The sequence below is a fragment of the Taudactylus pleione genome, unplaced genomic scaffold (genome assembly GCF_031769625.1).
Source record: "Taudactylus pleione unplaced genomic scaffold, aTauple2 ptg000850l, whole genome shotgun sequence".
Lineage (NCBI taxonomy): Eukaryota > Metazoa > Chordata > Amphibia > Anura > Myobatrachidae > Taudactylus > Taudactylus pleione.
This window is the reverse complement of record NW_028285252.1, coordinates 1,244,882-1,533,239: the sequence shown is the minus strand read 5'-3', so window position 1 is coordinate 1,533,239 and position 288,358 is coordinate 1,244,882. Positions and strand designations below refer to the sequence as shown.

Here is a 288,358-nt window from a genome sequence, read left to right as displayed (position 1 = left end):
GAGATGACCACCTCCTCCTGTCAGATTAGGCAACGGCATCCTCCTATGTGGCAGACATACATGGTTTATCGGTGTCACCATTTCGGCATTTTGCCATCACATTACTTTCTCCCTCACTAATTTGGGCAGTTGGTAGAATCTGAACACTGCATGTCACGTGTGTTACTTTGTGCTAGCATAGTGACGTGTCCTGGTAACATGCAACATGCTAACCCGTTCTCTGAACCCCGATTCTTTTGCTACACACCTTGCAATCTGTCATGCTACATGTTACTGTAATGCCGGGCTTGTTACAGTGCGACCATGGTTTCCCCACCTCCAGCGTTTGTGGTGTACGCAGGGCGGGCGGGTTACGGACAATAAACGTTTCCTCACTTTCTAAGACTCAAGTTGTTACGTTGCTAATAAATTTTTCTGGACAAGACCACGTTTGATGCCTCTTAATTAGAAACAATTCTTAAAGAACCTCTACATCTAAAATGTAATAATTGTGTGTGTGTGTGTGTGTGTGTGTGTGTGTGTGTGTGTATATATATATATTTCGGCAGGTGTGGGTAAAAATGCTGCTAGGTAAGAATGCTGTCAAAAATAGAAGTGTTAATAGTTTATTTTTATCAATTAACAAAATGCAAAGTGAATGAATAGAAGAGAAATCTAAATCAAATCAATATTTGGCGTGACCACCCTTTTGCCTTCAAAACAGCATCAGTTCTTCTAGGTACACTTGCACACAGTTTTTGAAGGAACTCAGCAGGGAGGTTGTTCCAAACATCTTGGAGAACTAATCCCAGATCTTCTGTGTATGTAGCTTGCTCAGATCCTTCTGTCTCTTCATGTAATCCCAGACAGACTCGATGATGGTGAGATCAGGGCTCTGTGGAGGCCATATCATCACTTCAAGGGCTCCTTGTTCTTCTTTATGCTGAAGATAGTTCTTAATGACATTGGCTGTATGTTTGGGGTCGTTGTCCTGCTTCAGAATAAATTTGGAGCCAATCAGACGCCTCCCTGGTGGTATTACATGATGGATAAGTACCTGCCTGTATTTCTCAGCATTGAGGACACCATTATTCCTGACCAAATCCCCAACTCCATTTGCTGAAATGCAGCCTCAAACTTGCAAGGAGCCTCCACCATGCGTCACTGTTACCTGCACACACTCATTGTGCCGCTCTCCAGCCCTTCAGCGAACAAACTGCCTCTGCTACAGCCAAATATTTCAAATTTTGACTCATCAGTCCAGAGCACCTGCTGCCATTTTTCTGCACCCCAGATCCATGTTTTTGTGCATAGATGATTCGCTTGGGCTTGTTTCCACGTAGAAGGTATGGCTTTTTGGCCGCAATTCTTCCATGAAGACCACTTCGAGCCAGACATCTCCAAACAGTAGATGAGTGTACCAGGGTCCCACTGGTTGCTGCCAGTTCTGAGCTGATGGCACTGCTGGAAATTTTCCGATATCGAAGGGAATTAAGCATGAGGTGTCTTTCATCTGATGCACTAAGTTTCCTTGGCCGACCACTGAGTCTATGGTCCTCAAAGTTGCCCGTTTCTTTGTGCTTCTTCAAGAGAGCTTGAACAGCACATCATGAAACCCCGGTCTGCTTTGAAATCTTTGTCTGGGAGAGACCTGGCTGATGCAGTATAACTACCTTGTGTCTTGTTGCTGTGCTCAGTCTTGCCATGGTGTATGACCTGTAACATGAAACGGTCTTCCACAACCTCAGCTCTGTAGCTGAGTTTGGCTGTTCCTCACCCAGTTTTAAGCCTCCTACACAGCTGTATCTGTTACAGTTAATGACGGTGTTTCAACCTACATATGAAAATTATGATCATAATCACCTGTTTGGTATGATTGGTTAATCATACACCTGACTATAATCCTATAAAATCCCAGACTTTGTGCAGGTGTACCTAGAAGAATTAATGCTGTTTTGAAGGCAAAGGGCGATCACACCAAGCATTGACCTGCTGCGGTCCCTCCTTAATACATCCGGGGGATACTATATATTTGTGGTTAACCCCTGAAAATGGGTGTTTGAGGATATAGCCGCAAATGTAGAATGATCAATGGGTCTCTTGGCACCATCACATAACAGGAACATACTGCAGATATCTCCATGGTGACTGATCACGATTGGGCTCCTTTTTAGGATACGTGGTATAAATAGAGTCACCAGGGACATGATTGCTGAGTGTGTGCACCTAACATTATGTCATATCAGCGGGACCAGGACACTCATCATCATCATCGGTTCCAGGAATTCGATGACAACTCGCTTCTTGCGCTTTAAATCCAGTAACTTCACAAAGCCCAGTATACAGGTAAGAATCCCACACCCAGAATAAGAGGAATATGGTCAGATAAATGCCCAATATCAGTGGTCGGACAGATCACATACAGGTTATATATACAGTATATAGAGCAAAACACAAAGGTTCCTGCGTCCAATTATCTATTATCAGCGCCGGGATCTTTAAGGTCTCATTTAGGGTCACATCCCAGGTTTAAGGTTTTGCAAATGTTTCTTTGTTACAATTTAATAAAAACTCCAGTGACTGCACCTTATCTTCTCAGATTAGCTGCTGAGCCAACAAAGGCAAAGTAATGATTTTCAGCTCAATACATTGACACCTGATGTGACTTTGTATTATTACTTCTTCTGATACAACCAGGTGTGCAGAGGGCCTGATTCACAGCCGGATGCTCTGACAGCGCTCGCTCTGAATCAGGGCCGTCGTTCTTGTTTTCAGAGCGGCCTCCTGGCCGTCGCTTAGCTATGGGTGGCCACCCACAGCTATAACGAGCGACCATCGGGCTTGCGACGAGACCCTTGTGGCAGGGTCTCGTTGCTGCAAGCCCTAGAGTGCTTTCGGCTCTGGTAGTGCGGCCGGCCCCAGGCGGTAGGTGCATAGCACTCGCGAGCGGGTCTGACTCAGGCCCAGAGTTCATTATAGGACATGTCACAGTCACTACACTGTGCCAAAGAGCTTGCAATCCATATCCTTATAAAAAGGGTTAAAACTGGTAAACCCTCTCTTTCTTTGAAGTGCATCTGGTGTCTGTTATGTACATATACACATGAATACATATAGATCACAAACACACATACACACACACACACACACACACATACAGTAGTACACAGACATATACGGTAGTAAAAACACATGCGATAGTACACAGACATATACAGTAGTACACACACTAAGTAGTACATACAGACATATACAGTAGTACACACAAAGTAGTATATACAGTAGTATACACAAAGTAGTACATAGACATATACAGTAATACACAAAGTAGTACATACAGACATATACAGTAGTATACACAAAGTAGTACATACAGATATATACAGTAGTATACACAAAGTAGTACATACAGACATATACAGTAATACACAAAGTAGTACATACAGACATATACAGTAATACACAAAGTAGTACATACAGACATATACAGTAATACACAAAGTAGTACATACAGACATATACAGTAGTATACACAAAGTAGTACATACAGATATATACAGTAGTATACACAAAGTAGTACATAGACATATACAGTAGTATACACACATACAGTAGTACACACAGACATATACAGTAGTACACACACATATACAGTAGTACATACACACAGTAGTACATATACAGTAGTACACACACACAGCAGTAGACATATACAGTAGTACCTACACATACAGTAGTACATATATACAGTAGTAAATACAATCTACAGTAGTACACAGCCATATACAGTAGCACATACAATTATATACAGTAACACAGTAGTACATACACACATACAGTAGTATACAGACATATACAGTAGTACACAGACATATACAGTAGCACATACAATAGTACACAGACATACAGTAGTACATACACGCACACAGTAGTACATATACATTAGTACAGACACATACAGTAGTACATTCAGACATATACAGTAGTACATACACACATACAGTAGTACATATACAGCAGTACACACAGTAGTACCTACACATACAGTAGTACATACACACACAGACATACAGTAGTATACAAACACATACACAGTAGTACACGCAGTAGTATAAACAGATATACAGTAGTACATATACACAGACTTATACAGTAGTCAATACAATCTACAGTAGTACACAGCCATATACAGTAGTACATATAATTATATACAGTAACACAGTAGTACAGACATATACAGTAGTACATACACACAGTAGTACATACAGACATACAGTAGTATACACAGATATACAGTAGTACACACAGTAGTATACACAGATATACAGTAGTATATATACACAGACATACAGTAGTACAATTATATACGGTAACAAAGTAGTACACAGACATATACAGTAGCACACACACAGTAGTAGATATACAGTAGTACATACAATCTACAGTAGTACAGACATACACAGTAGTACACATACATATACAGTAGTACACACAGTAGTATACACAGATATACAGTAGTACATACAATCTACAGTAGTACACACACACAGTAGTACACATACAGACATACATACATTAGTACAGACATATACAGTAGTACACAGTAGTATACACAGATATACAGTAGTACATATACACAGACATACAGTAGTACATAGACATACAATAGAACATACAATCTACAGTACATACAGTACATATAGACATACAGTAGTACATACACACACAGACATACAGTAGTACACAGCCATATACAGTAGTACACACAGTACATACAGTACATATAGACATACAGTAGTACAGACACATATAGTACATACACACATACACAGTAGTACACACAGACATATACAGTAGTACATACATAAAAAGTAGTACATACACAGACATATACAGTAGTACACATACAGTAGTACACACACATACAGTAGGACATACACAGACATATACAGTAGTACATAAACACATAGTAGTATACAGACATATACAGTAGTATACAGACATATACAGTAGTACACAGACACATACAGTAGCACATACAATAGTACACAGACATACAGGAGTATACACAGACATATACAGTAGTACATACACACATACAGTAGTATACAAACACATACAGTAGTACACACACACACAGTAGTACATAGACATATAGTACACAGACATACAGTAGTACCTACACATATACAGTAGTACACGCAGTAGTATACACAGATATACAGTAGTACATACACACAGACTTATACAGTAGTAAATACAATCTACAGTAGTACATATACACAGACTTATACAGTAGTAAATACAATCTACAGTAGTACACAGCCATATACAGTAGTACATACAATTATATACAGTAACACAGTAGTACAGACATATACAGTAGTACATACACACAGTAGTACATACAGACATACAGTAGTATACACAGATATACAGTAGTACATACAATAGTACACACAATCTACAGTAGTACCTACACATACACATATACAGTAGTACACATACAGACATACAGTAGTACACACAGTAGTATACACAGATATACAGTAGTATATATACACAGACATACAGTAGTACAATTATATACAGTAACACATAAAGTAGTACACAGACATATACAGTAGGACACTGTATGTACTACTGTATATCTACTACTGTGTGCTACTGTATATGTCTGTGTACTACTTTATGTGTTACTGTATATAATTGTACTACTGTATGTCTGTGTATATATACAACTGTATATCTGTATACTACTGTGTGTACTACTGTATATCTGTGTATACTACTGTATATGTGTATACTACTGTATATCTATGTATACTACTGTGTGTACTACTGTATATCTGTGTATACTACTGTGTGTACTACTGTATGTCTGTGTATATATACTACTGTATATCTGTGTATACTACTGTGTGTACTACTCTGTATATGTCTGTATGTGTACTACTGTGTGTGTGTGTGTGTGTGTGTGTGTGTGTGTGTGTACTACTGTAGATTGTATGTACTACTGTATATCTGTGTATACTACTATGTGTACTACTATGTCTGTACTACTGTAGATTGTATGTACTACTGTATATCTACTACTATCTATAGTAGTACAGACATATACAGTAGTACCTACACATACAGTAGTACACATACAGACATATACAGTAGTACACACAGTAGTATACACAGATATACAGTAGTACATACAATCTACAGTAGTACACACACACAGTAGTACACATACAGACATATACACAGTAGTACACACAGTAGTATACACAGATATACAGTAGTATATATACACAGACATACAGTAGTACACACAGTAGTATACACAGATATACAGCAGTACAATTATATACAGTAACACAAAGTAGTACACAGACATATACAGTAGCACACACAGTAGATATACAGTAGTACATACAATCTACAGTAGTACAGACATACAGTAGTACAGACACAGTAGTACATTCAGACATATACAGTAGTACACAGACATACAGTAGTACATACAATCACAGTAGTACAATTATATACAGCAACACATACAGTAGTACACACAGTAGTACCTACACATACAGTAGTACATACACACACGTAGTACACACAGTAGTACCTACATATACAGTAGTACATACACATACATACAGTAGTATACACAGACATATACAGTAGTACATACACATACAACAACACACAGACATACAATAGTACACACAATCTACAGTAGTATATAGACAGACAGTACACAGATATACAGTAGTACATACAATCTACAGTAATACAGACATACACAGTAGTAGTACATACACATATACAGTAGTACACACAGTAGTACCTACACATACAGTAGTACATACACACACACACACACATACAGTAGTACATACAATAGTACACATAATCTACAGTAGTACATAGACATACAGTAGTACTTACACATATACAGTAGTACACAGTAGTATACACAGATATACAGTAGTACATACACAGTAGTACACACACACAGTAGTACATACATATACAGTAACACAGACATATACAGTAGTATATACACACACATATATATATACAGTAGAGCAGTGGTTCTCAAACTCAGTCCTCAGGTCGCGTCAGATCCCGGGTAACTCACCTGCGGCAAGCTGCTTTCTCGCTCAAAATATGCGGATTATTCTCATTAATAAAACAACTGGGAGTGACATAATTACATTGCTGTCTGGCACTGATCCAGTACCTGTGCGGTTAGCGTGGCAGCGCAGTCTCTAGTACACTATGACCGGCGTTTCGCTGCGTCTGCTGTGCAAATAAGATGCAAAGTGTAAAGTATAACCGCCTGGTGTATGAGGACACGTCTGTACTCACCTCTCCGCCGACACCACTGAAAATCTGCGAATGCGCAGTACACAAGTCACCGGGAACATGACCGACAGCGGCGCTATTTTCCTGCGCAGCACCAGAGTCTACTTTGGACATACACCACCAAGAGAGGGGAGACCAGCACGGAGACTGCACACAGGACCCCTCCTCTTTTACTGCGCCCCTGCACCACTTAGCCCATTCCAAACTGAACTGGAATTTTTTCTTTCCATGTTCTCTTTACAAAATTCTTCCCTTAACTAAATACAGATAGACAGGTTACTTGGGTAAATTGTGCCTCAGATGCCAGATAATACCCAATAGTACGAACATCTGCACCACAAGAACATGTATTAGAATACAAGTCAGCCTGCCATGGACCAGATACACTTTAAAAGGAAGAATAATGACCACTTCCTGTTCATGCAAAACTCTCTCAGCCGTGACGGGAAACAGAGGTCAACTGTATTAAAAGTAACATTTCCCTCATTTGTCTTGGGCAAGTTAGACTCTAGCTTTCAGTGTCTAATTGGATGCTACAATTTAGTGCCAATTTTGCCCCTAGGTACAGTGTTGGTGAAGGAGAATGTAAAAATAAAAGGGTGAAATCAATACTTCCCACGAAAACTGTCATTTTTGCTGGTGATAGGGCTGCACTGAAAACAGCATGGATGACCGCAACAGGTGGAATGATTTGACCCACAGGGCAAGTGCAAGATTTCTTGGCACCCTGGGTAAAGCTTCAGCCTTCTGCACCTCCCTTCCTCAATACCTGCTTCCCAGCCCCTCAAACAGTTTACTTTGCAATCCAGATAAACTATGATCTTATGCAGAACGCTGTCCAGGTTCCACTGCTGCCCAGGAGCAAATGCAGGTATTCTAGAGAGGGTGTTTTTCAAACTTTATGTCGCAGCTCGGCCGACACCAGTGGCCACTTACCAGGTCCGACAGAGCTGGGGTCTCAGCCAGCGGACAGGGAGTCCCCGATGCTGACTGCGGTTTCGACTACTTCTCTCTTCCTTCACGGTGGCTGCAGTACAGTCAGTTGCGGCTCCACCTAGGGGTGCACGTGCTGACCAGCAAGAAGTTTTAAAGGGACAGGAGTGTCAAATGGGAAGTCAAGTTTGGCATGGACATTTCACTCCTCCCTATAAAGGTAGTCTCTAGGCACGTGCCAGAGTATAGGGCCCCCACCTTACTCCAGCATTCCTTTATCAGCGATTGCTCCTGCTTGTCCATAACCGGATTCAGTCTCCTCCCTGGTACTGCGCTTGGTAACCAGGTTCTGATCTTGGCTTCGTTCCTGTCCTGGTTATGGGCGGATTCCTGGTACCGTCTTGTCTGTTAAGTTCTGACCCCGCTTGTCGACTACGATTGTATGCCTCCTTCGTACGCCACTGTATCCAGAGTACACCAGCGCCTGTACTAGGGAACCTAGTTTGAGGGCTGCGACCTGCATGTTGGAGGTAGCCAAGTCCAAACCTCCTTGCGGGGGTCCCTGGTGAATACCATGGGCACAGTAGACTCCACGCCTCAGTACTAGGTCTCTCCAATCCCAATATACAGACCAGCATCCACTATCCATCCGTGAGTTGCGATATTTTAGATTTGTGAACAAAACAAAACAACAAACAAACAAAAACTTTACACAATGAAGCCAACAACAGACACCTGTTCTGTGATGGTTTGTCTGAGCCCCCTTATAGGTGTATTGCAGCAACTTGTTTAAATACCCTGTGAAATAAATTACCTGCTGCAATACCTTGTTCAGCCATCACTGTCTACAAAACCCTATTAATATAGCATAGGCAGCGATAAGAATACAGAACAAAAAAACAACACATCACATAAAGGTTGTTAAACAAGGCACAAATGCCAAGATAAGTAGTTTAGATGGTGGTCATAATTGCCACATAATATAAAATCGGAGGTTCTAAGACCCACTAATCATAGGAAGACCACCAGCGACATATATTGAACTATCAAAGAAATAATTGATAATAGGCCAAGGTGAAAAATATTGGTTTAATTATGCAATCAATCTGAGGGGTACAATACCTGGGATGGGGTCACAATCCCGGCATCTCAAAGGTAAGTAGTGGGGTTAGGGTTAGGCACTGAGGGGGGAGGGTTAGGTTTAGGGTGCGGTGAGGGGGGAGGACAGATTCGACTGGGGGACAACAGTATATGTCACTTACTTATTCATACCCTAATGGAGCGTACACACGGTCAGATCTGTCAGATGAACGATTTGAACGATTTTTGACTGCATTAAATTGAATGGAATCGTCCAAGTCTGACTGCAAACACATCAGATGTCAGATATCGTTATCTGACCATCGGGAACGCGCATCGTTCAAATCGTTCATCTGACAGACATGTCAGATTTTCCTTCAGATATGAACAATTTTTTAAATCGTTATCGTTCAGATCTGAAGAGAAATCTGACCGTGTGTATGCACCATTAGGGTATAGGAGGGGGGTCTGCTCATGCCCCACTAACTAACAAAGGTATATGGTGTAGAGCACCCACTCCATACTATACTGAACGGTATCTTATGTCATTTTGTTTTTTCCTGTGTTCCCTTATGTTATGGACTACTCCCCTGAAGCACTGGCGTGTGTAATGCCTTACTTACATTTTCCCCACACACCGTACCTCACTAGAATAGTTCTTGTAGACAAATCTTGTGCTGTATCCTACGGTTACTTACACAGAGGGCGGAATTCAATTGTTTTCGTGGCCCGGATCTCCCGTCTAAAATGACGGGAGAACGCGGGCCGCTATTCAATTGTTCCAGCTTTTCGCGCTGATCACGCCCAAAGTGGTCGGGTTTAGCCGCGTAAATCAGCTAACCCTGACCAAAGTGCTGGGCGCGATCGCGAAAAGTGCCGTTTGGTCGCCTAAACAGGTCACTTTTCGCCGATTTCAGCTCTCACCCCTCTGGGGCTGCGAGATGAAATGTAGCGCTGGCAGCTGATCGCGCCCGACAGGAGGAACAATTGAATAGCTCCGTCGGGCGCGATGGGGGCTGGAAACAATTGAATTCCGCCCAGAATGTCACTTATGACAACCAACACTGTGATTCCCATACTGTGCAATGTTATTTGCATTGCTGATCAGATACATAACTGCGTGTGTGCAGGTGGGTTATAATAAGCACCAGTATATTATCCTGATCTAAATGTATTTATTAGCTCAGTAGAGATTGTGACAATGTTGCTGGGTGTAATGTTTTACAGATGGTGGGATGTTAACAGCAGCCACAAGTGTTACTAACATCATTTCTACATCTCTGGTTTGGCAAAAATTTCCTGTGTACTTTAGTGCGTTACTATGAGCAACCAGTATACTTTTATGGGTCTGTTAATTACTAACGGCTCCTTATACACTGCGTCACTGAACGGCGATATAATTGGGTTGTTTTGATCTTTGATTCCTACCCTGCTGAAATAGAGCTTATCCGATTTTCAGCAGATTATACTCGATTAGGGCTTATTTACTAATGGCGCACATCCACTAGGCGGTGAAACGAGTGCACGATGACGACACTGTAATCGTGCGGTAGTTTCACAGTCTGTGCTGTGCCTACACTGAGGGAGCAGTCGGTCAGTGTCGGCACATCAATCATCCCCGAACATGGTCAACCTGACGACGTTGTCAGGGTGACCGGCATGTTCGGGCGGTGATAGATGTCAAAAACGACCAGCGGGCGCGCGCATCGCTGGTCGTTTTTTGACATTAAACTGCCCGATTTGCGGATGATTAACAAGCAATTGAACAATAACTATGTCGTTATCGTTCAATCGCTCTGTTTAATCGCATAGTGTATGCACGGCATAAGCCTTGGATGGAGATAAAGTGCCAGCCACTCAGCTCCTATCATTTTTCAAACACAGCCTGTGACAGGGCAGTTAAGAGCTGTTTGGCTGGTACTTTATCTCCATCCAAAGCTTAGTAAATAGACCTCTCAGTTTGTTAAAACATGGATATGATGTGGCGAGAGATTTACTCCTAAGGGCGGCACAATTGGCGCAACTGGGTATCACGGGCTGCAATTTCCTGTGGATTGGATGTGTCGATTTAATATATACAGGTATTGTACCCCTCAGATTGGGTTGGCTATGAAATCCCAGCTGTCAGGACGTCGCTGGTCAGAATACCGACACCGATAGGGAAGACGGGTAAGAGACAGATGCAAGTGCAGACTCTAACTATGCTGAACCTAATAATAATAATATAATTGCTAAATATCATCATAGAGGTTCTTAGCATAATAATGTCCATAATTATGGGCCTGCCCATCGCGTCCAGGTGACCTCTATCAGGCAGGTCCCTAACACTCCTATGGAACAAATAGTTATCTTTTTCTGCTTGCAGCACTACAAGTCTCAGCAGGCAGCACCTCACATTGAGCTTAGGGTGTGCAATCTAGGGCCCCTCCCCCTATATATTCTGTACGGTGTGTATGTGGTATCCGGTCATTAGGTCTACATTGTCTAGATAGACCATGTTTGGGTAGACAATGGAAGATAGACAGGCAATAGATACAGGGTCTGAAGGTCGACACACTAAAGTTCGACTAGTAACAAGGTCGACAGGGACTGAAGGTCGACACACTAAAGGTCGACATGTACTGAAGTTCGACATGGTCATTAGGTCAACACTCATATGGTCGACATGCAAATTGACACATGGTTTGTTTTGTTTTTTTAGCCCTAATCTTTACCCTAACCCTCCTCTTGCTGCCTAACCCTAAAAAAAAAAAAAATGTTGACCATTTGACTATGAGTGTTGACCTTATTACTAGTCGACCCGTCGTGCCTAACCCTAACTGTCTGAGTAAGGGCCTGACCCGAAGTACCTAACCCTAAAAAAATAAAAAGTGTCGACCATTTGATTATGAGTGTCGACCTACTGCTTGTCGACCTTCTGACCCTGTCAACCTTGTTACCAGTTGACCTTTTGTGTCTACCTTCTGACCCTGTCGACCTTCATACCAGTCGACCTTGTTACCAGTCGACCTTTAGTGTCGACCTTCTGACCCTTTCGACCTTCATACCAGTCGACATTCAGTACCTGTCGAACCTATTGCCTGTCGACCTTCAGTATCTGTCGACCTTGTCACCAGTCGACCTTTAGCGTGTCGACTTTCAGATCCTGTCGACCTTCAGTCCCTGTCTATCTAGACAATGTAGACCAAATGATCCACACCCGTGTATGTATGTACACAGGAAGGACGAGACGCCTTCCACCTTGATTAGTACCCCTCTCACCTGTTCCTGGGTGTTTTTAATTAGCAAGGAGTCCTTGCCCTCCAAGACTGCACATGTAATGAGGCACACTGTGGGTAAGACATATATATATGCTGTGTGTGTTTTGGGACTGGTATTGGGGTGGGGGGCTCTCTGGGCTGGTGTGGCTGGGCTGTTTCATGGCACCATAATACACACTTTATCACTTCTTTAGTTTGTTTTTTTGTATATGTAGCACTTTATACACTTTTTATTATAATCTCTTACTTATGTAGGACCTAACACATAGGCTTTCTTCTTTATTATTCTTTAACCCTCATGTTAAATCTCACACTAGTGTGATGCCATGGGGCGGTTCTGCTGGGTTGGCCTGGGGGGTCCTGTGCCCTGTATTTGTTCCATAGGAGTGTTAGGAACCTGTCTGATAGAGGTCAGCTGGACGCGGTGGGCAGGCCCATAATTATGGCCATTATTATGCTAAGAACCTCTTAGATGCAATATAGCAATATAGGTGCAGCATAGTTAGAGTCTGCACTTGCATCTGTCTGTTTTTCTGCTTGCAGCACTACAAGTCTCAGCAGGTAGCACCTCACCTTCTGCTTAGGGTGTGCAATCCAGGGCCCCTCCCCTTATGTATTAAGTCTTTTTCTAACACCTACCCTAACACTCCCTTCTCGATGCCTGAACCTAACCCCCGACATCCTGCACCCCAAAACTCCCCCCCTCCCCCTAGTGCCTAAACCTAACCCCCGACTTCCTGTACCCTAATCCTAACACTCCCTCCCCGATGCCTTAACCCCCCCTCCCTAGTGCCTAAACCTAACCTCCGACTCCCTGCACCCTAAAACTCCCCCCCCCCTCCCCCTAGTGCCTAAACCTAACCCCCGACTTCCTGCACCCTAATCCTAACACTCCCTCCCCGATGCCTAAACCTGACCTCCTCTCCCCCCCATAGTGCGAATCCTAACCCCCGACTCCCTGCACCCTAATCCTCCCTCCCCGATGCCTAAACCTAACCTCCGACTCCCTGCACCCTAATCCCAACACTCCCTCCCCGGTGCCTAAACCTGACCTCCTCCCCCCCCCATAGTGCCTAAACCTGACCTCCGACTCCCTGCACCCTAATCCTAACACTCCCTCCCCGGTGCCTAAACCTAATCTCCGACTCCCTGCACCCTAACACTCCCTCCCCGGTGCCTAAACCTAACCCCCGACTCCCTGCACCCTAATCCCAACACTCCCTCCCCGGTGCCTAAACCTAACCTCCGACTCCCTGCACCCTAATCCTAACACTCCCTCCCCGGTGCCTAAACCTGACCTCCGACTCCCTGCACCCTAATCCTAACACTCCCTCCCCGATGCCTAATCCTAACCCCCGACTCCCTGCACCCTAATCCCAACACTCCCTCCCCGGTGCCTAAACCTAACCCCCGACTCCCTGCACCCTAATCCTAATACTCCCTCCCCGGTGCCTAAACCTAACCTCCGACTCCCTGCACCCTAATCCTAACACTCCCTCCCCGGTGCCTAATCCTAACCCCCGACTCCCTGCACCCTAATACTCCCTCCCCGGTGCCTAAACCTAACCTCCGACTCCCTGCACCCTAATCCCAACACTCCCTCCCCGATGCCTAAACCTAACCTCCAACTCCCTGCACCCTAATCCTAACACTCCCTCCCCGGTGCCTAAACTTGACATCCTCCCCCCCCATAGTGCCTAACCCTAACCTCCGACTCCCTGCACCCTAATCCCAACACTCCCTCCCCGATACAATAGAAAAATATATTGACCTTCAAACTATGGCCCTCATTCAGAGCCGTACGCTCTGAGCAGAGTGCACGCTCTGAATGAGGGCCGGTCTCCATGAAAATGGAGCGTCCTCCTGGACGCTCGTATAGCTGTGGGTCACCACCCACAGGCTATACGAGCGTGAATTTTGATAGCCGCGATGGTCACGACCATCGAAACTGCGAGCCGGAGCCTGCGGTTGAGGTTTTCAACCGCAAGCTCCGGAGTGATTTTGGCTCTATCAGAGCCAAAATCACTCCCACTGACATCACTAGTGATGTCAGTGAGCCGGCTTTTGACGGGAGGCGTTCCCGTGGGAACGCCCCCGTCAAGGAGGCACGCCCCCGGCACGCCTACCAACGGGGGCGTGCTGTCAATCAACATTGACAGCACGCCCCCTTTGATCGGACACAACGAGCGAAGGACTTTCCTTCGCTCGTCGCGTCTGGCGCATGCGCACGACGGAGCTCCCTCCGTCGTGCGCATGCTCAGTCCAGAACATCGACCCACTTGCGAGCGGACAGCCGCTCGCGAGTGGGTCTGAATCAGGCCCTATGTGTATAAGCAGCCTTAATTAGTATATAGAGATCAAATGGGAGTCACCCAGGGCCGGCGCTACTACTAGGCATTTGCCTAAGAGCGCCGGCCACTGGAGGGCGGTAGTCTGGATGGCACATAAGTGTCGTCCGCCCTACGCTATTAGTATAACAAACACACAGCCGTCGGCGCCGGCAGCTGTGCGTTTGTTTTAGCAGCCGATGAGAGTCAGACGGACTCTCATCGGCTGCTGCGCCCACTGCTGGAGCCATCTTCCGACTCCTGCAGTGGGTAATGGGAGAGACGTCATGACGCAGGAGCAGGGATTAAAGTAAATGGAGTTTTTTTTTTTACGTATGTGATTGGCTGGGATCACTACTGGGGACATCGCTCGACTACTACTGGGGGCACTGCTGGGGGGGAGATCACTACTGGGGGCACTGCTGGGGGGGGAGGACACCGCACGACTACTACTGGGGGCACTGCTGGGGGGAGGCCACTACTGGGGACATCGCACGACTACTACTACTGGGGGCACTGCTGGGGGGGGGGGGGAGATCACTACTGGGGACATCGCACGACTACTACTGGGGGCACTGCTGGGGGGGGGGAGATCACTACTGGGGACACTGCACGACTACTACTGGGAGCACTGCTGGGGGGGAGATCACTACTGTGGGCACGATTACTATGGGGGTAATGCTGGGGGAGACTACTACTGTGGGTACGACTACTGCTGGGGGGAGGCTACTATTGGGGGCACTGCACAGGGGGGGGGACGAGTACTGGGGGCACTCCACAGGGGGGGATACTACTACTGGGGGGTATTCTATAAAGGGCACCAAATGGGGGGGACCACTACTGGGGGCACTGTATAAGGGTTTGTGTAGCTATCCGAGGGTGGGGGGGGGGGGGCAAAGCTGAAGAAATGCCTAGGGTGCCAAGAAACCTTGCACCGGCCCTGGAATCACCGCACCCATAAAACAACAGAAGCAGAACTACATTTTTAGATAAGGAAAAAGCGCTAATACATATTATATAAGTAAATTGTATAAATCAATAAAGAATACAATATACGTCCCCTTTTCTCCTCTGGAAAAGTACAGTAGTATATACAGTAAGTGTCGTTCTTTCCTTTCTCCTCCCCAATTCAACCGCGATTATATTCAGGTGCATAAAAGATACAAAGTACAATGGGTGGGATTGTTTGGTAAGGTATATTTACACAACAGACGTTTCCTTTCTTCAGTAGTGATCTTTAATTAGTTTCATATGGTAATCCTGGCATACCGAACTCACACTAAGGACCTCATTCAGAGTCGGTCGTTGCAGCCGCACGGTCGTAAGGGAAAAGGGGCCGGATATGCAAATGATGCACTCGCAAGTTGCGTGGTTAAGATGGGATCGTTAGCTGGACGACCCCTTCTCGTTCGATTTACACGTCATCTCAGGATTAATCGAGACCATCGGAGCTGGTCGTAGAGCTTAAGGTTGACCATACCCTCTCTTAAGCTCTACGATCAAGTCAGTGTAAAAACCTCCCATGTCACATGTGCCATGACGCTACTTAGTTAATTATGCACTCACATAAAACGCCGTTCGCATAATTAGGCACGCCTGCGTTCGGATCTCCACTCCCCCGTTCACAAGCACCTTTCCGTGTTACCACCCACAAACGCCTCATCCTGTCACTCAAACTAACGACCTGGCCAAGTTCAAGGAGAGAGATATTTCCGCTCGTAACAGCTAGTTTGCGCACGCTGTTTAGCGAACATTGGTGGCGTACGACCGTGCGGCCGCAACGACCAACTCTGAATGAGGTCCTAAGACACTTCATGTTACATATAAAAAGGTATCTTTTCTTTTCCCGACCATATATATATACCATTCACCCCAGTGAGTATATGAGAAAGCAGGCGTACCCAAACTCACTTTTACACTGATGGTGCATACACACGTAAGGATTTTTTGAATGATTTGTCGTTAACAACATCGTTAAAATAAATCGTTCAGTTTCTGAGTTATAACGATGAACTATAATCGTTCAAGCGCGCTCCCGTTTGTAGTTATCATTCATTTCAGACTGTTCAACATAACGATTTTCATTAAGGGAAAGAACATTTTTTTTCGTTCATCGTTGTAAAAATCGTTCATTACACTTCAAAAAAGTTCTTTATTACTTGTTCTATATGGCTATTTTTATCTGGACCTTTTTGTATGTAAATAAATAATCTTTATCCATTCCGTAGTACATCCGGATGTTTGTTTGTTATGAGTTCGGTACGCCAGGATTACCATATGAAACCAATTATTGAAGAAAGGAAACGTCTGTTGTGTAAATATAACTTACACAGTACAATGGGTGGGATTGTTTGGTATCTTTTATGCACCTGAATATAATTGGGGAGGAGAAAGGAAAGAACGACACTTACTGTATATACTACTGTACTTTTACAGAGAATAAAAGGGGACGTATATTGTATTCTTTATTGATTTATACAATTGTTATATAATAAGTATTAGCGCTTTTTCCTGTGTATCCTTATCCAAAAATTAGTTCTACTCTCCCTCCCCGGTACCTAACCCTAACCCCCCCCTAGTGCATAACCCCCCCCCTAACCTCCCCCTAACACCACGATACTTACCTTTGGGATGCCGGCGGTTGGGATAATGGTGCCGGAATCCCGACCATTCAGACCGTCGGCAACCCGCACGCCAGTATGCCGGCTACATCCCCTCAGATTGATCGCATAATGAAACCAATATTTTTAACCTTGGCCTATTATCAATTATTTCCTTGGACAGTTCAATGTATGTAGGTGGTCTTCCTATAATTGGTTACACACTAAGGGTCTGAGTCAGAGCCGCTCGCCAGATGCGATCACTCGCACGATGTGTATGCAAATTGTGTAGGTACTGCTATCACACAGCAAGGCATTAGCACGCCCAGTATTTCTTAGAGCGCGATCACATAGTCTGCTTTAAAGACACCCACTTGTGCACGTCATGTCCAGGAAGTGTATGCAACCATCGGTACATCGGGTAACATCGGATGCTATCGCAGCGCTTGAGGTTGACCATATGCTGCCGCAAGCACTGCGATCACATCAGTGTAAAAACCAGCCAGGTGACGTGTACTATGACGCTGTCTTATAATTATGCGCACCTCTATAACGCCGCTGAGACGCTCAGGCACACCTGCGTTTGCACCTCCACTCCCCCGTTTTTAATGGCCAGCCCCTGTTACCATCTACAAACGGCTTCTACTGTCACTCACTCTGCTGGGCTGTCTATGCGCAGCGAGCGAACGCATTGTGACCTGTCGCTAAGGTAAGCGCATGCACACAATGCATACACGCTGCATACCATCGGCAGCAGCGAGAGTATGCATCTTAGCGAGCGGGTCTGAATCAGGCCCTAAGCTCCTAAACGTGGTCCTGTGGGATTTAGGGGTTCGTTTATCGAAAGGATTTCAGCGCGATTGGTCATTTTTCCGGGTCATGAACTGTTTATCGCAAGCGATATTCTGTTCTCTCCAGTGGTAAACCCTTGCCGGCCATAAGATACGCCAATAGCGAACCCTGTTTTAAATGTACCGCCGTCATTCCCTATTCTGTTATCACAATCTCACAATGGTGATAACAGAACACTTGAAAAAAAAAAACGGTCTTTCTTTTATGCACGGCCCAGAGTTTTGTACCTAGCACCACCAAATTAGGCAGGGTTGTGTAGTTTGACCAGGATTAGGTTTTTGCCTGGGTTTGAACTTCATCAGGGCCACACACTGTCACACAATCCCTAAAAATAGGAACACTTAAAATTACACAGGTTCAAGAGCTGCCACTGATTGCCTCGTGACTGGCGGCACTGTTTCTCCATGACTGCCTGCCAGTACGCCAGCTGTAATCAGCTGGCAGGCCATCACCAAATCAACATCGCCCCCTTGACAGCCCTGGCTGGACCGGCACACCTTGTGTGCGTGACTGGGTACAGGGGAGTGGCGGGTCACAGAGGCAGCTCGGGCACTATAGCTGCCGCACCCTTTGTACCCACAGTAGTTACGCCACTGTTTGCATGCATGTTAGCAAATAGTGGGGTCCTTTTCAGGATCAATGGTATGGGGCTATAGGCGAGGACAATGTCAACAAAAAAAGGCTGCGGGTGTAGTTATTAGTATAAAACCAGGTTTAAAAGTTTGAAAGAAAATTAAAAAAAAAATAAAAATAAAATAAAATTGTGTTTTTAATTGTACATTTTTTTTATTTATTTAATTTAGTTTTGGACAAGTAGAACTCAAAGTCCAAATTTCATTACCACTGAAAAGAGCCTCAATAAAAAACAAAAAAAACACCAGATGGAAGTGTCAGAGGTTGTTGTACAATGTGGGTTCCTTTCTACCAGCTACTTAACACTATACAGGTACTGTTGAATAAATAGCGACAGCATGCACTATTGTACTTTACAATCAGGAACAGGGCAGTAATACAAAAAGACTGGGTAATAACGGACAGAGGTAAAGGCCCCCATACATCAGAGATTGATTGCAGCAATCGTGCAATTTGCAATCGATTGTGTATAAAAATCTTTCCCTTTTTTAATCAATTGTGGCCATTCTGCAATCGACTGAAAAAAGGGAAAGATTTTTATACACAATCGATTGCAAATTGCACGATTGCTGCAATCAATCTCTGATGTATGGGGGCCTTTAGAGGGTCCTGCTCACAAATTACACTCTACAAAAGGAAAATTATGTACTTATTTAACAGTAAAGTCTTTCCCAGGCACAACAGGCGTCGGTGGAGGGACCCCGTGTGCTGTGTACGGCTGCATTACCTACAGTGGGAATTAAGAGTTGTGCTCCCTCCCAGCCCCACCTCCTCCCTCCAGAAGCAGCTGTGCTCCCCACTCTCTATCTGCAGGGTGTGTAACCAGCTACTGTACACACCCCAGCCCCACCTCTCCAATTACACTCACACTGCTGGGCACTTCACTCTGGGTTATTACTAAGGAGCAGACTGGATTGAATGAAACAGCTGAGCTTCATATAATAATAATATATATATATATATATATTATCAGTGCATACAGTAGCTGGAACATAATATAAAGAGGAGGGAAAACACGACACTTATAGGAAGTTGTGAGGATCACCAGACAGCGGATGAGGACTCATGACCTGCACAACGAAGGGACAGGCAAGGACAGGAAAGCAGAGGTGAGACACTAACACTTATACATACGCAATATATACACACACGGCTCCTGTATACCATTACTATAGGGGTCAGATACAGAAATACACCATTGCAGCGAATAGTAACATTAGCTTGACCCGTAGACATAACCCTTTATTTCTGTGAGATTGATTACAGCCCCCAGCCCCTGCCAGAAGGTGGTAATGCGTCATCCATAATGCTGGGGAGAATGTGGATTGCCCTCGTCACCAGCTCTCACCAGGGCACAGGTGGCAGCGAGCAGTCAGTGGGTGCAGAGAGTAGAGACCCCGTCAGTGAGAGTCTCCCGTCTGCTGCCCCCATCACCTACAATTACTGCAGCCACTGTTATATCATGTCCTGATGTACACGAGGGGGATTTGTACATGGCGCCCGGGGGCACAAAAGTCGTTTGAAAGTACCACCAATAAACTGCACACATGCCTATGTACTAAGCCGTGGAGAGTGATAACTGAGAGAGATAAAAGGGGTTTATTTTACTAAGCCTTGGATGGAGATAAAGTGGACGGTGATAAAGTACCAACCAATCAGCTCCTAACTGTGAACTCACATACACTGTGCAGGTTACATACACAGACATCACAATAACGTCACAGCGGCAAAGTGTCAGGTACAATCCGGTACGGTCACAGATGCGCTAACAGCAGCCTGGAGAATGGATAATCTGGCTGTGCAACCAGATGTACAATGCAGTCACAAAGATGCGTACAGCTCATGGACTAAGTTCCGCATTTATTTCCGTGCGCACAATGTGGGTATAATTACGGCAGACTTGGCCCCATAGTTGGTAACGGCCCCCCATTTCCAGGGGCACTTTAATGTTAAAGCGATTTGGAAGTGTCCCTGTTATCCACAATGAACCAATGACACAATAAAACCTTATAGTTTGTGGCAGGTTAGAGACAATTCTCAAGTTATTATTAATGGATAATCAGCATTTAAAAATCAACGTAGCTCTTGCCCATTAGCAAAAGGTGGTATCCTCAGTGATGCAAATAAATGTTACTTGAATCCAAAAGGGGTATCAACATGTGATGGTACCCGGCAAAGCTACTTTTTTCTACCTGGTGAGTGCCGGATCATGGATAGATAGATATAGATATATATATAGATATATATATATAATGCACGTGTCACTTTTCAGGTAAGTCAGCGTGGGACTTTAGCAAAACTTCCCCTATGTCAGTGTTTCCCAAACCCGGTCCTCAGAGCCGACTCACAGGCCAGACATTAGGGATATCCCTGCTTCAGCACAGGCGGGTAAAATAAAACCGACGGTATCTTAAGCCACCTGTGCTCATGCAGAGGAATCCTCAGTACCTGGACTGTGAGACGAGGACCAGGTTCGGGGAACACTGCTCTATGCTTAAAAAGAAAAGCAAACAAAAACACAAAAACAGCGATGATGAAATGATTACTTCCATCCTTTTCAGATGATAAATTCGAGATTAAGCAACATGACTGCCCTCCCTGCTGATACAAGCTTTACTGTGGTGGTTACACTAACATAAAAGATCTGATAATACAACTTCCTAATGCAGAGTTTCCCAAAGTCCTCCATTACAGTCCAGGTTTTGAGGATAGCCATGCTCGAGTCCAAATGGTTAAATCAAATTGACTGATATACTGATTAAATCACCTGTGCTCAAGCATGAATATCCTTAAAACCAGGACTGTAGTGGTGGATTTTTGAGAACCTCTGACTCATGTACATCAAAGAGTGATGGGCTTTAGCCCTGCAGATGAAGGGGTTACCACAGTAAAGCTGGCCACACACTAGACCAACTTACATCCAACCAGCCAACTTGTTGATTGGTTGGAATGAGAATCTGGTAACGTATGGGGAGTAAATGATGATCAGCAATTTGCTCCTAAATGCCAGAAAACAGATGAAAATGGCGTCAGACAAGTTTGTTAAATGTTTGATCTAAACTATTTGTTCAAATAACAGGTTTGGTCCATTTTTCAACATTTGGGAGCAAATTGCTGATCATCAGTTACTCCCATACGTTACCAGATTTTCATTCCAACCAATCAACTAGTTGGCTGGTTGGACAGATAATCTTTAGATGTGTGACCAGCTTTAGGGTGTGTCTGCCTAATTGTGAACACCTGCAGGGCAGAACAAAGGAGCATACCTGAGCCAGATTATTTAGAGCTGCACATAGCAGGTGACGGCGTTCGCCAGCTCTGGACAACCTTTGTGATGACCTCTTGCAAATATACTCCCCCAATCTGTGTTTTTTTTCGCAGCTTGTGCATGTTATACATGTGTCTACGTGTTTCGGCTATTTGCCCCCCATCCCCCCACAGGTGAGACAGGAAGCTATGTCTGATGTATTAGAGGTATTTTGTGTTTTATTCAGGCCTAATTATTCTGCAGGCAGAACAAATGGCTACAAACATATGACGTAAAACGGGGCGTTTATTCTACTCATGCCAGCCCGTGCGTATCTTGCGATAATTGCAACATTACATTCACACACCTGCAGCTTATTTAGTGAATGCAAATATCAATGATCTCAGAACCATGTGTACATATGTACTAATATAATAGAGATAAAATTATAATATATATATATATATATATATATATAATTTAATTTTTTTTTTTCTCATACATAGGGCGTATTCAAGTTGAAGCGAAAAGCAGTTTTCGCGTGTTTTTGGTGAAAACTTTTCGCCAATGACGTCATTTTCGCCTGTTTGGATTTTACTCCGTATTCAATTTGAAAGACTTTCCGCCTAGTCGATGCAATGTACCAGGCGAAAAAGTTTTGCCTATGAATAGCAGGCAGAAAAAAGTGCAGAATTGGGGTTTTGGGGTGCAACATTGCGGGAACCCCCGTGCAGCCTTCAGACAGTCCCCCAAAGGTAAACTGTCAATTTAAAAAAAAAAAAATAACACTTAAGGACACCCCAAAAATTCACTTTGAATTTGGGGGCGAAAGAAAATGTTGGGGGACAAAGATAAAAACTAGCGAACTTGTCTCTGGGGGGGGTCCCCAAGTATGCCCCACGTGTTTTTTTTCATTGCAGGTGCTTGCGGTAGGTGGATTTTTCACGATTTTTTCAACTTAACTTTGGCAACTTTAAAATATGCTGACCCCCATTTTCAAGTACCCCAAATTTGCTGGGATAAGTTATTTTCTGTAAAAAATACTCCTGAATACTATTCTGCATCATGTATAGAAAAACGCTATTTAGCAGCTATTGAGCCCATTTAAAACACCAAATACCTTCAGCGAGCCAAATCGGGGGGTACCATAGGGAACCCCCATGTCACCGCATCTTTTGGGGGGTGTCAGGCTGATTTCCCCAAATCTGACAGCACTTTCCGCCTGTTCAAGTTTCGCCGGGTCCCGTTTTCGCCTACTTCCATATTGAATACGGGGTAAAGCGGGCACGGCCGCGATACTTTTCCGGCTGCAAAAGACGCGATGTAGGCGAAAAGTCTGGAAGGCGGAAAAGTATCGCGGATCCGCTCTAATTGAATACGGCTCACAGTTTTATTAGTATATGTACCAGATTCCAATAACTTCTTTTCCCAATAAATTTTACAGCCTGAACTAAACTTTGTACCTTCAGTAAACAAATCTATTGTAATGGTCAAACCATATAATGCTTTCAATTTAACATTCCTAAAACCAGAGTCTTAAACAGAATAAAGTGAAATCGGATATCAGCACATGTATCATGGAAACGGTCAGTTCCTAGAAGTACAATAAATAAACTATTTTAAGAATAAAGGTGCGTACACACACACACACGATGTTTTGAACGATTTAACTATAATGACGTCATTATCGTTCAAAAAAATCGTTCAGTGTAAAACTATTGGTGCATACACACGATCAGATTTTTCCTTCAGATATGGACGATAACGATTTAAAAATCGTTCAGTCGTTCATATCTGAAGGAAAATCGTTCATATCTGACATGCCTGAACGATGGACGATCAACGATGCGCGTTCACGTTTGTCAGATAACGATATCTGACATCTGATGGGTTTGCAGTCAGACTTGGACGATTCCATTCATTTTAATGCAGTCAAAAATCGTTCAATCGTTCAAAACTTTGGTAAAATCGTTCAAATCGTTTAATCGTTCAGTCGTTCATCTGACAAATCTGACAAGTCTGACAAATCTGACCGTGTGTACGCTCCATATAAATGATGAACGATTATCGTTCATTCGCGTTCACGTTTGTCGATTGTAGTTTGTAGCTCAGTCAGACTGGCCAGCTGAACGATTTTCAATAGAAGTTGCAACATTTTTCCTTCAACACAGAAAATAGTTTATTATGTAAAGTAAAACCAACTACTTTGTAAAACTATTTTAGTTCACTTTTTCAAGGGAAAAACTGAACGAAAATCGTTCATTACTTACATTGTTGTGTGTGTACGCACCTTAAAGGTGCATGCACACACGATTTTTTGAATGATTATCGATAACGATATCGTTCAAAAAATCGTTCACTTTCTGAGTTAAAACTATGAACGATTATCGTTCATGCGCGTTCACGTTTGTAGTTCAGTCAGACTGACCAACTCAACGATTTTCAGTAAGGGAATATGCAAAAATCGTTTGTAGTTCAAAAAAATCGTTCGTTACATTTAGTAAATGAACGATTTTAGTAAACAATGGCCCTGATTCAGACCCACTCGCAAGCGGCTGTCCGCTCGCAAGTGGGTCGATGTTGTGCACTGCGCATGCGCACGACGGCGGGAGCTCCATCGTGCGCATGCGCCAGACGCGACGAGCGAAGTAAAGTCCTTCGCTCGTTGTGTCTGATCAAAGGGGGCGTGCTGTCGATGTTGATTGACAGCACGCCCCCTTTGGTGGGCGTGCTGGGGGCGTGCCTCCCTGACGGGGGCGTTCCCAAGGGAACGCCTCCCGTCAGAAGCCGGCCCACTGACATCACTAGTGATGTCAGTGGGAGTGATTTTGGCTCTGATAGAGCCAAAATCACTCCGGGCCTTGCGGTTGAAACCTCAACCGCAGGCTCCGGCACGCAGTTTCGATGGTCGCGATGGTCAAGACCATCGCGGCCATCAAACTGCACGCTCATATAGGCTGTGGGTGGTGACCCACAGCTATAAGAGCGTCCAGGGGGACGCTTCATAGTTATGGAGGGCGGCCCTCATTCAGAGCGTGCGCTCTGCTCAGAGCGTACGGCTCTGAATGAGGGCCAATGATCTTTCATTTTTCCCTTGAAAAAATAAACGAAAATCGTTCATTTACTAAATCGTCGTGTTTGTGTGTATGTATGCAGCTTATCTAGTTATACAGTGAGTGGCAGCCGCTGATTTCTACAATCTATCCAATAATAATAAAAAAAAAAACACTGTGCCAAACGTAATAGCCTGCAAGGCAGCGGTGAGATTCAGGGGTGGTTCCTTGAGATACAAAGGGGTATAATTACTAAAGTGCAGGTTTTTAGAAGTGGAGGTGTTGCCATAACAACCAAATCAGATTCTACTTCTCATTCATCGAGCTCAGTGGTAGCCAACCCTGGTCCTCGAGAGCTACCAACGGTGCATGTTTTCCAGGTCTCCTCACATAATTAAGTGATATAATTAGCTCCACCTGTGGATCTTTTCAATGTGTTAGTGAGTAATGACTACAACTGTGCACCTGCTGGGTGGTCTGGAAAACGTGACCTATTAGTAGCTCTCGAGGACCGAGGTTGGCTACCCCTGATCTAGCTGCTAGCACCTTCTAGAAGATAGCTAGAATATGATTGGTTGCTTTGGGCAACAACGCTATTTCTACAACCCTGCACTTTAGTAAATACTACACCCCCAACAGTCACATTTATTTTTAGAGGCTAAAAGCAACCTGGTTTTGCCTTTTTTTATTATGATACAGATACTCCGCACAGCGGCTGTTACACAATAACCAAAATGGTTTCTTCCATCAGCTTTTAAAATAAAACTTTGTTTTCTGCAATTGTACGAATATGAATTATTATAAGAATGTATGTTATGTGGCTCATTCAGCCAAATGCCTCTCACCTCTGCGATGGGGTATAATTACTAAAGTGAGGGTCTTTAAGAAGTGGAGATGTTGCCCATAGCAACCAATCACATTCTACTTATTTAACTAGCACCTTCTAGAAGATAATAGCTAGAATCTGATTGGTTGCTATGGGCAACATCTCCACTTCCAATAACCCCGCACTTTAGTAATTATACTCCCTTAATGCAGCGACCACATTCTTATCACAGCATTTATCATAAAATATATATAGTATAGTGATACTGGCCTGCAGCAGTGAGAGCCATCGTGTTGCTTCACCGTACAAACAGCGCTGGGGGGGGGATTAATAAAACAGTATATGTAGTATGCTGTGTTCGGGCAGAAATTACAGTGATTATAAGATACAAGTCATCGCAGTATTAATAGCTACACTGATATGAAGTCTGATAAGGAACAGCACAGTAATAATATACACACATACATCTATACTAATATAATGAAAAAGTTCTGTCTGTTTGCTCCAAGTTGGCGTAAAAACGACTGAAACGATTTCCATGAAAACGGCATCGTTGTGTAGCGGGAACGCCTAGAAATAACCTGCGCCCAGTTACATCCACATCCGTCACGTTACAGCTGAGCAAGAACAAACAAAGCTTATTGCACACTTTGCTACTCTCCCCCCTTAGTGCCTAACCCCAACTTCCCCCGGTGGTGCCTAACCCTCCCCCCTAGGGGTGCCTAGCCCTCCCCCCCTAGGGGTACCTAGCCCCCTCAAAACCTAACCCCGCTATGCAACCTAAAGGGCTTCTTACAGGACAAGTTTGAAGAATGGCAGTAAAGGTGCGCACACACGTAACGATTTTATAACCAACAATTTCTGTCAGATTTTCCCTTGAAAAAGTGAACGATTTTTTTAAGTGTAATGAACGATTTTTACAACGATGAACGAATAATGTTCCTTCCCTTAATGAAAATCGTCATGTTGGACAGTCTGAAATGGACAATAAACTACAAACGGGAGCGCACTTGAATGATTATCGTTCATCGTTATAACTCAGAAACTGAACGATTTTTTGAACGATAACGACAAATCGTTCAAAAAAATAGTTACGCGTGTATGCACCTTTAGGTTTTCTCTCTCCAAGGTTCGATAGATCTCTCTATCCTGCTCCAATCCAGGGGAAGGAGAGGCGCCATTGTTGGAACCTGAGGAGAGTAGAACACACAATAATATACACACACACACACAATAATATACACACACACACACAATAATATACATGCACACACACAATAATATACATGCACACACACACACAATAATATACATGCACACTTGCACCATCAGTATCCAATGAATAGCTAGTTTAGTTTGGGGACCGTGTGGCATTAAAGAGAAGTAATGTCTCACACACACACACACACACACACACACACACACACACACACACACACACGTTGTCCTAAGAAAGTCTCCAGTTGTCGAATAACATTCACAACAGTCTGTGTCATATTCTTATTGCAAACTTTTCACTGTGGCCGCCCCACTATAGGTCATTGCTGCAGGCCATATGAGGCACAAGAGGCCGGAGGCACAGAGCCCGCTGCTGCAGAACACAGCTTGGCCAACACACTACTGGGCAATATAAATGGCGGAAGGGATGTGATGTGTACACGGGAAATGCTGTACTGGTAACTAATGTCTTATTGACGCTACGAACGCATCATTCTCTGTTTGCAGATATCCCATCTGTGACGGGAGGAGGAGGAGATTGTTTTACTTTAAGCGAAGTTTCCTCCTCATCTGCTCCCTGGTAATCGCATGCACGCTGCTACTTGCAAATTTATACTTGCAAAGAAAACCAAAATATTTGTCAAAGTGCATCCATGGGGCGACAAGCCACGACACCATCACGCCACTCCAGGGCAGCAAATCTTTTATAATAGCCCCCTACTACGATGACAGGGAAGGAAAGAAGATTCGCATACTAAGCATGGTTCACCACATAGAGGTAAAAAGACTGTACTGTTATCTCTGCTGTACGGTGGAAACGTCATTGCACATTTCCGAGGCGAAAATAGACATCCACGAAGATCGCTTTGGCTTTTCATTTGGCTTGGCCGACATAATTTGCTACGAGCCACCAAACTGTCAACCAGCGTACGTGTATCTTAGCGAGTCTCCCGATCAAAATATAACTCAGCTGACCAAGTTTAAAATTCAAAACCGCGAGCGTGGGGAATTTACGGCGAACTTCACGGTCTGCATTTCCACCTTGTATGGAAACTACAGCAACGCCTTGCAGTTAATTCAAACCATTGAAATGTACAAGTTACTGGGGGCACAGAAAGTCACTATCTACCTCAAAAACTGCAGCCAGCAGGTTACAAAAATCTTGGAGCACTACAGCAAAGAAGGGAGAATTGAAGTAGTACCGTGGCCCATTCACAGACACTTGCAGGTTTCTCAAAACTGGCTCTATGGGGGCGATGACAAAGAGATTGGTTACTACGGACAAATGGCGACGCTGAATGACTGCCTCTATAGGAACATGTACAGGAGTAGGTTTGTGCTACTCAATGACATTGATGAAATAATTCTGCCGTTTAAACACCTGACATGGGATAGTCTGATGGAAAGTCTTCAGCAGGAGAACCCGGGTGTTGGGGTTTTCCTGTTTGAATCGCACACTTTTCCTCAAAATTTTGTCACCGACGGGAACTTTTCCGATGTTTCTTGGTGGAAAAAGGTTCCGGGATTCGATATACTGCAGCACGTCAGCAGGGAACCAGCGCAACCAAATGCTTTCAATCGCCGGAAAATGATTGTGGACCCAAGGAAGGTGATCCAAACATCCGTACACTCTGTTTTACGCAGTTTTGGGAATTCTATCAATGTTCCTCTAGAGACTGCCATAGTCCACCACTGCCGGTCACCACAACAGCCAAACTCGAACAGATCATCATATATTGATGATAGGACTATTTGGAAGTATAATGCTTCATTAATTAGGAATGTTAACCAAGTGCTAAATCAATTATCTTTACAATGACAGGAAATATATGCGCTATATCTTGAACATCGATAGTCAATACGGGTTACTTTCAAGTTTGAGCCAAGGCATAGGCATTTTTTTATTTTTTTTTTAACACCAATTTATTTAAAAGAGTTTGTTACATAATGTAATTGAAAAAACAAAAAATAAATGACACGCATTCACAATGTGCCTATTGGGTAAAGAATAATTCATGCACATTACAGTTTGTTCTCTTTTGTTAAAGGTCATCTTTTGCCTATATATAAAGTGCAAGCAGAAATTTTGTGGCATAAACCCATATCCAGCCTCACAGTACCTCAGAAGTGGCAGGTGCCTCAGTGAAGTGAGCAGTTCCTTGCTGCATTCTCATGAATAATTGGGGGCTCGTCCGAGAGGAAATCTGAATTAGGGTCATAGGGCCCGATTTATGATTGAGTACTCAATTGTGGAAATAAATATGATTATATATTTTTGTTTTGTGGTTAAAATAAATAATTACAATGCCCAGGTTTTTCAGTTCGGTGTTCAGGGGGTTGGGGGGACAACTAAAAATATTTATTTTGAAAGTTAAACTTTTGTTTCAGGGAAAACATTATTATTTAATTTTTTTTATGTATATTAGGGTCTAGTTACAGTCAGAGGATTACAGTTACAGATCTGTTGGCAAATTTATTTTTTTCATCTTGCGAATTACAAAAACTACAAGTTGCAAATGTTTCTAAGTGCCGTGTACGTTCCACGTGTAGGACCTGAGGCAGAGAGCATACATACACCCGTTTGTGGACCATCACTTCCATCTCTTCACACTGAGCAAGCTCTGGAACCAAACGTAGGCAAGGACGAGTGTCCTACGCATTTGTATATTGCATCTCCATATAGATCGCACAGGGGCTCATTTATGAATGATGGAATTTCCAATATGATCTGAGCGTGACATTACCGCCCATGATCGCATTGCATTATGCGATTATAGCGCCAGGATGCATCATCCGGCCCACGCAGGGATGGGCTCCGAAAGGATCCTGTCCCTGCGATGTGCCCGGAGTGTCGTAGGGGCTGCTGAGCATGCGTAGTCCCGCTGACTGCACATGCACGGCCGCCATTGCCTATGGAACCCTCTCCCGGTAAGTTTTGCAATGACTAGCCTACTGGCTACAATGGGCTAACGCCATCTTCAGATAGCCGTCGCTGCGGGGGCCAATATCCGGACTATGTATCGCATTTCGGACGTTGGTGAATTTGGCAGCATCGCTTCCCCCATTGACACCAGCTGTGATCCCTCCATTCCCGCAGGTTTCTGAGATATCTGCTATGGTCCCTCCTTCATACATCTGGAGGAAACGTAATATTTACGGTTAACCCCCAAAACGGGTGTTTTCTATGATTAAGCCGCAAATATACAATGATAAATGAGCCCCTATGTGATAAACCATCACCGGTGTATATTATATATCAATACTTATTTGTTTGCACAGTGCCCCACCGACCTCCCCTGTAATTCCACCCCCCATGCCTTCCCTCTAAATGACCTTGCAGACACGACTGTATAGTTATTTAAAAGCATTTGCACCTTGTCGGCAATATAAACATGCTCATAAAGTTTTGTTTCTACAAAGCAAGTATGTTCCTGATAAAGCCAGGGGTGCGGACTACTAACAGGCAGCTGTATACTGAGGCACCAGCAGCTCTACCTGGCAAAATGACTAACACAGGGGGTGGGGGCTGTGCCACACCTGGTAACAGAACACGTAGGAGCGCTGCGCAGATGTTATCCTGGATGTCAGCTGGGGAACTGACGATTATACACCAACGAGACCAGTCCCCACCGCTCCCAGAGAAAGAATTCCAGCTGGGGAAAACTAGGGGCGAGATCGACGGCACCAGGCCCATCACAGGGAGCCATATCCGTGAGCAAAGGTGTTATAGAGAATGCAAACAGTGCACCGACAATCTGCATTAAGCTATATCCAACCATTAACCCCTTCTCATTCTCCATTAACCCCTCAGCAGCCACCATTTCATCATTACTCCTTACACGCATCGTGCGCCTACACAAATAGCGCACCTCTGCGTAATTCCTCACTGCTGATTGGTCAGAGCTGACCAGTTCCTCTCTGAGCAACTGTAAGACGTGGTGCTGAGGACGACAGGGCCGCGCACACAAGATCCATAACCTGAAGGGTTAATGTGGCTATCAATAGGATATGCGAGTGGACATGCTGGGAACAGTAGTCCTCCAGGCAGAACGTTAAAGTAGGATTGATCGCACTTGTGGTGGTGATGGTCACTGCTGGGGGCGGTTAGTCCACACGTGGAAAATATGGGGACTGGGGAGCGGGAGATACCTTTGCACAGGTATAGTAGAAATGTAATTTGAATACCCCATATTAGTCTAGATCAGTGGTGTCAAACTCGGGCCCTTCAGCTGCAAGTGGAACTACACATCCCAGCATGCACTGCCAGAGTTTTGCTGTTAGGGCATGTTAAAACTGTGCCAGGGCATGCTGGGATATGTAGTCCCACAGCAGCTGGAGGGCCAGAGTTTGACACCACTGGTCTAGATCACAGGTTCTCAAACTCTGTCCTCAGGACCCCAAACAGTGCATGTTTTGCAGGTCTCCTCACATAATTACTAGTGAAATAATTAGCTGCACCTGTAGATCTTTTAAAACGTCAGTGAGTAATGAATACACCGGTGCACCTGCTAGGTGACCTGCAAAGAGTGAACTGTGTGGGGTCCTGAGGACAGAGTTTGAGAACCACTGGTCTAGATCAGTGGTTCTCAAACTCTGTCCTCAGGACCCCACACAGGTCACGATTTCCAGGTCACCCAGCAGGTGCCCAGGTGTATTCATTACTCACTGACACATTTTCCAGGTCACCCAGCAGGTGCACAGGCGTATTCATGACTCACTGACACATTTTAAAAGACCCACAGGTGGAGCTAATTATTTCACTTGTGATTCTGTGAGGTGACCTGGAAAACATGCACTGTTTGGGATCCTGAGGACCAAGTTTGAGAAGCTGGGGTCTAGAATGAGTAAGGGGAGGTCTAATCACGTATAGTGTCATATACACAATGTATCTTACCCTCTACCAGCTCCGGAGAATCCATCTTTTATATCTATCTACCCTTAAGGGCCTGGGAAACCCTGTTTTGTCTTCAGGCTGCAGTTATAGGGTAACCTCTGGCGCTGTCCATACCTAGTTATTTTATATACTTTTAACTGCCCAAAATTTGCCCATAACTGTCCCAAACTATCTTATAAGCAGTCTGGGGACACCAGGACCCTTTTTTTTTTTTTTTGACAGCATTTCCTCACAAATTACCCTTATATGGGACTACTATTTGGCTTTGGTTTAGTTACCCTTAAATAACTTCACCCCTACTTTGAGCCCAGCAGAAACAACACACACATATATATATATATATATATATAGCTAGCCATTACTTCCTAATAGAATGACTCCGTACGTTCTCACTCTTCTAAATAGTTGAGGCTATAGTTGGTTAAAAAAAAATCCATGGTAAAGGCAAATATATGACAAATTAGAAGCGTTTTAATCTAAGATGTACATTTCAAATTATGAAATCATTTATCCATAGTACAGGGAGTAATTCAGGGCTGAGGAAGATCCCACCTACAGCAAGTAACCATAAGGAACCTATAACAGCCGGCCGGGGATCTGTCTCTCTCTCCTGAACCTGTCGCTAATAAGCGAGTTATACCCGGAGCATCTACAGCCACAATCATCATTGTTTTATAACTAACAGTATTCATCATTATAAGATACACATTAGACATTACGGTGCTGCTTATAGAGGAGCCACAGAGCACTGCAGAGTACAGGTGTGAGGACCAGCTTATTGTACAAATAATACTATGCAAAGATGGAAACACTCAAAACATTATATAAGTGCGAGAGAGTAAAGCGCTATAAATACAGGTGAACTTATTTAACCTTTGAGTTAAGGTTCTGGACAAGCATAAAATATGCAAAATATGCAGAAAACAATCATGACATCACAAGTTACAGCTCTGTACAGTAAAACCTGTATAGGTGACAGGTAAAAGCTGGGTAGGAACAGGTACTCCTACCACAGGCGCAGCACTCTTACACCCCCTACCCCCATACCTCCAGATACACGCACATCCCCTCCCCACACCCCCATTACTCTTTCCCTCTCCCTCCTGCCTCAATCCACCCCCACAGTCATATCAGTGAGCGCGGCTCACCACCCTTTATTCACGTGTATAGGTGACACACATGTACATAATATTCAGTAAAACGTGTATAGGTGACACATGTACATAATATTCAGTAAATACAGAGAAGAGAGCGCCCACTAGTGCACAAACAATTACAAAGTGCATGAGAACATGAGAGGGTCTATTATGAGGAGTAGTTTGCAGGGAGTGTGTATGATTACGTGGGGGGATAAGTGAAGCAGAATGTTGGTGTGTGGTCACAAGTGTGTAATATAACATTTGTGTAATACTGAGAGACATGCATGTAATACAACAGGTGTGTAATACTGAGGGTCATGTGTGTAATATAACATTTGTGTAATACTGAGACATGCATGTAATATAACATTTGTGTAATACTGAGAGACATGCATGTAATACAACAGGTGTGTAATACAACAGGTGTGTAATACTGAGGCACATGTCTAATATAACATTTGTGTAATACTGAGAGACATGTCTGTAATATAACATTTGTGTAATACTGAGGCACAGGTGTGTAATATAACATTTGTGTAATACTGAGAGACATGTCTAATATAACATTTGTGTAATACTGAGAGACATGTCTAATATAACATTTGTGTAATACTGAGAGACATGTCTAATATAACATTTGTGCAATACTGAGAGACGTGTGTAATATAACATTTGTGTAATACTGAGGCACATGTCTGTAATATAACATTTGTGTAATACTGAGGCACATGTCTGTAATATAACATTTGTGTAATACTGAGAGACATGTCTAATATAACATTTGTGCAATACTGAGAGACATGCATGTAATACAACAGATGTGTAATGTAACATGTGTAATACTGAGAGACGTGTGTAATATAACATTTGTGTAATACTGAGAGACATGTGTAATATAACATTTGTGTAATACTGAGAGACGTGTGTAATATAACATTTGTGTAATACTGAGAGACGTGTGTAATATAACATTTGTGTAATACTGAGAGACATGCATGTAATACAACAGATGTGTAATACAACAGGTGTGTAATATAACATTTGTGTAATACTGAGGCACATGTGTGTAATATAACATTTGTGTAATACTGAGAGACATGTCTAATATAACATTTGTGTAATACTGAGGCACGTGTGTAATATAACATTTGTGTAATACTGAGAGACATGCGTGTAATACAACAGGTGCGTAATACTGAGGCACATGCGTGTAATACTGAGGCACAGGTGTGTAATACTGAGGCACAGGTGTGTAATATAACAGGTGTGTAATATAACAGGTGTGTAATACTGAGGCACAGGTGTGTAATATAACAGGTGTGTAATACTGAGGCACAGGTGTGTAATATAACATGTTGCGTATTAGAGATGAGGTAAGAGTAGGGGCCATACCTTAGTTGCACAGGTTGTCATCACTCTCTGGACACAGCAGGTTTTTGCTCCTACCTGGTATCATACAGCAGACAAGCTCCCCCCAGGTGCTGCACAATCACCTCACTCACTCCTGGATCCTAAGCAGGAGTAATGAACATGCCAAGTAATCCCTGCAAAGCCATGACATGTGATCCATACAAAGCCGTGACATGTGATCCCTGCAAAGCCATGACATGTGATCCATACAAAGCCGTGACATGTGATCCCTGCAAAGCCATGACATGTGATCCATACAAAGCCGTGACATGTGATCCCTGCAAAGCCATGACATGTGATCCATACAAAGCCGTGACATGTGATCCCTGCAAAGCCGTGACATGTGATCCATACAAAGCCGTGACATGTGATCCCTGCAAAGCCGTGACATGTGATCCCTACAAAGCCGTGACATGTGATCCCTGCAAAGCCGTGACATGTGATCCCTGCAAAGCCGTGACATGCGATCCATGCAGGTAATGGTGCACAGATATACATAGTATACATTATCCTACCCTCCAACATGACCCGTTCCACCAGGTACACAATGCTCTGCTCCTGGACTTCCCACCTAATGTATGATTGCAGCCACCTGTGCTGAGCTAGGTAATAGATGAGACAGGTGATTCAGCACAGGTGGCTGCAGTCATACATCAGGTACACAACGCTCTGCTCCTGGACTTCCCACCTAATGTATGATTGCAGACACCTGTGCTGAGCTAGGTAATAGATGAGACAGGTGATTCAGCACAGGTGGCTGCAGTCATACATCAGGTACACAACGCTCTGCTCCTGCACTTCCCACCTAATGTATGATTGCAGAGACCTGTGCTGAGCTAGGTAATAGATGAGACAGGTGATTCAGCACAGGTGGCTGCAGTCATACATCAGGTACACAATGCTCTGCTCCTGCACTTCCCACCTCATGTATGATTGCAGACACCTGTGCTGAGCTAGGTAATAGATGAGACAGGTGATTCAGCACAGGTGACTGCAGTCATACATCAGGTACACAACGCTCTGCTCCTGGACTTCCCACCTAATGTATGATTGCAGCCACCTGTGCTGAGCTAGGTAATGATGAGACAGGTGATTCAGCACAGGTGGCTGCAGTCATACATCAGGTACACAATGCTCTGCTCCTGCACTTCCCACCTCATGTATGACTGCAGTCACCTGTGCTGAGCTAGGTAATGATGAGACAGGTGATTCAGCACAGGTGACTGCAGTCATACATCAGGTACACAACGCTCTGCTCCTGCACTTCCCACCTAATGTATGATTGCAGCCACCTGTGCTGAGCTAGGTAATGATGAGACAGGTGATTCAGCACAGGTGACTGCAATCATACATTAGGTGGGAAGTGCAGGAGCAGAGCATTGTGTACCTGGTGTATGACTGCAGCCACCTGTGCTGAATCACCTGTCTCATCATTACCTAGCTCAGCACAGGTGACTGCAGTCATACATTAGGTGGGAAGTGCAGGAGCAGAGCATTCTGTACCTGATGTAACGGGCCACGTTGGAGGGTCTGCATTATTATATTTTATTCCGTACACCTCACCTCTGCAATCCCCGGTCTGTTCCCGGCATCGCCCAGTGCGTCCACGCTTATATCACATCTCCATTGCTCTGTAATGGTTACAAGCGGGGGGCGATTTGGGGTAAACCGATTTCTTCATAGATGTTTAGTGTAAAGGTGCGTACACACGGGGCGATTTGTTCCATGAGCGACATCGTCCCGCAGGGGTGTGGTCAGTGTCGTTAATGACACTGAGCGAAATCAAGAACGATCGTTCAATGCCGGGCTCCCTCCCTCATCCCCGAACATGTTCAACCTGACAATATCGGCAGGTTGGACGGGAGGTTCGGGCGATGAACGAAAACTACCAACTACAAATGGGAGCGCGCATTAGTAGATATCGTTCATCGTTAGAACTCTCAAACTGGACGATTTTTTAAACGACTTAACGATAACAACAAATTGTTAAAAAAATGGTTACGTGTGTACGCACCTTAAGACGACAAAACAGAACAATTACTCAGCATTTTTGCAGTTATGGAGGCGTTCATTGGATTACCGGACGGTATTTTAGCGCCTATAGGTGCCGCAAGTGGCGTCTCAGTCCTTGCACATTTATACGCAGGACGGCAGGCACGGGGGGCCTCTGAGAGAGGGGGGCCTGAGGGTACCGTCAGAAGCATTGGGGATTTACAACATGACGCTTCGTAAATAAACCCCTTAGGCAGCCCCTTCCTAGCTGCAGCATGATTAACATGTTGTGACGTTTGGGGGGGGCAGAGTGGGGGTGTGGTTGTCACCGGTCCCGGAAATCAGGGGCGTGGCGCCCCAGTTTCCAGGGGCAACAAGGCCAGTGTCCGTGTCGGTGGATGCAGATTTCCTGTCCTCGCAAGTGACCAAGAGCCAGCCAGGCAGTGGTACACACCAGCCTCCACAGCCTGGCCAACGGAGCAACCATCGATTGCGGTGGCGATCCCAGGATGCGACCTCGGTCCTCAGTCCATTTTGGCTCAGCCTCTGCTGTCTTACATTTCCAGGTAGGACACTCCCCTGCAGATGGTGCTGCCCCTGTAACTCTGTACATCTTTAGTCCTGAGCTATGTGACTATGGGCAGCAGTTCCCCTCCGTATATACAGCTTCCTCGTCTTCCTCAAATGTTCCCAATCTTGTTGAACTATCTAAGTGAGGCCAGTTTCACACATGCCGGTTTTGACCGGCCGGGGAAGAACCTGCCGGTAGCCGGACTAGTTTTTTTCAGGCCTTTCACGAGCAGCGGCTTTGAGCCGCTTTCAATTTTTTTGCTTCCCTGTTATCTATTTTTCTAACCCGGCCAAAACCGGCAAATGTGAAATAGCCCTAAAAGGTGCCCATACATCTGCGACAGATTGTCGCGATGTAGCAATGCGATCGGAAATGCAGATCTTCCGGGTGGAAACGACGACCGCCCACCATCGATGTCCAGCGATCCGTCGCAGGATCGCTGTAATGTTACGTGTTAAATGTCCCCGATTAGACAATCGCAATCATTTTTTGATCGCAATCATCAAAATCCAGCATGTTGCCGGTTTGCAGCATCGCGGGATAGCGGCAATCCGTTGCTGATGTATGGGGCCCTTAAGGACACAGGCAGCGTTCACATCCACATCCCACAGCCGTCTGTGGTTTTTATATACAGTATTATCCACATATGTTTCAAACTGCTGCTGTAATGCTGAGACTTCTTCCTTTGCGGTTTTAAACATAATTGTACATGCATACATTAATAAACGCTGCTACGTATACGGTAAATGGTGGGATGTATTGCACATACACTACCGTTCTCTCCCGGTGTAACCCAGGCGCATACACTACTGTTCTCTCCTGGTGTAACCCAGGCACATATACTACTGTTCTCTCCTGGTGTAACCCAGGCACATACACTACTGCTCTCTCCTGGTGTAACCCAGGCACATATACTACTGTTCTCTCCTGGTGTAACCCAGGCACATATACTACTGCTCTCTCCTGGTGTAACCCAGGCACATACACTACCGTTCTCTCCCGGTGTAACCCAGGCGCATACACTACCGTTCTCTCCCGGTGTAACCCAGGCGCATACACTACCGTTCTCTCCCGGTGTAACCCAGGCGCATACACTACCGTTCTCTCCCGGTGTAACCCAGGCGCATACACTACCGTTCTCTCCCGGTGTAACCCAGGCGCATACACTACCGTTCTCTCCCGGTGTAACCCAGGCGCATACACTACCGTTCTCTCCCGGTGTAACCCAGGCGCATACACTACCGTTCTCTCCCGGTGTAACCCAGGCGCATACACTACCGTTCTCTCCCGGTGTAACCCAGGCGCATACACTACCGTTCTCTCCCGGTGTAACCCAGGCGCATACACTACCGTTCTCTCCCGGTGTAACCCAGGCGCATACACTACCGTTCTCTCCCGGTGTAACCCAGGCGCATACACTACCGTTCTCTCCCGGTGTAACCCAGGCGCATACACTACCGTTCTCTCCCGGTGTAACCCAGGCGCATACACTACCGTTCTCTCCCGGTGTAACCCAGGCGCATACACTACCGTTCTCTCCCGGTGTAACCCAGGCGCATACACTACCGTTCTCTCCCGGTGTAACCCAGGCGCATACACTACCGTTCTCTCCCGGTGTAACCCAGGCGCATACACTACCGTTCTCCCCCGGTGTAACCCAGGCGCTTACACTACCGTTCTCTCCCGGTGTAACCCAGGCGCTTACACTACCGTTCTCTCCCGGTGTAACCCAGGCACATACACTACCGTTCTCTCCCGGTGTAACCCAGGCACATACACTACCGTTCTCTCCCGGTGTAACCCAGGCGCATACACTACCGTTCTCTCCCGGTGTAACCCAGGCGCATACACTACCGTTCTCTCCCGGTGTAACCCAGGCGCATACACTACCGTTCTCTCCCGGTGTAACCCAGGCGCATACACTACGGTTCTCTCCCGGTGTAACCCAGGCGCATACACTACGGTTCTCTCCCGGTGTAACCCAGGCGCATACACTACTGCTCTCTCCCGGTGTAACCCAGGCGCATACACTACTGTTCTCTCCCGGTGTAACCCAGGCGCATACACTACTGTTCTCTCCTGGTGTAACCCAGGCGCATACACTACTGCTCTCTCCTGGTGTAACCCAGGCGCATACACTACTGCTCTCTCCTGGTGTAACCCAGGCGCATACACTACTGCTCTCTCCTGGTGTAACCCAGGCGCATACACTACTGCTCTCTCCTGGTGTAACCCAGGCACATATATACTACTGTTCTCTCCTGGTGTAACCCAGGCACATATATACTACTGTTCTCTCCTGGTGTAACCCAGGCGCATACACTACTGCTCTCTCCTGGTGTAACCCAGGCGCATACACTACTGCTCTCTCCTGGTGTAACCCAGGCGCATACACTACTGTTCTCTCCTGGTGTAACCCAGGCACATATACTACTGTTCTCTCCTGGTGTAACCCAGGCACCTATACTACTGTTCTCTCCTGGTGTATCGGGGCCCTCCTTTACTCCTAAGCAGCTTATCCTCACAGGAGAGTGGTCAGTATTGCTCACTCCCATTCCCAGCCAGGAAATTCAAGTTTGAGCTTTGGGTCATGAGCGAGATACCCCAACTCTGGGGCAATACTAGACTCGCTGAGCTGGGCATATCTGAGGGTAAGAGATTCTGGCTTAGGGTTGGCATATGCAACTTTGTTCAGTTTTATCTCAATGGTCATGTTTAAAACTTGAATAATTAAATGTGGCTCCTATGTCATGGATCCCTAGTTACTGCCATGTAACTGTATTATGTGTGTTGTGTATTGAGCTACATATGGTTGATGCTTATGGTGCTTTACACAATATTGAAGAAAAGAAAAAAAAAAAAAAACGGATCCTAGTTTCCCGGATTCGCCATTTTCCAGATGCCATGAGTGGCGCGGTCAGCAACTCTTCACCCATAGGGGGCGATGTATCAAACCTTGGACAGAAAGTTACCAATAGCAACCAATCAGATTTAACTGTAATTGTTAGACTGTGTTAGATAAATGACATTTAGAGTGGAGAAATTTCCCATAGCAACCAATCAGCTGCTCTCGCAAAGGTTAGTTACATCTCCTATATTATACATAAGATCCTTAGGAAATGGGTATCAGAGTGGATTCAACGTGAAATAAAAGCAGGGTCAGTGGATGCCGGCTCTGGCACTTCGTGTGGGATTGAGGAGGTATCTGGTTACTGTGTAAAGGTGGGACTGCGCTCAGAATAGGTTACCATCGCCTCCCCCTGTGCAGCCCGGCTCTCAGTAAGACTGTATACAGTGACAGATCTATTGTAACTCTGGAGAAGGTCATTATAGCCAGACCTTCGTTATCGGCAGAGCCTCCGGCCATACAGAAATGGGCAGCCTCAGTCAATGATACCATGAAAGTTCTCTGTGCGTAATCGGTATGAAATACAAATGGCTGAATAGCCGTCGCTTCTCATACCGACACTGGAAGCCCGATGATCTACAATACCGACTGGGGCTGGTAAGTATGCTAACCCTCCCCCCTTCTAACCCTCCTTTAGTGGTGCCTAACGCCCCCTTCCTGCACCCTACACCCATCCCCGGGCAAAATACATACTTAACCGGCTGTGGGCGATCAGGATGCAGACACCGGTATCCTGTTGTTACGGATATCGGCATTATGGCGGGAGTCGGTATATCGACGTCTGGGATCCCGGCCGCTGGGAAACTAACTACATCCCCTCTGTGCACCAGAAAGAAAGTAACTCACAAGTATCACAGCACAGGGTCCTCCTGGCATACGTCCAGCATGGGAGATGTCTATGAAGAGAGGGTGTAATTGGGGTGAGGCACCCGTGCGCTGCAGTTTTCTGAATCTAATGAGAACAATTGGTGACATTGATCTTGGGTCTGTTTTGTGAAGCTAATAGAACATTTGGACATTTCCAGACTTGTATTTCATGTCATATGTAACTTCCTCACGGTTTATGGGTTTTGTTTTAAAATTCGCAACACAATAAAAAGTACAAACCACCCTGTTTTAACAAGAAAAAAAAAGGCGTACCTAGACAGTGGTGGCAACCATTTTACTAATCATATAATACTGTCGACCGTTACGTCAACATTGTTGAAATGACAACGTAAAACACGTCGACATCTTCACAATGTCGGCATTCTGCCTGGAGCAGAGGGTTAGGTATAGTTTGCTGGGAGGGGAGGGTTTGGGGTTACCTTCCCCGCTGCTGTGATGGGAAGTCCTCCGCTCCATCAGGCGACTGTTCCCAGATCTGCGGCACAGGAGGCGGCAGCAATGTGAGCGCAGTCTGTGACTGCCATGGCCGCTAGATGCTGCTGCGGACGTGTCACCCCAGACGTGAAGCCAGTTAGGCCTCCGGCTGATCTGATGCAAAAATCTTCATCCTAAACGCTTATTTTCTGCCGACACATCGCTTCCTGCGATCAGAGGGTGTAGTTACTCTCTTACACTTCCACGCATTCCTCTAGCTTTATCGTAATCTGCGGAAGACGACCAGAGTCACTGAACAAAGGTTTAGAAAAATAAATATAAACCTGAAAAGGAGGAAAGTCGCGTTTATAGACGCAAAATATTTTATTCAAAATTTACAACTACAGAATAAAACTTTTTTTTTTAAGAAAATAGCAGCTTCGCGAGTATGTTTTATTTTTCTATAAATTATATCAGATAAACAACATTACGCTAGAAATGCGTCAGGAGCGATATCCGAGCTGGTTATGGAACATAGGACGGTTACTGAGGGCTTCAAACTCAATGATGGTTTTAAAAACTGCAACTGTAGAACCAACACAAAATCCTGATGCTGGTTTACTGACCAGTGACTGTATATAACGTAACTGGTTTATTGTGGTTGTACTGAGCAGCTCATGGCGAAGTCTAGCTGCCGTATAACAGTAGTGCGCCATGGTTTCATCATCCAAAAGGTGGCAACTGCATGCTGGGATGTGTAGTTCCCTCAACAACTTGCAAGTCACTGGATGCCCAAAGTTAACCCATTGATATATAGGGAATGACAGATGCGATTAAAGGAACCGCAGAATTGTTCTGTCTACATTGATGACCTGCGTTTATTTTATTGTTGGTGCTCAAACAGATTGCACAAAACCGCCATCACATTGCGTAAGGGCGATAACGCCGAAATAAGACTGACAGGAGGGCGCTTGGAGATTATAAGGGGAATAAGGACGGTCTACAGACAGGTTACCAGTTTCTTTTATACCTAGTTTATATAAAACACCCATCTCATAATACAGGAGGTTACCACCGCCATTACAGTCAAGGTTTTAAGGCTATCCATGCTTGAGGACAGGTGACTTAAGTAGTACCTCAGTCAATTTGATTTAACCAACTAGGCTCATGCATGGATATCCTTAAAACCTTGACTGTAATGGCAGATTTCGGGAACTTCTGTCATAATATATACAAGCACAGGTCACAGTCTTAGGGCTCAATCCAATTAGGTACAAATAAATTTTGCAATCCAATTAGCAACGCGCATATTTCCGTTCGCACTTCCCTGGAGGGTGAGAGGGAAGAGAAAGCTTTATTTTAAAGTGTTGGGACACCGAGCTGAACCCCTTGGACATTCGTCTAATGAATAATTAGGCAATTGGAAGTTTCCAATTAGCTTAATTAGTTCAATAATTACATGTCATTTTTGGGGGTTTAAAAATAAAACAGGCGCAAATTACTCTAAAATCAACAATTTTGTTGCTTTATGCACCCCAAATTTAATTGGAGTATTTTTTTTTTTTTATTAAATAATTGCTTTTGAAATAGTCAGTTCAAAGTACCCAAAAAGCATTTTTGTTCCTACTTTTATATTTATTTTTTGCATTTCTCACTTTATTCGTATAAAGTTTGCTTTATAAAAAAAAAAAAAAAAAAATGTAAATGCACAAAATCGGCCATTTAAATACTTCCAGTACTTTTCTTATGCCCACTACCAGCCTTCGGTATGAATCTGCAAACAAAATTGTCCCTGCAGGTCACCCCATTTTTTCATACATTTCTCTCACATTGCATTTGGCTGCCCAATCACAACCCACCCGCTGTGTGTCCCACGAAAAAGGCATTTAACGGGATTGGCGAATTCTCGGGTTTGCGCATTCGTGCGCAGTCTAAAGCTGGGTACACACGTAACGATTTTCTGTTTAACCATCCAACTAGTTGATTGGTTGGAATGAAAATCTGGTAACGTATGGGAGTAACTGATGATCAGTAATTTGCTCCCAAACGCCGGAAAATGGACAAAAACTGTTGTTTGTTAAATATTTGATCTAAACAATTTGTTCAAACTTGGCTGACGCCATTTTCATCTGTTTTCTGGCATTTAGGAGCAAATTGCTGATCATCGGTTACTCCCCATACGTTACCAGATTCTCATTCCAACCAATCAACTAGTTGGATGGTTGGACAGAAAATCTTTACGTGTGTACCCAGCCTCATGCAGCAAACTCACAGCTCACACCTAATTGGATTGACCACTTACAGTACCTTTGAGTCATGCTTTGTATATAATCTCCCCATGTACCAATGGCTTATATAACCACACGGCTAAGTCCATATTTGGGAACTGACGAACAGAGTATTACAAGAGAGGACCACGTCCACCTGAGGACAGGAGGCGGCTGTATGCACAGACACTGGACCACATTTTGGAATGTAATTGTATTACACAGCAATAATTGGGTATATTATACAGATATCACATCTCCGTAGCACAGTCCTCTCTGTTACTGAGTGTGGGGCTGTAAGGGATCATCTCTCAAAATTAGGGGAACTGGGACGAGTGACTCTACATTCATAATAGATTTCTTCTTTTTTAAATCTAAAGTTTCTGACCCTATTTATATGCAGAGATTACAGGCCGCCTGTCTCGCACACAGCTAATACCAGAACCGCACTGATCCAAAGACTCAGGGGTTAATGAGCGGAGGTAAAATTGTGACGCTGCTGTCCAATGTTGGGCTCCTCTTTATACCTACCACGCAATCTTCAGTAAATTTCACATTTGCATAAACAGGGCGCGTGATGACAGGAGATAAGTGAGCCATGGGTCTGTTAATGCCAAAAGGGGCACCGGAATAGATCCGGGTAAAGATTCTCAAAGGGTTTTTTTTGTTCTTCATACATAACTCTCCCAGAACTACACTAAGTGTGATGCCATTATAAGGAGGAGAGGGGATGTTAATGAGAAATGGGGCGCTCTGTTTAGATAAACTTCCAAATTATTTTTTTTTTTTGCACATTTTTAATATTTGACAGAATATCACAATATTAAGGCGAGCAAAGTGTAAGCGCATGATTTTAATAGGCCCTAAAAGAAAAAGTTAAAGGTACAAGGTCCTTTGTAAAATGTCCAGTGTGCTAAGATATTGTGCAGCCTACGTTTTGTGGCACCAGCGGTAAATGGCCGATCGCAGCTTCCGTCAATGCCTTTACTCTGATCCCGGTACATAAAATCTGGCTTTTCCCATTTATTAGTAGTACCTGGAAACACACTGTATTATCTATAGGCTTAAGTACTCTGTGCCTGATTCAGACCCGGTCGCAAACACTATGCGCTCGCAACCGGGTCGATGGTGGCCCAGCGCGCACGCCGGAGCCGGCTCCGTCATGCGCATGCTCGAGACCCGGATAGTGACGGGGCAATCCGTCGCTCCAGGTCTCGCACCAAAGGGGGCGTGCTGTCGATGTTGAGTGACAGCACGCCCCCTTTGGTACGCGGGCCGGGGGGGGGCGGGGGGGTGTGGGGTGGCTGCCCAGACGGAGGCGTTCCCATGAGAACGCCTATCGTCTGGGGGCAGCCCCACTGACATCACATCACAAGTGATGTCAGTGGGAGAGCTTTCGGCTCTGTTAGAGCCGAAAGCTCTCTAGGGCTTGCGGCCAGGAGACCCTACCACAAGGGTCTCGTCGCAAGCCCATCTTGACCATCGCGACCATCTTCCTGGCCGCTCGCATTAGCTGTGGGTGGCAACCCACAGCAATGTGAGCAGCCAGGATGCCACTCCATGAAAAAAAAAAAAAACGCCCTGATGTGCGACCGGCTCTGAATCAGGGCCTGTGTGTGAATCTGTGAGGCTAGGATGTGAAAGACTATAAACGTGAATCCACTTTCAACATTCAGCAATAAGTTTCAACGAAATAAAAGACAACTTCAGAGCAAGACGCCAGCGATTCCGTAGCGTTAAACCTTTACTAATGACATGGCTAGAAGTCCACACACTCTAAAAAGTTACGCACCGCAGCCTGTAAAATAACACTTCTCATATAACCCAAAGAACGTGACACTCGCTCAATGTACCGCTGAGAACAGCCGCCATAGCTCCCACAACAATCACACCGTACGCGTGCAGAGACCGCTCTTCACGCTCTTCCAATCTAAGCTTCTTTTTTGCATTATTTTATTTAAATAAATTTTTAAAACATTTAAAATCCTTTTCAAGTTTGTCCAGCCCCAGGGTCGCCCTGTGGGGGGTAAGTCCTGTAGAAGCAGCGATCGCCATCTCAATAGACATAGACAGACTCGGTTGGGGCAGAAACGTAGAACAAATACAGCATGATGATACCGATTCTAAAAAGCCGATGGATCCTCTCATCTATTTTACCAGCCATCTCTGTTTTAATTAGAATTAGCCAATAGCATGAGAGAAAGCAGTTAATTATATTGCACTTAAAAAAAAAAAAAAAAAATTACAATGATCAAGAAAGAAGAATATTATAGTCTATTTTTGTCGTCAGGGTCCACAACACAGACCGGACTATGGGGCAGACCTTTAAGACCCAACAGATTAAGCTATTGTACAAAAGATTAGAGAGACTATACAGGTTTCAAGTTTACAAGACGATAAACTACATACATACTAGAGGATAAAAAATCTTCCGGATTAGTCACCGTTATAACTTAATATATTATTTCTTGAGGGGATGTCCGAGAAAATAGAGAAATGCAGTCAGTCAGTCTCATTTGTGTAGCAATATATATCCATATATCATTTTTTTTTTTTTCTTTAATACACCAATCCAAAATTTAGTGCGTACGGATACCGCCGAACGCCATACATGCCGTGGGTGGAAAGCTCGTCCGTCCGCTTTTGGGACTGTGTAACTTAATACAAAAAGGAGGGAAAAGGCCACAACATGGCAAAAATTGCTCTCTCCATTGTCCCACTCGTTGTAGTACTCACTAAATGAGGGAAAAAAAAACAAAAAACCGCCCGCAATTAGGCATCGGAGCGCTCCAGTCACCAGGGGACTCAACGTCCAAACCACATCCTCCGCGGAACAATGCAGGGACCGTAGTTACTGTTTCAGCATTGGAAATATAAATAGTCACAAGTAGCAGATTCTCAGTCCCAGTTCTCAGTCACCGAAGGGACAATATGAAATGTTTTGGAGCAGGGGTCAAATCGTTACTTCAAAGATGGGTATTTTCGCTGTCCGAGGCGCCCTGTCCGCGCTGCTGAAGATGGCTGTTGCAGGAGAGAGAGACATTGTAAACGAGAAATGGTTTAGCCATGGAGGCATCGCAACAGCCTGATGTAACTTTGTAACAAGGGATTTTTTTACAGACGTTCAGTTTTTTAAAGTCACCCCATACCTGAAGAATAGGGAAGTATACTTAATTATTATATATGCAATAAAACACTATTACTTCTGCCACCTGTACACAATACAGGCAGCCACATTACGGGCTCAGCCAGCCTGCCTAATGAATTTAACCAGTAACATAACAAAAAGGTACCTAGTGTACAGAGAGGACCCATTCTCTAATATTTGGTAGTTCCGCCATGTAATGAATTCTTCCTTTCCCCAAGTTTAATGGAAATTCCCCACCGAGGTTTTACTTACCTGTGCAAAATTGGAAGGGTTGTAAAATGTAACGGCTCCCGAGGGGGGTCCGGGGGCGAGTGCCTGCAAAAAACACAGATGGCGTCAGCTCTCCGCCACCTAACCCGCTCTGCTGCTGAAGGGATTTGTGGACAGAGCTATAAGCTAGCAGTAGTTACTCGTGGCGGTACCAAACAGGGGCACACTAGACGAGTCCATGCATCGGACAATGGCACCTCAGAAGGTGGGTTGCGTCCGTTCATTTCTTTTTTGGGCACAATATTTTACAAGGAAATAACTGGAATGGGGACAGGGGTGCGGTTCTGCAATCTGACGGCTCTGTAGGCAAATCACTTCCGCAGCGCAATGACAGCAAAGGAAACAGACGGTGCTGGAGAAGCCTGTGAGGGAAAGAGTCGCAGACCACCATCCAGGATTACACACTCTCCATGCACAGGGTGAGGGGCTACACGCAGGCTTAGGCATGCATACGGTGCTGTGTTAATGGATTAGTCAGGTTTCTGGGGATGAAGGCTGAAGACGTGTGCGAGAACACTGTATGCGTGTCCCATCCCAGCGGTCCAGTGACATAGCACAGTCATCTGCTTTATATATATATACTAATGTACAGAAAGCTATTGTGCAACTGGTTCCTATGAGAGACAGGACAAGTGCTGAATACTCCAGAACACAAAACAAGGAGGAAAACTCCATGACACCACCCCCGTGATCCTGCCCCATGCATCCCAGCTCGTCCAATAGGCAATGAGGTACAGCTGACTGACATCTGTCTCCTCCTGTCTATAGCATGATATATCATGGCGACGCCCCTCCCTGGATTGCACCAATAAGGGGCCTGATATGGAATCGCCTCACATTCCAATGCAGCAGCATTTAGCAAGTTTTATCAGACTGCGCCCCGTCGTGAACATCTATATCTCTGCGCATCTACGGGCGATTCTGAGTCAGACAGATCTCAGTTGTTTCTCTTCATTCATTAAACGGGCGTTACTGGGTTTTACGCACCGACGAGAACCGTTTCTCAGGCGTATCATGGGTGTACAGCCAGAGTTGTGCCCTATTCTGAGCTGTATATATGTTATTTTCAGTTGTCTCTCTTGCACGCAGTGTTGGGTAAGTGTACGTACTGTTGCTAGCGTATGGAGGGCTGAGGGTGGCGCAGTCGCAGAGATGTGCGCATAGGCAGATAATTGCACTAAACTGCCAATCGCAATAGCTCCGAACACGGCTTCCTTACACACAGTCATCACGGGGTAGGCAACCTGTGGAACACCAGCTGCTGTGGAACTACACATCCCAGCATGTCGAATCAGCAAAACTGTGGCAGGGCATACTGGATTGTGTAGGTCCACAGCAGCTGGAGTGCCACAGCTTGCCTGCGCCCAAGTTACCGAATTGTATAAAAGGGTTGCTGGGCGCCCTTCCTGGCACAAGGAAAGTGAGAGCGCAGCTGCAATTAAGGGGCACATTATGGAGCTATACCTAGGGGCAGAACGAGGATGCTCCAAAGCTGCGATACACAAAACAATGCCTTTAATTAAGCCCAAAGGATGACAAATATGTATAGGATGCCAAACACAGGGACGGAATCATAGATATTGTCCCATCAGAAGAAAGGGAACCCGACCCCTCAGATATAGCGTTACGGGGTCTTCATGACATCACTGCACTGTGTGAAAGGCCGCTAGCAAGCGCGACATGCGCCACAGGGGAAGCAAAAGACAATGAACCAGGCGGTGACATCATCTCGGACACACAATGGTCGCTGCCGCCACCATCTGACCACAAGGACAGCTTCTGCCATTCTATCATTACGCCAACACAATGTGCCCAAAACCGGCATATTCCTGGTTGTAGTTCATATGCCGATTCCTATACGTTGTCTTTGAGGTTTAGTTTGCTGCCTCCTGCCCCCATTACATTCCAAGCACCGCTCCACGATCTGGGGCCAGAAACCTTTATAGACAGATGTACAAAAGCTGTATACGCCACTATCCAGGGTGATAAATACACAGCCCAGTGCGCGTAACGTGTTTCCGTACGCCTTCACAGGGTTAGGAAATGGGGAAGGTATTAGGCAAGCACAATTAGTGGCACAAAAAAAACCCCCATGCCCAAAGAAGTGCAAAATTGTTATAAAGCAGTTCAAAATGAAAATACGACTGCCAGCTGTACCTGATTAAAATGCTGGCTTACTTCACGCGATAAGGAACTCAGAGAGCTAGATCGAGATAGCTATAAAAACAACACACAAAAACCACACACACAAAATAAAAACACAAACGATAAATGATCATGCATGTCACTGCATTCCTCAAGGCTTAAATTAGATTACAGCAAAAATAACCAAAGAAAAATCATGACGTGGAAGCAGAGAATGGCGATGCATGGTGCCAAATAGCGCAACGCCAGACAAGACAATGCCCAATCAAATGTGGCTTAATGGCCAACAGGGGAGATTAAATCGGTCAGTTCTGTAGTTTTGCTTTTTTGTAAACTTAAAGAGGAACAAATTTAAACAGAGACTGGGGAGACCAGATGCAGAGCTCTCAGCGTGCCAGGAGGCCGTAACTACCCAGGTGCCACAGCTATTCGGGGACATGGAAATGTATGTATATGGCTGCATATAAAACGGCTTGTACAGATTACAGGTATAGGGGGCTAATTCTGTGACACTGGGGAGTGGAGGGGGCACTGTCACGGAATCGGTATGAAACAGCAGAGTTCCCGGCAGCGGAAGCCCGACAGCGCTGGAAATCCCGATCGTGGATAGGTAAGTATATACTAACCTAACCCCCTAACCCTCCTTAGGGGTGCCTAACCCTAACCTCTCCCCCAAGTGCCTAACCCTAACCACCCCCTTCCCCGCTGCCTAAACCTGTCCCCCCCGGGGGGTGCCTAACCCTAACCCTCCCTCCCCCTAGCCTAACCCTAACCCTCCCGGGGGGATGCCTAACCCTAAGTCCCCCCCGGCTGTCCGCTCGCGGCGCCCTGCATCCCTTCGATCGGGATGCCGGTCTCCCGGCCTCGGGGAAATGTCAGGCGTCTACATGTAGACGCCCGGCATTTCATCCTTCGCCAGGATATGACAGTCGGGAAGCCGGCTGGTATTAAGGCAGCCAGCTTCCCGATTGTATACCACTGTCACTAATGCACAGCAGCAGCCTTGCTAGTAAGATTAGGTTAGAGCTGCCCAGGAGCCGGAACATGGCTCGGACCACACAGGAAGCTTACACACAGCATTTACGCTCCCTGCATTTAGTGATCTCTCAGTGAAACACTCGTCAGTGACACGGAAATGATTCGCTGAGTTACATGGGTGCGGTTAGCGATGACAGACTGCGCACTGGCAAACAGCGTTACCTCTCCAGATGGATAATCGTCCTGATTGGAAGCCAGGAAATCAGACCCAGGTGCGGCATTTAGGTTCTAGAAAACAAAACACACACGATTGTGACGGGTCCCTTCCCCATGTGGCTCAGCAGAAAGTTATTACAGAGCTGGACCCCTATGTAACCCATCCAACCCTTGGGAACTCCGCCTGAGTGATATAATTGGTCCTTAGAGAAGTAACAAGATAATTCAGAAATCAGCAGATCGTCTGCCTCCGGCTGTGTGCATGGGAGACTCGCAAACATTAGTAAAGAAGCTTCCAAATAAACAGACGCCTTATTAACATAAAAATAATAATAGGGAAAAAAGGGCCAGTGGTGAAGCCTGATCTGTGGATTGGAAGATGGAGCAGGTTACACATGAACAGACTGAACCCACATGAACCCAGCAGGCATTTAGCAGCTACTAATGCCCAAGAGCTAGCAGTCACATCATGAAGGGGTTTGTAATCTACGCAGAGGATCTGGTGCCTAGACCTGGCGGTGGCGTAAAGCGAGCCTGAAAAGAACAGGCCTGAAGCTCTTAGTGATGGGCGACGTCACCATCTAACCTGGTGCTGTGCGCTGTTATCCAGGCCGGGCTGGTCCGCAGGCTGCGCCATCTCTGCCTGAGAAGCTACAGGCGGCTGCTCCTCCTCTGGGACTGTAAGGAACGAGATCATTATAAGACTCAGCAGGGATGTATCTGTCCTTACGTTACAACATGCAACACAGAAAATGACATCATTTACTACACAGTCAGGGGCGACAGCAGGGATAGTGTCACAGAGGAGGGGGTCCGTCTGCAGATTACACCGTGGCGCCCCCTCCTCTCTGCGGTGCTGTACACGTCTCCGGTAACATGGCGACCGCGCCTTGGTACCGGGGATACCATCTACTGCGCATGTGCGAATATCCGGGAAAATGGCAGTAACGCCATATTCCCGGTGATTTGCGCTACTATTGCAATGCCGACACAGGACTCCAGAGAGGTAAGTATTAAACATGGGTGCAGGGTGTGCCCACTGGACCGATATATAATACAAACAAGCAGCAGCACTCGGAGACTGGCAACCGTATCAAACAGTGTGTATGACAACCAATACATGACCCAACGTTTGATTAAGGGACGTGCGGGTCCCGAAACGTTGGGTCATGTATTGGTTGTAATACACACTGTTTGATACGGTTGCCAGTCTCCGAGTGCCATCTGCTTGTTTCTATCTCGTTCCTGCATTTAGTTTATCCAGAGGGCGCGGGAGCACGTATGTGCACGCCACTGAGAAGAGGTGGTAAGTATAACGGGACAGGAGTGGAGCAGCTGAGGTGATCGCTGCAGGTTCCGGGTCCCTTTATTGGCTAGTATAACAAATATTAACAGAAAATAATCACATAATGCACAGTACACCGTATTGTACGAGGAAAGTTACATTCATACCGAACTGATCTCTACATAGACTGCAAATAATATTGAAGTATTATACTCGGTCAGGAAAATTAGAGACCATTATATTGGATTGAAACTACATATATAATTTATACTATTTCTCTAACTGAGAAGAGGGGAAGCCCCAGGATTTATATTTTAAAGAGGATTCACTTAGTCTACATATATGCTGAATGTTCTGCTTTTGTTGTGCGATTGCAATTTTGTCTATCTTGTGTGTAACAATTCCAGGCCCCTGTGTGCGAGGATTTATATAGGATCACTATTATTAGATTGTGTGTGTGTGACAATCCACTGGCCCCTGTGTGCGAGGAGTTATATAGCATCACTATTATTAGATTGTGTCCCCTGTGTGCGAGGAGTTATATAGGATCACTATTATTAGATTGTGTGTGTGTGACAATCCACTGGCCCCTGTGTGCGAGGAGTTATATAGGATCACTATTATTAGATTGTGTGTGTATGACAATCCACTTGCCCCTGTGTGCGAGGAGTTATATAGCATCACTATTATTAGATTGTGTCCCCTGTGTGCGAGGATTTATATAGGATCACTATTATTAGATTGTGTGTGTGTGACAATCCACTGGCCCCTGTGTGCGAGGAGTTACATAGGATCACTATTATTAGATTGTGTCCCGTGTGCGAGGATTTATATAGGATCACTATTATTAGATTGTGTCCCCTGTGTGCGAGGAGTTATATAGCATCACTATTATTAGATTGTGTCCCCTGTGTGCGAGGATTTATATAGGATCACTATTATTAGATTGTGTGTGTGTGACAATCCACTGGCACCTGTGTGCGAGGAGTTATATAGGATCACTATTATTAGATTGTGTGTGTGTGACAATCCACTGGCCCCTGTGTGCGAGGAGTTATATAGGATCACTATTATTAGATTGTGTGTGTGTGACAATCCACTGGCCCCTGTGTGCGAGGAGTTATATAGGATCACTATTATTAGATTGTGTGTGTGTGACAATCCACTGGCCCCTGTGTGCGAGGAGTTATATAGCATCACTATTATTAGATTGTGTCCCGTGTGCGAGGATTTATATAGCATCACTATTATTAGATTGTGTGTGTGTGACAATCCACTGGCCCCTGTGTGCGAGGAGTTATATAGCATCACTATTATTAGATTGTGTCCCGTGTGCGAGGAGTTATATAGCATCACTATTATTAGATTGTGTCCCCTGTGTGCGAGGATTTATACAGGATCACTATTATTAGATAGTGTCCCGTGTGCGAGGATTTATATAGCATCACTATTATTAGATTGTGTGTGTGTGACAATCCACTGGCCCCTGTGTGCGAGGAGTTATATAGCATCACTATTATTAGATTGTGTCCCCTGTGTGCGAGGAGTTATATAGCATCACTATTATTAGATTGTGTCCCCTGTGTGCGAGGAGTTATATAGCATCACTATTATTAGATTGTGTCCCCTGTGTGCGAGGAGTTATATAGCATCACTATTATTAGATTGTGTCCCCTGTGTGCGAGGATTTATATAGGATCACTATTATTAGATTGTGTGTGTGTGACAATCCACTGGCCCCTGTGTGCGAGGAGTTATATAGGATCACTATTATTAGATTGTGTGTGTGTGACAATCCACTGGCCCCTGTGTGCGAGGAGTTATATAGCATCACTATTATTAGATTGTGTCCCCTGTGTGCGAGGATTTATATAGGATCACTATTATTAGATTGTGTGTGTGTGACAATCCACTGGCCCCTGTGTGCGAGGAGTTATATAGGATCACTATTATTAGATTGTGTCCCGTGTGCGAGGATTTATATAGCATCACTATTATTAGATTGTGTGTGTGTGACAATCCACTGGCCCCTGTGTGCGAGGAGTTATATAGCATCACTATTATTAGATTGTGTCCCCTGTGTGCGAGGAGTTATATAGCATCACTATTATTAGATTGTGTGTGTGTGTGACAATCCACTGGCCCCTGTGTGCGAGGAGTTATATAGGATCACTATTATTAGATTGTGTGTGTGTGACAATCCACTGGCCCCTGTGTGCGAGGAGTTATATAGCATCACTATTATTAGATTGTGTGTGTGTGTGACAATCCACTGGCCCCTGTGTGCGAGGAGTTATATAGGATCACTATTATTAGATTGTGTGTGTGTGTGACAATCCACTGGCCCCTGTGTGCGAGGAGTTATATAGGATCACTATTATTAGATTGTGTGTGTGTGACAATCCACTGGCCCCTGTGTGCGAGGAGTTATATAGGAACACTATTATTAGATTGTGCGTGTGTGTGTGACAATCCACTGGCCCCTGTGTGCGAGGAGTTATATAGGATCACTATTATTAGATTGTGTCCCGTGTGCGAGGATTTATATAGGATCACTATTATTAGATTGTGTCCCCTGTGTGCGAGGAGTTATATAGCATCACTATTATTAGATTGTGTCCCCTGTGTGCGAGGATTTATATAGGATCACTATTATTAGATTGTGTGTGTGTGAAAATCCACTGGCCCCTGTGTGCGAGGAGTTATATAGGATCACTATTATTAGATTGTGTGTGTGTGAGACAATCCACTGGCCCCTGTGTGCGAGGATTTATATAGCATCACTATTATTAGATTGTGTCCCCTGTGTGCGAGGAGTTATATAGCATCACTATTATTAGATTGTGTGTGTGTGTGACAATCCACTGGCCCCTGTGTGCGAGGAGTTATATAGCATCACTATTATTAGATTGTGTGTGTGTGTGACAATCCACTGTCCCCTGTGTGCGAGGATTTATATAGCATCACTATTATTAGATTGTGTGTGTGACAATCCACTGTCCCCTGTGTGCGAGGATTTCTATAGCATCACTATTATTAGATTGTGTCTGTGAACCTATGTTAAGGCTCAGAATGGGAGAAATGTTTTCACATAAACAGAAAACCGGAATATAAATGATATAAAACCACTTAGAAGCAGAATGAAATCGGTTATGTACGGCCTTTTGTGCTGCTATATCTATAGTAGTAACTACATAAACAGCACCTAAAGCTCACATTTTATATAGAGTACTACTGCCATCTACTGTCCATAGTTATTATGGCTTTTCTGAGACGACAAATGAAATCAGTTATTTAAGTTGATGCTGAAACAGTAACGTGAATAAACCGATGCAGTGCTGGGCTCTTCCGTGTGGCTCAGATGCGTCACAGTGGGTGTCCTATGGAAAGGCGGCAGTGTGACATCACAGGTCTCGCACACATGGCGCGTTGCCGTCCAGCCCTCCCAACACAGTGCCAATGCTCTGCAGTGAGTGACTGAGGCTGCAGCAACTCCCACCGCTGAGGGACAGGGACGACTGAGCTCCTTTCCCTGCTACCGACAGATAGGGGCCAATGAGATTGACCCCCACAGAGCAAAAACAATGTGTTGTTAGATTTAAAAAAAAAAAAAAAACACTGATGTGTGACTTATTGTGGCTAATTTTAAGTTCTTGTTTAGTGTGCCAGGAGTTGAAAAAGGTTGGAAATCACTGCCCTACAAGTGACTGCAGACTACTTAGGCAGATAATGCTTAGAAAGCTCAGCACAGCACGGCAGCATTACGCACCTGAGTTAGGAACAAAGAGATTTGTAGGGATCGACATTGGGGCCAAGGGAGCAAAGAGATCGGCAGGTGGTGGCACAGAGTTCGTAGTCTTGCTGCCACCAGGGTTCAACACATCCACATAGCGAACTCTCGGGCCTCCTGCAAGAGGGTGACAAACATGTTCAGGAACACGTATCGGCAGGGACGCATCGCTAGACACAACGGAAGGTTGTACACAAACTATCACAAGCACCGTGTTGTTCTCTTGGCCCGTCATAGATAAAAGCCGGTATGATAATTATTTAGATTATTTGGCAAGTAAAACAATGTAAAGAGAGCAACAACTATCTCGTTACACCAGCAGTTCCCAAACACAACCATCAAGTGCCCCCAATAGGTCATGGATTGAGGACGTGTGTCTGTGGGAGCAGGTGGGATAATTACTGACCCAGCAACATAGATGAACTCACTTGTGCATGATTAACGATATCCGCAAAACATGACCTGTTGGGGGTACCGGAGGACTATAGATGAGAAGCCCGGCATTACAGGATTGTGGCCATGTAACAAAAAAAAAATCTGTCTACTGTGACAAATATTCAGCTGCCAATCATTTAATCTAATGAAACTGGACAATAAGCCCCAGTAATGCAGTCAGGGAGCCTTAAGGCGCACATCCACATGCCGATAATACGGAGCGATTGCATGATTACGACGTCGTAATCGTGCAATCGCTCAGTAATCGTGCACTCAGAAATGACCGGCGATGCGAGCACCCACTGGTCATTTCCAACATCAATCATCGGGTGAACATGATGGTCAATCGGTCGATAACGACACATTGGACATGTTCACAGATGATGGAGGGTGCCTACACTGAACGATTAATCGTGGCACAGCACAGACTGTGAAACGACTGCACGATTACAATGTCGTCATCATGCAGTCGTTTTTCGGTCTGCTAGTGGATGTGCTGCTTTAGCCCGCAGTCGTCAGACACTTACCTGCTCTTATGGAGAACATGTTGACAGAAGGATTGGGGGGAGCACTCATTCCGCCTGGGCCAGGAGGTAAGGTCTGCGGTCTCTTGGGCATTCCCGATGGAGGAGGAGGTAGGACCTTGTTCTGGGAAAACAGGAAAATACGAGTGAGAGGAAGCAGCCAGGAGTTAGCACAGGACCCTCAGAACAAATGCAGCTAGATGCGCTCTGTCCTCTTTCCCCATCAGCAAGTGACGAGGAGGCACCACATCTACCAGCACAGCAACACAGATCCACAGTCTACTCACTTCCTCTCCCTCCGGCTCGTCCAGGTTAATCCAGCGCTGTTTCTGCTCATCCCATACAATCTACGGAACAGAGAACACAACTGATGTCACCATGTGACCCGCAAACCACCAAGCACAGCGCCCTGTTGGGCGGGTAGGTCTATAGAAAGCGTTTCAGGCCAAGCAGTTTTATACAGCATCAGCCGGACACCTAGCGGAGGGAACCATTCTGAGGGGGTATAACCAATATCTATAGGAATGGAATATCCCATTGATCCACTAGGAAGCAGAGATCTGTGTATACAGCAAGACACAGGCTCCCAATAACGTCACAGGCTACACTCTCAGTTATATGCCCCAATACTGCTTCCGTCCATTAAGTATCTGCCTCAACCGAGTCTGGGTGCAAGGAATAAAACAACGGGTACATTTTGCAAAGCTTGCATGCAGAGAGAAACGCCAGCTGGCAATAGGACCACGCCAAGCTCTGCCATCCCTCGCTATGCTTTAGGTTCACATAGCACAAAGACCTGAGTTGCCAGCGGCTTCATACATAAAGGGAAGACTGGCATCTAAAGACACATTCAGAGGTTTTAGCAAATTCTAGGATAAGAGAGAAAAGGCACTATGGAAAATAATGCTCAGGCGTACATGGGAAATAACTAAATACATCCAGCATTCCCTGCAGCCGGCTCCCATGTGAGGAAGGGGGTGCTTCTCTATCTACACAAGCAGGGACTGACAGGAAGCAGGCTGCATGGGTAGGAACACTCAGTGCTGATTGGTTGATTCAGACTGAGGGGCAGGGCCAGCGATTTTGCAGCAATTTGGTCTCTGCTTTTTGACCTGCATCAGCTTCCATCAGGGCAGGGTCCTAAATGCGTGGGATGAACAGTATCGGACTCACGTGGAGTGGGGATGGGGGTCTTTAGTGGTCCTTTAAAGAGTTTCTTTATCTGTAGTTAACATGTGCTGTATGCGGGCTCCGTCTGCTCCATGTGATTATAACCTTTAACTCTACTACAATGTACAAATCACTTGGAGCATAGTGCAAGGGCTGCAGGCACCATATTTATTACATTTATATATCGCCTGCATACGCCATGTGCTGGTATGCGCTAAGAGCAGGGATTGGGAAGGGGAGTGTGTGTATGACTGGGGTACATGCACTATTGCAGCTCTTGCTGAGGGGAAAGGCGTCAGCGTGCAGTCAGTATAATGTGGTAAATCCAGGGGTACAGGGGGATCCGCAGCCAGACAGCCCCCCGGCTCCAGGAGAGATGGACATATCCTTACAGATTTATTCCTGTCATCTGGTAAGTGAGCTTCGTTCTTTCCTTTTCCCATCAGCCACCCAATTTTCAGGGGAAACCAACTTCTACCGCTCTACAAAACAGCGTGAAGAGAGACAAGCGTCAGGAGCGCACAGCGACAAGCAGAATGTAAAACAAAATGGCTGCTTTCATTCACGGAGAAGCTGAGAGACTGGCGCTGCACTCTGATCCAACGCAACGTGTTACTGCCAGTGCCAAATTTAAAAAGCACCCGTCACCTGCAGACACACAGGAGGCAGCCATTTTGTGGGTTGGGCCAATAACCGTGACATCACGGAACCACACCTTTAGATAGGTCACTAGGTGCCTGCACTCGGATGATGGCTGCCTCCTGGGGGCTGGTGACAAGCGCACTTCAAGCACACAAAGACCTGACAATTCCAGTGGGCCTATTCTGAGTGTAGGGCCTGGAACACCATGCAGTTGTTGGGGCATTTTCCTTACTTCCTAGTTGGTAACAGCAATAAGCAACGCGCGCTGTACAAGGTGAGGGGGGTCAGGTCATTTTCTATTACTGATGGTTGGGAGAAGTCACCCCCTTAGCCCTAAAAATATCCTAAGACAGACCAGGTGCTTTCTGTGCCGATCCAAGGACATCCATGTTGCCATTTCCACAGCCTAAAGTCCAACATGAGGTTTAACAATAAGACGGAAACAGGTAAGTGCTGTGTCCTAGTCCAGTGGTTCTCAAACTCAGTCCTCAGGACCCCACAGAGGTCACGGACACCCAGCAGGGGCACAGGTGTCCTCATTACTCACTGACACATTTGCCAGGTCACCCAGCAGGTGCACAGGTGTACTCATTACACACACACACACCGCACGGATACCGCACACACACAGCTCAAATAGAGCACACACACACAGCTCAGATAGAGCACACACACACACACACAGCTCAGATAGAGCACACACACACACACAGCTCAGATAGAGCACACACACACACACAGCTCAGATAGAGCACACACACACACACAGCTCAGATAGAGCACACACACACACACAGCTCAGATAGAGCACACACACACACACAGCTCAGATAGAGCACACACACACACACACAGCTCAGATAGAGCACACACACACACACAGCTCAGAGCACACACACACACACACACACAGCTCAGAGCACACACACACACACACACACAGCTCAGAGCACACACACACACACACACACACACACAGCTCAGATAGAGCACACACACACACAGCTCAGATAGAGCACACACACACACACAGCTCAGATAGAGCACACACACACACACAGCTCAGATAGAGAACACACACACACAGCTCAGATAGAGCACACACACACACAGCTCAGATAGAGCACACACACACACACACAGCTCAGATAGAGCACACACACACACAGCTCAGATAGAGCACACACACACACAGCTCAGATAGAGCACACACACACACACACACAGCTCAGATAGAGCACACACACACACACAGCTCAGATAGAGCACACACACACACACAGCTCAGATAGAGCACACACACACACACAGCTCAGATAGAGCACACACACACACACAGCTCAGATAGAGCACACACACACACACAGCTCAGATAGAGCACACACACACAGCTCAGATAGAGCACACACACAGCTCAGATAGAGCACACACACACACACACACAGCTCAGATAGAGCACACACACAGCTCAGAGCACACACACACACACAGCTCAGAGCACACACACACACACAGCTCAGAGCACACACACACACACAGCTCAGAGCACACACACACACACAGCTCAGATAGAGCACGCACACACACACACAGCTCAGATAGAGCACACACACACACACAGCTCAGATAGAGCACACACACACACACACAGCTCAGATAGAGCACACACAGCCCGGATACCGCACACACACACACACAGCCCGGATACCGCACACACACACACAGCCCGGATACCGCACACACACACACACAGCCCGGATACCGCACACACACACACAGCCCGGATACCGCACACACACACACAGCCCGGATACCGCACACACACACACAGCCCGGATACCGCACACACACACACAGCCCGGATACCGCACACACACACACACAGCCCGGATACCGCACACACACACACACAGCCCGGATACCGCACACACACACACACAGCCCGGATACCGCACACACACACACACAGCCCGGATACCGCACACACACACACACAGCCCGGATACCGCACACACACACACACAGCCCGGATACCGCACACACACACACACAGCCCGGATACCGCACACACACACACACAGCCCGGATACCGCACACACACACACACAGCCCGGATACCGCACACACACACACAGCCCGGATACCGCACACACACACACAGCCCGGATACCGCACACACACACACACACAGCCCGGATACCGCACACACACACACACACAGCCCGGATACCGCACACACACACACACAGCCCGGATACCGCACACACACACACACAGCCCGGATACCGCACACACACACACAGCCCGGATACCGCACACACACACAGCCCGGATACCGCACACACACACACAGCCCGGATACCGCACACACACACACAGCCCGTTTGTGAATTAGCTTTTGTTAAATCCTAAAGTTTCTTTCTCATTAGGCCAAATATAACAACAACTTTTATCGGGCACTAAGAAAGTTGGACCCATCCCAGTAAAGCCTCAGCACTGCGGCACATGATTACATGGTGTAGTAAGAGCATGAGTAGTGGGACACAACTTACCCCGTGTGTTGAAGCGCTGGCCTTTGGCTTTTTCTCCATTTCCGGGATGGCCGGGGGAGGTGGCGATGGCTGTATCCCTACCGAGCTCCTCCTGGTAGACCCTACTGAGTGAGTGGAGGACTCCGAGGTGGTCCGCGTCCGTCTCTGTGCAGAGATAGAGATCCTAATTATTTTGACACTAAAATCATTAATAGATAATAGGAGGACCAGGGTAACAGACAGGATAAGTCACGCAGCTACCACACGCGTTTCGTTGATACAACAACAGTTTACGGCAGAGGAAAAGGCTATATACCCCAGAATGCCAGCCAAGCGCTCTGACCTACGCATAACGCACTAATCGCCCGGCATGTTGCACCACGAATATGATTTACATGAATCTGCGTTTCAGGACACTTTCCCTGGCCCTGCGAATAGTCCAGCCAGAGCCCAGCTGGTTTGTCTGGCTGCCACCCGAGCCCTAGGGGGGTGATTAGGAGTCGGACGCACAGTGCCAACATCAGCGTAGCAGTGTGATTTTTACTGCGCATACGCCCAAGTCACACCGCGCATGTGTCCCGATTGTGTCCGTGCAGAGTCACAGTTTTGATTTCAGGCGCACACATTCAGAGACGTGTATTGAAAATGTAGTGGGCGTTCCAAAGTGCCTTAGCGCAGGCACGGAGAGAGTCCATCTTATGGGTGTTCGGGAGGGTCACCGATAGTGGCTGTGTACACAGATGCTCGCATAGGAGGCTATACTCAAGACGGAAAACCTCAACAAGCTCTAGGCCCGGTGCAAATTGCGATCGTGCGACCGATGGCGGTGTATAAGGACGCAACAGTCGGGTTAACTGTGTACGGACGCCGACAGTGGGTGTTTCATACAATGCGCATCCTGACAAACTGACGAATATCAGGGTAGGCGTTTGTAATGCCATTTGACGGGTGACCGCCCATAAACTGTGCTGCGTGCATTTCTGCGTCCACCTCGGAATCATGACCTAGATGTTTACCCCAGCACTGGTGCAGAACCCAAAATTTACACCGAACACAATACTCACCATGTGAGACGATGACTGGGAGACTGTCCGGGATCTCTGCCCAGGAGCCTGTGGGAACAGACGGGAGAGTAAGACGCTACCCGCACACTGTACAGTCTCTCACTATGGCTGGGTAATATAAATGTACTACATTGTCTGTCTGACCCTCACCCATACTTACTGACATTTGGAGCCATATTCAATTAGAGGCGAAGTTTTCGCCTGTCCGACTGTTCGCTTCATTCGCCTGTTTCAGAGGCGAATTTATTCCGTGCTCGTCCCCGCTTTTCGCCTAATTCAATTGCAAAACAGGCGAACATGGAAACAGGCGAATGCGGAACAGGAGAAAAGTACTGAAAGAATTGGGGAAATCAGTCTGTACCCCAGAAAAAGATGCTCTAACATAGGGCTATTAGTACACATTTATATTGATTCCCTAATAAAACTATTTTGCGTACTTAAGTTGTGTAAATTGCTTGCTATTAGCATTTTTGTAAAAGTGGTGAAGAATGGCATAAAGCTATTTTTTGGTGAAAATAAGTAGTCCTGTCAAATTTGGGGTGCTTGAAAATGGGTGCAAGCATGTTTTTATGTCTCTAAAGTGAACTTTTAAAAAATTTGAAAAATCCACCTGCTGCATGCACCTGCAATCCCAAAAACACCTGACCCATACTTGTGGACCCCCAAGAAGTTTTTTTCGCTACTTTTAATGTTTATCCCCCCACTTTTTAAATTTACACCCCAAAAATTACATGTCTTTTTCGGGGTATTCTTAGGTTTTAGTTCTGTTTTTTTTGCCTATTTGTCCTTTGGGGGGGGGCTGTCCCAAGGGGTCTGAGTTGTTTCCCCATGTTTGCACCCCAAAATAAAGATTTTGCATTTCTTTTCACCAGCTATTGATTGGAGAATAATTTTTGGAGAACTGTTTCCACTTAGGCGAAATTGTCCTGGAATTGAATTTGGCGAAATTTTTTTTTAGGCGAATTTTTCACAAAAAAACAGGCGAATATGGCTTTTCACCTCTAATTGAATTCCCCTCTTGTTCTCACCTCTCCGGTAGTGGAATTTCAAGAGGGCAGATATGGGAGTGGGGCCGGAGTCATCGAATTATTAGCCCCCGGACCCTCACAGGAAAATCTCATGAAATGCGCATATTTATCATACAATCACCTCATTAGGCACCGCCCCCTATGCGCGGACCTCGGATTACCGCCCACCTCACTAGGAAGTGGAGAGAATGCGGGAGAAGTGCCTACTGATCAGGGTGTGCGGGGGGTGGCTAGCCGAAAAATCCTGAGCCTCCCTTAGGTCCCAGGAAAGTAGGCATGTATGCCCTATAACCCCTGGAGACCTCCAGCAGGGGTGAGCGTTATGGCAGGGGACAAAAATGTGACATCTTACATCCTAGAGCTTGTATATCTGAGTAACAAAGCGCACTAAAGGTGCCCAGACACTAGGCGATATTTTACACGATTTGCCCGATTTCTACGCATCGGAACGACACAATCGTCCACTCACGATCACGATGCACGGAACTGCTGGCAAGGTCTGCCAATCCCGGACACGATGCACTGTAAAACGTTAAGGATGGACGATAGATCGTTTGTCACATTGGACACTTTTTGTTTTTTAATTGAGTGTTATTTATTAAATGTTTTAAGTATTACACACAAAATCCTAATACAATAGTATAAAACAACAATATAAAAAAATAAAATAAATATTAGAATAGCAACAAACAGTGATGTTGTCAACATAGATTGAAAGGATATGATACCCAATGTAGGGAGATCTCATGGCTAATACATAGACCAACACGTATCTTGCCAAAAATAATAACATACCAGAATTGAATACAATAATATAGAACAATAATAGTAAAAATATATTTGAAAAAGGGTGCAAGCATCCATGACCCATGGCACTAACAAAGCAGAGAATTAAAAGTAATAAAGGCGAGGGCCCGAAGACGCCATTCTTGCCCACGCCACTCAACCTGGGTCCAGGATACATCCAAAAATACTAGTAGCACACAGGAGGGTCACATCAGAACTAGAAAACAGGATTTTGGTACTTACCGATAAATCCCTTTCTCCGATTCCACAGGGGACACTGGAGTTCAAGACAGTGGGGTATAGACGGTGGTAGAGCAGAGCCTGGCACTTTAAATAATTCTGAAGTGTGACTGGCTCCTCCCCCTCTATGCCCCATCAGCCCCAGTTTTAAGAACTGAGCCCGAGAGGAGACGGTAGACAACAGGAAAACGAGGAGAAGGAGAAGACCACAGAACGGAACAATACCGACTGAAGGAGAACAGAGGAACCCACTGCAGGGAACACATGCAGTCACACAACTAGATAAGGACCAAACAAAACGGCAGGAACGCAGCGCTGGGCGGGCGTCCAGTGTCCCCTGTGGAATCGGAGAAAGGGATTTATCGGTAAGTACCAAAATCCTGTTTTCTCCTTCATCCACTAGGGGACACTGGAGTTCAAGACAGTGGGGACGTCCCAAAGCCAACCTCCCGGGTGGGAAGCGCGGAGAACCTGCCGACCTTTCGGCCAACCGAAACAGGGACAGCCCAAGACTGGAGGCATGTCGTAGAGCCAGGAGACAATCAGAGCTCCTTGCTGAACAGTCACAGACATTCCACAACTTACAGCGTAAATTCAATGGAATACGGCTAGAGAGTAGCCGCAGATGAGAAGCATCAGAACACCGTAAGCTCAGCCAAAAACAGACCAAGCAAGACCGCTGGAAGCAGAAAACCCCAACTAGAATCCATAGAATGGCAGTAACATGAGAACAAAACTCGAGAAAACCGTACCAGCGACAACTACAGGAAGCTGCAACAGTCTCAGACAGCAGAATCCCAGCACTGCGGGACATCAATCATATAGATAAAAGTATAATGATACCAATATACAGAGACGGAGCTGAACCCGTCCACAGACTCTCAACCAAGCAAACAAGGAGGCAAGAGTCACGACCTAACAGTCGCCCTGAACCATTCTCGAGGTCCAACTATAACTACTAAAGGGTTGGTAACCAGTGGAAGGTTTAGACCACAGAAGTTGTCAACGAGTGGCGATCCCACTGGGCATGAGACGGATACGAGAGGATTGAGACTACAAGTCCTTCCAGTGGGTCAGACGGCAGTACCACCCCTCCTGTCAAACAGCAGACAACTTCCTACATGATGGTAGAGTGTAATCAGTACCAACTACTGGCCTGAACATAGTATGAAAACACCCAGGATACCCTTAGCAGAAAAAGAGCACGGATGCCACCTCCACCCAGGGAGAGTTACCAATATAGGGAAGTATCCCATCCGCAAGGCTAAAGCACTAGGACAACTATGAAGGTACCATTCAGGTACCTGTCAGTGTGCTGAATTTATCAACAGATACTGAACAGGAAACTAACCAGGCCCTCTGTATGGAACATAGAGACTGTCACACTTTATAGTAAAGATGTGCATTAGCCCATAGATGCGCTTCAGTCCATAAACCCAACAGATTCCAGTAGAATAGGGTCACAAATCTCAATGTTACAACTATGCACCTACACACCAGGAAAGCTCTAAAGTGTACAGCCAACTGATTTAAAAGAACTGAAGGCTGCTAGGACAGCAGCTAGGGTGCGTAAGAGAGAATAACAGCTATGTCAGGATGCATGAAAAGGAAGCATCTTCCGAGGCATTAGTGGGGTAAGCCCGCTTACCTGTGAGCGACCAGAAGCCCTCTGGACGCTATGTAGAATGTCACTGACCTTATTCATCTCACAGCAACCCACCACGACAGGTACAGAGAGTCGCCTCAGTGGGCAAAGATCAATGCTCTACAGGACGGACTTCAGTCTGGAGATGCTGCAGAAGAAAATACTGTAGAAACTAGCAAATTGTTAGTGGAGACAAGAAGGTTATACAACAGGACGCTATACCTGAGCCTGTTCCATTAGGGATGTGTATACATATAGAGATTATACATATACCCCAAAAACAGTCTGCTAGTGTATCCTTACATTAACACTTATAATGGTGAAGTGTGTATTACGCCCACAATCTGATACAACCCAGGCCAGACCCTGCCTATATCGGCGGGTGGCCCTAGGCCTCATGTAAATTAACTAAATAAGCCATGAGGATGGAATAGATCCAGGATTCTCTATGTACTGATAGGAAATGTACCCAAGGGACCATCAGATACCCATTTTATTGAGATCTGCGACAAGACAATAATATAAAGTACCAGAATCGATGCTGGGAAAGGTACCTGTACATAGACATAGAATGCGTTAATTATCCCAAGTAAGAAGAGATATATATATATGTAGTGATAACGCCAGTCAGGGCCAAAAACAGATTTCTCCAATTATTAGGAAAATTCATACAAGGAACGGGAATATATCAGTATATATACACATACACACACACATAAACATAGCTGCATGAAAAGACAAACTCTTTGAAAGGAAGAGTTAGTACCGACATAGTAAGTCACTTGTCAAACTCCTGCACCAGGAGATCAGCACGCTACATACATATACATATATACACACACACACACATATATCCCACAATAGGAGATCAGCATGCTATATCTATATATACACACACTGCATTCCTAGTGTCTTTCAAGTTGGTTACTAAGTGCGCCCTAGAGTGTAGTTGTAATTAATAGGTCCCCCGAAGTGGACGCCGTAGATATAGACTGATGGAAACAGGACTATAACCCGAGGCGGGTGTAAGTACATATCCTTGTATACATGTGTGGACATACAGGAAGGCCCCAGGACATGTATAGAGTCCATACTAGAAGCAATGCCGTAGGAGCCTGTGACTATCCTATGTAAGCTGCAGAACATGACTCTAGTCTACAGAGCCACCATATAATATGTATGTATATAACAGACAGCTTCTGGTAAACCCTGGCAGCTTTCCAGACGTGGAATAATATGTACCTTAATGATTGTGGAAGTATAGGCATACCTACACATATCCATAATTATATACATATACACACACACACCACCCAATCCCTAGGGAGAGATGGTGTAAGCGGAGTTATAGAACAAACTACCGGATCAGGAGAGTCCAGCCTCTCATCGCAGCATCCTCTTTAAATATGCTAGGTATCAGACATAAAACTGAGAAGAACATATCCTACCCCTGCTTTAATGGTAAGGATAAGAAGCAATATATATATATATATATATATATATATATATATATATACACACACACACACAAATCCCCACATGCCTACACGTACCTACATACAAGATTAGTAGGTGACGATATAATTTGAAAAATATAACAAGGGCAATAGTTAGAGCCATGGAAGGAACTGAGCCCCAGGTCTTAACGCCGGGTTTAGTATAAAATACAAGTATATACATACATGTGGCTTACCTCCACGCAGGGAGACTGCTCATGTGCCGCGTGTGGTCGTCATTCTGCTACGGCGTTGGGGCAGGAAATGTTAGCAACGTACTATCCCAGACTGATTGCGATCCTGGGACCCTTCCGTTACCGGTGTACTCGCCTTATCAGGTGTGCCCCAGATGATGGAAATCAAAAGATGACCTCAGTGATGCGAGACAGCAATGCCAACCACCACAACGGCCATATGTTACTACTTCGTGTTGTGTGTGCTGCCGAAGGGAATAAATAAGATATAAATCCATATAGATGCATACCTTCTAAGGTAAGCACCGAAGGCTGTTGAGATTTAACATATATGCATGAGAAGAGTACGGCTCATTCTTAAGGTGAGCCAATGTGAGGCATAAGCCTGGGGATGGGACGCACCCTTTTTGTAACCTTGAGTTAAAGATATTCAATAACCGTAATTTCTGGCAGCAGCCAGAACAGTGGCCCCGACTATGCATACCATACACATTTAGGCAGAGTGATCTCTGGCAGCTATAGATGCAAGAAACACACTGCATTATTCTGTTACACATCAAGCATATTTGCCCCAGATGTTCAATGTAATAAGCCTGCCGCACCTGGTATACCCAGGCGGTCTCCCATCCAAGTACTACCCAGGCCTGGTGCTGCTTAGCGTCCAAGATCAGACGAGATCGGGCGTGTGGCCATAGGCGCTGATAGATATGTGGTGGGCAAAGTGGCATGGACACAACCTCTATATTAGGCTGTGGCATGTTCCTCCCTGTGCTTCATTTTTTATTTATTTTTTTTAAATATAATATTAAACCAGTACACTGCCCAGTTCCGTAGGGGAACTACCGACGTGCAATATAACAGAGATGAGGCAGAGCCAGATCTATATAAAGACTGCAGGTTAAATTACAAACTCCACAGTTGTGTCGTTAAACCTAATAAGACCAGGTGCTGTAGGTTTAAGTAAAGAAAAAAACGGGAGAGGCCATATGCAAGCACAGGGAGAACATACAAACTCCCAACAGCTAGGGCCGTTCTGGGAATAAAACCCACAACCCTTTTAAGGGTTGCACCCCCCACAGAACTCCAGAGTGAGGATGCAGGAGATGCTGGCAATAAGCCCCAGCTCCTTTTAAGGCAGGTGCATATGCTGTTTTAAAATACTCGCTGGAGGTAATGGCGGCATCTGTGCACGCCAGCATGGACTAGACTCCGCCCCTTATCAATAAGCGGGCGGGGCGCAAACAATGGCTGGTATAGCAGCGCGAGTGGGGGAGCGGGAACGTAATAGCCAGCGCCGGTGCATCTTCATACAAGCACCGGCGCCGCAACCAGCAGCCGAGAGCGCTGAATAACAGCCTCGCTCTCCACGCAGCTGTGTGCAGAAGCCAGCGCTTCTACAAGCACCAGCGCGGCAGGGAACAGCCGCTCTGAGCAGCTCCCTAAGCCCCGCCATGCGGCCAATTGTAGGCAGCGCCGGTGCAATCTTCATACAAGCACCGGCGCCGCAACCAGCAGCCGAGAGCGGTGTGAATAACAGCCTCGCTCTCCGGCGGCTGTGCTCCTCCCCCTGCAGAAGCCAGCGCCAGTGCTTCTTCAAGCACCAGCGCGGCAGGGAACAGCCGCGCTGCTGCGCAATGTAGACTCCCCGTGGGGATAGAGAAGAGGGAGGATTCGGCTCTCGTGAGAGCTGACAAACAGAGCGCTGTCAGCTCTATTAAGTCAGACAGCGCTCAGTGCAGGATATCAGGGCTCGCTGCTAGGCAGCAACATTACAGACTGTCTGAACAGTCTCCCTGTACATGTATCCGCGCTCTATGCGCGGTAGCTCTGCCCCTTGTAATAACGCTAGCGGCGTTATAACAGGATTCCAGGAGGGGTTATACTACAGTGTATACCACCTGAGCCTGGGAGGGGGCAGAGGGGCCGCAGATTAAACTCCGTTCCCCATAAGGGGAACAGAGCTATACTTACCAGCTGCTGGCATCAGGGCTGCGGCTAGGCATTCGGAAGCACGGACACAGCCTCTATATTAAGCTGTGGCGTGTCCTCCCTGAGCTACTGCCAGGGTGCCTTGGACTCCGACACACACTCTTATTTAGTGGTGGCGGGTCACCTGATGCCTCCATGTAGCAGGCTGACAGACGCAGTTTTCTGTCAGCCTGTCCTCAATGCTTTGTGAAAGCTAGAAATTAAAATAAAGTTGAAATAAAAGAAAAAATACTAAGTGTGGGCTGGAGCTCAGCCCTTTGTGACCGGCTCTCTCGGGCACATTCTAAAATCTGGGGCTGATGGGGCATAGAGGGGGAGGAGCCAGTCACACTTCAGAATTATTTAAAGTGCCAGGCTCTGCTCTACCACCGTCTATACCCCACTGTCTTGAACTCCAGTGTCCCCTAGTGGATGAAGGAGAAATTATACCCCAAAGTACCTTCAGAAACATGTGGGAAAAGTCTAATAATCCACCCCAAGAAGGGAAACAATATTTGAGACAAACATACAACCTCAGGGTACACTACATACAGTATACCAACCTAAAACTAAATACACCCAGTATAAATGCTGTGCCATAAACAAAAGAAATATGTATATTTTTTTCCTAAATTCGACTTTATTTTTATTTATAACAACCGAATTAAACCCACCCCCCCACCCAGTATACCTATACACATTGGACACTTTTTAGCACCAAATTGTGTCCAGGACTGCCAGGGAGCGTTCAAGGGAAATCTGACACAAGATCGCATCGTGACCACATGGCATAGCGTGTAGACACCTTAACAGTCATTTTGATTTAACCATCTGTGCTCATGTATGACCTGTACTAAGTTACTAAGTCACCTGTGCCCAAGCATGGATATATTATAAACATGGACTATCAGTGCGTCTTAAGGATAGAGGTAATGCTATAGAGCAAGCTATTCAAAAGGCGGCCCTCTGGCTGCACTGCAAGCACTGACACAGCTATTAGGGCATGCTGAGATGTGTAGTTCCACAGCAGCTGGAGGGCCACGTACTGAACCCTGGTGTAGAGGATTAGCCGATTATACAGGAAATCAGATCATGAGAGAGAAAGTGCAGAACGGGTTCCAAACATCACTCACTGTGTAAATAACCCTCAGCGCCTGCCAGGTGTAAATAAATGAGTTTTTATTTTTCAGTTGGAACCTTATTGGAGTTCATGTTTCTCTTCACCTGAAAGCCTGTACTCTAGTTATACAGTATACGGAAAATTACACCATATATAAGGGAAGGTGGGCCGTCCTATGCAAGTATAAACATCCTTATAGCCGACCAATAATTACACCATATATAAGGGAAAGTGGGCCGTCCTATGCAAGTATAAACATCCTTATAGCCGACCAATAATTACACCATATACAAGGGAAAGTGGGCCGTCCTATGCAAGTATAAACATCCTTATAGCCGACCAATAATTACACCATATACAAGGGAAGGTGGGCCGTCCTATGCAAGTATAAACATCCTTATAGCCGACCAATAATTACACCATATACAAGGGAAGGTGGGCCGTCCTATGCAAGTATAAACATCCTTATAGCCGACCAATAATTACACCATATATAAGGGAAAGTGGGCCGTCCTATGCAAGTATAAACATCCTTATAGCCGACCAATAATTACACCATATATAAGGGAAGGTGGGCCGTCCTATGCAAGTATAAACATCCTTATAGCCGACCAATAATTACACCATATATAAGGGAAGGTGGGCCGTCCTATGCAAGTATAAACATCCTTATAGCCGACCAATAATTACACCATATATAAGGGAAGGTGGGCCGTCCTATGCAAGTATAAACATCCTTATAGATGACCAATAATTACACCATATATAAGGGAAAGTGGGCCGTCCTATGCAAGTATAAACATTCTTATAGATGACCAATAATTACACCATATATAAGGGAAAGTGGGCTGTCCTATGCAAGTATAAACATCCTTATAGCCGACCAATAATTACACCACATATAAGGGAAGGTGGGCCGTCCTATGCAAGTATAAACATCCTTATAGCCGACCAATAATTACACCATATATAAGGGAAAGTGGGCCGTCCTATGCAAGTATAAACATCCTTATAGCCGACCAATAATTACACCATATATAAGGGAAAGTGGGCCGTCCTATGCAAGTATAAACATTCTTATAGATGACCAATAATTACACCATATACAAGGGAAGGTGGGCTGTCCTATGCAAGTATAAACATTCTTATAGCCGACCAATAATTACACCATATATAAGGGAAAGTGGGCTGTCCTATGCAAGTATAAACATCCTTATAGCCGACCAATAATTACACCATATATAAGGGAAAGTGGGCCGTCCTATGCAAGTATAAACATTCTTATAGATGACCAATAATTACACCATATACAAGGGAAGGTGGGCCGTCCTATGCAAGTATAAACATCCTTATAGCCGACCAATAATTACACCATATATAAGGGAAAGTGGGCCGTCCTATGCAAGTATAAACATCCTTATAGCCGACCAATAATTACACCATATATAAGGGAAGGTGGGCCGTCCTATGCAAGTATAAACATCCTTATAGCCGACCAATAATTACACCATATATAAGGGAAGGTGGGCCGTCCTATGCAAGTATAAACATCCTTATAGCCGACCAATAATTACACCATATATAAGGGAAGGTGGGCCGTCCTATGCAAGTATAAACATCCTTATAGATGACCAATAATTACACCATATATAAGGGAAAGTGGGCTGTCCTATGCAAGTATAAACATTCTTATAGATGACCAATAATTACACCATATATAAGGGAAAGTGGGCTGTCCTATGCAAGTATAAACATTCTTATAGATGACCAATAATTACACCATATACAAGGGAAGGTGGGCCGTCCTATGCAAGTATAAACATCCTTATAGCCGACCAATAATTACACCATATATAAGGGAAAGTGGGCCGTCCTATGCAAGTATAAACATCCTTATAGATGACCAATAATTACACCATATATAAGGGAAAGTGGGCTGTCCTATGCAAGTATAAACATTCTTATAGATGACCAATAATTACACCATATACAAGGGAAGGTGGGCCGTCCTATGCAAGTATAAACATCCTTATAGCCGACCAATAATTACACCATATATAAGGGAAAGTGGGCCGTCCTATGCAAGTATAAACATCCTTATAGATGACCAATAATTACACCATATATAAGGGAAGGTGGGCCGTCCTATGCAAGTATAAACATCCTTATAGATGACCAATAATTACACCATATATAAGGGAAAGTGGGCTGTCCTATGCAAGTATAAACATTCTTATAGATGACCAATAATTACACCATATACAAGGGAAGGTGGGCTGTCCTATGCAAGTATAAACATTCTTATAGATGACCAATAATTACACCATATATAAGGGAAAGTGGGCTGTCCTATGCAAGTATAAACATTCTTATAGATGACCAATAATTGCACCATATATAAGGGAAAGTGGGCTGTCCTATGCAAGTATAAACATCCTTATAGCCGACCAATAATTACACCATATATAAGGGAAGGTGGGCCGTCCTATGCAAGTATAAACATCCTTATAGATGACCAATAATTACACCACATATAAGGGAAAGTGGGCCGTCCTATGCAAGTATAAACATTCTTATAGATGACCAATAATTACACCATATACAAGGGAAGGTGGGCTGTCCTATGCAAGTATAAACATTCTTATAGATGACCAATAATTACACCATATACAAGGGAAGGTGGGCTGTCCTATGCAAGTATAAACATCCTTATAGCCGACCAATAATTACACCATATATAAGGGAAGGTGGGCCGTCCTATGCAAGTATAAACATCCTTATAGATGACCAATAATTACACCATATATAAGGGAAGGTGGGCCGTCCTATGCAAGTATAAACATCCTTATAGATGACCAATAATTACACCATATATAAGGGAAGGTGGGCCGTCCTATGCAAGTATAAACATCCTTATAGATGACCAATAATTACACCACATATAAGGGAAGGTGGGCTGTCCTATGCAAGTATAAACATCCTTATAGCCGACCAATAATTACACCACATATAAGGGAAGGTGGGCCGTCCTATGCAAGTATAAACATCCTTATAGCCGACCAATAATTACACCATATATAAGGGAAGGTGGGCCGTCCTATGCAAGTATAAACATCCTTATAGCCGACCAATAATTACACCATATATAAGGGAAGGTGGGCTGTCCTATGCAAGTATAAACATCCTTATAGCCGACCAATAATTACACCACATACAAGGGAAGGTGGGCTGTCCTATGCAAGTATAAACATCCTTATAGCCGACCAATAATTACACCATATATAAGGGAAGGTGGGCCGTCCTATGCAAGTATAAACATCCTTATAGATGACCAATAATTACACCACATATAAGGGAAGGTGGGCTGTCCTATGCAAGTATAAACATCCTTATAGCAGACCAATAATTACACCATATATAAGGGAAGGTGGGCTGTCCTATGCAAGTATAAACATCCTTATAGCCGACCAATAATTACACCATATACAAGGGAAGGTGGGCCGTCCTATGCAAGTATAAACATCCTTATAGCCGACCAATAATTACACCATATATAAGGGAAAGTGGGCTGTCCTATGCAAGTATAAACATCCTTATAGCCGACCAATAATTACACCATATATAAGGGAAGGTGGGCTGTCCTATGCAAGTATAAACATCCTTATAGCCGACCAATAATTACACCATATATAAGGGAAGGTGGGCTGTCCTATGCAAGTATAAACATCCTTATAGCCGACCAATAATTACACCATATATAAGGGAAGGTGGGCTGTCCTATGCAAGTATAAACATCCTTATAGCCGACCAATAATTACACCATATATAAGGGAAGGTGGGCTGTCCTATGCAAGTATAAACATCCTTATAGCCGACCTTTACTTCCACCACATAAATCCACTTTCCATTTTACCGCTTATAAGACCTGATAACGTACCATTTTCGCCATTTCTCCATAGAAGTCGAATCCGGTGTCGTGAAACATGGTTCTGGTGGGCGAATTCTGCGGCGGTCTTTGTAATGCTGCACAAGGAGATAATTACACAATAACACAAATTATAAACACTTTCCTGCTGCATGTAACCTGCCGACAGAAAGGACAGTAACACCAGATAATCGGGGGTACAGTACGACTGCACAGTAATAGTAAATAGCCCACCTGACTCCTGGCTCCAAGGCTCCTGGGGTGCAAACTCCGTAGGCTGTGGTGGGGTGGGCACAGGCTCCATGGGAGCTGGGGTGTAGGTAGGCACCTGTTCATTGCTATAGGGGACGAATGCCGGCCCAGACACCGGGGGTGAGGGTACAAGATTCTGGGTAGTGCCAGAGTATGACGGCTCGCTAACCGGAGGCTGCTGATGAAAGGCGGACGTGTGTTCAGGACCTACAAAAGGAGATGGATTTATTGTCACCATGTTTAGGTCAATGCCCCTTACAGGTCCTATAAACGTTACAATATTACTTCTCGTAGAAAATGGTTATATTTACAGCGAGTCTTAACGGATAGGACACTAATGCTCCATGGGCGGAATTCAATTGTATTCGCGGCCCGCATCTCCCGTCTAAAGTGACAGGAGATTGCGGGCCGCTATACAATTGTCCAAGATGTTCGCGCTGATCGCGCCCATAGAGGTCAGGTTTAGCCGCGTAAAGCAGCTAAACCCGACCAAAGTGCTGGGCACGATCGCGAAAAGTGATGTTTGGGCGCCCAAACATGTCACTTTTCGGACATTTCAGCTCTCATCCCCCAGGGGGTGTGAGCTGAAATGTAGCGCTGGCTGCTGATCGCGCCCGACAGGAGCAAGAATAGAATAGCTCCGTTGGGCGCGATAGCGGCTAGAAATAATTGAATTCCGCCCCGTGAGTCCAAAATATGCCTAATGCTGGGCATACACTCTACAATTATCGGGCTGATTCGCCTAGATATCCGCGGATTGTTGCGTGTGTGCGGCCGACCGAGGGTTAAATATCGATCGGTCGGGCATGCCGGATCGTCCAGCATGCCCGTACTATGCGATATCTGCAAGTTAAAATGTCGGCTGAATCGGGCAGTTTTTGCCTAGCCGTGGCCGACATTTAATGATTTCAAACAATTTCACATATTTATTTTTTTTTTTTCAAAGCGTGGTCAGTGGGGGGGGGAGCTGTGGCCGCCAGAGACCGTGGCTGATCCGCCAAGATTCATCAAGATGACAGCTGCTACTAACAAGAGTAATAATGCAGATAACAGACGCCAATACCCGAGTAACTTATATGCAGGGTAAATGTTCTTTATAAAAGAGAAAGTCTCATGTACAGCAGAATCTGTGTAATGTACAGGAACGGCTGCTGGAAAACGCTCAAATGCCAGCGCAGCAACACGGACACCGGCCAAAAGTGCTTTAATTAATATAGGAGGAGCCAAAACAAACAGACGGAAAGCATATTAGCTCATTATTGTAAAGGAACTAGGGCGCGGGGGGAGGAGTCATTATTAAAGTCCTAAACATCACGCAATTCTGAGAGCGAATGAGTCCATTTTACACCGTTATTTGGGACAGTGCTGACCTATGTCTATCAGATGGATTGGGACGGAGAGTAAGTATAGACAACGTTTGCGTCTGACCTTGTGGCCTGATCGTCATGACAATGTTCACGTAATTGAGCGATTATTTGCAACTCTGCAATTCATGAAAGAGTCCGACATCTCCTACTGCGCATGGGTTACATAGTGCACGCGCCTAGGCGCTGTTGTGATCGATTCGGGCGGTTATCAGTCGTGTGGTGAAAAAGTGATGTGCAGTGGTGCAGTGGCTGGTAGTGCACGCAAACATGGTCTGTTCACTGGGTGTTGTAAGAGTGTCGCGGGCGTATCTATGCAGGCGGCTGCATTCACTGACGCACAACCGCAGGAGGCCGCAGTCAGATGAGACGCTCCCATAGGTCTGGTGCAATTTCAGATGATGCAACCAACGGAGGCGAATAAGGACGCGCCTATCGGAATTACAGCGTGCGCGGAGACGCTCTTAGCCCTTGCAGTCAGGTGCACGTATGTACACAAGGGAAGGAGTTTTTTAGCGCATGAACCCACAGACTGGAGACCGCTAATAGACGCTGCTGCATTCGTTTCTCCATGCGACTCAGAACCAGTACCTGCGGGACCGTCCTAAGGGAACGGGGTGAGATGTGGCTGAGCACACGCATGTACTAGAGAGACAGGGCTGGTTCCTGCGCTACGTACAGCACATTACAGGAGTAGAAACTATTTAAGGGAACTGCCCTAACCAACCTCTGGATCTACACAGCCATGTCATACCACCATCATACACAGCCGTGTTATACCACCATCATACACAGCCATGTCATACCACCAGCACACGCAGCCATGTCATACCACCATCATACACAGCCGTGTCATACCACCATCATACACAGCCGTGTCATACCACCATCATACACAGCCGTGTCATACCACCATCATACACAGCCGTGTCATACCATCATCATACACAGCCGTGTCATACCATCATCATACACAGCCGTGTCATACCACCATCATACACAGCCCTGTCATACCACCATCATACACAGCCCTGTCATACCACCATCATACACAGCCCTGTCATACCACCATCATACACAGCCATGTCATACCACCATCATACACAGCCATGTCATACCACCATCATACACAGCCATGTCATACCACCATCATACACAGCCATGTCATACCACCATCATACACAGCCATGTCATACCACCATCACACACAGCCATGTCATACCACCAGCACACGCAGCCGTGTCATACCACCAGCACACGCAGCCGTGTCATACCACCAGCACACGCAGCCGTGTCATACCACCAGCACACGCAGCCGTGTCATACCACCAGCACACGCAGCCGTGTCATACCACCAGCACACGCAGCCGTGTCATACCACCAGCACACGCAGCCGTGTCATACCACCAGCACACGCAGCCGTGTCATACCACCAGCACACGCAGCCGTGTCATACCACCAGCACACGCAGCCGTGTCATACCACCAGCACACGCAGCCATGTCATACCACCAGCACACGCAGCCATGTCATACCACCAGCACACGCAGCCATGTCATACCACCAGCACACGCAGCCATGTCATACCACCAGCACACGCAGCCATGTCATACCACCAGCACACGCAGCCATGTCATACCACCAGCACACGCAGCCATGTCATACCATCATACACATCGCAGTAACCAGCGAATGAGAGCAGGGGAGAGACTTCCGCCCGCCAGCAGTGACACCGATAATACGGCTAGATGCCATGGTTACAGATTGTGTTCCTTACCTGGTAGTGCTAACTGAACCCCCGGGACAGCTGGCATCATATTTGCCAGTAGCGGATTGTCTGTATTAGCTGGCATTTCCTGAGTTGCCATCATACCATCGGACTGACTGACGTGGTCATGCTCCGAGCTCGGCGTGCTGCAGGCGTACTGCTGTGGGGTGGTCCTGCCAGTGCTGTACACGACAGTGCCTTGCTGAAAGGGACAATTGTGCACGTATGTAAGAAGCAGGATACCGGTTTACCCGCATCCAAGCGGTTCTGTAACAAGTATGTCAGATTTTGCAAGTCCGGCGGTTTCGTACCTTGATTTGCATGTCCAAGTGGCGGAGTCTAAGCAACCACGGCGGTTCTATGAATAATTCCTGCTCTGGTTTCTCCTTTAACTGGGGGTCGAAGAATCTCAAGTGCGAGGCCACCTGGAGGAGAGTATGTCACATTACAGGAGGAACCGCAGCAATAATATAATATAGAAAACTACACATGGTGACAGTACAGAACTTTATTTATTAACATTTTAATCATCCTTTGCTCCAACTATGAATGTTTTCACTTGATTAGTTTAAGGTTAAATGTAACGGAATCAGTATGTAATACTGACAGACGGGATCAATGGCAATCAGAACCCCGACAGGGTTAAGATATAGACACTTGGTGGTCGGTATTCTAAACCTCCCCCTCTCCCTACTCTAACCTTCCTTCCCTCCCTGGTACCTAAACCCCCCCAGTGCCTAAACCTAACCTCCCCGGCACCCTAAACCTAACCCTCCCCTAGTGCCTAGTCCTACCCCTAAACTTAACCCTAACTTACCTTGAGCATCCCGGCGGTTGGAACACCAGTGCCGGGATTCTGGCGCCTGTAAGGTAAGCATCGGCATCCAGACCGCCGGGATGCAGAACGCATACCAAATGTAACATATCTCCTAATAGTATAAAATCAGGATAATGGGGCGGGGGCAGGGAGGTGGGTGTGGGGGTTGGTGTGTTGCAGATGGACATAATAGTGAATTAATAAAATGTATCTGCTGATCTGATTAGGGCCACCCCTGCAGCAGGGAGGGGCATGTACTTTATTTCAGTAAGTAGTATATTTGGGGCGACATATACTAAAACTGGGGACACACTAGGCCAACCCGCCGATTGGTAAGTGTACACATACTTACCAATCGACTGCCCGATGTACCAGGCTTAACAGTTCAATTGCGTGGGCATTTAAATTGTCCGGGCAGTTGCGCTGTCATTCACCGCTGGGTCCCCGGAGCATGTGTACGGGCGATCGGCGGGTCCCTGCAGCATGTATACGGGTGATCGGCGGGTCCCTGCAGCATGTATACGGGTGATCAGCGGGTCCCTGCAGCATGTATACGGGTGATCGACGGGTCCCTGCAGCATGTATACGGGTGATCGGCGGGTCCCTGCAGCATGTATACGGGTAATCGGCGGGTCGCCCGCACACAACAGCAAATTACATATCTTTCAGATACATCGGCCATGTGCTGCGCTGCACAGATCGCATAGGTCCATGAATGACGTCATTCACGGACCTATCCACTGTACACACCCGGTGATGAATTATAGATATATTGTCCGTTCAATGGAACGGTCGATCTCTCTATCAGTGTGTACCCAGCTTTAGATCTGAGGCCGCCTCTGGTCACTCCTTCTGCCCTTCCTGTGGCATTACTGTACAGCCAGCACCTTTCTCATACAAAGGGCAAGAACCAGCACAAAGACAGGGATCTGGGTGCCTTCTCCTGCACTCGCTATATCATAACAGTGGAGCAGCAAAATGCGTCATGGAGACAAACACCCCTGGCTGCATAAATCTGGGCCTGCGAGATACAAGGCGGAGTAATCACCTCCAGCAGCTGGCCGATCAGCACGGCGGAGTAGTAAGACGGATGCTTCAGGATGGTCTTGGAGATGACCTCGCAGTAGTGGAAAGCCTGAGCGCAGAGGCCGTGCTCCGCCAGCCGACAGGCATAAATAAACTTGAAAACCTGCAGGAGAAACGGGGAGACGAGTTATTCTATGTAATGACTTCCAGCTCGGAGCCGTATGAAGGAGATTTTCCTACCTGGATATTGGGTAGGGATATGGTCTGTGCACCAAGTGACTGGGCGTATTCGTAGGCCTCCGTCCTCCAGATGGCATCATTCGTGGCAAACTTTGCAAAGGGCAAACTGCAGAAGACAAAACTATTTCAGCATCTTCCTCAAGTTAAGGAACAGTATGGATTCAGCTAGTGAGGTCAGAGGCAGGAGCGCCAAGAGCGGGTACAGATTACCCGGGCCTGGGCTTCCTGAGGGGCCTGGCGGGGGTCCGGCGCCACCCCCCTCCTTCACAGCAGCTCAGCACACAGCATGTGCGGAGCTGCAGTGGGAGACTGCTCGTGGCTCACACTGATCGTGCCCCCCTTGGCTTTCTGCCGGGCTGAGGGGGCTCAGAGCGCCCCCACTCCCCAGCGCAAATTTTTATTTTTTTTTGGGAAGGGGGCGTGGCCTTCGAATAGGCCACGGCCCCTGTTACCCGGGCCCGGTCAGAGGACACACAAAGCAGAGGACAGTGGTGTAAAGATACAATAAAGGAATAAATAGGAATAAATAGCTGAGGTATTTGCATGTACTGTATGGACCGACGTGTCAAAGGGAACAAAATAAATCAGTCTGACTTAATACTCTATAGACCGTGTACTAGACTGCTTACTGTACGCGGTGTACGGCTGCTTTTACACAGGCTAAAATACAAAGAGAGAATGTGCCCCTCACCTGTGGTTGGAGCCAATGAGGACGAGCTTGGTGGTCTTCTTGGCATACACGCCAAAGCCCACCTGAGCCATGATATAGCAGAAGTGAGCAGCATCTAAGAGACCCCTGGAAGCTGAGAGAGGAGAGGAACAAGGAGCGTTAGTGTCTATCACCCCACAGCACCAATCTGAGAGGGCTGGAATGGGGATATGGTATCTATTATATACAGGAGAATATTTCATTAGCTGGCCCTCAGCGTATACAAGAACGGTCTGCGCTGTATTAGAAATAGAACAGTAATATATTTAGCATTAGGTGGCTGTGGATAAAACTTCCATGGCCAATAAAAGGGGCAGCCCTGCGATCCCAGTTTATCGGTTATAGTCGAGTTGTGCAGCCTGGCGCCATCTGGGAGCGCTGTACAGTTTCCCATCCTGCTATAGACACGGACATAAACCGCAGCCCAACATTACACAGGAAGCAGCGTCCTCCGGTCCGCCTCAACTTACCCAACGTGTCTCCCATTGTAGTGATGGTCCTGGCTGGTACGTCAACATTGTTGGTTATATTAGACAGCACCATAGCAAGATGGGGTCTCCAGTCGCCCCATTTCTCGTCTCCGCAACACTGCCGGAAGCAAAAACAAATAAAGCGCTCGCTTAATCCATTCCCAGAACCAGCTGCAAACAAATCCAAAACCTGTAACACATGCAACTAAACATACAGCAGTCACCCGACTCCGTATACAAGATACATACACAGGTAGGACTAGAACACAAGAACAAGGTGTCTCTAGAGTAGGAGGTGCAGCTGAGCCCCTGCACACACTCACCGTGGCTGCCGCAGGCATCCTTCCAGACAGAAGCTGATACACAGTCTGCAGGGGATCGTTAATTGGGAGACTGTTGGCAAACCTGCATTACCAGACGCAAAACACAACACAGAGACGACATTTAGTGGCTGGATTTGGTGACTACAGACCCAGGATACAAGGTCATAGAAATCTCTATGTAGAACCAGAAGCGGACACAATTATAAATTCTCTTCAGATATACTCAAAGTAACAAAACTTTCCAGAGAGAGTAATAAAGTTTCCAGGGAGATCGATGGCATAGATTGGGACACTTAGGAGGTTATCACTTTGTACACTAGGGGGTAAATTTACTAAGATGGGAGTTCTATTTAAGAAGGGATGTTGACCATAGCAACCAATCAGATTCTACTTCTCATACATCTAGCACCTTCTAGAAGATAATAACTGGAATCTGATTGGTTGCTATGGGCAACATCACCTCTTAATAGAACTCCCATCTTAGTAAATGTACCCCTAATAATGCTCAACTGGGACCCTGGAGGGGGAGGGAGCACTTTCTGAAGTCCACTGACTTGAGGCAGAGCTCCTATTACATTATTGCTTAAAAATAGTCTACAACCAATAAGAAGTGATGTGGGCGGGAACAGAACCATCAGCAGCCAATCAGAGCATTACAATGTGAAGTTGTACGGGCATTTCCTGTCTAGTAACAGACGAGATATAGGTGGGTGCGGAGAGAGCAATGTAAAATAGTAATTATTTCATGGAAGACACATGTAAGATACAGCCACCATTTCCGCTACATTGTAGACTTTGCTAGGACACCCGGGGTTACCCTGGGACAGCCACAAGACGTACAGTATATACCGGGATCCTAGGCCAGGGAGAACCGTGCGGAAACAGTTACTGGAGAATTACATCCCAGAATTTGAATAGTTGGGAGGCAGCCATTACCTGGTCATCACTCGGGCGTGCGTCCGGCTGTCCATCTTACTGGCGAGTAGCAGTGCGTGACCCCACAGCCCGTGCTTCATGGCAGACTCCAGGGCATCCTGCAAGAGGTGTCAGATGACATTTAGACAGACAGACGGACATCCGGTCGGCAGCGCTGCTCACAAATAGACGCATTAAATATTTACATCTGGGAAAGGGATCGAATGAAGCATCACACAAAGCAAGAACATGACATGCAGTACACGGTAATACAAATACAAGCACAATCACGCCAAAAGCATGAGGCCTACTCCGATCCCTAACAGCGCAGGCAATAGCGGTACAAGTACCTTTTTACGTCCAAACAGCAGCAGCTCCCGAAAGCGTTCCGTCTCCTTCTCCAGGGTAACCCCAGAGTTGGGCACCATGTCTGCGAGGAAAGAGAGCTGAGACGCCCCCGACTCCTCCTCCTGCTCCTGCGGCTCGTTGGTGAAATCGATCAGATTGGCTTCATTGGGAGATTTCCCAGGGAGCCAGACCGTTTTATGGTCCTGGAGAAGCAGCTCCGCTATGTCCGTCCCTACAACGGTCTGCAAAATACAGAAACAGGTGTAAGAGACACACACGTATCAGGTCCGGGGCTACATGATCAGCTATCCCAAAGTATCTCACCAGACCAGGAGCTGGAAATGCGCAGATACTGCAGCTACTTCCGGTTAGAACATTACAGAAGCGTTTGGGCAATCAGGACGACAATTTGGAAAACGATAATATGTCGCTGCTTTTTCAGGAATTTTTTTTTTGTTTTGTCTTTTATCGAAACAGATTTTTACACAAAAATTTGTTATAGAGGGATCAGGTATAATAAGCACAAACGTCACAAAAGCAACATGATATACATTGGTGAGAATTCCGACGCTGGCAACCTGACTGAGTTAGAATACCGACGTGCTGGCAAGTACCCTAACCCTCTCTCCCCGCAGCCTAAACCTAATTCCCCCCCCCCCCCCCCACAGCCTAACACAGTGTTGGCTAACCTTGACACTCCAGCTGTTGTGGAACTATATATCCCAGCATGCCCTGCCACAGTTTTTGCATGCCCTAATAGCAAAACTGTAGCAGTGCATGCTGGGTTATGTAGTTCCACAACAGCTGGAGTGTCAAGGTTAGCCAACACTGGCCTAACGCTAACCCTCCTCCCCCCAGTGCCTAACTTTAACCCCCTATACTTACGGTCGGGGGAAAAAAAACGGTTTTCTAGGCTACGAGAAGGTTATGCAGAACTCCATCCAAACTACAACGTAGAAATCGTATACAAGTCTGTTACTGACCCGACCCCTCCAGTCCCAAGCGACCATTTTTTCCAGGCGCCACGGTTCATCCCAAAACACCAGCCCAAAATGGGGCTGTGAGAGCAGGAGGTCCAATCGCATGCAACAATCATGTGGAGAGCAGCTTCTGATTGGGCCTCCCACGTGCAGATGACATAATGCGTTCCGTCAGTCAGGTGGCAGCGCAGCTGTTTATAGGTAGGGGGTAAATGACAGATATACTTACCCCATTCTGCCTGCACAGTAGAACTATGAAATCCCACAGAATACGAGCAGACTCCTGGTCCATTAGGCTCTCGTTCTGGGAACACTCTTTGGCTTTATTTTGTGCAAAGTTTATGACATCAACTTTGTGCGTTTCATCCCTGCGGACAGAATGAAAAGCCGCCGGTCAGTGTGGGCCCCTCTCATAGACCGTTTCATGCTGAGACCTCTCACTGTAACCTTATTTTGTTACATCCGTCTAATTTAATTGAATGCAAGTTATCTTTATCCAGAATCCTTGGTCAACCATATCCAGCGCGAGAACAGATTGGGGACCACTGCATTAGGCCATTCCCCAAACTGTGTGGTGCCCCAGGTTAGTGATCCAGCACCAAATCAAATGATTTATGCTCAATGTAATGTAAATATGTGGACAAACAGAAGTACAAACCTGTCCCCCACTACAATGCTGAGCCTAAGGATGGCAGGGCATACAATGCTGAGCCTAAGGATGGCAGGGCATACAATGCTGAGCCTAAGGATGACAGGTCATACAATGCTGAGCCTAAAGGATGACAGGTCATACAATGCTGAGCCTAAGGATGACAAGTCATACAATGCTGAGCCTAAGGATGACAGGGCATACAATGCTGAGCCTAAGGATGACAGGGCATACAATGCTGAGCCTAAGGATGGCAGGGCATACAATGCTGAGCCTAAGGATGGCAGGGCATACAATGCTGAGCCTAAGGATGGCAGGTCATACAATGCTGAGCCTAAGGATGACAGGTCATACAATGCTGAGCCTAAGGATGACAGGCCATACAATGCTGAGCCTAAGGATGACAGGACATACAATGCTGAGCCTAAGGATGACAGGTCATACAATGCCGAGCCTAAGGATGGCAGGTCATACAATGCTGAGCCTAAGGATGACAGGTCATACAATGCTGAGCCTAAGGATGACAGGTCATACAATGCTGAGCCTAAGGATGACAGGACATACAATGCTGAGCCTAAGGATGACAGGGCATACAATGCCGAGCCTAAGGATGGCAGGGCATACAATGCCGAGCCTAAGGATGACAGGGCATACAATGCTGAGCCTAAGGATGACGGGTCAGCACAATTTACTTCACTTTATTTTTTTCTGAATTTCTCAATAACAAACTTAGGGGTGCCCTGAAAACAATTCTGATACTCTAGGGCGCCGTGATTCAAAACAGTTTGGGAACTACTAGCCTAATGACATCATTGTGGGAGGGTGGCGGGTAGGCACAGCCTAATGACATTATTCGGGGTGGAGAGTACTGCCTAACATTGAGGAAGCACAGGGGACAACGACAACCTTGTCAGTGCACAGCATAGCAACCTTATTGGGGGGAGGGGGCAGGGCACGGCATAGCGGCCTCATTGATGGAGAGAGGAGCACAGCTTATGACAATTGATGGTGGGGGGAGCTAATAGCATCGTCGGAGTTGGGGAGTCATTGTGGCAGTACAAGGGGTATTAGCTGTATCCATTGATTTCTGTATGAGTGACTGAGCCCCCTGCAGTCAGTCATTCTGATACAACAATACCCCTCTAAATCTTTTTATCATATATTACATGTAAAACTGCAGCCATCTCCTATGCGTAGTGCGGAGAGAGACAGCCATAGGGGAGGGGAAGCAGTCTTTGCACAGTACCCAGACTCCTATGCGTAGTACAGAGAGAGACAGCTGCAGGAGAGGGGAAGCAGTCTTTGCACAGTACCCAGACTCCTATGCGTAGTGCGGAGAGAGACAGCTGCAGGGGAGGGGGAGCAGTCTTTGCACAGTACCCAGACTCCTATGCGTAGTACGGAGAGAGACAGCTGCAGGAGAGAGGGAGGAGTCTTTGCACAGTACCCAGACTCCTATGCGTAGTGCGGAGAGAGACAGCTGCAGGAGAGGGGGAGGAGTCTTTGCACAGTACCCAGACTCCTATGCGTAGTGCGGAGAGAGACAGCTGCAGGAGAGGGGGAGCAGTCTTTGCACAGTACCCAGACTCCTATGCGTAGTACGGAGAGAGACAGCTGCAGGAGAGAGGGAGGAGTCTTTGCACAGTACCCAGACTCCTATGCGTAGTGCGGAGAGAGACAGCTGCAGGAGAGGGGGAGGAGTCTTTGCACAGTACCCAGACTCCTATGCGTAGTGCGGAGAGAGACAGCTGCAGGAGAGGGGGAGCAGTCTTTGCACAGTACCCAGACTCCTATGCGTAGTACAGAGAGAGACAGCTGCAGGAGAGGGGGAGGAGTCTTTGCACAGTACCCAGACTTCTATGCGTAGTGCGGAGAGAGACAGCTGCAGGAGAGGGGGAGGAGTCTTTGCACAGTACCCGGACTCCTATGCGTAGTAGAGAGAGAGACAGCTGTAGGGGATCGGGAGGTGTCTTTGCACAGTACCCCATCTCCTTGGACGATAATGCATTGCCTGCGTTCCCTTCTTGCAGATGGAGAAATCTCTCTGCAGGGGCTCACACAGGAATCCCCTCTGCAGATGGGCACTGTGACATAGATACACCCAGACAGACAGGGTACACACAACTTACTTGACCAGGGGACCAGGGAAAGACCTCAGCTGCTCCTGTTCTGGGCTGTTCTGCATAATGATCTACAATATAAATCAGAAGGGGATTGGGGGGTCTGTGGATTAGACTGAACGCACAAAATGGAAAGTGTTTAAATTTACCAAAAAAAAAAAAAAAAAGGTTAAAACAAAAATACCTCAAACTTACTAATCTATTAATTCTAGAACATGTGTTTCATTCTTTTTCCAGTATAGATTTACCCTGACCAGTAAGTAAATGTTACTGTTGGTAATTTACCTCCATATTGTGGATCTCAACCAGCGTGGGTTGCCCGTCTGAAGGCAGGTAAGGCAGCACTTTAATTAGGGTCCCGCCAGGGCCAAACCGAGCGCAAACATGCGGGCTTCCAAACTTCTCTGGGGTCAGAGACCTGGAGGGAACTACATATAAAACACAAAGGTCAATCTACGGACACAGGGCACAAATCAAACTAAGAAACAAGAGGTTTTAGAACTGCTTGAAGTTGTAGTTCAACCATTTTAGTCATTTATAAGAACATAAAATCAACAACTATTTAAAAAAAAAAAAAATGTAAGTACACTAAAAAAAAACCCTAATAAACCCTATACTGAGGCGATACCTTGTTCCACTGGCTGCCACTCATTGCTGCCCTGGTAGTCATACTGGTAGTTGTCCTGCTGGGCGCTGTACTCATTTGGATATAAGCCGTAAGGATAGTCCCCAAGTGCAGGGTTCTGCATTTGGCCGCCATACGTATTTGCGGTCAGGTCCTGCTCACTTTTGTAGACCTGGCTCTGGTGGAAGGAACAGACGGTAACATCATATGCTCACCGTGCTCCTGGCTCATTGGGGGACTATCCCCAGGAACTAACCTGCTGCGAGCGGGAACTGAAGCTGCTTCGGCGGCTGTGAGAGCTCCGCTCGCTGTGTATGCTGTGGACCGAATGCTCGCTGTGCACGCTACGCCGGTCAAAGTCATCCTTCGCGAGGTCTCTCTGGGCTTCATTCTCATCATCGAAACCCCTAACGTAACGGGGGTCGTACTGCCAACGGTCATCGTAGGCATCGAATCTATTCAAGGGGACATATCAATGCACACAACACAAATACAGCCCGGAAACGTCTACAAACAGCACTGAGAGGGCGCATCCACCGAGGACGATGACCACGGAAGCAGTGCATGATGGGAGATGCTGAGCCGCAAGTCTGCCGGATAGCCCTGCGATACTCACCTGCTGTTATACCCATATGGAGGCTTACGGTGGTAGGGGTCCTCCTGGCTGCCATACATGTAATTCCAATAAGCACTTCGAGGGTCCCGATACCCAGGGTCATAAGCTCCCGGATAACGATCCCATCTTGAGGGATCTGCGAGAAAGAAATTAACCATATATTGGCGGTGATCTAATGGCGCATACACACGGTCACATTTCTCTTCAGATCTGAATGATAACGATTTAAAAAATCGTTCAATTGTTCATATCTGAAGGAAAATCTGACATGTCTGAACGATGCGCGTTCCCGATGGTCAGATAACGATATCTGACATCTGATGTGTTTGCAGTCACTTTTGGACGATTTCAGTCATTTTAATGCAGTCAAAAATCGTTCGTAGTTCAAATAGTTTCCAAAATCGTTCAAAATGTTGGTCAAATCGTTCATCTGACACATCTGACCGTGTGTATGCTCCATAACCTTGTTCTGCGTGACACGGGTCTATTACCATAGAGCGAGCACTACTCACCTCCATAATCATACTGACTTTGGTGACTTTGGTAATAATCAGCATAATAATTGGCTGGAGCGCTGTACCCTTGACTAGAAAATTGTTGGAAAAGAAGAGTTATACTTCTAGATAATGGAAAATCAGTTGAAAACGCATTAAATCCCCCCCCCCCCCCCTCCCCTCCGGCCTGTAACCCTATCTGGTCTCTGCATTACGCCTGTTATCGGGGAGATGGCAGCTCCTGCATACCACCAGGGTCTCCAGTATGTAAATGAGCGGAAGAGACACACTCAGCAGAGATTCTAACAGTATAAAAAGAAGCATGGTCCCGTTCATAGTAATTGTGCTTCCGACAGGCATTACGCTTAGCATAGGAGTGTCACCACTGAGGTATGAGGCACAGAGTGATGCCTCATTCCCTTTTCAACTTGCCAAGTGTACTCAAGTCTTCCAAGCACATAACAACCACTGTTTGCTAGACATATAATTAAAAACAACATTGCAGCTACTAATGGAATTACGTCATGGTCACAGATATTCATTTACTTACTAGACATTAGAAAACACTGCGATCACTCAGGCTATAGAAATTTTATACCCCCCCATTGGATGAAGCTTCCCCCTTATTCCCCGTATAGCCATGAACAGTCCCTCTAGCTACACCAACCTGGAGGATGGCCGGTCGGAGCAGTGACTGGACCTGGAGCTAGGTCTCTCTGGTTCTTGGTAGGGGTACTTCACAAACCCGGAATTGCTGTATTGCCTGTAAGAGGGGTCGTATGCTCCGTAGGCATCCTGCAAGAGACCATTACCAGATATAGGTGAGGGGGAGCGGTCCCTTCCTGTATACTATCTGCAGAGCCAAGGAAATAACTTGAATGCCCTATACTTCCCCCTACAGCCATTTACTACTTCAAATAAATTAGCACACACACACATTATATATATATATATATATATATATATATATATATACACACATATATACATACACACACACACACACACTCTGTATACGAGTTTATACAGAAAATAAAATCTATACACAAGAGGGATTATTTCGGAGGTTATAGGATCAGAGAAAGAATAATGCTTCAAGAAATGGACAGAACATTAAGGGCCGTATTTAATTAGCCACGATAAGCCGTTTTTTGCAAAAAGTTTCCGCCGGTGACGTCATTTCGCCAGGCGGAAACTTATCCCCGTATTCAATCCCAAAAGAATTTTCGCCGGAGCGAAAAGTCTGCGCCTTGCTACTAGCGGAAAATATTCGCCTCTGAATGCAGGCGGAAAAAAAGTGCAGAATTGGGGTGCAAAGTTGCAGGAACAGACCTGCAGCCTTGGGACAGCCCCCCAAATGTAAACTGAGTAAAATATATATATATATATATATATATATATATATATATATATATATATATATAAAAATTACTTTAGATTACCCCCAAAAAGTACTTTCATTTTAGGGGGCGAAAAAAATAAAACTGGGGGACAAAGTTAAAAACTAGCAAAATAGACTCCAGGGGGTCCCCCAGTATGCCCAAGCTGTTTTTTTGATTGCAGGTGCTTGTTGAAGGTGCATTTTTTTAAAACCTCACTTTAACGATTTTTAACCATGCTTGCACCCATTTTCGTGTACCCCAAATTTGCTGAGACTACTTATTTTTGCCAAAAAAAACCCTGCTAAATGCTATTCTTCACCACTTGTGCAAAGACGCTAAACAGCAGCAATTGAGAGCATTTAATCACCCCAAATACCTTCAGCGGGGCTTTTCGGGGGGTATACATAGTGATCCCCTATGTCAGTGCATCTTTTAGGGGGTGTCAGGCTGATTTCCCCAAATCTGACAGCACTTTTCGCCTGTTTGAGATTCGCCGGGACGCATTTTCGCATCCTTTGGAATTGAGTAGAGTGAAAAGCGGACGCGCGCACAGAAAGGGTTTTCGCCAAAAACACGCAATGTAGGCAGAAAGTCCAGGACTTTTCGCTTGCAATTGAATATGGACTTAAGTGTAATTTTATCATGTATAAACACTGCAGAGAGGGAATCCAGCGGGAAAAACCCCCATTAACCAAGGCAACCAACCAGATAACAGCTCTTATTAATTCTGCTGGCACTAGGCTAAATCGGCCGATACATATGAACGGTTAATATGGATACAACACAATTTCCCACCAAGTTAACTGTCCAATGTACAGACACAAATTCTAGATCATAGTCTGGAGCCAAACAGTTCACTTAACCAGCGTATTCTGCCGAATAATAGATCACGTGGTGAGGACGATAACCACCCATTAATTAAAATAACCACCGATTTGAGAGGAAATATAAATGTTACCTGGTAGTAGAGCTGAGAAGCCCGGGGATCCACAGGCGGATATGGCTGCTGGTAGCCAGCGGGGTACGCTCCGTAACCTCTATAGTAGTAATATGGGTCTGCCTGCTGAGGGGTTTGGGAAGCGGGAGGTCTGGATGGATCTGGGTACCCAGTAAAGTGGTTGGGGTTCATCACTGGCGCAGATGTGGTTGTCACAGGTTGAGTAGGGTAAGAAGGCTGTTCGGGTGGCCCGGGTTTAGGACCGAACTCTGAGGCTCCGCTGTAAGGAGGTCCGGCAGAATGCTGGGTACTCTGCATTTGAGCTTCTGCTTGCGGAGGGTAAGGAATGGGTGTAGCTCCGGTAGCGGCCTGTGTTGGAAGGGTTTGAGAGACGGGGGTCATGTACTCGTGAGAAGTCGCAGCTCCGGGCTGTGAAGACTCTACCGCAGGCTGCGCTCGAACATCGTTAGTAACCTGCTGGTAGAAACCCTGTTTGTAAATATCAGGCACGGGCTGGAAATTTGGGACATTTGCAGACTGATTGGGATAGACAGGTCCTCCTGCCTGAGGCCTGTTCTGAACGGGCGCACGACCATTTGTATGGTGATTGCCAGCTGCGCGAGGTACCGTAAAATCCAGCGCGCCCGAATTCTCCAAGTGGCTGCTTGCATGGCTGGCCGCCGCAACACCACTACTAGTGACTGCCGGAACAAACATGGCGGCTCCGTTACTCACTGGTATGTGCGGGCCAGACCCTGGTACCGCTGGTCTAGTTGCTACACCTTCAAACTTTGTTTTCTGACCTTCAGTAGCCAAATTAAGCGGAATTTGATTTAATGAAGTAGAAATTAGAATATTTTGGGGATGATTGGAGATAGAGTCAGGAAAATTATCATTGCCAGGTGGTAATTTATTAGTTTGATTAGAGGAAATGGGGGCTTTCAGAGCAGCTCCAGGCTGATTGGCGGAGACTGAAGCATTCTGGTCAGGAAGAAAACTACCGGTGGGGGCAGGCTTGTCGCCGGTAGCGATATCTTTAGCAGAATTAATGTTTTTCATTTGATTGGGTAAAGACAAAGAGAAATTAATTGGTTGAACCAAATTATAACTTTTATTCGGTTGAGCAATTAAAACCGGTTGATTTTGCAAGGAGTCGGTGGGTGGCGAGGACAACAAGCTGGCATAACCAGAACTTGCCTGAGAGTGCGGATTCTCGTCGTCTCCTATCTTGGGTGGGTTTTCTAGATTTTCAGAAGAGATGTACTCCTCAGAGGTAACAGAGAACTGCGCCTGGTCCGACCGGCTCTTCTGCTTCTCCAATAAACCATCTTCTGGAGGTTGGATTATTTCAGTTTGAGCTTTTGGGGGGACATAAAGAACAGGTGCTGGTGGGGCCAAGAGAACATTGCCCCCAAAATTGGGCAACTCTCCTTGAGCCCATAAGGTAGTTGCAGGGCTCTCACACTTTTTATATGACCCATGAGCTCTCGACGATGGACGTTTATCTAGCAGTGATGATAGATTATCAAAGGACGGACCTCCGACTGATGAAAAGTTCTGTCCGCTGGTTACAGCACAAACCTCAGCATCAGTTTTACCTGAAAATATAGTTTCCAGATTGTCAGGAGGTTGTTCCAAATTCCCCGGGGAAGCTGCTGGAATCGTGTTGTGAGAAGCGTTTGAGGGCAACTTGCAGTTCTCTGGAACTTCCCCGACTACTTTCGAATGGTCGGTTTCAGCTGGTTTAACACCTACATGTGACCGAACAGGCTCAAAGGAACTATTTGCACTTGCTTGGAATATCCCGGTAGGTTTCGGTGGACTTGGGGTGGGTGGATGAGACAAGTTCCCATGGTAGGCGTTTTGTGCCAAACTTTGTGCAGTATTCTCACCGGCCATGGGAGAGGAGTCAATTTGCTTAAAGAAACTGTTGGACGTTTCGTTTTCGAGTCTTCCGCTCTCCTTCTGAATGAAGGTACCCACCAGATCCAGAGGCCTAGCTGATGCGGGCAGACTTTTGTGACTTAACGTACTGTAGTTTGAAGATACGCTATCAGATCTGACTGGATGAGAGGACCCATCCGGTGCCTCCCAATTGTTACCTCCTTCGGTGTGGCTGGCTACGTTCTTCGGGAGGGAAGGACCGGGAACTGGTCCATATCTAAATGCCTCTGAATTTACGCTAGTAGAAAATATATTGTTTTTATGAGATTCACTTGGGAGAACTTCTAGGTTCTGAACACATTCTACATTTTCAACATTGTCGTACGGTGGTCCAGATAAGACTTTGGGTTCCATAGGCTGGTTATCCGTGTCACGCGCTTTCCACGTCACCTGGGAGTCATGAGATAAAAACGACTGAGTATTAGGTGCAGTGGGATTTAACGGCAAAGGTGGCTGTGACTGTGCGTGCGCAACAGCTGGCTGGGTCTGTAAAGGCGGCACGCTCCCTTGGCGCCCAATGTTTGGATGATACGAGGCATCGGTGGCTGGCCTGCTGGACCCGTGCTGCTGGTCTGTGGAGAGGATTTCCACATTTTCTGCTTCATCTCCTTTAAAAAACATAGATATTGTTCCAGAATCTGCATCGTTGGCGACGTGGCTGGAAGATTTCACAGACTCGCTTTGCAGCCGGTTTCCCGGTACAGTAACTGGCGCTCCAGCCTGCATTGGGTTGGGTCCCGGCGGCAGCGGCTGTGGTTCTCTATAAGGCTGGCTATACCAGCTGTTCGGATCAGGGCTTTGGTGCTGCATATAATCGGTTTGGATGGTGCTGTTGAACTGTGATAGGCCGTGCTGCTGCACATGACCTGCCCCTGCTCCATGTGGAAAAGCAGCAGGCACAGGCCTCTGTGGAGCTGAAAAATAGGCTGGGGCACTAGTTTGGGGGGGAAGGTGAGAAACTTCTAAATAAGGAAGGGAGTAATAGGACGTATTGTACGCTGGGTGTTGAGCGGGTGGGGGGACATTCGGAGCAGAGGTAGGTGGTGCGGCCTGTGTGGATGCCCAAGGTGCATTGGTTTGCTGAGAAGATGTAGGAGTATATGTCTGTGGCAGAGCGGCCATATTGCTGCTATGACCCACATCAGCATTAATGCTTTGCCTGCTCTGAGACCTATCCGGTACAGGTATAAAGGCATTTTCTAGTCCACCCGTTGTGTTATGAAGAGATGGTGCAGCGGGGTGACCAAGCCCCGGTTGCATGGTAGGAGTGGGAGCCATGCTGTTTGTATAATGCAAACTTGGTACTGGCGGAGAGGGAACACTGCTGTAAGAGGCAACTGCGGGCGTAGATTGGGACGGAAACCCTGGCATTGGTGCCTGGGCCCCGATGGAGTTCTCTGCAGCAGCTGCTATCGGGGGAGCAGGCTGGGGGAACAACGAAGGGGACGGACCCTGCAATGCCATCACGTTAGCCCTTGGTGCGCCGCCAGATGCCAGATTTTGTGGAGTCATTCTGCCAAATGCAAACGGGTCGGTGACTGGCTGCACCTGAGGGGGTGCCATAGCTGCTGGTGCGGGTGTTCTCTTACGCCAGTAGGTATTAGTGGTCATTCCCATGCGGGGAGGTCCCCCCGTCGCTGGAGGACCGGCTGGAGGAGGTGGCTGCATGTTTCTGTCCATCTACAGCAAACCGGGCACAGATTTCCTCTATGGTCTATGGGAGCTTCAGATTATCCTATCAGAGGAAAGAACAAAGAGTAAAGTAAGAATGGTGTACACAGACTGCTGAGGCAAACGTAAAATGAACGAGAGTAAAGGGGCATAATCACTAGACGAGAGTGGAACGACTGTACGATTATAACATTGTAATCATTCATCATCCTGTGCAGTGGATAATGTGCCCACACTGAGCGATATGTCAGTCAGTGCAGACTCCTCCCTGACCCCCGAACATGCACAACCTCACTATATCGGCAGGTTGGCCGGCATGTTCAGGCAATGACAGATGCCGGCAACGACCAGCGGGAACGCGCATCGTTGGTCCGGCATCTTACTGCACGATTAATGAGCGATTGAATGATTACGATGTTGTAATAGTTCAATCGCTCATTTTTTATCATCTAGTGCAGGGGTCTTCAAACTTGGCCCTCCAGATGCTGTGGAACTACACATCCCAGCATGCACTGCACATAGTTTTAGCATGCTGTTATATAAAAAAGGTGGCAGTGCATGCTGGGATGTGTAGTTCCACAGCAGCTGGAGGGCCAAGTTTGAAGACCCCTGATCTAGTGGATAAGCACCTTTAGATCTATTCCAATCAGACAGGCCGGGGTGCTTGCATCGTATACTTTTAGCTGCAGGATTATATTAGATCATTTATTTAACCTTTAAGAGGAGTCAATTAAAATTAAAAAAAAATAAAATAAACACCATCTGAAACCAATAAAGTTGTGTAAAATTAATTTTATCTTTTAAATATTGAATAACAAACAATGGAAACGCCCCCAGAGGTAATTAAGCTAGCATCTATGAAAATGTTTTAAGGCTTTAAAGCAACCATGTTCCTTTACGCTCAGTGAAACACCTGGGTAATCATGTTGAAAAGGATCTATGTTTGCCTTAGGTTTCAAACCATTCTATGATCTGTTGAAATACTCATATGTCTTGAATGTACTACGACATATATTCTCAATAAAGAGCATCTAGCACCAACCTGATTAAGAACGAGAAGTGTTTCTATATTGTTACTCCTCTCCTCCATCTCTTACTCTTTCGATGGCTACCAAAGCCAGCGCCATTCTCACTCACCACCGAATTGCTTCACATCATTTTATAGCCTGGGTTGTGCGATGGTTCTACAGTCCAGGGGTATGCAAGGTGCCTCGCTCCAGCAAAACTGTGGCAGGGCATGCTGGGAAGTGTAGTTCCACAGCAGCTGGTGTGCCACGCATTGCCTAGCCTTGCTAATGTCCAGTTGTTTACCGTTTAGACAGTGACAGAATGTAGAGCACAGGTAACAGCGTATAGAAGATGGACAGAAGCCAGAACACACACACAACGCATACTAAATAACAAACTACTTTCTCTACAGAATACACTGCCGAGTCTCCATTTCCACCAGAACTGGTATTTATATCCCCTTCTATTCACCTGGCCACAATCCTGTACATATAATTACATTTCACAGAATTCAGAGGTAGAAAACATGACAACCATGTGTCTGTACTGAGTTTGTTCTACTCTGAATAAAAGTGCGGCAGTAAATTGCAGCAGTGGGAGCTACATGACGGCATCTCTACCGATGTATTTACCCGAGCCACGCAGGGGAGCTCACGAGCCACGCAGGGGAGCTCACGAGCCACGCAGGGGAGCTCACGAGCCACGCAGGGGAGCTCACGAGCCACGCAGGGGAGCTCACGAGCCACGCAGGGGAGCTCACGAGCCACGCAGGGGAGCTCACGAGCTATTCTGATTGGTCTAATAGTAAGTCTGCCATCTTCACATTGTGGAGGCAGACATATTTTTGGGGTCTCAATGTTAACAGGACTCTTAACATTGTAGAGAAGTGAGAAAAGCCATGCATTGCTAAGGGCACACGGCACCTCAGCCCCTTAAAAGGAGCAAACTACAATGTACGTACGGAACATCCCTTTCAAAGTCAGCTAACAGGACACGCCACTGCACCGCTTGAGTTGACTTAAGTGGGCACGAGTAATAAAGACAGCGCTGTGCTGACAGCACTACTGGCGCAAACTAAAGCGGTCACAGCCTTACTGGAACCATATAAGATACATCCCCACTAAGAGCTGCAATCAGCATGACTGCACTCATAGCCCGTTCTGGTGAAGCAGCGTGACTGGACCCCTCCAGTTTGGGGAGACCTGTATACGAGCAGCTCCAAACTAGAAAGGGTGCAGACAGCTATTGCTGCATCTTCAGTCTTTCCATCTCCTGTTATACCCGAGCCAATTCCTTCCAATAGCCGGAGAGAAAGAACCACACAGACGTGTGCAGATACATCACACGCCCAAGGACATAAAGAATATGCACTTGTTCTACAGGGTGCAGCCAACAGCAGATAATGGCATTACTTTAACTAAACAAACAATTTCAGGCGATTCCTTAATAACCAGGATGTTGCGTGGAAGCAATGACTGGCCAACATAGGTAACTGCCAACAATACTGCAATGTACATCCGTGCCATGTGAGGCAAACTAAAGCCGGGGGCGGGACTTAAACACGGACAATATAGGTCCTGCAACGAAGACGCAATAATATCACTCTTAGTCCCTGGGTAGAGAATAACATGAAGCATGAGAATGTACACAGAAGCTGCGGAACAGTCACAGAACCGTAAACTCTGCAGAAGAAGTTTATTGCTTAAAGTAAATAATCTACAGTATTACTCATGCTCCTGTATAGATGGCGTGGAACAAGACACGTCAAAGGCAAACACAGGGAGATCGCTGTGTGTACAACGTCAGCTGTCAGCGCTGCCGCTGTCCAGTAGTAGCGCATGGGTGAAAGTCTCAGAGTAACCGGCTGGAAAGTCCCGGGACTTTCCTACGGACCTAGAAGATTGTCCCAGTGCCCGTTTCATTACCATGCCTCAGACACAATAACGGAGAGGAGAGAAATACCACGCGCTGTGCCTAAAACGTTTCAATACAGCCGTCATGTATTAAATAAAAGACATCCTTACCTATGTAGGGGGGAGAGATTCCTGTAATAATAAAGATTTCCCCCAATAGAGCTCACATTGTGCAGTGTAGCATATTGAGTGTCTAATCGCAGCAGGTCATTGCTTCGTCTTCTGCAAGTAACAAGATCCAGTTACACTGGGGAAATATAATAGCAGCACAACTCTGGACAGAGGAGGTTTTAACCGTATGCTCCACTAAGCGCAACGGCGCACAAACGAGACCCTACTTTCTGGAGGCCAATAGAAACGTAGTAGGAACAACTGTCACTATACACATAAGAGGGTAACATACTGTGGGACCCCATGACGTGTGGTTTTGGGTGAAGAACCCCTTTAAGTTATCCTAAGCTTACACTGGCCACTAATAAAGTCAGCAATATCACAAACCCAACTCCAATGTGACAGGATAGCCCCTGCAGTAAATATAGCGAGACCTATCAGCAATAAGACATGGCAGCTACGCACAACTCTTGCGGGAAAACTCTTCTCCCGTAAGTTATTCTGCGTCAGATAGCACCTTGTTTACTGTCTAAACTGGCGGGGCGATATTCAATTGATTTTTTTTTGCGCATGTTGTGCCCATATAGTCCAGACTTACTGCTTAAAGCGGCTAAACCCATTTAAAGTCTTGGCTAGCGCCAGGACTTTTTGATTTCTGCTTGCCACCTCAGGAGGGTGCGAGAATTCATGCTATCGCGCCCGTTGGCAGGAACAATGGAATCACTGCTGTTGGACGCGCAATACCGCTGTGGGTGGCGCAGACAATTGAATTCCTCCCTAATAAAAGACACAGGACAGCTGTAATTCTAAAACTGTGACACTTCATTTTACAAAACTATAAACCTACTGCTCTATAAAATGAAAACAAGGTAAACTTAAAGACTGAGAAAGCTCACCCCTCTCACCACACTGACAGCGCACAGACAGAAGCCGACAACCCTCCTGCTGGGACACGGGCCACTAATGAGTCAACAGGACGAAGATTAGCGCTAAACTCCTAATTTCACTGCAGTGTCCAAGCACAGCTAATCCTCAGTCACAGGAACGTCATTTCTGGGTTTTTTCAATTCTCTAAGTAAATAACACAGGATGAGGAATCTGTATGCAGGAGGAAGGGAGCATGTTGAGCGTTGCAAGTCTGTTACAGGTCGTCAATTTACAGTGCGAGCCAACATGGGAGAGTTGCTGAGTAATATATTGTACAGATTCAGACACCAAGTCATAATAACAGACAACACACGGCCGCTTACATCCTAAAATAATATATCTGGGAGACATAAGCCACCAACACAGACACCTCAGGTAACACTACGCAGCAGCAGGTGCACGGACCCTAGGACAGGCACCTTCACAAATGTACATAATCTGGTACCCCAGAGGTATCATGTGATATCGCTTAACCTAGGTAGCCCCCCCCTCCCCCTAATGTCAGTGTAACAGAGGAATCGGGACTGTTACAGTGCTGGTGACTACAAGGACATGCAAAAGCTGTGAGGTGTCTCCACAGCTGGCAGGTGCCAAACAGGTTTGTATTACTGTATGCAGTAGGGGAAAGGGTACTCTCTCCTCCTGGGAGATCTGTACATAGAATAGCAGCGCAAGACTGGGGCTACAACAAGGGCAATAACAGACGGCGGTGTTTCCCAACTCCAGTGTTTAGGGAGCCCTAACAGTGCATGTTTTCCAGATGTCCTAATTGGTGCACAGGTGTATTCATTACTGGCCGACACATTTTAGAAGATCCCCAGGTGGAGATCATATTACTTGTGATGCAGAGGATAAACAACATGCACTGTTAGGTGTCCCCGAGGACTGGAATTGGGAAACACTGACCTAGGCGTAAACCATTATCCCAGCATCATAGGAGAGGATTCACTTAGCGTCAGGAAACCTACAATCTGCAATCAAAATAAAGATATATACTGTACCTATGTGCCAACTGAGGGGGGCCTAAACCCATGCCCCGATTAAAGGGGTGAACTCAACCCAAGCACCAACTGAGAGGGGGGGGAGCTTATATCATGCTCTGACTAAAGGGGGGGGGGGCAAACCATTCTCTGACTGAGGGGATAAGGGGGGGGGGGTACAATCCATGTCCCAAATAAAGGGGGGACTCAACCAGTGCCCCAACTAAAGGGGGGGCTCAAACCATGCCCCAACTAAAGGGGGGGCTCAAACCATGCCCCGTCTGAGGACCACCCATGCCCCAACAGAGGGGTTAAAGGGGGGCACAAACCATGCCCCAACTAAAGGGGGGCTTCAACCCCGACTGAGCGTGTACAACCCTGACCCTGACCCAGGGCGCCTCCACCAGCGGATGTTCCTCTCCCCCCTCCACATTAGTGAGTACAATAACCCTTGTAGGACACAGAATCGCCCATCTGACACAGAGAAGCCCAAACCCAGTGATGTCCTCCCCACCCACCCCAAATAACATTCCAAAGGGACCCAGGCTGCCCCCAACACCTCATGGAACAATGTCCCTGCCCAGCCCAGGAGCACAGAGCCCCTAACATGACCTGAGGGAGCCCTGACCCAGCTGAGGCTGACCCCAATAGCTGCACCCGAGCCTTGTCCCCTGACACCCCGACAGTACACAGGCTGCTGCTCCCCAGCGCTACACCTCATGTCCCCCGGCCGGCCCCTCACCTCCAGTCCCGGCAGCCCCGCACAGGTCACCGGCTCTAGTGTCTCCGCCGCTGCAGGGAACTAGCCCGAACTCGGCAGCGCCGCCATCTTGGATATCCGGCTCGCCGACGTGTACATTCCTACGTCTGCTAGTTCCCTTACGCACTAACGTCACGCAGACCAGCTCGCTGACAGCCGGCCAATGAGAGCGGGGGGCGGGGTCTGCGTCCGGAAAGTGTCGCCGCTGAGCGCTTTGAGGTGAGCGGACATTTTGTTGGTGTATACTTCTGTGGTGATATCAAGCTATGGGGGCGATTTATCAATGTTTACAGAGAGATTAAGTAGAGAGAGATAAAGTGGAGACCGAAGAGAAATAAAGTACCAACCAATCAGCTCTTAACTGCCATTTTTTTAACATGTCAGGAGCTGATTGGTTGGTACTTTATCTCTCTATGCGTTGGGGACTATTTACTAAGCCTTGGATGGAGATAAAGTGGACGGAGATAAAGTCCCAACCAATCAACTCCTAACTGCCATGTCACAGGCTGTGTTTCCAAAAATGCAGGAACTGATTGGTTGGTACTTTATCTCCGTCCACTTTATCTCCATCCAAGGCTTAGTAAATAGACCTCTCTATCTCTCTCTAACCTTTGATAAATCTCCCCCTTTATCTCCACTTAATCTCTCTTCAAGTTTTGATAAATCTCCTATGGGCGCAGAGAGAGGGGTATGCGGGGAGAGGCCTTACCCAGGCCTGGGCCGGTTAGAGGGGCCCAGCAACTGCCACCACCTGAAAAATTCTCTTCTCTGCCGCTACCGCAGTGTCTGTATAGCAGCACAGCAGCACCTTGGGCAGTGCTCCTGAGCAGAGTCATTTCCCTCTCACTGCCGGATGTTTGGCCATTATACAGAGGCGGCTGCAGCGGTAGTGGGCAGCAGCAGGGGAGGCTGAGCTCTGCATAAACTTTATAATTGTAATCTGTGATATCCTAGGTGTAAGTTAATTGTAGATTACTAGAATTGTTTCTTTATATTTATTATATTAATTTTCTATACAAACATAAAAACGCCATACACATAAATCCCTCGCCCCATAGCCTCTTACTAGTGTCACCATGATAATATCTTTTCCCCAGCTTGTCTGCCCTAACATGAGCTAAACTAGTATTTGGGCTGTGTGTTTATTTTCGTCCTGTGCTACAGTGGGCCCCGAGTATACAGACGCCAGTGCACCTGTCACAATGCTTTGTGGGATGGCCACGCCCCTCAAGTGGATGACCACAACCAACCAGTAACTGGTCACGCCCCTTCAGCGGGCCACTGCATTTCCCTGGTGGGCCCTTCACGCCCCAGTCCGACACTGGGTCATAACCGTTTTTAGCATAAGGAACGAGTGAAGTCCTAAGTGTGGCCTGGAACTGAGCTATACTTTAGACCTTACTGGAGCCTATCAGTGTCGCAGCCCTATTGAGGAATCATAGTTCATCGTGTTATTGCATTTGTAGTTATCTCTCAGCCAGCATTAGCCGGACAAGCCTCTATTGCTCGTGTAGGAGGCGTCCGGGAAGCTCCATAGATACAGTGTAATTTAAGGGACCTATGAATGTAAACCACTACCATCCGCAGTCCCCCCTGACGGTTACCTCTGCCCTGAGATACCACTATCCAGTCATAGGCCACATTATAGCCTGACGGGACCCTTCTCATGCATATACGAGAAGTAACATACACCTAAGCTGTCTTTGGTTAACCACAAGTGATAAGCACTACACAGCCTCTCACAGGCCACAATTACCCAGGAACTTTCCCCGTACGGTCATCTGACTCCTGTCTGCTATCCCTCTGGCTGAAAGACAATACGTCTGCTCTTAGAGAAACGGGTGGAAAGATCTTTTCCATTGTTAAAAGATTTTTCGCTAATAAGGTGCTCATACAATTTATTACACAGCCCAACACCAAATCCACACAAAAAAAGGATATATTAACGAATTTAGGGTATTTTGGGGTTGCTGAATTCAAAAATGAAAGTAGTTTTTTTCCAGTTGGCTGTAATTCTTGAGATAATGGATACCCCCAAGCAGGGCTATTTTTCAGCAGGATCTCAGGGCCTGATTCAGACCTGGTCGCAAGGCTGAGTTCGCACGCAGCTGTCCGCAGCCAAAGTATGCAAATCCCGCGATCGCAAGACATTAGCAAACCCACTATGTTTTGCCATGCGATCACGGTATGAAATTAGTAATTTACGTCATCTCCAGGAAGTGTATTAAACAATCGGTAACATCGGACCCATACGCATCACTTGTGGCTGACCATACCCTACCGCAAGCACTGTGACTGCTGCTGTGTGTAATTCATCCATGTGACGTGTCTGCTGACAATGCGTCTTAATTATGCATGTCCTCATGAGTCTTCATTCTACATCACTATCCTCCTGAGTGATCATTCTACATCACTGTCCTCCTGAGTGATCATTCTACATCACTGTCCTCCTGAGTGATCATTCTACATCACTGTCCTCCTGAGTGATCATTCTACATCACTGTCCTCCTGAGTGATCATTCTACATCACTGTCCTCCTGAGTGATCATTCTACATCACTGTCCTCCTGAGTGATCATTCTACATCACTGTCCTCCTGAGTCTTCATTCTACATCACTGTCCTCCTGAGTCTTCATTCTACATCACTGTCCTCCTGAGTCTTCATTCTACATCACTGTCCTCCTGAGTGATCATTCTACATCACTGTCCTCCTGAGTCTTCATTCTACATCACTGTCCTCCTGAGTCTTCATTCTACATCACTGTCCTCCTGAGTCTTCATTCTACATCACTGTCCTCCTGAGTGATCATTCTACATCACTGTCCTCCTGAGTGATCATTCTACATCACTGTCCTCCTGAGTCTTCATTCTACATCACTGTCCTCCTGAGTCTTCATTCTACATTACTGTCCTCCTGAGTCTTTATTCTATATCACTATCCTCCTGAGTCTTCATTCTACATCACTGTCCTCCTGAGTCTTCATTCTACATCACTGTTCTTCTGAGTCTTCATTCTACATCACTGTCCTCCTGAGTCTTCATTCTACATCACTGTCCTCCTGAGTGATCATTCTACATCACTGTCCTCCTGAGTCTTCATTCTACATCACTGTCCTCCTGAGTCTTCATTCTACACCACTGTCCTCCTGAGTGATCATTCTACATCACTGTCCTCCTGAGTGATCATTCTACATCACTGTCCTCCTGAGTCTTCATTCTACATCACTGTCCTCCTGAGTCTTCATTCTACATCACTGTCCTCCTGAGTCTTCATTCTACATCACTGTCCTCCTGAGTGATCATTCTACATCACTGTCCTCCTGAGTCTTCATTCTACATCACTGTCCTCCTGAGTCTTCATTCTACATCACTGTCCTCCTGAGTCTTTATTCTATATCACTATCCTCCTGAGTCTTCATTCTACATCACTGTCCTCCTGAGTCTTCATTCTACATCACTGTTCTTCTGAGTCTTCATTCTTCATCACTGTCCTCCTGAAATGATCATTCTACATCACTGTCCTCCTGAGTCTTCATTCTATATCACTGTCCTCCTGAGTCTTTATTCTACATCACTGTCCTCCTGAGTGAACATTCTACATCACTGTCCTCCTGAGTCTTCATTCTACATCACTGTCCTCCTGAGTGATCATTCTACATCACTGTCCTCCTGAGTGATCATTCTACATCACTGTCCTCCTGAGTCTTCATTCTACATCACTGTCCTCCTGAGTCTTCATTCTACATCACTGTCCTCCTGAGTCTTATTCTACATCACTGTCCTCCTGAGTCTTCATTCTACATCACTGTCCTCCTGAGTCTTCATTCTACATCACTGTCCTCCTGAGTCTTTATTCTACATCACTGTCCTCCTGAGTCTTCATTCTACATCACTGTCCTCCTGAGTGATCATTCTACATCACTGTCCTCCCGAGTGATCATTCTACATCACTGTCCTCCCGAGTGATCATTCTACATCACTGTCCTCCCGAGTGATCATTCTACATCACTGTCCTCCCGAGTCTTCATTCTACATCACTGTCCTCCTGAGTGATCATTCTACATCACTGTCCTCCTGAGTGACCATTCTACATCACTGTCCTCCCGAGTCTTCATTCTACATCACTGTCCTCCTGAGTCTTCATTCTACATCACTGTCCTCCTGAGTGATCATTCTACATCACTGTCCTCCTGAGTGATCATTCTACATCACTGTCCTCCTGAGTCTTCATTCTACATCACTGTCCTCCTGAGTCTTCATTCTACATCACTGTCCTCCTGAGTCTTCATTCTACATCACTGTCCTCCTGAGTGATCATTCTACATCACTGTCCTCCTGAGTCTTCATTCTACATCACTGTCCTCCTGAGTCTTCATTCTACATCACTGTCCTCCTGAGTCTTTATTCTACATCACTATCCTCCTGAGTCGTCATTCTACATCACTGTCCTCCTGAGTCTTCATTCTACATCACTGTTCTTCTGAGTCTTGATTCTACATCACTGTCCTCCTGAAATGATCATTCTACATCACTGTCCTCCTGAGTCTTCATTCTATATCACTGTCCTCCTGAGTCTTTATTCTACATCACTGTCCTCCTGAGTCTTCATTCTACATCACTGTCCTCCTGAGTGATCATTCTACATCACTGTCCTCCTGAGTCTTCATTCTACATCACTGTCCTCCTGAGTGATCATTCTACATCACTGTCCTCCTGAGTGATCATTCTACATCACTGTCCTCCTGAGTCTTCATTCTACATCACTGTCCTCCTGAGTCTTCATTCTACATCACTATCCTCCTGAGTCTTCATTCTACATCACTGTCCTCCTGAGTGATCATTCTACATCACTGTCCTCCTGAGTCTTCATTCTACATCACTGTCCTCCTGAGTCTTCATTCTACATCACTGTCCTCCTGAGTCTTCATTCTACATCACTGTCCTCCTGAGTCTTCATTCTACATCACTGTCCTCCTGAGTCTTCATTCTACATCACTGTCCTCCCGAGTCTTTATTCTACATCACTATCCTCCCGAGTCTTCATTCTACATCACTGTCCTCCCGAGTGATCATTCTACATCACTGTCCTCCCGAGTGATCATTCTACATCACTGTCCTCCCGAGTGATCATTCTACATCACTGTCCTCCCGAGTCTTCATTCTACATTACTGTCCTCCCGAGTGATCATTCTACATCACTGTCCTCCCGAGTGACCATTCTACATCACTGTCCTCCCGAGTGACCATTCTACATCACTGTCCTCCTGAGTCTTCATTCTACATCACTGTCCTCCTGAGTCTTCATTCTACATCACTGTCCTCCTGAGCCTTCATTCTACATCACTGTCCTCCTGAGTCTTTATTCTATATCACTATCCTCCTGAGTCTTCATTCTACATCACTGTCCTCCTGAGTCTTCATTCTACATCACTGTCCTCCTGAGTCTTCATTCTACATCACTGTCCTCCTGAGTCTTCATTCTACATCACTGTCCTCCTGAGTCTTTATTCTACATCACTGTCCTCCCGAGTCTTTATTCTACATCACTATCCTCCCGAGTCTTCATTCTACATCACTGTCCTCCCGAGTGATCATTCTACATCACTGTCCTCCCGAGTGATCATTCTACATCACTGTCCTCCCGAGTGATCATTCTACATCACTGTCCTCCCGAGTCTTCATTCTACATCACTGTCCTCCCGAGTGATCATTCTACATCACTGTCCTCCCGAGTGACCATTCTACATCACTGTCCTCCCGAGTGACCATTCTACATCACTGTCCTCCCGAGTCTTCATTCTACATCACTGTCCTCCTGAGTCTTCATTCTACATCACTGTCCTCCTGAGTCTTCATTCTACATCACTGTCCTCCTGAGCCTTCATTCTACATCACTGTCCTCCTGAGTCTTTATTCTATATCACTATCCTCCTGAGTCTTCATTCTACATCACTGTCCTCCTGAGTCTTCATTCTACATCACTGTCCTCCTGAGTCTTTATTCTATATCACTATCCTCCTGAGTCTTCATTCTACATCACTGTCCTCCTGAGTCTTCATTCTACATCACTGTTCTTCTGAGTCTTCATTCTACATCACTGTCCTCCTGAAATGATCATTCTACATCACTGTCCTCCCGAGTGATCATTCTACATCACTGTCCTCCCGAGTGATCATTCTACATCACTGTCCTCCTGAGTCTTCATTCTACATCACTGTCCTCCTGAGTGATCATTCTACATCACTGTCCTCCTGAGTCTTCATTCTACATCACTGTCCTCCTGAGTCTTCATTCTACATCACTGTCCTCCTGAGTCTTTATTCTACATCATTATCCTCCTGAGTCTTCATTCTACATCACTGTCCTCCTGAGTGATCATTCTACATCACTGTCCTCCTGAGTCTTCATTCTACATCACTGTCCTCCTGAGTCTTCATTCTACATCACTGTCCTCCTGAGTCTTCATTCTACATCACTGTCCTCCCGAGTCTTCATTCTACATCACTGTCCTCCTGAGTCTTTATTCTACATCACTGTCCTCCTGAGTCTTCATTCTACATCACTGTCCTGCTGAGTCTTCATTCTACATCACTGTCCTCCTGAGTCTTCATTCTACATCACTGTCCTCCTGAGTCTTCATTCTACATCACTGTCCTCCTGAGTCTTTATTCTACTTCACTATCCTCCTGAGTCTTCATTCTACATCACAGTCCTCCTGAGTGATCATTCTACATCACTGTCCTCCTGAGTGATCATTCTACATCACTGTTCTTCTGAGTCTTCATTCTACATCACTGTCCTCCTGAGTGATCATTCTACATCAGTGTCCTCCTGAGTCTTCATTCTACATCACTGTCCTCCTGAGTCTTCATTCTACATCACTGTCCTCCTGAGTCTTCATTCTACATCACTGTCCTCCTGAGTGACCATTCTACATCACTGTCCTCCTGAGTCTTCATTCTACATCACTGTCCTCCTGAGTCTTCATTCTACATCACTGTCCTCCTGAGTCTTCATTCTATATCACTGTCCTCCTGAGTCTTCATTCTACATCACTGTCCTCCTGAGTGATCATTCTACATCACTGTTCTTCTGAGTCTTCATTCTACATCAGTGTCCTCCTGAGTCTTCATTCTACATCACTGTCCTCCTGAGTGATCATTCTACATCACTGTCCTCCTGAGTGATCATTCTACATCACTGTCCTCCTGAGTCTTCATTCCCGCTGTAGTTTCTCTCTCCGCAGCTTTCAGCAACATGTCCGCAAAATGTCCGTGTTGGCTTCGCCACGCCCTGTTATCTCTCAGAAACGCCCACTATAATACCCAGAAAATTCTGTGCGCAGACAATGGGGATGCATGCACGGTGCCACTCAGATGCATGTGCAGTAAAAAGAACATCGCCAACTGCACGCATATCGCCGCTGCCTCCGACTCTCAGAATGAGGCCCAGACTCTCAATGAGGGAGACAGGCTCTCTATTGCAGTTGACTGGTGAACTGGACCTGGATGGGGCTTTTTGGAACACTCAGTAATTGGCGTCTGCTGCGCTCATATAACGCGCCATTTGCCTCAACGATGTAGCTGGTACTGCGTCTCTATGGTAATGTCGCGGCCGATGGGAGTCCTATTGAGACACCCACCAGCCGCGGCTCAAGGCAGAGGATTTACTCTGTAGGTGCACTGTCAACGGGACATCGGCCGCACCATCGGACATGCCAGTGGAACTGCGTCTTTCGACGCCGTCCTTTACACAGACACTCCCCTGGCACGCCTTCCGCCATTAGCGACTCCTCCAGTCACCGACCAGGAATGCCTATCGGTATTGCATGGATCTCCATGCAATTCCAATCTGCGTCGCCGGTGGCCCACTAATTAGGACGCATGCGCAGGAGTGAAATTTCGGGTACTTGCGCATGATGTTTCCCTTGTGGCCACCTCTAAATCGTCCCCTGCGTGAGGATCTGTCATAGCTGGAGGTTGAGCGCTGTCTGGAGCTGGTCAGGGCACCGTGCACATAAATGTTTCACTTGTGGCTGGAGCTTATATTTGGCCATGGGTATTACCGTACAGATCCGCCTTGAGAGTTATCACCGTACAGATGAGGAGTGCCCATCTCTGGGAGCGTTTCTCAAAGGGCTGCTCTCTCAGCCAACCTGTTGGACTGTGGGTACCTGGGGACCCTGGTTTTGTGAGTAATGTTCTATTAGGTCACAAACATTTAAATTCTGAGGGCAATAAGGTACAATGAGTTGGAGGCATCAATTACTGCACTTGGGTTGGTGCGATACAGGGGATCTCTGGACTTTACGCTGTACTTGGTGCTGATATCAGTTTGATCTTGATGGTATTACGGGTCTCTCTGTCAGTCAGGGGGGGTGAAGATTTCACCCTTTTCAGCTCTGGGGTCCAAACTTTCACCATGGCGGTGCTGGACTGAGGAGGTGCTTAGGGTTACTCAGTTTTGTCAGTACTGTGCGGGGCGCGGAGCTGTTTACCATCCTATCTGGGCTTTGACCTGCACCACCGTGCAAACTTGGTTGAACTTGCAACATTGGTCGCATCATCGATATTTGTGGTAGACTAGGATCTACTCTAGCTGCTCTCCTCAGATCCAACTAACGTGGCCTCTAAAGCATTGGATTTGCAATTGGGAGTGGAGCTGCGTTCCCAGACAAGTCTGTAACACCCCATAACACACCTATGGAACTGACTCTTTTTGAGGTCACCTCCCAGTCTCCACCCTGAAACGCTCAGGGATCGCAAAACCCTTCTGAAGTGTTAGCGATGCCGTACTGAATGGCGATCGGTATGGGACATGTGGGTTCATGCATGTGCAGTAAGGGTTTCCAGGACTTTTTGCACATTTGCTACTGGAAAAAAAATCGTACAACTGCGGGGACATCTCCATCTCTGAATCAGGCGCTAAGAATACAAACACCGGACTGAGAACAGCAATGGCCGCCAGGTAACTTCCAGGGCAAAGAGCAAGTCGGCAGGTAGTATCTCATGATCATTGTATCGTCTGTTCCAGTTACAGCAAACGAGATGTAGTTGTAGACCGGCGACCGTTATGCCGTCGGTCTCAATACCGACAAGGAAATCCTGACGAGGGACTTAAGATAGGCGTCAAAATACCAACGCCTATCTTAATCCCGACGCCGGATCGCCCACCCGAACGAGGTAAGTTGGGGGCGCCCTTAGCGTTAGCCGTGGTGGGGAGGGTTAAGTCTAGGGAGCTTAGCGGGGTTAGGGTTAGTTTTTTTGGGGGGTGAGGTTAGGGTTAGGCACCTGCCCAGGAGGGTTAGGTTTAGGCTACACTAAGGGGGGTTAGGGCTAGGCACCCCCGGGGGGAGGTTAGGGTTAGGCACTAGGGGGAGAGGTTAGGGTTAGGCACCACTAAGGGATGGTTAGGGTGGAGAGGGGTAGGGATAGGGTACTTAGCTGCCCTGTTGGGATCTTCTTCCCTCGGGCTGCTGGCATCGGGATATGAACTGGCGGCTATTCAGCTGGGACTTCATACCCATTCCACAGCAAACAAATGTTAGTAGCGTCTTCAAATGTCTATTCTGATCCACTGAAAGTGAAATTGCCAATTTTTTTTAAACCGCACTAATTTCTATCCTCTGTAACCTTCCACAAGCTACAGAACATTACATATATTCCATAACAAATGGGAGAAATAGGGTAACACTTTTTGAGGACATTTTTAGGGGGTGCACTCATTGGTTTAAAAAAAAATAGCACATATAATAATGAATAAATTGTATTTTGTTGTGTTTTTTTTTATATTTACTTTTTACTATTTTCATCCAATTGTATAAACTAGCTTTTTTATACAACATAATTGCAAAAGGAAAGCTCTATCTGCTAAGGATAAACACAATGAAAAGAGTCACTCACTAAACAAAGGCATTGTCGTGTGGCCAGACACATAGCAAAAAGGCTAAAATATGTACAAATTAGCCTCGTAATTCAGGGGCAGAAGTATGGGAGACAATGGAGGCGCCTGCCGCCGGGCCCCAGCTCTGAAGGGGCACCTCGTCCATTGTCCACAACATATTCACCCCACTTAGGGCTGTAACTATGTACCCGGAGTGTACCGTCACGGCCGCCCAATTCATGGCACCCCAGAAGCCACCATACACTAGTGGAGAGCTCCATGTCAGACCATCAGCTGCTGCCTTCGTCTATCTATAACCTGCCTGCAGGCGGATTGCTACATTACAGTGTCAGCGGCTGTGACCGGGGTGGGGGTGGGGGGCACCATATTATAACTTGCCTTCAGGCATCTGGGATGAACTTACGCCACTGTCGTCATTAGGGGTTAAAACAATATATAATTTAAGCATATGAACAGGGTAATGCTGATGTGCTCCCACTAGGGGGAGACAAAGTCATAACATTTATCACTGATTAAAAAAAACCAACAAAGACCAATAATATAAATAACTTTGCAGTCAGTAACTTTATACCCGGATTTGAGAAAGTGTGCTAAAGTTTAGCATTGCTTAACATAGAGGTTCCCAAACTTTCTTGACTCACTGCACCCTAGAGTATCAGCATTTTTTACAGCACCCCTACCCTAGGCTTATAGTTCCTTATTCAGCAAGAAATGTAAAACAAAGTAAATTGTGCATCCGTGTCACCCAGTTCTGTGGTCAGAGCTCTGCTTCTGTGTCACCCAGTTCTGTGGTCAGGTCTGTGCTTCTGTTTGCCCACATGTGGTGTTATAGGCAATTCCAGTGCTGGGGGCAGCCTATCACATTGAACATAAATTTGTTTGGTCCCTGGACCAGCAACCCATGGCACCCCTGCAAGGGCCTTGCGGCACCCAGTTTGGGAACCAATGGTGTAACAGCTAATGACATAAAGAAACCCAGCTCTCCAATACATTTTCCTGCAGTTACCCCTCATAGACAAAGTGCTGCAGTTCTGTAGCTTTGAATTCTGTGTATTTCGAATACATTGAGGAAACTTGTGGCCCAACTGTGGCAGAACTACAAGTCCCAGCATTATGTGACGCTATATGACTTGAGGCACATCGTCATGTAGCGAAGTGGACAGTAAGCATCATTATACAGGCTGTGTGTTCTAATGCCAATACTCTGTTTATATGTAAGCACCATGTCATTGATCTCACACTTATTACACCTACGGCTGGTTTCCACCTGTCGTGTTACCCAAATTGAAATTCTATCCTCCAGCAACAGTCTCCTAAACTATCCTAATCCTGGTGCACTCAGCCTTAGGGATATATTTACGAAGCAGCGGCTACTTCTTGGTAGGTTCCAGGGCTGAATTTAGAGGTGGTAGGGTGGGGGACGGGGCGGTTGCCCCGGGGGCCACAATATCGTGTCGGTCTGGAATAATGTGGTGGACGAGTAGCCGGTGGTCTCTAGGACCCTGCCGTGGCTCTGTCAGGACCCCTGACCTCCAGCATGTGCTACTGCGCGTGCACATCTTTCTCTATTGGCGTCCTCTGTGCATGGACATGCCCCTAAGACTCTCGGTTACAGCCATACAAAGCCCCCACAGGTCTCCTAGTTACCCTGCACCACCACCGCTTGTATTGGGGAGCTATTACCCGGCACAGTACAACGTTAGATTAGCATAGTAAGAACCTGTCTAACCCTTGGTCTAAAGCCACCTGTACTCTACCTGGTTAATAGACCCAAAAGCTGCTTAAGTCGCCTCTTGTGTGGACTAACCACCACATACACATCCGCTATATACAATGCCAGCACGCAACTACTCCTAGGGGCACAGAATACTGCAACAGGCCCACTCTGCCATCTCTGCAAATAGGTACCCAAATCTACAGCACCATGCAAATCCAAACGCTAGTAATATAGGTTATGCTCATAGGTTATGGGCTAAATTGGAACACTCAGCTAATAGAACGTGGGCCGGGCACAGGTCTAAGCAGCGGGACAGAGGTGGGAGTGATGTTGCTGGTCAGAGTTATGCCACTGCGAGTTACACCCGGTGCCAGGAAAGTGCCACAGTTGCGTCACAGGAAGGGGATCATCACAAGGACACGACGGTCTGACTCACTTCCCCCAATAGGATGTCTGACACTCCGATGGGAAACGTTTAATGTGGAATAAATGCCCTTACTAATGAGTTATCCGCACAGCCCACTTCCAGGTCCTATAAGGTCCTATAATGACTCTGGAGGAACAGCAGGTGCCGCATTCTGGAAGCAAAAATGACTGGGAGCCTAGAGATGGACACACTCGGATTTCCCCCCTCTCCATCAACGCGTCTGTAAATATAGATCTTGCTACAAAAAGAATTATTCTTCTAAAGTGGAAGACACTTGTGAAAACAGGAACATGCTGGTCGCCCGGCTGAACGTCCAAAGCAGCTTAATATGTTGCCCTGATGCCTTGTTACTGTAACTGGTCCTTTCAGGGACTCGGCCCAGAGCCCCTTATTGGCTCCTGTGTGTCACATTCACAAGTCTCAGAGTTTTGGGTTGTTTAGGGACAGATTGGGCGCCACGACTAGGTGAACCAAGGCAGTCACTTGGGGAACCAAGGTTTAGGGGTGCCTATAACCATGAGTACAGGACAATGGCCTAATTCAGAGCTGTACGTAAATTTGATATTTACATACACCTCAGATGTGTGCGGACCTGCACCGACTAACATGCTGCTGATGTTTGGGGGTGGCTACGGGCATCGTTCCAGAAGCTTCACTGGTCATCCGGAGTAAACTGAGGGTTACGCAGATGTCCGATGTTGCATTTCCGAACTCTGCATTGAACCAGAGTAGCCGGCGACGGGCGTCTTTGATGCGTGGCACTTCCTGCGTCTTTTGCATGTTTTAGCACAGCTGCTGTATACACAAAATAAAACAGCAGCTCTGCTAAAGCGCCCATCTCTGAACCAGGCGCAACGGCACTCATTAAGCCTCTATATTCCCTGCAGCCGCCCATACTGGCATTTGCAGCTCAAACAGAGAAAGTCAGCGATCGGATTAGCGGGGCTTGCATCGGTGCTTCATCCGTAGACCTTCCTGACTTTCTACCGATGCTTTCCAGCTCATCCGCGTACCACAGTGCCGCTTGCAGAGAAACCAACTGAGCTTATTCATCACCACAGAGGCAGCGCCTCCGCTTCCTGCAATAACTTTGTGCGATACAGAGGAAAAGCAAAACATTTACAAAACAATTAGCGCCAAGAGATGTGCGCATCGATTGCAGTGTACAGAGAGATTGTGCTGATCTGTGTATTACGCTTTAGTGGCCCTGGCGACATCAGTTCTGCCATCAGTAGTATGTGATATTCAGGAAAATTACCATCTTTCTCCGAGGGGTTCCTGATATTCTAATACAAAAAGAAAAGGTACAGAGAATAGTGTGACACGGTATAATTAATGATGTTATTTCAAAATGTAAAAAGATGCCAAGCCTGAATAAATAAAATAATTTGCTTCTCTGTGTGTACGTTGTGTCCTCGCCAGTCTTATACAGGGATGGCACCCTCTACATCCAGACTCAGATCTATGGGCCCGATTCAGCACGGATCGTAAATGCAGCTACGTAAACGCACGCAATGCAGCTGCGACAATATGCTAATGCCTGCCACCGCTCAGCCAGCAAAGAAGCCCACTACTGCTATCTCACATCTGTAATACCTCACAGTCCTGTGAATACATCTGTAACATCAGCCATAGCACAGCCAGCATAGAGACACCCACTACTGCTATCTCACATCTGTAATACCTCAGTCCTGTGTATACATCTGTAACATCAGCCACAGCACAGCCAGCATAGAGACACCACTACTGCTATCTCACATCCGTAATACCTCACAGTCCTGTGCATACATCTGTAACATCAGCCACAGCACAGCCAGCATAGAGACACCCACTACTGCTATCTCACATCTGTAATACCTCACAGTCCTGTGTATACATCTGTAACATCAGCCACAGCTCAGCCAGCATAGAGACACCCACTACTGCTATCTCACATCTGTAATACCTCACAGTCCTGTGTATACATCTGTAACATCAGCCACAGCTCAGCCAGCATAGAGACCACACTGCTGCTATCTCACATCTGTAATACCTCACAGTCCTGTGTATAGATCTGTAACATCAGCCACAGCACAGCCAGCATAGAGACACCCACTACTGCTATCTCACATCTGTAATACCTCACAGTCCTGTGTATACATCTGTAACATCAGCCACAGCTCAGCCAGCATAGAGACACCCACTACTGCTATCTCACATCTATAATACCTCACAGTCCTGTGTATACATCTGTAACATCAGCCACAGCACAGCCAGCATAGAGACCACACTACTGCTATCTCACATCTGTAATACCTCACAGTCCTGTGTATACATCTGTAACATCAGCCACAGCTCAGCCAGCATAGAGACACCCACTACTGCTATCTCACATCTGTAATACCTCACAGTCCTATGTATACATCTGTAACATCAGCCACAGCACAGCCAGCATAAAGACGCCCACTACTGCTATCTCACATCTGTAATACCTCACAGTCCTGTGTATACATCTGTAACATCAGCCACAGCTCAGCCGGCATAAAGACGCCCACTACTGCTATCTCACATCTGTAATACCTCACAGTCCTGTGTATACATCTGTAACATCAGCCACAGCTCAGCCAGCATAAAGACGCCCACTACTGCTATCTCACATCTGTAATACCTCACAGTCCTGTGTATACATCTGTAACATCAGCCACAGCTCAGGCAGCATAGAGACACCCAATACTGCTATCTCACATCTGTAATACCTCACAGTCGTGTATACATCTGTAACATCAGCCACAGCTCAGCCAGCATAGAGACACCCACTACTGCTATCTCACATCTGTAATACCTCACAATCCTGTGTATACATCTGTAACATCAGCCACAGCACAGCCAGCATAGAGACATCCACTGCTGCTATCTCACATCTGTAATACCTCACAGTCCTGTGTATACATCTGTAACATCAGCCAAGGCACAGCCAGCATAGAGACCCAATACTGCTATCTCACATCTGTAATACCTCACAGTCCTGTGTATACATCTGTAACATCAGCCACAGCACAGCCAGCATAGACACCCACTACTGCTATCTCACATCGGTAATACCACATGCCTGTGTATACATCTGTAACATCAGCCACAGCTCAGCCAGCACAGAGACATCCACTACTGCTATCTCACATCTGTAATACCTCACAGTCCTGTGTATACATATGTAACATCAGCCACAGCACAGCCAGCATAGAGACGCCCACTACTGCTATCTCACATCTGTAATACCTCACAGTCCTGTGTATACATCTGTAACATCAGCCACAGCTCAGCCAGCATAGAGACGCCCACTACTGCTATCTCACATCTGTAATACCTCACAGTCCTGTGTATACATCTGTAACATCAGCCACAGCACAGCCAGCATAGAGACACCCACTACTGCTATCTCACATCTGTAATACCTCACAGTCCTGTGTATACATCTGTAACATCAGCCACAGCTCAGCCAGCAGAGACGCCCACTACTGCTATCTCACATCCGTAATACCACAGTCCAGCATATACATCGGTAACATCGAAGCACGTCGGCCCGTCACGCACAATTACAGGTCTGACCCGTCGTACAAATTGCAAGACTCGTCGCACGCAGTGAGTCCTCAAGCTGCGTAGGCAATCGCAGTGGCTAATTTATGCACGCCTATGCAACAGCGTTCCAACGGACAGGCACACCTGTGTTTCTGCAACCACTCCCCCGTCACCACCCCCAAACGCTCACGGTCTGTCACTCACTCTGCAATGGATTCCTGTCTGCGTGAGTAATCGCAGAGCGCTCGCCGTGCATACGCAGTATGGGACATATAGCCGATCGGCGTACGCGGTTGTAATTGTGAGCCGTGCTGAATCAGCCCCTGAGACAACACATCATGGTGCAGTATGGTTTAACACACAATCTTCTTTAGAAACAAAATGCACTCGGTAGGTACAATATTAAAGATAAAATAGAGCATTTGTTGGAGCAACGTCCAATGATCCAGGAAGACAGCCCTTTGTGCTAAATAGCAGTGGGAGGTAGGTTACCAGTGACACAGATATTCCAATTCTCACTGGTAACCTACCTCCACTTGACACATTGGGCTTTCCCAGAAATGTGTGCGTCTCTTCTACAAACTCCAAGCATAATTATAGCATGCGTGCCTATTGGTGAGCAATGACGGATCCTGTCACTGTGGTGCCCTTTCGTGTTTCCCCGACTCTTTACACCCTCTCCCCGGTACCATAATCTTTGTTCCCTCTCTCTTCTTTTTAAATAATAAATAAAATAAAAAATAAAAAAAATTGTATAAAATATTTTTCTCTTTACAGATGAAAATCCAAAACGGGAGCAATCAGCACTGCGTTCCCCCCCCAACTTTGTTGCACCTGTGGTGACAAAAATGTTTTGTGCTTAATAAACTCTAGATCTTGTTTTAAATTGTTTTATTATAACAAAAAGACATCGGTTTACAAAAGCAGTTTAAAAAAAACAAAACAAAAAAAACAACAGTTTTGCAAACTACAACTTTGTCGGTAGATACAATATTTGTCACTACAACCTATAGACTTGTGGGGGTCTTCTATACAATCGATATATGATCCTGGTCCTGCTGATCCTTATCAACATAAAGACATTGGAGGTGGAAATGAAGAGACTAAAGCGATCAACTCTTTTGCTAAGTTAGAATACAGTTTTACATTTTATTCAGAACCAGACGGAGCGGGGAGGATCCCTCTCACAATGCAAGTCCAACAGAGGATGTGTTGGCAAAAGTTCTTCAGAAAGGTGGAGGTTACAGGTCTGTCACCCGCTGTCCAGCCCAGACAAGTATCTAACCTGATACGCGATATAAATCAGGACATTCACGTAGATTTTTTAAACAAAACCTACAGTATTTATATATACATATATATGTACAAAGCTTAGAAAACATTATGCCACAGGCTTGTACCAAAGATCACTTCCTTGTGTGTGGTTGTCTTGTCGAGTCACCAATCCCATCATATGCAAATAAGAAAAAAATATATTGAAAAAGGTGACATCGTGCTAATATCACAACATATTTCAGTCCTTTCTGTCACACATTTTTCTGTACAATTTAAATAAAAAAAAAAAAAAAAAAAATTAAAATGTCTGTGGGCAGTAAACTAAAAATCTGTTCTTGATGCAAAGTTTACTGTCCATTGTGATTTGTATTATTATTTTTTTTACTGGCAGCACATTCCAGAAGCATCATAATCCAGCAAAATGTTTTTATGAGCAATGAGTGTTTTCACAAAAAAAAAAAAAAATACATTCTAGCTTAACAACCCACTATAATACTGGAAAATATGACAGCATAAATGGCACATTGGCCCAGAAAATACATGCTTATAAAAATTTTTTTTTTTTTTTTTACACTTTACAAAACATGTACAATGTGGTTGTTGTTTTTTTTTTTTGCTTGGGATATTGACTTGGTTTAAATCCAGGTTAAAAAAAAAAATACAGAATAAATACCCATTTTAATTTTAAGATAAAACAAAATCTATATTGTTAATCATTTAAAAAGTCAAGAATATCAGAAGATCCTAATAAAAATTTTGTTTAAAAAATAAAAAGAGCCAGGATTGTAATAAAAACAATGTATAAATAAAAAAGGGCAGTGTTTCAGGGTTTGCATCATAGGTAACAAGTAAATAAATATTAAAAAAGTCAAATTGTTCAGTTCTCGCACATATAAAATTGTATAAAAGAAATGTCCTTCAGTCCATTCCAGTGTCTCAAATCTGCCTCAGCAAAAGGGCTTGTTTATTTGAAAGCTTCGGGAATGTGGTTATGCTGAGATTGTATATTTGTAGGTGGACTGGATATACCTTCTGACCAATCAGATATGTTGGAATGAGGGGAGGAGCTTGACCACTGGTCAGGTGATTCAGGAGACGGTGTCAGGAAGGGATGATCTGGCACCTGCAACTGGTGGCTGGGAGTATTGTCCATGGGGGAAGAATAACTATGTTGGGATGGCGGTGTTAGGAACTGGGTAGTTGTCATAGACTGGGTGAGAGTGGTTGGCAGAGAACTTGTTAAGATCTGGGTGTCCTGGGGCATAATGGCATGGAGGCCATTGCTCGTCATCTGCTGCATGTCTGATTGAGTGAGATCACCTCCACAGAAGGGTGCACCAATATGGCCGCTGGAAGCAGAGGTTGCATTGTGTTGCTGCTGCTGTTGCTGTTGGATACTTTGTTGTTGCAGCTGAAGGTTTTGCTGTTGCATTTGCTGTATCTGCTGAGCTTGCAGACGGTGAGGTTGGGTGGCCATCCGTGCGTTGGGCATAGCCTGATAGGCCAACATCTGCGACAAAGCCGATGCTGGCAGACCGGTATGCAGTGATGTCATCAGGCCGTGCTGTAGGGCCTGGGTTTGTTGATGCCCGCCTTGTTGGATGTGGTTTCTCAAGGGGTTGTATTGGTTAGGGACCATCCTGTTCTGCAGTCTTGTCAACCAGTCACACTGGCCATTCATCGCGGTCGCTCCACCCACGGTGAACTGCATGGAGCCGCCGTTCAGTACAGCGCTGGGGCTAGATGCAGAAAGGTGCGCCAGACGAGGGGCCATGGACTCAAAAGCCATTCGGTTAGAGCCGCCAACCATTTCTTGCTTAGCCGTCATATTGAGGTGATTCATGCCAATGTGCGAATCCTGCATGTTGGTGAGGTGGTTGAGCGGCATCGATGGAGACTGTTGAAATGGAGAAGTCATCAAGGGAGGAGATGAAACATCCGACAAGTACCCATGGGGTGACTCCAAAGAGTCAACGGGAGATAGCACACCAGAGCTGCTGGAATCTAGAAGACCATTTTTGCCATCTTGGGACTTTTTCCTCCTCGCTTTCAGGTCTTTTGAATCTTTGCAACCAGGAGCCTTAGTGCTTGGTTTTCGAGCCTTCTTCCCTTGTACTGTTGGCTTCATGTTCCCAATGTATCCGTTGGGGGAGCAGATGGGAGGCGATAAGGTTGGAGCTCCCAATGGACCATTGTGCAGCTGTGGACTCCTCACAAGGTTGTAGTCATCCAGTAGCCGGACAATGTCATGATGCATGCGTTCTTGGGCGATGTCGCGGGGGAGCCTGTCCATGTGGTCTGTGATGTCTCTGTTTGCGAAGTGATCCAGAAGCACTTTGGCTGTCTCGTAGCTCCCTTCCCTTGCTGCCAGAAACAGTGGTGTCTCTTCCTACAAATACAGACAGATCAGCCAAGTTGCAAAAAGAAACGCGCCGAATTACGCTATTGCCCAGCTGGTTACACAAAGAGACGCACAACAGAGTGATAATGGGGATCATTTATTATAGGTGGACAGAAATGACATTTTAGATGTTCTTACCTTGTTGTTTTGCATGTCCTTATTGGCGCCATTTTTCAAGAGAACGGAGGCAGCATCCACATTATTGACAGCTGCTGCCCAATGCAAGGCGGATTTTCCTAAGGCAAAGAGGTAAACGTTCAGAAGAAATGCTACGGCACAGCATACAGGGAAATAACCAGCGGCTGGTGTATAGTTACCTAGTTCATCCACTGCGTTCACGTCGGCGTGGGAGCTGATGAGCTCTTCCACCATGCCCTCTACGGCCAAGCGAGCTGCAAGGATCAGTGGGGTTGTGCCATCGTACATGCGAGCATCCAGGTCCGTCGCTCGGTTCCGAATGAGAATCTGTTCCAGGAGACAGGAAACTTTAACAAGAGCCCAATGATACACAGAACATCAGTCCTAATAGCTCTTCCTTTTAGGGGAGGTCTTAACATTTGGGGGGATTTATAAATCCATCACTTGATTGTTCTAAGGATGCTGCCCAGCCAATCATGTTATCAATTTGCATCACAACCTGGAGACTTCCTATACAAAGCGGCCGGCAACAAAAATATATAGGAAGAATTTAAAATGCATAAATCCAAAGTGCCGCTCCGATCGTACGACCACAGCGAACGTACCTGGAAAACGCCTTGAGCGTCGGCTGCTACAGCTGCGTGAAGGGGAGTCCGGCCCATGTTATCCTGGACATTGGCGTCTGCGCTGGACTCCAGCAGTCGTTTGGCAGCATCGGCGCGTGCGTACCGTGCAGCCAGGTGAAGGGCTGTCTCTCCGGTTCGGTCTGTTTGGTTGTGGAGATTGGCGCCTTGACCAATGAAGTCAGAGATCATGTTGGCGGAGGCATCCTCTTCTTCCTCGCTGTTTCCCGTCTCCAATCCTCCACCGCTACATGCCGCGATCATAAGTGGGGTGAAGCCGTCTGCAAAGGGGGCAACAAACACACAGGTGTTGCCTGAAAGTCTGCACTAGTATACAGGCAATCTCATGCGCTAGGCTGCTGGAGATCACGACATTCAACAATTGGTTGCAATTAAATCGATGCTTTAAACTCAAAGAGAAAGTGCAACTCCTGGCGGCCATATGTTACCTTGGACCAGGTGAGGTCTATACTATGGACAGTTGCACCTTTAGCTTTTGTAGAAGTCACATCAGATATACAGGTGTTAAAAAGGTCTAGAAATTAATTCATACCAGGGCCGCGCACGTTAACGTCCATGCAGTCAGCATCTATCTCCCCCTGTGGGGGTGTTGGCGCCATAGATGGGGCCCGGAGGTCAGCTGCATCCAGATGTTGTTGGGTCCATTGCCTGTGGTCTGTCTGATCGCCGATGTCAGGGAGCATCACTTGGTCTTCAAACTAGGAGCAAAAGAGGATGTTCAGCGACAAACCAAAGGGGCATTGTCAGGGCTGATCGCAATTTACCACAGTTCTAAGACTGCAACGCTGGCCTACATCAGAACATGTGCGACTACGCAAAGAATAACATACCTGGGGATAAACACTACACCTTCCTAACACCAAATACACGTATGTACAGGCAATTCCCAGACAACTTACCCTGAATCTCTTGTTGTCCAAAGCTTCCTCATCTCCCCACTCATTCTGGTTATCGTCCATCAAAGAACCATCGGCGCCATTTTTCAGCGGCCTTTAATGGTAACAGAAGGAGAACAAACATTAAAAAACAGGATTTTTGAATTTACCAGTAAAGACATTTCTCCAATTCCATGGGGGACACTGGAACGTTAAGGTGGTCCTCTAGTGTTCCTGTGGCCCCCATTGGACGAAGGAGAAATACATAGAGAGGAAAATATTGTGCGGTTGAAAACGGTAATTAAATGGTATAAAACAACAGCAAAATAAAAAATAAACAAAAAAAAATACATTAAAATATAAACTGCATTAGTTAACAGTCAACGATAATAATTATCCCCTTAATGAATTTAAAAGAAATAACCCAAACATAACGTACATTAGCCTACAATCCGCAATCCTTTAGATGAGAGTACTTACTTTAAACCCACAGAATCCTCCCCAAGGGGCTCCCGGCGTTTCTTTTTGTTGGACTCTTTGGCGATGTAACCCTCCGGGAACCAGAGATGACCGTGCTCCCTGCGCCTCTTCTTATTCACGATCACCCCCACAACTATGAAGATTACCAGCAGAGCGAACGCCCCCACGCCCAAACCAGGATAGAGCGGAGATTTGGTCGGCGGAGAGACCGTCTCACCTGAGGACAAGCAGGAAAAGCTCAGTGAGACAGACATTAAAGCTGCATTTCAAACCAGCAACACCACGAAAATGATGTGAAATTTGATAATAAAAAGAGGCGACTGGCTCGTAATCTTCAGGAGAGAGAGAGAAAAATCTAAAAATAAGGTTATTTTCCGCTTCTCATCAGAATTGCAAATTACCCTAAAAATTCTCTCCTGCCTCGGACGGCGGTATCAGGAGACCGGTTTTACTTTACTCCTTTAAGGAAACGGATTAATCAACCTCACATCACTACATTCGCATTGAGCTGTTAAGACTGCGGATTTACTTGGGATTTTGGAGATACCATTTATGCTATTGATCAGTTTCTCGCTCTCTCCCTCTTTCCCTTCTTAAAGAATTAATGATCACGATATAAATCCAGTAAAAGCAGAGGGTGAGGGGGGGACGCACATTACAAAGACTTCATTCACTAGATTGGGCGGAATTAAAGCATTTGATATGGGTTTCTCTATAGGTTAGTTTTATTTTTCTAGAGCGAACAAGGTCAAAGTCCCGACCGAGGTTGAGAAGGTAAGGGAACGGGAAATGCACAAAAGGGAGCACTTCAGTGTGACATCATAATCACAATATGGGGTCACCTCGGATTCCGTGCCAGGTTGCACACATTGGGAGAGAGAGAACTACCCCAGTGGGCTGCATATCTGGTGTGACGTCACTTTGCGCCTGGCTAGAAAAGCAGACGTTCGCATATGCATGCGAACGACTGTCAAAAGAACCGCCGAACCCTTTGTCACTGGCCGGATGCAAATACGCAGCCGGCGCCGATCGGTGCGTTCTACATTGCTCAGGTGTATAATAGGCTTCTGTGCGCGTATTGTAAAAGAAATGTTTTTCTTTTTCCCCTCATAGGCGAGAAAGCGAGTTGCTGTATTTGAACTTTTATTTGTGCCCAGTAGCGAATGCGCCATCAAAACAATGGTCTATAAATCTGGGCGTAAAGTGTATCTGACGTGGTTGCCTGGCCTGTAACGCCTAACGCCACTGGTGCGTCCCCAAACCCATAGATATCTGTACAAGAGTAATAAGTTCCATCTAACGGAGCTGGGACTGAATTTTTTGAGGAGATTGAGACAATTTTTTTTTTTGGCAAAAGGATTCTCTGCTTCTTAGGCCCATATTTTGATTTACTGGGATGTTTGCGGGTGACTTGCGCCGTTTAGGGTCATGGATCACCCCCTCATTGTGTTTATTATCCTTCATCATTTGCCATCTACTAATTTTTGGGAACACTTGTACCACTTACTTTTCACAGCTTCAATCTTGTACGGAATGTCCAGGTTCCCAAGAGAGGCCAGAGCCCCGAGGAACGCGGCCACGTCCATGGCGCTGTTGAAACACTGCGAGGAGGCCTGGAAGCATTGCCGATTATCGATCTCCAAGTAGACAATGGACCTGTAAATAAACAAAAAGTAATGCAAGACCATTTGTAAGCGAAGATGCTCAAATATACAATATAACATGTTTTGTCGTGTAGAACGTTGCGCTGTAGAAACGCCGGTTTGAGAAGACGGATGAAGCTGCGAGCAGTTGACTAATGTCCAGCAGTTAAGTCCTTGAGATTTGGAGAGGGCAAGATTAACAATGGGGGTGGGTGGGACTACAGCCCCAGGCCTCCACAAAACTATAGGCCCATCATCATGACCACACAGTGGGGTCATAAATCCTAAGTATTAAAATTATATTTATATTGATCCAATTTTTCTATTATTATGTATTTAAGAGTCATTGGAGATGATAGTGTATGGGATGTACACACCCACATGACACTGGCCACACCCACATAGCACTGGCCACACCCACACCACACTTGCCACACCCACACAACACTGGCCACACCCACACAGCATTGCTGACAGATCCTCCACTTTACACAACTAATATATACATATACACACACACATGCCCATGTGGCTCCTAATCCGGCCCTGAATTTGGACGTTTGGTCACCAACTACAACTCGACCAGCGATTTAAGAATGACGTCCGGACCGCTCTACGGTAAGATATAACTGAGGGAAGTATTTCACTGACCCTTTAATCTGCAGCTGGTCCAGCTCCCTCCGGTATCGTGCTGGGATCAGCGTATCCTTCACTCTGCTGAAGATGGCACCGGGAGCCTCGGACCACTCCTGCGTGGACCTTTTAATGTGATGTTTCTTCAGCTCCTCCTTGTTGCCGTAGTACGGGAAGATCATGTACTCTCCGTTCTCGTTCTTCTTGAAGACCACGTTGGTGTGGAGGATCCGACTCAACTCGCGGAGGAAATTGAAGGAATTGTTCTTCAGCCTCTCCGGAGGCATAAGGACCACCACCACCAAGGTGCCCTCAGCCAGTTTCTCCGGCATGTTGTTGGCGCAGTCCAGGCCGTCCCACTCGCACTCTGCGTTGTTACAGCCCTGGTCACAGTGACCGTCCTGGAAGTGGTCCTTGCAGTATTGGTCATAAAGAGGACTAGGGAGAGATGGAGAGCAGGGAGGATGGGTTAAGTGCGTTCAATAAGAAGACACTAGTAAGATGCCCTTGTCTACTGCCTAATATGTTCTACTTTCAGACCCATTAATACCAGCACAATACAAGAGTCTTCTATTTTATGACATAAATTGGTTCTACAAAATCACATTTTTGCTACATTTTATTGTGGTGTAACTTACTTGCACTGAACTTCCACTTTCTGGCAATCAAAGCCATCATAGAGACATCCCGCCATGTTACACTGGGAGTCACACTTGGTGTCATTGAAGTACTTCCAGCACTGCAGAGCCGGGGGGCAGTTCTTCCAGGGGTCGTTGAAGTTGAGTGAGCAGTCACCCCCGTCCCAGCTGCAGGCGTGACTGTTGCACTTGGCGTTGCAGATCTGGTTCCCAGCCTGAGCAGCGCATGAGTCAATCCCGCAGTCTTCCTTGACTTTGGGTGGGTCGATGCTCTGCCCTGGGCCCCCTTGAAAATTGAAGTCCAGCATGTGGCAGAAGAGCCCGTTGAAGTTCCTGGGGCAGATGCACTGGTAGAAAGGCTCCTCGGGTATGTACTTGCATGTCCCGCCGTTATAACATGGGTTTGAATTGCACGGGCTGCTGAGCGGATATTGGCAGACGAGACCGGTGTATCCATCCGTACACACGCATTTACTGGTCTTCTGCGAAGTTATACAGGTTCCGCCGTTCTGACAGCGAAGGTTTCCGCACATTCGAGTGTCATATTCACAAGTGGCACCATCGAATCCCTGCAATAACAGATAATAGTAAATGAACTGGAACCATCACTCAATATTAATCACCAGCACAGCGGACATATAGAATCACGCTGGACAGAGAGACGTTATTTTATGGAGGTTATTACAATCTGATCAAGAAGAAGAAAGAGGATGTTCATTTAGAACTAATGAACAGTAACATTTCAGCATCTTTACCCTTTGAAACGTCTCCACTTACCGGGGGACACTTGCAGATGAAGCCGCGCTCTGTGTTCGTGGCAATGGCACACGTTCCGCCATTTCTGCACGGCTTTCCTTTACAGCCATCAAGCAGCGACTCGCAGCGCCTCCCTGGGAAGAATTCACATGTCGTTAGCTCACCAGGAATCCACTTAAAAGCAATAAAGGGGACCCTATCCCTAGAATTGTTCTTACCCGTGAACCCTTGTCGGCATTCACACTGGTAATCGTTCACGAGCTGGATGCAGTTCTGGGTTCCGCGGGCATCGCAAGGGTTTGATAGGCACTCGTTCACATCCCCCTCGCAGCGCTCTCCCACAAAGCCTGGCAGGCAGGTACAGTGGTAGCCTCCCACCCGGTCTACGCATTTGCCGCCGTTAAAACATTTAGGCTTCTGGCCCTCGTACAATGGATAGCAGTCATCTATATTAATTTCGCAGTGAACACCTGGATAGGACACAAACATTTTTTAAGAGTTAATCACACCTGGGTATGTTTCTCCTTCACAAATACACGCTGTCCAATGAATCAATTACATTTTCAAGCCAAATATGGCCACAAGCGGAACAATCTTGTTTGGGCTGGTGTCACACAAGCAGCTTTTTGAGCTGTTTATTTTCATTTTAAGAATGCTGCCCTACAGTAATGGATTTGGTCTACATGGTCTTATACAAGCAGATTTCCTTTGTTGAAAGATTTCTTTATATATTGGTTTTAAATATCCGTGCAGTATTTAATGCCAGCAGGAAAACAGCTGAAACAAACACGGGTTTTTCACAGAAGTCTTCTATGTTATGCGTGAGTCAAACAAGCTATTTAACTGCTCATTACGATCAGATTACACGAGAGTATAGTATTTTTCCTGCTGGAAAGTAAAATGCTCTGAAATATTGAGGACCTTATTTTTCCTCTGGCCGTTTACTTGCTGCAGCCCTTTAAGTATAATGCAAATGGGCAGCGCAGATGGTGTAGTGGTTAGCATTACTGCCTCACAGCACTGAGGGCTTGGGTTGGATTCCCACCATGGCTCTGTGTGGAGTTTGTATATTCTCCCTGTGCTTGCATGGGTTTCCTCTGGGCACTACGGTTTTCTCCCACGCTCCAAAAATATACCCGTGGATTGATTAGTTCCCAACATAAAAGTTATCCCACCCTAATGTGTGTGCACATGTGATAGAGAATATAGAGAGTGTAAGCGCCACTAGGGCAGGGAGTGATATACTCTCTGTAAGGCACTACGGTATATGTGTGCGCTATATCAATAACTGGTAATAAATAATATTGATATATTGATAATCCACATACAGTATATGATTAGTGAACATATGGCTACATATGCAAACACACTACAAAATAAATAAATTAGGCTAGGAATACAGAACTTAATCAAAATTAATAGGCGCAAATCAGGTCCCAGGTCCCACCTATTATACCATAACTTACCCTGGGTCCCCCTGGGACAGGAACATTTGTAAGTATTGAGCATGTCGATACAGGTTCCTCCATTTTGGCAGGGGTGTGAGTGACACTCGTTAATTTTTTCTGAGCAGTTAACTCCATGAAAGCCGGCAACACACTGCAGGAGACAGAGGTGATCAAATTGTGGCCCCGATCATAGGACGCCCCGCTTTTACGGTTTACATGAAACCCAATGCGTTTCACCCAGGCCACAGTGTAATTACCTCACAAGAGTAGCCTCCCAGGTAGTCCGTACAGGTGGCTCCGTTCTGGCATGGATTGGGGGAGCACTCGTCCACTTGCTCTTCGCAGTAGCTGCCGGTGTAGCCGGGCTGGCAATGGCAGTAGTGAGTGTTCCCGGTGTCCCTGCACGAGCCAGAGTTTCGGCACAGACTGTTCACATCGACACCTGATAACAAAAGCATGTACCGGAACCAGATGAGACTTTACCGTACAGCTGGCCTCTTTTTTTGCATATGTTTTTATACGAGATCGCGAACGTGGTGCTTATTCACTATACAGAGTTACAGAGTAGTAGCAATAGAGTTTTTCAGTAGGACACCGCACTCACCTTGATGAATGGCTGCCACCTCGCACGAAACGTTCGGCACATCGCAGTACAGACCGGTCCAGCCACTGTTGCACTCGCAGCGATACAGGTTGTTCATCTGCCAGCATTTTCCTCCATTTTTACACGGGGAAGAGTCGCACCAGCGCACCAAGTTCTGTATAACACAATCTCATAAAACACAATTCCCGAGATTTAAAGCCCAAATCAAACATACGGTTTAGGTCTAAACCCTATGAGATAGAAAATACTTGCAGTTTTCAAACCCTTTTGGCAATAGAGATATCAGTCACCTACGTCAAATGCCTACCTGGCAATTAAGTCCGGTGTACCCCTGTGGGCAGGTGCACTTGTAGGTTCCGTAGCTGTCCTGGCAGGTTCCACCATTCAGGCAGGGTTTGGAGTCACACTCGTTGATGTCATGTTGGCAGTAGCTTCCAGTGAAGCCCGGCAAGCACAGGCAGGTGAATGTATTGATGCCATCTATGCAGGTGCCACCATTGAAACATGAGCTAGAAAAGGACAGAACAATATTAATATAATTAATATTCAGGTGTATAAAATCAACAATGATTGTCGGTGGTCCTAGACGACTGATGACGAGGGCTGCACTAGAATAAACGAGCAGGGTATGAGCCGTAGGCGGTCCTTACCTTTCTGTGCAGTCGGGAGTATTAATCTCACAGTGAATGCCACTAAATCCAGAAGGGCAGGTGCAGGTGTAGCTGTTTACACAATCTGTGCAGTTGGCATCATTCCTGCACGGGTTGCTGGCACACTCGTTAATATCCTCTTCACATTTTGGCCCACGGAAGCCAGGCAAACAGTTGCAGAAGAAAGCGTTGATGCCATCTGAGCAGGATCCTCCATTGTGGCAAGGATCTAGTAAAATAAAAATCATTTAATATACCTCGGTTGCAGCTTAGACATCGAACGTCCTGATTAAGGAGTAACCTCATTCTGTATCCGCTGGTTGGCAAACATAACAGAGCACAACAGAAATCATGAAAATTAAAGCCAGCGGTCTTAGACTTGTGCGGGACACTCACTCGGTTGGCAGTCGTTGATATCCGTCTCACAGTTCCTGCCGGTGTAACCAGGCTTACAAGTGCACCGGTAGTTCCCGTTCAGGTTCTGGCACACCGCCCCATTTCGGCATGGACTTTTGACGCATTCATTGATATCGATCTCACATGTTTGTCCTTGGAGAAAAGAAGAGAACCTACAGTAAGTTTACAAAGGCGGCACCAGACCTTGGTCCTGATTCAGACCCACTCGCGAGCGGCTGTCCGCTCGCAAGTGGGTCGATGTTCTGCACTGAGCATGCGCACGACGGAGGGAGCTCCGTCGTGCGCATGCGCCAGACGCGACGAGCGTAGGAAAGTCCTTCACTCGTTGTGTCTGATCAAAGGGGGCGTGCTGTCGATGTTGATTGACAGCACGCCCCCTTTGGTGGGCGTGCCGGGAGCGTGCCTCCCTGACGGGGGCGTTCCCACGGGAACGCCTCCCGTCAGAAGCCGGCCCACTGACATCACTAGTGATGTCAGTGGGAGTGATTTTGGCTCTGATAGAGCCAAAATCACTCCGGAGCTTGCGGTTGAAAACCTCAACCGCAGGCTCCGGCTCGCAGTTTCGATGGTCGCGATGGTCACGACCATCGCGGCCATCAAAATGCACGCTCGTATAGGCTGTGGGTGGTGACCCACAGCTATACGAGCGTCCAGGAGGACGCTCCATTTTTATGGAGGGCGGCCCTCATTCAGAGCGTGCGCTCTGCTCAGAGCGTACGGCTCTGAATGAGGGCCCTTGTTCCACTTCACCGGTTAAGAAGGATCTACAGTATAGATAAATCTCGAACGCATTCAGTTGGAAGATCGCATGTTGGAAAGACCATGTTAAGAGTATCTATGTTAAGAACCGTCAACAGAGACCATGTTACACGGAACATTATTTTGCAAAGAATAGACAAGGTAGTCAGTATTTAGTGGATTTCCCAACATACCTTGCCAACCCATAGGGCATACGCAGGAAAAGCTTTCGTAGTCATTGGACTCCTGACATCTGCCTTCATTTTTACACGGGCTGTTCCCGCAGGGCGCTAGAACATCCTCACATGTGGCCCCTAAATGGAAAGCAGACCAAAGCCTCACCATTAACACTTCTGTTCCTTTATGTGACAAATGATAAATGTACACAGAAAACTGCACCGGGGCACCTGAGTAGTAACCACCATGCACCCACAGGCATTTTATTTACTTTTAAAATAGATTTTGGTGGGGTGGGTTATTATGAGACTAGAAAAAGTTTTCACACAAACATATATACATACTGTACACATATATACATACACACACGAGGACCCTCTTTTTTTTTTTTTTTCTGGGGGAAATGCTATAGCACTAATAGCACTTTCCAAAAGCCTTCGCTATCCCGACCTGTTACTACAGCGAACGGGGCCAGGCAGGAAATTCAGCAGGGCTTCCTGCAATTGTGCACTCGGCCATTTTCATGGAAGAGGAAGCAGGAAGCTTGGATTTAGGATTTGACTCTGACAGCAGTTCCCAACTTCTGCAAATCTGTCAAAATAAGTATTTATCCGCCCAGCAGAGCCGGATCGCGCACTGTAGCTGTTGGCCTCTTCAGCTGTCAGAGGTGCAGGACAAAATATGCGTGCTAAGATTTTTTTATTTTCCATCCAGGCCCCTGAAACTATCTAGGAAGTTTCCACTGAGGATCTTTAACTTATTTTCTAAAAAAACTGAATGTGAAACGCGGGTCTGTTATTGTTGGAGACAACACTTGGTTTTTCCAAACATAATATTTTCTCCTCTTTATTGAGAGCAGAACAATGGAAGCAGACGAGAAAATAAGGCTGGATATAGGGGAATGTTTCCAGACCTTGTCAGAACTAAATGAGGTTGTAATACAGGAGGAAACTTTTCTCTCTATGCATACCATACTCACTGTCTGTAAACCCATGTAAGAGGTTTTCCACCCTCAACCAATTTATTGTCTAATTTATGCCCCCTGGAACTATTACCAAGTACACAAGGCTCATTACAAACATTACATTTAAATGCAATAAAAAACAACTTTAATAAATTAACTCTCTTGATTTATCTAGCATCCATCATTTTCAGCCACGTGTATATATCATCAGGCAGGGCTGTTCATTTCCTTAGCCATGGGATATGGACAGTCCCGCTGCTCTGGATAAGGTTTTGTAAGTAAAGCATCTTTTTGTCATGATCCATAGGAAGATATCTAGGTAACTGTGATGACATAAATTCGGCGCTAAGGACGTGGAGAGAGAAGCTATAAAGCTGCAGGAGGGCACATACAGACTCAATGAATTGTTATCTGAAGGTGGGAAAGCTGCCTTGCAGTTGATGAATAAATAAGTATAAAATGTCTGGTAATTTCTAGTACAGAGCAGCCTTCTTGCAGGAACAAAGTTTCTCTATTAGGGATTTTGTATTACAAATAGTTGTAGGGAGTAATTTACCCCATTGTTCCCCATCGTGCTCCTAGCTGATACAATTATCCACGTAGCATACAGTAACTAATGCACTGAATGAAGCACACTGCTTGGTTTCATCCAACAATATGAGCTGGATTGTACAAGACTAAGGGGGTCATTCAGACCCACTCGCGAGCGGCAGTACGCTCGCAAGTGGGTCGATGGTCCCCACTGCGCATGCGCACGACGGAGGGAGCTCTGTCGTGCGCATGCGCGAGACCCGGCGAGCGAAGGACTTTCCATCTCTCCGGGTCTCGCACCAAAGGGGGCGTGCTGTCGATGTTGATTGACAGCACGCCCCCTTTGGTGGGCGTGCCTGCCAGACGGAGGCGTTCCCATGGGAACGCCTACCGTCTGAAGCCGGCCCCACTGACATCACTAGTGATGTCAGTGGGAGTGATTTTGGCTCTGACAGAGCCAAAATCACTCCAGGGCTTGTGGTTGAGAAACCCGACCACAGGGTTTCACTCGCAAGTCCGATGGTCGCGATGGTCAAGACCATCGCGACCATCTTGTTGCACGCTCGTATATGCTGTGGGCGGTGACCCACAGCTATACGAGCGTCCAGGAGGACGCTCCATATTAATGGAGGAGGGCCCTGATTCAGAGCAAGCGCTCTGGTCAGAGCGTCCGGCTCTGAATCAGGGCCTAAGTGCAATTTTCCAGAGGCGGCTTACCGGTATAAGGTAGCATGCAATTACACTTGTAACCGGCCACACCATCGATGCACGTTCCCTGGTTCAGACAAGGATTTGAAGCACACTCATTGATGTTAGTCTGGCAGTTTAGTCCTGTAAAAAAAAAAAGAAAAGACAAAAAAAACGTCATCAACGAATCCATCCTCATGAATAAAATAATCATCCTTCATCCTGGCCTATAAAGCAGTCTTAAAGGGAACGAGGGGTTCTTACCACTGAAGCCTTCTCTACAGGCGCAGATGTATCCGCTGGTCATGTCCTTACATGTGCCACCGTTCATGCACGGGTTTGAGTCGCATTCATTGTTATTGATGTCACAGTTGGTGCCGCTCCAGCCCGAGTCACAGTCGCACTTGTACCTGGAAAATGCACGTGAACATCAGAGTCACCTATAAAATCGCATATAAAAGATAAACCCTCCCCTCCCCCGTGCCATTACGGCCAAGTACAATCTACTGCCTATTTACCCATTGATGCCATCATGGCACATTCCATGAATACAAGGGTTGCTCCTGCACTCGTCCACTTCGGACAGGCACATGTGTCCTTGATAACCTTCGGGGCACGTGCACTTGAAGCCGTTGGTGAGATCTTCACATGTTCCTCCGTTGCGGCATGGATTGCTGGCACACTCGTCAATGTTGATGCTGCACATCTTCCCTGAACACAACAGAAACACAACCGATGACCAAACGTCAAGTCGAATAAGACAGCGGCTGTGCAACAGTACTCTAGTGTCGCAATTTGTTTTAAGTTACGGATGAGGACATAAAGCAATTAATCGTCAAACGCAAATTATTTTGGTGCCAAAGGATTTGTCCGGCTGGTCCTGTGTCTCCAGTTACCTTCTCCCATTACTCCTGTAACCGAGGCCTTTAATGGGATACGCACACTAGCTATTTCATAAAGGGTCTATTGAGCACAGAACGTGGGGTGGGGGCTCCATTAGAGTTTGCACAGGTGAGCGGCCGGCCTTCAAGAGGGCTTTACTCTTAATCAAAGGATCCTATTAACCTCCCCTAATCAAACATATCAGTCAGACAAGCTTAGGAACCCGACCCTGAAAGGAATCCCTAATTACAAACCTCAGCGCGCATGAATAGGAAAGCAGCGCGCAGCCCACTCCCTGCGCCGTGGCCTACAGTGGCTGGCTCAATTATACCCCACCTGGGAAACTGATCTGCGCCTGGGATTTTAAAGGAGTTTACTGAATCAAAAGATCCATTTCACTACCCCCTTTCCAAAGTCTGACTTCTTACCTGTGTAGCCAGGCTCGCAGGTGCATTCGTAGCCGTCAATCTTATCGATGCACTTCCCCGAATCACACGGGTTACTAGCGCAGTCATCTACATTTATCTCACAATTTGTCCCTGTAATAAAATAAAATAATAATAAGTGCAACTTTCATTGCTCATTGCCGTTTCAGATTAATCAGTGAACTGCAATTAGAATCTAGCCTCAATACGCTACATGGCGTGAGATGCCTGGCACGAGCGGGCCACCAGGTCCCGTGCGACTCTGCTAGTGCCGGGTGTCTTTTTTGCTTCTTCGTTTGCGGACAATGCGTCCTAGTCATAATGCGATGTACTAGGACAAATCAGCAGACTGCGCTGGTTAATTAGATATGCGGCACCTGTATATCTGTGTGCGACCGAGTCTGTATACGAAGCACAATGTAACTTGGCGTGGAAAGAAACCCGTGACCACTGCATCATAGTACTTTGTATACAGATTCAGGGGCACACAGATATACAAGTGTCGCATATCAAATTAATCAGCGCAGTCTCCTGGTGCGTCCCAGTTGAATTAGAATGCGACTAACACACAAATGATATGCCCAGTGCCAGCAGGGGCAGAACGGGACCTGGCGTGCCAAAAGGCGCCGTTTGTGTCCTCATATATCATTGCTTTAGCTGCACCAAAGCAATGATGTATGAGGACACATCTGATTATTAAATTATTAGGCAAAATAAGAAGAATTATAAGTTTAATAATGATTCTCTCCCCCCCCCCCCCTAAAAAAAATTAATCCAAAAACAGGACGTCACCCTAATTCTTCCCCCACCTCTGTTCCCAAAGATCGGCCCCTACCTATGGTCCCTTTTAGACACTGGCACACGTAGCTGTTAACCTTGTCCATGCATTCGCCACCGTTCTGACATGGCATGCTTTGGCACTCGTTAATGTTGGTATCACACCGCCTCCCGATGTAGCCAGCTCTGCATTCGCATGTAAACATGGCTATACCGTCAACGCAGTTGCCATAGTGGCAAGGGTCGGGCTTGCAGTCGTCTATGTCCAGCTCACAATGAGGCCCGGTGAAACCTGTAAGATGGAAAATGAGCCATGATGTCTGGTCTGAGGACGGAGAGGTCTCGTCTGTATTAAATGTTAGCGGGATCGTGCATGTACCCAGCGCCCATGTTTTGCCATTCAGCAAGTCATATGGAAGAGGGAAGACTGGACAGCCTGCGTTTTATATAGATTTGGTTGCTAAACCCATTGATGCAGAGATGGGACTTTCATATGCCAAATATCAGAACTTTTGGGTTCCAGTACTTGGTATTAATAGAAGGGGTCCCCCGTGCAGTAACAACAAACATTGAGTGTCCGTTACACCACGTTCCCATTACTTACATCCAATTTTAAAGCAGTTTAATATAAGTGGGTTCTACAGATATAAAGTTTATAGAGCAGCAGCTGGACTCACATTATAAAATACACCAATAATTCACTACGAGGCAAAAGATGGGGTACACTTATTTTAAGGTCACGTTCCCAAAACATTTCTCAGCGTAGTGTCTAGGTCTTATTCCGGTTATGTAAAATAAAAAATGTGCTATTTCAGGCCCTCATTCAGAGCCGCTCGCTATTTGCGGTCGTTCGTTTAAAAAAAAGGGGTGGCTATTCAAATGAACCGTTCGCACTTTGCGGTCTGTTCACGCCTCTAAGTCTGAACGAGCGAGCAAAACTTGCGGTCGAAATTTTGAAAAATACGCCCCCTGGCTGCTCGCATCATACGTCATGTCCGCTATTTATTAGATTAATCGAGTACATCGAACAGTGTATGAACTGCTCGCTATTCTTGTGGTTGGTTTTTTCAACCGCTATTTTGCGAGTAGTTCTGACTAAAAAAAAAAAAACAAGTGACGTGGTCGCTGACGCTGCTGTATCAATTATGCACACCCATAAAACGCACGTTTTGACCTTTAAGCACGCCTGCGTTCGGATCTCCACTCCCTGTTTTCAAGCACCTTCCCCTGTTACCACCCACATACGCCTCCTCCTGTCACTCAAAATAGCAGACATTCGCTATTTTGCGAACAAACGATGTTCGGGCCGCACTGACTGGTTCGCGCATGCGTATTAAAAATCCGTACGCATGCGCAGTTGGGCGAACATCGCTCAGTGCGAACGAGCGGGCGCTTACGAGCGGCTCTGAATCAGGCTCTCAGTCTTTGACTATTAAAAAATTAATTTTTTTAAAAAAAATGTGTTTCTCCACAAATGGAAACATAAGGAACAACTACTTGTGCCGCAATATTTGTATTATAATCATAATAAATAATAAAAATAAATAAAAATAAAGTCTTTAAACCAAACTAGAACCCTGTGAGGGGAAAAAAAGGGTTAAAGTGATTATAAAATTTATAAATGCAAAAAAGCAAAAGCCGAGAGAAGTATTCAGAGGACAAAGTAAAACATTGACCATGCTCGGAGGATATGGCGGCTTTTCATCGCTGGCTGCCTTTCACAGGAGCCTGATTAGAAGTTATTCAGCTGTGAGCGCTCTCTGGCATAACAATAGAGTCATTGTCACCCCCCCCCTCCCCTTTGGGGCTCATCTCATCGCCCCATCTAGGTTGCTCCTCACGGTATGTTCTGTGCAACTCACTGTCCTGCAAAGCGGCCTCAAACTATTCTCGTGGCGTTTTTTTTTTTTTTATGTGTCTGCGCAAAAAAAAACCAAAAAAAACCTTGTGGCTCGAGAAGGGATAAAGGGGATAAAGGGGTAAAATAAATTTGCACGGCTGACAACTCCTTAGCCGCGCGCTCTACATGCGAAGCCGTCTGCTTTCATTCAGGAATGCCTGGGACAAACATATGGCGAATGCAAAGACTTAATATATACACAAACCAGATAGACACAGACATGGGCAGGCTAGATGGACCTGCAGGTGCTCGTCTTCCTTTCTAGGTTTTACAATAAGACCTCGCACGCGCGGTGCTGAACGCTGAATCCTCACGCCATAATGGTGCCGCGCCATTGCAGTAAGTGCCTCTACATACAGATCCAGCATTTGCCAAAGACTTTAAAGCTGCATTCAACCCTAGAGCCCTCAGAGCAAGGCTCCGTGGGCACTTATTGGCACCTATGTGTGGGTCTAAGTTAGACACCAAAGTGGGGATAATAAAAAAAAAAAAAATGTATAAAATATAAAAACATTTTGCTCTTCAAATAAAGAAAAAAAAATACAAATTCCAGTATTGCGAGATCTGGAATACAGAGCGACACTACGTAAAATGACACCTTACCTTCTGTGCACTGGCAATTGTAGGTGTTGGGCCCGTCCACGCACTTGGCGCCATTCTTGCAGGGCGTGCTGGCGCACTCGTCGATGTCATACTGACACAGGTGCCCATTGAAGCCTGCAGAGGAACAAGATTTAAGCAACAAACTTTTTATCCGCTACTCCCCAGGTCCCAGGCAACCAGCGTGGCCAGTGGGAAGGGGACTATTGGAGACGCACTGGATGTACATGGCTTTCATTATTCGCCCTATTTGACCTTCACACCTCATTTTGTTCCCTAGAGTAAAAGGTTCCTAAATCCACTCCAGGGACAATGTGTTCTATGGAAGAAGAATATCAGAGAGGGCGATATCTGTCACCTCACAGAACGGCTGCGATCCCTAGCCGCGCACACCAGTGGGAGCAGAGCGGGCGCTTTCCTCCGGAACTTTGGGAGATGGCGGCGGAAATGTCTACACGGGGGAATGAGAAGCCATGGAGCCTCACCACAACGCTCTTTTGCGAGAGCTTATCTGTCTCCTCCTGGCTGTAACCCTGCACTCTGACAATTCATACATAGCCTTTCCCTGCAACCGTCCCTAGTAAGTGCTAAACCCCACGGCTAACTCAGGCTGCTGCCGAGAGACCCCCACGGTCCCCATACAGGAATAAGCCAAATAACACTGAGTAGTCTGCGCTGTGCATTAATCCTGGATAGATAATCATTTAACTCCTTCACTGACACTTTTTAAATATCCCTAGCAGATTCTATACTCAGGATATATTAATCTCCTCACAATCTTTTCTCTGTCCCCCAAACTATGACAGGAGTACATGTTTTCTGGGCTGAAAAGAAATCATGAAGTAATGTGTCAATCCACAGACACCCACTCCCATTTCATTCTCCCCCTCCCATCCACCATATTACAAACTTAGGCCCCCCTCCCCACTATTTTACCTGCTAGCATTAAGGCACATATATAAGAACAGCATCTAGCACTGGTATTAGTGCATGTACACAGGGTAACCGTGTATTCCACAGAAAAACTTCCGCACACCAGATACTGACATCTTTATGCAAAAACAGTTATTGCAGCCAGCAAATGGCCGACGGCACGTTCTTACGAGCATCCTGTGGTCGGTCTCGGCCAACGCTGGCCTACTTGGCACTCTCGCTACTCGAAAGTCAAAGCTTGCCAGGCAGAGGACTACAGAGAGGCCATTCTCAGGAGGGAGACGTGGAACGGCTAGGTGGGATTTTGCTCTTGCAATGAGATGAGCCTTCAGGAGAGGATTAGCTGTAACCTTGCTGCTCAGCACAGTCCTATCGATCTGTTCTCTCACCTGTGGGGCACTCGCAGTGAAACTCGTTGATTTTATCGATGCATTTGCCGTTGTGTAAGCAGGGGCTGCTGGCACACTCGTCTGTATTGATTTCGCAGTACAGCCCTTCATAACCTTGGGAGAAAAAAAAAAAGAAATATATAAAATAAGACATTACTGCAAAAGATTTAAGGCTGCAGCAAAAGAGACGGAAGGGACCTAAATTCATTACTAATATATTTTCTGTGACGGCGTACGGAGAAGGGCACAGACCTGGCATACATATGCACTGGAACTCGCCAATCTGGTCTAGGCAGGTGGCGTCGTTCTGGCAAGGGTTGGAGAGACACTCATTGACATCAATCTCGCAGCGGGGTCCAGCATAGCCGGGGAGGCAGTTGCACTGAAAGGACCCCTTGTTGTTGATGCACTTTCCAGCATGTTCACAGGGATTGGCACCTGGAACAGAACAGAACAGGTCATTTTCTGATCACGTATGTACAAACGTCAGCCAGATGCATGTTAGAATTAGCAGGAATAACAGCAGCTACATTGAGCAGTGTCAGCAGATAGGAGGCTCCCTCACACCCATCAGCCTGGACGGCTTCGTGCTTAAATCACCTATGAAGTTATTTATTAAACTGTGGATGCAGAGCTCTGCAGGCTGCAACTTACCGAGAGAACACTCATCCACGTCGTGGTTGCAGGCCGGTCCGGTGTAGCCAGACGGGCATGTGCAGATGGCCCTGCCATTCACTGGGTTGGTATCACAGTTGGAGCCATCGTTACACGGGTTGCTGATACAAGCGTCATCGAGGTGGCAAAGCAGACCTGTAACGCAAGACAGCGCAGTGTGCGGTTAGTTGCGTTGGCTCCGCAGTCACAAAACGTCTCATTCCAACGTGTATCTATCAATTCTGATTGCATTATGGATGGTCTATATGGACAGACCACCAGCGACTACCTCCGCCCCCTCCAGAGACAGCAACAACTCAAAACACATCTCTGTCCTGCGAGATGGCACAGTACGGACAGAAGCAGTATCTTTTCACCTGTTCGGCCGTGCGGGCACTCGCAGTAGAAAGACGCCACCCGATCGTGGCAGGTAGCGCCGCTGTTGCAGGCCGCATTGGCACAGTCGTCGATGTTCTCACTGCAATCCTCTCCCGTCCAGCCATTCACACAGACACAGTTGTATCCGCCGTGGGTGTTGTGGCACGTGCCACCGTTCTGGCAAGCGTTTGGCATCAGCTGGCACTCGTCGACATCTTCGGTGCAGTACTGGCCTACAAAGACAGGGAAAGGAGGAATGAAGACTGACAGCCACAAACAAAATGTGGACTTGACTTTAAAATTCAAACATTACAAATCCCCAAAATGGCGATTTTCTCTATAAGTCCTTTATTGTCCTGTTGATTAAATAAAGGCCTGGGAGGTTAGAGATCTATTAAAATAATAAAGAAATAAGGACTAAGACACGTGTCAACGCAAGGGAGACTCTTAGCACCTCGAAAACTCTTTTTCAGAGGAAAGTTTCTATCAACTATTTTGGAAAAGTGAGTTTAGTAAAAGTTAATTTTTGATTGATTTTTCACATCAATGAAGCGTTTTGGTTTTCAAAGCCCAATCTTCCCTTCATTACTGACAGGGACAAATCGCAGGCAGGCACTGCCCCCAGCCACGTGGAAGTGGGATACTCAGAACCGGTTTTCAGGCATAAGAATAATTTAAAAGCTCTTCAAAAGTTAGTAAAAACTTTTACATGTACGGGTCGGGTTACCCAATGGCAACCTGTATTTACCTGTCCAATCTGGGGGGCACTGACAGTTATAGGTGTTGACCCCATCCACACACGTCCCTCCGTTCCTGCAGTTGTTTCCTGGACAGTCATCAATATTTTCCTCACAGTTCAGACCGTTGAATCCTATTGAAAACGTACGTTGTAAAGTAAGACAATGCTGTATTACAGTAACAGAGGCGGCCATACTGCACAGCAAACCAATAAGTGACAGAATACATTTTACATAGGTTCCACAACCATGGTGCACCAGGCTGGGCTAATCTGTGCAATGCATCCAGCAACACACTTTCACAAAATATGTGGGTCAGTCGCATCACTAATGCAACACAAGTACAATGCACACGTATTCTGCATACTGACGCTGGCATGGCGGTAATCAATAAGCGACTTGCATGCGGCTACAAGGTGAATAAGACGCTAAATTCAGGAAAAAGTACCAAAGCCCGGGAACCGCTAGCCGTGGCATAGCATCTATAAGTCATGCCAGGCGTCTTGTGCAGCTATAGGAGGCACATCTGCCGATATCCACCAGGATCTGGTGACATCACTGAGGTATAAAGTGATTTATTACTCTGCATGATCAGAAATATTGGTCTCCAAATTACTCTACAACCCTGGATCAGCGCAGGTGAAAGTTGCACCAAGTGTCATTTACCAGACGTATAGCGATAGCGGCTTCTGTTTGGTTCCCGTCAACGCTAACAGAGTGCGAGCCTGAGTATACAGTATACACAATAAAAAGGAGTTTGTTCTTTTGTGTTTACAGCAAACAGAGCAGGGCAAAGAATTTGGCCTTATGTAGTTACATTACATGCACTGTGCTAACAAACAGTCACCTGAATAGGAGAGAGAGAGACACACAGCTCTCAGTGATCCCGGAGATTAGACTGTGTACAGCAGCCATTAGTGTGCCAGGGAGGGTCTCGGTAATAACCCGGCGCTGAAACTGACCATAAAACCTAAGATAGCAGTCTTCTGACACCGCCGCCAGCCGGATTACTGCAATCCTGTCCACAAGACCAACATGTGGCAAGTTATTAATTAATCACTACCCTACTGACTTCTCTCTCCCTGTGAAATAGCTGCAGCTGGAATGAGCACAGGCTGCACAGAGCTCTCCCAACTACTGGCTGTAGCTGCCCAAATGCACATTAAACTGCAGGTGCTCGGACGATTAAATACTGGAAGACTTCCCAGATGTCTCACTCTATGAACAGTGGCCCTGATTCAGAGCTGGAGGCTCTGACAGAGCGCTCGCTCTGAATCAGGGCCGTCCCTCTGAATTTAAGAGCGGCCTCCTGGCCGCTCGCATAGCTGTGGGTGACCACCCACAGCTATAGCGAGCGGCCAAAATGATGGTCGCGATGGTCAAGACCATCGTGACCATCGGGCTTGCGACGAGACCCTTGCGGTAGGGTCTCGCTGCCGCAAGCCCTGGAGTGCTTTTGGCTCTATCAGAGGCGGAAGCTCTCCCACTGACATCACTAGTGATGTCAGTGGGGCCGGCCCCAGACGGTAGGCATTCCCATGTCAATCACCATCGACAGCACGCCCCCTTTGGTGCGAGACCCATAATGACGGCTTGGCCGTCGCTATTCGGGTCTCGCGCATGCGCACGACGGAGCCGTTTACGTTGTGCGCATGCGCACTTGGGCAACATCGACCCGCTTGCGAGCGTTCGCAAGCGGTCTGAATTAGGCCCAGTATTCCCACTACAGCCCTAACTGTGTGGAGTTTGTATATTCTCCCTGTGCTTGCCTGGGTTTCCTCCGGGTACTCCGGTTTCCTCCCACACTCCAAAAATATACCGGTAGTTTAACTGGCTCACAACAAAAATTAACCCTAGTGTGTATGTCCATGTGATAGGGAATATAGAGTGTAAGCTCTACTGGGGCAGAGACTGATGTGAATGGCCAACTATTCTCTGTAAAGCGCTGCGGAATATGTGTGCGCTATATAAATAACTGGTGGTAAATAAATAATTAATAATAGGGGCTAATTCTGAGGGGTCGGCAAAGTGACTGTAGTCGCGGGGAGCGGTTGAAGCCAGATTTACTACCTAATGCTAACGCGAGATTCCGTTCATCTAACGCGGGGGCTGGGACATACACGAAAATGCGTACATTTGTATCTGTGCCGTATACCAAATAAAACTCGCCGTTTACATCCGTGCACAGAGATCCGTCCGGCTCAGAGTCCGGTTCTAAGGGTGCGCAAATGCCTGTGATGCACAAGCTTGCAGGCTGCAGAGGAAATGGGAATTCTGGAAAGATCAAAAAAAGGTCGTAGAGTGCGAATAACACGCTTTACTTCCATCAGATATTGTTGCGGTCAAGTTCGCACATGCGCTACATTGCTAGTATAAACCAAACTGTGAGCGCTGGGAAAAATCTGCACGCGAACCGGTGTGAATGTAAATAATTATGGCCCTTTTATTAAACTATAAACCACTGAATGCGAGTCAACAGGTCAACTTCTTTGATCAACTTGAGAAGAGTCACGTGACGACTCCAGTAATTGCGTAAATCACTAACATTCTCTGAGTGCATTATTTAAACAGCTTATCTGATAAAAGCAGGATTATTACTGCAAACAACTGGTAACTATCCTGCAAGGTGTGAGTGCACATGTATTTATATTTCAGGTTCCCTCCACCTGGCAGGCGGGGAGGGGCCCCACAACAGCCATGAATGCGGACAATGCAGAGAGCCCGTCCCCCCCGTGTTTTGGGTTCGGTTATATTGTGTTTACAGTAAATACAGAGCGCAGAAGTGGATCTTTCTGCCAGGTCACACGGGGGCGTGCAGATTTACCGCCCCGGCCTCCTGTAGCAGGTGTAATCTGATCCGTACATGTTTATCCAACAACAAGAAACAAGTCTTTCTGAAAGTGTTTCTAAATCTGCTGGCACAAGCTCCGGCTTTATAGTCCGTACAGAACCGGTTCCAGACAACTCGCAGTATCCAGCGCACGGCCAGAAAAACAGCAGAAGTGTCAACAACTTATCGATAGTCAACAAATTTAAAAAAAAATAAAGTGACTGGTTGCTGCGGGTACGCAGCCAAATAAAGGCAATGACTGTATCGAGCTCCGATGGCAGCGCAGAATTGCTGGTAGCCTGAAGATGCGCATACGTGCGCTGTGTGTGTCGTCATCTGGCACTTTTCCAGCCCAGGATGTTTTTTTTTTTTATCCCTTCTAGTTTTATATAAAACTTCCCTGAGCGCATGAAACACCTGCTAGACGAGCCCATAAAAGAAAAAAAACAAAAACGTGGAGGCGGCTATTGTTAGGCTTCAAAGTACCATCAAGGTTAATGTTTGCCCAGATTTCACATGCCTGAGCGCAAGACCGAGAAAGAAAATCTGATGATTCAAACTTAACCCGTACAGGGGAGAGGACGTCTTGGAACAGTGGACCTGATTCAGACCCGCTCGCTAGGAAGCGTTCGCACGCACCCAGCCGATTGCGCATCGCAATGCGCGAGCCACTGCGAGAGATCGGGAAGCGTTCGCTCGAGGCGCATAGACAGCCCAGCAGAGTGAGTGACAGGAGAAGCCGTTTGTGGGTGGTGACAGGGGCTGGTCATTAAAAACGGGGGGAGTGGAGGTGCGAACGCAGGCGTGCCTGAGCGTCTCAACGCCGTTTCAGAGGCGTGCATAATTAAGAGGCAGCGTCATAGTACACGTCACCTGGCTGGATTTTAGACTGAAGTGCTCGCAGCAGGGTATGGTTAACCACAAGCGCTGCGATCGCATCCGATGGTACCCGATGGTTGCATACACTTCCTGGAGATGACGTGCACAAGTGGGAGTCTTAAGACAGGCTGGTGGGATCGCACACCGAGACATAGTGGGCCTGCTAATGCCTGGCGATCGCCTGCCTTCCCAAATTTGCATGTGCATCGAGCGAGCGTGTCTGAATGAGGTTCAGTATACGCAGCCCATGGGCACATATGACGAGAGCCTGGGATACAGCGACACACGAGGTTGACCGAGCAGCTATGGGCACGCTCTTGGCTAGTGTATGAGACTTGCACCATCACAGTTATCTACTTTTAGAAGCAGATTTTCAGGTTGAAAGATTGAAGTAATAGAACCTTTTAAACGTCTCGGCCAATCCTAACAAGCGCCTCATTTTATGCTGCGATTCATTCAGCCACGACGCATTGTACAGTCCCTGGACTCCGCGCGCTCACTTGCCGGCTTTGTGCGATCGGTCACTGGTCATTTCTGCACCAATCCTGGTTTTTTGGTTGCAAAATTCTAACTTTTAACACTTTAAAAGGCCCAATTCAGAGATGGACGCAGTGAAGATGCCGGACGCAAGCGGACCAGTTTTTCAGTCTGCGCATGCTGATGAGTCGCATTGCGCATGTGGGCCGATGATTACCGGCTGCAGAACGGATAGGGATATAGAGAAGCAATTTCGGTGAGCGTTTCTGGGTGGGTTTCTTAGCCGCAGTTGCACAGATTTCTGCGGCCATGTTCAGATGAAGATTCTGCGCCTCCATAGGGCAGGTGCAATGTTCCATGGTGCGTCTTAATACTAAAAAGTGGCGGATCAGCGCAGCAGCTGATGGGCGTCTCTGTATGAACACCATCGGCATAAAGAGGCAGTCGCACCGCGGTAAAAGACGCAGTCTTGGCAGTAATAACGTGCGCCTCTGAATCAGGCCCTAAACCAGAGAATGTTAATTCACTGAACATCGACTTGTGTTTCAAATAGGGATCACAGATGGCGACACGGAATAAGCCCATGAGCGCACGCTCGCAGTGCGGAGGGATCGTGCATCACTTCTGCATTCCTGCGTCACCATGCGCTTTCCCCAACGCGTCCCTCCGTACACAATAGGGATCAATGATCCCTTTTTTAAAATACAGCTACTGACCATTGCAGACCAGATAAGCTGCGTGTGTAGAGTTATTTGTACTCTGGTGTCGCTACAGAGGGATTTGCTGAATCATCTACAGGCGTCAGGTGAGTGTTGTTTTCCTAGGACTTTGCTGATGACAAAACATGTTCCCACCGGCAATACGTCGCAGTTGTGCCCATGATGCATCGTACTTAGAGGGGGGGGGGGGGGAATCAGTCATTTTACTCATATAAAAGTGTTTTATATTCAGCTTGACTTGCCAAAAGGGGACTTTATTTTACCCTGCTACATTGCGAGTTGGAGGAGGAAGATCTACTTCCGCTTTTGTGCGAGGTCACAGCTTCCTGTTCTAGAAATGTGCGACGTCTGTGGCTCGCACCTTCCTCATCGGTATGAGCCTAGCCGCGGTCGCGATTACTAGCGATGCCTGCCCCGGCCAGTCTGCTGCTGATTTTTTTTTTCTTCCTTTCTACAGATCCAAACAACAGTTTATCTATCAGTCATTAACCAAAGTTATCTAATCCCACTTTAAGCCGTTATATAGCAGAGATGCTTAATCCCTGTCTAGAAGAGCTCATGAGGACCAGATCAATAATTTAATGGCCTTCCAAAAAAAACCCAAAGAAAACACCATCGCGTCCGTTCGTCCTAGACCATTTCTTTTTAAAACTGTCTCTAGCCCTCCCCCCCCCCCCGATTGTATAATTATTACACATTAGCATCAGCGCAATATGAACAGAACTTATTAAATCACCTATTATAAAAGAATTTGGCACTTCATTAGTCCACTGGCGGTCAGATTAAACGCCCCGCACCCAGTCTCTAGAAAGTACAGTCCCATACATTTTACAACTGTCCAATTCCTTATTTAAAGGGGCAAAAGTTCAAAGTGAATGTGCACATCCTTCTATTGTGGACAGAGGTAGTAAGTAATTGTCACTTCGACAAACAAAACACTTCCTGTTGCGACAGACGAGAACATAATCCCAACGTTTAAACACGAAACACACACGAGGAACAGTGCAGCTACAAAAGCTGGGATATCGGGCTCTACATCAAAGGCCACAATTGTACGGAGCGGTTCGCAAAAACATCGGTCGTCGCAGATCGGAGAGAGAACGATCAGACTTTCCAAACCAAAGTCAGCAGATTTTACGGCAGAGACGATTTTGTAACAAAGGGCCTGATTCAGAGCCGCTCGTAAGCGGCCACTCGTTCGCTCCGAGCGATGTTTGCCCAACTGTGCATGCGTACGGATCGTAATACGCATGCGCGAACCAGTCAGTGCGGCCGAAAATCGTTTGTTCGCTAAATAGCGAATGCCTGCTATTTTGAGTGAAAGAATGAGGCGTATGTGGGTGGTAACAGGGGAAGGTGCTTGAAAACGGGGAGTGGAGATCAGAACGCAGGCGTGCTTAAAAGGTCGAAACTGGCGTTTTATGGGTGTGCATAATTAATACAGCAGCGTCATTGACCACGTCACTGGGTTATTTTATAGCCAGAACTGCTCGCAAATTTGTGGTAGGAAAAACCAACCACAAGAATAGTGAGCGGTTCATACCCTGGTCGATGTACTCGATTAATCTAATAAATAGCGGACATGACGTAGGATGCGAGCGGACAGGGGGCGTATTTTTTCAAAAAACGACCGCAAGTTTTGTTCGCTCGTTCAGACAGGGGCGTGAACAGACCGCAAAGAGCTAACGGTTCATTTGAATAGCCACCCCTATTTTCTGAACGAGCGAGCGCAAATAGCGTCCGGCTCTGAATCAGGCCCAAAGTGAGCTGCTGCAGCAAGAGTCTCATATCTAGCACAACGTTATTCAAACGCAGCCGCGTTGGCCGGGATGTTCCCCGGCCCCCAAACAATTAAGAGAAAGACAAAAGCCTTATCTGGCCCCCCCAAGTCTCCCCATCTTTTGCAGTAAAGGATGAATGAGACTGGTACCTGGTAAACAAGTGCAATCGTAGGAAGTGTCGTCGGTCTGCCGGCAGGTCCCACCATTTTGGCACGGCGACGGGTTACAGGGCACATACAGGTTCTCGCAGTAGTTTCCCGTGAACTTGCTTTTGCACTTGCAGTAAAACGTTCCGACCTCGTTGACGCACGTTCCGCCATTCTTGCAGGGATTCTGTTTGCACTCGTTGACGTCCTGTTTGCAGGTTTCACCGTGGAATCCTTCCACGCATTTACACACATACTGGGAGTCGAACGGGACACACGATCCGCCGTTGCCACATGGGTTGGAAGCGCACGGATCCGCCTGCTGACACGTTTCGCCTGTAGGTACATTTCGCAAAACACATTAGGATCAGCAACAAAAGAGAAGTTAAATCGATGGCTTTTCTCGCTATACAGATTATAATTTACCATTAGTATTTACAGCAACAGGAGCTGACACAAAGTTATTACAACACTGTGCAATCAGATGCCGATGTCCCGCCATCCTCGTACACAGTTACTGAGGGTAACACGACACCTGCAGTAACATATAATGTTCTATTCTTACTATACCATACAGCAGCTATTACTGCGCTGTGCGAGAGGGTAGGATGCGGTAAGCGGATACAATGACTGGCAGACTGAAGTGTGGACTAAAAGGAGATTCCAGGCAACAACAGATAGAACTGACAGTGTCGCTTTTCTCCTCCATACCTGTCCATCCTGGGGGACATTTGCACTTGTAGATGGACTCGACTGCGATCAGCTCACAGGTTCCACCGTTGCGACAGGGGTTGTTGAGACACACGTTGTCCTTTGGGGTGAGACAGCGCGAATCCTGGTACCCCAGAGGGCAGGCGCAGGTGAAGTAAACATTATTCCCTTTCATCTCAGGGTTACACGTTCCTCCATGTAGGCACGGACTACTCGTACAGGGGTTATTAAACTGGCACCTGTCACCAACGTGGGTACTGGGGCATCTGTGAAATAAAGTAAAAAAAATTGCAATCAGAATTAGCAGAACTCCCTGTTAATTAATAATTATTATTATTATTTTAAATAGGTAAAACAATTTACAATTTTTTTTTTTTTTTTTTTTTATATTTTCATGGTCTTATAGAAAATGCAATCTTTTTATTTAGTAGTACCACAGTAATAATTATAACATTTAAAAAAAATAGCACAGAGAGAGTTAGAAGCTGCCATACCAGTGATTCTAGCCATTTATTGGTCCAAACTAGGATATAGGGGATTTGCAAAGGGGACTCCGCTGGGGAGAGCGCTGGGTAGGGCTTTTTTCACCCTCTCCCGCTGTATGCGCAGAATAGACATTTTTGGGGCTCAACCAACACTGATGAGCGTGGAGCCATGGAGCAGGACCCGGTCACTGGTTCCTTGTGACATGACAGTGAAGGAACTTTTTCCCTGCGTAGCAATGAGACTAAAAAAGGTCCCTCAGAAGTCGGTGGAGGGAGATCCCATGTGAGGAAATAATGGATCCCCTGTGGGAATCTCACACCTCCAGATGATAAGCCTTTAATGTCATGTCAGGGTTCCATGTAAAAAGCATGAAATGGCCTCACGCCGGCCCAGGGGATTTGGGCTTTGTTGGTGGCGGGAGGAGGCAGATGTGTAACACAACAACATGAACACCTGTTGCCAGCACAGCCAGCCTGGGAAAGGCGATTTCTGGGAGCGTGCGGCTCCCTCAGAACAGCTAAGTAACCCATGTTTTGGATCAGCGCTTCCAAGTCTTCCCAAAAATGAAAAGTCAACAGAGCAAGAGCTAAATAAACACTGAGCCTCAACCTCCCTCTCAGGCAATTACACACAGTGGCCTGTTCATGACCTGGAGGGCAACAGGTAAAAAAAAAAATGGCTGACAGACCTAAACCATGGTCCTGATATAGACCCTCAGAGAAAGACAACCCCTAAAGCTAGAACAAAAACGAAATAGAATCCTATAAAATACAGCTTTTATCTTTATATCGAGTAAAATTAATTCAAATAATTTCCTGATACGTTAACCTGTCACCACGGCAGCCATTGGACACCTAGGAACACCGCACTTCTCCTAGCATATAAAATGCTCCTCTTACATTTAGCCCTGCACATATTAAGCAGCTTGCGTTTTCACCAGTAACGCAGAGGCAGCCATCTTTGTGAACGGGTCCAATAGTAGCCTATCCATTCACATTGAACCAAGCTGAATGTTGGTTGAGCCCACAAAATGGCTGCCTCCACCCGGTGACATGTAGCTCAGTGCGCCATTTTGCTTTTGTAGCTGCGCAGTGCTGGGTGTACACTTCCAACGTGTAGGGAAATCTTAATCATAAGACAAGACGGTTTGGTTACAGAAGCATAAAGTTGTCATATGAAAGTTTTTATGGGTTTTTTTTTTTTTTTTTATGGTCTCTACTTTCCTCTCTCAGTCACTAAATTTAATCAGAGGTGTTCCTGTTTCGCATAAAAGAAAAAAATAAAATAAAACACACACAAGTATTTGTAAGAGGTCTGTAACAAATACACCAAGGAAGTATGTAAGTGTGTGTATGTGTGTATACACACACACACACACACACACACACACACACACACTATATATTTATTTTAATTAAACAAAAGCAGGTTGCCACTTTCGGCAACCTAGAGGCTATGCCATTTGGCCCCAAGACTCGTCTATGGTTGAAGATTGTTGAAGATAGTAATAGCAATGTTGCCACTTTGCAAAAAATGTCCCGTAATATGCTGAACTCCTGTACAACTTGCGGTTATTTTAATGAGCAAAGTCATGGAGATTAAAAAAACGAAACTCCCTCAATAACAGGGAAGGGAAGACATCTGACATGGGATCTTCAGCCACCATCTGTTGGAAGGAGCCAACAGGCCTATACCATTTGGCTCTTGGTGACCGGATTGGAGATCGGATAGCCTGGGAAAACCAAGTTCTGGGGCTTCAGAGAGTCCTACAGCCTAGAGAGGGCCTCACAGAGATGGGAAAACACCTCAAGGAGAGAGGTAGCAGACATCTGGGGACTAGAGTCTTTGTCACTTGGGTCTACTTGACAGGTCGACAACTGCCCCATCTGCCAGCATGTACGTACTAATGGCTGGGAGGTTATATTTCTTCAGAAATTCATGCCTCATTTGACCTCACACCTACTTGAGATGACTCGTGGAAGAGGCAAGTCGTGCAGCTTGGGGAAAAGGTGGCTCTTTGTTCCTGGCACGCTGGAAAGTTCTCTTGAAAGAAATAGCTAAGAACTGCCATCTGTTAAAGTGGTAACATGATTATAAACTACTCAGTAAGTGCACAATTCGCTTTACTGCCCTACACACCGAGCCGGAGTAACACCAGGACAGCCAGGGCGACCATCCGGGGCCCCCACACACTGGGAGGCCCCCCACAGATAGCTACTTCACCAGGGTGCCGGACTCTGTGGCATGTGTGTACCAGGTTTATTTTTTCTTTAAATAATACTGCCTGCAAATGATAGACAATTTTATTGTTAGGAGGTGGAGCCCACACAATTTAGCTGCCCTGGGGCCCCCACAAACCACAAACCTTAATTGACGCCTACACATCAGAATTTTATTTTTGATAAAACTCACCCGAATTTCCTGAATCCGGACAGATCCAAGTCGCGGATATAATCTCCTGAGGAGATCCGGATAAATCGGAGTCGCGGCTCTGATCTTCCGATGGTTTGGAAATTCGGGTTTTGAATTGCAAAAATGACATGATTTTAGCGGTTTAAAACTCATCATTTACAAAAAAAAAAAAAAAGAAGAATCCAGATCCAAAACCAAAACACTAAGCTAAATCCAGATCCAAAATCAAAACCTGGGAATCAGCGCATAATTCTAATATAAATAAGTCCCCTCCTACAAGCAGCAGAGGCCGCCATTTTGTGGGCTGCGCCAGCCTTCACGATACGAGGTCGATTATTTCACTGGCAACGTACGACATCATGGATATATAAAGGTAATTCCAAAACGGATTTTAATTTCTGTCTGAGCAGACGCTAACCGAATTCCACCAACCACATGGTCTCGCTCTGTGCAGGGTCCGGGCAATTTGTTCTACCACAGACAGACCTATATTGCGCAATATGATCTGCACAAGCGTGACCGTACTTGTGGGACGGGATCGATATGTACATGACGGTCCAGAAGTCCAGTGACGCGCAGCGATCACGCATACCTCTTGTGTTTGGTACGGAGTTGACCGTACGCCAGTTTGCAGCGCGTATCTTGCGCGTTTTTGCTCCACGCATTCCCCGAGACTGAGAGCAGGCAACGATAAGCGATATAATATACGGTTAAAAAGGTGTAACTGGGTTGTAATGGTCCAACTCATCAGGCCTGCTATTCACTATAGCTAGAACAATATTGTAGTAGTTTCTTTGAGGCTTTCCTGGCGATGGCTGAAGGAAACCCATCACTCACATTCGCTGCTTACTGCCAATCAGATGCTAGGAGCTCGCGCCGTATGTAAATAAATATTAGTCGATGCTTGCTGTACCTCTCCGCTGCGGAGTACGTTTACGACTAAACACAAAACAATACAATGCTCTGCGCACACGTACATCGTTGCGACATACTGTACATGACCTCCACGCTGTATACACGGAGCGGACAACGCCGGTTACGGGATAAATACGGGGCCGTCGTCTCGTCACCTTAATTAATGGGAGTTCATCTCGGCAAGATTTCCAATTAAAATTTAACAAGAGGGGAAAAGTAGCCAAATGAAAGTTAGTGAAAGTATGGATGGATTTTACACTTCTCTGGAAAAACCAAAATTAAAATACCGCACCCCTCCCCCCTCCCCCTCCCCCTCCCCGCTCACATTTTCTTTGTTGGGGGATTGTGAGAGAATTTGTTAGGAATCAGAGACATTTCGAGTTAATGAGAATCCATTATCCGGGCCAAAAGGAGTGTAAAGAATAGGCACAAAATTAATCAGGGCATCTGCCGGCCGCACAAAAGCCGGCAGAGAGCAGGTGTGCATATTAATGAGGGCCAGCAGCTGCCTCCTGCCACTGGCATCCAATCAACTTGAAGAATAAGTTGGACCAGGGGGGGGGCGGAGGTTAGAATAAGCCGAGGCCTCTGGGTGGCTGATTTCACTGCTCTCAGTCAGAGAATGCACTGGGCCTGGTTGCACGGTTCTGCCGCTCTCATGAGAGGGAGCCTTTGTGCCATCCTCCTCCAGTCGCCGAGTGCCAGTGGAGACACGTCGGCAGGCATCTGAACCCTGCGTCGACGTGGAAGGTGCGCCATGCTCCACGCTCTCACGCAGATGTGTCGAAACAACAACGTTTTACCCAGTTATCTCCTGCGGTTGCTCCAACCTCTTCCATGGCTGGTTCTGCAAGGCGCGTAACCCGCTGGCTACATCCCGGGGCACTCCGCTAGTCCAACTCGTGGCCAGACACTTCTCACCGATCCAGCATCCGTGCCGTCAATACATCTTAAAAAGAGAAAACGATGACGAAAACGATAGGCAAAAACCATTCTGGGTTAAAGCTGAACCCGCTGTCCGCACTCTGCGGAGGCAGCCATGAGAACGCATATGTACATGGGGCCCAGCCAACAAGATGGCTGTGTCTGCTTTGAGAGGAAGGAAAACGCTCAATGGTATTCGGTCATTAGGTCTACAGTGAAAAGGTGGACAATACAAGTTAGACAGGCAATAGGTCGACTAGTAAGAAGGTCGAAAGGGTCATTAGGTTGACACACAAATAGTCGACAGAGAAATGGTCAACACTTTTTTTTGTTAGGGTTAGGCACGGTTAGGGACCAAGGAAAAAAAAAAAAAATAAAATAAAATTTATATATATATATATATATATATATATATATATAAATAATACACACACATACACACTGACCATCGCTGTGTCGACCTAATGACCGTGTCGAAAGAGAGAGACTGATTCTTGAGCGAGGTGCATATAGAGATGTCAGGATTACATTATATATATGTATATATATATAAAAAGTCAGTCACCATTGTAGCTAAATGGTGATTATCGCCATGACTGCAGAGGGGTAACGGTGTCCTGACACATCAAGCCTAATGTCAGGCTAGCCCAGCATAGGCTACAAAAATGACATCCAATGTCTAATATAGATTGATTGTGAACCCTGGTTCTACCCTCGTAGACTTTAGCGTAACTGGAAAACAAACATCAGCAACAAAAGCCATTTTTATTTTTTATTTCTGCAAAGCAAGTAGAGAAGAGTTTGTGCCGAGTCTGGGCGCAGCGGAGAGCGCATTACCCTTAGGTCATTTGTACAGAGGCACATGACAAGTCTCATGCAGGAGAAGCCGCGTAACGCAGAAAGCTTTGGAGCGCTATAATTCTCTGCAGAGACATAAATCATTTTAATCTTAAATCAAACAAAGAACAAAGTCAGGTTTTTGTTCGTCATTTCAGTTCGTTGTTTTTTTATTTTTTATTTTAAAGTGAATCATGAAATAAGCCGGGTATAAGAAATAAACAGGACCCACCTAAATTTAGAGGACGCCTCTCAGATGTCCTTAAAGATGGATTACTGGGGGTAAATTTACTAAGGTGAGAGTTATTAGAAGTGAGTTTTAGAAGAGATGTTGCCCATAGCAACCAATCAGGTTCTAGCTATTATCTTCTAGAAGGTGCTAGTTAAATGTTAGGCAGGGTTGCCGACATCTGGCTACCTCCTCCCGGGAGGGGGTGTCGCGGCGAAAAGGGGGTGTGACCTGGAGCATAACACATCATTGGGGGTGAGATTAACGGCATTCTGAGGCAGGGGGCGGGGTTACAATGACGCGATACAGCGCAAATCGAGTCACCTGCCCCCCCGCCCGCCGGGGTTTATACAGCAGCTTGCTAGGGCAGAGAGGCTTGTCTGCCTTTCCGGGGGGCTGGGAGCGGCACACGATTTTTGGGAGGCTCGCAGCCGAATCGGGAGGGTAGGCAAGTATGATGTTAAGTAGTATCTGATTGGTTGCTATGGGCAACATCTCTTCTAAAACCTCTCACTTTAGTAAATTTACCCCCTGGGCTCGGAGAGCGATGGCGAGGGAATAAGGGTAAACGCATCACGATATGATCGTCTCACCAAGCAGAAAAAGACCCCTTTGCAGTGAGACCAGGTAAAACTATTCTAGTACCCAACACAATGCACCTGTATATGGCCTCATGTCGCTGACCAAGGTGCAGGGTAGTTATGTCATAAACCCTGGTCTTTCCTCAGTATTGTCCAGTTACTACTGAAGAGCCTTCTAATTATATAGTCTAGTATGCCCGGCACAGGCTGCTGTGAAATCTGGAGACGCCTCACCTAATGTTACATAGACGTGCTAAATACACAGACAGGAGAGCTCGCGTGTGCCTGTTAGCGCTGCAGAGAACCCATCGCTGACTTTCGCGAAATTCTTTCACTCCCACTAAGAAGCACTGAGGTTACGGAGAAAGTAGTATGTCAGCTCTTGGGAGACAAATTTAATTATGTGGGTAGTGCCTAAAGAACTGGTATATTTACCATGTCCTTATATGAAATATAATAGCCGGTTGCTATGGATTACAGCAGGTTTGTGTTATAAAAGATCCCATCTCCCCGAAGGCCTCATCCCAACTGATTAAGAGCCCTTATAGCTCAGACCCATAAAAAAGGGGGACAGGATGGTTCAATTTACAGTATAGCGAGATATTGGACATGGATTTAATGGCCTGAGCAAACTTAATACAGGTGCCATTTTTTTTTAGAAGTTTTTTTTAAATAAATGTAATTTGCGGGATCCACGAACAGGCCAACGGCACGGTCATTCTTGCTACTGAAAGACTCGCCCATACCAGTCGCTGTTAATGTCCTTTATAACCATTAATGAACGCCTGAGAATGGAATTAAAAGTATGTTGAATGGTTTTTGGAGCTTCGTTACCCGCTCCCGTTTTATCCCCACACTATGCTCAAAAATAGTCAAAAAGCCACATTTGAAGTTTTAGAACGCGGCGCAAACTACTTTTCCCAAGTTAACATACGCTACCAGTACAGCAGATTATAGGGGTAGACGCAAAACACCTCGTGAGTGCGCGGAAGACACATCTAAAGCGTTTGTAGCCTCTCCAAAGATCCAAGTACCAGCGGAGAAATAAAAGGAAATAAAATTATATTATATTATTAATATGAATGAATATATATAATTTTTTTTTTTTCAATTTTCCAAATGTCGCCAAACCATCTGCCATACAGTTGTCGCACTTGAAGTTTAATAAAAAAAAAACAAACAAAAAAAACAAAAACAGTATTTGCACTTTTTTGGACAGGATGATCGGCCCCTTCAGAAACGTGTCCCAGCCGAGGATCTCAAAATGGCAGATGTTATCCAGCGACCTCTGAACCCGGGCTCATTTTAGAGCTCACGCATTCCCGCCATTGTCTGCAGCCATCTGCCATGTTATAGACAGAGGACAATGACACAAGGAGAAAAAGCAGAGAACTTTAACACAAAACCCCAATCAACACAAAACGCCGTCTGGGCCACTTTAATGCCTTTGTACAAAATGTCATTGTTTGTGCCATAAACTTATGCAGAAACCAACAAATTACCATTTCCAATATCAATATTTGTGCAACTTTAAAAACTCCAAACTTCGCATTATCCATACGTTTGCTGGGTGCGTAGTGAGTTTTCAGCCTCCCAAGCACCATGGAAGCAGCCATCTCGGAGGAAGAACCAATATTGAACCTCCCAATTCACTAGGAGTTTCTGATATTGAGGCACCGACTTGTGCCTCAGTCATGTGACAACCTCACTACTTCCTAAAGCAGGGGTTCTCAAACTCAGTCCTCAGGACCCCAAACAGGTCACGTTTCCCACGTCACCCAGCAGGAGCACAGGTGTACTCATTACTCACTGACACATTTCCCAGGTCACCCAGCTGGTGCACAGGTGTACTCATTACTCACTGACACATTTTAAAAGATCCACAAGTAGAGCTAATTATTTTACTTGTGATTCTGTGAGGAGACCTGGAAAACATGTACTGTTTGGGGTCCTGAGGTCGGAGTTTGAGAACCTGTGTCTTAGACAGAGCCGTAACTAGACTTTTTGGTGCCCTGTGCCAGAAAAAGCATTGGCGCCCCCCTCATTTTTCAAAGGGACATAATGTACCCAAAAAAGGGCCATGGGGAAGGGCCAGGGAAGAGATAGGGGAGGCCAGGAGATGCTGGGGATAAATAGGGACATAATATAGTGCACCTGAGAGAGGGCCATGGCCTCATGGGGAAGGGCCCGGGAAGAGATAGGAGAGGCCAGGAGATGCTGGGGATAAATAGGGACATAATATAGTGCACCTGAGAGAGGGCCATGGCCTCATGGGGAAGGGCCAGGGAAGAGATAGGGGAGGCCAGGAGATGCTGGGGATAAATAGGGACATAATATAGTGCACCTGAGAGAGGGCCATGGCCTCATGGGGAAGGGTCAGGGAAGAGATAGGGGAGGCCAGGAGATGCTGGGGATAAATAGGGACATAATATAGTGCACCTGAGAGAGGGCCATGGCCTCATGGGGAAGGGCCAGGGAAGAGATAGGGGAGGCCAGGAGATGCTGGGGATAAATAGGGACATAATATAGTGCACCTGAGAGAGGACCATGGCCTCATGGGGAAGGGCCAGGGAAGAGATAGGGGAGGCCAGGAGATGCTGGGGATAAATAGGGACATAATATAGTGCACCTGAGAGAGGGCCATGGCCTCATGGGGAAGGGCCAGGGAAGAGATAGGGGAGGCCAGGAGATGCTGGGGATAAATAGGGACATAATATAGTGCACCTGAGAGAGGGCCATGGCCTCATGGGGAAGGGCCAGGGAAGAGATAGAGGAGGCCAGGAGATGCTGGGGATAAATAGGGACATAATATAGTGCACCTGAGAGAGGGCCATGGCCTCATGGGGAAGGGCCAGGGAAGAGACAGGGGAGGCCAGGAGATGCTGGGGATAAATAGGGACATAATATAGTGCACCTGAGAGAGGGCCATGGCCTCATGGGGAAGGGCCAGGGAAGAGATAGGAGAGGCCAGGAGATGCTGGGGAGGAAATAAGAGGAAGCTACAAGCAAGAATGATAATAAACAGAAATGTGACAGGCCCAAACAGCGCCCCCTGACCTGTGGTGCCCTGTGCGATGGCACCGGCCGCACTACCCTAGCTACGGCCCTGGTCTTAGAGAATGGATAGGCTTCTTTAACAACAATAATAGTCACACCTGGAACATTAAGTGCCCAAGTCCTCCATTACACTGACAGATACACATACAGCATAACATGGGCAGCGTTTATGCGTCCTAACCAATGCTCAGGGGCCGCACCGCGCATAAAACAGAATACACATTGTGCGCACGTGTGCAGAGGCTCTCGATGACCTTCATGTTGAAATGTAATAGGCAACACCTTAATCCTCTCAAGAGCCTTTAGCCTTAATATTGTACCCATTTCCTAGTGATATTAGAAACAAGGATGACCGTGGGAAGAAGTATTAAAGCATGTAAAGGGGTCACTGCACTAATTAGCTCCCCTCCAGCCTCCCACATAAATCATGGCGCATGGGAGAGCTTAGAACAGCTCTAAGCGTCTCCAGGTGCCAAGTATCAGACACATGGGACAGGCCTGGTGCCCGCGCTGACACCAAGGTTACTGGGCCTCCGGTCCTAGGTGTCAGGTGAGGTTTCACGCATTTGCTGAAAACAACTAAAAGCCAATAACCTATGAACGGTCCGGGCTCTGGTCACCTGGGTCTGTGAGTGCGCACTGGTGTTTGGCGCACAGGATGAGACGATGCTCATGAGAGTTCAACTTACTGGATCACTACAAACTAGCAGCATCACTGAGGCATGAGCCATTTTGCAGGAATTGGTGAACTCACAGCAAGGGGCCTTGTCATGGCAGCGGGGTAAGAGAAGGGAGGTGTGGAACCTCTACAGTCATCGGTCACCCAATCAGATCCGGCGAGTGGCACATCCCTGTCAAGCCCAATTTCTTTTCAATATTTTTTTATTTTTTATAATAACTTATTGAATACAACCCAAAACTTCATGGTTACAAGAAAAACTTTGGCCTGAGAACGCAAACCTCCCCCGACCTTCTGCTGACTGCGAGGGGACGGGGACGCTCTCTGCAGATGGGACTGGGGCCTCCGAGAACACACCTGCCTCCAAAAGCCACAAATTATCTGTTTAACCCAGCAGTCTGCCGTCCTGCCCCCTGGCTGCGAGGGGTGAACAGGAGGCGGCAGATAAGGTTACACAGAACCTTCACCTGGATGGGAGTTTAATGTGGTATTTAGCATCTGTTCCAGGAATTTGCAGCCCGTTATTAAATAGTCATCACACAGGAAACCTGGGTAAGACGATCGGGTTAATTAACCCTGAGCAGAAGAATTGGCGCAACCCCCAGAGACTGAATATTACATCTAATCATACTAATCACTGTCTATTGCGGCACAAATAAATCTCCTTATAAAGAAGGAGAAAACTGGTTTATTTTCATCAATTGCTTTGGGTCAGTGGAGGGGGTGGGGGGGTGGGGAGGGGGTTTGGCAAAAAGAAATTAGACATTGCTCCACGCTCCCAATATCCTCTTGAAGTTCATCAAGAAATGCAACCGGGTGATTTGGAAAGATTAATTTACACTTTACAATGCGCGAGTGGCACAAACAACCTTTATATGTAAGAAGCTGCCCATATATATTATGCACGACACGAGTCGGGGGACGGGGGTCATACGAGCCATGTTAGGGTGCACTCCACTTTAGCCAAAAATGGTTAAAAGGTCAAACTTCCAAACTAAAACCCAACCCCCTCTAACCCCAAACTGAAAAAGAAAAGGGCAAGCTGCTGGGGGAATTGTAACATCAGCACCGTCTAATAGATGGATAGAATAAAGCCAAGTCCTGGAGTCTCCAATCTCCTCCACAGAGCATTCCTCGTAGTCCATGACCCCAGTGGTTGGGATGATGGATGAAGCCCTTGTATTCACATAGTAGGTCCTCAGCCATGTCAACATTAGCGAGGAGGCTGGAGTGGCCGGGCACAGACAATAGATGGGAATTTACACAGAAATTATTAGAGGACATTCCTTGCTAGGAGCCTGGGAGACCCCAGCGGCTATGGCCGGCTTTGGGCTCTCAGCGTTTAACCCTTTGGAAGAGGAAGTTTAATTACAGAGTGTTGGAAGAGTCTCTGGACAAGAGACACTTTAGTAGTAGAACCTCCAAGAGGTGTCTCACCTAGATCACAGGTTCTCAAACTCGGTCCTCCGGACCCCAAGCAGTGCATGTTTTCCAGGTCTCCTCACAGAATCACAAGTGAAATAATTACTTCCACCTGTGGCTCTTTTAAAATGTGTCAGTGAGTAATGAGTACACCTGTGCACCTGCTGGGTGACCTGGAAAATGTGACCTGTGTGGGGTCCTGAGACCGAGTTTGAGAACCTCTGATCTGGATCATGGCTGTAGCTACTCTCTGTACACACCCACGGTGCTGTTATTGTCTCCTAGAGATGTGATAGACTACACAAATATTATTTAAGCCCAAATATAGTCGCCTCCACTACACTGCGACCCCAATGTGTACAGCACTCACTATAAACAGTGGGGTTTATCCAAATTCATATTCAAAGTGGTAAATCCCAGTAAGGCTGCATGGCTGGCATAGTGGTTAGCATTACCACCTCAAAGACCGGATTTCAATCCCTGAACAGCTACCGTCTGCATGGAGTTTGTATGTTCTCCCCATGTGTGCTCTGGTTTCCTACCACAATCCAAAAATATACCAGATAGGATAATTGACTAACAAAAAAAGTGAACCCTAGGTGTGTGTCCATGTGATTGGGTAAGCTCCACTGGGCCAGGGACTGATGTGACTGACTGACATGTCCCCGGTAAAGAGCTGCAGAATGCATGAGTTATATAAAATAATATAACATAATGCTAATCAAATAAAATGATGATTGATTCTGCCCTCTGCCAGTCTCATTAGCTTATACCCTGGTACTTGTCCTGAAATGCGGGAAGCTGAACGTCACCCGCCGCTGGGCAGTGTGCTGTGAGGGGAGCACCATCTCCACACCCCCCTCTAATTGAGCTGTATCTGGTTGTAACCCACCCATATTGGTCCTGGTGACACAAAGCCGCTGCCATGGAAACGGCATTCTAGGTCCACCCAGGGCGGAACAGTGCACAGAATGGAATGTAGGGGCAGGTACTAAGCCTTGGAGAGAGATAAAGTACCAACCAATCAGCTCCTGTCATTTTTCAAACACAGCCTGTAAACTCAGGAGCTGATTGGTTGGTACTTTATCTCCATCCACCACCTCTCTCTCTCCGAGGCTCAGTACATAGACCCCTCTAGGGAGATATATGTCCTATTTTACCTCAGCAACTGTCCATATGGTGATTGCATTCCTACACACGTGCAAATTTGCCTCCTAAGGAACCTAGTTAGTCCCAGAAACCAGCTCTAACGTCTCACTTGTACTCCATTACCCAGAATCCTCATCAGCAGGGGCCCAATCTCCATCAGCCTTACATAATAAAGGGCCTAAAGCTGCAGTCAGTGACCTATTACCAGCCACCCGTATAAAATAACGGACTAGCCGCAAAATTTGTTCCGCCCCTTTAAAACCCATACGCCAACACAAAATGGATGCACGGTTTTATATTCACGTCCTTCTTAACACCTGTCGGACCCAGTCTGTAAATAACGTGCGCCATTAATTTCCGTGCTACCGATTTTATTGCTTGGGGCCTTTATATAATGGGCCTCGTACTGAAAGGCCAGCCGCTTCCTTTACACGCTGCCGACAGCCTTGGGGCTTATTTGCATGTTGAAGTCATTGAACAAGCCATTAGCAAACTGCGGGCTGTGACTGTCCCACCTATGTAGGAACATTACTTCTGGAGAAGGGAAATAAGCCTAGTATCTGCATGGGGGAGGGGATAGGGGCCTCAGCTAGGTAACACACCATTTAACCCAAGGAATGGCAGTCATCGCAAGTCAGGCGTATAAACGCTTTTCCCAGTACACAGACTGGAGGGAGTCACTCTCCACCATAGCTGCGGAAATATACAGGTAATTATTTACAGGTACACAGAGCTGGTCCTAAGGGAAATCTATAAGGGACACCACCCTACACAAGTGCTATGGCCGCTCTCTCCAGTTAGACGCCATCAGGTTGGGCCTGCTCAGGTACCACATGATGGGAGTGATGAGAATGTTGTAGGAGGGAAGTGTCAGCTTCAAACACTAAAAACAACTAGGTGCACTGTGGGTAAGAACCGGCGTCTCTGCTCTGTACAACGTGAGTACTGAAGGGAGTGCGCTCTCACGAGCAGGGCCCTCTTCCCTCTCCTCACTTATACCTCCATCTTCTCCTCAATGCCAGCAACAGCACCAAACCTTTGGGATGGGCCGCCCCGCTGTGTATTTGGGTAATAGGACTGCCTTGCCCATGTTCTGCAATGTTTTGTACAGTAAGTCACCTGTTTTATTGTTTTGTTCATACGGTTTTTGTACTATTGGCCTGATTCATACCAGCTCGCGAGCGCTGAGCGCTCGCAAGCGGGTTCATGTTGGCCCAGTGCGCATGTGCATGACGGAGCTGGCTCCGTCATGCGCATGCGCGAGACCCGGATAGCGACGGGCAAGGCGTCGCTCCGGGTCTCGTACCAAAGGGGACGTGCTGTCGTTGGTGAGTGACTGCACGCCCCCTTTGGTGGGCGTGGCTGCCCAGACGGAGGCGTTCCCATGGGAACGCCTACCGTCTGGGGCCGGCCCCACAGACATCATCTGATAAAGCCGAAAGCACTCCAGGGCTTGCGGCAACGAGACCCTACCACAAGGGTCTCGTCGCAAGCCCGATGGTCGCAACCCTCTTCCTGGCCGCTCGCTATAGCTGTGGGTGCTCACCAATAGCTATACGAGCGGCCAGGAGGCCGCTCTAAAAATTAAGAAGGACGGTCCTGATTCAGAGCGAGCACTCTGTCACAGCGTCCAGCTCTGAATCAGGGCCTATGTTAGGCGCTAGGACGATAATAATATACGTCATAGTTTCCGACCTAATCGGCACTGTGGGGGACTGGGCTTGGCGGAGGTGGGCAGGTCTGGGGAGGCAGTGGGCGGGGCTAGGTGGAAGTGGGCGGACCACAGCCGCCGGGAGACTTGTCCACCTTTCTGGGTGGCCGGGAAGGGTAGGAAAGTATGAAATAAGTGACTGAAATACGAAGAAGATTTGGTGATCTATTAGGGCAGCGTTTACCCATTCCAGTCCCCTGGAACACCTAGCAATGCATGTTTTACAGATCTACTTTGTAAAATGTGTCAGCTAGTAATGAATACACCTGTGCACTAACTAGGATATCTGGAAAACATGTACTGTTAGACACCACTGAGGACTGGAGTTAGATAAATCTGCGTTAGGGAACATACAGCAGCAAAACAAAGACGCGGAGTGAAGAGCGGAGGTTCCGTCTCTGCGGACAGGTGTTGCCGGCAGTAATGGCAGAAATCTTCCCTCTGTGAGGTTATCTGTACTAAGAGTAGGCATGGCAATGCCTGGCCCTCCAGCTGCTATGGAACTACACATCCCAGCATGCCCTGCTACAGTTTGCTGTTAGTGCGTGTTTAAACGGTGGCAGGACATGCTGGGATGTGCAGTTCCACACATCAGCTGGTGCGCCGAACGTTGCCTATACAGCCCCTATATAACATAAGCATGGCAAGCCTATGCAGCCCGGTCAGTTGGGGCCAGAGGTGAATTTCTGATCTAACATTTATTGACATAGCGCCGTGATATTCCGTTGCACTCTATAACTGGGGCCCTTATTCACGGGTTACAAAACCCGCCCTCCGTAATAAAGCTGGTGTGGCCGCAGATTTTTGGGAGCCGTATCTTAGCTCTCTCACCCCAGTCACAGAAAAGCAGGGATCACCTTTCCCGTGTACCGGATTTATTTCACCTTAACTTTCCAACTGGATCTCTGGGCGACATAATGGAGCCTTTGTAGGCAAGCCGCTAAGTGACGGGTGAAATCGAGACGCGGCTCCCGGCCAGCCTGGCACATTTTATCCCAGCCTGGCTCAGGATGTGCAGCGCTATCCATTGTGCCGCTTATCTGTAGCTGGCGCTGCGGCGACGGAGACGCCAAAAGTGCGAGTCAGGAGGCAGAGAGATGCGCTGCCCCAGATACAGAGAATACGTAATCTGTAACGATTAGCGGGGAAACGATCCCTTATTGTCCTAATGATAATAAACCCCACATCGCCGAGCGATAAGCTTATTTAATTGGTGCACCAGGTTCCCATTAAGGGACAGCTCAGAGATTGGGGGGGAAGAGAGGGGGGGGTAACCCAGCGGAGCACACGGTGATCACTTGGCTCTTCTCCAGATATTCCTTTGGGAAAATCATTTAAGGAGAATGATTGGGCTTAGAATGACCCGGCAGGCTGGCATTACACAGGGAGCGTCCAAGTGAGAGCGCAACAGCAGCGTTGTTCAGAAGCCCCTCGGGACGGGGGCAGCCACCTGGCCGCAGATTACAGGCCCCGCGCTCATTTACTACTGGTGTTTTTCGCAGCTTGGTGCCCCTGCTGGTCTTATCTGGCTGCCAGTGCCAAATTACAGTCAGCAGCACAACAGTATAATCAGGATGGCACAGCCCAGACCCTGCACATTTGGGTACAGCTGCTCACCCCCCCCCCCTCTAGCTCCATTTAGCTTTGTCACAGGTTTTGTTCAGACCCGCTGAAATGCCGGGCTATAAACACATTCAGGGTATTCAGGGCTTCACAAATTCATTTTTACAACCACTTAAGACAATTAAAAAAAAATAAATAAATAAATAAAAAGTTTTTGTCCCCGGTCAGACAGCCCAGGATTTCATGTTAACCCTTGTAAGATTCTCCATTCACTGTGTATAGAAATAAAATAAAAATAAACCCCCTTCATGAATAAAGAGGTGAGACTGCTGCATTCTGGGAAACCCCCCGATCAGACACACAAGGGTAACCCGCCTCCGTGCACAATGGAGGCCAAATTTCGACCGAACCCCAGCTGTCGTTCTGTCAATGGATGAAAACAAGATTTACAGCGTCGTCAAGCGTCCGTGTGGCTTGAGTGTTAAGAGGGGAAGGGGGGGGGGTCTTTATTCATTAGGGGCTCACAAAAGATTGATGCCCTTTGTATGGCTGTCTGTCGATGGGCCTTGAATAACTCCTTATTGTGTGACAGAAAGTCGCCAGGGACTGTTAATATAAGCTGACTTTATATGAATGGCCAACTGGTCGGTGCCCCACAGGTAGGTACCACTTCACCAAAGGTATTTCTCCGGCATTTCTGAGATTGCTGGGGATCCAGGATTTGCTGAAAAACTGCTGTATCTGACATCTCACCGTCCTGAAATTCATCACTGCGCAGGGGGAGATGGATCAAACCTTCCAAAGACATAGGGTGGAGATATTGCACGTACCAACCAATCAGCTTCTAGCTATCATATTATATGGCAGTCAGAAGCTGGTTGGTTGCTATGGACAACTCCTCCACTTTATCTCTCTGGAAGATTTGATCCATCTCCCCCTACACCAAAGGTTCCCAAACTCTGCCTTCAAGGGGCGCCCTAACAGTCCAGGTTTTAAGGATATCTATGCTTGACCACAGGTGACTTAATTAGTAGCTCAGTCAATATGATTAACCACCTGTGCTCAACCATGGTGGATATCTCTAACACCTGCACTGTTGGGGCACCTTGAGAACTGCATTTGGGAACCTCTGCTCTACACACAACAGGTCAGTGATATGATGGAACTTCCCAGACACTCACCGACAATCTGTCCCGCTGGCATCACACTTCCCGTTGTTCAAGCACGTTTGCTGCGTACACCGTAAACCTGGAGAGGGAGAGCGAGAAAAACGGTCAATGTTTGCATTGGGAAAATAGTTCCAGGAACTTTATGTTGGAATAATGTCAGTCTATGTCGCAGAACCTGTCCTACAGAATAAAACAATGCACGAGATTCTTAGCTCAACCATTTTGTTCGGGCAAAGCCACTTGGAACCACCAGCTGCACCTGTATTGCTCCTCTCAGGAAATCCTGAAGGACTGCAATGCTGAGTTTGTGCGAACATAAATGTTTCTATTAAGACATCAGTTTGTATTCATCAGTAGGTCTGATCTTTCTATAGACCAGAATAACAAATAATTATTTTCATTTACCTAATATTATAATAAAACAGAAGGTGCCATGTGAGACTTCTGGCAGCCCGAATACAAAATCACCAGGGGCCCTAACACAAAGAGGACTGATCACTGCAGATCATGAACGGCCTCTTGGAGGGGTGAAGGTAATATTATCTTTTCTCCTGGGCACTCACATTGTTACATGACAGACTATCTGACATTTATGGGCCGATGAGATGAGGTAGTACAGGAATGTAGAAATAACATTTAGCTGCAGGCAGAAATACAACAGGACGTGTCTGACACAGAGTGCAATCACTACAGGACAGGTACAAGGACTCAGTGTCCCCGTCATACCCAGCAGGAGGAAACCCTCCCGTCCACGGACTCAGGATGTTTTTAAGGATATAACAAAATGGAAACAAGTAAATCTATAGAAGTAAATATAGATCTTGGAACACCACTCCTCCTTCTGTAGTTGAGGACACACATCTTTGGTGGCATGGCTCCCGGGCAGTTGCATAGAGAGCCACCAGTAAACTGGGGCTCCATCCCCCCATAAGTGCAGGTTAGGTTTGTAAATGTAAAGGGAGAGGGGGGAGTGTTTTTTCTAGTACTGATCCATGTAAATAAGGTGGCAGTATTACACTAAAACCTCCTCAAACACTTGTCACGTGCATGTTACTTCCTGACCAAAGGGGGTGATTTAAGAAAACAGCAGCATCAGCAGGGAGCACAGGCTGGAAATAGAAGCTGAAGCTTTTTACTAGAACATTATAATCAGCATACATTGGACAAGACAGAGTGGTATCACACAGAGCTCAGAATGAACAGGCTTAGCCAACCAGTGACACTACAAGTTCCAGCTTGCCCTGCAAGCCATACCATCTGACGGCCACACGGATACAATTGTGTGAGCTTAGATGAACAGAAGGAAAATAAATCTCTCAATGTTTGAAAAGCAAGCTCGCCCACTACTCCAGTCTCTTGTATCCTAAAGACACTTTGGGGCCCTAGAGTTGCACCCCTTGCGGTGCCAGTGAACGGTCATAACACATAAAATCTCTATAAATAAATAGTTCCCCTCTATGCTCACAGTTAGCATCTACATCCCTTCCTCACCAGAGAGAGGAAGCGGTTAGGAGAGGACATGGCCCATCTCAGGGGTCATCACACTAAATTAGTATTCATAGAGTAACCCACCCCCAAATTGTCCTGAGGTGCCCAGTGTGTGGTGAGGGGGGGGGGGGACGGGGACGGACAGCAGTGCACAAACATACACACACCCCCCCCACGATTGCCCATGGGAAAACACAACAGCTGCAGAGCAGAGCCCTATTATTGATTGGCAACAAAGAGGGAAATCAGAGCTCACCATTGTAAAGCGTTAAACACACCTCTTGGCGTATTGTTCAGCACAGGGCAGGAATCCCTGTCTCCCTCCCTTGTCACCTAATACATGCAGCCTGGAGCTGGGGCTGTAATAACCCCCTGCTATGAGAACACACTGCAGCCTGTGTCTGCTGCCTGGGGAGGGGGGCATCAAAGAGGGAAGGGCAATTTAACCCTCTGTAGGTTGCCCAGGTCCCTCAAAAAAAAAATAAAAAAAAATGAGCAATGGAGAATTCAACCTGCAACTCCACGTCTGTTGTGGAACTACAAGTCCCAGCTTACTCTGCCACTATATAAAAAAAACAAAGAAAATAAATAAAATGCACTTTCTGTATTAGGATGACTTATGCTAAGAATGTATTTTTTGTGTTCAAGAAAGTTGGAAATAAAGTAAACTATTAGAGAAGACACTAATTTATCATCATTACAGATATATAAAGAGCTGCAATTGGCATAAAAGTGCAAAGCTGGGACGCAGCGCTCTGTACATGGGTTACCCCTTTACCTCTTCACAAAACTGAACTATTTTCATATAGAAATAAAACTTTTTGCAAAAAAAAAATAAAAAAAATTGCATTTTATTTGAAAGAGCCCAGTGCCTGTATTTATAGGACATTATGAAGGTGGATACATAGAGCCGACTCCCAGCAGAGGTGGTAGGGCAGCCATGGTGTATGTGTGGGGGGATTGGAGGGGGTCTGTGGGATGACAGAGATTGATGGCAATACAAGAGGACAGACAACCAAATTATCAAATTCTGCCATTTTATAAGCCAGAGAGAAGTTACAGAACCTCCTGTTTGCTTATTGTAATGTAGGTAATGAAGGCTGTGAGATGAGGGGGGGGGGGGGGTTTGCACTGTCAGGTGCTCGCTGCCCATATAATGTAATGTAGGTAATGAAGGCTGTGAGATGAGGGGGGGTCTGCACTGTCAGGTGCTCGCTGCCCATATAATGTAATGTAGGTAATGAAGGCTGTGAGATGAGGGGGGGTCTGCACTGTCAGGTGCTCGCTGCCCATATAGTGTAATGTAGGTAATGAAGGCTGTGAGATGAGGGGGGGTCTGCACTGTCAGGTGCTCGCTGCCCATATAATGTAATGTAGGTAATGAAGGCTGTGAGATGAGGGGGGGTCTGCACTGTCAGGTGCTCGCTGCCCATATAATGTAATGTAGGTAATGAAGGCTGTGAGATGAGTGGGGGTCTGCACTGTCAGGTGCTCGCTGCCCATATAATGTAATGTAGGTAATGAAGGCTGTGAGATGAGGGGGGGGTCTGCACAGTCAGGTGCTCGCTGCCCATATAATGTAATGTAGGTAATGAAGGCTGTGAGATGAGGGGGGGGTCTGCACAGTCAGGTGCTCGCTGCCCATATAATGTAATGTAGGTAATGAAGGCTGTGAGATGAGGGGGGGGTCTGCACAGTCAGGTGCTCGCTGCCCATATAATGTAATGTAGGTAATGAAGGCTGTGAGATGAGGGGGGGTCTGCACTGTCAGGTGCTCGCTGCCCATATAATGTAATGTAGGTAATGAAGGCTGTGAGATGAGGGGGGGTCTGCACTGTCAGGTGCTCGCTGCCCATATAATGTAATGTAGGCTGTGAGATGAGGGGGGGTCTGCACTGTCAGGTGCTCGCTGCCCATATACTGTAATGTGAGAGACATTGCCACAATCCCCACAACAAATCATAGCTCAGTCATAAGAATCCTCCCAGCACACCCTAATAGGGTGTGAGCTAATGCTGGAATTTCTCCCAGCTAGCGGCTCATTGCTGTGTACACTCTCCCCTAACCTTACAATGTGCATCATGTAACCTGCTCCCTGCTGGCAGTGTGCTTGGGCTCGGTCATACTGGGGCCCTGTATACTGTACTAGGTGAAACTTTGAGGAAGGTGCAAGGAAGCCAGATTCATGTTGTTACAATATTGCACACACCGTGTCCTCGCAGTATCATGGTCCGGCCACTGGGGGCGCTGTTTCTTTGAAGTTGATGGATAATGTGTCCACGCCACACGCGTTAATTAATGTACAGAGCAATAGAGGGATCTTCGCTGAAAGACTAATTACACAGACTTTTCTCATTCCAAACATCGGGTTGCAATCGTTCGATAATAAATGTCCGATCACATCGGACGATGGTAATGCGAATTGATCGTTGGAAGCCACACACACACACTTTGCTGAGCAGGGTTATGCCAGTGTGGTCTGCTGCACAGATAACCAGAGACCACATCTCCGAGAGAGACCCTGTGATGGTGCAGCAGACAGGGAGCTCGCCCTAACACTACCACCAGAGATCCCTGCACCCACTGCCCTGCTGTCTCCATGCCAGCCCCAGGGCACAACGCAACGTCTCAGGCTAGAGAACTATTATGAGGTCAGTAGTCCAAAGTTTTAAAACAAACAGGGGCTACAAATGTCCTATGCATCATATTGGGGGAACAACAAGTCTCAGCATGCCCAGCCACCTAAGACCTATGGTGAGGTTGGCTAAGACGATGAATAGGCTTCTGTAAAAAGCACGAGGGCATCTGCTGGCATCGCACAGCGCTATAGACCATGTTGGCATTGAGGGAAAGAACAGACAGGGCACCGGGAGCAGCACATGCCAGGACTGCCCTATACTTGCACTACCCACAATATACCACCCAATGCAGCTCTAACATGGGCACCGCACTGGGCTAGGGAACATAGAAGGGCATTATATCATTATACCATGCCCTTTGTATCACCCAATTTATACCCAGCACAGGAGCTGCCTTACTAATGCAGTAGCTGCCCCGGCATCACCTCACCTATACAAGCACCTTACATTAGATTTGGTGATGCATTTTGTAGAAGTGACTGGAACATCTCCCCAGACACCAGGAAACATAATGTCACAGAGGCCACCCTCCCAATGACTGCTTTCCTGTCCCGCTCTGCTACTGTAGAGTGCAAGCTCTGCGGGACACAAACTTCAAGTCAGATTTTAGAAATTATTCTAAACTGCCGCCCACATTCCTCCCAACCCCAGATCTCATTAACCCCAGAGCCGGACAGAGACCTCAGAGCATAGATTGCAAGCTCTTCGGGAAAGTTGCCGTTACATGGATGGGAGCAGATTCCTACCTTGTGTTGGGACAGCCAGTGACCAGAGCAGCAGGGAGACTCCTATCCGATACATTCCTCCTGATATAGGGCCAGCTGCTCTATAGTCACATAAGTCCTGGGGGTGCTCGGTGCCAGCAGCGGGCAGGAGGTGCCAAATCCAGGGGTATATCCTTCCCAAGCTCCGAGAGGGGCAACAGCCGCCCTGCTACAATGTATCAGCCAGCCAGGGGTCTTTGCTACAAAGTATCAGCCAGCCAGGGGTCTCTACTACAATGTATCAGCCAGCAACCAGCCAGCCAAGGTGATTCTACTACAATGTATCCTCCAGCCAACCAAGGGGACTCTGCTACAAAGTATCAGACAGCCAGAGACTTGCTACAATGTATCCAGCCAGGGAGACTCTGCTACAATGTATCCAGCCAGGAAGATCCCTCCGCCACAGGTGTCTCTTCCTCACAGCAGCCTCACGCCAGGTCCCCTACCGCCTTCTCCGTGACACTGCGGGGAAATGCTGAGACTGAGAGGCAGCTGGGTGTCTGTGTGCTGGGGCCGTCTACTTCCGCCCGCTGGGGGAGGGGACTACTTCTTCTCAAACTTCAAGGCTGTGGTGAAAAGTTTTTGCTGCTGCGGGCGGAGGGATCTGATGCCTCATTAGCATGTGAATGGGAGTGTGGAGGGCAGCGGGGTGGCTGCTGCTGTTCCTTCTGGGCAACTTGGTGGCTTTTGTCTTCTAAGAGAGAGGGGGGAAGGGGCCAGGGATAAAGACGGCAGACTCTCTGCAAAGTGTGTGAGGGGAGGGAGGTGGCATGGGACAAGGTGACCTGGTGGCTGCTGAAATAACTGTCACCGGTTGCACAGAGATACTGTAGCCCCAGGGTTTAAGATTTCACTAAGTTCTTCAACAACCCGTAGCACTGCACCCTTGTGGAACTACAAGTCCCAGCATGCAGAACGCCATGATAGGCAGGGCAGTAACGAGTGGTGTGCAACCGGTGCTGCTGCCCAGGGCGCAGGGCCAAGCGGATGACGTAGGTGCTACCACAACGGCACCCCATGACCGCGCTCTACTTAGCGGGGTCCCCAGTGCTAGGAGTGCCGCAGGACGTGCCCAGAAGCCACCTTCCAACTTTTTCTCATGTTTATGTTTTTAGAAAAGATAATTCTAGCTATTATGCAATGTACGTAAGGGTGATAATTGCACTATACTGTACAGCCACAATGTAACACTTTTAATGATAAAGGGGCTTATTCATAGTGGCGTGCTAGTCGGCTGCATTGCGTGCTCGGAATATGCCTATCTCCGCCTACATCTGTGCGGCTGCACCGCCCCAATCCATCCGCGTGTGAGAGAAGCCACCATCACTATTCTCCAGATCTATCTTTGGTGCAAGAGATCCTTCGGAAACCAAACAGATTTCTGCGCGTGCTCCACTCTGTGTGGCCCGCAATTCACGCCTAGGCATTCACGGCACGCCGTTTGGAATACTACGCCTACTTCCAAACGCATTGTTACCGCCCAGTTGCAGAGACACAGACGCAAGTGGAGATACAGACGACAGTACGATGAGGAATCACCCAGAGTTGCTCATAGTTGCGTATATGCTCAGATACAGAGCGCACGCAGGGCGAAAGATCGCAAGTTCCATCCACAACATGGACGTGCCTGCAATTCTCAATCGGCCCCTAGGAATTGCGATATATACGATCACAATAAAAATCATACAGAAGGAAGAGAAACAGCCCCATAGTCGCTGGATGTCAGTCAATAGGTCGACAGAGAAAAGATCGACAGTGTCTAGATTGACACTAAATGGTTATAAAACGACAGGTACAAAAGGACAACACAAAAACGGTAGACATGTTATTTTTTTTAGGGTTAGCATATTGGAAGTTTTGGATTAGGGACGGTTAGGGACTAAAAGAGACGCTTAAGGTTAGGCACTAGGCGGTACAGTGAGGCACTTACCAGAGGGTTCAGCACTAGGAGGTACAGTGAGGCACTTACCAGAGGGTTAGGCACTAGGAGGTACAGTTAGGCACTTACCGGAGGGTTAGGCACTAAGCGGTACAGTTAGGCACTTCACGGAGGGTTAGGCACTAGGTGGTATGGTTAGGCATTAGGAGGTACAGTTAGGCACTTACCAGAGGGTTAGGCAGTAGGAGGTACAGTGAGGCACTTACCAGAGGGTTAGGCACTAGGAGGTACAGTTAGGCACTTACCGGAGGGTTAGGCACTAAGCGGTACAGTTAGGCACTTCACGGAGGGTTAGGCACTAGGTGGTATGGTTAGGCATTAGGAGGTACAGTTAGGCACTTACCGGAGGGTTAGGCACTAGGCGGTACAGTTAGGCAGTTACCAGAGGGTTAGGCAGTAGGAGGTACAGTGAGGCACTTACCAGAGGGTTAGGCACTAGGAGGTACAGTTAGGCACTTACCGGAGGGTTAGGCACTAAGCGGTACAGTTAGGCACTTCACGGAGGGTTAGGCACTAGGTGGTATGGTTAGGCATTAGGAGGTACAGTTAGGCACTTACCGGAGGGTTAGGCACTAGGCGGTACAGTTAGGCACTTACCGGAGGGTTAGGCACTAGGCGGTATAGTTAGGCACTTACCGGAGGGATAGGCACTAGGCTGTGCAGTTAGGCACTTACCAGAGGGTTAGGCACTAGGCGGTACAGTTAGGCACTTACCGGAGGGTTAGGCATTAGGAGGTACAGTTAGGCACTTACCGGAGGGTTAGGCATTAGGAGGTACAGTTAGGCACTTACCGGAGGGTTAGGCACTAGGCTGTGCAGTTAGGCACTTACCAGTGGGTTAGGCACTAGGCAGTACAGTTAGGCACTTACCGGAGGGTTAGGCACTAGGCGGTACAGTTAGGCACTTACCGCAGGGTTAGGTACTAGGAGGTACAGTTAGGCACTTACCAGAGGATTAGGCACTAGGAGGTACAGTTAGGCACTTACAGGAGGGTTAGGCACTAGGCTGTACAGTTAGGCACTTACCAGAGGGTTAGGCACTAGGAGGTACAGTTAGGCACTTACAGGAGGGTTAGGCACTAGGAGGTACAGTTAGGCACTTACCGGAGGGTTAGGCACTAGGAGGTACAGTTAGGCACTTACAGGAGGGTTAGGCACTAGGTGGTACAGTTAGGCACTTACTGGAGGGTTAGACACCCCTGCAACGGCGTTGAAATGCAGTGGCATGCCTGTGTTTGGCCGACCACCCCCACGTCACCTCCCACAAACGGCACTTCCTGTTAATCGCTCTGCCATGGTGCCATGGGTCTGAGTAGCCTCTGCGATGCTGTCCCAATAGCAGTGGCTAGTTCGCCCACTGAGATGCATACGCTTGCGCAGAACGCAACAATCGACCAATTGCGTGCGTACCAGCAACTGCGTTCCTTTCTGAATCAGGCCCTCAGTCACCTCAAACTTAAATGTATTTTTTTTTTTGTCTTGACCAATGTGTTTTACTGACTCATGGAACGAGGACTGTACATAAAGGCCCTGATTCAGACTCGCTCGCTGAGACCACCCACAGCTTTTGCGAGCGGCCAGGTGATGGTCGCGATCATTGCGACCATCGGGCTTGCGACGAGACCCTTGTGGTAGGGCTTTTTTTTTTTTGTCCACCCTTCTGGCCGCTCGCTAAGCTGTGGGTGACCACCCACAGCTTTTGCGAGCGTCCAGGTGATGGTCACGATGGTTACTCGGGGAACGCCTCAGTTTCTGCAGCTACCTCCCCGACACGCCTACAAAATGGGGCGAGCTGTCGATCAACATCGACAGCCGCCCCGTTTGTAGCGAGCCCCGGAGCAAGTGAATTTCTCACTCGCTCCGGGGCTCGCGCATGCGCACTGCCCGGCTATCGACCCGCTTGCGAGTGGGTCTGAATCAGGCCCAAAGTGCATTGTGGTAATGAAGGCGTTAAACGGAGTCTTTGTACCTGCTACAGGCGACGTATAGGGATATACTGTGCTTCGGTCCATTACATCTGTGCAGGACGCAGTGTGGCTTTCACGCTGCCAGACTGTGAATTAGGGTTTGGGTATACCATCTGTCACTTAGTCCCCTCCCCCCCCCCCCACAGAGCACAACATCAGTGGAGGTCATTTAGGTAACTCTGTGGCAGTAATGAAAGGCAGTCAGGACAAGGTATAGGACTGGTCCTTCTATCACTACACACAGAGGACCTCATTCAGAGTCGGTCGTAAGCGGCCACTCGGTCGTACGCCTAACGACCGAGAAACTGAAAAAGGAAGCAATCGCACGGCCGGTCGGTCGCAACCAAAGTGACGCCCATTCGTGAACAATACAGCTCCTCTAGCTAGCGAGTGATAGCAGTTAGCGATCGAGTCAATCATTAATTTTCTTCTGATGGTTGAGGCCGCTTGTGTTGTGTTGATGCCCACAAAAATAAAATAAAAACGCATAGAATAAGCCATCCCCATGAAATGTATTTATTCTTATTATTCTCTAATGCAAACGCAACTGAATCAATTACAAGCCAATTAGCAGTGTTATTAGCTTCAACAATCGATTATTAGCTGCTTGCATTGTGTGGCTCAAAATAGAAACATCAGTCCTAACATCAATAACATTCGATAGTATCGATTGTACTCTAGGGCTTGAGAGAGCACATACCCAACCTCAAGCTGTACGATCAGCCAGGCCTCTAACCTGCTCGCAGAGTGACGTTTTACTACTTCCGGCCTTCTATGTCGGTCGTAGCTGGTAATTTATGTACTCCCCTAAAACGCCCTCAAAACGCTGAGGCACGCCTGCGTTTTCAGATCACCACCCCCCTCAACACCCACAAACGGCCTTTCATGTCAATCAACTCTCGGAAGCCACTTCCTGCTCATAAGCCGTACGATCTACAGCATTTTGGATCGCAAAGCCTCGTACGCACATGCGCACAACTAACCGTGAGCATGCGTGGTTTGGAAACATTGGATGCGTACGACCGAGCGGCCGCTTACAACCGACTCTGAATGAGGTCCAGAGAGTGATTGGCTCTGCCAGGCTTGGACATGCTGGGGCTCTTCAACTGTTGTTGGACTTATAGTTTTGCAGCAGGCAGAGAGACACAAGTTGTCTAAACCACTGATTCTGCATGTGACTTAATGTCATTCAATCCCAGCGTCATGGGAACCGGTTGGCACTGCTATGCCTGTACCAAAATTAAGACTTTCACCACCCTCAAGTTGTGTCAGAGAGGGATAAAGCATGTCATTTATATGTAATATCTGCTAGCTATCACAAAAAAAGATCCCTTACTTTAGATTGTAAGCTCTTGCAACCAGGGACTATTTTCCTTTGTATCATTCTATAACCCAGTGAATCTAAACTGCAGGCCTCAAGTACCCCCAACAGGTCATGTTTTCAGGATTTCTGTATGTGGAAGCTGGTTGGATAATTACTGACTCACCTTGACATGATTAAATAAATCCACAAAACATGACCTGTTGTTGTTACCTGAGGATTGGAGTTAAGAATACCAATACTACATCATATTTATTAATAAACTGTTTCATCTAGTAGAAGTTGTGTTCACCAGCATCCTGATGCATCCCTATAGTATACGTAATACCTTATCGGCCAGTCCAGAACTGCGCAGTACAGCGCAGTGATCTATGTAAGAAGACCCGGGGGTAACTATCATTATGGAGTGCACATAGAGGTGCTGCAGTGATCTATGTAAGTAAGACCCGGGGGTAACTATCATTATGGAGCGCATATAGAAGTGCTGCAGTGATCTATGTAAGAAGACCCGGGGGTAACTATCATTATGGAGTGCACATAGAGGTGCTGCAGTGACCTATGTGAGAAGACCTAGGGGTAACTATCATTATGGAGAGCACATAGAGGTGCTGCAGTGACCTATGTAAGAAGACCCGGGGGTAACTATCATTATGGAGTGCACATAGAGGTGCTACAGTGACCTATGTAAGAAGACCCGGGGGTAACTATCATTATGGAGTGCACATAGAGGTGCTGCAGTGACCTATGTGAGAAGACCCGGGGGTAACTATCATTATGGAGTGCACATAGAGGTGCTGCAGTGACCTATGTAAGAAGATCCGGGGGTAACTATCATTATGGAGTGCACATAGAGGTGCTGCAGTGACCTATGTGAGAAGACCTAGGGGTAACTATCATTATGGAGAGCACATAGAGGTGCTGCAGTGACCTATGTAAGAAGATCCGGGGGTAACTATCATTATGGAGTGCACATAGAGGTGCTGCAGTGACCTATGTGAGAAGACCTGGGGGTAACTATCATTATGGAGAGCACATAGAGGTGCTGCAGTGACCTATGTAAGAAGATCCGGGGGTAACTATCATTATGGAGTGCACTCGCAAGCGGCCCGATGGTTTGCGAAAGCACATGCTACATTCTGCACATGCGCAAACTACTCTGTGCGATCGCAGCCCGCTCGCTCGCCCAGCACAGGCAGCCCAGTGAAATGAGTGACAGGAGAGGCCGTTTGTGGGTGGGGGGGTTACCCACAAAAAATCGGGAGCCTCCCTCGAAAATCAGGAGGGTAGCCTCCCTCAAAAATCCTGGGTCTTGCTGGGAATTGATCCCAAGACCTCAGCGCTGTGAGGCAGTAATGCTAACCATTGCACCACCCATTATATTTTACAACAGGGGGTCCATTATTACTAACAATTCCCAAGTCTTTATTTATTAAAAATATAAAACTATATGAGGTGATCTTTACCCCTGGATGTGTTTTAGCTTCATACACAGTCACATATTACCCCACTCTCTGCACCCCCTCGCCAAGCTCGGGTAGCCACACCACCCCACTCTCTGCACCCCCTCACCAAGCTCGGGTAGCCACACCACCCGACTCTCTGCACCCCCTCGCCAAGCCCGGGTACCCACACCACCCCACTCTCTGCACCCCCTCACCAAGCCCGGGTACCCACACAACCCCACTCTCTGCACCCCCTCGCCAAGCCCGGATACCCACACCACCCCACTCTCTGCACCCCTGGGTGATAGGTATGACTTCACTACTAAATATAATGGCCCTGACTGCTCACTGGGTATAAAGTTGTATTTCACTTGAATTTCTGTTTAAATTGAACACAAAGTACAAGGTTCGGTTTTCAATACAGTGTGCACAGAGCCTCCATTATCTCAGCGTTTTCCGTGACTAATACAATAATTATAATATATATTTTAGCTTTTATTTCTGTTGCAACTATATAAAGGCTAATGAGGAATCTTCTCCATTCTACATCACCATCAGTCTTCCAGGAGGAGAAAGAGCTAAAATAGCACAGCACAGTGGCCTCCTGGCCGCTCGCATAGCTGTGGGTGACCACCCACAGCTATAGCGAGCGGCCAGGAAGATGGTCGCGATGGTCAAGACCATCACGACCATCAGGCTTGCGAAGAGACTCTTGTGGTAGGGTCTCGTTGCCGCAAGCCCCAGAGAGATTTTGGCTCTAACAGAGCCGAAATCTCTCCCACTGACATCACTCGTGATGTCAGTGGGGCCGGCCCCAAACGGAGGCGTTCACATGGGAACGCCTCCGTTTGGGCAGCCACTCCCCTGGCCCGCCCACCAAAGGGGGCGTGCTGTCACTCAACATCGACAGCACGCCCCCTTTGGTACGAGACCTGGAGCGACGGAGTGCCCGTGCGCTATCCGGGTCTCACGCATGCGCACGAAGGAGCCGGCTCCGTCGTGTGCAGGCGCACTGGCCCACCATCGACCCGGTTGCGAGCGCACAGCGCTCGCGACCGGGTCACAATCAGGCCCAGTGGACCTCATTCAGAGCCGCTCGCAAAGTGCAAGCGCTCACTCTGTAAAAGGGCGGCCGCTTAACTTTAATGAGCCGGCTTCCTGGCTGCTCACTAAGCTGCAGCAGACTGGCAACCAGTTGGAGGGTGTTATAAGACTGACAAAGGGTGGGTTTGTGCCCAGACTAAAATTACAAGGGGAATTTTTTCTCTCTCGATTAAATGGATTTAATGTGAAAATGAAGTTCAGTTATTTAACCAGAGTGGAAATCCCCCATCTACACAAATGTGGAAATTACTTAGACAGGAGAAGGGAATTGAAAATAATAATTGGCATTTACACCAAGATTTCAAAAACAAAACACTTTCCCTCAGGCAGTGCCGGTGTCTGTTTCATGTGCCCATCCTGCGGAGTTCTGCTGCCTTTCAGGGTAGAATTTGTACTCCGGGCCCCCAAGGGCCTTACACTACAGTTCCCTTCCTATGGAAGCAGCCTGCGCAGTGTAACACAAGAACTGCGCTGCGGATATACTTTATTTTGCCTCTCTTTCACTTATCTGCAGGAGCTTGTGAGAAGCAAGATACAGTCTAAAGCCGCGTACACACTAGACGATAAATTGAACGATCCCGCGCATCGTTAACGATGTCTTTCATCGCCCGTACTTGCAGGGCAACCTGATGATATCGTTAGCGACATGGAGCAGTGCAGGGGAAACACTTAACGATATCGCTCATGGAGGCGTATCGTTAAGTCACACTTGCCTACCCTCCTGATTTGGCCGGGAGCCTCCCGAATATCGGGTGCCGCTCCCAGTCCCCCAGAAAGGCAGGCAAGCCTCCCGTCTGCCCCTCTCCACTCTAATGATAGAAACCGCCGCAGTGGGGAATGGGGGGGGCATTGACGCAGTTTGCGCTGAGTCGCGTCATCATGGCCCCACCCCCTGCTTCACAATGCCTTTAATTGTGAAGAGAGGGCGGGGCCATGATGACACAATCGAGCAGCCCCGCCCCCAATACAGTGTCATTGTCCGGCCATGCCCCCCAAGTATGCGTTAAGTGTGTATGAGCCTGAACTCCGCAGGCACAGAGAGAATGGGGACCTCATTCAGAGTCGGTCGAAGCGGCCGCACGGTCGTACGCGAAAAGGGGCCGTATATGCAAATGCGTCCCTAAGTTCGGATCGGTAGTTGGCCGACCAAGGGGAGGAAGCGGTCGGAAGACAAAACAATACGCCCCCTTCTCGTACGCATTGCACGTCATCTCAGGGCATATAAGGATTAATCGAGACCATCGGCAACCATCGGAACTGGTCGTAGAGCTGAAGGCTGACCATACCCTCTCTTAAGCTCTACGATCATGTCGGTGTAAAAACCTCCCATGTCACATGTGCCATGACGCTACTTTGTTAATTATGCACTCCCATAATCCGTATGCACTCCCACAAAACACCGTCCGCATAATTAGGCACGCCTGCGTTCGGATCTCCACTCCCCCGTTTTCAAGCACCTTCCCCTGTTACCACCCACAAACGCCTCCTCCTGTCACTCAAACTACCGACCTGGCTGTATTCAAGGAGAGAGAAATTTCTGATCGTAGCGGCTAGTTTGCGCACGCGCATTGCGAACTGTACGACCGTGCGGCCGCTTCGACCGACTCTGAATGAGGTCCTGAAAGCCTGGAAGACTTGCTTTGCAGACAAGCATTGTTAGGATTGGTGGACTCAAACTCAGGGGTGGGGCCAATGATGTCACATTTAATACTTTATACAGAGCTCATGTAACTGCGTTTTACCCGCATCATCTGCCGCAGTGGCGTCTGCATCTTTATGGTAATACTGCTACAAAGCGCTTTCCCGGAGTACATCTGTGTAAGTACTGAGACCCCCACTGTCAGCTCTATAGACGCTGAAATACTGCTTGGCGCGTCTTTAGACGCATCATGGAAATTTGCACCAGCCCCACGGCAGGCGCAGCTTCTCCGTCTGAGTCTGGACTCTAGTCCGAGCGGTTTATTGTCGCTGCACGCAACTGTTTTCAGTGACACGTCCGCAACACTCCCATAAGTTGCAACATCTCTGTGCGTCTTTCCAGCCTCAGGATTAATGAGTACCACCTGCAGATCTATCGTGGCTGTCATTAAACACATGTGTGCCCCAGCTAGATAAACTGGAAAACATGCACTGTTAGGGTTACATGAGGACCGGGTTTCAGACACACTGCTGTATGGTATAGGAAGGGTTAACCTGTGCCGAGAATATGCCGTTAAATACGTATTGTAAACCATTGCTGTTCTTACATGACCGCACACTGCTCAATCATATTCACGATGGCTTAAAAATCAGGATTCCCAGTGATCACATAGGTGGCGTGTTTATATACAGAGTAACTGCCAATAACACGAGGAGCTTACACCAGTTATATATCAAAACAGTGGAAGGTATTTTAAACGTCTGAAATCTGAACTAATCCACGTTGCTCTACCTGCATTTTTTAAATGAACAAATCCCATTCACTTCATAACAAGCTACAGACACAAAACAATCCCAGCCCTAGACTTCCAAATGCATTGCCCAGACATGTCCTTTATCAACCGAACACATTGCTTCTGCCTATAGAGATGTATGATCGGCGGCTGCTTCTGCCTATAGAGATGTACGATCGGTGGCTGCTTCTGCCTATAGAGATGGATGATCGGCGGCTGCTTCTGCCTATAGAGATGGATGAGCGGCGGCTGCTTCTGCCTATAGAGATGTACGAGCGGCGGCTGCTTCTGCCTATAGAGATGTACGAGCGGCGGCTGCTTCTGCCTATAGAGATGTACGAGCGGCGTCTGCTTCTGCCTATAGAGATGTACGAGCGGCGGCTGCTTCTGCCTATAGAGATGTACGAGCGGCGGCTGCTTCTGAATATAGGGATGTACGAGTGGCGGCTGCTTCTGCCTATAGAGATGTATGATCGGCGGCTGCTTCTGCCTATAGAGATATACGATCGGCGGCTGCTTCTGCCTATAGAGATGTACGAGCTGAGGCTGCTTCTGCCTATAGAGATATACGATCGGCGGCTGCTTCTGCCTATAGAGATGTACGAGCTGCGGCTGCTTCTGCCTATAGAGATGTATGATCGGCGGCTGCTTCTGCCTATAGAGATGTATGAGCGGCGGCTGCTTCTGCCTATAGAGATGTACGAGCGGCGGCTGCTTCTGAATATAGAGATGTATGAGCGGCGGCTGCTTCTGCCTATAGAGATGTATGAGCGGCGGCTGCTTCTGCCTATAGAGATGTACGAGCGGCGGCTGCTTCTGAATATAGAGATGTACGAGCGGCGGCTGCTTCTGCCTATAGAGATGTACGAGCTGCGGCTGCTTCTGCCTATAGAGATGTATGATCGGCGGCTGCTTCTGCCTATAGAGATGTAGGAGCGGCGGCTGCTTCTGCCTATAGAGATGTACGAGCGGCGGCTGCTTCTGAATATAGGGATGTACGAGCGGCGGCTGCTTCTGCCTATAGAGATGTATGATCGGCGGCTGCTTCTGCCTATAGAGATGTAGGATCGGCGGCTGCTTCTGCCTATAGAGATATACGATCGGCGGCTGCTTCTGCCTATAGAGATGTACGAGCTGCGGCTGCTTCTGCCTATAGAGATGTACGAGCGGCGGCTGCTTCTGCCTATAGAGATGTATGAGCGGCGGCTGCTTCTGCCTATAGAGATGTATGATCGGCGGCTGCTTCTGCCTATAGGGATGTATGATCGGCAGCTGCTTCTGCCTATAGGGATGTATGATCGGCGGCTGCTTCTGCCTATAGAGATGTATGAGCGGCGGCTGCTTCTGCCTATAGAGATGTATGAGCTTCGGCTGCTTCTGCCTATAGAGATGTATGAGCGGCGGCTGCTTCTGCCTATAGAGATGTATGAGCGGCGGCTGCTTCTGCCTATAGAGATGTACGAGCGGCGGCTGCTTCTGCCTATAGAGATGTACGAGCGGCGGCTGCTTCTGCCTATAGGGATGTACGAGCGGCGGCTGCTTCTGCCTATAGGGCTGTACGAGCGGCGGCTGCTTCTGCCTATAGAGATGTATGAGCGGCGGCTGCTTCTGCCTATAGAGATGTATGAGCAGCGGCTGCTTCTGCCTATAGAGATGTATGAGCTGCGGCTGCTTCTGCCTATAGAGATGTATGAGCAGCGGCTGCTTCTGCCTATAGAGGTGTACGAGCGGCGGCTGCTTCTGCCTATAGGGCTGTACGAGCGGCGGCTGCTTCTGCCTATAGAACTAGTAGTATACACACACCCTTCCCCCCACACACCCTGCAACCATATATATTATCCATGTCCTTGTCCTGCATTGTATTTGGTCACCTATTTGTTTATGTACTTTGTAGGGCGCTGCGGAACACTTGTGGCGCCATATACTGTAAATAAATGATAATATTGATGCTCCAGTGATTGGGACTCTGCCTCCTGTTTGCATTCTCTCTGATTTTGCAGCTACTGTTATCTGTAATATCCAGGACTGAGCTGACGATCTAGACCCTGCTACCATGTCATTCACATCATCAGCAGCTCCTTAAGCACTTCCAGATAAGTTGCCAAGAAAAGAGCGTAGTCAGGACAGCCAGTGACCTGGCACTTAGTGGGGGTCAGAGATTAATCCCCTGAGCTCTCCTTGCAGAAGGAGGCAGCGGATGTATTGGCCAGCCTTGCTGTCAGAGCCCTTCTTGTGGACTGTACAGTTCTCTGCTCAGCAATATGGCACTACACTGCGGTAGAAGAAGGAAGTGGCGTGTTTTGAGGTTGGATCTCACCCCGGGTGACATTCTGCTCGTCATCTACCCGAGATGGTGCTAGGATGATGCCCAAGTTCACAGCAGATGCTTGGTAGAGGTGCGGTGGGCTCCTAGATGTAGAAGCTTGAGAAATTCACTCCCCCCCCCCTCCCAGATTGTACACTACATATTTGTGCAATAGGAAAAACAGAAGATAAACCCGGCATTGTTGTCATGAATACAGACAGGACGGTTCTGTAAAGTTGCGTAAACATTATACACATATGAACACACTCTGCACATCTGCCAAGTGTTGTTCTAATGCCTCCAGAGATGAGAGGGGGGGAAAGGAGCAGCGTTCGGGCCCCGGCACACATTACAGGTAGTGCAGACCCTGCCTACAGTGTCAGCGTGGGAATGTTGACTCAGTGGAACTTTTGCCTTGGGCGCAGTTTGAGCTGAAGTTTGTATTAGTGGAGAATATTTCCCTACCCCTGAAATAAACCATGCAGCCTTCTATAATAATAATGAAGAGTAACAGACGGGGCAGAACAGTTTATTTAGCCATTATCAGTGTTTCTGGTCACACGTTACCGTACGCAACACCCATTGCTGGTTTTCTCTAAGTGAGCTCAGGAGAAGATTATATCAATCTGGTTGTGGCTATTTATGGAACTAACAGCAGCCATGGATTGAGAATAAGTTTTATTATAATAATAATAATTATTATTATTATTATTATTAATAATAATAATAATATCATTAGAATGATAATAACTTTGGTCTTTATTTTTAGCTGCTACCATGCCTGCTGAATCTGTCTCCTCTATTTTTCCAGAATACATTAGTGAACTGCACGGGGGAGGGAGAAAGCTGGAATCGGATGTGGTTTAATAGACCGTCATTTAAAAAAATTGACACGGTATAGGTCGACACCAAATGGTCAACAGTCAATAGGTCGACATGGACAAAAGGTCGCCCAATGTCAGTGTGTGATCCTCCTGAGTGTTTGAGCGTCGCTGTGTGCAGCCGCTTAATGCACTACCATTGTGAGCTGGAGATTTCAGCCAATATGGGCGAAGGTAGTTTGGAAATATAGCACCCTGAGCTCTGTACACGTTTCATGCTGTCTGTGCCGAATTTGTCTGCCAGCCCCAGCGTAAGTGTTTTTAATTTGATGCCGTTTGAGAGTCAGAGTCATACAGACATCAAACGCATCTACACTGATGACGGAGGAGGCGTAGCTGAGCTGTAACGCCCAGGGCATGTTGATGCAGCTGCAGGCTACGCAGAGATGGGTGTAAGCGCACATGCGCCTGATTCCATAAAAGCCTTCCAGCTCTCATCTTAACTCCCTGCTAATTGCTCCTTCCTCCCTGCGTACCCCATCTGTGTCACCTGTCTGTCTGTCCCTCCCCCTTAGAATGTAAGCTCCTACGAGCAGGGCCCTCTGCCCTCTTGTGCTTCTCCCTACTTTACTTTCATCTACTTCTTACTATCTAATAGGGCACCTAACACTTGGTGCTTATGCTCTGTTGCTTATCTGGGTGTTATGGTCGCTAATGTAGCAATGTCTATTATCCATGTCCTTGTCCTGTATTGTATTGTTCTGTAAGTCGCTTGTCTACAACTTGTGTATGTACTTTGTAAGGCGCTGCGGAACACTTGTGGCGCCATATAAATAAATGATAATAATAATTCCAGGTGTATATTTTGCTCTTAGTACAGTGCTGGCGCATATGCGCCCTTATGACAAGTAGCTAACCAAGCTTACGGATGGGGACCGGTCACACCGCAAGATGTGTCTCTGCATATGGGAATATCCCCATTTTTATCCGGGCGAGCAAGGCGGGAACAATTACGGCCGATTTCCCTCCAGCCCTGCATCAGGCGTCCTAGACGCACCTCGGAGGCTTTAGGGGCCCATTTATTAAGGATCGCATTTTTCAATGCGATCAGGGCATGCAATATCGCCCATGATCGCATTGCAAAATGCGATCATACCGGCCGAATGTATGACCCGGCACATGCACGGAGACGGGCTCCGAAAAGAGCCCGTCCCTGCGATGTGGCCGGAGCGCATTCCGGGCTGCTGCACATGCGCAGTACCGCGGACTGCACATGAGCGTCGCCAATTGCCAGCGGAGGGATCTGGAAGATCCCTCCGCCGGCTCAAATGTGGTAAGTGCCCATAGGACACAGCGGCTAACGCTATCTGCAGATGGCGTTAGCTGCTGGGGTCAATATCGGGAATGCGAAGCATTCCCGATATTGATACATTTGGCAGCATCGCACCCCCCATAGAAACCTATGGGGGAGGCGGCTGCCGGCGGCAATGGAGGGATCGCAGCAGGTATCGGAGATACCTGCTGCGGTCCCTCCTTCATACATTCGGGGGATACTAAGTATTTGAGGTAAACGCCCGAAAACAGGTGATCTTTGATAAATGTGCCCCTGAGTGTTGTAAGAATGTTTCTTTTAAATCCCTTTCTCCCATTTTACTCAGCGCGAGCCCATCCGCGTAGCGTACAAGAAACCTGCACACGGGAGCAAGACCATAAAAAGCATTGTATTCTGAGAGAGGAGACGCTACTGTCCTCTGTATACACTGCAGGGGGACCCACTCCTCATTCCTATAAACAGAGCAGCAGACCTGTCAGGCTGTACACTAACATTAATCTAAGAAGCCTAGGATGACAACGTGCCTGGATGGGATCTGTGAGTTCATCATCAGCTGGGGCTAAACATAGACAGAAATGCCAGGAAACCCCAGTATCAGTCAACAGATTAACAGGGAGCAGCAGATACCAAGTGATCGGCTTCGTTCTGAAGAGGGAAACAGTCCAGAATGTCTCGCTTGTTCCCAAGGGAAAAGTCTTCCTGCAAACATTACTGTCTGATTTCTGCAGCGTATTCTAGTCCGCTGTGCGAGATAGGGCCTGGGAGATACCAGCGGAATTTCAAGTCACGCAGCCGTCTGTATTGCTGTCATTTTGCACAATGTTCAAAAAAGTTGAAATTGGTTGTGGGTGCCCTCCTGCGACTATGTTATCAGTTATTTATATAGCACGTAAATGATATTCCGCAGCGCTATACACAGATTATTCGGCTAGTCACATCAGCCCCTGCCCCAGTGGAGCTTACTATCTATGGGCCCCATTTAGAGATGGACGCTAATGAGATTGCGGCTGCGATTTCATATGGAACGCAGCGGCGAGGATATGCTAATAGTTTAAAAGCTTCCCCGAATATATGGATGCTCAACACTGTCTTCTCATATGCGCACGACATCGCTTACCTGCGTAAATATCGGTAACGTCGAGCGTCCTGACCAGACGCAGACTTGGCAGCTCTCCTGATACGCAGAAGGCTCTCATGATGCGTAGGAGATCGCAAGGTTATGCACGCCCATGTAACGGCATTTAAATGGTCACACGTCTGCGTTTTTTTGACCACTCCCCGTTACCACCCACAAAACACTGACAGTCTGTCACTCATTTTTCGAAATATTCCTCTTTGCGACTGTAATCGCAATGCGATCACTGCGCACATGCAATGTGGCTTGTACGCCTGCGCAATGGCAAACAATCGCTCGATCGGCGTAAAAATCCCCATTGCGTCCATCTCTGAATCATGCACACACACATACACACTAGGGTTCACTTTTGTTGGGGGCCAGTTAACCTAACAGTATATTTTTGGAGTGTGGGAGAAAAGTGTATTACCCGGATAAAACCCACACAAGCATAGTGAGAGCATACAAACTCTACACAGTTAGGACTGTGGTGGGAATCAAACCCAAGACATCAGTGCTGTGAGGCAGTAATGCTAACCATCACACCAACTGTGCTGCTATAATTTTGCACGGTCTTTAAAATAAAAATAAAATGACATGGTTTGTGTGTGCCCTCTTGCAACTTTTACTTCCAGCCCTTTAACATTAGCCAGGCAGCGTCTTGCACACGCGGGTACTCCCAGTGACCAGAGACTACGATCTGCTTGAGAACAGGGTGCTTTATAAATGCGTTATATAACGAAGGCCACACCGATTGAAATACATTAAGGGGCCAGCTATTCATGGCGGCTTTCCCAGAAGATAGAGCGTATGACAGCAGCAGTAGTACATGGAAAGTAAGGAGCACTGGTTTCCTGGCCAGTAGGAAACAGTGACTGAGCGCGGGAAGTGGGTGTGATCACAGTGTAAGGGATAAAAACAAGATTTGGGAAAACAAGGAGCGTTCAGATAAGAATGAGTTTGGGAGAGAGAATACATTAGATGTTATGTTTTGTGGTGAGACGCGTAGTTACACTGTGACAAGGATCTCCAGAGCATGGAATCTGAGAGTAAAAGGTACCCTAGGGCTGATTCCCAAAGGCATTTTCTAAAATTTATGTAAATATTAACTCATGTAAAGTTGACAGCGCTGCGTAAATGTCAGGAATATGAGAGTCTTTTATTGCTATGAAAAGAAGAGTCACCATCACAAAACATTAATTGGGAGTTATTTTATAACACAGTAAGGTTCCCAAACTCTCTTGAATCCTAGCGCCCTAGAGTTTATTCACGGCCAAAAGTTTCTTAGTGAGAAATTCAGTAAGAATGATTAATGTAAGTAAGATGTGCTTGGGTCACTCTAATGCTGGGTACACACTAGACGACCTGGACGATATGTCGGCCGACAAATTGCATCCACTGTACACATCGGAACGATATAAAAAAGGACGGAACGATCCTCCGTTCCGTCCTTCATCACCTTGCACAGCGCCGCATGTGATATCGTCTGGTTGGCCATGCAGATATCTCTTACGACCGCAGGCGCACGCAGATTGGCCGTGCACACTGAGCGTTCCGGCCGATATGTTGTTCCGATTCAGAGAGAAACCACATAATCAGGGCGATATCGCTCCAGTGTGTCCCCAGCTTTAGGGTCCGTTATGTGGTGGGGGGCAGTCCTGCACTTCTGTTTGTCCATATATTTATGTTTGAAAGCCACCAGCACTGGATTATCCCAGAACACTGACCATAAATAATATAATATGGTCCTGGAGCAGCGATCCGTGGCACCCCTGTGAGTGGCCCAGGGCACCCAGTCTGGGAACCACTGCATTAAAGTATAATGAAGATTTTGCCTGAACTTGCCTTTAGAATTGTCCAGTTGTACTCAGTAAAGAGTCAGAGGGGTTTAGGCAAAGCCACAATAAGACGACATTAATATAAATAAATAAGATTATACAGTGCAGTGCCTAGCTGTCGTTGCCGAGTGACTATTCATTTTAGTCAATGATGTAGAGTGATTATTTTATTCAATGATACAGAATGGAGGATTAAAGTATTATGTCAATGGGGACTCTGTCAGTGAGATCAGCCAGTCAGTCTGCTTAGAGCTGCGCAGGCAGTGTGGTGTGCACGCCCCCTCCTCCCACACAGTCCTCTCCTGCACTGCGGTCCTCCGGAGCCTCAGTCACTCAGTCCCCCCCCCATATTACACGAAGAGCTGCTGCTGGAAGGAGCCCAGTATGTTGTCTCTGTAATGACTTCCTGATAAGGAGAAAGGATCGGTGTGTGTATATATAGCCTATGTCACTCCGAGGATCTCAAGGAACATTTAAGTAAAGACCCAATCAAAATCGGTTCCGTGGGTCTCAAGCTTATAGCAAACATACTGTACATACAGGCCCTCATTCCAACCCGCTCGCAAGCAATATGCGCTCACAAGCGGGTCGATGGTGGGGTACTGCGCACGTGCGTGCAAGCCCTGGATTGAGTCAGAAATTCACTCGCTCCGGGGCTCGCTACAAATGGGGTGGCTGTCGATGTTTATCGGTGTTGATCGACAGCTCGCCCCATTTTGTAGGCGGGGAGAGGGGGGGTGGCTGCCGTTTGTGGGCGGCCCTACTGACATCACTAAAAAAAAAAAAAGCGCCCGCCCTCATTCAGAGCGAGCGCTCGCTTTTTGCGAGCGGCTCTGTATGAGGTCCGCTGTACAAACTACCAATTAGATAGATAGATAAATAGATATAGAAGTATTTGGTTTTTTTACGTACATTTTCAAAATAAATTAGTAATGTATTGTTCTGGGAGGATGGGGGGAGGGCTTACAATTGTAGAGCTGCCAGTCATATCAAGCCCCACCCCTTGTTACTATAAGTCCCACCCACACGGTGTGTGGGTCTAATGATTGCAGAATTCTACCCAGCTGTAGCTAGGGACTATACATTATACTGTTCATATATTCTAACAAGCTTTCCCAGTGATACATTGTTTCTTCTCCTGTTACTTTAGCTGAATACTGAAAACCAGCGGCTCTCAACCTCAACCCTGAAGTACCCGGAACAGGTCATGTTCTGAGGATTTCTGTCTGTGGGAACAGGTGGGATAATTGCTGAGCCAGCAGCATAGATGAACTCACCTGTGCAAGAGTAATGAAATCCACAAAACATTGCCTGTTGGTGATACTGGAGGACAGGAGAGGAGAACCGATGCTGAGAACAAAGCTATCAGCATGGGCGGCCACAAGCGTCTGTAATAGGCTATTGTTCTGGATGGGGACAATTAAGACCTCATTCAGAGTCGGTCGAAGCGGCCGCACGGTCGTACGGGAAAAGGGGCCGGATATGCAAATGATTCCCTGGCAAGTTGCGTCCCTAAGTTCGGATCGGTAGCTGACCGACCAAGGGGAGGAAGCGGTCGGAAGACAAAAAAATACGCCCCCTTCTTGTACGCATTACACGTCATCTCCAGGCATATAAGGATTAATCGAGACCATCGGGAACTGGTCGTAGAGCTTAAGGTTGACCATACCCTCTCTTAAGCTCTACGATCATGTCAGTGTAAAAACCTCCCATGTCACATGTGCCATGACGCTACTTTGTTAATTATGCACTCCCATAATCCATATGCACTCCCATAAAACGCCGTTCGCATAATGAGGCACGCCTGCGTTCGGATCTCCACTCCCCCGTTATCAAGCACCTTCCCCTGTTACCACCCACAAACGCCTCAATCTGTCACTCAAACTACCGACCGGGCTGTGTTCAAGGATAGAGAAATTTCTGATCGTAGCGGCTAGTTGCGAACTTTACGCATGCGCAGTATAGCGAACATCGGTGGCGTACGACCGTGCGGCCGCTTCGACCAACTCTGAATGAGGTCCTTAGTGTGGTGTTTGCTGAGATCAGGCTCTGCAGCTCTTATCTAGGATGTTCTATATTCAGGCACCACACACAGGTGTATGCCGTATGCCTGCGCAGATGGCGGCCCCACATCAAGAAAGAGTTACTTAACGGCATATCAGGCCTGGTCCAGAGAAGCACGCTATGCCGATGTTTTCACAGTTCATCAATCATCTGTAAACTAGGCATACGCCAAAGTACTTTTCCATAGTCGCTCGCTGCAACTTTTTACTCGCAGTGTGATTGAAAGGCCGGCATTTGAGGCGGTAACGGGAGTGGTCATGACCGCTTTCGGGGCGTATCGCTGCCAGCATCTGCAATCCTGTATGCAGGAAACATGGCTCCAGCGTCTCACTCCCCACAGCCATTCTGCGATACCATAGACTTACTCAGGGCTGCGACAATCGAATGATCTGTGTCTGTTTACGCAAATGCTGCGACTTTTTCACAGATACTTGGATCCGCAAAGCCGCAGGTGGGCGCCTCAACGCATCTCCCGACGGCTGTGACATTTGCATATTTTCGTACACCAGCTGCGTATACAGACGATGCCATTAACGTATATGTCTCCATCAGGTCCATAGTCCAAAAAAGCTCATAGGTCTCAGCTGACTGCCTTCTGGAGGGACAGTCCCTCTTTTCTTCCCTAACCGTATTATGGAGGGATAGTCTTCTTCTTCCCTAACTGACCATGTTATGGACAGTCCCTCTTTCTTCCCTAACTAACAGCCTCTTGGAGGGACAGTCCCTCTTTTCTTCCCTAACCGTATTATGGAGGGATAGTCTTCTTCTTCCCTAACTGACCATGTTATGGACAGTCCCTCTTTCTTCCCTAACTAACAGCCTCTTGGAGGGATATTCCCTCTTTTCCTCCCTAACCGTCTTTTGGAGGGATAGTCCCTCTTTCTTGTCTAACTGACCGTCTTTTGGAAGGATAGTCCCTCTTTTCTTCCCTAACTGTCTTTTGGAGGGACAGTCCCTCTTTCTTCCCTAACTAACAGCCTCTTGGAGGGATAGTCCCTCTTTTCTTCCCTAACCGTCTTTTGGAGGGACAGTCCCTCTTTCTTCCCTAACTAACAGCCTCTTGGAGGGATAGTCTCTCTTTTCCTCCCTAACCGTCTTTTGGAGGGATAGTCCCTCTTTCTTGTCTAACTGACCGTCTTTTGGAGGGATAGTCCCTATTTTCTTCCCTAACCGTCTTCTGGAGGGACAGTCCCTCTTTTCTTCCCTAACCGTCTTCTGGAGGGACAGTCCCTCTCTTCTTCCCTAACCGTATTATGGAGGGATAGTCCTCTTCTTCCCTAACTGACCATGTTATGAACAGTCCCTCTTTCTTCCATAACTAACAGCCTCTTGGAGGGATAGTGCCTCTTTCTTACCTAACTGGCCGTCATTTGGAGGGACAGCTCCTCATTCTTATCTGACCGCCTTCTGGAGGGATAGTCCCTCTTTTTTCCCTAATTGACCATCTTTTAAAAGCACAGGGGTTAATTTGCTGAGTGGTGGATTTGCAGAACCGGTGGGATTTCAGCGTCTTCCCGGTGGTTTTGCATCACAGTGATTTACTAAGGTCAGAACCTCCACAGCGACAACACTTTGTAATAGCGCTGCCTGTGTATCTGCTTACTTATAGGAAAAACAAAGCAACCACACAACAGTCCCGACTGCGGCGTGACGGCAGGCTCTCACCTGTGGGGGGAAGATGTGGGTGCCCTGTTTTGGCATACATTAGTGCCAGGGGCAGGAGGTATGCAAATTAGGCTTTGAAAAGTACCAGAGAACATAGGGCCTGATTCAGAGCTGGACGCTATTTGCGGTCGTTCGTTCAGAAAATAGGGGTGGCTATTCAAATTAACCGTTCGCTGTTTGCGGTCTGTTCATGCCTCTAGGTCTGAATGAGCGAACAAAACTTGCGGTTGTTTTTTGGGAAACTACGCCCCTGGCCGCTCGCATCCTACGTCATGTCCGCTATTTATTAGATTAATTGATTACATCGACCAGCGTATGAACTGCTCGCTATTCTTGTGGTTGGTTTTTGCTACCACAATTTTGCGAGCAGTTCTGGCTATAAAATAACCCAGTGACGTGGTCGATGACGCTGCTGTTTTAATTATGCACACCCATAAAATGCCCGTTTTGACCTTTAAGCACACCTGCGATCGGATCTCCACTCCCCGTTTTCAAGCACCTTCCCCTGTTACCACCCACATACGCCTCATTCTGTCACTCAAATTATCAGGCATTCGCTATTTTGCGAGCACATGAATTTCGGCCGCACTGACTGGTTCGCGCATGCGTATTACGATCCGTACGCATGCGCAGTTGGGCAAACATCGCTCGGAGCGAACGAGCGGCCGCTTACGAGTGGCTCTGAATCAGGCCCATAATGTGTAATTCAGTAAAATGAGAGAATTTGACACAAGTGAACCTCTTAAGTTTGCTTCTTGTTGAATCGTGACAGACCGCAGAGTTGTATGACCACGTCTCGGCAGAGGCCATAACCACACACTCCCCCCCCCCCACACTACAGCTCATTGTTGTAGCATACCGCACAGTTTTCTGACTCCTGGGACATAGAGGTCTATGTACTAAACCTTATAGAGAGAGGAAGTGGACGGAGATAAATTACCAAACAATCAGCTCCTACCTGCCACTTTACAGGCTGTGTTTGAAAAATGACAGCCAGGAGCTGACTGGTTGGTACTTTAACTCAGTCCACTTTATCTCTCACCAAGACTTAAGGCCTGATTTAGACCCGGTCGCTAGATGTGGCAGCTCGCTCCCAGCAAATTCAGCTAAGTGACGTCAAGGCAGGCGATCGCATGGCAAGGCATAAGCACGCCCACTATGTCTTGGCGTACGATCACTTTGTTTATGCAGACGCCCACCAGCCTGTCTTTAGCCGCCCACTAACGAACGTCATCTCGAGGAAGTATATACAACCATCGGTACATCGGGTTCCATCGGATCAGACCGCAGCACTTGCGGTTGACTGTACCCTACCGCAAGCACTGCGAGCAGTTCAGTGTATAATTCAACCAGGTGACGTGTCCTATGATGCTGCCTGTTAATTATGCACGCCTCTGAAACGGCGTTAAGATGCTCAGGCACGCCTGTGTTCGCAATTCCACTCCCCCGTTTCCGGTGGCCTGCCCCTGTTACCACCCACAAACGGCCTCTCCTGTCACTCATTCAGCTGGGCTGTCTCTGTTGGGCTAGTTCACGCACACGCACTGCGATGCATATGCATGCGCACTTTGCAAAACATTGCTCGCTCCGAGCGATCGCTTGCTAGCGAACTGGTCTGAATCAGGCCCTTAGTACATAGACCCCATGGTTTCCTGTGGATCGGGACTGACCTGCCTAAATCACAATAGTTGGGAGGCATATATTACACAACTTTCCAGTGTGTGTGTATATATGTGTGTATATATATGTATATATGTTACGGCTCAGTGACAGCTATTATACTAGAAGGACACTGAGCCCGCTCTGGCCATGTGTGCGGCTTCAAGCCATTCCGCTGTATTTATAAGTAACAATGTTCTATAAAAATCACACAGCAGTTTGGCTCAGAAATCCAAACACTTCATTAATGCCAACTTCACACACGGAACATATATGTATCTCTCTTAATGATGTGATGGCTGTAATATAAATATTTCTGCACCGTGGGAGAGCGGCCTGCAGAACGCTAGGAAATTACGTTCTACGAGCAACTGACCTCTGTACCTTTAACTTACAACATTTGTGCACACGCGGGCGCCCGGCCAACAACACTTTCAACTCCCTTCCTCCCAAAGTAATCAACACTATTGCATGAGTGCAGTCAACAAAATAAAGGGGCTGTTGGCGAGTGAGGGTAGTACGCCATTTGCGAAGCGCAACTTGCGTATTTTCGCACTGAAAGCGAATGCAAGTAAGTGCGCTTAGTTAGACCCGCCCCCACAGACATTTGTAACATATCACGTCTCGCAACCGGAGAGATGGAGTGGGGCTGGGCGTTCTCATGTAGGCGCAGGACAGTAGTTGGGCGCTCATGCAGATCAGAAGTTACGCACATATACGCCTGATAGGAGGCGTATCTTCTCCTGCTATAGGGCTGATGATGCCTTGCAGAAAACTCGGTGCACGTGCGGAGGCATGTGCCTAACCCTAACTCCCCTAGTGCCTAACCCCCCCTCGTAAGTGCCTTAACCTAACCCCCCCGTCCAAACAGTCCAAACCTAACCCTCCCGGGGGGTCCCTATCACTAACCTCCCCCTGGATGTGCCTAACAATAACACCCCCTTCCCCTAACCTAACCCTCAAGGGGGTTACCTAACTCTAAGTCCCCCCCAGGAGCCCCTAACCTAACTCTCCCTCCCCCGCAGATGTCCATGCCTGCCGCCCGGCTTACCTTTGTTTGGTATGCCGGGCGTCGGGTTCCCGGCGTAGGGATAATGATAGATGTCTGGATTTTGATTCCTATCATTAGTACCCTGTCGGGATTGCACAGTCGGGAAGCCGGCGGTCGGCATTTCGACCGTCGGCTTGCAGACTGCATTCCCTTGCGGGTGCTCATGGCTGCATTCCATAAGCACCTAGTACAGGCGATGACTAGTAGTGAGCCAGGTGTCTGCAGACCGGTCGTCTCTGGAGAAGCGTACAACTCTGCATATGGGTGGGTATAAACCTTGTTATCCACGCAATGCTTCTTTTGGGCAAAGTGCACCCAGCTCTGCATAAGACCCAAGGGCTATAAATCATCACCAAACGTGAAGCTGTGCTAATGGGGGGGAAGATTTTTCATCCACGCACACAATAATGGCTGTCGGTAACACTAGCCACAAAACTGCTGATGTTGTCGTTGCGTGTTAATGACAATTCTGCAGAATAGGACACAGGGCTGTTGCTGCCATTTTTACAAAAAAGATGCAACTTCATCACCAGCATGTAAACAAATGAAAAACCATCCGGCAATTAGCTCACCCACTTACGGGCGATTATACCCCACTACCAAGGGCAACTTCATTACAGGGCTTTTAGCTTCTAGCACCCCACGGTAATACGTCTTCTGCCACTCTGTAGGCTGCAGGCAAAGATCGGGATTAGTAAAACAAACATTAATTTTTGGAGATGAGGCCGTCTGACATATAATAACACAGACTGACTGAGAAGGTAGAAAGGTCCTATATGAATGCTTACTGGAATATGCGTGGAAGTCGTCTAGACGGCCTGACAGCTCCAGCCCGACATTGTTCCTCTTAGAACCCGTTCCCATTAGAGGGATGAATAGGATCTAAGAGCATCTTTCAACCCATTCCTGGTGATAGGAAACAGAGAGATGGGCAGAGAGTAGAGTCCATGATTGGGGATGGGGGGAGGGGGTGCGCAGAAGGAGCAAACGGAGGGTTACAAGGATTATACCAATTCTCAAATTCTAATCTTTCATCAATTCCAAGTCTTCGAGATTACTGCAGGAGATTCATTACATCCGTGAGTTTTCAAAAAACCAACATGGGAATTCGGAAGCTCGGTCAACCCCCAAAGCAATGGAAATTCCAGAACAAAGAGTGTAGTTACCCTCTCTACCTAACCCATCCTAATGCCCCTCTTTAAAATATGGGGTCTGTGGGTTGAAGTGGGGTTAAATACGAAAAATAAATTTGTATTAGGTGAGCCCTGCATGTGCGCAGAGAAGCCCTGTTTGAGATAATAGCGTGTGCAGGCGGTGTCGGACCTACCGCAGATGCATGGTGTGAAACGGCTTCAGGGTCCTCTCACCGCTGGGGCCCCATAAGCATGGCTCTACTTGCAATGCCCGTAGCTCTGCCACATCCTGTATCTGGAAATCAAAAAAATGTTCACGAGCACTTACGGAAGTGAAGTATTGATGAATGCCAAAACTAAAATTATTATTTTTTAAATGGCATAAAATGCCACATGTAAAAAAAACCCATAACAATGATGGTCACTTTCCCAGTTTTAAGTGAGGTTACAAGTTATTTTGTTTTTGCACAGGTTGAGTCTCCCAAATATGGAATATTCTGAAATTCAGAATTTTTGTAGCATGACTGAGATAGTGAAACCTTTACTTTTTGATGGTTCGATGTACACAAGCATTTGTTTAAGGCACAAATTATTAAAAATATTATATAAAATTACCTTTGTGTATAAGGTGTATATGAAGCATAAATGAATTTCATGTATGTACACAAACTTTCTTTAAACCAGAAAATTATTGAAAATATTGTATAAAATTACCTGCAGGCTGTGTGTATAAGGTGTATATTTCTGTGATTAGATTTGGGTCCCATTCCCAAGATATCTCATTATGATATGCAATTATTCCAAAATACGGAATATTCCGATATTCAAAATACCCCTGGTCCCAAGCATTTTGGATATGAAAGACTCAACCTGTATTAGAAATAAATAAAATGTGTGTTGTCCAAAATGTTTTTTATTTTGGTTGTAAAATAGCTTTTAAAAACAAATATTTAAACTTATTTCTTAAAATGTATATTTAGTGTACAACTGAAAAAATGAAAATAATTATTAGCATTAGAAAAATCCACAATTTAATATATATATATATACAGACATGAGTAGGGCCGTAAAAAGGACATAAATGAGCCCTTGTCCTGCCCCGCCTCCTGAGCGCGCAACATTATTACATCGCTCGCATGACGTCAAACGTCAGCTCGGGTAAGTGCAGCGCTGACCGGGAATCCTGAGGATGCCTGGTCGGCTGTACAGACTGCAGTGGATGCTCCAGATGGTATTGCCACAGTGATACTGGCTACAGGGTGTCGTTCAAGGCACCTGCTGGCCAGATGCAATGACCGCGGGGAGCCGGTGTCGCCCCCTGAGCCCTTGCGCTCTGGGCCTGATTCAGAGGAGCTGGCAAAAAGCGAGCGCTCGCTCTTAATCAGGGCGGGCGCTGTTTTTTTTTAGGAGCGTCGCATAGCTGTGGGTGACCACCCACAGCTATAGCGAGCGGCCATGATGACGGTCGTGATGGTCAAGACCATCGCGACCATCGGGCTTGCGACAAGACCCTTGTGGTAGGGTCTCATGGCTGCAAGTCCCAGAGAGCTTCTGGCTCTAATTGAGTCGGAAGCTCTCCCACTGTCATCACTGGTGATGTCAGTGGGGCCGGCCACAAACGGCAGGCATTCGCAAGGGAACACCTCCGTTTGTGAAGCCACCCCCTCGCCACACCTACAAAATGGGGCGAGCTGTCGATCAACATAGACAGCCGCCCCTTTTGTAGTGAGTCCCGAAGCGAGCGCTTTTTGCGCTCGCTCCGGGGTTTGCGCGTTTGCACTGGGCCACAATCGACCCGCTTGCGAGTGGGTCTGAATCAGGCCCTCTGTGCGGTGGCACGCCCCTAGTTACAGCCCTATACATCAGAATGCCTGGACGTATACAGCATCACACACAGATAAGCCTACTTTATACATATATTTGGGAAACGAGCACTTGTCACATGTTTATTGAATGCTATGAGAATTATACAGAGCTGTATCTCTCACTGTATACATTTTTGAACACGTTTGGACATAAGTAATTGTAACATTATTTTTACAATATTATGTCCATAAGAAAGATGCTCTATAAGCTCCCTTTGTGCAGAACAAACCCCACACTGTAACACTGTCATCTCTCTGTCTATTTAGACCAGACCATTAGTTATTGGCAGTTCCGTTGCAAAAGAGGTTCAACATCACAGGAAACCCAGCCTAAAATGTAACAAATACTTTCCAGACGCGCTAAAAAATAGTTCCCCTGACTCTCCTGAACACAGAACAGGAACAAGCTATTAAAATATTTCAGTTTTAAGTGCTGCGGGTAATGAGCGGAGTTCAGAGTGGGGATCTCGGCCGCTGTACAGCGGCACTCGATCATTCCGCTGTATAGTTGTCAGTGGGGATAACGCTTGTGTGAAATCATCTGTACAAGCTGAAATCTGCTCTATCAGGAAATGATTGAAAGGTTTGTTCCCCCCCTTTATACAGGACTTTCCCAACTATTTTAGTAATGGTTACTTCTGGAATCAATGTTACCTGAAGCCGGATCAGTAAGTAGGGCTGTGCCAGAGGGGCAGCCGCCCAGGACACAAACCTGTATCTGCCAGGGCCGTAACTGGGGCTGTGCCAGAGGGGCAACCGCCCAGGACACAAACCTGTATCTGCCAGGGCCGTAACTGGGGCTGTGCCAGAGGGGCAACCGCCCAGGACACAAACCTGTATCTGCCAGGGCTGTAACTGGGGCTGCGCCAGAGGGGCAACAGCCCAGGACGCAAACCTGTATCTGCCAGGGCTGTAACTGGGGCTGCGCCAGAGGTGCAACAGCCCAGGACGCAAACCTGTAGCTGCCAGGGCTGTAACTGGGGCTGTGCCAGAGGGGCAACCGCCCAGGACGCAAACCTGTATCTGCCAGGGCTGTAACTGGGGCTGTGCCAGAGGGGCAACCGCCCAGGATGCAAACCTGTATCTGCCAGGACCGTAACTGGGGCCGTGCCAGAGGGGCAACCGCCCACGATGTAAACCTGTATCTGCCAGGACCGTAACTGGGGCTGTGCCAGAGGGGCAACCGCCCAGGACGCAAACCTGTATCTGCCAGGGCCGTAACTGGGGCTGTGCCAGAGGGGCAAACGCCCAGGACGCACACCTGTAGCTGCCAGGGCCGTAACTAGGACTGTACCAGAGGTGCCACCGCCCAGAAGGCCGCCATTATTCTGTCACCTTGCATTTCCTTATAATAATTGTGTCACATCTAGGTCATTCCTATTAAAGGCTGTTAATGTGGCCTCTTTTCTGCCCACCCACAGCCGTAGTGCTGACCGTGTACGAGGGGTGGAGGCCGTACAGAACTGAGATATTGAGAACCTGGCATAGGACCCACACAAATAATGTATCTGGTCCTCTGACATTACAGCAGCAGCGGAACACCCATGGGTGCAGCTACTACAGGGCCCGGAGATGAGGGACCCCCCCAGGCACCCACAGCATTCCCCGAGACCCCTCACCTTGCTCTGAAAGACGATAACGTGATGTAAGTGGGCGGGGCTTGTTTAGTGGGGACACACAGACAGGCAGGTGGGTGGAATGAAGAGTACGATGTGTCTGTTACCTAACGGCACCTAGTACAGGTGACACAGAATGTTTGTGGCCATGAAGGGGGATCATCTATGCACCGTGCAGGACACTGAAAGCTCAGGACTAATTCCCTACATAAGAAATGTCTGTGTTTTTCCTCTCTTTCCACCTGAGGCGGCATCTTCATAACAACGGGGGCATAGGGTGCGGATCCAACAATGTGGTACATGGGCAGCACGGTGGCATAGTGGTTAGAATTACTAAACCCAAAGCGCTGGTGTTATGGGATTGATTCCAACCAGGGCCCCTATCGGTGTGGAGTTTGCATGTTCTCCCCGTATTGGCATGGATTTTCGCTGTTTGCTCCAGCTTCCTCCAAAAACATACTGGTAGGGTATTAGCTTCTGTCAAACGTCCCCCCTCCCAAAAAAAAAACAACGACTGGATCCTAGTGTGTATGTGTGCCCATGTGATTAGGAATATTGGCCCTCATTCAGAGCCGTACGCTCTGAGCAGAGCGCACGCTCTGAATGAGGGCTGGCCTCCATGAAAATGGAGCGTCCTCCTGGACGCTCGTATAGCTGTGGGTCACCACCCACAGGCTATACGAGCGTGCAGTTTGATGGCCGCGATGGTCGTGACCATCGCGACCATCGAAACTGCGAGCCGGAGCCTGCGGTTGAGGTTTTCAACCGCAAGCTCCGGAGTGATTTTGGCTCTATCAGAGCCAAAATCACTCCCACTGACATCACTAGTGATGTCAGTGGGCCGGCTTCTGACGGGAGGCGTTCCCGGCAGGGAGGCACGCCCCCGGCACGCCTACCAAAGGGGGCGTGCTATCAATCAACATCGACAGCACGCCCCCTTTGATCAGACACAACGAGCGAAGGACTTTCCTTCGCTCGTCGCGTCTGGCGCATGCGCACGACGGAGCTCCCTCCGTCGTGCGCATGCTCAGTCCAGAACATCGACCCACTTGCGAGCGGACAGCCGCTCGCGAGTGGGTCTGAATCAGGCCCATAGAGCCTGATTCAGAGGCGCACGCTATTTGCGTGCGCTCGCTCTGAATCAGGGCGGCCCTTTTTAAAAAAAATTCCGGCCTACAGGCCGCTCGCATTCAGACCCGCTCACGAGCGGGTCTGAATCAGGCCCATAGATTGTAAGCTACCCTGGAGCAGGGACTAACTGTAAAGTGATGCCTAATATGTGTCACACTTATCTACGAGAATTGCGTCATTATGGCCCCGCCTCATCTTCATAGACCTGTAATTATACTGTGAGTGGGTTGGGCCTAATGACAAGTAGCACAAGTAGCTTGTGCGAACGGTCTGGCATTGCGAGGAGACCCTTGTGGTAGGGTCTCAGCACTCGCAATGCCAAGTGGACCCTGCTCTAAAGGAGCAGGAAGTCCACTACTGACATCACAAGTGATGTCAGTAGGGCCGCCCACAAATGCCAGGCGTTCCATTGGGAACGCCTCCATTTGTACAGCCAACCCCCCTCCGCGCCTACAAAACGGGGCGAGCTGTCGATCAACATCGACAGCTGCCCAATTTGTTGCGACCCCCGGAGCGAGTGATTTCTCACTCGGTACGGGGCTTGTGCACGCCGCGCGTGTGCATTAGCCTACCATCGACGCGCTTGCAAGCGCAATTCGCTCACGGCCGGGTCTGAATCAGACCCATAGATTGTAAGCTACCCTGGGGCAGGGACTAACTATTCTCTGTAAAGTGATGCCTAATATGTGTCACACTTATCTACGAGAATTGCGTCATTAAGACTCCGCCTCATCTTCATAGACCATTAATTATACTGTGAGTGGGTTGGGCCTAATGACAAGCAGCACTTGGCCAAGCCCTCCATCAGTGGTCAGCTGCCTCTCCCCCCGGACACACATGTTGGCCAGTATTATATGTGTGCGCTATATAACTAACTTAATAAATACATAAGTAAATGTCTATTGCTATCTTGTGTATACAGCCATGATGTTGAAAATGGCTGACACATCTCCTAATGTCAGAGCCCCCCGGTGGGCAAGTCAGTGATGGACCCCTAGGGTAAAAGGATGTGGTCAGAATCCCGACAGCTGCAATCCCAAAGGCAAGTACTGGGGTTAGGCACTAGGGGGAGTGTTAGGTTTAGGCTGCAGGAAGGGGGGGGGAGGGTAGGTTTAGGCTGCGGGGAGGGTTAGGTTTAGGCTGCGGGGAGGGTTAGGAGTACTTACCGGCTGGATCCTGAAGGTAAGTACTGGGGTCAGGGGGAGGGTTAGGCACTAGAGGGAGGGGCTACGGGGGGGGGAGGTTTGGTTTAGAGTGCAGGGAGGGTTAGGTTTAGGCACTGGGGGGTAGGTTAGGTTTAGGCTGCAGGGAGGGAGAGTTAGGGTAGGTTAGGAGCACTTACCGTTAGGCGTTGGCATTGTGACCTGGTCGGGATTCTGACCACTGGCATCCCGTGCCCGAGCCCTCACTAATCACAGCTTTTCTGTATGACAACTAAGGGAATGGTGACCTATACATAACAATGACGATTGGGTTTGCTGGTATAGACGGTATTACTTTGGTAGGTTTGCTGGTATAGACGGTATTACTTTGGTAGGTTTGCTGGTATAGACGGTATTACTTTGGTAGGTTTGCTGGTATAGACGGTATTACTTTGGTAGGTTTGCTGGTATAGACGGTATTACTTTGGTAGGTTTGCTGGTATAGACGGTATTACTTTGGTAGGTTTGCTGGTATAGACGGTATTACTTTGGTAGGTTTGCTGGTATAGACGGTATTACTTTGGTAGGTTTGCTGGTATAGACGGTATTACTTTGGTAGGTTTGCTGGTATAGACGGTATTACTTTGGTAGGTTTGCTGGTATAGACGGTATTACTTTGGTAGGTTTGCTGGTATAGACGGTATTACTTTGGTAGGTTTGCTGGTATAGACGGTATTACTTTGGTAGGTTTGCTGGTATAGACGGTATTACTTTGGTAGGTTTGCTGGTATAGACGGTATTACTTTGGTAGGTTTGCTGGTATAGACGGTATTACTTTGGTAGGTTTGCTGGTATAGACGGTATTACTTTGGTAGGTTTGCTGGTATAGACGGTATTACTTTGGTAGGTTTGCTGGTATAGACGGTATTACTTTGGTAGGTGTGCTGGTATAGACGGTATTACTTTGGTAGGTGTGCTGGTATAGACGGTATTACTTTGGTAGGTGTGCTGGTATAGACGGTATTACTTTGGTAGGTGTGCTGGTATAGACGGTATTACTTTGGTAGGTGTGCTGGTATAGACGGTATTACTTTGGTAGGTGTGCTGGTATAGACGGTATTACTTTGGTAGGTGTGCTGGTATAGACGGTATTACTTTGGTAGGTGTGCTGGTATAGACGGTATTACTTTGGTAGGTGTGCTGGTATAGACGGTATTACTTTGGTAGGTGTGCTGGTATAGACGGTATTACTTTGGTAGGTGTGCTGGTATAGACGGTATTACTTTGGTAGGTGTGCTGGTATAGACGGTATTACTTTGGTAGGTGTGCTGGTATAGACGGTATTACTTTGGTAGGTGTGCTGGTATAGACGGTATTACTTTGGTAGGTGTGCTGGTATAGACGGTATTACTTTGGTAGGTGTGCTGGTATAGACGGTATTACTTTGGTAGGTGTGCTGGTATAGACGGTATTACTTTGGTAGGTGTGCTGGTATAGACGGTATTACTTTGGTAGGTGTGCTGGTATAGACGGTATTACTTTGGTAGGTGTGCTGGTATAGACGGTATTACTTTGGTAGGTGTGCTGGTATAGACGGTATTACTTTGGTAGGTGTGCTGGTATAGACGGTATTACTTTGGTAGGTGTGCTGGTATAGACGGTATTACTTTGGTAGGTGTGCTGGTATAGACGGTATTACTTTGGTAGGTTTGCTGGTATAGACGGTATTACTTTGGTAGGTGTGCTGGTATAGACGGTATTACTTTGGTAGGTGTGCTGGTATAGACGGTATTACTTTGGTAGGTGTGCTGGTATAGACGGTATTACTTTGGTAGGTGTGCTTGTGTGCTAGCATCTCACCGGGGTCCATTAACTCTTCGCGTTTGGAATCTAAACTCTAAAATAAGTGCAGAAAACAGGATTTCCTAGAGGCTCACAGGATGTGTGTTCCCAGACCTTTCGCACTACTGCGTCCAGTCCCACTGGTGCAGAAACGAATAACATCCCACAGAAATTCCTCTCTGTCTGTCGCTTGTCAGACTGTTAGGTAAAGGTTAGGCCGTGTCCTTTATCGGGGAGAGAGGTTCCTAGCAGTGCGCACAACTCCCTCTGCAGGTGTGCTCTTTATCTATAGAGGTGGGTGTTACAAAAAATATATTATTGTACTTATTTTCCAATGATCAAGCCCATTGTTTATAACTGGGAGTTCCCATTACTTGATTAGTGTGCATGATGAGATATTTAATGTGCACCTGTCATCTAATCACAATGTAGGCAGCCATTTTGTGCATGCTGTGATGTTACTGGTTCCTAGTGAACTGAGGGGCTACATGCTCATGAAATGGTTGAGGGAAACAAAATGGCTGCACCCATGGGCCCTCATTCAGACCCGCTTGCAAGCGCTATGCGCTCGCAAGCGGGTCGAAGGTGGGGCACTGCGCATGCGCAAGCCCCGGAGCGAGAAATTCTCTCGCTCCAGGGCTCGCTACAAATGGGGCAGCTGTCGATGTTGATTGACAGCTCGCCCCATTTTGTAGGCGGGGAGGGGGGGTGGCTGACCAAACGGAGGTGTTCCCAAAGGAACGCCTGCCTTTTGGGGGCGGCCCTACTGACATCACGAGTGATGTCAGTAGTGAGCTTCCGGCTCACTGGGGCTTGCGGCTGACGAGACCCTACCACAAGGGTCTCGTCGCAAGCCCGATAGTCAAGACCATCACGACAATCACCTGGCCGCTCGCTAAAGCTGAGGGTGGTTACCCACAGCTTAGCGAGCGGCCAGGAGGCCGGCTAAAAAAAAAAGAGCTCAATTTTTGCGAGCGGCTCTGAATAAGGGCCATGGTGCGTAGACAACTATCTGGTAAAAGTCTAGGAACAGGAGTAGGTTCCCAACTTAAGGAGTCTATTTACTATGCATTGGATGGAGATAAAGTGGACGGAGATAAAGTACCAGCCAACCAGCTCTTGTCGTTTTTCAAACACAGCCTGTGACCTGGCAGTTAGGAGCTGATTGGCTGGTACTTTATCTCCATTCACTTTATCTCTATCCAAGGCTTAGTAAATAGACCCTTCAGTCGTCCTTTTGCCGAAGTGGAATATTCTGATATGAATTTCACAGTTGTCTTCTGATCCACCAAAAATGCAGCCATCTTGTTCCACAAACATCAGTGGAAATCCTGGTGCATGGCAGGACCAAAGCAGTATAGTAGTAAATATGTGGTAAACTTGCTGTAATACATGACCAAAAGCTATGTTGTTGATATCCTACAGTAAAATCAACTTTTCTGCCTCATAAAAGCTCATATTGTTAATGGTTAGACTTAAAATAGAAGAATCGCACAGAAATAGTGGTGTTGACATTAATGTAAGTAAAATGGCTGCCATCAGCATCACATTGCCATAGTAACACAAGTGGTGAATGACCACATAGATTTACTGGTAAAAACAGAGTGGAACCTCTACTAGGTTGATGTGGAGTATTCAGATATATATATAGTGCTGTTAACAACTGAAAGCTTGCTTATTTACTGGCATGCCAGGCACTTTTCATTGTGACTAAACCAAAGATGAGGAATTTATCCTCCATTGCTTAGCAGATGAAGGGTTTAGTCTGGTGACTCCTGGTTCCTGGGAAAACAATCTAATACCCATTATAGACAGACATGTGTCTCTAAAAATTAACAGAATTTAGAATTCAACTTTCCAAGACCATCACTATATACCACATGTAACATAACCAGCATCAATTATTTGCTTTCTTATATATATAACTGTCCCCAAAATATTAACTAAAATATAAGATACATACAGACAGTACATGGGGTGCAAACTTATTGAACTTTACTGAATTTACTTAAATAATCTTAAATATGTATCCATGTATGAAGCCGGAAGACTACAATAGCTAGTGTAAGTTGCATTAGATATATGCGTACATAATAATGAGAACAGCAATTAGGTTAAAACTGGAAAATTTCCAAAGTTATCAGTTTTCAGGGGTCAAATCTCTAAAACTTTGCACTATCCTTGAAAAGAGTAGGGACAGCTGACACCTCTGCAATGCACCCACCCACCTGGACCAAGGCTGTGGCTAACCAACCACGTACTACATGATGGCAACGCTGTGATTATGTGACTGAGGCCCTGTACTACATGATGGCAGCACCGTGATTATGTGACTGAGGCCCTGTACTACATGATGGCAGCACCGTGATTATGTGACTGAGGCCCTGTACTATATGATGGCAGCACCGTGATTATGTGACTGAGGCCCTGTACTATATGATGGCAGCGCTGTGATTATGTGACTGAGGCCCTGTACTATATGATGGCAGCACTGTGATTATGTGACTGAGGCCCTGTACTACATGATGGCAGCACCGTGATTATGTGACTGAGGCCCTGTACTACATGATGGCAGCACTGTGATTATGTGACTGAGGCCCTGTATTACATGATGGCAGCGCTGTGATTATGTGACTGAGGCCCTGTACTACATGATGGCAGCACTGTGATTATGTGACTGAGGCCCTGTATTACATGATGGCAGCACTGTGATTATGTGACTGAGGCCCTGTACTACATGATGGCAGCACTGTGATTATGTGACTGAGGCCCTGTATTACATGATGGCAGCACTGTGATTATGTGACTGAGGCCCTGTACTACATGATGGCAGCGCCGTGATTATGTGACTGAGGCCCTGTACTACATGATGGCAGCGCAGTGATTATGTGACTGAGACCTTGTACTACATGATGGCAGCGCTGTGATTATGTGACTGAGGCCCTGTATTACATGATGGCAGCGCTGTGATTATGTGACTGAGGCCCTGTACTACATGATGGCAGCGCTGTGATTATGTGACTGAGGCCCTGTACTACATGATGGCAGCGCTGTGATTATGTGACTGAGGCCCTGTACTACATGATGGCAACGCTGTGATTATGTGACTGAGGCCCTGTACTATATGATGGCAGCACCGTGATTATGTGACTGAGGCCCTGTACTACGTGATGGCAGCACTGTGATTATGTGACTGAGGCCCTGTACTACATGATGGCAGCACAGTGATTATGTGACTGAGGCCCTGTACTACATGATGGCAGCACAGTGATTATGTGACTGAGGCCCTGTACTACATGATGGCAGCACTGTGATTATGTGACTGAGGCCCTGTACTACATGATGGCAGCACTGTGATTATGTGACTGAGGCCCTGTACTACATGATGGCAGCACTGTGATTATGTGACTGAGACCCTGTACTATATGATGGCAGCACTGTGATTATGTGACTGAGGCCCTGTACTATATGATGGCAGCACTGTGATTATGTGACTGAGACCTTGTACTACATGATGGCAGCGCTGTGATTATGTGACTGAGGCCCTGTACTATATGATGGCAGCACTGTGATTATGTGACTGAGACCTTGTACTACATGATGGCAGCGCTGTGATTATGTGACTGAGGCCCTGTACTACATGATGGCAGCACAGTGATTATGTGACTGAGGCCCTGTACTACATGATGGCAGCGCTGTGATTATGTGACTGAGGCCCTGTACTACATGATGGCAGCGCTGTGATTATGTGACTGAGGCCCTGTACTACATGATGGCAGCGCTGTGATTATGTGACTGAGGCCCTGTACTACATGATGGCAGCGCTGTGATTATGTGACTGAGGCCCTGTACTACATGATGGCAGCGCTGTGATTATGTGACTGAGGCCCTGTACTACATGATGGCATCGCCGTGATTATGTGACTGAGGCCCTGTACTATATGATGGCAGCGCTGTGATTATGTGACTGAGGCCCTGTACTACATGATGGCAGCACTGTGATTATGTGACTGAGGCCCTGTATTACATGATGGCAGCACTGTGATTATGTGACTGAGGCCCTGTACTACATGATGGCAGCGCTGTGATTATGTGACTGAGGCCCTGTACTACATGATGGCAGCGCTGTGATTATGTGACTGAGGCCCTGTATTACATGATGGCAGCGCCGTGATTATGTGACTGAGGCCCTGTACTACATGATGGCAGCGCTGTGATTATGTGACTGAGGCCCTGTACTACATGATGGCAGCGCCGTGATTAGGTGACTGAGGCCCTGTACTATATGATGGCAGCGCCGTGATTATGTGACTGAGGCCCTGTACTACATGATGGCAGCGCCGTGATTATGTGACTGAGGCCCTGTACTACATGATGGCAGCGCTGTGATTATGTGACTGAGGCCCTGTACTACATGATGGCAGCACAGTGATTATGTGACTGAGGCCCTGTACTACATGATGGCAGCGCTGTGATTATGTGACTGAGGCCCTGTACTACATGATGGCAGCGCTGTGATTATGTGACTGAGGCCCTGTATTACATGATGGCAGCACTGTGATTATGTGACTGAGGCCCTGTATTACATGATGGCAGCGCTGTGATTATGTGACTAAGGCCCTGTACTACATGATGGCAGCGCTGTGATTATGTGACTGAGGCCCTGTACTACATGATGGCAGCACCGTGATTATGTGACTGAGGCCCTGTACTACATGATGGCAGCACTGTGATTATGTGACTGAGGCCCTGTACTACATGATGGCAGAACTGTGATTATGTGACTGAGGCCCTGTACTATATGATGGCAGCACTGTGATTATGTGACTGAGGCCCTGTACTACATGATGGCAGCACTGTGATTATGTGACTGAGGCCCTGTATTACATGATGGCAGCGCTGTGATTATGTGACTGAGGCCCTGTACTACATGATGGCAGCACTGTGATTATGTGACTGAGGCCCTGTACTACATGATGACAGCGCTGTGATTATGTGACTGAGGCCCTGTACTACATGATGGCAGCACTGTGATTATGTGACTGAGGCCCTGTACTAAATGATGGCAGCACTGTGATTATGTGACTGAGGCCCTGTACTACATGATGGCAGCACTGTGATTATGTGAGTGAGGCCCTGTACTACATGATGGCAGCACCGTGATTATGTGACTGAGGCCCTGTACTACATGATGGCAGCACCGTGATTATGTGACTGAGGCCCTGTACTATGCAGCACTGTGATTATGTGACTGAGGCCCTGTATTACATGATGGCAGCGCTGTGATTATGTGACTGAGGCCCTGTACTACATGATGGCAGCGCTGTGATTATGTGACTGAGGCCCTGTACTACATGATGGCAGCGCTGTGATTATGTGACTGAGGCCCTGTACTACATGATGGCAGCGCTGTGATTATGTGACTGAGGCCCTGTACTACATGATGGCAGCGCTGTGATTATGTGACTGAGGCCCTGTACTACATGATGGCAGCGCTGTGATTATGTGACTGAGGCCCTGTACTACATGATGGCAGCGCTGTGATTATGTGACTGAGGCCCTGTACTACATGATGGCAGCACTGTGATTATGTGACTGAGGCCCTGTACTACATGATGGCAGGGCTGTGATTATGTGACTGAGGCCCTGTACTACATGATGGCAGCACTGTGATTATGTGACTGAGGCCCTGTATTACATGATGGCAGCGCTGTGATTATGTGACTGAGGCCCTGTACTACATGATGGCAGCACTGTGATTATGTGACTGAGGCCCTGTATTACATGATGGCAGCGCTGTGATTATGTGACTGAGGCCCTGTATTACATGATGGCAGCACTGTGATTATGTGACTGAGGCCCTGTATTGCATGATGGCAGCACTGTGATTATGTGACTGAGGCCCTGTATTACATGATGGCAGCGCTGTGATTATGTGACTGAGGCCCTGTATTACATGATGGCAGCACAGTGATTATGTGACTGAGGCCCTGTACTACATGATGGCAGCGCTGTGATTATGTGACTGAGGCCCTGTACTACATGATGGCAGAACTGTGATTATGTGACTGAGGCCCTGTACTATATGATGGCAGCACTGTGATTATGTGACTGAGGCCCTGTACTACATGATGGCAGCACCGTGATTATGTGACTGAGGCCCTGTACTACATGATGGCAGCGCTGTGATTATGTGACTGAGGCCCTGTATTGCATGATGGCAGCACTGTGATTATGTGACTGAGGCCCTGTACTACATGATGGCAGCGCTGTGATTATGTGACTGAGACCCTGTACTATATGATGGCAGCACTGTGATTATGTGACTGAGGCCCTGTACTATATGATGGCAGCGCTGTGATTATGTGACTGAGGCCCTGTACTATATGATGGCAGCACTGTGATTATGTGACTGAGGCCCTGTACTACATGATGGCAGAACTGTGATTATGTGACTGAGGCCCTGTACTATATGATGGCAGCACTGTGATTATGTGACTGAGGCCCTGTACTATATGATGGCAGCACTGTGATTATGTGACTGAGGCCCTGTACTATATGATGGCAGCGCTGTGATTATGTGACTGAGGCCCTGTACTACATGATGGCAGAACTGTGATTATGTGACTGAGGCCCTGTACTATATGATGGCAGCACTGTGATTATGTGACTGAGGCCCTGTACTACATGATGGCAGCACCGTGATTATGTGACTGAGGCCCTGTACTACATGATGGCAGCGCTGTGATTATGTGACTGAGGCCCTGTATTGCATGATGGCAGCACTGTGATTATGTGACTGAGGCCCTGTACTACATGATGGCAGCACTGTGATTATGTGACTGAGGCCCTGTACTACATGATGGCAGGGCTGTGATTATGTGACTGAGGCCCTGTACTACATGATGGCAGCACTGTGATTATGTGACTGAGGCCCTGTACTACATGATGGCAGCACTGTGATTATGTGACTGAGGCCCTGTATTACATGATGGCAGCACTGTGATTATGTGACTGAGGCCCTGTATTGCATGATGGCAGCACTGTGATTATGTGACTGAGGCCCTGTATTACATGATGGCAGCGCTGTGATTATGTGACTGAGGCCCTGTATTACATGATGGCAGCACAGTGATTATGTGACTGAGGCCCTGTACTACATGATGGCAGCGCTGTGATTATGTGACTGAGGCCCTGTACTACATGATGGCAGAACTGTGATTATGTGACTGAGGCCCTGTACTATATGATGGCAGCACTGTGATTATGTGACTGAGGCCCTGTACTACATGATGGCAGCACCGTGATTATGTGACTGAGGCCCTGTACTACATGATGGCAGCGCTGTGATTATGTGACTGAGGCCCTGTATTGCATGATGGCAGCACTGTGATTATGTGACTGAGGCCCTGTACTACATGATGGCAGCGCTGTGATTATGTGACTGAGACCCTGTACTATATGATGGCAGCACTGTGATTATGTGACTGAGGCCCTGTACTATATGATGGCAGCGCTGTGATTATGTGACTGAGGCCCTGTACTATATGATGGCAGCACTGTGATTATGTGACTGAGGCCCTGTACTACATGATGGCAGAACTGTGATTATGTGACTGAGGCCCTGTACTATATGATGGCAGCACTGTGATTATGTGACTGAGGCCCTGTACTATATGATGGCAGCACTGTGATTATGTGACTGAGGCCCTGTACTATATGATGGCAGCGCTGTGATTATGTGACTGAGGCCCTGTACTACATGATGGCAGAACTGTGATTATGTGACTGAGGCCCTGTACTATATGATGGCAGCACTGTGATTATGTGACTGAGGCCCTGTACTACATGATGGCAGCACCGTGATTATGTGACTGAGGCCCTGTACTACATGATGGCAGCGCTGTGATTATGTGACTGAGGCCCTGTATTGCATGATGGCAGCACTGTGATTATGTGACTGAGGCCCTGTATTAATGATGGCAGCACTGTGATTATGTGACTGAGGCCCTGTACTATATGATGGCAGCACTGTGATTATGTGACTGAGGCCCTGTACTACATGATGGCAGCACCGTGATTATGTGACTGAGGCCCTGTACTACATGATGGCAGCGCTGTGATTATGTGACTGAGGCCCTGTATTAATGATGGCAGCACTGTGATTATGTGACTGAGGCCCTGTATTAATGATGGCAGCACTGTGATTATGTGACTGAGGCTCTATTGTCATGAAGTCTCACATTAGCTTGTTTAGCACCCTTCGGGTTGCACGCAGGCAATATCCATGGATCTGACCCCAAGTGGGACATTTTTGTAATGAGCCAGAACAATCCAGGAAAAGTTACTGTGGAATAATTGTGAGTCAGCTCTCAGCAATGGATAAGATGTGACACATCCTGTTATATAAATAGAATGACAGGAAGTGGGGAGGGAACAGATATAGTATTTATACGACATGGACATGAGGCCACCTACCTACCCCGGGTTTCCTACTCCTCACTTATCTGCTGTCCTTCATTCTCCAAGTATTTTATTCACTGGTATAATATACGGCTGCACACACAGCGTGTACATGTGTACTATACAGTATGAGGCCTTTATTCACAAAGCCGAGTATCACATATATACTATCTATCTATCTCATATCTATCTATCTATCTATCTATCTACCTCATATCTATCTATCTATCTATGTATCCATCTCATATCTATATATCCATCTATCTATCTATCTCAAATATCTATCTATCTATCTCAAATCTATCTCATACCTATATATCTATCTCATATCTATTTATCTGCAATCTATCTCATATCTGTATATCTATCTCATACCTATCTATCTATCTATCTATCTATCTATCTATCTCATATCTATCTATCTATCTATCTATCTATCTATCTATCTATCTACCTCTATCTCATATCTATCTATCTCTATCTCATATCTATCTATTGTGACACAGTTAGGTTAGGGGTTCCCTCTCCTGGGTAGGTGACTCCTTCCTTACACACACACACAGCAGCAGGGAAGCAGCACACCAGTCTGGATGCAAGTACAAGCTGGTCGGCGCCAGTCTTTATTGTACAATGACAGAAATATAAAGAAAACATAAATATAAATCCTAGCCCTGTCGGGGCACTAACTTCACAGGTAGTTCCCTCACTACCAGAACCTGGCAGGGCCTAATGCCCTCGCCAGCAACAAAGCACAGCACAGTACTCACAAATAGGTTTTTCAAGTGTCTCTGAGCAAACTCCCTGCCTGCTCTCCCAGGTGAGACATTCAGCCCTAAACACACTAGGCTTATATTGGCCACTCTCAGGTGGAAAACTAACAAGCCTGTTACCAGGCTGCGAGAACCAAAACCTGGAGTGGCCGTGGGTGGAGCCCTCCCTCTCCTCTCACCCACAACCCCCAGGTCCCAAACCGGCTTTTCAAAAAGCCAAAACTCAAGCCTGCTACACTGCAGACTTTCTCCTGGGGGTTTAAAACACAAAAGACAGGAATCTGGGACAAATTTACCTGCCACAGACCACTTTACCAGTGATCCTATCACATATCCCCCCCCTTTGTTTCGACCTGTGGGGCGGAACAACTGAAGCCCCCAAACAATGAACGCGTGACAACGCGTCAGCATTGGCCAGCTGGCTTCCTGGCCTGTGTTCCACTGAAAATTTAAAAGTTTGTAACGCCAAGAACCATCTTGTAATTCTCGCATTACTGTCCTTATTTTCAGACATCCACTTCAGAGGGGCATGGTCAGTGATCAATTTGAACTTTCTTCCGACCAAGTAGTACCTGAGAGCCTCTAATGCCCACTTTATGGCCAACGCCTCCTTCTCCACTGTGGCATAGTTTCTCTCATGTACATTCAACTTTCTGCTAAGATAGAAAATAGGGTGTTCCTCACCCTCCTTGTTCTGGGACAGGACCGCTCCTATACCTACTTCTGATGCATCGGTTTGTACTATGAATTCCCTTTCAAAATTAGGAGTCATAAGGACTGGTTGGGAACACAACGCTACTTTCAACTCCTGAAAAGCTTTCTCTGCCTCAGGACTCCATTCTACCATGACTTTTGTTTGCCTTTGGTCAGGTCAGTCAGTGGGACTGCCATGGTGGCAAAGTTGGGTATAAACCTCCTGTAGTACCCCGTAATTCCCAAGAAGGCTCTCACCTGCTTCTTATTCAGAGGCCGTGGCCAGTTTTGTATGGCATCAACTTTATTGAGCTGAGGCTTTATCAGGCCTCTGCCAATGGTGTATCCCAGATATTTTACTTCCTCCATGCCTAGACAACACTTTTTTGGGTTGGCTGTCAAACCTGCCTTATAGATGGAGTCCAACACTGCTTGTACCCTGGGTAAGTGAGACTGCCAATCAGGACTATGAACGACCACGTCATCCAGATAAGCAGCCTTATACCGTCTATGGGGCCTTAGAATCCTGTCCATCATTCTTTGGAAGGTAGCAGGTGCCCCATGTAGCCCGAAGGGCAACATCTTGTACTGAAACAAGCCCTCTGGCGCTGAAAAAGCTGTCTTTTGTTTGGCGCTCTCGGTTAACGGTACTTGCCAATATCCTTTGGTTAGGTCAAGAGTGGTTAAATACCTTGCCGTCCCTAGTCTCTCAATCAGTTCATCCACTCTTGGCATCGGGTAGGCATCGAATTTTGAAACACTGTTCAACTTTCGGAAGTCATTGCAGAAACGCACACTCCCGTCGGGCTTTGGAATCAACACAATGGGACTTGACCATTCACTATGTGATTCTTCAATAACCCCTAACTCTAGCATATTTTTAATTTCTTTCTACACCGATTCTCTTTGTGCTTCTGGTAACCTATAGGGCTCTAGATTAACTTTAACCCCTGGGTCAGTGATGATGTCATGTTTAATGATCTAGGTTTTCTCAGGTATGTCAGAGAACAGCACCCTATTTCTAATCAGAAACTCCTTGACCTCTTGTTGTTGAATTGCCGACAGGGTTTTTGCCACTGTCACTTCGGGAACTAAGGGCCCTGGACTTACTGGAGGGTCTCGGACGGCCGACAGTACCGTTCTATCTTTCCAGGGCTTTAACAGATTTATATGGTATATCTGTTCCGGCTTTCTTTTCCCCGGCTGGTAAACTTTGTAATTGACCTGCCCCACTCTTTCTAAGATTTCAAAGGGTCCTTGCCATTTAGCCAAAAGTTTATTTTCCACAGTGGGAACCAATACTAACACTCTGTCCCCAGGAGCAAAGCTGCGTAACCGAGCATTGCGGTTGTATACCCTCTGCTGTGCCTGTTGAGCCTGTTCCAGGTGCTCTCTCACTATCGGCACTACCGCAGCAATTCTCTCCTGCATTTGAGAAACATACTCAATCACCGTTTTGTAAGGACTAGACTGCCCCTCCCATGTCTCTTTGGCAATGTCTAGTAACCCCCTTGGGTGTCTCCCATACAACAAGTCGAAGAGTGAAAACCCGGTAGAGGACTGGGGAACTTCTCTTATGGCCAACAATAAATATGGCAATAAGTAGTCCCAATCCCTACCATCCTTCTCGACCACTTTCCTAAGCATGTGTTTTAACGTCTTGTTAAACCTCTCAACCAGCCCATCGGTTTGGGGGTGATAAACCGAAGTTCTTAACTGTTCGATTTTGAACAGGCGGCATAACTCTTTCATGACTTTGGACATAAACGGTGTACCCTGGTCAGTTAGTATCTCCTTAGGTATACCCAGCCTGCTAAAGACATGAACTAGCTCTCTGGCAATGGTCTTGGTTGACGTATTGCGCAACGGGATCGCTTCAGGGTACCTGGTAGCGTAATCCATTATGACCAGAATATACTGATGTCCCCTGGCAGACTTCATTAAGGGTCCAACCAAATCCATCGCTATTCTTTCAAACGGCACCTCTATGATAGGCAATGGAACTAGTGGACCCTTAAAATGTGGCCTGGGAGCATGATACTGACACTCAGGGCAGGATGCGCAAAAGTCAGATACCTCTTTATGAAGCCCGGGCCAGAAAAACCTCTGCATTATTCGCTCAGTGGTTTTCTCTACCCCTAGATGGCCTGCCGTTATATGACCATGGGCCAGATCCAACACTGTTCTTCTGTAGGCTTTGGGAACTATTAGTTGTTCCACAACATCTTCCCCCTTCTTAGTCACCTGATATAACAAATCCTGACACATTGCCATGTGGGGATAGGACAAAGGACTATCAGGGTCTACGGGTTTACCATCAACTACTTTTACATTCTCCCTGGCTTTTACCAAAGTAGGGTCATTCAACTGCTCCACGGCAAAGACCTCTCTTCTGACCTCTAAATCAGGCAGACGATCACCTGGCCCAACAACACTTCCCACCTCAATGGGAGGCACATCAGTTGGCGGGCCACCATCACGTTCCGCATTCTCTAGTTCGCCAACCATAGTAGAAAAAGGGAATAACTCTGACTCAGAAGAAACTCCCTCCTCCACTACATCGACAACCTTCTCAAATGGATCGGGGTTGTTCACCTCTGGAACAAAACGGCTTTCCCACAACTTCCAGAAGTGAGCAAAGTCTCTCCCCAATATTGCATTGTACACCAGACCATGCACCAAACCCACAGAAACTATAGCAGAGCCACATGGTGTCTCGATGTTCACCTCGGCCGTAACATAATATCGAGTATCCCCATGTATGCAGGTCACACCAACAGTTTTCCCTGTATGCCTCAAGGGGTTCACCAGCTCAGCTTTTATAAGTGTCACCAAGCTACCAGAGTCTAACAGTGCCTCTACTCGGTTGCCATCTACAGTGAGTACACACATGTGCTTATCAGTCTCAGCCTGCCGGTCAGCCGTACAGGCTATCTGTGCAAAGAAAGACCCCCTGCAGTAGACATGAGCAGTATCACATTGCATAGGTTCAGTTGTAAGTTCACAATTAGCGGCAATATGGCCGAAGCCACCACATCGGAAACACTGAGTCATATTAATGTCTAGTCGTTTACGGGGCAAGAACCTTCCCGGCCTGGCAGGCCTGTCTCCAGGTTCTACACCCTCAGTCTTAGGTATATTCCACCACCCAGCACCCTTCTCCCCTGGAACAGATGGACGAGGTCATGCATCTGTGAACGTGGAGGCTTGTCCTTATGGAACTCCCAGCGGTGGACCCGTTGGGCCCGAACAAAGGTGGTGACTCCCAAGCGAGTTAGGATTTCCTGTTTTAGATTTTTATAGTCCTTGGCATCAGCCAGGCATAAGTCGAAATATGCTTTTTGTGGCTCCCCAGACAAAAAAGGTGCCATCAGACTTGCCCACTGCTCCTTGGGCCAACTCTCCCTTTCGGCCGTTCTTTCAAATGCGGCGAGATAGGCCTCCACATCATCGCCCGAAGTCATCTTTTGGAGGAAGTGACTGGCTCGTACGGAGTGAGTGGGGGTGGGAGAACCAGTATTAACATCGCTGGGTCGGGCGACCAGGTGCTGTATCACCTCTTTTATGGCCTGGCTGTTTTCCTCAATGGAGACCTGTTGAAGTCTGTTAGTCTCCTGCTGAGCCCTGGTAGCTTCCTGCTGAGCTGCTGTAGCTTGGAGCAAGGCCTTAATAATTTCCTCCATTTTGTCCTGGGGTGTAGATTGGAAGCTGAACCTTGCCTCTCTGAGCATTGGCTGATGCCTCCTCTATGGGACTCCAAGGACACAGTGTTATTTCCACTCTCACAAATTGGGCGTCTGTCCCTTTAATTTTTAAATGGAAAGTTTTCCTCTTGCTGCAAGTTCAGTGTATGTGGTTGCCCGCATTCTCCACCATATTGTGACACAGTTAGGTTAGGGGGTCCCTCTCCTGGGTAGAGGACTCCTTCCTTACACACACACACAGCAGCAGGGAAGCAGCACACCAGTCTGGATGCAAGTACAAGCTGGTCGGCGCCAGTCTTTATTGTACAATGACAGAAATATAAAGAAAACATAAATATAAATCCTAGCCCTGTCGGGGCACTAACTTCACAGGTAGTTCCCTCACTACCAGAACCTGGCAGGGCCTAATGCCCTCGCCAGCAACAAAGCACAGCACAGTACTCACAAATAGGTTTTTCAAGTGTCTCTGAGCAAACTCCCTGCCTGCTCTCCCAGGTGAGACAATCAGCCCTAAACACACTAGGCTTATATTGGCCACTCTCAGGTGGAAAACTAACAAGCCTGTTACCAGGCTGCGAGAACCAAAACCTGGAGTGGCCGTGGGTGGAGCCCTCCCTCTCCTCTCACCCACAACCCCCAGGTCCCAAACCGGCTTTTCAAAAAGCCGAAACTCAAGCCTGCTACACTGCAGACTTTCTCCTGGGGGTTTAAAACACAAAAGACAGGAATCTGGGACAAATGTACCTGCCACAGACCACTTTACCAGTGATCCTATCACACTATCTATCTACCAATCTATCTATCTATCTATCTATCTACCTAGCTATCCATCTCAAATCTATCTAACTCATACCTATATATCTATCTCATATCTGTATATCTATCTCATATCTATCCATCTCAAATCTATCTAATATCTATCTCATACCTATATATCTATCTATTTCAAATCTATCTAATATCTATCTAATATCTATCGATCCATCTCAAATCTATCTAATATCTATCTATCTCATACCTATATATCTATCGATCCATCTCAAATCTATCTAATATCTATCTATCTCATACCTATATATATATCTCATATCTGTATATCTATCTCATATCTATCTAATATCTGTCTATCTATATCATATCTATCTATCTCTCATATCTGTCTGTCTGTCTATCTATCTATCTATCTATCTATCTATCCATCTCAAATCTATCTAATATCTATCTCATACCTATATATCTATGTCATATCTATTTATCTGCAATCTATCTCATACCTATCTATCTCTCTATCTCTCATATCTGTCTGGCTATCTATCCATCTCAAATCTATCTAATATCTATCTATCTCATACCTATATATCTATCTCATATCTATCTATCTATTTCAAATCTATCTAAAATCTATCTCACACCTATATATCTATCTCATATCTATCTATCTATGTATCCATCTCAAATCTATCTAATATCTATCTATCTCATATATATCTATCTCTCTCTGTCATATCTATCTATCTCATATCTATCTATCTAAAATCTATTTAATACCTATATATCTATCTCATATCTATCTATTTCAAATCTATCTCATACCTATATATCTATCTCATATCTGTATATCTATCATCTATCTATCTATCTCTGTCATATCTATCTATCTATCTCTGTCATATCTATTTATCTATCTATCTATCTCTGTCATATCTATCTATTTATCTGTCTATCTATCTATGTATCCATCTCAAATCTATCTAATATCTATCTATCTCATATCTATCTATCTCTCTCTGTCATATCTATCTATCTCATATCTATCTATCTAAAATCTATTTAATACCTATATATCTATCTCATATCTATCTATTTCAAATCTATCTAATATCTATCTCATACCTATATATCTATCTCATATCTGTATATCTATCTATCTATCTCATATCTATCTATCTCTGTCATATCTACCTATCTATCTATCTATGTATCCATCTCAAATCTATCTAATATCTATCTATCTCATATCTATCTATCTAAAATCTATTTAATACCTATATATCTATCTCATATCTATCTATTTCAAATCTATCTAAAATCTATCTCACACCTATATATCTATCTCATATCTATCTATCTATGTATCCACCTCAAATCTATCTAATATCTATCTATCTCATATATATCTCTCTCTCTCTGTCATATCTATCTATCTCATATCTATCTATCTAAAATCTATTTAATACCTATATATCTATCTCATATCTATCTATTTCAAATCTATCTAATATCTATCTCATACCTATATATCTATCTCATATCTGTATATCTATCATCTATCTATCTCATATCTATCTATCTCATATCTATCTATCTATCTCTGTCATATCTATTTATCTATCTATCTATCTCTGTCATATCTATCTATTTATCTGTCTATCTATATATGTATCCATCTCAAATCTATCTCATATCTATCTATCTCTCTCTGTCATATCTATCTATCTCATATCTATCTATCTAAAATCTATTTAATACCTATATATCTATCTCATATCTATTTCAAATCTATCTAATATCTATCTCATAACTATATATCTATCTCATATCTATCTATCTCTGTCATATCTACCTATCTATCTATCTATCTATCTATGTATCCATCTCAAATCTATCTAATATCTATCTATCTCATATCTATCTATCTCATATATATCTATCTATCTAAAATCTATTTAATACCTATATATCTATCTCATATCTATCTATTTCAAATGTATCTAATATCTATCTCATACCATATATCTATCTCATATCTGTATATCTATCATCTATCTATCTATCTCATATCTATCTATCTATCTCTGTCATATCTATATATCTATCTATCTATCTCTGTATCCATCTCAAATCTATCTAATATCTATCTCATATCTATCTCTCTCTGTCATATCTATCTATCTCATATCTATCGATCTATCTATCTCATATCTATCTATCTCTGTATCTATCCATGTCAAATCTATCTAATATCTATCTATCTCATACCTATATATCTATCTCATATCTGTATATCTATCGCATATCTATCTATCTATCTATCTATCTATCTATCTCTGTCATATCTATCTATCTAATATCTGTCTGTCTATCTATCTATGTCTATCTATCTCATATCTATCTATCTATCTATCTATCTATCTAATATCTATCTCATACCTATCTAACTATCTATCTATCTCATATCTGTCTGTCTATCTATCTCATATCTATCTATCTATCCATCTCAAATCTATCTCATACCTATATATCTATCTCATATCTATTTATCTGCAATCTATCTCATATCTGTATATCTATCTGTCTATCTATCTATTTAATCTATCTCATATCTGTCTATCTATCCATCTCAAATCTATCTAATATCTATCTCATACCTATATATCTATCTCATATCTATCTATCTCAAATCTATCTCATACCTATATATCTATCTCATATCTATTTATTTGCAATCTATCTCATATCTGTATATCTATCTGTCTATCTATCTATTTAATCTATCTCATATCTGTCTGTCTATCTATCCATCTCAAATCTATCTAATATCTATCTATCTCATACCTATATATCTATCTATCTATCCATCTCAAATCTATCTAATATCTATCTATCTATCTCATACCTATATATCTATCTCATATCTATTTCAAATCTATCTAATATCTATCTCATACCTATATATCTATCTCATATCTGTATATCTATCTCCTATCTATCTATCTATCTATCTATCTATCTCTGTCATATCTATCTATTTATCTATCTATCTCATATCTATCTATCTGTCATATCTATCTATCTCATATCTATCTATCTATCTATCTATCTATGTATCCATCTCAAATCTATCTAATATCTATCTATCTATCTCTCTCTGTCATATCTATCTATCTATCTCATATCTATCTATCTATCTATCTATCTATCTATCCATCTATCTCTATCCGATGACATTCACCTGCACATTGCGGAGCGGTTTCTTAGATGGATGCAGCTGTGTCCGTGTCTATTGGCGGTTGCACATCTATGGCTGTATGTAAATGCTGCTACTAATCCCTTCCCTTGTGTACAGCCGTGCGCCCGATTTCGCAAGGCCTGAGCCGCCCGATGTCAGTGTCCGTAGGCGCTGTAATCCCGATTGGTGCATCCTTATATGCCACCGTCAGTCGCATCATCTAAACCTGCGCCAAACCTATGGCGCAGTGCAGTTTCTCCGTCCGTGTATGGCCTCCTATGCGAGCGGTTAAACGCCTGTGTACGCAGTCCCTTTCAGCGACACGCCCGCGCCACTCCCATAACTCGCGCATAAGACGGACCATCTCCGTGCGTGCGCTAAGCCACCTCCCGGACACCGCACAGGAGCGCCCGCCACATTATCAAGACATTTCTGAGACCGTGTGTCACAACTGCGACTCTGTGCGCACGCTATTGGGACGCATGCGGGGTGTGACTTGGAGGCATGCACAGAATACTGCGTCTGACATCAGAATCAGGCCCTAGAGAACATAAATATGAGTTTTAGGTGAATTTATGACCACATATAAGATGTGTTTTCCTGCTTGTGATTAGATTTAGAGAAGTTATTAAGCAGATACAGAATATTCCCAGCGGCCATAACACCGAGCCCCAGTGATTGTACGGAGCCCCAGCCCACATCCTGCCCACTATCCCGTGTGATCCGCAGTTCTGGGTCCCTGGTGCCCCCTGCACAGAAGGCTGAGATAAGTGATAGCAGGAGGGTGATCATTGGTGTCTGCCAGCTTTATCCTGGTGTCACCGCCCATCGCTGGGTCAGCGTGCTCTTTATAATAACTCTTCTAGTGGTTAGTTCCTGGTCACAAGACCTAGATTGCCGCTGGTTCTGGCAAAGGTTTTTTTTATTATTTGTTTTGAGGTCAGAGTTAAGTGCTGATTCTCACTGGTCCTCTCAGTAGTGTTTATATCACTGGCTTAAAGGGACAGTCCTATTTCATACCACTATGTCCGTCTCCCCCTATAAAGCAATATTACCGGCAGCCAGGAGCCATTTAGCTGCAGGAAAACACACTCCGCCCAATTCTATTCTATAACGGATCACCCATTAAGCAACCGAGGCTCCTGCCTAGGGCCAAGTGGGTACTGAGTGGTCTTACACTAACCCATTTTTCCGCATGCTGCGATTTAAACGCATAGTTTCACAAATGAATTGCGCTTCTGGGTGGTGACTGGGAGGCGACTAGCAGTGTACGCTAAAATGTCTGTCCAGTGGGCGTGTTATGGAAGTGTCGTAGGCGTGTCACTGCGAGCAACTGCGCTCCCAGACACATAGCCGCAGGCATAGGAGGCCATAGTCGGAGAGTAAAATTGCGCCTGCCATAGGGATGGTGCGACTGATGGCAGCATCTAAGGATGCGCCAATCGGTATTACTGCGTGCATACACGCTGTAAATGGGCATCTCAGTACTTGCACAACTGGCCGCACAGATGTATAAAGTCGCAGACGGCGACCACCAGAAGACGCTGCTGAGTGTGCTTCTCCGTCCATACTCAGGAGCAGGCCCCAAGAGTATTTTCCCACGTTGCATTGCAACATGGTTTGTCCAGGTCCAATCTATTCAATCGCCGAGCCAAGGGCCTGATTCAGACCCACTCACGAGAGCATAGCACTCGCAAGCGAGTCGATGGCTGGGCAGTGCCGCGTGCGCGAGCCCCGGAGCGAGTGAGAACTTCACTCGCTCGGGGCTCACAGCAAAACGGGGCGGCTGTTTTGTAGGCGGGTCGGGGGGGGGGTGGCTGCACAAAAAGAGGCGCTCCTGCCGTTTGCGGGCGGCCCTACTGACATCACGCGTGATGTCAGTAGTGAACTTCCTGCTCTATTAGAGAAGGAAGTTCACTGGGGCATGCAGTGGACGAGACCCTACCACAGGGGTCTCGTTGCAATAATCGCCAGGCCGCCCGCTAAAGCTGTGGGTGGTCACCCACAGCTTAGCGAGCGGCCTGGAGGCCGGGAATAAAAAAGAAAAAAAATGGCCCACCCTGATTCAGAGCGAGCGCCTCTGAATCAGGGCCCAAGTGCGCAAACTGAGCCTAATAATTGATGTTTGCCAAAAATATACGCAATAAAATGCATTGTAAAGTAACGATTAAACACACAAAGAGCCGGGTCATATGTATCTTCCTGTCCCACACACAGCAGAGGCAGCAATCTAGCAGAGTGAACCAAATTGTGCTGACCGGTCGTCCATAGGCTGTTATGTGATGGGGACAGGTTTGCGCTTCTGTTTGTCCTCATATTTACATTACATTGACCATAAATAATTTGATTTGGTGCTGGACCACCACCCCGAGGCACCCCTGCAAATGTCTTGAAGCACCCCAGGCGCCCAGTTTGGGAACCAATGCACTAAAATGTAGTGACAACACTGAGGCACGAGGCACTGTTTGGATTACTTCACTTTACTACATTTTTTTCTGAATTTCTCAATAACAAACGTTTGCCGTGAAAACAATGATGTTACTCTAGGGCGCCGTGATTCAACAAAGTTTGGAAAACACTGTCTTAGGGCCTGATTCAGAGCCGGATGCTCTGACCAGAGCGCTCGCTCTGAATCAGGGCCCTCCTCCTTTAAAATGGAGCGGCCTCCTGGACGCTCGTATAGCTGTGGGTGACCACCCACAGCATATACGAGCGTCCAAAAAGATGGTCGCGATGGTCTTGACCTTCGCGACCATCGGACTTGCGACGGAAACCCTGCGGTAGGGTTTCCCAGCCACAAGTCCTGGAGTGATTTTGGCTCTATCAGAGCCCAAATCACTCCCACTGACATCACTAGTGATGTCAGTGGGGCCGGCTTCAGACGGTAGGCGTTCCCATGGGAACGCCTCCGTCTGGCAGGCACGCCCACCAAAGGGGGCGTGCTGTCAGTCACCATCGACAGCACACCCCCTTTAGTGCGAGACCCGGAGCGACAGCTAGGCTATCGCAGTCCGGGTCTCGCGCATGCGCACGACGGAGCTCCCTCCGTCGTGCGCATGCGCAGTGGGGAAAATCGACCCACTTGCGAGCGTACTGCCGCTTGCGAGTGGGTCTGAATGACCCCCTTAGTGAATTAATAGACTGAATATCCATTTAGCTCATAGATGACTAAGATAATGTATTAAGGCTTACTGGGAAGTACGGACCGAAATAAAGCTTCTCAGTCTTATATATCTGGGATAACTGCGCCCTAGGTCACTGACTGCGCTGCCCCGTTCTGGCACACATACTACAACTCACATGAGTTTTGTACAAATGGTTTTAACGAAATAATTTGTCTTTAAAATTCCCTTTAAATGTACTGGAACATTGATAATCTCCGTAGCTGCGCCCCGCTGCTTATCCAGGCCCGGAGACAATCTGAGTTACGCCATAACAAATTCCCTCGGTAACAAAGAAGCCGCAGGAGTGGTGAAATCTCAGCCGGCTGATGAAATGCGATTGCCGGGAGAGCCGGTGTAGTTACTGTCATCCCCAGACTTTGATCTTTCAGTCCTGGAATAGGACACAAAACGTGAGTATGTACCTGAGCCGGCTGCGAGAGCCTGGTGGCATCTGGCCAAAAGTGCACAGTAGCACATTGAGTAGCAGACAATGGCGCATCCAAATGATTATACCTGAAACGAGGGGCACGCTGGCAGCTACCTGACTGGGGGATAAGTGATTTGTACTGGCGCAGGGACGGGTATGTGCTCTCTCCATTCCCCTCCTGGAGGAGTCTGCCTATGCAAATAGGGTCTATGCTCATATACGTGCCATCTGAACTGACAGAGGGGCTTATTCTGACCTAAGGGTGGCCACCGCTGATCAATGGTTTGCAACTATCGATGGTCTATGAAGATGGCAAGTGCTTTTGCCAGTGATGGAACAGTATCGATGCTGCACAATTCATGGCACCATTCGATGTTAGGGAAAAAAAAAAACATTGGCACTGCCAGTCCGATGGTGGGCATCTGCGCACGCCATCAAGGCTAAACTATTGATGGTTTTCTACTGATGGTTTACAAACAAACGATGGCACAGGCTTCGATGGTTATCACTGTTCTCAGGTGAGAGCAAAGCACAAACTAGCCGGTAACTTTACACCTGGGCAGAACCATGTTGCGCTGCGGGTGGGGCAGATGTAAGATGTGCAAAGAGATTTGGATTTGAGAGGGGCGTGTGCACATATGTGGGTAACATGCAAGAGCAGCCGGCATTTATCATGCTTGCTAACAGAATACATGTATGTACTCCCCGTGCATTGCAGCATGGCTTGTACAGATGCAGAGAGACTGGCTGTGCTCCCATCAGCCCCATAACCTCCCAGTAGTCAGACATACTACATCCCAGTAACTATGGGCCTGATTCAGGCGGAAGGGTTCAAAATCCTTTTAATAACTTTTGCAAACATGTATAAAACTTTTGCTGTATCCAATGCAGACAATGGGCCTGATTCAGACCCGGAAGCTAAGTTGCGCTTGCTCGCTCTGAGCGATGGTCGCCCGTCTGCACATGCGTATAAGTCGCAGTGCGCGTGTACAAACTAGTACGAGCGATCGGATTTTGCTCCCTCGCAATCACATCCAATCACAAACATATCAGGGATGACCACCGAATGGTTTTCCATGGATAATCTCCACAGATGGTGACATCGATGTTGGGAGAGCATCGATAGTTTGAACCATTCACTACTATAGGACAAGTGATTGCAGTGGGCCAATCAGGGAAGAGCTAAACACTGTGGGTCTGATTTAGAGGTCACACAGTGTCGATGTCAGACAAAAATGAGCGATTTTTGGCTACTGTACGTGCGCCAGTGTGTTAGAGACGGCGGTCGCACAGACTACTTTTTTGTAACGTTAGTGACAGGTAGTCAGCGTTTTGAGGAGGTAACAGGGGTGGCTACAAAACCGCAGGCGTGTCGGAACCGTTTCCTGGGCGTGCCCTAATGAGCCTCTGTGAATTCCTACACAGCCGCAGAGGCCTCGGCCTCTTAGGAGAGACAAACATCCTGAGACAGCGCAGGGTTGCTCGGATGTTCGATGTGCTACCGATGTTTATCATTTATAAGCCAGCGGCGGATGTGAGACGCCGGAGGTGGCATCTCTGTGCACAAAACATTAGCTAAATCATTAGCATATTTTTGCACCAACACTGGGTATGGAATCGAAGTCATGACGGGATTTGTGCGCACCTCTGATGCAGGCCCTGCGTGCTGGTAATAATAAAACAAAAACATTGCTGCTTCTCTGTGATTGCTGGCAGAGAAACATTGGACGTCCACCATCGATGGCAAAACCATCGACTATTGGTGGCACATCTTCAGTGCCTGCTAACCATCGATGATCAATGGCCATCCCTAAATGTTATAAGGAATGGGATATAGGGGGTCATTCAGACCCGCTCGCGAGCGGCAGTACGCTCGCAAGCAGGTCGACGTTCCCCACTGCGCATGCGCACGATGGAGGGAGCTCCGTCGTGCGCATGCGCAAGACTCGGGGAGCGATGGGCTTTCCATCGCTCTGGGTCTCGCACCAAAGGGGGCGTGCTGTCGATGTTGATTGACAGCACGCCCCCTTTGGTGGGCGTGCCGGGGGCGTGCCTGCCATACGGAGGCGTTCCCATGGGAACGCCTACCGTCTGAAGCCGGCCCCACTGACATCACTAGTGATGTCAGTGGGAGTGATTTGGGCTCTGATAGAGCCAAAATCACTCCAGGGCTTGTGGCAGGGAGACCCTACCGCAGGGTCTCCGTCGCAAGTCCGATGGTCGCGATGGTCAAGACCATCGCGACCATCATCATGGACGCTCGCTATAGCTGTGGGTGGTCACCCACAGCTATACGAGCGTCCAGGAGGCCGCTCCATTTTCATGGAGGGCCCTGATTCAGAGCGAGCGCTCTGGTCAGAGCGTTCAGCTCTGAATCAGGCCCATGAGCCACAATATATACCTGAATTAGGCAAAGACAGTTTTGTGCCCAAACTAAATTCTATTTTGATGTTCGTATACTAAACTTAAGGGTTGCCTTATGGTGATACATTGGACCTCATTCAGAGGCGGTCGCACGGAGCGATTGGACGTAGCAAGCGTTTTTTTTCAACTGCGCATGCGTGTACCTGGCAGTGCGCGTGCACAAGCCTGTCTTCCCGACTGCAATCCTCTTGCTCGCTAGTCACTATGAGGTCGTAGCTGTGATTGACATTTCATACCGTTTGTGGGTGGTTACAGGGGAAGGTGCTTGTGAACGGGGGTGTGGTGGTGCGCACGAAGGCGTGGTTGACCTTAAAAAGGGCGTTTTAAGGGCGTGCATATATTACTGAGCGAGTCATCATACACATCATCTTGTTGCAATAACGATGCTACTGCTCGCAGAGCTACGGGTAGCCCAGGGTCTACCTTAAGCATTGCGACTGCTGGCGATGGTTACTGCCTCAACCGATGTTTGTAGGCAATTAACAATGTAACAGGTGTTAATCGTGCTGACGTAGGTTGCTGCATGCGACCGACTCTGAATTAGGCCGTATGTGCTTTCATTGTTGTGGGTGTTTCCGCGCTTACGATGTGCGTTGCGACTGAGCGCTTGTTTTGCATATTCTCGTCACTTTGGGTGCTACCGATCGCTTCCGAGCGACCGCCTCTGAATGAGGTCCATAGTGTCCAGCACTCCCAGGTCTCCACAGGTTAGACAGGACTAGTGCTGCTCCCAGCCTGTTATCAGGGAGGGGTCTCCCCGGTACCCAAGCTTTCTGATGGTAAAGGACAGACGGACTGTCACCACCAGGACACATCAAAGCTCTGCAGGAAGGAGGCCGGAGTCTGGCTCTGCAGTGGTGACTGTGAGAACACTCATTGGAATATCTCCTGTCCTCCACAATCAGTCAGCTCCAGGGCGCCCAGACAAAGCCCTCTCTGTGGCCCAGGGCAGTGCAGGCAGCAGATTAGTGCAACAAATATTAGCAAAGTCCAGGGACCAGTAATTGTGCAGAAAGTCACTAGCAGTGTTAACCCTCACAGTGCTGGACAATGGTAACAAACCTTGTTCTAGGAAATTCTGCAGTTTGCGGCTTTCAGTCTAGAGACCTGTACCTCTCCAGCCACTTCTGGACATGCTGGGGCTTGTAGTTCTACAGCAGCAGGAGGGTCACAGGTTATTTGTGCATGGATCAAAATGTATCTGTCATCCCCAGGTAGATTTGTGGATGTAACGAAAGTATCAGAGTTGCATGTCAAGGGCAACTGGTACTCTCTCTTTCCCAATATCTATCCAGTATTAATAATTGTATAATATACAGTATAACAACTGGGTATTATTAGCTGCATAATATATAACCCCAGGGGCTGGATATTAATAGCTATATAATATATAACCCCTGGGGCTGGGTATTATTAGCTGTATAATATATAACCCCTAGAGCTGGGTATTAATAATTGTATAATATGTAACCCCTGGGGCTGGGTATTAATAACTGTATAATATGTAACCCCTGGGGCTGGGTATTAATAATTGTATAATATGTAACCCCTGGGGCTGGGTATTAATAGTTATATAATATATAACCCTTGGGGCCGGGTATTATTAGCTGTATAATATATAACCCCTGGGGCTGGGTATTAATAGCTATATAATATATAACCCCTGGGGCTGGGTATTAATAGCTGTATAATATATAACCCCTGGGGCTGGGTATTATTAGCTGTATAATATATAACCCCTAGGGCTGGGTATTATTAGCTGTATAATATATAACCCCTGGGGCTGAGTATTAATAGCTATATAATATATAACCCCTGGGGCTGGGAATTAATAGCTGTATAATATATAACCCCTAGGGATGGGTATTATTAGCTGTATAATATATAACCCCTGGGGCTGGGTATTAATAGCTATATAATATATAACCCCTGGGGCTGGGTATTAATAGCTATATAATATATAACCCCTGGGGCTTAGTATTATTAGCTGTATAATATATAACCCCTAGGGCTGGGTATTATTAGCTGTATAATATATAACCCCTAGGGCTGGGTATTATTAGCTGTATAATATATAACCCCTAGGGCTGGGTATTATTAGCTGTATAATATATAACCCCTAGGGCTGGGTATTATTAGCTGTATAATATATAACCCCTAGGGCTGGGTATTATTAGCTGTATAATATATAACCCCTAGGGCTGGGTATTATTAGCTGTATAATATATAACCCCTAGGGCTGGGTATTATTAGCTGTATAGTGTATAACCCCTGTGGCTGGGTATTTTTAGCTGTATAATATATAACCCCTGGGGCAGGGTATTAATAGCTGTATAATGTATAACCCCTGGGGCTGGGTATTAATAGCTGTATAATATGTAACCCCTGGGCTGGGTATTAATAGCTGTATAATATATAACCCCTGGGGCTGGGTATTATTAGCTGTATAATATATAACCCCTGGGGCTGGGTATTATTAGCTGTATAATGTATAACCCCTGGGGCTGGGTATTAATAGCTGTATAATATGTAACCCCTGGGGCTTAGTATTATTAGCTGTATAATATATAACCCCTGGGGCTGGGTATTATTAGCTGTATAATATGTAACCCCTGGGGCTGGGTATTAATAACTGTATAATATATAACCACTGGGGCTGGGTATTAATAGCTGTATAATATATAACCCCTGGGGCTGGGTATTAATAGCTGTATAATATATAACCCCTGGGGCTGGGTATTATTAGCTGTATAATGTATAACCCCTGGGGCTTAGTATTATTAGCTGTATAATATATAACCCCTGGGGCTGGGTATTATTAGCTGTATAATATATAACCCTTAGGGCTGGGTATTATTAGCTGTATAATGTATAACCCCTGGGGCTGGGTTTTATTAGCTGTATAATGTATAACCCCTGGGGCTGGGTATTAATAACTGTATAATATATAACCCCTGGGGCTGGGTATTATTAGCTGTATAATATATAACCCCTGGGGCTGGGTATTAATAGCTGTATAATATATAACCCCTGGGGCTGGGTATTAATAGCTGTATAATATATAACCCCTGGGGCTGAGTATTATTAGCTGTATAATGTATAACCCCTGGGGCTGGCTATTATTAGCTGTATAATATATAACCCCTGGGGCTGGGTATTAATAACTGTATAATATATAACCCCTGGGGCTGGGTATTAATAGCTGTATAATATATAACCCCTGGTGCTGGGTATTATTAGCTGTATAATATGTAACCCCTGGTGCTGGGTATTATTAGCTGTATAATATGTAACCCCTGGGGCTGGGTATTATTAGCTGTATAATATATAACCCCTAGGGCTGGGTATTAATAGCTGTATAATATGTAACCCCTGGGGCTTAGTATTAATAACTGTATAATATATAACCCCTGGGGCTTAGTATTATTAGCTGTATAATATATAACCCCTGGGGCTGGGTATTATTAGCTGTATAATATGTAACCCCTGGGGCTGGGTATTAATAACTGTATAATATATAACCACTGGGGCTGGGTATTAATAACTGTATAATATATAACCCCTGGGGCTTAGTATTATTAGCTGTATAATATATAACCCCTGGGGCTGGGTATTATTAGCTGTATAATATATAACCCCTAGGGCTGGGTATTATTAGCTGTATAATATATAACCCCTGGGGCTGAGTATTAATAGCTATATAATATATAACCCCTGGGGCTGGGAATTAATAGCTGTATAATATATAACCCCTAGGGATGGGTATTATTAGCTGTATAATATATAACCCCTGGGGCTGGGTATTAATAGCTATATAATATATAACCCCTGGGGCTGGGTATTAATAGCTATATAATATATAACCCCTGGGGCTTAGTATTATTAGCTGTATAATATATAACCCCTAGGGCTGGGTATTATTAGCTGTATAATATATAACCCCTAGGGCTGGGTATTATTAGCTGTATAATATATAACCCCTGGGGCTGGGTATTAATAACTGTATAATATATAACCCCTAGGGCTGGGTATTATTAGCTGTATAATATATAACCCCTAGGGCTGGGTATTATTAGCTGTATAATATATAACCCCTAGGGCTGGGTATTATTAGCTGTATAATATATAACCCCTAGGGCTGGGTATTATTAGCTGTATAATATATAACCCCTAGGGCTGGGTATTATTAGCTGTATAGTGTATAACCCCTGTGGCTGGGTATTTTTAGCTGTATAATGTATAACCCCTGGGGCAGGGTATTAATAGCTGTATAATGTATAACCCCTGGGGCTGGGTATTAATAGCTGTATAATATGTAACCCCTGGGCTGGGTATTAATAGCTGTATAATATATAACCCCTGGGGCTGGGTATTATTAGCTGTATAATATATAACCCCTGGGGCTGGGTATTATTAGCTGTATAATGTATAACCCCTGGGGCTGGGTATTAATAGCTGTATAATATGTAACCCCTGGGGCTTAGTATTATTAGCTGTATAATATATAACCCCTGGGGCTGGGTATTATTAGCTGTATAATATGTAACCCCTGGGGCTGGGTATTAATAACTGTATAATATATAACCACTGGGGCTGGGTATTAATAGCTGTATAATATATAACCCCTGGGGCTGGGTATTAATAGCTGTATAATATATAACCCCTGGGGCTGGGTATTATTAGCTGTATAATGTATAACCCCTGGGGCTTAGTATTATTAGCTGTATAATATATAACCCCTGGGGCTGGGTATTATTAGCTGTATAATATATAACCCTTAGGGCTGGGTATTATTAGCTGTATAATGTATAACCCCTGGGGCTGGGTTTTATTAGCTGTATAATGTATAACCCCTGGGGCTGGGTATTAATAACTGTATAATATATAACCCCTGGGGCTGGGTATTATTAGCTGTATAATATATAACCCCTGGGGCTGGGTATTAATAGCTGTATAATATATAACCCCTGGGGCTGGGTATTAATAGCTGTATAATATATAACCCCTGGGGCTGAGTATTATTAGCTGTATAATGTATAACCCCTGGGGCTGGCTATTATTAGCTGTATAATATATAACCCCTGGGGCTGGGTATTAATAACTGTATAATATATAACCCCTGGGGCTGGGTATTAATAGCTGTATAATATATAACCCCTGGTGCTGGGTATTATTAGCTGTATAATATGTAACCCCTGGTGCTGGGTATTATTAGCTGTATAATATGTAACCCCTGGGGCTGGGTATTATTAGCTGTATAATATATAACCCCTAGGGCTGGGTATTAATAGCTGTATAATATGTAACCCCTGGGGCTTAGTATTAATAGCTGTATAATATATAACCCCTAGGGCTGGGTATTATTAGCTGTATAATATATAACCCCTGGGGCTGGGTATTATTAGCTGTATAATATGTAACCCCTGGGGCTGGGTATTAATAACTGTATAATATATAACCACTGGGGCTGGGTATTAATAACTGTATAATATATAACCCCTGGGGCTTAGTATTATTAGCTGTATAATATATAACCCCTGGGGCTGGGTATTATTAGCTGTATAATATATAACCCTTAGGGCTGGGTATTATTAGCTGTATAATGTATAACCCCTGGGGCTGGGTTTTATTAGCTGTATAATGTATAACCCCTGGGGCTGGGTATTAATAACTGTATAATATATAACCCCTGGGGCTGGGTATTATTAGCTGTATAATATATAACCCCTGGGGCTGGGTATTAATAGCTGTATAATATATAACCCCTGGGGCTGGGTATTATTAGCTGTATAATATGTAACCCCTAGGGCTGGGTATTATTAGCTGTATAATATATAACCCCTGGGGCTGGGTATTATTAGCTGTATAATGTTTAATCCCTAGGGCTGGGTATTATTAGCTGTATAATGTATAACCCCTGGGGCTGGGTATTATTAGCTGTATAATGTTTAACCCCTAGGGCTGGGTATTATTAGCTGTATAATGAATAACCCCTGGGGCTGGGTATTAATAGCTGTATAATGTATAACCCCTGGGGCTGGGTATGATTAGCTGTATAATGTATAACCCCTGGGGCTGGGTATTATTAGCTGTATAATGTATAACCCCTGGGGCTGGGTATTAATAGCTGTATAATGTATAACCCCTGGGGCTGGGTATTATTAGCTGTATAATATATAACCCCTGGGGCTGGGTATTAATAGCTGTATAATGTATAACCCTTGGGGCTGGGTGTTATTAGCTGTATAATATATAACCCCTGGTGCTGGGTATTATTAGCTGTATAATGTATAACCCTTGGGGCCGGGTATTATTAGCTGTATAATATATAACCCCTGGGGCTGGGTATTAATAGCTATATAATATATAACCCCTGGGGCTGGGTATTAATAGCTGTATAATATATAACCCCTAGGGATGGGTATTATTAGCTGTATAATATATAACCCCTAGGGCTTGGTATTATTAGCTGTATAATATATAACCCCTAGGGCTGGGTATTATTAGCTGTATAATATATAACCCCTAGGGCTGGGTATTATTAGCTGTATAATGTATAACCCCTGGGGCTGTGTATTTTTAGCTGTATAATGTATAACCCCTGGGGCTGGGTAATAATAGCTGTATAATGTATAACCCCTGGGGCTGGGTATTAATAGCTGTATAATGTATAACCCCTGGGGCTGGGTATTAATAGCTGTATAATATGTAACCCCTGGGCTGGGTATTAATAGTTATATAATATATAACCCTTGGGGCCGGGTATTATTAGCTGTATAATATATAACCCCTGGGGCTGGGTATTAATAGCTATATAATATATAACCCCTGGGGCTGGGTATTAATAGCTGTATGATATATAACCCCTGGGGCTGGGTATTATTAGCTGTATAATATCTAACCCCTGGGGCTGGGTATTAATAGCTGTATAATGTATAACCCCTGGGGCTTAGTATTATTAGCTGTATAATATGTAACCCCTGGGGCTGGGTATTAATAACTGTATAATATATAACCACTGGGGCTGGGTATTAATAGCTGTATAATATATAACCCCTGGGGCTGGGTATTATTAGCTGTATAATGTATAACCCCTGGGGCTTGGTATTATTAGCTGTATAATATATAACCCCTGGGGCTGGGTATTATTAGCTGTATAATATATAACCCCTGGGGCTGGCTATTATTAGCTGTATAATGTATAACCCCTGGGGATGGGTATTATTAGCTGTATAATGTATAACCCCTGGGGCTGGCTATTATTAGCTGTATAATATATAACCCCTGGGGCTGTGTATTATTAGCTGTATAATATGTAACCCTTGGGGCTGGGTATTATTAGCTGTATAATATATAACCCCTGGGGCTGGCTATTATTAGCTGTATAATGTATAACCCCTGGGGCTGGGTATTAATAACTGTATAATATATAACCCCTGGGGCTGGGTGTTATTAGCTGTATAATGTATAACCCCTGGGGCTGGGTATTAATAGTTGTATAATATATAACCCCTGGGGCTGGGTATTATTAGCTGTATAATGTATAACCCCTGGGGCTGGGTATTAATAGCTGTATAATATATAACCCCTGGGGCTGGGTATTATTAGCTGTATAATATGTAACCCCTGGGGCTGGGTATTATTAGCTGTATAATGTATAACCCCTGGGGCTGGGTATTAATAACTGTATAATATATAACCCCTGGTGCTGGGTATTATTAGCTGTATAATATGTAACCCCTGGGGCTGGGTATTATTAGCTGTATAATATATAACCCCTGGGGCTGGGTATTATTAGCTATATAATATATAACCCCTGGGGCTGAGTATTAATAGCTATATAATATATAACCCCTGGGGCTGGGTATTAATAGCTGTATAATATATAACCCCTGGGGCTGGGTATTATTAGCTGTATAATATGTAACCCCTGGGGCTGGGAATTAATAGCTGTATAATATATAACCCCTAGGGATGGGTATTAATAGCTGTATAATATATAACCCCTAGGGCTGGGTATTATTAGCTGTATAATGTATAACCCCTAGGGCTGGGTATTATCACCTGTATAATATATAACCCCAGGGGCTGGGTATTATTATTAGCTGTATAATGTATAACCCCTGGGGCTGGGTATTATTAGCTGTATAATATATAACCCCTGGGGCTGGGTATTAATAGCTGTATAATGTATAACCCCTGGGGCTGGGTATTAATAGCTGTATAATGTATAACCCCTGGGGCTGGGTATTAATAGCTGTATAATATGTAACCCCTGGGCTGGGTATTAATAGTTATATAATATATAACCCTTGGGGCCGGGTATTATTAGCTGTATAATATATAACCCCTGGGGATGGGTATTAATAGCTATATAATATATAACCCCTGGGGCTGGGTATTAATAGCTGTATGATATATAACCCCTGGGGCTGGGTATTATTAGCTGTATAATATCTAACCCCTGGGGCTGGGTATTATTAGCTGTATAATGTATAACCCCTGGGGCTTAGTATTATTAGCTGTATAATATGTAACCCCTGGGGCTGGGTATTAATAACTGTATAATATATAACCACTGGGGCTGGGTATTAATAGCTGTATAATATATAACCCCTGGGGCTGGGTATTATTAGCTGTATAATGTATAACCCCTGGGGCTTAGTATTATTAGCTGTATAATATATAACCCCTGGGGCTGGGTATTATTAGCTGTATAATATAAAACCCCTGGGGCTGGCTATTATTAGCTGTATAATGTATAACCCCTGGGGATGGGTATTATTAGCTGTATAATGTATAACCCCTGGGGCTGGGTATTATTAGCTGTATAATATATAACCCCTGGGGCTGTGTATTATTAGCTGTATAATATGTAACCCTTGGGGCTGGGTATTATTAGCTGTATAATATATAACCCCTGGGGCTGGCTATTATTTGCTGTATAATGTATAACCCCTTGGGATGGGTATTATTAGCTGTATAATATATAACCCCTGGGGCTGGGTATTATTAGCTGTATAATATATAACCCCTGGGGCTGGCTATTATTAGCTGTATAATGTATAACCCCTGGGGCTGGGTATTAATAACTGTATAATATATAACCCCTGGGGCTGGGTGTTATTAGCTGTATAATGTATAACCCCTGGGGCTGGGTATTAATAGTTGTATAATATATAACCCCTGGGGCTGGGTATTATTAGCTTTATAATGTATAACCCCTGGGGCTGGGTATTAATAGCTGCATAATATATAACCCCTGGGGCTGGGTATTATTAGCTGTATAATATGTAACCCCTGGGGCTGGGTATTATTAGCTGTATAATGTATAACCCCTGGGGCTGGGTATTAATAACTGTATAATATATAACCCCTGGTGCTGGGTATTATTAGCTGTATAATATGTAACCCCTGGGGCTGGGTATTATTAGCTGTATAATATATAACCCCTGGGGCTGGGTATTATTAGCTATATAATATATAACCCCTGGGGCTGAGTATTAATAGCTATATAATATATAACCCCTGGGGCTGGGTATTAATAGCTGTATAATATATAACCCCTGGGGCTGGGTATTATTAGCTGTATAATATGTAACCCCTGGGGCTGGGTATTAATAGCTGTATAATATATAACCCCTAGGGCTGGGTATTAATAGCTGTATAATATATAACCCCTAGGGCTGGGTATTATTAGCTGTATAATGTATAACCCCTAGGGCTGGGTATTATCACCTGTATAATATATAACCCCTGGGGCTGGGTATTATTATTAGCTGTATAATGTATAACCCCTGGGGCTGGGTATTATTAGCTGTATAATATATAACCCCTGGGGCTGGCTATTATTAGCTGTATAATATATAACCCCTGGGGCTGGGTATTAATAGCTGTATAATATATAACCCCTGGGGTTGGGTATTAATAGCTGTATAATATATAACCCTTAGGGCTGGGTATTATTAGCTGTATAATGTATAACCCCTGGGGCTGGCTATTATTAGCTGTATAATGTATAACCCCTGGGGCTGGCTATTATTAGCTGTATAATGTATAACCCCTGGGGCTGGCTATTATTAGCTGTATAATGTATAACCCCTGGGGCTGGCTATTATTAGCTGTATAATATATAACCCCTGGGGCTGGGTATTATTAGCTGTATAATATATAACCCCTGGGGCTGGCTATTATTAGCTGTATAATGTATAACCCCTGGGGCTGGCTATTATTAGCTGTATAATATATAACCCCTGGGGCTGGCTATTATTAGCTGTATAATGTATAACCCCTGGGGCTGGCTATTATTAGCTGTATAATATATAACCCCTGGGGCTGGCTATTATTAGCTGTATAATGTATAACCCCTGGGGCTGGGTATTAATAGCTGTATAATATATAACCCCTGGGGCTGGGTATCATTAGCTGTATAATATGTAACCCCTGGGGCTGGGTATTATTAGCTGTATAATGTATAACCCCTGGGGCTGGGTATTATTAGCTGTATAATATATAACCCCTGGGGCTGGCTATTATTAGCTGTATAATGTATAACCCCTGGGGCTGGGTATTATTAGCTGTATAATATATAACCCCTGGGGCTGGGTATTAATAGCTATATAATATATAACCCCTGGGGCTGGGTATTATTAGCTGTATAATATATAACCCCTGGGGCTGGGTATTATTAGCTGTATAATATATAACCCCTGGGGCTGGGTATTATTAGCTGTATAATATATAACCCCTGGGGCTGGGTATTATTAGCTGTATAATATATAACCCCTGGGGCTGGGTATTATTAGCTGTATAATATATAACCCCTGGGGATGGGTATTAAAGCTGTAGCGATGTACAATTACCAATGATTAAATAAACTGGTGTCTGCCCATCTTATAGTAGGGTACGGAGTCCGAGGGGCCGGCCTGCCCTCAGCTCCCCCTACACTCCTACAGTGCTGTCCCCGTGTCACCTGTTTGTCTCCCCTCTTCCCTTTAAATTGTAAGCTCCCATGGGCAGTGCCTCCTCCCTGCTGTTCTCACCTCCTTCCCTTACACACCGGCTGCTCTCCATACCTACTCTTTGGGTTCCCTGCCCCCGGACTCCCCCACTTTTTTGTTTTGCACCTCTATCTGCGGCGCTAAACCTTTTAGTCGTGCCCCCACTGATGGGTACAGGCTACAGCTTACACTGAATATTGCCCTCACGTCATTAGCTGTGCTGAGAGTTGTAGTGTTACTTCTTTGCTGTAATGTATTGTACAGTCTTATTGTCACCCTCTATACAGAGCTGCTGAACACTTGTGGCTCCCTCTCCATAAAATGTATTAATAATAATTTATGAACTTTCTCTGTGACCAGACAGACTTTCTGTAGCATAGACTAGAACATGTCTTATGCTTTCATATTAGTACCAGGGGGTAAATTTACTAACGTTCGATTTTGTTTTCTGTTCGAATTTGGTTCTAATTTTTATGAAAGGATTTACTAAAGGCAAAGTCGAATGTCAAATCGAACAGAAAAAGGAATTTGAAATGAAATTGAATTTCTGAAAAACATCGATGTTTTCACATAGAGGACAATAGGAACCCTTCATTTACTAACATTCGATTTGTAAATCGAACGAAAAAACGAACTCAAACGCGAACTGCTGAAAATTAAAGCATGAAGCAGTTCTATTCATTTGGGGCTTTGAAGTTTGTTCTGGAGTGGGATTTGCTGTTCGATTTGGGCATGAACATGCAAAATCGAACAGCAAATCCCTTCTTAACATGAAACAAGATCGAATTCGCGTTGAGAATCGAAAGCAAAATCCATTATTAGTAAATTTGAGATTTGCTAAGGGATTTTGCTGTTCGAGTTCAATTCGATCTCAGGAGATTTCAGAGATTCATAAAAAAAAAACGCGGCCCCTGTATCCTACAAGACTGTTTCACGGAAATCAGGAGCTCTGTGAGGGACGGGAACTTCTTCCGGCGGAGGATTCCACAATGTAATTCACAGGTCACTCGGCCATTACGATCTCAGGTAATTACACAACCTGGTGGGTGGGTCCCAAAGGGTGCTGGATATACAGTGCTAAATCCTACCAGGTGCTTCAATTAACTCAGGAGGGTGGTCAGCATTACAGCCTCACAGCACTGAGGTCATGAGTTCAGTTTGTATGTTCTCCCAGTGTTAGTGCTGGATTCCTCCTACAAAATTCATACTACGGTATTACTGACAAAGGGGGTCATTCAGACCCGTTCGCGAGCAAAGGACGCTCGCAAACGGGTCGATGTTCCCCCACTGCGCATGCGCATGATGGAGGGAGCTCCGTCGTGCGCATGCGCGAGACCCGGACTGCGACAGCCAAGCTGGCGCTCCGGGTGTCGCACGAAAGGGGGCGTGCTGTCGATGTTGATTGACAGCACGCCCCCTTTGGTGGGCGTGCCTGCCAGACGGAGGCGTTCCCATGGGAACACCTACCGTCTGGGGCCGGCCCCACTGACATCACTAGTGATGTCAGTGAGAGTGATTTTGGCTCTGATAGAGCCAAAATCACTCCTGGGCTTGCGGCAGCGAGACCCTACCGCAGGGTCTCCGTCGCAAGCCCGATGGTGGTCACCCACAGCTATGCGAGTGTCCAAAAGGACGCTCCATTTTCAGGGAGGAGGGCCCTGATTCAGAGCGAGCGCTCTGGTCAGAGCGTTCAGCTCTGAATCAGGCCCAAAGAAAGAAAAAGCCTAGCGTGTGTATGTACATGTGATATAGGGGGAGATGTATCAGTCAGTGAAAAGAGTGAAGATGTGGACAATATGCCCATAACAGCCAGCCAACTCCCACCTATCATTTATAGAAAGTCCTTGGTACTCCCCACGTCGTCACCTACGTTTGGTGCCGCGTATGTACGTGTTATGATCACTAATGCAGCAATGTTTCTAAACCATGTCCTTGTCCTGCATTGTTCTGTACTGTTAAGAACCGTTTTCCTATGCGCACACTTGTTTATGGCGCTGCGGAACGCTTGTGGCGCCATATAGGGATAACGGGCCGGATTCAGGGTTGTACGCTAACGCAAACGAATTTGTGATTTTTGCCGCTTAGCAATGACTAAAACATGCTAATGCATCAGCCGGCGAATCTTGTACCGAGGCGCCCACCGGAGTCCTCGCAGCAGCCGGTAACTGCGTACACAAACGCAGCATCGGACGCAGATCCTGAAAACATCGACTCCTCGGGTGAGTCTACGGTCACTCAGAATGGACGTGGTAATTGAGACGCTAGAGCTTTGTTTTCTGCGTGTACGATCGGAGACGCTGGCTAGTGCAGGAACGCCCCCGGCACGCCTGCGTTTTGGCTCGAACTTCCCGTAACCACCCACGAAATGGTCCCTTCCTGTCAATCAATTGCGAGTGAATCCTCACAGCGAGCTCGATTGCAATACATTTGCCGCACGCGCGAAATGCGGCTGTGATGCATGCACAGACCACCCATAATCGCTCAACTGCCTGAACTTCGGAAGAGCATTCAACTTTGAATCAGACCTAATAATAATAATAATAAATGCCACCTCAAAGCTGATTGGTTGCTATGGGCAACTTCTCTACTCTTTTCACGGCTTAAAACATCAACCCTCTATACATTGTAATGCTGGGTCCCCGCCCCAGCTGACGGACCGACATATCGGGAGGCCGGTACACACTATACGATCCAGTGCCTGACCACCCGATAGGCCAGTCCCTGCCGCATTTCGCTACATGGGGTTATCAGCCACGTCGTCAGGTTGGCCTGCATGTAGGGCTGACAACCCCACAGGAGCATGGGGGGGTACAGAGTGGTGCGCATTTCAGCCGCACGCAGAGGCGGGCTAGGCATGCGTTCCGTTCTGTATATATGTATGAAAACAAGCCAATTTTTAAAATGCACCGACAAAGTCGCCTGGCGCTCGCGTGATCTGTGGATGCTTCCCCTGTAGGGATCGATGAGCCCTTTTTTTCCCCGTCTATTTGGGCTTACTGTGGAAAAGAAGCTCCGACAAAAATGTAGTAAAGCCTGGTGCTCGCGAAGTCTCCCCTCCCCCACTCGCAGCAAAGTTTTGTGACTGTCAGAAGTAAAACATTAGAGAAAACCACAAACGTCTGTCTTTCCCACCGCCCCTGCTTCATCCCCGCGTGAGAGGCTTATTCTGCAGATCCCCTCCAGCATACGGGGTTAACCTGTTTATCTGAGCATGTCTGAGCGAGCCCCTTCATATGTTCCCACAGCCCCCCACACAGCTCCCCCCATAGGCCAGAAGGAGCCTGTGATTGATGGCAGACACATATGCCAAAGTCTCCAGGACAATAGTTTGGTGTGAGTGTGGGAAGACAGGAAAGCCCCTCTGGTGAGGGGGGGACAATGCCGGCCGGCCCAGTGTTGTTACTGCACACTCCCAGCTTCACTTCTGCCCGGATTGTGCTGTGAATGTTTTCTCTTTAGTAACAATGGGGGGGTCTCCACTGCCCAGTCTGGAGTTGGTTTAAAGATTTCTCTATTAAAACAGTTTTTAATTGACTTTATAAAGATGCAGAAGATTCAGAGGCCGCGGTTGCTGCGATTTTTTTGTGTATGTAACTGAAGTTTGCTAGAGGCGTTTTATGGGAAGAGCGTATTATATAGCAACATATTAAGACCCAAATGTATCAAACGAGTGATAAATGGTGCTCCAGCCAATCAGTTCCTGTCATTTTTCACACATATGACAGTTAGTAGCTGATTGGTTAATGTACTATATGAGATTAGTAACGAGTTATAACAAGAAATCACTCGTTTGATAAATTTGGGACTAAATTGGTGATGGGCGGTCGCAATGTGAGGCTGCGATTGCTGGTCCTGATTCAGTGTTGTACGCTATGCTGATGGTTCCACAGTTGAGCGATAATCTGCAATCTGCGCCTAAATCACACTGCGCATGCATCAAGGTACATTACCGTAAGTCGCTTTTTACTCGCAGTGTGATTGGCAGCCAGGGAGCATTTGTAAGAGGTAACGGGGAGTAGCGGCAAAGAACGCAGGCGTTCAGGGGTGTACGCAAGAAAAAGATCTCCGGCGTCTAGGTTCCTGCAGCCATAGGGTTACTCAGATGACCAATAACCGAAGGATCTGGAACCAATGCTGCGTCTTTGTACTTATAGGGGTATTCAATATGGGAGCGAAAACATTGTTTTTGCGTTATTATCGCACTTATGACGTCATTATCGCAGGTTTTAGTTTTACAGCGTATTCAATTTCAAAGATTTTTCGCAGGTTCGAAAAGTCTTTGATAAAAAACGGGGATAACTTTTCACCATTGAATAGGTGTCGAAAAAAAGTGCAGAATTGGGGTTTAGGGGTGCAGGCTTAAAAAAAATAGCCTGCACCCCTGGTAATGACATTTAAAAAAGAACTGTGTCAAAAAAAGTTTAAAAAAAAATAGGGACACCCCAAAAAATAAATTTAAATTGGGGTGAAAAAAAAAAAAATGGGAAAAAATTGTTTAACAATAGGGAAATAGGTTCAGGGCTATTCTGCATGTATGCGGCAGGTGTTTTCTAGAATAGATTTATAGCGTCAGGTGTTTTCTAGAATAGATTTATAGCGGTAGGTGCAGAATTTTTAAAAACTTACTTTAGGGACATCAAAATATGCTAGTACCCATTTTCATGTACCCCAAATTTGATGGGACCACTTAAAAAAACGAAAAAAATAACCTAAGTGCTCTTCTGCATCACTTCTTCAATGTCGGGAAAAAACACCTGCTGCGGCTATTTAAATCCCCGACTTTCAATTACAGGCTAAAACGGGGGTACCCATAGTGATCCCCATGTTTTTACAACTTTAGGGGGGTCCTACAATTTTTTTAAGGAAAAATTTGTAACTTTACACAAATCCAACTTCACAGGCTCCCGTTTTCATTAATTTCATATTGAATACGGGGATAAGCGGGCGCGCGCCCGATACTTTAACGCAGGTAAAAACTCCGATATGAAACGTAAACTTCGACAGCGAAGTTTACGTTTCATATTGAATACCCCTCTAAGAGGCTGGAATTTGCAAAGCTGCAGATGGCGTCTCAATACATTCTTTGGCATCTGCGACATTTTGCATATTTTCGCACATCCACTGGGTACACAGCGGTGGCAGCGGCATTAGCGTACAAATCTGAAGCAGGCCCATTGGTGATTATTACGGTACAGCAACATCGCAGTTTTTCCTGCGCACCATGTGGTGGCGGTCACAAGCCGCGTAGAAACGGTTGGGCGCTGCTGCTAATTGTATACCCCCACCTTCGCAAACCAGAAGTGCAAATCCGATACTCAACTGTAACAACCATTGATTCAAGTAAAGCACATTAGGGAGCGCACTCCTTGGCCTCCTAGAGAAGCTGATTGTAGGGGGACAGCCAGGAGACTAAATGATCTGTCCAAGGTCACCCTGGGATTTGAACCAGGGTCTACAGTAAGTCCATGAGGTCACAGTGATATGGCCGGTTCCCATAATTACTTAGCTACGGTACATGTAAGTACAGTAATGGCGTACAGATGCAAGATAAGCAACGCAGTAAGTAGCAGCTTATTTACTACTGATATGGCTCTTGAAATACGATAGCAATAAACTGTACATTTAGCATTAATGAACTGTTTGATGATGACAATTGTAACGTATTTGCATCAAAAGTTTATATGTTATATTTAAGGTGCCAATATATTAAGAGAGAAGGAACACAAAATGCTAACGTGGAAACCATCTTTATAGTCACCTGTAACTCAGGTCCTAAGCGGTAAATTTACTAAAGTGAGAGTTTTTAGAAGCGGAGTTGTTGCCCATAGCAACCAATCAGATTCTAGCTATTATCTTCTAGAAGGTGCTAGATAAATGATAATTAGAATCTGATTGGTTGCTATGGGCAACATCTCCACTTCTAATAGCTCTCACTTTATTAAATATACCCCTAAGAGTCTGCCGTCAAGGAGACGCCCGTTACACTCTATTTATAGTTAGGGATTATTGTTACATCCTTAAAATTGCTGAAGAAAAACCCCAAAAAGGCGCTGCTGCAGAGGTGACATTGAGTCAGCTCTACATACAGAATCCTGGCATTTAGTTTCATGCAAGCAATGTGCTTCTAACTCCCTCCGACTCGCAGTCAGCTCCACATACAGAATCCTGGCATTTAGTTTCATGCAAGCAATATGCTTCTAACTCCGTCCGACTCGCAGTCAGCTCTACATACAGAATCCTGGCATTTAGTTTCATGCAAGCAATGTGCTTCTAACTCTGTCCGACTCGCAGTCAGCTCTATCTACAGAATCCTGGCATTTAGTTTCATGCAAGCAATGTGCTTCTAACTCCGTCCGACTCGCAGTCAGCTCTACATACAGAATCCAGGCATTTAGTTTCATGCAAGCAATGTGCTTCTAACTCCGTCCGACTCGCAGTCAGCTCTACATACAGAATCCTGGCATTTAGTTTCATGCAAGCAATGTGCTTCTAACTCCATCCGACTCGCAGTCAGCTCTGCATACAGAATCCTGGCATTTAGTTTCATGCAAGCAATGTGCTTCTAACTCCCTCCGACTCGCAGTCACTTCCACATACAGAATCCTGGCATTTAGTTTCATGCAAGCAATGTGCTTCTAACTCCATCCGACTCGCAGTCAGCTCTATCTACAGAATCCTGGCATTTAGTTTCATGCAAGCAATGTGCTTCTAACTCCGTCCGACTCGCAGTCAGCTCTACATACAGAATCCTGGCATTTAGTTTCATGCAAGCAATGTGCTTCTAACTCCCTCCGACTCGCAGTCACTTCCACATACAGAATCCTGGCATTTAGTTTCATGCAAGCAATGTGCTTCTAACTCCATCCGACTCGCAGTCAGCTCTATCTACAGAATCCTGGCATTTAGTTTCATGCAAGCAATGTGCTTCTAACTCCCTCCGACTCGCAGTCAGCTCTACATACAGAATCCTGGCATTTAGTTTCATGCAAGCAATGTGCTTCTAACTCTGTCCGACTCGCAGTCAGCTCTATCTACAGAATCCTGGCATTTAGTTTCATGCAAGCAATGTGCTTCTAACTCTGTCCGACTCGCAGTCAGCTCTATCTACAGAATCCTGGCATTTAGTTTCATGCAAGCAATGTGCTTCTAACTCCATCCGACTCGCAGTCAGCTCCACATACAGAATCCTGGCATTTAGTTTCATGCAAGCAATGTGCTTCTAACTCCCTCCGACTCGCAGTCAGCTCCACATACAGAATCCTGGCATTTAGTTTCATGCAAGCAATGTGCTTCTAACTTCATCCGACTCGCAGTCAGCTCTATCTACAGAATCCTGGCATTTAGTTTCATGCAAGCAATGTGCTTCTAACTCCGTCCGACTCGCAGTCAGCTCTACATACAGAATACTGGCATTTAGTTTCATGCAAGCAATGTGCTTCTAACTCTGTCCGACTCGCAGTCAGCTCTATCTACAGAATCCTGGCATTTAGTTTCATGCAAGCAATGTGCTTCTAACTCCATCCGACTCGCAGTCAGCTCTATCTACAGAATCCTGGCATTTAGTTTCATGCAAGCAATGTGCTTCTAACTCCACCCGACTCGCAGTCAGCTCTACATACAGAATCCTGGCATTTAGTTTCATGCAAGCAATGTGCTTCTAACTCCGTCCGACTCGCAGTCAGCTCTACATACAGAATACTGGCATTTAGTTTCATGCAAGCAATGTGCTTCTAACTCTGTCCGATTCGCAGTCAACTCTACATACAGAATCCTGGCATTTAGTTTCATGCAAGCAATGTGCTTCTAACTCCCTCCGACTCGCAGTCAGCTCTACATACAGAATACTGGCATTTAGTTTCATGCAAGCAATGTGCTTCTAACTCCCTCCGACTCGCAGTCAGCTCTACCTACAGAATCCTGGCATTTAGTTTCATGCAAGCAATGTGCTTCTAACTCCCTCTGACTCGCAGTCAGCTCTACATACAGAATCCTGGCATTTAGTTTCAAGCAAGCAATGTGCTTCTAACTCCGTCCGACTCGCAGTCAGCTCTACATACAGAATCCTGGCATTTAGTTTCATGCAAGCAATGTGCTTCTAACTCCCTCTGACTCGCAGTCAGCTCTACATACAGAATACTGGCATTTAGTTTCATGCAAGCAATGTGCTTCTAACTCCGTCCGACTCGCAGTCAGCTCTACATACAGAATCCTGGCATTTAGTTTCATGCAAGCAATGTGCTTCTAACTCCGTCTGACTCACAGTCAGCTCTACATACAGAATCCTGGCATTTACTTTCATGCAAGCAATGTGCTTCTAACTCCCTCCGACTCGCAGTCAGCTCTACATACAGAATACTGGCATTTAGTTTCATGCAAGCAATGTGCTTCTAACTCCCTCCGACTCGCAGTCAGCTCTACATACAGAATCCTGGCATTTAGTTTCATGCAAGCAATGTGCTTCTAACTCCGTCCGACTCGCAGTCAGCTCTACATACAGAATACTGGCATTTAGTTTCATGCAAGCAATGTGCTTCTAACCCCCTCCGACTCGCAGTCAGCTCTACATACAGAATACTGGCATTTAGTTTCATGCAAGCAATGTGCTTCTAACTCCCTCCGACTCGCAGTCAGCTCTACCTACAGAATCCTGGCATTTAGTTTCATGCAAGCAATGTGCTTCTAACTCCCTCCGACTCGCAGTCAGCTCTACCTACAGAATACTGGCATTTAGTTTCATGCAAGCAATGTGCTTCTAACTCCCTCCGACTCGCAGTCAGCTCTACATACAGAATACTGGCATTTAGTTTAATGCAAGCAATATGCTTCTAACTCCATCCGACTCGCAGTCAGCTCTACATACAGAATACTGGCATTTAGTTTCATGCAAGCAATGTGCTTCTAACTCCCTCCGACTCGCAGTCAGCTCTACATACAGAATCCTGGCATTTAGTTTCATGCAAGCAATGTGCTTCTAACTCAGTCCGACTCGCAGTCAGCTCTACATACAGAATCCTGGCATGTAGTTTCATGCAAGCAATGTGCTTATAACTCCATCCGACTCGCAGTCAGCTCTGCACAGGCTCCAGTGTGGGTACCTGGTTTACCCTTTCGATCACAATTGCCGGGTCGCACCCAGGATTTGTAATGCTTCAGATCCCTGGTGCGACCCGGCTGAGACTCCTTTTAGACTGGCTGCCAGGTCGATGATGTCGCTGCTGAGCCGGTGCTTACGGGACGCGAGTCGCTTCGACCTGGGTTACCCATTCACACTGCACTGCAAGCCGAGTTGAACTTGTGTTCAACCCTGCTCGTTACCCAGGTTGAAATGCCGGGTTATTTCAACTGGGCCCTTTCACACTGCACAGTAACCCGGGTTATTTGCTGGCAGTGTGAAAGATCAGAGGAAACTTTATAAGCTCTCTAAGCAATTCAAATCAAAATTATCTATTCAAACAGCAATGGAATACTGCCCCTAGTGGTCATGTAAAGGTAGAACATCTTAGAAGCAAAAAGACATAATTGCACATGGAAGGCCTGATTGTACGTCTGTATTTATTTAGAAGATACACTGTTCTATACTGCGTGTGTACACCAAAAATTTATGTTTTTTGTGTATCATTGACTTGCGTTTCTTGAGGCGACAGAGGGGGGTGAGTACATTGAGTGTTTACGTCTTGCGACACAATTAGATGTAGACGCATTACTTCTGTTTTGGAGTTTGATGCATCTTAGCTAATAAATATGTAAATACGCTTTATCTCCACCCCATTCGCCTTTTCCTGTGCACTTTCCGAGCGAAAACGCAAGAACTTCTGAATAAGACACCAAATATTTTTGTATCATTCGTGACGACTGGATGACTTTTTATAAAGTTCTGTGACAGCTGGAAGATTTCTTGTGCGTATTCAGCACTGAATGACCAGACTTGTGCGATTCCCCAGTGTTACCTGTACATGGACACGGCCGACACCTGAGTGATATGCCCCCAAGTCACCCTATTGATGCGTTACAAAACTGCAGCACTACAGCGTATAACTGACAACCAGGGATTAATGCCTGCATCTTCCTGCATTCAGGTATTTCATCCTGATTCCCTCAAGGGAAAGTTTTGCAAAGATTTAAAGTGCCTCTGTACCTACAGCCATTGGAGCAGCCGTTATGAGCTGAACCAATGGGAATGCAGGAAATAAATGCAGGTGACGGGTACACTTTAAACTCATAAACCACTGTAGCTCTGTGGGGCTGATTACGAGGGACGTAGTGTCAATGGCGGACACATGTATCCAGATTCTATAAGAGTCAGAGTTGCTATTGAGGAGCGCGGGAGACGTACGGTCATAAAAAAAATTTATTGTGTGTTCCTGGGCGGTGAAAGGGAGGTGGCAAAGTGGTCCATCTTATGGGTGCGTCGGTGAGAGCGGTTGTGTTACAGTGACACGGAATCGTTCACACAGGAGGCGAGTAATCGGCACCTACCATAGAGCTAGTACAAGTATATATGGTGCGACCAATGGCGGCGTCTCAGTTCTAGCACATGCAGACGCACAGATATACACCAGGAACGACTTGTAGCGTATTCGCAGAAGCAATACCAGTAGAAGACGCGCACATGGACGGTGCAGCTTCCCACTCAGAATCAGGCCCTTTATGTTAGAGATGCACACACACATATACGCACACACATATACACACACACATACACACACACATATATACACACAAACATATATACACACACACACAAACATGTACACACACACATACCCACATATATACACACACACATACACTTACACACACATACACTTACACACACATATACTTATTACGTCTTTCTCCATCCACGTTGCTGTAGTCACATTGCGTGTATCCCGGTTACACAAAGCGCTACTGATCCTCCCATCCCATTACACAGGATGAATGCAGCGCAGACGAGCTGCTGACACACGGAATCGATCTCTGAACTCCTGCCCGAATCCTGCGCCGTCCCATTCTTCCGCAATCCGCTGCCGAAAACGTTCGCCCCACGGGAAGTTTTCCGTACATATTTACCCAGCGAGACAGTAACAGCTCCGGATATTTTTATTCTGTTTTCCTTCAGTTGCAAAACATGAAAACAACCTATTGGTAACAGAGGGATAAAGGGGCCTATTCAGCAATATGCGTCTTTCTCCGGCTCTCGCCGCAATGTGCAAAAAGAAAAAGAATCGCCATGGCAGCTGAGATTTACGTGTTCTGTTCCTCTGATAAATAAATTTAAAAAATGTTACACTTTAAAACACGATTTATTCAAACAAAATAAATCTTATTTTTAAAATAAAATATATATAAATTTATTATTGCTATCGCGAGGTGGTGATAACAGCATAGGTGCTGTGAGGGCATTAGCATGGCAGCGATACTCGCTGCGTTGGCTTCCCCAAACAGAGGCATGGCGAATCACCTGGGGGGAATACGAGAAAAGGCCTATAGCGTAAATGGCTTTTCCACCAGGTTTTTGAACGTTGATAAATCGTCCCGAATGTGTTTTGTAAATAACCCCCATGTGCACGAATGCAAATAGATCATAGAGAGCTGCTGGATAAGATGGTGAAGGGAGAACCTGTTGTGATCTAACAGGGATACAGTCAGTATGTAATGTTACATTTCCAGCATTTCTTGCTCATTTTTATCCTGGTCTCTCTAGCACCTCGGGGGTTAATGTCTGATTTAGAACCTACTGAATTATTCTTTAATACTCCCCACATTTACATAGCAGTCTGAAAGAAAAGTGTTGCTACATTTTATTCATTCATCGTTCCTCCCCAAATGAATGAGTCTATTAAACAGACAGGGAAATGGATATTTGTGCAGGGCTGGATTTCTGCCTCATAGCCCCGGACTTGTCTGTGCTGCGCTGCCGGACTCTGACTGCTAATGACAGATGCCGCAGATCCTGATTAGGGGGTCAAGGGTCCGGGAGACCGCAATGTGAGTGCTTAAATGTATATACTTACCACTTTACCAACATGAGCCAGCGCCCATCTCTAGGGGGGTAGGCAGGCTGAGAAGTGAGTATTAATAGCATTAGGCACACTGCTCCTGAAAGCAGGGACATGTTACACCAACTGTCGGGCTAAGCGACTTCCCCATGACATCACCTATAACCTGAAGGATCATTCGCCCATCTGTCCAACAAGTACTTCATCTGCCACCATGCATTGTGCTAGAAAGGGATAACCTAACTCCATATTGCAGTGTATCTCCTCAAGGTAACACAAATCATATATATACAGTATACCGCAGGGGCGTATTAAGAGGGGCGAAATACACTGGCAACGCAATACACTGAGCGCTAGTAGACGCCAGTGGTGCGCCAGAGTCTACAGTGCATGCACAGGTCTCCGGGAATTGGCGCGGCAGCCATTTTCCCGACAATTTTCATATTGATTTGTGCAGTGCTACTGCCACCAAAGCGGGACTCTGCAGAGGTAAGTATTGGAGAGGGTGCAGGGTGTACGGTGTGGGCACCCCTAGACCCAGGGGCCCGTGTGGCCCACACACCCATGATGGTATGCAGTCGGGAAGCCGGCGGACCTAATCCCGACAGCCGGCTACCCGACTGCTTTATCCCGGCGAGGGTTAAATGACAGGCGTCTAAATCTAGACGCCTGTCATTTTACCAACGCCGGGCGACCAGCACTCGGCATCCCGATTGAAGTGATGCCGGTCGCCGAGCGTGGACAGCCGCGCATGGGGGGGTAGGTTTAGGGCTCCTGGGGGGGACTTAGGGTTAGGGTAGGGGGAGGGAGTGAGGGTTAGGCACCCCCGGGGGGGCTTAGGGTCAGGCACCCCCCCGGGAGGGTTAGGCTAGGGGGAGGGAGAGTTAAGGTTAGGCACCCCCCCGGGGGAACTTAGGTTTAGGTGGGGGGAAGATGGGGGTTAGGTTTAGGCACTTAGAGAGGGGATTAGAGTTAGGCACTGGGGGGGAAGGATAGGGTTAGGCACCCCTAAGGAGGGTTAGGGGAGGGAATTAGGTTAGTCTATACTTACCTTAGGGACGATCTGGATTTTCACCCATGTCGGACGGCCCGTCAGGATTCCAACCGCCGGACGCCATACCAGTTCCTTATAGATACGCCAGTGGTATACAGGTAATTGTCCTCACCCTTCTCCCTAGGTGTGTTTGCATAGTAAGGGCTCACTCCTCAGTTGACCTCAGCCCCTTACTCGACTAGAACCTTCAGCATTTCATGCCTGCTCCTCTATGTCAGTGGCCAGGACAGATCACAGACGAGCAGGGCCGGATTAATGTCCCATGGTGCACTGGGCAATATGCTGGTCGCTTTCCCCCTCTCACCTTTGAGGCAGCTCAGTGTGATGGGACCTGGGCAGGAGCGTTTCACTGCAACATGTGTCCCTGAGTCACTGTACCTCCCACTTCTCTGTAGAGGTTGGTGGATCCGGGGGCTGTTAAAATCTGTGGAGTTGGGGAAAACTCCCCCCAAGATTCGGGAGTATAGTGGGCATTCTGGGAGAGTAGAGAAGTAAGCTTGAAGCCTGCCTCCACTGTTATGTATCTCACTGGGGCATGTGCCCAGGTACACAGCGCATGTTTCTTGAACGGTTTAGAGACGTGCAATAGCTAAATATCGTGCATGATGGGCCTTATAAAGACGATACGTTGCGGTAATGCTGGAGTTGGCGTGGACACAATATTGAGGGCATGGCTACACCACCTAGGCTGGCCCAGGACCCACCCACTCCTCTTCTTGGCACCCCTAAGGCAGCACCGTGCAGCTGCTGATTATTCCATGTAAAGAAAGTGTGGAGGAGAATGGGGTGCGGGATTAGGCAACCGGATGCACACGTACAGGCCAAGAATGTTTTTTTGTGAATTGATTTTAGGCCATCTAGTTTTTATGTAAAAAAAAATAATTTTTTTTTTATTTATGTATTAGTGTTCTCACTAGGCTGCAGGAATGGTAGGGCGCTGGGAAAGGTGGCCGGGAGAGTCTGCGCGCGCTGAAGCGGATGGGCGTGTCCCTGGGACAAGCCTCCAATTTGTCACGCTTGGGGGCGTGTCCAGCACTTATGGAGGTGCTGGGCTTCCACCAAACTCTCCCCTAACGGTGCGCATGGCGTCTATTCAACTGGCGGTGAATAATCGGGCAGGGCGCGGCCCCCCACTAAAACAGCCTAGCGGGAACACTATGTATTAATAGTTTCTTATATAGCGCAGCATATTCCGTTGAAGTTTACAATTGGAAACAACATTAATAGAACAAAACTGTGTAATAACAGACATAAAGGTAAGAGGGCCCTGCTCGCAAGCTTACAATCTATAGGGAAATAGGTGTTGATACACATGGATAGGTGCTATATATTGCAAATTGGTCCAGCCCGATTGCCGAATTTCTTGGTGGGCTGCATGATCCAGTCACACAGGAAAGTTGGCCTAGTGTCAGGAGGATGTGAAAGTGAAGAAAGAGAAAGTATATTAAGGTATGTGTGGACTGTAAGGAGGGATGTAATTAGATAGGGAAGCTGTGAAGGTTATGTGGGCAGTCCTGGAATCTGATAAGCTTGTCTGAAGAGGTTAGTATTCAGGGAAGGCTTGAAGGTTTGGAGACTAGAGGAAAATCTTATTGTGCATGGGAGTGCATTCTTATCGTGAGTGGGTGCAGCCGAAAAAAGTCCTGTAACCGTGAATGAGAGCAACTAATGTATGTGGATGAGAGATGCAGATCTTGTGCAGAGCGGAGAGGTCAGGTTGGAAGATGTTGTGAGATAAGTGAAGAGAGATATGTTGGTGTGGTTTGGTTAATAGCTTTATGTGTCAGTAAAATACGGTAGAAAACCAGTAACCAATGGAGGGACTGACAGAGCGGATCCGCAGACACTGAACATTTGTCGAGGAAGATCAGCCTCGCAGCTGCATTCAAAATGGATTGTAGAGGTGAGAGTCTGTTTTTGGGGAGACCCAGTAAGAAGACTATTGCAATAGTCAATGCGGGAAATAATGAGTGCATGTACTACAGTTCTTGCAGTGTCTTGTGTAGGATATGGTTGAATTTTGGATATTTTTAGATGTATGTCACATTAATATTATTATTATTATTATCCTTTATTTATATGGCGCCACAAGGGTTCTGCAGCGCCTTGCAAAGTACAAAAACAAATGAGCACACAAGACAACAGTTATTAACAGTACAGACAATGCAGGACAAGCACATGATTTATAAACAATGCTGCATAACACCTAAATAAGCAGCAGGGTGTCAGTAAGCAGTTTTAGGCACCATTGTAAATGAAAGTAAAAGTAAGGCAAGAAGAAACACGTGAGGAAAGAGGGCCCTGCTCGTGAGAGCTTACATTCTGAGGGGAGGGTCAGACAAACAGGGGTGACACAGATGGGCTAGATAGTGAGGAAGGAGCATAGAGTAGTGGGTTAGGATGAGCGCTGGAAAGCATTGAGGAAGAAATGGGTCTTGAGGGCCCAGTTGAAGATTAAAAGCCAGGAAGCCAAGTGATGGAGGAATTTTGCAGGAGCAGTGGTGTCAGAGGGGTAAACCCAGGGTTTGGTGATGGCAAGGAGAATCAAGGCATTACAGATGAAGTGCTCATGAACAGGGACCAGTTTATTATAGACAAAACTGGCTTTCCAGAAGGAACAGGAGAGAGGGATAGAGTTAAGAGGCGAGAGGAGAATGAGATTATTAGGGTTGATGTAGTGTGGAGGTGATATTGATCTAGAGAAGGGGGATAAGGAGTGTGGGGTTATGTGGCTGGCTTCTGAATGAGGAAGGGTGACAGCAGGTGATGGGTAAGGTGGAGGTTTAGTGTGGTGTGGGGGGGGAGAAGGATAAGTATCTTGGAGAAAAGAGAGGGTGCAGGGTTTAGTGGTGGTGCAGCAGGACCATGGTGGAAGAGTAGTGAATAATACTGGAGTTGTGGGAGATGCAGTTGAGAGACTAATATGTGATGAAGAGAGACAGAGGAGGGGGAGAATGTAGAGGGGACTATGGATGGAGAAAAGAGGTGAAAACTGGTGGTAGAGAAGAAAATAATGTAGCAGCTGAGTGAGGGAGGAGTAGAAGAAAAGAGACATCGTGTAGATGAGGCAGTCGGGGGGGGGGGGGGAGTCAGTAGTAGTAATGAGTGTGAGATGAGGGAGCAGTACAGGTCAAGGGTCAAAATCAGATAAAAGGAAGAACAGTGCAGGAAGATGTAAAGGCACAACTACAATAGTAAATTATAACCAAAAAAAGAGTATAGAGGTGTTAAAGTAGCAAGACTTGAGAATTAGTCTAAAGTATGAATATATATATATAAAGAAAAAGGTATACGTGTGAAACAATGGTAGGTACTACAGTGGTATAAAGATAAATTGACAGTGGTATTGGAATGATTTAAACAATGTAGAGAAGAAACGCAAACATACAAGTATTAAATGTCACATGATTTAGACAGACTGAATGACGGGAACAAACGACAGTTCAGAGTTAATATAGAATATAGTGATATAGTAATAGTAAAGGGATGAATTAGTGGCCTAATAGTTAGATTACCGCATAATATATGCATCTATTCTAAATAAATTCTTATTGACTTCTCAGTTCTTGCTTCCTCTGGGGAAAATATGGTAGATAAGTACACAATTGTGAAATATCCTGTGATACAAAACTTCTTGGCTGAGGAAGTTACAACACAGCAAGAAGAGTTCTGAATGAAAACTAAACTGACAAGGTGCTTTGTCCAACCTAATGGGGCCCAGACATCAGCAAACAATTGGGGCAAATTGTGTAAAAATATCTGCAATCTATGGGGTTCACTAATCGCCGATCCCGACCGAAAAGTGATCGGAATCGGTAAATCAGGTTGTCCAACATGTTGGATTTCCCCGACCAATCGGGGCTGTAGATTGTTAGTGTATGGTAACGATCAGTCTATTTGCCGACTAGTAATATTATGAGCCTTTCCCGATTGGCTGATCTGTTATTTGCTGGAAATTATTAAATACAATGTAGTTGTAAGGAAGCACTCATTAAGAACATGGGTGCTAAACGACTATACATATATTGCTATATTGCTAAGTGGATGTTGCCCTTTCTTAACGAAATGTTTTCACTATCTTTGACTTTCTGATAATTTAAAACACAGACCAGACATAACGTTTAAATCATGAATCATAGTGGTAATGCGCTCATCTTATGATGAACGGATTTTGAATAATATTGTGATATAAGTTGAACGGGAAATGATGCGGCCCCCTAATCTCTGATGAACCAGTGCGGGGGTATAAATAAGAATATGACCCACCCTACTAGTATCCCCTTGATGAAGTCCCCAGGACGAAACGCGTTGGGTGAGATTTTGCCTTGCCTCTTGAACCTATGAATGTGTTAAATCCTATCTACCTTGTTCAGATAAACTATTTATTTATTTAACTTTTAAAAATAATGTTTTCTTTTTAAAGTGAATGATATATGCTGAGTTTCAGACTTTTTTCCTCTGATTTTATCCATCTGTCTAGAAAAAGGGTCTCTGTTATATTTTTTAATTTCTTTTATTATTGTGCATTTGGTATCTATTAAATTGTTAATTATTTATTCATAAGCACTAGCACTTTCATTCTTTGAACACAGTATTGGTTTGAATATTTATACGACTAATGCACTTTTGTAAACCAGTCGCTCTACAGTCAACTCATTTTCTTAGACAATATATATATATTTTAATAATTTTAATCATCAAACAAAGAACAAAGCATTTTAACAAATATTTTCTTCTGTTACTGTGATGAAGCGAGTACATCGGCAGCACTTGTGTCACCATGATACTTGCTAAACAGGCTCGTGCGTGTGGTTTCACCAGCAATGGGGCATGTTGGTCTTTGATAAACAGGTGAGCAAATAGAGGGGGGAGCATACAAAGTACCTGTCCTGGGCCTACTCGGAATGTGCAGCCACACCCCCAAGAGGATGTGACCACGCCTCCTTCAGCAGCACTTCAGAGGGTGTTACTTTCAATACCCATGGTGCGCAAGCCCAAACCATGGTTGGGACGGTCAATAAAACCCCAGTTTACAGTTGTTAGTAAAATATCTCAGTCTGATCGTCTCTATCAGTTAGGGCGCTGGGGAACAGATATATACGCTCACATTTTTGTTTCATTTAAATGCCGTCTTCCAACAGACAATAAGATGAAAACATTGTTAGTCATTATTCTACTTTCTCTCTCTCTCTCTACATAGTTTACGTATTGTATACGGTATTTAATGAGCGGGATTGGTAATTCTTCAGATAACCTGTCCCATCACCCCACTTTCTCACGGCCCCTGGCAGGAGGAAGCACCCTTTGGATACAGAGTCAAGTCAGGAGCAGGGGTCGCGCCCTGGAAGTGGTGGAAGAAGGAAGAGTAATGAATCCTAGGAACAGGCTGAGATATGAGCAGGGTCTGGGCAGTTATATTTCCTATGTAAAAATAAAGAAAAGTACATAACCCATGGCATTCCCAGTGCCTGGCTATAACAGGGCCTGCGGAGGTGACACTGTCATGGCGACACAAGATAAGCGAGCCGCGGTTCTGCTCCTCTGTGTATCTCAGATCATTTGCTTTTTATTGCAGTATACCATGTATGAGGACTGATATCCGGATGACAGGTCGACAGTAATAAGATCGACACCAAATTGTCTACATGCAATAAGTCGACAGAAACAAAAGGTCAAAAAATCCAAAAGGTTGACAGGGACAAATGGTTGACACGTCAATGGGCGACACAAAAATGGTCAACTTGATTTTTTTTCACAACATTTTTAATGTTATGGTTAGGCATTTGGGGGATGATTAGGGTTAGGCTGCCGGAGTGGACAGTTAGGCGCTTGGCGGAGAGTTAGGCTACGGTTAGGTTTAGGCACTTGGGGGAGGAATAGGTTTAGGCTGCCGGAGTGGACAGTTAGGCACTAGGGGGAGAGTTAGGCTACGGTTAGGTTTAGGCACTTGGGGGAGGAATAGGTTGTGGCTGCCGGAGGGGACGGTTAGGTGCTTGGCGGAGAGTTAGGCTACGGTTAGGTTTAGGCACTTGGGGGAGGAATAGGTTGTGGCTGCCACAGGGGACGGTTAGGCGCTTGGCGGAGAGTTAGGCTACGGTTAGGTTTAGGCACTTGGGGGAGGAATAGGTTTAGGCTGCCGGAGGGGACGGTTAGGCACTAGGGGGAGGGTTAGGCTACGGTTAGGTTTAGGCACTTGGGGGAGGAATAGGTTTAGGCTGCCGGAGGGGATGGTTAGGTGCTTGGCGGAGAGTTAGGCTACAGTTAGGTTTAGGCACTTGGGGGAGGATTAGGGATAGGCTGCCGGAGGGGACGGTTAGGGACTAGGGGAGGGTTAGGCTACGGTAGGGTAAGACACTTGGGGGAGGAATAGGGATAGGCTGCTGGAGGGGATGGTTAGGCACTAGGGGAAGGGTTGGCTACGGTTAGGTCTAGGGAATTGGGGAGGATTAGTGATAGGCTGCCGGAGGGGACGGATAGGCACTAGGGGGAGGGTTAGACTACTGTTAGGTTTAGGCACTTGGGGGAGGATTAGGGATAGGCTACCGGAGGGGACAGTTAGGCACTAGGGGGAGGGTTAGACTACGGTTAGGTTTAGGCACTTGGGGGAGGATTAGGGTTAGGCTGCCGGAGGGGACAGTTAGGAACTAGGGGGAGGGTTAGGCTACGGTTAGGTTTAGGCACTTGGGGGAGGATTAGGGTTAGGCTGCCGGAGGGGACAGTTAGGCACTAGGGGGAGGCTTGGCTACGGTTAGGTCTAGGGAATTGGGGGAGGATTAGGGATAGGCTGCCGGAGGGGACGGTTAGGCACTACGGGGAGGTTAGGTTTAGGCACTTGGGGGAGGATTAGGGTTAGGCTGCCGGAGGGGACAGTTAGGCACTAGGGGGGAGGGTTAGGCTACGGTTAGGTTAAGGCACTTGGGGAAGGATGAGGCACTAGGGGGAGGGTTAGACTGACAATACAAAAAACAAATGTGTCAACCATTTTTGTGTAACTTTTTGTACCTTTTGGCCATGTTGACTGATTGCCTGTTGACCATTTGGTGACCTAATACCTGTCCATCTCTTATATCCCACCCATGAGGACTGCAGTTTATTATTATTATATTATCATTGTGTATTTGTAAGGAGGCAGAAAAACCTGCAGCACTGTACTCTGGGTAGTAAGGTATACAGCAAAGGCATACATACAGCACACACGTAAGCATAGAGGGACATTGGGCTTAATTCTGTGCACTAGACACAATAGATAAGATATACAACAAATGTGGTACAGAACATACAAGGGGCATGTGAGCCAGGAACGCACAGGTGGGTACGATGGGAGGAGACAAAAAGACATGGGCAGATCCATCGCTGGTGGCAGAGCCGTGGGGTTATCAATAGGGATATTGGGCAAGCTTGTAATAAGTTCTAACCAGATAAGTAGACGTTGTCCCAGTCACTGCCTGGGTTATTTTCCTCCTCTCTCTCTTCCCCCTCATCTATTTATCTTATCAGCCCCTGATATTATTATGTATATTATCCATAGCATCTCTGGTTTATCTTTATTATTGTAGTATTTGGGACGTTCTCGCCTTTTCTCCTCTCTCTCTGTATGTGGCCTGTGCATCCCTGTATGGCCGTTCCTGTCTTCTGGCTGTGTGATGCTGTTATTGGCTGATTATTAGGAGTGTTTGTGATGTCACCATGAGCTGCCTTACGGCCCTTGCTCCTGGCTAGCAGAGTGCATGTGTCGGCACCATGCAGCGGGATGTAGTTATGATACCGACAGGTCGGAATCCCGACAAGGGAGTTAAGATAGGCATCAAAATACCAACACCTATCTTAATCCTAAGGCTTAGGGAGCGTAGCAGGTTAGGGCTAGGTTTTGGGGGGGAGGTTAGGGTTGGGTGCCCCTAGGGGGGAGGGTTAGTGTTAGGCACCGCCTCCCAAGAGGGTTAGGCTTAGGGAATGGGTATGATATACCGTCGGCCGCATGGCCGGCGGTTCGATACCCGTCAGCGTCAGCCCGACAGGAGCAGAGTGCGATGCAGCGGAAGCCCGACAGCGCTGGAAATCCTGATCGTGGATAGGTAAGTATCCACTAACCTAACCCCCCTAACCCTAACCCTCCTTAGGGGTGCCTAACCCTAACTTCCCCCCCAAGTGCCTAACCCTAATCCCCCCTCTAAGTGCCTAACCCTAACCACCCCCTTCCCCGCTGCCTAGACCTAAGTCCCCCGGGGGGGTGCCTAACCCTAAGTCCCCCCCCCGGGGGTGCCTAACCCTAACCCTCCCTCCCCCTAGCCTAACCCTAACCCTCCCGGGGGGGTGCCTAACCCTAAGTCCCCCCCGGGAGCCCTAAACCTAACCCTCCCCCCCGCGGCTGTCCGCTCGCGGCGCCTGGCATCACTACGATCGTGATGCCGGGCGCCGGTCTCCCGGCGTCGGGGAAATGCAGGTGTCTACATCCAGACGCCCGGCATTTCGCCCTTGCCGGGATAAGACAGTCGGGAAGCCGGCTGCCGGTATATAGGCAGTCGGCTTCCCGATTGCTTCCCAGGTTTAGGAAGTGGTAAGGGGAAGGGGGGATAGAGTTAGGCACACCCAGGGGGAGTTTAGGATTAGGCACTAGGGGAGGAGGTTAGGCACCACTAAGGGAGGGTTAGGGGGGGAGAGGGGTAGGGATAAAGTACTTACCTGCCCTGTTAGGATCTTCTCCCTTCGGGCTGCCGGCGCTGGGATATGAACCGACGGCTATTCAGCAATCAGGACTTCATACCCATTCCCATGCAGCCAGTATCTCTGTTACAACACCGCACTGACAGCACTGCAGGAGGGGTATTTAAAAATGGTGGGTGATAAGGCATGAAAATGGTAGGAGACGTTGTGTTCTCAGGGCCCGTCCTGTTGGTCTGTGGCCAGGAATAGCAATGTAGTGTGGCTTACGCACTGTTCCATATCACATGCATTCAGATATTCCATTATTAAATAATTGGGCTTGTACCTGATAAAGTTCTCCTGCATGTTTATATAAAACTGTAGAGGTTTAGCTGTCTTTGACTGGCGAACGCAATCGTTACATTATAATATGCAGCCTAGGAGAATGTCAGCATGTGGGATCATAGAACTTCATATATATATATATATATATATATATATATATTTTACTGTCTGTATTGGCTTGACAAAGGGGGTTATACCCCGAAACGTTGCTGTTATTAATACATGTGTTTATACTCATTGGAGCCTCTGAGTGCCGATTGTTTGTTTGGGATTTGTGCAGTGTTTTATCAGAGCACTGGAGCACATACTTATTTATTCCGTCTGGATTGGAGTGCCAACAAAACTGTCTCCCTCTATATATATATACATATATATCTATTTTTTTTAAGTTAAAGTTCTCAGTATCCTGGGACATCTGAGGCCCTATGTTGTTAAACCTCTGTCAGTCCTATTTTTTTCCTCTGGGGCTTGGCTTGGTTTGGGGAGGGGTCTTTTCCATTATTCGCAGGACTTGCAGACTGCTGTCTGTCCATGACACTGGATATTATTCATGATCAGACTGTACGATCGGCCATAAAGTGAATGGAGGATGTGAACTCTGCGAGTAGAATCCTAGACTGAAAGATAAATAGAATATTTAGGCAGGAAAAAGCAACAATTAGCTGAGTGAGGAGGGGATTAACCTTCAAAAGATGGTGCAGCCCCCCCCCCCCCCCTCTTGTCTGTGACCACAATTGGGCAGGAAATAAACAAGTAGTGTGTTTGTTTCAATTCATAAATGAAGAAAATAAAAGGATATCCTACAGTTATTCACCAGTCCCAGCGCCCTTTGCTTGTCCTCAGGGGTTCTCAGCCACTGAGAAAGGCTAAGTACTAATGCAAGTATGAGAGCCATCCTACCTGAGCCTAGGTCTGATGGCCGGCACTACACTGACTCTGCTACACCCAACCACGTGAGCTGGGCAAACTGTGCCTGATTCTGTGCCGTAAGTAAGGGCTGCCCTGCCCTACCTTCTGTTCGTCTGTCTATGCCAGCATCCAGCCATCTTCACGTACATGCATCTCTGCCCAGGATTTCTGCCCACAAACGTCATCATTAGTATTGCAACCCCCACCCAACCCTATTTTGGGTACAAATCGTCCGCCTAAAACATGCCAACTGTGATCGCACACTTCATACAAGCACAAATGTTGGGTTAGCCACCCTGGACACTCCCATGAGACGTGTCTGTTCTGATAAAGCTGAGACCCCCAAGATCCTCTGCGCCCGCAAACATGGTTGCATGGCGTGACGGCCATATAGGATGGTGTCCCCACGACTGATCGGCCTGCATTTGTCATGGCATGTCTGTCACATCAGCCGTGTGCAGTATGGCCGCCATAAGAGGGAATCCCTGGGATTCCCTTGTAGCTGATCCTGCACCCCCACAATGTCGTCACAGCAGGGGACACATTTGGTGGTATACAGATGGCAGCTAGTGACAACTGCACCCTTAGCTGTGCCTCGCCCATCGTAATCGGTATGTAATGCAGGCAGACTAAATACCGACGCTGGATGCTCGAATCGTCAGAATCCCGATTAGGCATGGTAAGTACCCTAACCCTCCCCTCCTAACCTCCCCCCGGTGATGCCTAAACCTAACCCCCTTCCTTGCACCCTAAACCTAATGCTCCCAGGGTGGTGCCTATCCCTAACCCCCCCTCCCCACACCCTAAACCTAACGCTCCCGGGGTGGTGCCTAACCCTAAGTCCTCCCGGGGATTCCCTAACCTAACCCCCCCCCTCCGCGGCTAGCAGCTAACACTGCCCGGTTTACCTTCGTTCAGGAAGCCGCCTGTCTAGATTCCAGCGTCAGGATCTAGACGGGCGTCGGTATCTAGACACTGTCTTTAGTCCCGCGTCGGGATTTAGACGCTGGGATTTAGTCAGACGGCTTCCCGGTTGTCGGCATTTTGACCACATCCCTCGCCCATCGCATGGTCCCCCTTCATACGGAGACCATGGAAGAATGAAATGTTACCGCACCAAGAACGGCTGGTTATGAGGATCTCCTGGACTACTGAAATAGCAGAGCTGTTGCACAGTGGTCAGCATTACTGCCTCACAGCCAAGAGGTCATGAGTTTAATTCCTGCCCAATGCTGTATATTTGTGGCGTTTGTGGGCCTGATTCTGAGTGGAAAGCAGCAGCAGCAGCGTCTATTGGCGGCCGCCCGTCTGCGAGCTTATGCAAATGCTGCTGCAAACTCCTTCCCGTGTGCATCCATGCAGCCCAATGTGCAAGGACTTCCAGCATCCGTGTGCACAGTAATACCGATTGCTGCATCCGTATACTCTATCGGTTGTGCCACAGCTGCAGTGTCTCTGTCTGACCTTGGCTTCCCATGTCGACGGCGGTTGTGCGCCAGTGAACGCAGCCACTGGCAGTAACACGCCCAACGAAATAACAATTCTTTTTTGCGTGCACTACTAGCCGCCGCCCAGGAATGCCCATCACTTTTCTGCCACATTTCTGATAACGTCTGCCACAATCGCAACAGCGTTTTTGTGCATACGCTCTGCGTAAAGCATGCATCGATGTTAAATGTAAGTCCCCGGGCGAGTGCAGAGAAATAATATCTCTAGTCGCCTACTCGCCCCGATTCTCACAAGCCGCCCACTTCTCCAGTGAAACGGGGGATGCGAATCGCATCAACATGGCGTTGTCCCACGCTGTGCAACAACGCAAACGCAACACTGTGCTCAGGGGGCGGGGATGACGTGGGTTCTGTTGCCGCACAGCTGGAGAGTATGATATTAACAATGAATGAGCGGAAAGCAGAAGGCGTCAAATAAGACTTAGCTGTGTATGGGCCTTATTGCCACGTCATTTACATGCTATACGCATCCAGCGCCGACATACTAGTGATGCCTATACAAACTGTATGCATGATGAACACAGATATAATGATGACATTTGAATGACACAGCCGGCTTGTATTCTGTATTATTAGGATATCAGTGCTGCCAGGACAACAGCAGCCCCAGGGAAAGGGGGTTTTACCAAACGTGTTTTGTGCTATTTCTAGAAGATGGGTCTATGAAACGCATCGGAATGCCTGGGAATAAGGCAAAAAATGCCAAAGCCATGACAGGTTTGTTAATAACCCTGAAAGGTAAAATAGCCCAAGGACAGGACAATCAGACTGACGCTTACTACAGGTGATACTTGTCACAAAAAGTGAAATGGGTACGGGACATAAATGACAAAAAACAAGAATGTGCCCAGGAGTAATTGTAGAAGTGTCCGTTTACCTGTCTCTGCCCTGCAGTGGTTCAGATTAATTCCCATTGGTTGTGTGACCGCTGTGATGTCATTGCGACCAGCAGGTACAATGCGTTTCACCATCAGGAAGGCGGATTTATCAGGTGCAAGGCTCTGCAGCACTGAGTGTTAGACTGAGAGAGTCTGCAAACTAACCATTCAGGACATACAGTATTGTTTAAAGTTGTATAGAAAACACTGAATACTTATCCCCGAGTGATAATTTCCCTTTAATTAGCGTACTTCCCAGCTGTTCTGATCCAGGTGAGACTTGTCCCTTCTTCCCAACAGCAAGGACTTGTTTCCCATATCTGCCAGGAACGCAGGGATGTGGGTTCCTCTGGCGGCAATGAGTGAGTGTTGTATGCCCCTGCCACTGACGTGTGGCACTGCTGGGGTGCTTTTAGTGGAGCGCAGCATGGGTAAACAGCCTGGCACTTCAGAAGCGCTAGTCATGCCCAAAGTCATGTAGACATGCTCCCTCAACAGCGACGGGGGCCTCTGCCACCGCATTCCCTGTGCCAACTGCCCACCCTATAATCAGGTATGAACTAGGCTGCAGAAATATAGTCAGTCTATTTCTGGGTGAGTTTCAGGACCAGACACAAATGACATCGGCGCAGATTGCCACAAGCCGCCGAACTGCGCCTTCAGGACGAGGTGAACGCCGGACGAATGTGCAATGAAACTCCTCCTACCTCCTGCTGGGATTTATCCTGATTGGTTCTTGTCTCTATTTCCTCCGTGTGGACTCTGCTCCGATGCTGGTGATAGCGTCACGTGTTTCCGGTTCTAAGCGTGGTCTCCTGTATCCAGTTGAGTTCCCCGTATCAAGTCAGCATTATTGTTCCTGCCGTTTGTGTCATCTAGGCGGCACAGTCCGCATTTGTACTACCTGCCGCTCGTGTCATCTTGGCGGCACGGTCTGCATTCCTGCCCTCTGCCATTGTCATCCAAGCGGCATTGACCGCACTCAGTGTTCGGAGTGCGCAACCCAGCGTCCAGCGTATTGTGTCAACCTGGCGGCACAGATCGCACACCAGTGTACACGATTGTGTGTCCTGCCACTAGTGCACGGCTTGACAAATGTTTCTAAAATTTAGGAGCCAGGATGAAAGTGTAGGAGCCAGAACCCCCCCTACCCCGGGGCAGCATTACAGGCGACCAACCCCCATGGCCACACCACTAATAGGGTACCCCAGGTAAACCCCCCCAGTAGTTGACCCCTAGGCAGTGCCCCATTAACAGTGCCCCCAGTAGTCCCCCCTATGCATTGCCCCTAGTAGTAGTCCCCACTATGCAATGCCCCTAGTAGTGGCCCTCCCCCATACAGTGCCCTAGTAGCAGCCACCCCCATACAGTGCCCACAGTAGCGGCCACCCTACCTATGCAGTGCACCCAGTAGTGGTCCCCATATACAGTGCCCTCAGTAGTGGTCCCCCTATGTAATGCCCTTTATATAGTGCCCCCAGAAGTGGTCCCCCCTATGCATTGCCCATAGTAGCAGTCCACCCAGTAGTAGCCCCCCATATGCAGTGTCCCCAGTAGTAGTCCACACTCTGCTCCGATTCCCGCTCCGAGTCCACTCCGAGTTCTGGCCCGCTCTTCTCCTGCTTTATGGGAGAGACGTCATGAGATCCCATCACCTGTTGCGGGGGGAGCTCAATAGTGAGCTCCAGCCGGCTCACTCCGTGGACGCAGCAGCCAATGAGAGTCTGTCTGTCATTGGCTGCTATAAAACACACAGCCACCGCTGGCGGCTGTGTGTTTGTAAACTGTGTAGTGTGGATCGCGCTCGTGGCCTGTCCTACACTAGAGGCGGTTGCAGCGGCAGCAGGGGGTTGCTGCAAATCTGGTCGTCAGGCAGCCAAATCTAGTCGCCATGGCGACCTGGCCCCTGGGTTTTGTCGAGCCTTGTGCTAGTGTCATCCCGGCAGCACTAAGCGCACCTCAGTGTCCTGTGTACGCAATCTTGTGTACAACCGCTAGTGTCATCCCAGCGGCACTAAGCGCATCTCAGCGTCATCTTGCCAAGTCTTTCAGCCCTCAAGGCTGCTACAAGGCCCAGAGGCTGCTACTCAGCACAGAGGCTGCTACCGGCCTAGAGGCCGCATCTCATTTTACTGGCCCTCAGGCCACAGCCAGCCAGGGCTGCTACCGGCCCAAAGACCGCATCTTATCTTACTGGCCCTCAGGCCACAGCCAGCCAAGTCACTTCCAGCCCTCAAGGCTGCTGCACGGCCCGAAGGCCACATCACGTCCTACAGGTTCACAGGCTTCCGTCACTCTACATCTTATCAGCTGTTTATGCTGCTATATGGTCACATCCAGCCAAGATATACCAGCCCTCAAAGGCTGTTGCGGGACTATGGGCCTGATTCACAGCCGTTCGCTGCTGGCGAGCGCTCGCTCTGAATCAGGGCGTGTTTTTTTTATCTTTCTCCAGGCTGCTCGCTAAGCTGTGGGTGACCACCCACAGCTTGTGCGAGCGGCCTGGAGTTCATTGCGATTATCGCGACCATCGGGCTTGCGACGAGACCCTGTGGTAGGGTCTCGGCTCCCGCAAGCCCGAGTGGACTTCCTGCTCTAAAAGAGCAGGAAGTCCACTACTGACATCACAAGTGATGTCAGTAGGGCCGCCCACAAATGCCAGGCGTTCCTAAGGGAACACCTGCGTTTGGCCAATCACACCCCCTCCCCGCCTACAAAACGGAGAGAGCTGTCAATCAACATCGACAACTGACCCGTCTTGTAGAGAGTCCCGCGGTGACTGAAGCTCAGTCGCTCGTTGTGGCTCGCGCATGTACTGCCGGAGGCGGCGCATGCGCAGTGAGGGACCTTCGACCCGCTTGCGAGCGGGTCTGAATCAGGCCCAATATCCCTTGTCTAAACCTCCAGATTCTAACAGAGATGTACTAAGCTCTGAAAAGTGATAAACTGGAGAGTGATAAGGTGCCAGCCAATCAACTCCCAACTGTCATGTTACAGGCTGTGTTTGAAAACTGACAGTTAGGACCTGATTGGCTGGTGGTTTATCACTCTCCAGTTTATCACTTTTCTGGCCCATCATATATCCCAAATTATACAGTTGGGGAATCAGAACAGCAGTGCATAAAGGGCCCAGGCATCCATACGTGCTCTAACACCCTGGCAGGCGCAGCTTACTCTGCGTGACGCATGCGCCATACGGGTTTTTAAGTATTTTCATGCACATGCAGTAGCAAAAAAAAAAATCACTAAATTCCATAAACATCACTATTATGTGCGACTCCGAGAGGATATAGGGCCTGATTCAGACCCGCTCGCAAACGGGTTGATGGTCCCCCACTGCGCAAGCGAACCCTCCGGCGTGCGCATGCACAAGACCTGTCCATTAACATCGCTATTGTGTGCGACTCCGAGGGGATATAGTCATTCTGCCATGTCCATCCTGTAAAGCCAGCCCTTATTTACTATATGTATCGCGAGTTCTAGCTCTCAACTGTTCCAGGTTTGGGACACAAGTCCTGACTCACAGGACAGCCCCTACAGCGGGAGAGTTATATTGCTGTGGCCCTGATTCAGAGTATTTTTATTTACGCAGCTGGCCGATGTTATTACAGCGTATGCGTCTAAGTCACACGGCGTATGCGTTCCGATGCCTCTGCGATGTCGCTCGGTTTTATTTATGAATAATCGGAGATAGGACTGGTTTTCTATCGCCACTAATCAAATATCCCATTACTGCGAGTTACTAAGACAATGTCGTCAAAGTGTTACTGGCCGGCACGGTGTTAACTAACCAATTATCTCGGTAGATTTGCGCATATATGTGACCCAACTTGCCGGTTTCCATCACGCAGCGAAACTGGAGTAAAATATGTTTATACAGAAATCTAAATTAAACAAATATATATTTAAAACAATAACTTTTAAAAAGTTCCTCACTGGGAAATTTTTTATGTCAATAAATGAATAATTTTCTGCCATCGCTGTACTGGGATGATTATAGCCAAAGCTGGACGCAACATATACCGCCACCGTGCTTGTAGAATGGACTTTCAGAGAGGCCTGGTAAAGCTATTGCCGACAGGGAGGGTGTGAGACAGGGATACGCTCGAGCCGGCAACAGCATGCGGAGATAGAGCTTCTCGCTATTTAATTAATAAGCCTCTTTGTCTTTTCTAATAGTGCTCAGTACATGAGCAGAGAACAGACTGCTGCTACAGATGAATGTGGAAGTGTCAGTGGTCACACATATCACTGTACACACAGCACGTGTCACCTGTGAGCAATTACCACGTGGCCGTCATCCCCGTGTACTATTTATAATGTGAGAGAGAGAGATCCACGGTCGGCGGCAGCCTGTATTACCATGTCCTGAAAACCTGCATATAATTAATGCACCAGACCCATATGCCGATCACAGCCAGATCTACATTTCCTCCTCTACCTCCTCACGTCTCTGCCATCTTCTCCTGATTGTCCCAACTCTACCTCAAACTCAACATGGCCAAGACTGAACTCCATGCCCCCACCCTTTCCAGGGTCCCTCTCTGTGGTTTGTATCACCCTGTATTCTGTCGCCTTGTACGCCTCTGTGTCATCCTCAAGTCCACTCTCCTTCATGTCCCAAATTCAGGCCAACTCTCAATCTTGCTGCTTCCACCTTCTCCAAGAAAAGGCCCACACCTCACCCCTCACCCATGAGGCCACCAAAACTCTCATCCATGCACTCATCATCCCCTGCTCAGAGTCCTGTAGCCTCCTCCTTTTTGGCCTCCGTCTCACTATTCCATGGGGCATCTGTCCTCCATGCAGCTTACACACCACTGGCTCCCAATCCAGTTCAGGATCTAATTCATACGCCTCACCCTCACTTTTATACCAAAGACACATTTTCAACCCAGATCAGACCCCCTTTACACCGCGGCGCCTGGGTCGGTACCATTCACACCGGAGCCAGGTCTGCAGTAACCCGGCTCTTTCAGCGCAGGTAAGCAGCGCTTCATCCAATCCCTCTTGCAGCGGTCCAGAGGCTATGAAGGGCGGGTGGTGTGCGCTGGTCGGGCCCGGCCCTGGTTGCAGTAGACGTTTGGAGATGATGTCATCTCCAAGCGCCACTGAAGTTGGCCAAGCGGGCAGCCTGTGGCGCGCTCCCGGTTATCATGACCCGGACCGTGCCGTTTTACACTGCATGGTGAAATGGGGACAACCCGTGGCCAACCCTGCAAGCTACCCGAGTTGGATATCCGGGTCCCTGGACCCGGGTGGATCCATTTACACCGACTAAAATTCCGGGTTCACGTGTATCAACCCGGGATTATTAAGTCGGTGTAAAAGGAGTATTATTAAGTCCTAGGCCTTTATCTACAGCCTCTGTCCACACTCCCTCCCATGACTACAGCCTCTTAATGTGGTCCTTTTCCTCTCACCTCCAAGTTATCTCCAGCAGTGACCCTCCCCTATAGGACTCACTCCCTCGCCCCGTCAGACCCCCTGCCAGTCTCCCCAGCTTTTATTGCACCCTAATAACACACTTTTACAGTAAAGTCTATCTGGCCTCCTCCACCTTGTCTCTTTCCCAGTTCACCATACAACTATTATTTACCTCTCATTCTGCACTCACCCTACCCCCCCGCCCCCGGGCCAGCACTGCTGTGTGACTGGGTCATGTAGTCTGCCAAGAACCTCTGCAATCTGGCTGGGCCAATATTTATATGGCCCCACAAAGGGCCCGCAGCGTCTCACAATGTACATAAACCGTATGAACAAAACAAGATAAAAGTGACTTACTGCACAGAACACTGCAGGACATGGACATAGTATAAACATATCAGTCATAGCACCCACATACCCAGCAGGGCGGCAGAGCCCAAGGTTTTGTGGCGTTGTAGGCAGTGGAGAGGAGATGATGATAAGAGGGCCCTGCTGGCGAGAGCGCACAGTCTATAAGTGTAAGCCTGTAAGCAGGGCCCTCCTACCTCTCTGTCTGTCTGCTGTGGCCCAGTCATGTTTTATTACTGTTCTATTACCGTTACTTTCCTAACTGCAAAGTGCAATGCAATATGATGGCAATATATCAGTAAGTGTTAATAAATAATAAATAATTGTTCATCCTTTCACTTTAGGGGATGCAGTCTTGACACCGATGGGCGCTATCCCGCCCGCCGAAATCCCGACATCTATCATTAACCCCGCTACAAAATACAGACACACTAAGACACACTACCGATGGAAGGTGAGTCGGGGTCTTAGCGTCTAGCCAAGGGGGGGAGGGGGGAGAGTTAGGTTTAGGGACCCCCTGGGGGGACTTAGGGTTAGGCACCCCCGGGAGGGTTAGGGTAGGGAAAGAGGGGGTAAAGGTTAGGCACCACTAGGGGGGGATAGAGTTAGGCACCCCCCCCCCGGAGGGTTAGTTTTACAGTGCGGGGAGGGGTGGTTAGGTTTAGGCAGTAACAGGGAGGGGTTAGGGTTGGCACCACTAAGGGAGGGACAGGGGAGGGTCAGGTTACTTACCAGCCCCAGCCGGGAATTAGGTCCGTCAGGGTTCCATTCAACTGCCGGCATTAAATTCTGATCCCCACTTTAGAATGTAAGCTGCAGTGCAGGCCCCTCTTCTCTCCTGTTCTACCCCCCCCATCCATGCCACCAGTGCCCCTTGTCTACTTCAGTGACTACGATACCGTTTGCTTGCCCATAGCATGGGTACAGGATAATTGGGAGCCCTCCTGCAACTCATCGCTGCCTGCTCCCACTCGCTAGTGTCGCTACCCTAACCTAAGCCCCATCCCCATCCCCCCTTGTCTGTGGTTTAATTGCAATGTTTTGTTACGATTATAATAAGAACACACGATGAGGTCTATTTATTGTAGGGTAAAAAGCCTCACGGCCAGAAAACACGGACGTCACCGCCAAAAGATTCCTTGTGCAAAGTTTACTGAACAAGATCGCGGCAGTAAAGGTGCCACCACAAAGCCTGTTCTCTTATCGCCGTATCAGAACATACATCCGCTAACAGATACGGGTTTATTAGCAATACCGTGTATATGACATTGTGGCCTTACCTCACCCTAATTCATAGATATATTTATGGCAAGCTAGGACCTGCTTCCAAAGAAGGTAAATGTCTGTACAACACTGCAGGCTCCAGCTAGTGTAATAACTCCTTCCAGGCATTCCCTGGATGTCAGCTATAGGTTTGTATTAGCTCAACGCTAATCCAGAATCAATAAAAGTTCTCTCCTTTGTCAGTCAATTGAACCCATAAATTAGCGAGTTCCCCGAAAGCCTCTGCAGAATGTCTAACAGCTGGTCCTGGGGGTCTTTGTATTACCCCATGAAAGGACAAACACCCCGCAGGACAGCAGATGGTCACCGGGAGCTCACGTGACTGCTAACCTGGACTTTTACAAGGGAGAAACTTCATTGTGTCTAACAGGGGACAATCCCAGTGTCCTGTATACAGCGATGTATAATGCGGGGAGAAAGCAGGGGGGTACAAGCCGGACCCAAGGCGCATCCCATATAACACAAGGAACAGCAGGACATTGTGATTATACCAAAGTGCGGTCACTTACCGGAAGAGCTTAGGATCTTTGTGAGGGCGAACGCTACGAGAACACATGGAATTTATATAAAATGTTGCTATTTTTTACTTAAAACAAACATACTGTACATGGTAATTAGTGCTGCACATGTGGTGGGAATCTCGCTGCCTCCTTTCCTCTATGTTATACTTTCTGTTTCCATCTGGCTGGTGCAAATATTCAGGAAATGTGGAGACATCTTACAGAAGATTTAATATCAATGTTTAATTTTTTCTATGAACATGCAAATCAAAAATGATACAAAGTAACAGGAAAGTCATTAACGGAAAACCGTACGTACTTATATATGAGCGAGTTTGTCACCGTGTGCTTATGTTTCCGTCATGCTCCGGTGTTGGCAGGACATCCCGGTACATGCTCCGGTGTTGGCAGGACATCCCGCACATGCTACGGTGTTGGCAGGACATCCCGGCACATGCTCCGGTGTTGGCAGGACATCCCGGCACATGCTCCGGTGTTGGCAGGACATCCCGGCACATGCTCCGGTGTTGGCAGGACATCCCGGCACATTATACGGTGTTGGCAGGACATCCCGGCACATGCTCCGGTGTTGGCAGGACATCCCGGCACATGCTCCGGTGTTGGCAGGACATCCCGGCACATGCTCCGGTGTTGGCAGGACATCCCGGCACATGCTCCGGTGTTGGCAGGACATCCCGGCACATGCTCCGGTGTTGGCAGGACATCCCGGCACATGCTCCGGGGTTGGCAGGACATCCCGGCACATGCTCCGGTGTTGGCAGGACATCCCGGCACATGCTCCGGGGTTGGCAGGACATCCCGGCACATGCTCCGGTGCTGGCAGGACATCCCGGCACATGCTCCGGTGTTGGCAGGACATCCCGGCACATGCTCCGGGGTTGGCAGGACATCTCGGCACATGCTCCGGTGTTGGCAGGACATCCCGGCACATGCTCCGGGGTTGGCAGGATATCCCGGCACATGCTCCGGTGTTGGCAGGACATCCCGGCACATGCTCCGGTGCTGGCTGGACATCCCGGCACATGATCCGGTGTTGGCAGGACATCCCGGCACATGCTTCGGTGTTGGCAGGACATCCCGGCACATGCTCCGGTGTTGGCAGGACATCCCGGACACATGCTCCGGTGTTTGCAGGACATCCTGGCACATGCTCCGATGTTGGCAGGACATCCTGGCACATGCTCCGGTGTTGGCAGGACATCCGGGCACATGCTCCGGTGTTGGCAGGACATCCTGGCACATGCTCCGGTGTTGGCAGGACATCCCGGCACATGCTCCGGACCCCACAAAAGCACACTACAGCAAAGTGACCCCAAAGTGCCGGATCCCCCTCACCCCTGTAGCATCTGCAGCCTCTAAATTAGCGCATGCTCCACCAATGGGATATAATCCATACAATGTACCTTCCCAGCGCATTAAATGATGACAGCCTATACCCCCCACTGATTTATTTAAGACATTAATTAATCCCCAAAGTGTGAGAAGCAATAAGGGAACGCTGCTGTGACAGTCAGCAGCAGCACCATCAGGCATTGTTTTATATTTAGCAGTAATGCATCCTTAGAACAGACCACAGCCCCGCTAATGCTCACCCAAGGCCTGTGCCCGCAATGGGGGTATGGCACTGCCTATGGGCACAGATGTCAGATAACCACATATTACTGTGTACAGAGTATCTTTCTTTCATTACACCAATGAAAAAAATCTATTTATTTGAAATAATAAGATCAGGAAACAAGGACTTGTTGTCTCCACCACGAGGGGTAACGAGTGGGAGAAGTACATTGTAATTCTAAATGGCATTTACAGTCAGATAGCCCATTGTGTGTATGTCTCCATGCTGTATGTACACAGCGTGATTACTTTCCCAGCCTCCCCTGCAGTGCGCTCATTCCCATGCACTGCGTGCACAACGCTGCGCTCCATATATGTGTATGTTTGTGTCTGATATTAAACATAAACAACCTTTGCTATTTACTTAATTTAAAAAAAACATTTCTTAAAGGTCCTGAGATTATTGCATCTAATCTTCATATGAGATCTCAGATCCATTCACAACAGACTGCTCACAGCAGCACAGATTATATTAAAGATGAGTGGGCTGATTTTGGGCAAGGCAGTGACCTGCCCATTCATGCTAGGCAAGGGATAGAGGTACTATAAGCCACCAACTGAGAGTTATATAGTGGGAGGAGCAAGATCCCCAGCAGCACAGAGTATATCAGGAGATGAGTGATGTGTTAGTGAGGACAGGGCTGCATGTGACAGGAGCAGTGACATGATGTGAAGAGGGGAATGGAGGCAGCAGAAAGCCACAGACTGAGAGTTATATAGTGGGAGGAGCAAGATCCCCAGCAGCACAGAGTATATCAGGAGATGAGTGATGTGTTAGTGAGGACAGGGTTGCATGTGACAGGGGCAGTGACATGATGTGAGGAGTGGAATGGAGGCAGCAGGAAGCCACAGACTGAGAGTTATATAGTGGGAGGAGAAGGGTCCCCCAGCAGCACAGAGTATATCAGGAGATGAGTGATGTGTTAAGTGAGGACAGGGCTGCATGTGACAGGGGCAGTGACATGATTTGAGGGGAATGGAGGCAGCAGGAAGTCACAGACTGATAGTTCTATAGTGGGAGGAGCAGGGTCCTCAGCAGCACAGAGTATGTCAGGAGATGAGTAATGTGTTAGTGAGGACAGGGCTGCATGTGACAGGGGCAGTGACATGATGTGAGGAGGGGAATGGAGGCAGCAGGAAGCCACAGACTGATAGCTCTATAGTGAGAGGAGCAGGGTCCCCAGCAGCACAGAGTATATCAGGAGATGGGTGATGTGTTAGTGAGGACAGGGCTGCATGTGACAGGGGCAGTGACATGATGTGAGGAGGGGAATGGAGGCAGCAAGAAGCCACAGACTGATAGTTCTATAGTGGGAGGAGCAGGGTCCTCAGCAGCACAGAGTATGTCAGGATATGAGTGATGTGTTAGTGAGGACAGGACAGGATGTGACTGGGGCAGTGACGTTACGTTAGGAGGAGAATGGAGGTAGCAGGAAGTCACAGACTGAGAGTTATATAGTGGGAGGAGCAATTTCCCCCAGCAGCACAGAGTATATTAGGAGATAAGTGATGTGTAAGTGAGGACAAGCAGGTTCACCCAGCAGTACATAGGAGCATATTCAGCAAAAGACCCTGTTGCTGGCAATTCTTGTAACGCTAATCTCCAGAAATGATCTGGGTAGATAAGAGAACTAGACAATGTTTGTAGAAGATGGCTGACAAATGAAGAACACAGCGGACACTATCTTGGCATTCTAAGCTTGTAATCAATTTTCCTAAAAAAAAGGTCCAGTTTGTTCAGTATGTAGTCTATTCCCCCCAAGAGCTGGATCAGACCCCTTTGAAAGGAATGGGAATTAGGGGGAGATTTGTGAGATAAAGCACCAACCAATCAGCTCCTAACTGCCGTGTTACAGGCTGTGTTTGAAAAATTACAGTTAGGTGCTGATTGGTTGGTACTTTATCTCTCGCAGTTTTATCTCTCTCCAAGCTTTATTACATTTCCCTCTTAGCGCTAACACTATGCCTTTATTGCCAGGTTTGTACCCAGCTTGTTACTGCGCATGTGAAGTAATCAGGCCGGGGATGTGCAACAATAGGCTGCTGGAGCGATGTGAAAGATACCCCGTGATTTGCCGTATCCAGTTGGGGTCCCCTGTGAGAACGCGTGACCCAGCGACGTATGTACGCTGCAACTGGGAACCTGGCCTTGGGATTCCAGGTGCATATTATTCAAAAACTTAAAAGTATTAATTTAAAAAGTTAGAAACACAAAATGTATTTACACCTTTTTGCCGAGCCCCAGTTTCCATAAAAGTCCCACTGAACCGAAACAAAAAAAACCCCATTGTAACAGAAACCTTCCTGCTCTGCGCCTGCTGAGAGAACACATATAGGAAAAACACCAACACTCTCCTTTCATCTCAGTGCAGGTCTGTATCACCAGGAGATAAACGCCCCCGCACTGTGCCAGGTGAGAAAAGTCCCACTACCCTCAAACAGAGCAGGAAACAGAGGTTTATTAGCATCTAGGTGGTAAATAGGGGGGTGGAATTCTCCCTCAGTGCCTGCTGAGGAATCCACACTCATAAAGAGAAGATACAAAGTTTGTTTTGGGCAAGAAAATAAATAGAGGAATTGGAAGGGGGGATTGGGAGGGGGCTGTGAGCCCATGTGTAGCCTGGAGGGTGGAGTAGGACATTTAGATTACCCTGCGCATTTACCTGTAACCCAGATCTAGGTCATGATAGATTTATTGTCAATAATCTATCAATATTTGATATGCACTATTGAGTATGGACTAGAAGGTTCCGCAATACAAGATGCCCAAAATGAATGACTAGAAACAGGATGTTATTTAGTGTTTGTTACGTTATTAAGCCCATGTCACAGCTTTATTTACTGTATACATCTTGGTTTTGTGTTGTGAGTAAAAGAACTCACCAACACCATACAGTACAGTACAGTACCTGCATTTCATCCCCCTCTATACCAAGCTCCAGCCCTTATCATTCAGTGTTTTAGAGAACAGAGGGTCTGATTCAGAGCCGGACGCTCTTGAAGAGCGCTCGCTCTCAATCAGGGCGTTTTTTTTTTTTTTGCGGCCTCCTGGCCGGTCGCTAAGCTGAGCTTTTGCGAGCGGCCAGCTGATGGTCACGATGGTCGCAACCATCGGGGCTTGCGAGGAGACCCTTGTGGTTGGGCCTCGTCCGCCGCAAGCCCCAGAGAGCTTCCTTCGGGAACGCCTCCATTTGTGTAGCCGCCCTCCCCGCCCACAAAACGGGGCGAGCTGTCGATCAACATCGACAGCCGCCTCTTTTGTAGTAAGCCCCGGAGCGAGAGAAACTCTCTCTCGCTCCAGGGCTTGCACATTCGCGCGGCGTGCGTACGCAGTACCCCACCATCGACCCGCTTGCGAGCGTCTGAATCAGGCCCAGATTACACATTACAGAAGATGATGTCACATGAGAGATAAGTGATTCTGGGGGGCTATTATCAAAAATTGTATTTCCAATGCCATCTGGGCACCATGTTATCGCCTAAGATTGCATTGCAGGATTTTACCGGCAGTATGTATAAACCGGCACCCGCAGGAACAGGGGCTCCGAAAGGAGCCCGTCCCCTTGATGTTCTCTGCGCAGTCTCGCTGACTGCACATGTGCGGCCGCCATTGCCGAGGAGGGTTCTGGGGAACCCTCTGCCAGCTAAATTGCGACGCGTAGCCCAAACTGGCGGTAGCTGCGGGGGCCAATGCCCGGAATGCATTGCATTCCGGAAGTTGGTAAATATGGCAGCATCACATCCTCCATGGAAACCTTTGGGGGTTGCGGCTGCCGGCGCGAATGGAGGAATCGGAGATATCTGCTGCGGTCCCTGTCATACATTTGGGGATACTAAATCTTTGCGGTTACTCCCTTAAAACACCCGTAATAAGCCGCAAATATTTATTAATACATTTAGTCTGATACAGTAAAATATACTCATCTATGTTTCTGTGTCACAGAAAATAAGAATTAATGTATACCTCCTAAATGGAAGTTTGCTGCAGTCGGGACAATGCGTGTGTGCGTGCCGCCAGAGAAAGGTGTGGTCAAGAGTCACAGGGGTGTGGCCAGCACTTCCCAAGGGCTGGGACCCGACTAAAAACATGGCTTTCCTTGCCGTTCACATCCGCGGCTGGTATGCGCAGCATTGATGGAGCGCACCTTCCAAGTCTTGTTCTGTGGGGCGGTGAAACGGTTCCATGAAATCGGCACTGTCCGATCTAAAATGGGACAGTTACTGTCATGTACACACAGGTGTACCAATATTCATGCATGTTAAAAGGGGGAGGGGTGACCCTTGGGACTCCTCAGTGATGGTGGAGACAAATATAACTCTCCACGGCCCATCTGACCCACCCAGATTACCTGGGCCGTAGCTAGGGTAGTGCGGCCGAAGCCATGGCACAGGGCACCACAAGTCAGGGGGCGCTCTTTGGGCCTGTCACTTTTCTGTTTATTATCATTCTCACCTGTAGCTTCCTCTTATTTCATCCCCAGCATCTCCTGGCCTCCCCTATCTCTTCCCTGTCCCTTCCCCATGAGGCCATGGCCCTCTCTCAGGTGCACTATATTATGTCCCTATTTATCCCCAGCATCTCCTGGCCTCCCCTATCTCTTCCCCGGCCCTTCCCCATGAGGCCATGGCCCTCTCTCAGGTGCACTATATTATGTCCCTATTTATCCCCAGCATCTCCTGGCCTCCCCTATCTCTTCCCCGGCCCTTCCCCATGAGGCCATGGCCCTCTCTCAGGTGCACTATATTATGTCCCTATTTATCCCCAGCATCTCCTGGCCTCTCCTATCTCTTCCCTGGCCCTTCCCCATGAGGCCATGGCCCTCACTCAGGTGCACTATATTATGTCCCTATTTATCCCCAGCATCTCCTGGCCGCCCCTATCTCTTCCCTGGCCCTTCCCCATGAGGCCATGGTCCTCTCTCAGGTGCACTATATTATGTCCCTATTTATCCCCAGCATCTCCTGGCCTCCCCTATCTCTTCCCCGGCCCTTCCCCATGAGGCCATGGCCCTCTCTCAGGTGCACTATATTATGTCCCTATTTATCCCCAGCATCTCCTGGCCGCCCCTATCTCTTCCCTGGCCCTTCCCCATGAGGCCATGGTCCTCTCTCAGGTGCACTATATTATGTCCCTATTTATCCCCAGCATCTCCTGGCCTCCCCTATCTCTCCCCTGGCCCTTCCCCATGAGGCCATGGCCCTCTCTCAGGTGCACTATATTATGTCCCTATTTATCCCCAGCATCTCCTGGCCTCTCCTATCTCTTCCCCGGCCCTTCCCCATGAGGCCATGGCCCTCACTCAGGTGCACTATATTATGTCCCTATTTATCCCCAGCATCTCCTGGCCTCCCCTATCTCTTCCCTGGCCCTTCCCCATGAGGCCATAGCCCTCTCTCAGGTGCACTATATTATGTCCCTATTTATCCCCAGCATCTCCTGGCCTCTCCTATCTCTTCCCTGGCCCTTCCCCATGAGACCATGGCCCTCTCTCAGGTGCACTATATTATGTTCCTATTTATCCCCAGCATCTCCTGGCCTTCCCTATCTCTTCCCTATCCCTTCCCCATGAGGCCATGGCCCTCTCTCAGGTGCACTATATTATGTCCCTATTTATCCCCAGCATCTCCTGGCCTCCCCTATCTCTTCCCCGGCCCTTCCCCATGAGACCATGGCCCTCTCTCAGGTGCACTATATTATGTCCCTATTTATCCCCAGCATCTCCTGGCCTCCCCTATCTCTTCCCTGGCCCTTCCCCATGAGGCCATGGCCCTCTCTCAGGTGCACTATATTATGTCCCTATTTATCCCCAGCATCTCCTGGCTTCCCCTATCTCTTCCCTGGGCCTTCCCCATGAAGCCATGGCCCTCTCTCATGTGCACTATATTATGTACCTATTTATCCCCAGCATCTCCTGGCCTCCCCTATCTCTTCCCTGGCCCTTCCCCATGAGGCCATGGCCCTCTCTCAGGTGCGCTATATTATGTCCCTATTTATCCCCAGCATATCCTGGCCTCTCCTATCTCTTCCCTGGCCCTTCCCCATGAGACCATGGCCCTCTCTCAGGTGCGCTATATTATGTCCCTATTTATCCCCAGCATCTCCTGGCCTCCCCTATCTCTTTCCTGGCCCTTTCCCATGAGGCCATGGCCCTTTTTAGGGTGCATTATGTCCCTTTGAAAAATGAGGGGGGGCACCAATGCTCTTTCTGGCACAGGGCACCAAACAGTCTAGTTACGGCTCTGCAGATTATAGACGGGAAAGTGACTGCATGGACCAAAGGATTCCGGTTGGCCGACTTGATCACCCCTCGCCTCGTTTTCACGGCACTGGCGCAGTTGCCTGGGGCAAGGGGTATTAGTAGTCACACAATTCTGCTTATACACTGTAGGGGCAGGGCCAAAAAGTAACTCGGGACATCACTGAGGCATGAGGCACTTTGTGAATGAATTTTGTCCGACTCCTCTGGGCCTCAGTTTCTAAACAAGAAACATGGAACAAAGACATTCCTGATGTTCCCTCTACCTCGTGATTACGATAACACATTAATGAGGCCAAACCTTAGTTTAACGCAAATACTGGTTGGTAATATAGTGGTAGGAGGTCGGACTTACATTGTGACATGTACACTTTTGTACAGTGCGACTCTTCAGATCTGTCTGGCACGCCCTGTTGCGTTTCTAGGTTGCGCAGGACAGACGATTGCCTTGTCCCGCACAAGGTGTATCAACGGGTTACAAAACGAACGCCTTTTGCGCTGTACATGGAGTTAAATAATGTTAATTGTGTGTAGGCTATGGGTCAACAATTAACAAGCAAGGGGCCAGGAGATTCCCAAATCGTCCAGACGCTGACGTTTCACCATGCTCATAGCTACAAATGTTATATATCGGACAAAACAAATGAATTCTGTTTTCAAGGTCTCCTCTCTCTAGACATGGAGAGAGGTAATAATATAACCTTATGACAAGGGACAGAAACTTAGGCCCTCATTCAGAGCCGTTCGCTATTTGCGTTCGTTTGTTCAAAAACAAGAGGTGGCTATGCAAATGATCCGTTCGCACATTGCAGTCTGTTCACACCTCTAAGTCTGAACGAGCGAGCAAAACATACGCTCGTTTATTTGTTAAAAATGCCCCCTGGCCACTCGCACCATACATCATGGGCCTGATTCAGAGCCGTTCGCTATTTGCGGTCGTTCGTTCAAAAACAAGGGGTGGCTATTCAAATGATCCGTTCACAAATTGCAGTCTGTTCACACCTCTAAGTATGAACGAGCGAGCAAAACATACGCTCGTTTATTTGTTAAAAACGCCCCCTGGCCGCTCGCACCATACGTCATGTCCGCTATTTATTAGATTAATCGAGTACATCGACCAGCGTATGAACTGCTCGCTATTCTTGTGGTTGGTTTTTGCTACCACAATATTGCGAGCAGTTCTGGCGATAAAATAACCCAGTGACGTTGTCAATGACGCTGCTGTATTAATTATGCACACCCATAAAACGCCCGTTTTGACCTTTAAGCACGCCTGCGTTCGGATCTCCACTCCCCGTTTTCAAGCACCTTCCCCTGTTACCACCCACATACGCCTCATTCTGTCACTCAAAATAGCAGGCATTCGCTATAATGCGAGCACATGAATTTCGGCCTCACTGACTGGTTCGCGCATGCGTATAACGATCCGTACGCATGCGCAGATGTGCGAACATCGCTCGGAATGAGCGTACTGCCGCTAGCGAGTGGCTCTGAATGAGGGCCCATGTCCGCTATTTATTAGATTAATCGAGTACATCGAACAGGATATGAACTGCTCGCTATTCTTGTGGTTGGTTTTTTCAACCGCTATTTTGCGAGCAGTTCGGAGTTAAAAAAAACCAAGTGACGTGGTCATTGACGCTACTGTATTAATTATGCACACCCATAAAACGCCCGTTTTGACCTTTAAGCACGCCTGCGATCGGATCTCCACTCCCCGTTTTCAAGCACCTTCCCCTGTTACCACCCACATACGCCTCACTCTGTCACTCAAAATAGCAGGCACTCGCTATATTGCGTACAAATGATTTTCGGCCGCACTGACTGGTTCGCGCATGCGTACTAAAAACCGTACGCATGCGCAGATGTGCGAACATCGCTCGGAACGAGCGTACTGCCGCTAGCGAGTGGCTCTGAATGAGGGCCTTAGTTTTTTTCATTTTATGTAACACATTTACCTCAAGATAAAGAAATGCCACTAAACACACACATGACTAAGCCACTTCCCAGAACCCTCACACATATATATATATAGACCTGGTTTAGCAAAAAAAAATCTAGTTTCACTTTCCATAAATCAGATAATGTAAAATGCAGTTTATAACGCATACCTAACAACATTTTACAATTATTTCCAGGAAACCCTCCGCTGCTAGGCGGCTGCATCACGCAATGCTCGCAATATGGACCTCGGCGCGTTAGAATTCTACCTTGAACTGCAGTAAACAGAATACTGAAAAAACAGCGATATTTCAGCAGAACAATCTTTAAAACCTGGGGCTGTTCTTGGAAATTAGGGACAGTCAGCAGCAATGATAACACAGAGGGCCTCACATTTAGGCTGGTTCGCTATGTATTATGGGCCCAAATGTCCATTCTACAAATGTCCTGTCAAATCTATCATGCGCAAGTAAGCGCAATTCCCTGATATTTACATTCAATCAGTCAAATGGGACACTCCATGTTTGTATAGTGTTGTCCATGAAATAAGAACAGCAGATCAGCGCCACCTAGTGGCCAAGGGACCACGAAAATGGCAGAATGCTTATTGGTTACCATGGGGCTGATTCTGAATCTCTCATCCCTGGCATAAACGGCGAGTTTCTGCATACAGTGCGTGCCCAGAAGCGACTTTGCGCATGTTTGCGTATGCCTGTCCTGTTCTGAGTTGGAAGCAGCATGGCCACACGTCTTTTCATGAAATATGGCATTTCGGGAGCGCAATACTGGGCGAGCAGAAGATATCTTGAATGACACCATGCTGCTGGATGTGGCCACTGAATGATATATCGGTCGCACAATATATCGTTTAATGTGTACGGCTGATCGACATATTGTTCCGTCGGTCGTGCGGTCGGCCACGATCTAGGATCGTGTAGTGTGAACCCAGCTTTAGGGGGACGGAGGGTTCCAAAAACAAATTTGTTTGATTGATAAAGTAATATTTCCAATTTCAAAATAATTCGAACTTTTACATAATTCTTCACAAATTTTAAAAATGTACATTTGTATTTTCTTTTGGGTAGGAAGAGGCTATTAATCAGGAAGCAGAATAACACGGGAAGTCCTATACATTAAACAGAAAGGGTTATTTATTCCATACATAAGGAAGGTCTGGGTGACTAATACAGGGCAGTCTGTGGCGCTTAGATTATCTGTGAAATACTCGTTGTTTGTCATGTAAGTAGGATACGTGGTAAATGAACAACGGTTACTGGTTTCATATGCAAATAATACATGTGTGCAGAGCTTGCCCCTTCTGGATTGCATATCCCCCCCCCCCCTCACACCCCCACCCGTCCCCACAGGTTTAGTTTGGGACAGTTTCTGTAGTGTTCAGCGCAGGCAGCGGGCAGGAATAATGCACAGGTACATCAATGCCCTGTGGTTTTACATACTTCCCATAATATTAATAGGATTCTCCACTACAGGGTAACACAGTGATATATTGGTAAGCATTGCTGTGCACTGAGGTCAATTCCCAGTCAATGCCCATTGGTATGGAGTTTGTATGTTCTCTCCATGTTTGCATACCTTTCAGGCCATTAGATAAATATCTTGATGACATAGGGCTGCTGATATGGTAAGTAGGGAACTAACAGACATGAGGGTTCCCTTCTAAACCGCGGGTTAGCTGCGAAATCACTTATGGTCAGGTAGAGAACCTGGGGTTGTCTACCTGAGCGTAAGTACAACGGTCATTACCGGAACAAATGCGAAAATGTAGCCCCTAGGCTATCCATGCATGTCAGCTGCGGCCCGGGGCTCCATCATGACAGGGTTATGGGTAAGCGATCCCCCATCTATTCAGTACAAGAGCTGCATCATTTATTTATTAACAGTTTCTTACACAGCGCCAACATAATCTGTAGCGCTTTACAATTGGGTCTCATCATAAACCATCATCAGAATATGATTTGCTTCACTATACAGTAGCGTCTCGTTATACCGTGCTGCACTATACAGTAGCGTCTCGTTATACCGTGCTGCACTATACAGTAGCGTCTCGTTATACCGTGCTGCACTATACAGTAGCGTCTCGTTATACCATGCTGCACTATACAGTAGCGTCTCGTTATACCGTGCTGCACTATACAGTAGCGTCTCGTTATACCGCGCTGCACTATACAGTAGCATCTCGTTATACCATGCTGCACTATACAGTAGCGTCTCGTTATACCGCGCTTCACTATACAGTAGCGTCTCGTTATACCGTGCTGCACTATACAGTAGCATCTCGTTATACCGTGCTTCACTATACAGTAGCATCTCGTTATACCGCGCTTCACTATACAGTAGCGTCTCGTTATACCGCGCTTCACTATACAGTAGCATCTCGTTATACCGTGCTTCACTATACAGTAGCATCTCGTTATACCGCGCTTCACTATACAGTAGCGTCTCGTTATACCGCGCTTCACTATACAGTAGCATCTCGTTATACCGTGCTTCACTATACAGTAGCATCTCGTTATACCGTGCTTCACTATACAGTAGCGTCTCGTTATACCGCGCTTCACTATACAGTAGCATCTCGTTATACCGCGCTTCACTATACAGTAGGATCTCGTTATACCGCGCTTCACTATACAGTAGCGTCTCGTTATACCGTGCTTCACTATACAGTAGCGTCTCGTTATACCGTGCTGCACTATACAGTAGCGTCTCGTTATACCGCGCTTCACTATACAGTAGCGTCTCGTTATACCGTGCTTCACTATACAGTAGCGTCTCGTTATACCGTGCTTCACTATACAGTAGCGTCTCGTTATACCATGCTGCACTATACAGTAGCGTCTCGTTATACCGTGCTGCACTATACAGTAGCGTCTCGTTATACCGCGCTGCACTATACAGTAGCATCTCGTTATACCATGCTGCACTATACAGTAGCGTCTCGTTATACCGCGCTTCACTATACAGTAGCGTCTCGTTATACCGTGCTGCACTATACAGTAGCATCTCGTTATACCGTGCTTCACTATACAGTAGCATCTCGTTATACCGCGCTTCACTATACAGTAGCGTCTCGTTATACCGCGCTTCACTATACAGTAGCATCTCGTTATACCGTGCTTCACTATACAGTAGCATCTCGTTATACCGTGCTGCACTATACAGTAGCGTCTCGTTATACCATGCTGCACTATACAGTAGCGTCTCGTTATACCGTGCTGCACTATACAGTAGCGTCTCGTTATACCGTGCTGCACTATACAGTAGCGTCTCGTTATACCGTGCTGCACTATACAGTAGCGTCTCGTTATACCATGCTGCACTATACAGTAGCGTCTCGTTATACCGTGCTGCACTATACAGTAGCGTCTCGTTATACCGCGCTGCACTATACAGTAGCATCTCGTTATACCGCGCTTCACTATACAGTAGCATCTCGTTATACCGCGCTTCACTATACAGTAGCGTCTCGTTATACCGTGCTGCACTATACAGTAGCGTCTCGTTATACCGTGCTGCACTATACAGTAGCGTCTCGTTATACCATGCTGCACTATACAGTAGCGTCTCGTTATACCGCGCTGCACTATACAGTAGCGTCTCGTTATACCGCGCTGCACTATACAGTAGCATCTCGTTATACCGCGCTTCACTATACAGTAGCGTCTCGTTATACCGTGCTGCACTATACAGTAGCATCTCGTTATACCGTGCTTCACTATACAGTAGCATCTCGTTATACCGCGCTTCACTATACAGTAGCGTCTCGTTATACCGCGCTTCACTATACAGTAGCATCTCGTTATACCGTGCTTCACTATACAGTAGCATCTCGTTATACCGCGCTTCACTATACAGTAGCGTCTCGTTATACCGCGCTTCACTATACAGTAGCATCTCGTTATACCGTGCTTCACTATACAGTAGCATCTCGTTATACCGCGCTTCACTATACAGTAGCGTCTCGTTATACCGCGCTTCACTATACAGTAGGATCTCGTTATACCGCGCTTCACTATACAGTAGCGTCTCGTTATACCGTGCTTCACTATACAGTAGCGTCTCGTTATACCGTGCTGCACTATACAGTAGCGTCTCGTTATACCGCGCTTCACTATACAGTAGCGTCTCGTTATACCGTGCTTCACTATACAGTAGCGTCTCGTTATACCGTGCTTCACTATACAGTAGCGTCTCGTTATACCGTGCTGCACTATACAGTAGCGTCTCGTTATACCGTGCTTCACTATACAGTAGCGTCTCGTTATACCGTGCTTCACTATACAGTAGCTATCGTTATACCGTGCTTCACTATACAGTAGCGTCTCGTTATACCGTGCTTCACTATACAGTAGCGTCTCGTTATACCGCGCTTCACTATACAGTAGGATCTCGTTATACCGCGCTTCACTATACAGTAGCGTCTCGTTATACCGCGCTTCACTATACAGTAGCGTCTCGTTATACCGCGCTTCACTATACAGTAGCGTCTCGTTATACCGCGCTTCACTATACAGTAGCGTCTCGTTATACCGTGCTTCACTATACAGTAGCGTCTCGTTATACCGTGCTTCACTATACAGTAGGATCTCGTTATACCGTGCTGCACTATACAGTAGCTTCTCGTTATACCGTGCTGCACTATACAGTAGCGTCTCGTTATACTGTGTTTCACTATACAGTAGGATCTCGTTATACCGCGCTTCACTATACAGTAGCGTCTCGTTATACCGCGCTTCACTATACAGTAGCGTCTCGTTATACCGTGCTTCACTATACAGTAGCGTCTCGTTATACCGTGCTTCACTATACAGTAGGATCTCGTTATACCGTGCTGCACTATACAGTAGCGTCTCGTTATACCGTGCTGCACTATACAGTAGCATCTTGTTATACCGTGCTTCACTATACAGTAGCATCTCGTTATACCGCGCTTCACTATACAGTAGCGTCTCGTTATACCGCGCTTCACTATACAGTAGCGTCTCGTTATACCGCGCTTCACTATACAGTAGCGTCTCGTTATACCGCGCTTCACTATACAGTAGCGTCTCGTTATACCGCGCTTCACTATACAGTAGCGTCTCGTTATACCGCGCTTCACTATACAGTAGCGTCTCGTTATACCGTGCTTCACTATACAGTAGCGTCTCGTTATACCGTGTTTCACTATACAGTAGCTTCTCGTTATACCGTGCTGCACTATACAGTAGCGTATCGTTATACCGTGCTGCACTATACAGTAGCATCTCGTTATACCGTGCTGCACTATACAGTAGCATATCGTTATACCGTGCTGCACTATACAGTAGCATCTCGTTATACCGTGCTGCACTATACAGTAGCTATCGTTATACCGTGCTTCACTATACAGTAGCGTCTCGTTATACCGTGCTGCGCTATACAGTAGCGTCTCGTTATACCGTGCTGCGCTATACAGTAGCGTATCGTTATACCGTGCTGCAATATACAGTAGCATCTCGTTATACCGTGCTGCTCTATACAGTAGCATCTCGTTATACCGCGCTTCAGTATACAGTAGCATCTCGTTATACCGCGCTTCACTATACAGTAGCATCTCGTTATACCGCGCTTCACTATACAGTAGCATCTTGTTATACCGCGCTTCACTATACAGTAGCGTCTCGTTATACCGCGCTGCACTATACAGTAGCGTCTCGTTATACCGCGCCTCACTATACAGTAGAGTCTCGTTATACCGCGCCGCACTATACAGTAGCTATCGTTATACCGTGCTGCACTATACAGTAGCTTCTCGTTATACCGTGCTGCACTATACAGTAGCGTCTCGTTATACTGTGTTTCACTATACAGTAGGATCTCGTTATACCGCGCTTCACTATACAGTAGCGTCTCGTTATACCGCGCTTCACTATACAGTAGCGTCTCGTTATACCGTGCTTCACTATACAGTAGCGTCTCGTTATACCGTGCTTCACTATACAGTAGGATCTCGTTATACCGTGCTGCACTATACAGTAGCGTCTCGTTATACCGTGCTTCACTATACAGTAGCATCTCGTTATACCGTGCTTCACTATACAGTAGCTATCGTTATACCGTGCTTCACTATACAGTAGCGTCTCGTTATACCGTGCTGCACTATACAGTAGCATCTCGTTATACCGTGCTGCACTATACAGTAGCGTCTCGTTATACCGTGCTTCACTATACAGTAGCGTCTCGTTATACCGTGTTTCACTATACAGTAGCTTCTCGTTATACCGTGCTGCACTATACAGTAGCGTATCGTTATACCGTGCTGCACTATACAGTAGCATCTCGTTATACCGTGCTGCACTATACAGTAGCATCTCGTTATACCGTGCTGCACTATACAGTAGCTATCGTTATACCGTGCTTCACTATACAGTAGCGTCTCGTTATACCGTGCTGCGCTATACAGTAGCGTCTCGTTATACCGTGCTGCGCTATACAGTAGCGTATCGTTATACCGTGCTGCAATATACAGTAGCATCTCGTTATACCGTGCTGCTCTATACAGTAGCATCTCGTTATACCGCGCTTCAGTATACAGTAGCATCTCGTTATACCGCGCTTCACTATACAGTAGCATCTCGTTATACCGCGCTTCACTATACAGTAGCATCTTGTTATACCGCGCTTCACTATACAGTAGCGTCTCGTTATACCGCGCTGCACTATACAGTAGCGTCTCGTTATACCGCGCCTCACTATACAGTAGAGTCTCGTTATACCGCGCCGCACTATACAGTAGCATCTCGTTATACCGCGCCGCACTATACAGTAGCATCTCGTTATACCGCGCTGCACTATACAGTAGCATCTCGTCATACCGCGGTTCACTATACAGTAGCATCTCGTTATACCGTGCCGCACTATACAGTAGCATCTCGTTATACCGTGCCGCACTATACAGTAGCATCTCGTTATATCGCGCCGCACTATACAGTAGCATCTCGTTATACCGTGCTGCACTATACAGTAGCATCTCGTTATACCGTGCCTCAGTATACAGTAGCATCTCGTTATACCGTGCCGCACTATACAGTAGCATCTCGTTATACCGCGCCTCACTATACAGTAGCATCTCGTTATACCGTGCCGCACTATACAGTAGCATCTCGTTATACCGTGCAGCACTATACAGTAGCATCTCGTTATACCGTGCAGCACTATACAGTAGCATCTCGTTATACCGCGCTGCACTATACAGTAGCATCTCGTTATACCGTGCCTCAGTATACAGTAGCATCTCGTTATACCGTGCCTCAGTATACAGTAGCATCTCGTTATACGGTGCCGCAATATACAGTAGCATCTCGTTATACCGTGCCGCACTATACAGTAGCATCTCGTTATACCGTGCCGCACTATACAGTAGCATCTCGTTATACCGCGCCTCACTATACAGTAGCATCTCGTTATACCGTGCCGCACTATACAGTAGCATCTCGTTATACCGTGCCGCACTATACAGTAGCATCTCGTTATACCGTGCCGCGCTATACAGTAGCATCTCGTTATACCGTGCCGCGCTATACAGTAGCATCTCGTTATACCGTGCTGCCCTATACAGTAGCATCTCGTTATAACGCGCTTCAGTATACAGTAGCATCTCGTTATACCGCGCTGCACTATACAGTAGCATCTCGTTATACCGCGCTTCACTATACAGTAGCATCTCGTTATACCGTGCTGCACTATACAGTAGCATCTCGTTATACCGTACTTCACTATACAGTAGCATCTCGTTAAAATCTCGTCATACCGTGCTGCACTATACAGTAGCATCTCGTTATACCGTGCTGCACTATACAGCAGCATCTCGTTATACCGCGCTTCACTATACAGTAGGATCTCGTTATACCGCGCTGCACTATACAGCAGCATCTCGTTATACCGCGCTGCAATATACAGTAGCATCTCGTTATACCGTGCTTCAGTATACAGTAGCATCTCGTTATACCGTGCTTCACTATACAGTAGCATCTCGTTATACCATGCCGCACTATACAGTAGCATCTCGTTATACCGCGCTGCACTATACAGTAGCATCTCGTTATACCGCGCTGCACTATACAGTAGCATCTTGTTATACCGTGCCGCACTATACAGTAGCATCTCGTTATACCGTGCCGCACTATACAGTAGCATCTCGTTATACCGCGCTTCACTATACAGTAGCATCTCGTTATACCGTGCTGCACTATACAGTAGCATCTCGTTATACCGTGCTGCAATATACAGTAGCATCTCGTTATACCGCGCTTCAGTCCATCAGGTCATCCGTGTAAATGCAGGAATTTTATCCCCTTTTTATTTAAACAAACAGGATTCCAGAATCTTATCAATTTCATAGATAAAACCAGCGCTCTGTAATCATCCATTGAAAATCCTCCCTGATAGAATAAAAGTGGGATTAACGAGGATCACACTGTGTCATCCGTACTCAATCTGGACCTTTCTGTCCAATTCCGCCTCCCTTGGATGTAACCCAGAGCGGAATTACAGCAATTACCTAAAATTAAACTGTTAAGTGAAAGGGCTAAATGGGACGCGCCGGACGCCGACCTCTTCAGTGCCGGATGGATTGGAGCTGATGAGGTCATAGGGTTTGCTTGTTCAGCCGACACCAGAAAACATCCAGAGCCGCCCCGGTATTCCATTAGGATCAATTTGGTTTTCCTTGTTCCCCAAGCCTCAAGTAACATTTGCACAAACTCAAGTGCAGCTGCGTTCCCACCATACAGAACCCCCCAGCCCCCCTCCCTGACACACTGCATCACCGACAACACTCTGATGTGAGGTCATGGGACCATTCCGTATAGTGAGGGGGAAACCAATCCCACATGTCTAATAAGAGAAATCTGTGCAGTAACCATGTAACTATTCTCTTTGGACTCTGCATGAGTCTGGGAAGGAAAATACTGTATACTGTATTCTGTGCATTGTGGTGACGTTACAGTCTCAGTATAAACCATAGAAAGCCATGGTATGGGGATAGTCATAGGGGCCTAGACTACGCATGTACTTAGTAACGGGCCCATTCCATCTCAGAGGTTTCCAGTTTGTAGAGTTCGCTTGCGGGAACCGATGCCATCTGGAGTACAAAGAGGGATCAGATCGGATTCTCCCATCACACCCAGCCCTGCGTCCCCTCCGGCAGCGCGCATGCGTGTAACTAAGGTCACGCATCACCATTAACACTGCTGGATTGGACCTGGCAGAGTGAAATCCGCTGTTACTAATTAGTGGCGGCGCAATCAGCAGTGGAAGGTATTGCAGGAACAGCTGCCGTTCCCCCACTGGTGCGACATTGAACCCCTACTGTATTTTAGGATACACTGCCAAAAGATGTTGTGAGTTACTAAATTATAGGGGGACAGTCGCACTTCTGAGTGCGTCTGAATCCCTCCCAATGATACTAACACTATTAATAACAGTGGGCCTGATTCAGAGCCAATCGCTCGCGCTGTGCGTTCGCAAGCAGCCCGATGTTCTGTGTACGCACATGCGCGTGCTTTGTTCTGCGCGTGCGCGAACTACACTCTGCGATCGCATCTCTCTCGCTCGCCCAGCAAAGGCAGCGCAGGGTAATGAGTGACAGGAGAGGCCGTTTGTGGGTGGTAACAGGGGCAGGACACTAATAACGGGGGGGTTGGAGATGCGAACGCAGGCGTGCCTGAGTGTTTCAACGCCATTTTAGAGGCGTGCATAATTAACAGGCAGCGTCATAGTACACGTCACTTGCCCTTTTTTACACTGATTTCCTCGCGATGCTTGCGGTAGGGTAAAGCAACCTCAAGCGCTGCGTTCACATCCGATGGTGCCCGATGTACCAATGTTT

General features: G+C 46.8%; 3 protein-coding genes across 9 annotated transcripts; 1 reads left to right on the top strand and 2 right to left on the bottom strand.

The window, feature by feature from the left end:
* The first annotated feature begins 20,053 nt into the window (after positions 1-20,053).
* Positions 20,054-29,808, top strand: LOC148474348 (beta-1,4-galactosyltransferase galt-1-like). Of its 3 annotated transcripts, none has more exons than XM_088458770.1 (2): positions 20,054-20,135; positions 27,878-29,808. In XM_088458770.1, the coding sequence occupies exons 1-2, from the start codon at positions 20,092-20,094 to the stop codon at positions 29,187-29,189; spliced, it is 1,356 nt and encodes a 451-aa protein (XP_088314896.1). In that variant the 5' UTR covers positions 20,054-20,091; the 3' UTR covers positions 29,190-29,808. The 3 variants fall into 3 exon arrangements, 2 of the variants coding, with proteins under 2 accessions (XP_088314896.1, XP_088314895.1); XM_088458769.1 differs by lacking the exon at positions 20,054-20,135 and adding an exon at positions 22,324-22,467; XR_015872894.1 differs by lacking the exon at positions 20,054-20,135 and adding an exon at positions 26,669-26,976 and having other exon boundaries at positions 27,878-27,960.
* Positions 29,809-45,563: 15,755 nt separating this feature from the next.
* Positions 45,564-99,920, bottom strand: SEC16A (SEC16 homolog A, endoplasmic reticulum export factor). Of its 4 annotated transcripts, none has more exons than XM_088458777.1 (32): positions 99,784-99,920; positions 90,509-94,166; positions 88,836-88,963; positions 88,187-88,260; positions 87,675-87,810; positions 87,315-87,513; positions 87,062-87,236; positions 86,719-86,861; positions 86,443-86,504; positions 83,894-84,032; positions 82,687-82,926; positions 82,358-82,455; positions 81,422-81,503; positions 81,099-81,216; positions 80,611-80,722; positions 79,920-80,025; positions 79,702-79,842; positions 78,148-78,261; positions 77,846-78,038; positions 74,688-74,912; positions 74,466-74,551; positions 62,052-62,099; positions 61,009-61,152; positions 58,207-58,296; positions 56,932-56,991; positions 56,648-56,768; positions 55,665-55,802; positions 51,197-51,288; positions 50,617-50,682; positions 49,429-49,488; positions 47,254-47,316; positions 45,564-46,874 (listed from the first exon to the last, which is right to left on the bottom strand). In XM_088458777.1, the coding sequence occupies exons 2-32, from the start codon at positions 94,109-94,111 to the stop codon at positions 46,815-46,817; spliced, it is 7,116 nt and encodes a 2,371-aa protein (XP_088314903.1). In that variant the 5' UTR covers positions 94,112-94,166; positions 99,784-99,920; the 3' UTR covers positions 45,564-46,814. The 4 variants fall into 4 exon arrangements, with proteins under 4 accessions (XP_088314903.1, XP_088314904.1, XP_088314905.1 ...); XM_088458778.1 differs by lacking the exon at positions 99,784-99,920 and adding an exon at positions 98,031-98,186; XM_088458779.1 differs by lacking the exon at positions 49,429-49,488.
* Positions 99,921-110,249: 10,329 nt separating this feature from the next.
* NOTCH1 (notch receptor 1) lies at positions 110,250-168,844 on the bottom strand. 2 transcript variants are annotated; one of them, XM_088458783.1, is made up of 34 exons: positions 168,328-168,844; positions 163,467-163,533; positions 146,321-146,586; positions 145,613-145,945; positions 138,789-138,911; positions 138,040-138,273; positions 137,663-137,818; positions 137,261-137,446; positions 137,009-137,122; positions 135,690-135,803; positions 133,245-133,478; positions 132,413-132,523; positions 131,621-131,813; positions 131,367-131,512; positions 131,133-131,246; positions 128,938-129,057; positions 127,985-128,137; positions 127,589-127,817; positions 127,246-127,447; positions 126,939-127,092; positions 126,592-126,776; positions 126,353-126,485; positions 125,105-125,356; positions 124,908-125,020; positions 124,131-124,699; positions 123,511-123,930; positions 122,724-122,872; positions 121,217-121,433; positions 120,761-120,851; positions 120,394-120,559; positions 119,823-120,121; positions 119,397-119,544; positions 119,218-119,315; positions 110,250-113,134 (listed from the first exon to the last, which is right to left on the bottom strand). In XM_088458783.1, exons 1-34 carry the CDS (start codon positions 168,380-168,382, stop codon positions 112,979-112,981), a joined length of 6,300 nt encoding a protein of 2,099 aa, XP_088314909.1. In that variant the 5' UTR covers positions 168,383-168,844; the 3' UTR covers positions 110,250-112,978. The 2 variants fall into 2 exon arrangements, with proteins under 2 accessions (XP_088314909.1, XP_088314908.1); XM_088458782.1 differs by lacking the exon at positions 110,250-113,134 and adding an exon at positions 116,765-119,067 and having other exon boundaries at positions 168,328-168,841.
* Positions 168,845-288,358: the final 119,514 nt, after the last annotated feature.

Coding starts and splice junctions, on each gene's coding strand:
- LOC148474348 (XM_088458769.1), top strand. CDS start 22,361: ATGACCTCTTGCAAATATACTCCCCCAATCTGTGTTTTTTTTCGCAGC. Junction 22,468..27,877: donor TGCCCCCCATCCCCCCACAG/GTGAGACAGGAA, acceptor CTCTGTTTGCAG/ATATCCCATCTGTGACGGGA.
- SEC16A (XM_088458777.1), bottom strand. CDS start 94,111: ATGGACAGAAACATGCAGCCACCTCCTCCAGCCGGTCCTCCAGCGACG. Junction 86,862..87,061: donor GTGGCAGCCAGTGGAACAAG/GTATCGCCTCAG, acceptor TTTTATATGTAG/TTCCCTCCAGGTCTCTGACC. Junction 81,504..82,357: donor CACGCCCGAGTGATGACCAG/GTAATGGCTGCC, acceptor CTGGTAATGCAG/GTTTGCCAACAGTCTCCCAA.
- NOTCH1 (XM_088458782.1), bottom strand. CDS start 168,382: ATGTATCGGATAGGAGTCTCCCTGCTGCTCTGGTCACTGGCTGTCCCA. Junction 126,486..126,591: donor TGGGAGGCTACTCTTGTGAG/GTAATTACACTG, acceptor TGTCTCCTGCAG/TGTGTTGCCGGCTTTCATGG. Junction 119,068..119,217: donor AGGACATGCAAAACAACAAG/GTAAGAACATCT, acceptor CTGTATTTGTAG/GAAGAGACACCACTGTTTCT.